Raw genomic sequence first — 288358 nt, forward strand, 5'->3', positions numbered from 1 at the left:
CCAGACATAAAGGAATGAAGGAAAGTTTCGAGTTAGAAGTATGGTGAATATGAACTTTGGGGGCTTTGATCATTCAAAGTTCAAATTTCGGGAGGGGGGGGGGGGGGGATTTAAGATGGCTCCCAGCAGAGTGTGTCTTCAGGAACAGTGTGATTTATTACATTAAATTTAGCAATCAAAATTTGTACGTGTAGATGAATACACCCTGCATCATCTTAACAATCTTAGTAGTTCATCTTTAGTTGAATGTAGTAAATTATTTCACCACAAAAAAAAGGAAATTTGAAAAAATAAAGATTTGCTGACATTTATGTTTTTAATGAATTTTTTTCAGTATCAGAAATGGAAAATCATCTTGAAAATTCCAAAAGAAAATGAATGCTCGGGTCTGAAAGCGGTGAAATAAGGAATTTAATTAGTTCAGAAATGTGGCATTTTAAAGTAAAAATTTCAGTACAAAATACAAACATTTAAATACAATAAACATATACAATATTTTCCAGAAAAAGTCGATTCTTTGTCAGTGTCATTTTTTGAGGATCGAGTGTACGTCGTGACCCATATCTAAATCCCTGTCTGTAAGTGGATTTGCACGACCCATCTCAGAATCCTCCGTGAATCAAGTTTTGGCGTTCTTTCATTGCTCAAGAATCCCTGCCTGCAAGTGGATTTGAACTGCCCATCTCGGAAGCCCCCACGAATCAAATTTGGGTCTTCACTCATAGTTCAAGAATCTCTGCTGTAAGTACTAAGTGTCTGTACATCACTGATTTGGTCATTCAAATACTTGCACATTGTCCAGACCACGCCATTACATGCTTGCACGTTCTTTCTGTCACTGATGCTTGTAAACTCTCGAGGTAACTTTTGATGCTCACTGACCTGATCTTTCTTTGTGTCACTCACATTCGCACGACCCATCTCACAAGCCCCTGTGACCCAAGTTTGGGTGGTGACCCATACGTCAAGAATACCTGTACTAATTCTCTCTTTATTACGAATTTGGAGTAAAAAAGGGGAAGTTGTAATGACTTCCGCCTCTAACCCTTTGCTGTACTTTGGCGCAATAATAAATTTCATTTCATTCCCAGTCCTATTTTGAAAAATTCTGGTGCCGAATGTTGGCGAGATAAAATGCATTACTGCAAGAAAAAAAAGGCTTTCTTTTTTTTTTTAAATAAAACTTAAAAAAAAATGGAGGACTAAAAAACATAAAATATTGAGAATAGAATTTATCTCTTCTTATCGAGTTATAAAGAGCGAATTCTCGAAGGATATCGTCAATTTCATTGGTTCGTGATGCCAGCTGCGTCTTATTCCCTATGCACTTCCATCACTTTAATTTCCACGAAGATGAAAGACTTGTATGTACTAAACCGAATTCCATTGCAATATCTTTTATTTTCAGCATTGGATACTAAATGGATTTTCTATATGTTAGTCATAGATTTTGTATTGATAAACGCTTTCTTTTTTCATGTTGTGGGAAAAGTAGTGACTGATCACTTCTTCACCAAAAAATTGACTACCATCCAAGGGAAAAAAACAGGAATTTGATAAAAGAAAGAACACTGAATAGATAGATGTCTCTTGCAACATCCATGGTTTTTCTAGGTTGAGAGAAATATTCTCGTAATTAATTTCATTTCGATGAAGTTGTGGAAATTTTTTTCGAAAACAAAATTGTTGTGGATTTGTTTTTCAAAAATGTGATTAAGAGAAAAAGCAAAATTGCCAATTATATCGACTTTAGTTTCAATGATGATTATGATGATACCAAATTTGTAATTTAGTTTGTTTGGTAGTAATTTTGACTCATAACTAATTGATTATAACTATAAATTAAGATAGCATTCCGAGAACAAAAAAATAAGGTCCTTCCGGTGAAGCGGGTAGAAGTTTGTATACGCAAGTCAGCTCTGATAAAGATTCGTAGATCCCTAATATGTCTCCCATGTCTGGAGGTCTAACGCAGCGGTTCAGAAATGATTATTGGGGGGGTGGGGGAGGGGATCCGTGGACCCGAAGAAGTTTCGGTGCCTTCCATGGACTCCATTCCTCAGCCAAGCAACATATTTGAATTTTTACTACTGATCAAAAATACATGCGTTTTATACATAGAAATTATACAGGGTCTCCTATAAGTGCTAATGCCACCTTTAACTCATCAACCGTCCGTCGTAGAGGAATGATTCTAATTTAAAAAATGCTCAAAGGCGTTCAAAAAGTAACCTGTTCCAGTTTTGATAGTGAAAATACAGTGTGTCACAAAATTGAAAAACCTACATTTTTATACGGTCTCCCCGTCCTCTAACTGCAAATTAAAAAGTTGTTGGCATGTCTCTCTCCCCTGAGGCCGACAGAAAAAATTCCGTTTCTAAGCGCAATATTAGTTAAGATATTTTCGAATTTAAAAATCAGAGAAAAGTTATGAAAGAACAGCAGAAACTGGCGGACAACGTTCCTTTCCCTCATTGATGATAGTTTTTTTTTCCCCAAATTTTCTCCAATTTTCGAATTCGAATATCTCAGCCAATGTTCGACTCTAAACACTTGGAATTCTTTTGTTTGCATCAGGAGAGAAAGAGTAACAACTTTGTAATTGGAAGTTAGAGAACTGGGAGGGATCGTATAAAAATTTAGATTATTTTTATTTTGCTACGTACACTGAAGTGCCAAAAGTCGTTGAATACGTCTTAACATGCTGCACCTCGCCCATGAGCGGAGATACAAAGGCGTAGGATACCCCCCCCCCCCAGCGCAAAGATGGAGTCGACTGATCTAATGTATATATGTCAATGTAAATTATCGTGCCCCCCCCCCCCAACAATAATGAACGTGCCCCCCCCCAGACTTCCAAGTCTATATCCGCCTGTGACTTCGCCTAATTAGTTTTTCAGTATATCTTCCATTAACATGCAAGTGCATCTTTCTGGAAATATATGAATATATGCTATTAGTTGTATTTTCTTTCCAATCACACTTATTTCATGCACACGAGGACATATTTAGGAATTTAAACAGATTCCAAATATTGTTTAACTTCTGTCTCCTTAAACTGGGATAGAATTTCTGAACTGGAGGTCTATATTCTAACAACTGGGTCTACACGGAAGTGCCAAAAGTCATGGGGGTACCTCTTAATATTGCTGCACTTCGCCTGGTAAAAGGCTGTCCCACACGATATTAAGAGGTATCCCATGACTTCAGTGCTGAAGCGCCAAAAGTCATGGGATACCTCGTAATATCGTGTGAGACCTCCTTTTAACCCGAGCAATGTTAAGAGGTATCCCATTACTTTTGGCACTTCGGTGTATTTTTAAACTCTTAAAACGACGAACGCCTTTTTTTACAATTTTTTAAATTAAAACTACACCTCCACGACTGACGGTTGATGAGATAAGGCCGCATTAGCCCTTGCAGGACACTCTGTATTAAGTTTTACACGTTACTTCTATACTTCTCCTAATTGGAAGTATGCATCTCGGATTAACATTACGCCAGTGAAATGCGGCGAGGCTGGGAACAAGGACGCTTTTCCGCTGTTTGTATCGCTTATTTTCATTACTATTACACCGACACCCGCATAATCGATTATTATTTTTCGGAGCTCAGAAGCCGGCTTAGCCCAAAATATTTTGCCTGTATTTCTATTGAATGCATTAAATTCACTTATGTTGTTACCTGAAGAAAAAAAACTCTACATACTTTTATACCTCATCAATAACTTACACGGACACTTCATGATTAATTTATGAAATCATCACCTTCAAACACCGAGACAACACTCGCGGATGCAGGCATCGAAATAATTCAAAAGAACCTGTATAATAAAATGACTCTCATTTTCAAAAGGGGGGCCTTCACTTCAAATCGAATGAACACGAGTCTATTCATACACATGTTGCGGTTCTATTTTCGGGAAAAATTTCCCGGCCGGGAATAAGGAGACTTTTCTGCAGTTTGTGTCGCTTATTTGGTGCCGGATGGATCTGTGCATTGCTCAACAAAAGACCCAACATGGCTGATTCATTTCCGCGTAGGAAAACTTTCAAGAATGGAAGGAAGCCCGAAAGCAGAAAACCCATCTGCGGCGGAAGCACGGCTCATTATCGTCGAAACACGGCCGGGCCTTATTTCGCATTCATCCAAGTCACCGCAGTTTTCTATTTAACGGTTGTTTTAACCCTCTCTCATTCTATCTCTGTCGCCTTTTCTAGAGAGACGAACTTTCGAATAACCTCTTTACGCTATGAATAAACTTATGTGTGTCTCTGTCTGTCTGTGTGGAAGGATGTGTGATCACTTTTGAAACAACAAGTTGCTTTGCTTGCTTAACGGACGGACAAGCGGATGCGTCCCCATCCAATATAGGAAGAAGTATTCCTTTTATACAGTATGAAATAACCTCTCATTACCAGAAACACTTTTCCGGACTTTTGTATGGGATGAAACTTCTGCTATGCCTGTGGAATTTTTTGTTATGTTTATCAACCAAGAGACGGTTCCGAGATGAATTTGATGGTTATCAGTGCACAATTGTATAAGACCTTATGGCATAGTCTCCCAACCTTTTCGTCCCATCGCTTCCTTCTTCAGAAATGTTTATCTCCCATCGTCCCCCAACGCAATCTAACCCATAGGATCCTATGTTATACCCGTAGCTTCGACTGCCAACCTGTAACTTTCCATCGCCCCCAAGGGGGCATTAACACCAACGTTGGGAATCACTGCCTTATGGTATGAAAGTCGGGAAAAGAGAGAGAGAAAAAGAGAGAAAAAAATATAGCCGTTGATAATGCTTACTATTAATGCTAATTGAAGTTGATTAGATCACATGTACAGGGTGCATAGGTAACAGATAGTACGGCATTTTACTGGTGAACCGTTGGTCCTAGAGGCATACTTCCATTTGGAAAAAGTATACAAATGGCGCGTAGTACTCAGAGATACGTCATTCATGTACTCTCTTTCTTTCTTTCAAACTGAGCACAGCTCTGGTCTATTGCCATGGGCAATTTACTATATAGTGAGTTGTGCCGGAAGCGTAAGTGTGTGTGCAGTTAACAGTCTGAGTGCGTATCTAGTATTCTGTCTGTTTTTTTAGCGCTGCCGTCTATATTTCAGAAGTGAAGCGAGTGAAGTGTATATTGAATATTTGTATCGTTTGTTGGCCTGTTGCTCTGTGGCGAGATTTTTTTAACGGGGATATCGGCTCACATTCGTGCCTCGAAGTTGGGAGCTACAGAAAACCAACTTCACCAGCCACCACTGTGGCGACGGTGGGTCGAAATTCATGTTGCAAGGAGTTGCGTAGTCATTAAAATAACAGAATTGATTTTTATACTGTCCCCGTGTGCCCAAAATCTCAATTAGAAAGTTGCGACTCCTGTCTCTCTTGATGCAAACTAAAAACAATCCACGTTTCCAAGTGCAATATGCACTGAAACATTCTAATTCGAAAGACGAAAAGAAGTTGTGGGGGGCGGGCAGCATTAAATACGGGTAAAACGGTTCTAACAAATTTCTTCCGTTTTTCGAATTCGAATATCTCAATAAATATTGCACTTAGAAACATGCAATTGTTTTTCGTTCTCTTCAGAAGAGGCAGGGCAACAACTTTCTAATAGGGTTTTTGGGCACACGGGAATTCTATAAAAAGTGAATTTTGTTATTTTAATAACTATACAACCCCTTGCAACATGAATTAAATATGCGAGTACTACCAGAAGCTGGTACTATACGTTATTTGGATACTTTTTATAATCGGAAGTATGCCTCTAGAATCAATGGTTCACCAGTAAAATGCCATACGCCCTGCTACCTATGCACCCTGTATATTCAAAAAAATAAACAACAATTGAGCCGTTCCTGATCAACTTTGTTTAAAACTAACTCAAGAGAGGGGAAAACTAACTAATTTGAAACTGACTTAAAATATTATCGTTATACAATTGAACGCACCTTCAAGATAATTGAAAACATCTGCGTTTTTCTAATCGCTTTATGTTACCGTATTTCTTGGCTAGTCTTTGTGATATGTGCCGCAGTCATAAGAGAAAACGTTAAAAACATCAATCTAAAGTGTGCAAATCTGCTTACACTTTGCACATTCTCAATATTTAGCTCCTAGGGTAATTTAATCAGTTGAAGTCAATGAATAGTTCAGTTCCATAAATAATTCAATTCTCAATTTAACCCTATCAGACTATGGTGCCATATATGGTGCCAATATATATATTTATATATTGCCATATATATATTATATATATATATATATATATATTTGGGGGTTTCGTTTTCCCCCCAAGTACTGCAAAGAAAACACATGTAGCAATGTGCACATCGGACGTCCAGCAACTATGCCCAAAGATGAAAATCTGAACAGAAGTATGAAAAAGGTATTGGAAAAACTTGGAGAGAATTTCCCTGATTGAAAAATGAAACAGTATTTCTCTTAATTTTGAAAAAAGCTATCGCGTGCCACTCCTTATACCTTGGTGCGACACTTCTGGCATGCGTACCGGGGATTGGCTACCAACTGATATACTTACAAATAATAATAGTTCCGAATATTTGAACTCGAATAATTTAATACTTTATTTGACAAGCATTGAATCCAAGCGAGAAAATTTTTAAGGAGTATATTTGGGCAAATGAGACACCCCGCGAATACTATTACATGACGGAAAAAAAGTCAATATCTAAAAAATATATGTGGGATGTTGCATTTCAGGACCACGCTGTATTTAAATGGTTTATATAAATTTGAGTAATATAAAAATGACATTTAATGTATCCCGACATACTTTTCTGTCATTTTTGAAGAATGCGCAGCGATATGTCTTCTTCACACTAGCATTTCTCTCCAAAATTCAAGGGTAAAAAATCGTTCTTTCTTGGCTTGTCAAGAAATAGCAGACGTGTACTTTTGAGCCACTGGTAATTTAGAAACCTCATGAATAGCTCACGAGTAAAAATCGAATGTTCAGGAGTTGCTTATAAGCATCAATACCGAAACGAGCTCAAAATATATGCCTTTATTTGAAAAATATAAGAAACTCATGTCTTGCTTTTGAAAGCAACGTTGCCAGATAAAGGATCAAAGAGCCACGAGATGGTGGCCGAATAATAGGTTTTCAACTCCGTCGATTTCTTTGATGTTGTTAGATCATTCCATGAGCCGCAAGCTCTGAGAAAAATCATGTTATCATAAATGACTGGCTGTTAATCCTAAAAAATCATTAAACACACTGAAGCATAATAAATTGCGAATAAAATTTAATACAGAGAGTGCATTGAAATTTAAATAGACATCGAACACATAAATATTTTTCTTTCCGTAACTTTTTTGAAACAATAGCATTCGAATACTTTGAAAATCCTAGTTACTAGAGTCCGACTAAAGTTTCTCACATGTTACGTCTCTTACATAACCATTAAGCATTGAAAAGTCGTCGTCGTCGGTAGATATCATGTGGAAATTTGATTCTGACTTTCGGATACCTTTTACCTACGCTTTATTGTTATGCTATGCAGTGAAAAATAAGCCACTTCAAGAATGGAGCCGAGGCATTTTATAGGTATAAAATATATAAGGAGAGAGAGAGAGAGAGTGTGGGTGTTCCCCGAACTTTCGCGAATATTTCTCACGCGTTTTCTATCCAGCGTAAATTTCTCTTCGGAGTCCGATAAAAATCTGAAATCAATTCTTTTCCCGTCTCCTCGCCCTCGGGGAATCTCTAGGATAGTATCGGGAATGCTCCAGGAAAATAGAAAAAAAAAAATCTATTCGTCGTTGTCGTCGAGCAAGTGGGGGCGATGACGACGATGACACAACCACTGCCATTCCAACGACAATTCGTCGTTTCCACGAGCCTTTGATGCTCAGATTCAAACTCGCAAACACGTTACACACCCTTGGGATAAACCTACAGAAATCCATCTTTTTCCACCTTTTTTCTTCTACCCAGACCGCTACTTATACAGTTTTTGGAGTAATTCGAAATATAAATAATGGTTATAGATACACACGTCGATGGCAGCGATTTGCGTCGACAGCTACACGAAAAACAATTGCTCTAGATTCAACGTGGTTAATACGATATTCAAATAACCCCCCCCCCCCCCGACAAGGAGAAAAGTGATTCATATATTCAAGTTATATGCGAAATATTTACGTGTCTAGCGGTATTTGCCATCGACATGCTCACGAAGAAATCCCCCTTGAGATTATCAATCTTGAACGTTTCCGTATAAATGCATAGGATCGATCTATTTGAACATGCCCATTTAGTGCGTAAAACTATAGATTCATTCTCAGGATGAATATATAATAACGTGTTTGGTGAATGTCAAAAATATTCGATGTGAATTATTACACGGGAGGATAAATGTCATATATATATACCACTCATATTGAGAATATATACTCATGAGCATGATATGAATTTGCATTTTGAAAAGATCGTCTGTGGAGAAAAACAAACCATTTCAGTGTTCGCTTGAAAGATTCAGTTTTAAAGATATTGGTTAAAATATAGGATACGGATATTAAAAGTTAGAGTCTGAGAGAGTTTTCAATATTGAACTGAATATCGAAAACCTGATTGGTGATGAAAAATTTATATAAAGAACGAGTAAAATATGTGTACCGTATTATATATCAAAGAAAGAAACTTTCTGAATATCATTGCTGAGGTGAGCAGCAGGAAAAACAAAGTCCACTAGGAATCGAACGTCAATCCTCTTCCAATCCAGGCAAGTAACCAATACAAATACGAGGCCCCAACTGGCAAAATGCTCAACGAGGTGGCTGAGAAAAATATTTTCATAACAAATATGGATACCATATATTCCTCGAATACAGCAGCCTAATTTTAAAAAAAAGCCGCTGTGGCGAGTGTTCATAGTGACGGACTCGCATCGCGAGGTCCCAGATTCAAACCCTACCGTCGCCACAGTGGTGGTCGGCTGTAGTTGTTTTTCTGAGGTTCCCAAATTCGAAGCGCAAACGAGAGCCCATCTCCCCGTTAAAAAATCTCGCCACGGAGAGCAACGGGCCTGCAAACGGTACAAATATTCAATATAAACTTCACTCGCTTCAATTCTGAAATATAGGTGACCACTTAAAAATCAGGCACAGCACTAGATACGCACTCAGACTGTTAGCTGCACACACACTTACGCTTCCGGCACAACTCACTATGTAGTAAATTGTCCATGGCAATAGACCAGAGCTGTGCTTCGGTTCGAAAGAAAGAGTCCAATTAAGAAAGTGCAACCATAAATGCTAAAACTATATGTACGTGATAAAATATTATACAATGCCAATGGTTCTCCTATTCTGAGTATGGATAGCTTCTCTATTTACCCCAAATGTTTACTGTATTTTTTTTTAACCGTGTGGATTGTGTTAGAATTTACTACCCAAGGGGGGGTAAGCTGTTCCATTTATTAGAGAAAAACCTATTAGAGAAAAACACTTAACAATAGAGTTGTCCCTTGTTAATTGATACTGGTGTCCCCTCGTCAAAGCATTTAATTGACGACGAATTAATTGGCCCATGGGCCATTTTGTGGGCCCCGTTAAAATTTTTACACATTTAAATCAGAACCCCCTACCCCGACATCTGCGCTCTTCCAATGTAAACATTTTCAAAAAACCAAGTCTCTCTTCATAACTAAAGCCCCGGGTGCCAACAAGGACATGCGTATACTATTACACAGACATACGTTTAATTTTTTTATAACAAGCACAGTATAGCTTGCCGTCATCTTTTCCTACCGTCACGTCGTCCTCGAGGACCTTTTCTGGAGTTCAGGGAGGCAGCAGCCACCATTTTGGTGCGTGTTATACAAGAAGAAAAGTCGCGAGTCTGTGGTGTGATCAGTACGGTGGTCGGGAGTGCTAAAGATCACGGGATGACAAGCGAACCTCTCTTTCCTTGTGTTCACCTCACCAGAGTCTCATTTTTTGATATATTGTGGGCTGAAAACAATATCATCTCCCCAAGTACAATGCATTTCGTAGAGGCTGCCCACTTAAGCTTTCAGCCGAAAAATAATTCAAACTTTTTTTCACATTGAACTATACAGGGTGTCCTGTAAGTGCTATCTCAAGTGCTAGTTCGCTAGAGAAATCGCTCGTGGGGAGTGATGTGGATTTTTGGGAGGTCGGTGGCGGCTGTTGTGGGACTTGGCTGAGGATGTTTAGTTGGGGTTGGAGGCGCGAACGTCCTAGTGGTGTGGGGCGGAGATGCTGGGCTATTGTTCGGTTGGGAATGTGAAGGAGGCAGGGTGACGAGAGAGTTGGTGAGAGGCGCCCTGGGGGGTTGGGTTGGCTTCGCTTGGCTGATATACCAGTAGGTTTTCCCAATACGTCCGCGGTCTTATAACCACTGTGCTTAAATTGCAATAGCGATAGAGCCTGGACGTGCTCGGTTCATTCTGTATTCTATCTCATCAACCGTCTGTCGTCGAGGTTTTCAGTTTAAAAATTGCTCAAAAGTCGTTCAAAAATTACCATGTACCAGTTTTGTGAGTAAAAAAAGTACAGTGTGTCACAACATAAAAATCGAATTTTTATACGGTTTTTTTTTTTTTTTTTATAAATAACGTGATCTTCACGTATTCCCAAGGGATCAGCATGATCCGTCCAGGGAAATGGGATCCGTTCCAATTATCCTCTTAATTTCCAATCAGAAAATTGTTGTCCTGTCTCAACCAAAAAAAAATCCACGTTTCTAAGTGTCATATTCACTGAGATATTGTAATTCAAAAATCGGCGGAAAGTTGGAAAATAACAGAAAAACTAACGGACGACGCTCTTTTCGCTCATTTACGCTGCCCTTTCCCAACTTTTCTTTCATTTTTTGAATTCCAATATTTCTGCATATATTGCAGTTTAGCACATGAGATGTTTTTTTTCGTTGGGCTCAGAAGAGACAGGGCAATAATTTTCTAATTGGAAGTTAGAGAACGGGGGGTACTGTTTAAAATTTAATTTTTTTTTAATTTTGTGAAGCACTGTATTTTCACTCTCATAATTGATGCAGAGTAATCATCGATCACATTTTGAGCATTTTTTAAATTGAAACCATAACTCTACGACCAACGGTCGATGACATAAAGGCAACGTTTTCCCTTACAGGACATCCTGTATATTTTTTTTCAAAGTATGCCTCTCTCCCTAAGCATCTATACTGCTATATAAAGAATGCATAGCTAACAGTATGCACCTGAAATTACTGGCGAACCGTTAATCCTAGAGACATACTTCCATATCGAAAAAAGTATCCAAATAACTAGTTGATCTCAGATACACCATTCATGTTTTTACGGGCTGTATAGTCATTAAAATGAAAAATAAAACACCCTTCTATGCATACCTCTGTCTTCAAAAACTCAATTAGAAAGTTATTGTCATGTGTTTTGTGCTGAAATTTGTTACACCTTCGGAATAGATTGCCTTAGGAGTCTTTCACCCGAGGAACTGTGAATGTGGTCCGTTTGAAGCATAGTCTCCCAAACTTTTTGTTCCATCGCCCCCTTCATCAGAAATTTTTTTCTCATCGCTCCCAACTCAAGTAAACCCATAGGATCCTATGTTAAATCAGTAGGTTCTATCACCCTCTTGGACCATTCCCTCGCCCACCGGGGGCGATATTGCCCACTTTGGGAAATACTGGTTAAAAAAGAACTGACCACGAACTGAAGAAACTGTCCTTCACTATAGGGAAGCCATTACTAAAGCTGCGTTATGCGTACATGGATCATAGCGGCTACTAAGGCCCGATTAAGACATTGTGACTTTAGTACGGAAGTTTATGTCATAAAGTGAGCCTTCTCACCTTCTTCATAATCTTGCAGGTTGATGGCTTATAGGGTAGGAATGAGTAGTTCAAATTTAGCTTCAAATATTCAAAAATGGAAAAATAAACTTTCGAAGGAAGAAAATGATAACATTTACCCAAGTCCGGATAACTGTGAACCAATTTTCCCCTAAGTTCTTGGTCCGTTCCGTAAATTTTAAAAGTTATATTTCCCAAATCGTAGAATAATCCGTGATGCTAATAAGCGGCGTCTATTGTAATAATTTTGTTCATTTCGTCACACTTCTCTGATATTATGAACATCAATTTTCAGTTTTTCAAGCCAAACAGACAGATAAGAATATCCATTCAAGCTCCCGTTTGGTTCCGAACCAAATTCAGTTCTGTATATAGGCCTACTCTAATCAGTTAAAGTGATCTTGAATCTTTAGCTTCCGATGTCTCGAGAAACACGTCATTATTGATTAAATACATAAAAAATAAGAAATACACAAATACGCTTTCTAACTTGATCTCTCTCCGTGAAAATTCGAGAGCTATTCCACGTTACCACAAAACACAGGAGCGTGTCATACATGCGATCATATCACGTCCTCATCTATCTTCCCTTCAACCACCCTGCGGCGGTTTCCATAATGTGGACACCATCTGGTCATACTTTATTACGCCAACCCTTTGAATCTATACCTGGTCGACGATTGTTCGAGAGGTGCTCGGCGGAAAGCTCTTCCCTACGACACCGGAGTGTTCCGGTGAGTAATCTAAACACTTCAATCCCGTTTTGAATTTCAATTCGGGTGGGGGGGTCCTAAACGCAAGATTCACGGCATGTAACCAGGTGAGTGAGTCAGGACGAGAGATAGAGAGTGTACATTCATACACAGTAAGATAGACGGTGGTTGCATTCGTTCTCCGCCTCTTATTGGTTTAGAATGCGTAAGTGGATGGTATAGTGAGAGAGAAAAGGGGTTCGAGTCATTCAAAGAGCCTACCTGTTCATATATATAATCCGATGTATCTGTCCTGAAGTTGGGAACGGGACAAGATATGTGAGTGTTGCCACTAGAATAATTATGAGACGGAGAGAGAGAGAGAGAATTCGCGTACGAAATATGAATCATAATTACGCGTATGAATAAATAACACGTGGAAACAGCGAACGACGTTGAAATTGATTTTCGACTGCAGATGAAATTGCAGAGAGAAAAAAAAATTATTATTTATTCAGAATTCCGTTCGAAATTTAAAAATGATAATAATAATTCCGGATTGATTTTAAATTATTCAGTTTCGAAGAAAAACGTCGGATTTTCAATTAATTTTTAAAAACCTTCCTCATCGCTGTGAGTTTGTTTCTTTTTTATCATTGGAAATTGCGATATTCGTTAAAAAAGATCTTCGTTAGATGACTCATTTATTACAAATACAAATTTAGAAACCAGTAAAGGCAATTTGCCCAACAAGGTGACTGGAGGAAAAAAGTAAAAGGCGAAATATAAATAAATAGTTTTAGGGAAAAAGCTCATAAATTTATGGTTGTCGTAACCTAAATACAGCTACCCAAAAATAATAAGTAACCAAACAACTGAAATATCTGCCCATAGAAATATCACTGGCATTCTTTAAACATGGATAGCTTTTTTCGATTACTTCCACCCATATTATCATATTTAATCTTGAAGGTGTCTATCGTGGGGGAATTCACTACCTCAGAAGGTAAGGTATTCCATGCATTGCAAACCGTGTTGGAGGAAAAACTCCATGTGACACAGTGACCTAGAATTAACCCTAACTAATCAAATATCAGGTGCTTCCGAGTCGAAACATTTGAAAGATGGCGTAAGAATATTTCATGATCCATCATACAGGGGTCATTCAAGTATTACGTCAGCATCGAGTGGGGGGGCGGGGGTTGAAGATTGCTTACGTCATCAACCACCCCTTTTGAAGATATGAAACATTCTAAGCTGCTGACGAAATTTTGCTGACAGGGGAGGAGGGGGTCAGTGTTTTGCTGACTTTTGATGACAAGGTGGGAGAGGGTCAAAAATGGCTGAAAATCTGCTCAGGTAATACTTGAATGGTCCCCCTATGAAATATTGTTACGATAATGTTAATATATTGTTAATGTTACGATTGTTAATATCGTTAGATATCCCCCCCTGAAAATCTTAAATACTTCAATCATATCCCCATATTGCCTACGTTATTCCAAAGAAACCATATTCAACGAATCAAGCCTTTCTTCATATTTTAAGCCTTGCATACCCGCCAGTACTCTAATGGTTATTTGCACCCCTTCAACCAAGTCTATATCCTTCGGAAGAGATGGGGTCTCCAAAACCCGACGGCGTACTCTAGGCCAGAACGAAATAAGCCTAGGAAAAAAGCGGAAAGATGACTCTAGGAAAACGCGGAGAGAAGTTTTTAAGAATCAAACCGAGCATTCTATTTGATTTTTTTGACCACCGAGGAAAGAAAATTGTTCAGAAAATTTAAGCGCCGGAGTCAATGAGAATTTCCACATCCTTGAGTCTAGTTGCATCAGGAATAGTTTTCCCATTTATCTCGTAAATGAATCCTTCGATGTTCTAAAACCAAAATGATCGACCATGCACTTGTCAACGCTGAATGTCATGCTCCATTCATTTGTTCATAACTTAATCCTGTGATGAATCAATGAGAGAATTTTATTAAATAGTCAGTTCCCATTTGTTATTAATATGACACACGTGGCATTTCGCTAAAATTGTCCAAAATTAATATAAATTCTATAGTTGATGCTAAAATTAAAGTGATGTAAGAAACCAAAAAAATTAAAAATATATCATAGAAACGTAGTTGTGACTGTAGCACTTTCGTATTATCACCAATAATAATAATGTGTACCATTAAAATTAATTGGGGTAATTAATTATAACTGCATAATAATGATAACTGCATAACTATATACATATAACAGTACACCAATAACAATAATTGAGGAAGCAATTAAAAAAAATTAAATTAAAAAAATCTCCAATTAAAAAATATCAATTAGTAAAATGTTTGTCTTTCTTTATCTTAGGAAATTTATCAATTGAGAATTGCATGCAAGTTTGCAGAATTATTGCTGATGGAAATTCTTGATTTTTTGTGCGTGTTTTAACCATCTTGAACATTTTGACAAGAAGAAAAAATTAAAAAAAGGATTCAATCACCAAAATCTTACCAAATTTTCAAAAAGAAAAACCCCCAAAAGTACTGAGGGTTTTTTTATTGGGCCGTGTGAAAATTGTACTTTTTGTACCTTTTCAATGGCCATTTTGAAGAGGGTGAAACTTGTTCATTTGGGCCAAGTTTCTCGTAATCCATATGATCAAAATTATGATTTCAGGTCATTTTTGTGGACGGTGGTAATTCGGCAATGGCACGCTTGGGAGGGGGGGGGGATGTTTTAGTGTGCAGCAGTGGTTCTCAACCATTTTCCATCAACGGCTTTCTTGACATTGTCATCGTTTACCCACTGCTTCAGAGTATAGTTGTAGAGAAAAATCACACAAACTTCATTGTACTGAACAAGCACACACCAACACACCTGTTCCTCGCGACACACCTAGAAACCTCCTACGCACATTTTGAGGACCACCAGTGTACAGAATGTAAAGCCATATCCTTGTGCGCAGTGTGTGCCGTGACTCCTAGGGGTATCACCACCCTTTGCCAGGGGTATGTGTGTGACTCTTCATGTTTTAAACCGGTTCATTTATGGATGCAAAATGTCTGCTAAATTAATGTGGGGTGCTTTTAGTTTAATAAATATCTATTAAAATAGTCTAGAGAGAGCAGCGGATAAGTAACGAGTAAGGCCAGGGAGCAGCGGGTCACAAAAGTTTCAGAGCCACTGTTATACACCCATCATCTTTTGAACCATTGGTTGGAGGGAGAAACATTTTTTTAATTAGGTAATTAGATAATTTTAGATTTAATTTTAGAAAAAACATCTGAATAACGTCCCAATTTTAGATATTTCGTTCATTTTAATAGGGCCGTATATGTACAAGGATACAGAATTTAATTTTTTTCGACCCCGTCCTCTATAACTTTCAGTTAAAAAGATTAAACCCTGTCTTTTTTGAACAGGAAAAGAAAAATAATCCCCATGTCTCCAAATGCATTATCCACTGAGATGTTGCTGATTCAAAGTAAAGGGGACAGAGCTCACAATGTAGAAAAACTTCAATAAACTACCCCTCTAAAGAATGTTTCATTAAATTCATTTGTTCTCGAGTAGTTTGTGTGCTCAATAAACGCTGTTCTTTTTTAATTGTCAATGGTTTTTGAACTCAAATACCTCGGGTAATATTGCATTTGGAAACATGGGATTATGTTTCATGACATCCGCGTTGGACTCAGAAGAAAAAGAGCAAAAACTTTCTAATCACAAGTTAGAGGAGGGGGGGGGGGGAGGTGGTATCGCATGAAAGTAATTAAATTATGTAGCTCGGTGCCTCCCCTAATAAGAGAAAAGGGCATATCTCAAATATGCATGTCATTTGGACTATTTTTATAATTGAAAGAATGTTTCTATAACCAACGGTTCGATATATAAAGTGCAGTATTATGGCGTAATATGGTGAAAATATGGTGTACAAGGATATGACCTTTACATAAAAAAAAGACCTTTTCATCTTATATATGAGAGTTTCCTATGCAGTCAAGTCCCATTATTGTCAGAAAAACTTTTTAGCAGTTATTACATGAACTGCAGCATACACGATTCCAGATTGGCTTAATAACCTATCGGCATCTTGTCTTGATACGATATCATCTTTCTGTGGCCTGGACTTCATAAAACTGTTTTTTCCCCTTTTTTTCTGGATGTAATGTGGTGGTGACATATCAATGCGACATGACTGTGTATGTAACGAGGGTAGGATAGGATGGGAAATGTAGATAAAAGATCAGGATAGGTCTATATTATATGAAGAGGTATATTGTTAAGATAAATTTAATCCGTTTGATAATCCGTATACAGGGTATCCCAAATCGTTTTCACAGTGGATATCTCTGCAACCGAATTGTTGAATTTACATCCTCTTCGAACCTGAGCCAAAACTTAATATTAAAAAATATATATATTCGATCCATTTGTTAAAAAGAAGATAATTGTTTTTAATAAATTGATTGATTAATTAATTTGTGTGGATATCTATACGGAGACTATTTGAGTGAGTTACACATATGTATACCTCAGATCTTAATTCGAAAAAAAATGGTAATTTAAAACCCATTAAAACAGATAAAAATGATGTGGTACGCATATGTGTACCGTAATCTGAATCCGAAGTTATATATAGAGACACATACATTTTCATTTGCAAAAAGTTTTCAAATGGCTTGCGGTTGCTCAAGCTGTTTTTTTGTTTTCCAGGGGGTCGCACACATAAAAAAACGGAAAAAAATCGACTTATTACGTAGTAGATTCTGTGTACTAATATGAAATGTAAATGTGACATTACAAAAAATTGCATAGAATGTAATATTAATGGAGACATTCGACTTAATAATTTGTTGCCAATGATTGGGGTGTGATTCACAAATTGAGAAACGAAAATCTCATTTAAAGTTGTGAAAATTCTGTAATTACGTAGAACAAACAACTTGTCAAAAAATGTAATTGTTATTTATTGTAAATAAAAAATAAAATTAGTGAGTAATTTTTTTTTCTGTGCAGTTCCTAAAAATGTGATCGTATAAAAAATTCGTGATGAAGTTCCAAAACATATGTGTTTTTATATACACTGCTGGCCACCGTAAGTGCAACATCCTGAAGGAAGCATGCAAATAATATGAAATTTACAACATGCATTAGCGGAGGTGAGATATGCAAATGATTAGAATTTCAGCGCAGACGCACATCACACGCGCCTGTGGCGCCACTTCAAACCGCTATTTAAGGCTTGGAGATTTCGACGATTTGAAGTACGGCAATTGTGTTTTTCTTGTGTTTTTTTCAAAAAAACGATCAATTATGCCTCGTAGAAAACAGCGGTCATCTTTTGATCAAGTATCCGAGTTCGACAGAGGAAGGATAGTGGCCTACCGAGATTGTGGATTATCTTTCAGGGAAATGGGTAGTCGTGATGTGGATATGCAGATATGTGATCGTTGGATGCAGGAGGGTACGACGGACCGACGTGTTCGATCGCATCCACCTCAGTGCACCACTTCACGTGATGACAGGCGTATTGTGCGTATGGCAGTGACGGATCGCTCAGCCACATCACGAACCATAGCACAGCACATTCAGTCTGTACCACATTATCCTGTGTCTGCGCGTACCATTCGACGCCGTTTACAGCAGAGTGGTCTGTCCGCAAGACGTCCATTGCTTCGTCTACCCTTGACGCAGAACCACGGACGTCTCCGCCGCCAATGGTGCGATGAAAGAAGGATGTGGACGGCACAATGGAATGAAATTGTCTTTACTGACGAGTCACGCTTCTGTCTGCAACACCACGATGGTCGGATTCGAGTCTGGAGACACCGTGGAGAGAGGATGCTGAACAGCTGCGTTATGCACCGCCACACTGGTCCTGCACCGGGTATTATGGTATGGGGCGGTATTGGATATCACTCTCGCACTCCTCTAGTACGCATTGCCGGTACTTTAAAAAGCCAGCGCTACATCTCCGAGGTGTTGGAGCCAGTTGTCCTTCCTTACCTTCAGGGCTTGCCCACAGCCATATTTCAACAGGATAATGCGCGACCACACGTGCCACGCATTGTCCAAAGGTTCTTCGTCAATCGCCAGATTGAATTGCTTCCCTGGCCAGCTCGCTCTCCGGATCTTTCGCCGATAGAAAACATGTGGTCCATGGTTGCTCAACGATTGATCCAGATTACATCCCCAGCTGCCACACCAGATCAACTTTGGCAACGCGTGGAAGCTGCTTGGTCTGCTGTACCCCAAGAACACATCCAAAGTCTCTTTGAATCAATGCCGAGGCGTGTGGCAGCGGTGATCTCCAACAATGGCGGCTACTCTGGCTACTGATTTTGGCAGGAACCACACTTCACAGAAGTCTATAAATTTAATCATTTGATGCTTGGTCAACATGTTATCTACAAAATAAATATTGTTGCGATATCTCTTGTCTTTCTTGGTGTTGCAATTTGGGTGGCCAGCAGTGTACTTAAAATGATCTCGATTAATATTGCATTTATAAAAATTAAATGTTTTGCATATATATATATACGACTTTTCTGAGCGGGATCAAAATTTTAATAATTGGTACTTAAATTTTAATTATTGAGACTCTAAAAATGGTGATACTATTTTTATGTGAACGACCACTTTGGAAATTGAAGATGTTGAGAAACCGCACGTAATTGACATTTTTTTTTTTGTAATTGAAAGTATGTTTCCAAAATCAACGATTTCAGAAATATCCGCTGTGCAAACAATTTGGGACGACCTGTGTAGTGGTAGTATCTTTGAGCATGTCAGTAGAACGACTATGAGGCGACGGTGGCGAAATCATTTTCTTACGACTTACGAGTACGATTTCAAATACAGGACGGGCAAAAAGTCCGTAGAAACTTTAAAATTCACAAAAACTGAAAAAAATATAACCGAAATAAAAAACGGTTTGCAGGGTTAGCATTGTTAGGTCACGGGAATGTTTTCGACAGGAAAAAAACTTGCAAAACACTTGATAGGTGGCACTGGTACGAGCTACTTCGATGGAAATATGCAAATGAGACGGTTATAAGAACTTGCGCTCCTAATCGTTATTGCTATCCCCTGAAGTTGTTGTTATCTCCTGCGGTGGTGGTCATATGGGGAGCACATACTGCTGTAATAAACGATTTGCACGCATTCTGTTCGTTATTTGCATATCTTTGACTTGTGTGCGTCAGCGCCACCTATTGGCTGTTTTTGAGTTTTTCCTGTCTTAAAAAAACTTCCCGTGACCTAGCGATGCTAACCCTACAAACCGTTTTTTATTTCGGTTACTTTTCTGATTTTTATGAATTTTTAAAGTATATACGGACTTTTTGCCCACCCTGTACATTGTTAACGGTGATTTACATTATCGACAATAATCAATGAATAAATTAATTCGGAAATTTCGAATCGCTTCCAACAAACCGGAAATCATCGTTCATCTCAGTCAAGATGGAATCCATCAATCATCGCAAATATAAATTCATAACCACGAGGAATTTTCAGACGGGTTTCAAAGCAAACAAACAAAAAGCGCTCTCCTAGAGTTTTAATACAGCAATTAGTCACGGTACGATACTACGCACAAGGCAAGCAAAATCAAGAGTTTATTATAAAACAAAAAATAGTAATGATGGCACACACAGGCGCCGTCGGAAGTGGAATTAATTACAGCTGATTAATCTGCGACATCTCGTCGACCAAAAATAAAAGACGGGGAAGAAAAAAAATCACATATGGCGTATAATATCGAGTTTCGGTTCATATGTATATACAGGAGTTTCATTTTCGTGTGTCTTATCTCGGTTTTTGGTGATTAATTAAACGGAAACCGAGGGAAAATGAACAGGTGCTCGCTTTTCCATTTTCCCAGGCATACAAAAACCTTAAAACAAATATTAGTTTTCTATCCTGTTCATTTTTTTAATCATTGTTTTTAACTCATGTCCACAGAACTAACCGGTGACTAATTCCGAAGTTGACTAATTCGATGATTAAGTACTGCTTTGTTCGAGAGCTTTTCAGAGAAATAACACGTTTGATTTATTCATAAAAGACATGGAATTCGAGTTGAGAATTCGAGTCACGTTTGTTCCCTGGGCCGGCATTAAGCGTTTCACAGCCCTGTATAGTAGCTGTGTGCATGAGATCCGCAAGTGAAAAAGTTTCCAGCCTGAAAAGTGGCGATAGATCTCGTACATATATAGTTTTATTTTAGTTTTATATTTTTATTTTTGCTGTATAAAATTTATTTATTTGGTGTTTATATAAAAGCCTTGCCTTGTCAAAAACACTGAGCTACGGGCCGCCTGAACATGAATGCCAGAATTATGTTATCTGACTTATCCCGTTTCCGAGATCTCTAATAGGCCAACTTCTCAATCAGCAGAATCTGAAACAAAGTGTGTGAACCTAACAGTCAGTGTGCGTATGCAGGGCTGTAACTATGATTTTTGCTGCTCGGGGAAAACATGATTCAGCCGCCAGAGGCAAACATTATCTTGCCGCCCCCCCCCCCACCTTCAAAATTACATTATTTTGTAACGGGGTTATTTGTTCTCAGCTAAAACTGCCGCCCCCTAAACTTGGCTACCCGGGGCAGGTGTCCCTCCTGCCCCCTTCTAGTTACAGCCTCGTGCATATCTACTGTTGTGTCTGATTTTTGAGTGCAGACTGACTGAGGTATATGCATTCTCTATGGGAGTACCGAGTCTATAGGCTCCCATAAGTTTCCCTGTTTTTCCCCTGCGTACGAGCGGGATGAAGAAGATAAGAAATTGCTGTATGTGATAGTTAGGGGTGTGAGTGCAGACAGACACGGAAAAATCCGATCCGAGGTCGACACCTCCTCCGAGCGGCCACGCAACCCGTCACTTCGGTCCGCGTCCGCCCTCGGCGACTCGGCTACCCAAGCCGAGCGCCGCGGGACCAGGAACCCGAGAATCGATCCCGCTGCGAGAGGGGAGCCGTAGGCACTCCTGAGTCCCACACGATTACCGGGGAACTATCCGATCTTTGCCGAACAACGAACCTTCGCACATGTAACCACAGCTATCAGTTCCAATTGATCAGCGCCAACCGTGTCCCCATGGGTGTGAGCGCACGCTTATAAGAACGTGGGCAAAAAAAATATAATAAAATTTACAGCAGGTTGTAAGCGAATGCACCCAAAGAGTCATCATTAAATCAATTAAAATTAGTCACGGAAATGCGCATTGGATAAGTTGTTGCTTACTTATCATAGACATTTGGAAAAGTTGCAGAGCTAAGCTAAGTCCAAAGGAGGTGAAGTATCAAAATTCAAATTTCAAAAGAACGCTGAGTAAACCCACTGAATTTTATCTGCTAGGCCCATTTGAAAAATGTCCTTTTAAAATTCGCGCCACAGAGAGCAACAGGCATTCAATCACTCACTTCACTCACATGTACATAGCAGCACTGTGAATAATCTCAAAGATATTCAGATATTTCAGTGCTGCTATTTGTATGTGAGAGCAGCGAATGATTAAATTTAGTGAATGAAGTAGTTGTGTCTTTTATAATGCCTGTTGCCAGGGCCATCATTCCAACATTTTCCGGGGGGGGGGGGGGGCAAAACACGTGTACTCAATGTATGTTTATATATATTTGTATATATACACCATTTTTAGTGTATTTTCGAAAGCCGGGGGGGGGGGCAACGGCCATCTCCCTGCCCCCCTAAATGACGGGCCTGCCTGTTGCTCTCTGTGGCGAGACTTGTTAAAGGGGATGGGCTCGTATTCCTCGAAGTTGAGAACCACAGACAACCCACTTCAGCCGGTCACCACTGTCGCGTCAGTGGGGATGAGAAACCGTGTCCTCACGAAGCGAGTCCGTCACTATAATCACTCAATCACCACAGCGGCACTCAACGGGGGTGTCTGTAGGTAGCTTGTTTAAATCTGTATTTCGTCAGTATCCTATTTATAGTACATCAGTTTCGAATGATCACGGTGCATTTCGATTAAATATACAGTGAAACCTCGTTAAGTCGTCACTCCGGTTAATTCGTCAATTTTCTTCAGGCCCTTCCAGCTCTCATAGGCCACAATGTTATTAAACCCTCGTTTACTCGTCGCTAATTTCGGTTAAGTCGTCAATATGAAAAAGTTTGAGAAAGAGGAACAGACTATTTTTATGGCTCCCATTAAAAAAAGAGCTTGTTAACAGCATTGCCACACGCTTAAAAGTCACCAAACGGAATAGTTTAAGTAACGAAAGTTATGCTGGAAAAGTTCATTAGCCTCATTTGCCGAATAAAAGGTTTTTGGAACGTTGGGGACCGTTCAAGCTAGATCTCATTTCTGTCTGGGCTCCATTGGAGAAACTGGACAAACCGCGAGACACCCAAGCTTTGTCACAAGAAGCAACGTAAGCACTTCGCCCCCTCCCCCCCGGGGGGGGGGGTTGGGGAGGGCAGGGCATCTCCGACAAAACCAAAATTTATTGATATGTCAAAGATTACATATAGTGCAAGGAAATCAAAATTTATGTATATCGAAGAATCAAATTAATCAAGTTAAAGTGAAAGTGCAACGCGCGGGCACAAATAATAAATAATCATAAAGCATGGGCTCTACTAATTTAAGGCTTGAAATTTAAACAAAATATCTTTGTTGAAAAAAATTTGATATTCTTTCCCAAGTTGAGGTCTTCTGTTTACTTTTTCCTGCCCAGGGTCCCTCCGCCAAGTCAAAAGTGTTCGAGATTACTTTGTAGTTGCATCATGAACTACTGATGAACAATTCAAACACTAAAATTAAATTTGATGTATATGTCAAATTAATGTGCAATAGAGTTCTGTTATGAAGAAAAGCTACCTATTCTAACAGTTGCTCTGTTAGTCTAAATTAAAAATTACTCTTATAAATCAAAGTGTACAGTACATTTTACCACAATAATTTAAGTAATAAGAGATGAAAAAAATAAAAAATTGCTATTATTTTTTTTCGCAATCTGTAAATTTTATTAATATTGTTATTTCGATTCATACTTTAATAAATGTCATATTACTTTAAATGTATACGATTTTCATAACATTGCACTTTAAATCTGACGGAACTCCGCTTGAGCCGTCATCATTTTTCGATAACTTGAGGTGACGACTTATCGAGGTTTTACTGTATATAGACGAACTCGGTAATCACTACACCGAAGTCCCCACGAAATTTTGTCGTTATAACTGAGGTGTCATTTCCAATCGAGGGTTACGTTTTTAAGAACTTTTTTTTTACGAGAAATTTGATGAGAAGGCAATCAAATATTGAATATGGATTTTCTTATTTCCTTATAATTAGAATGGCCATACTTGATCGAGAAAAATACTGGATAGTGGGATGATTAATACGAAGCTTCGTGGATTCCCACCAAAAAATGTTGCTAAATGTCATTGAAATTGCCAAATATTGCTTATAAATAAGCTTAAAATATATAGTGTGATTCAGCAATCCCGCTAAGGTAGGCTAATTCACGTTATCATAAAATTGTCAAATTTGTGGGATGAATATTTACGGTATGGGATGATTTTAAAAGTGGGGATGTGACTTAACAAATTTAAATTAATCAAGTATTCTATAAATGACTAAGAAATGAATTTTTTGGAGAAAACGTAAAAAGTAAAAAGATATCACCAAAATACATACGTATAAAATCAGAAAACGTCTTTCAAATTCAAAGATATATGTAAATTCGATGATAAATTCAAAACTAATTTATCTTAACACGTTTCAAGGCTTGACGTTCACGAAGTTGAACGAGGAAATCGTATCAACCGATATTTGAGTATATCTGATTTTATTGTGAGTCGGCTCACCTTTACTAAATTTCCATTGAAATATTAAATTACAGTAAATAATTAAAAAAAATGACGTGGTTTTCAGAAAAACTATCGTTCGGGCGTACAGAATGAAATCAGTCATAGAAAAATGATCTATAAATCGTCAATAGCTCTAGTGAAACCGAAACTAATTTTGATTGGACAGCGTAAATAACGAAATTGTGACTTGAAACGAACGTTGTTACAGTGATTTTAATGATTGGATTCCACGAGAACAAAAAAGTTGAAATCATTTTAACTGATATTAGACTGTATCAAACATTGCTCGAATATGCATCAATACAGAAATCACTGTTCAAATTAACAACAGATGACGCTAGTAAAAGCTTATTTTTTCTGGCATGGGCGTCAACATATATATTTTTTAATCGTTATTTCAATTTTTCACCAAAATGTTGCATAATTTATTACAAATGATTTCTATAGTGACTCAGATAATATGGGAAATTTCAACCTCCCCTCCCATTATCTACCATGACTGTTGCAGGGACACGTTGAAAATTCAGTCACACATTTTCAGGGCAGTTGACCTCCAGACCAACAGTGACTTCTTTGTTCCCCTAGAGCAGGCATCTCCACACGATGAGCACCATAGCACAACCCTGAAGTACCCAGAATGCTCGATGCTCACGTCCAATTTCGTGCTCACGAGCACTTGATCAACGTCCCAATTAAACACCTTGGAGGAATCGCATTCAAGGTGTGAAATCATCGTCATTTCATGCATTCGAATGTTAAACTTGCCGTAAGGGTGCTCTTGTTTTGATGATGGGTACAGGCAGTGCTCGCGACTGGAAAAAGGTTGAAGACCTCTGCCCTAGAGGATATAAGCTGGTTCGTCTCAAGAGACATGGGCCCAGGGCAATCGACTAAGCTACCCCCCCCCCCACCACCACCACCACCAAAAAAAAAATCCACCACACTATTGTTAATTCAAAAATACATCAGAGCTATGTTCTCGTTCTGATTATGAGCACACGCGGTGCTCGTTAGTCGTAAAGGTCAAAGAACCCCCTTCTTGTCTTAAATCGGGGTGGGGGGGGGGGTCTTCAACCTTCCAAACACGGCATTCTAAATTGAAACTTCCCGTGGACCAGCAACTCATGTAATTTAGTAGCATCTTAATTGAAGGGACAAACGGGACCCCCGAGTTAAACAGGGACAAAAATAATTGAAGACTTTCATTCATTCTGAGATCATTTCTTTTAAAAATGTATCAATTTTGATTAGTTTTGAAATGTTTTTTTTTTCACTAAATCTGAACAAAAGGAGGTCTCGATTGATTACTGATTGGATGAAATAATCCTGAGATTAATTTTGATCTGAAATCACTTTAAATGACTCTTCAATAATTTATCTGTGTAATTCTGAAATCATTCATTTTTCTCCTCAATATATCTTGAAATCATTTAGTTTAATAAACATGCAATTATTTTTTCATTGATTGTGAAATAATTTCTATCAGAAAATACGGAATTATTTACATAATTGATTTATAAGTTGTCGTTGATTTTTTCCACTAATCCTGAAATTATTTGTTGCAAATGATTTCTTATATTATATAATTCCAGAATTAATCATTCTTTAATGCTTTAAACCATTCTGTTAAAATGATCTGCGGACCACGATGAAAAGCTCCGAGGACCAAATAAGGCCACGGGCCATGCGTTGAAGACCTCCGCCTTAGATAACATCTGAAAATGAATATCCATCCGCTACAAACACTCACAGTGCTTGAAACATCAACTGCATTGATTTCATCCATTGATTGCGTACGTAACAAAGTAAAAAGCAATAATCAAATCAACAGAAGTTTGCTTGAATCAAATATGCTCAAAAAGTACAGAGTATAATGTAATACACCGTTCATGAGTGTACACACGAAGTCAGAGTCACAAATTCAGTTATACGCCTAACATACGAAGGGGCATGTCATTCTTCTGTATAAAAAAGCAAATAAGGGCTGACTCATAAGACTCATACTTATTGGAGTCCTTCATTGTTCAGCGTCCGTGATTATCCAGTGAAAGTCCTAGAATAAAAAGGGTACCCTGAAGTTGCTCAAATACAAGAGACAATGACAGGAACGAGCAAATATTATCAAACCAACCCTCCCGACATCTTCATTAGAGAAGGAGAAAGGATTTTAAAAAATCCTAGTAATGAGTGAAAACACCGCGGGGTACATAAAGATTATTTTGGTACGGGGAGTGAACGGTAACTCAAAATCCCGTCGCTCAGCGAGAGCGACGTTTGTGCTTACTTGTATATACATATTGATCCCATAATATTGAAAACGTTCTGATTCTTTTGTATAACCGCAGGCGGCTGATGTCGTTCATACGGGGGTAAGGCCATAATTTTATTAATTGAAACAGATGATGGAGCTGCACGTGCTGCCGCCCTTCCATTCCATTATCGTATACGTGGCCCCCAACAATGATTTTCCCGATTCCTTCCGTTGCGGTGTTTTTCGTACCGTGAAATGTTGCAGAAGCGTCACTCTTGTGTTAATTGAAAATTTTGTCTCCGTATGAGACACATTACGACGCGGTAATTGATTATTTTCGTGGTAACATATGAAATACTACCCCTTTTTGTATTTCTATTTCCAGCAGGAAAATGTTACAGTGAATGTGATGCATACTTACCAAGCATTTTGGTAAGTTTGATAAATTTCCCTTAATTAATTGATCACCTCTATCAGCGATTATGCATAATACTCAAGCGTCGTTGGTGATTTGCTTAAATTTATTACTTTTAGCGGTGATTATGCTAATACCCAAGCGTCGTTGATAAATTGGATGTTTCTCTAAATTTATTATTTTTACCGTTGACTACACTTAGTACCCACGCGTCGTTGGTAAATTTGATATACAGTTGAATCCCGTTTCAACGAATACCGTTATAGCAAAAATCTCGTTTTAACGAACAGTTTTCTAATACACCAGATAAGTTGACACAGGAACCATGGAAAAAACCTGGAATTCCTTTATATCGAAATTTCGTTACAACGAAGTGATTTACCCGGTCTCTTGGAGTTTGTTATAACGGAATTCGACTGTATATCCCTAAATAAATCACTTTTGCCAGTTATTATGCACAATACCCAAGTGTCACGTCGGTGGTAAATATGATAAATAGTATTATTTGATGTGCGGTACATGACAATTCATACATGTATTGTATCATTATCTCGGGGTATGACCGCAAAATTTGTTATCATTATATGGGAGTCCGACTATATTCATCACACATACTAAACTCATTAATTTTTTTTCATATTTACCAAGTTCACCATTGGGTATTATGCATAATATGAGTCGTCGGTGAAAGGGATACATGTATCAACCTTAATAAGACGATTGGCAAGTATGCATACCAATCACCACATATCGCATTTACCGCAACAAATATAACATAAACGAGTGCTACTTTGACCCTGGGATCCTTCTGTGACCCAAAAGAATAAAAAAATAAAACGTACTACAAATACTGTAGAAAAATATTTCCTTAACTAGTTTTAGTAGTTTTTGGTAAGTAGCGGCACTAAGCAAGGCTCCTGAGTACGTCGGGTAGTCACGAATGACCGACTAGGCAGCAATAATGGTGGTTTTGTATGCTGTGATTGCACCGTGGTTTTTCCGTCTCTGAAAAAATTTCAACTGGGAATGGGGGTTATAATCTAGCTTTTAAAGTTAGGTGGGTGCTAAATTAGAAACGAAATAGAAAGATTTTAACTGCAGTGTGATAAAAATTTCGTTTAATCTTTCATTTTTTGCGAAAACATTAATTGAAAATTTAAGCCCTGGTAGAACTTCAAAATTACGCCCTACTTTGGCCTAACATTTCTATGGGTCAAAGTAGGTCGTATTTTTGCAAACCTTGGTAATTTGTTTGCGAGTACACCTGCAAATATAAATATACATTCAATAATTATGTTTATTTTTTAAATGTCTACCCGATTTTTTTTTAAGTTTGGAAACTTCTAAGAAATGTATGTGCTAGCAAAGCACTGTATAGGACCCTATGATAATTTTCCGCTAGGGTCCTTAGGGAATGTGCCAATGAACTGTTGGGACCAGTTGCACAGATTTACAGAAGTAGTGTTGCTGAAGGTATCATCCCAGGGGATTGAAAGCTTGCTAATGTGGTTCCGTTACTTAAAAAAAGGAAGTAGAGAAACCGTGTCTCGAATTATCGTCTAACGAGTTTGACGTGCTCCCTCTCAAAAATTTTGGAAATCATTATCAAAGGGCAATAGGTGAAGTGGATAGACGGGAATAATGTGGTGTCGGGAAACCAGCATGGGTTTTGACTTCCCCACGAATTGTCTCTTTTGCTTCTATGATCACATGGCTAAGGCTTTGGGAGAAGGCAAAAACGTCGACATTGTTTATCTTGATTTTCAGAAGGCATTCGATTGGGTCCACCATGGTGAACTCTTGAAGTGTTTACATGAGATTGGGGACAAGTTGTTGAATTGGATAGAATTGTGGTTGTGAGAAGAGGTCACAGCGGATTATGGTGAACGGGGAATTTTATGATTGGACAGGTATTGAAAGTGGAGTTCCTGAAGGAAGTGTCCTAGGTCCCATTCTGTTATCTTATTTTATCGGTAAGCTTGGTCGGGGTATCAATGGGATTGTTGGTAAATTCACAGGTTACATGAAGCGTGGGAGACAGTCGGGAATCAAAGCAGAAAGGAGGGGCTCCACACGAACTTGAATATGATTACAGCATGGGTAAACGATTGGAGCATAACCTTTAGCGTTGACAAGTACATGGCTGCTTATTTTGGTTCGAACAGCCCACGTTTCACTTATGAGGTGAATGGTGGGTGTCATTTCGTATGCACTAGGCTCACCGATTTGGGAATCCTCATTGACGATCGGCTTAGGTTTCCTGCACATTTCTCAGCGGTGGGTGAAAAAGCTTACAGAATGCTCGGTTTCATTCCCTGAAAGGTCTCTTTGCGTCCTCCCAAAGTGATCTTTTCAATTCTTAGGATTAGCTTAGCACTTTGCTATCAGGGTTTTCAGCTTCGTTCGTCCTGGATTATGGTACAACTGAAAAACTGGCTTTTATTATTGTAATTATAAATGTTTTCTTCAATATGGGAGTGCGATGAAAAGAGATTTATTTTAAGGCATTTAAAATAGTCAATGCCCAGCACTGCACTATTCGTGAAATACACATCAAATATGGTAAAGGCGACGGCAATGAGAAGATGTAAATTTCATTTTTAAAGACATGAACATTTTATTTACACACACACGGACAAGTTATACGCGACATCCATACTCTATGACGAAATACAATCAACTGATTAAAACGTTCGAAAAACTCTCTGGCGATCCGTTGCTAGGTTACCATCCATCGCAAGGCGAAAAACGCTACAACGAGAAAACGTGACATCGTGACGTCACAGAGCATCGTTTATGATCGGTCACTACACACTCCCCCCCTAGTGTCAACGAAATTTGTGGTTGAATATCTGTCGGGGAAGTGGACGTGACGACCGGAGCGAGTCACAGTTGCTGGTACTGCTTGTGCTGGCAACGCTGTATTGGATGGCTGTATGGGCACTTCTGAAGGCACCTTAAAGCTATCTCCAAGGAAAGCTGGAATCAAACGATCAATGGAGATCCTTTTGCTTGCCCCATTGATGCCAATGTCGAAAAATTTTTCTCTGCGATCTTTGACAGGAAACGGGCCTTGATATGTTGGTTGTAAGGCAGGATGTGGTGCGTCGTTGCGTATGAAGACATGCGACGCGGATTGCAGATCACTAGGAATATACGTCGGCGTGTATCCGTGAGTTGTTGTAGGCACCGGCTTCATTGAACTCATTAGCTTTTGGATTTGATGGACGAAATCGGATTGTATAATGTCTGGTGTTTTCGAAAAATACTCGCCGGGCAACTGCAATGGTGTTCCGTACAGGATTTCTGCGGAAGAGCATCCTAGGTCTTTATTTTGCCGTTTGACACATCACACCAAATTTCGGCTGTTGCGTCAGGAAGGCTGAGTTTTTTCAGTTGTAAAGATGATACACTAGAATTTAAGATGGTTTTGAGATCGTTGTCATTCTCTTGGTCAGCTGCGAGTTGCACATAATCTAATGGTGTGGGTACAGAAATGGCCGATATTCTAGAAAGAGTATCAGCTGGAATATTGTCGACACCTTTTATATGGAGAATTTCTGTTGTGAATTGACTGATAAAGTTCAACTGTCGTAGCTGGCGTGGTGAGCACTTTTCTGGTTTCTGCCTGAACGCATACACCAACGGCTTATGGTCACTACAAATACAGAATTGTCTTGCTTCTAGCATATACCTGAAGTGCTTGACAGCAGAATAAGCTGCAAGTAATTCTCTATCGTATGCAGAATAACTGCTTTGTGCGCTTGAAAGCTTCTTCGAGAAGAATGCAAGTGGTTGTAGCTGATTATCGTTAGATACTTGATGCAAGGCGGCACCTATAGCAAAATCACTGGCGTCCACATGTAAAACTAATGGTGATGATGCTGAAGGATGGTGCAAAAGAGTGGCATTAGCGAGCTGCGTTTTGCATTTTTCGAATGCTTGTCTGGTCTCAAGAGTCCAAGGAATTGATGTCTTGTCATTCTTCTTGGAGCTGGACAAGAAGGAATGAAGTGGTGCTTGCACAGCTGCTGTAGATGGTAGAAATCGCCTGTAAAAGTTCAAAGTTCCTAGAAATCTTCGAAGCTGCTTGATGTTTTCTGGAAGAGGAAATTCTTGGATTGCACGAACTCTGTCCGGGAGAGGCTTCGAGCCGTGTTCATTGACCAAATAGCCCAGGAAGGAAATTTCCGGTACATTGAACACGCATTTAGATGTGTTGATTGTCAGTCCGTACTTATCGAGTCTTTCAAACACTTCTCTAAGGTGTTTGTGGTGTTGCTCTGCGTCATGGCTGGCGATGAGCACGTCATCAAGATACGAGAAACAGAAGTCGAGATTGCGTAGCACCTCGTGGATGAAGCGTTGGAACGTTTGTGCAGCGTTTGAGAGTCCGAACGGCATGACTACGAATTCAAACAAACCAAAGGGAGTTATGATTGCTGTCTTGGGAATGTCGTCGGGATTTACAGGAATATGATGAAATGCTTTGACCAGATCTATTTTAGAGAAAACTTTACATCCATGCAGATTCTGCGCAAAGTCCTGTATATGTGGCACTGGGTAGTTATCCGGCACAGTAATTCGATTCAGACTTCGATAATCACCAGTTGGTCTCCACTCATTCGGTCCTTTTGAAACCATGTGCAACGGGGAAGCCCAGTTTGATTTCGATGGACGACATATACCTTGGTCCAACATCATCTGGAATTCGGTCTTGGCAATCTTGAGTTGAGCTGGGTGCAATCTGCGTGGCTTTGCGAAAACAGGAGGACCTTTAGTTTCTATGTAGTGCAAGGTATTATGGGAAGCTTTCCTCGAAAACGGACGAGGTCTCGTTAATTCGGGAAATTCCTTCAAAATTTCAGTTATAGCGCTGTTTCCTGAGATTGTTTTAATCGTTGTCGAAGGTCCATTGTAAGTAAAACCTTTACACGTGAGAGAAGTGAGTGGATCTATAAGTCGCTTGTTTTTGATATCGATGATGAGTCCGTAGTGAGCAAGGAAATCCGATCCGATAATTGGTCTCTCAACGTCAGCGAGGGTGAAATGCCATTTGTAATTCCGCCGTAAGTTCAAGTCCAATTCCAGGAGTTTCAAACCGTAGGTAGATATACGGGAACTATTTGCAGCGAAAAGCTCAAAAGTTGTCGGTTTGCCGTTGCCTTTGTAAGGTAAAATTGATATATCAGCTCCAGAGTCAATTAAAAACTTCATGCCGCTTTTCCTTTCCATAATGAACAAACGGCTATGGTGAAGACTGCTATCGCCGCCACCGCATGCCGTTACTGCGGGGGGCTTGGACCGTTTCCCTGAATATTCTGAGCGTTGTAAGCGCAGGGGGACTTGCATCTGGAAGCTTTATCTCCGAACCTGCTATGATAATAACACACTTTAGAGTTTTCATCGGAGTCTCGATATCGCGAGCGATTCCTAGAACCAGAATAACGTCGGTCTCGACTGGAGTTTCGATAGCGGTTCCGGCTATTCCTCGGATATTTGCCCAACTGCTCAACTCTTTTAGTCAGCTCCGAGATTTGCAGTTTAAGGTCTCTTATTTCCGAGCAAGACGAGGCTTTTGCTACATGACCGTAATTGGGTTCGGTGAGCTCAGCTACTCGATCAGCTAACTCGGCTAGCTTGTCCAATTCTTCACTGCTAACTGCTAACACCGTTTGTACACTCTTTGGTAGCCGTTGAAGCCACAAATTTTTGAGGAAAGTCTCATCGCTAATTCGCCCTGTCGAAAGCTCGCGCATTTTACGTAGCAACGTACTAGGCTTCTGATCACCTAGGGATAGATCTTCTAACAATATCTTGACCTCTTTCGCGGCTGAATGTTTATACACAGCGAGAAGTCTCTCCTTGAGTTTCGAGAACGGATCCGATGCGGGAGGATCGAAAACAATGTCACTTACCGTTGACAAGATCTCCACATCTAGGCAGTTGACTAGGTAGTTATACTTGGTTCCTTCGGCAGTAACATGGTTGATCTTGAAGGCAGTGTCGAGCTGGACGAAAAAAAGTTTGATCCTGTCCTTCGAGAATGTCGGCAGTTTCGCGTGGACAGCTTGAACTCGAAGATCGCTCTCTTGCTGTTCAGCCATGGCGATAAGTTCTTGGCAGGTTCGGGATCACGTCCGGGTCACCAGTAAAGGCGACGGCAATGAGAAGATGTAAATTTCATTTTTAAAGACATGAACATTTTATTTACACACACACGGACAAGTTATACGCGACATCCATACTCTATGACGAAATACAATCAACTGATTAAAACGTTCGAAAAACTCTCTGGCGATCCGTTGCTAGGTTACCATCCATCGCAAAGCGAAAAACGCTACAACGAGAAAACGTGACATCGTGACGTCACAGAGCATCGTTTATGATCGGTCACTACAATGGTTCAAAACAATTTTAAATCTCACACATTAAGAAAAACAAATCTTACGCATTATTTAAGTACTTAATTATCAAATTACGTTGCAAGATATGTATCAAGCGTTTGTTTTCTCTCTTCCATTCTTGGATTGAAAATCGCGAAAATTCCTTTTAAATACTTCCTTAAAAAATTCAACAACGAATAAGAGGATTAAGTTTGTATATTTTTAAGTTTAAGTTTGCATATGAGAGTGCGGCCAAAAGAGATTTATTTTAAGGCATTTGAGAGAGAGAGAGAGATGAGGAATTATATTAAATCTTCATCGGAAATCTATTGTAACCTTTTTTAATATCTTCACAAACAAAGAAGAGGAATCAGGATTGTGTCTTCGAGTCATTTCGATGTTACGTAAATTCAACCTCGAGACATTCAATCCAATTAGATGACATTTGTAAGTTTCACGAAACTGAATTCTTTTGATCTGAAATCATAACGACGGCAGCAGCCGAAAGTATTTTTTCCAGGACATTACGTTTCTGAGAAATTACTCTGCAATCGGAAAAGTGTTTTCCTGCTTTTGTTGGAACTGCTGTTGTCGCCAAGTCTTTAGTGTTTGCCACAATACCACCCGCCAACTACACCACTGATGCTGTTGCTTCTCAGATTATAAGCATTTATGCGAAAACGTTCAGACGGAAACTTTTCGAGGAAATTTTTCGAATGAGGAAACTTCTATTGCAGTACTTCCTATGTACTATGCTATGTCTTCAGACCAAAGCTTGACTCGACTTTCGATGAAAAGATGGTAACAGTTACGTAACTTTCACCTCTTACTAGTCACGTAATTGAGAAAAGTGCTAATTGTACGTACGTTGGCAATTTGTTTCTACTCGAATAATATCTTATTCACGTCATCGATTTTTTCCCAAGAAAATCCTCCTGATTACTATCCAAATGAGAATTCCAGTTGGGAAACATCTCGTCATACTTTTCCCATCTATAGGTTTGTTTCGAGATTCGTATTCTTGAACTAATACATCAAATGATCTTTCTAGCAGAAAACACCCATTCTTATGGCACAAAATTTATGTATAAATTATGATTGTGTTCAGTATTTTCAAACTAATTTAGAATATACGGGGTTGTAAGGAAAGTTGCTAAGCCACATTTTACTGGCGAACCACCGATCCTGGAGGCATAAAATTAGGAAAAGTATCCAAATTTGAATAACTTGTAGACCTTAGATGTACGCCGTTCATGTTTCAAGGGGTTGTATAGTTATTAAAATACAAAAACAAACTATTTTATACGGACACACATTTTTCTCAAAAACTCAATTACAAAATGGTTACTCTGTCTCTTATGAGACCAACAAAAAAAAAGTTCCACATTGTGATTCGCTGAGATATTTGAATTGAAAAAAAAGAGCGAAGCTGATAAAGAACATCAAAAACTGAAGGACAAGGTTTCTTTCCCTCATTTATGTTATTCTTTCCCAATTTTTCTCCAGTTTTTGAATTCAAATATCTCAGTGAATTACGCACGTACAAACGTGCAATTTTATTTTTGTCTCAGACAAAAATAAAAGAGACAAGGCAACAATTTAATAATTGAGTTTTTCAAAACAGGGTGTCTGTATAAAAATTGAGTTTTGTATTCTCTAACAATAGTATGCAACCTCTTCCAGTATGAGTGAAGTATCCAAGGTCTGCACTTCATTTGAATACTTCCTCTTGTTCGAAGTATGCCTCTAGGATCAACGATTCACTAATAAAGTATGGTTCAACGATTTTCCTTACTACCCTGTGCATAGTACAGGATTATTTAGGACCATATCCTAGGTATGTATCATGACCTTGTCTTTAACAAGAAACAAGTCCTTATAAGCTTATTAGCTAATGACGAAAAATAAATTTTGGCATATTTTAGTTTTCTTAAGAACCGGATCGAATTTCAGTCAAAATGATTGCTAAAGAGGATACGGTGGCGTAGGTACTACTACAGTCGAATCCCGTTTCAACGAATACCGTTATAGCGAAAATCTCGTTTTAACTACTTTTCTAATCCACCAAATAAGTTTACATAGGAACAATGCTAGGTAACCTGGAATTCCTTTATAACGAAATTTCGTTTTAACGAAGTGATTCCTGCGATCTCTTGGCGTTCGTCAGGATTCGACTGTACTTACTTTACATGCACCTCTGTAAACATTCCTCTGGAAATTTCGAACGAGTTTCTTACATACCTAGGAGGCTTCGCAAGTGATTGTACTGCACCAAATTTTTTTAATTTATTTTTTTTTTAATTTCCTCGGATAACCAAAACTCCGTTAATTGAAGCTCGATTAAACTAAATCCTACTTTAGCAATATATACAGTGGAACTTCGGTTAACGAGCAATTCGCATAACGAGCAAAATGCGCTTTTTTTATTCATTTTCACGTTATTACAACTAAGCTGATGATTCTTTACTTTCGCCCACACATGTGTAATAAAATTTTTGGTAATATTATCCCCTGCTGCCTCCGGTAAGCGTGCCTCAGTTGGAAAATTAACCCTATCGACGGCTCAGGGTCGAACACAAAACCTCTTCAAAAAAAGCTACTTATTTTCACAAAATCTTTTCAAAATGACCGCAGGGTCACGTGATTCTAGAATGCTTTCCCCCCAGTATGTGACAATGGGTAATTGGCATGTATGATAAGCCGTCGAGAGGGGGCTGAACCGAAGTGACAGGCAGGTAACGCCCGGTGATTGACCCTTTCTTCCCAGAAATGTACTTTTTCCTTTCATTCTCCAAAGTTTTTCTATTTTCCGAACTAAATAAAAAACACATAAAGGCGGGATATACTCAAAATTTTGAACGAAATTATTGTAGCGTATTTATAGATGCTCAGCATTCTATGGTAAATAACTCTATCAATATAGATTAGCTTTAACAGGCAATAAAATTTACTTGCTTTCGCTTGTGAAATATTGATATGATTAACTTAGTAACGAAATGTCACAGCGTACTAAAAATAAATTACTAATCCATCCACTAGGTATTTGAAAATGTCCCAATATTTTCAAGTTGAACACTATAAATATTCTGAATCTCGAGAAGCATTCTATATATATGCCCCTTAATATTTTAATTGTATATTTTAAATTTGCAAGTGTTGAAGTATGTTCTCGCGATTTTGAGGTCACCTAAAATGTGAATTATTTTTGAAAATCGAAAAGCTTTTTCGTAAATAATGTGCGTTGATTAAATCAGTGTTGTTGGAATTACTACTATTCGAGGCAAGGCATTGTAACAACTGATATTTGTCAGTTGATACAAATCTATTCGAGCAAAACTACAGCCACTTCCCAACCTTGGAACATCATTAAATAATTAATTTATCAAAACTTTCGGGTATAAAACTGCTTCTCAATGCTTTACTCACATTCTTTTTGAATATTCATTTCTTTTTTTCCATGATATCTTATGATCGTGGAATTAATTTCAAAAATGAGCGTAGGTTTAGTGAGATTGAATACGCATATTAGATATACAGTCATTTGCATCGGAATATAATAAAAGAATTCTCTCTGAAATATATAAATTTGGTGCATTAAATCATCTTACAAAACAAAAAAATACATGAAAACACACAGTGACATACTGAGAAAAAGTTTAAATACACAAATACTCGAAGTAAATAAAGTCTCTGGAATTCAAAACGTGAAAGAAAGTTGTAACTAGAGCCCGGATTAGACGCTAAAACATGCACTAAAAATAAAGTTGAATCTCCATTTTTAAAAATGTCGAATTATACCATGAAATAAAAATACTTTTTTATTTCATGATATAATTATATATAATCTTTTATATATAATATAATCTATATATATATAATCTTTTTCAAAAAAATTAGAACACCCTAGAAATTTACGAGAGCAGTTCATAAAGAGCTCAAGTTGGAAAGCTCAAATTAAGGGTATGGTTGTAATTTACATTTTCATCTTTCCACCTATGTGACTTGCTGCAGCAATTAAGTAATAGCTTAGAAAGAGTCAAAATCATGATAGAAAATTCAATTTATTTCTCCATACCATACGTCTTCAACTTCTGGAATCAAAAGGTAGAGAGCCTAACGTTCACACCTCCATCCAGAGATGCCTTCTAATCCATTGGCCTCTATATTTTGTTTCCACTGAAGACTTCGTTTGAAGATGAAAAACGCAGATAGTATCAAGAATTCGCCAATGTGTATCAAACCTCATCGATATTTCGATGGTTTCGTGATATCTGATGATTGTACCTGATGCTAGTCTTATCAAGAGATTGCGGACTCGAGCTAAAATAAATAAATTAATAAAAACTGATCAATTGCAAACCACTATCGGAGAGCCGATAGCGAAGATGGGATTTATAGCTGAGGATCGATTCGGGTCTGTGCCGGACACTCATAAATTGAATGTCTTGATGCATAAAATCCATGGCCACACCCCCACACAGTCCTAGCAAATACATTCGTAATTTTCTGCGTTTTTCAGAAATTTCCCGTTTTTCTACCCGTATTGCGAACATTGAATACTTGTAGGTTTGCATACATAACGAGGAAAGACATGAAACACTTATTCGATCAAGTTGATGTAAATTTGCATGAAAAAATTCATGTAATACAGTAATAGGTTTTAAGCCAAATGTTCTAACTTTCTCAAACAGCATTCGGAGTGTTCCAATTTTTTGAAACAAAGAGGAAAAAATAAATTTGGTATTTTACGACGCATTTAATCTACTTTATGAAAACTTTTTGCCACCGATATGCTCAAGATATGAAAGCTCATATGATATGATCATGATAGAAAAGGAAAATGCAAATTACAACTGTACTTGCGCTACAACCTTGAATTGCGCTTTCCAACTTAGATATTTCATGAACTGCTCTCGTAAATTTCTGGGTGTTCTAATTTTTTGGAAAGGATGTATATATGCGAAAAATTGAAACCATCGTCGAATAATCCCGAATTATGGCATCAAAAATTAAAAATGCACGCAAAATTGAAAAGAAAAATTACATATGCATTTGAAAGAGATAAAAAATGAATTGGAATGTTCCAACAAATCAAAAAAAGAAGCAAAAATACTCATATTATAATGCGGAAATATACATAAAATATAAAAATATGTGCCTTAAAAATGCGTTAATATGCCTGCCCTAAAGGTTCAGAATATGTAGAGGGGGGAGAAGTATTGAAAAATATACGTATAATTAAAATATATATATTTATTTATTTATATATGTATTTAAAGTGGGGAAATTTCCCTAAGGAGAAAATACACCCAGGAAAAAAAAAAGAAAAAATCGTCCATTTCGGAATTTAGAAATAAGTCAGAAATGAAAAATATGCTAAAAAAATAAAACTCATTTATAGTGCAAAAATATGCATTTAAAAATTTCCAGAAATATGCCTTAAAATGAACAATAGTCAATGTTGAAATACTTTATTTAAAAAAAAATTGAGTTATCTGATTATATCGAGCGAAAAACTGAATGAGGGGAAGTCATTTTACTCGAGAATCGAGTAATAGTTTGGTATTTTTTATTTTTGTGAAAAATGGCATGGAATCCAAGGAAATGACTGAATTCGAATTCAAAAAATAGCAGATCACATGGGCGGAGATACGGGGAGGTGGCATGGGCTGCACTGCGCCCCCCCCCCCAACGTCAAAGTTTAAGTCGACTAGTCTAATGTATATGTGTATAGATATCATCATCACCTTGCTCCCACAGCAATACTGACCACGCCCCCCAGACTTCCAAGTTTATCTCCGCCTAAGGCAGATAATCTTATCACAAGAGAGATTTCTGCTCATTTTCCAGGAAGTTAACATTCCTCAACTTTTTTTGGGGATCGCGAATCTTTACAAAGAAAACTATTAGTGACATCACAAAGGAGAAAAAACAGGACATTCCATCTCTGCATCAACCATTTTGTCAAAAAAAAAGGGGTTTGCCAACTTGGCTCGGCATTTATTTGATACAATACAAGTTCCTTTTCTGAGAAAAAGCGTTCACTAGTTCTCTCTCTCTCTTTCATTTTGGATTTATTTTTGTTGCACCATGGTCATTTTGTGCACACTTATCTGTTGTACCTAGTGTGGGTACTAGAAGAATAGCCAGTTTTAAGAAGTCCGATAAAACAGCTGTTGTATTGGCACATAATAGACAATTGAAAGTACAACAGAGATGAGATTTTTTTTAAACTCAAGCACCTGTTATTTTGCTGTATTTACAAGTCTGGATTTACTGGTTCGCAAGTAAAATGACATGCACTCTGTATAAGATTATCTTAATACTACGGGGGGGGGGGGGGCTCTGCCCTCCTGCCGCTTTGGCGGCCAATCCCCCCCCTTCCCTTCCCAACATATCTTGTTTATGTCGTCCCACTTCATCAGCGTGCTATGGAAAGGGACACGTGAAAGCATCAGCTTACTGAAGAAGCGAATTTTAAGATAATAAAGCAACAAAAAACAAATGTGATTCATCAAGTAACCCCGAAAAACTTCTCCACGAGGGTCCCCAGACTCCAATTCGCTGAATTTTAGTGAGGGACCCAGACTGGATTCATCTCGGGCTTCCGCTGTTGCAAAATTCTACGGAAAAAAATGATATTAATCCATGGCCCCCAAAATTAATCCTGTCAATTTCCACATGGGGCCCCCAACCTGGAAGCTTGTCGGTCATCCCCCGCTGCGAGTGCTATGAAATATTTTCATTTGTACTCATTTTACCAACGAATAAAACCCATCGCTCCCAACAAAATGCGTTTACAAAATACATTTATCTCAAGCTTCAGCTGTTGCAAGTTCCACAATGTTAAACAAAAGACAACAATGAGATTCATCCAGGGCCCCCAAAATGAAACCTATCAATTTCCACATCGGCCCCGACAGGCTCGTCATTGGGGGGGTTATATATATACATACATTCAGTACATGCCCTTGCCCCCCCCCCCCGGAAAAAGTTGAAATGACGGCCCTGGTCACCGACCTCGAAGCTTTTCCGACGTCCACAGCTGCGAGTGCCACGACAAATTTTCATTTGTATTAATTTGTATTAACACGAATAAAACCCATCGCCCCAAACAAAATACGTCGGACCCAGAAGAGAATAAGATTCATCCTGGGCCCCCAAAATGAAACGGGGTCCCCGACTCGGAAGCTTATCGGGTATACCCCTGTGAGGGCCATGGAAAATATTCATTTGTATTCATTTTACCAACGAATAAAATCCAGCGCCCCACGCAATCACTCCGGACCGAATTCCGGACTGGAAATATCTTCAGCTTCCGCTATCGGAAATTTTTCAGTTTTAAAGCAGCAAGAAAACAATGAGGTCCATCAAGGGCCTCTGGAAATTAAACCTTTTAACTTCCCCATGAAGGTACATGTGCAATGTACCAAGACCCCGTATGTTGGGAGCACCGGTGATTTATGTATATTATACAATGTCGGCATGACCCCCACAAGGGCAGGGCTGACAGGGGCTGGAACGATTCTTATCACTTTTTGATTTTTCACACTATAAATTAACCACAGAGGGGCCCGTGAAAAAGCTGGTTTGGGGCCCGCTATCTCTCCCATCCTAGCGGTCCCTACTGTAGGAAGTGGGAGCCTCTCGGTATATACACATAAATTAGTCCCGATGGGGGGCATGCAAGAGTTGGTCCCGATATGCAAGAGTTAAATGAAAACTTGAACCAAAATTGTAACCGACTTCCGTAACCCAAAAACGTAACAGATTTTCGCTACATAAAATCGTCACTAATTTCTGTTGCTTAGAAACAGGCCCTTTTCGAGTTTGGGATTTTATATTATAGAGTAGATAATAATAATTCAAAGCAAAAAATATCGAAACCCCTTTAGAACGTTGCCCAACGGACGGCTTTTGAAACGACGCAACGTACCAACGAGAACGACGGGGGGCAAAGCATATGCACTCAATGTGTGTGTGTGTGTATATATATATATATATATACCATTTTTAGTGTATTTTCAAAAGTCGGGAGGGGCAACGCCCCCCCCCGACCCCCCCAAATGACGGTCCTGCTCAAGAGGTTAACGAAGCCACGCTGGAGATTTTTTTCCATGAGATGCTTCAATAATTTGGTGACAATTTCAGTAGAACATTAAATTGCCCAAGAATCATAGTACATAAAACAAATGATATATAGAACATTCGTTAAAAAATATACACGAACATACCCTAACCCAGCGGTTCTTAAATTTTTTTTCACTCACGGAGCCCCGTGGGCCTTTCATTTTAATTGATTTATCATATTTTGTTTATTCATTTCATTTTCCTCGACCGGTCGCAGAGCCCTGGAAAATGCATACGGAGCACCAGTTGAGAACCGCTGCCCTAACCAAGCTACTAACGAGTGAATTAGCACAAATATAATTAGTAATAACTGGAGGAAGAACTAATAATTTGTTCTCTTAGCACAAGCTGTAGTTTTCTGCGTGGATGATGAATGAATTATTGGATTCGGAATAAACCTCAGAACAGTGGTTAAATTTCATAGGTTTGAATATATATTCATAAATACGAATAATAAATATTTTTGTCAAATCAATTAACAATCTCTAATTTACTGGTAAAAACTTTCCTTTTCTTTCTTTCTTTTTTTCAACTACAACGTGGGTATTTGTGCCCTTTTCAAACCAAGTAATCCTTCTTTTCTCAATAAGCTATTCTTCTTTTCAAACATTGATGAGTTTGTGGAGGAGAGGACTGTATTGTTGCAGAAAGGGGCAGTTTGACGACACTGTGTACCTGTCACTAACCGTACAATGAGATGGGGGAAGGAACTGGTTCCTGGCGAACGCATTTATGAGTTCGAGCCGAAATGACGGTAGTTGTCTTCGGACTCATATATGAGTTCAGGCCGAAATGACGGTAGTTGTCTTCGAACTCATATATGAGTCTTAACCGTTTAGAAGGTTAACACACGTGCGAGTATCTCCGATACGAAACTAGATGTAACATAGCAGCGATGCGTATGCGCACAGTTTGTTTTTTTTAATTCTGCTTGGAAAACAACTGTGGTCTTATTGCATTATTGAACGTGATTTTGAAGGGGCTAACTCATAAACAAGACTTAGTTAATGAGTTAGTCAAAACTAACCCCATCTCAAAGTCAAACTACTTAAACTACTACTTGTAGAACAGATTTTGTGCTTGGGGAAAACTATGGACTGGAGGTTCATGAGAATGGTATTCAAGAACTTGCGGTGAAAAATATCTAGAAGTTGCCGGTAGATGAATTTATGGATCTTTTTTGCACGCACCAGCAAGAGTTCATGGACGGTATCTCGTCTGAGGAGTAGAGAAGTGAGGATATGTCGCTCACATAAAATGAGATTAGAAAGATGTGTAGAATGTGGGAATCTGTACAAAAAACTCTGTAGTAAAGAACCACCCAAATAACGTAGTATTTTTTTCCAACGTAGAGAACACTGCAATTTAAGATTTCCCAGAAATCCTAAAAAAAAGGCAAAAGCAAGTGTCATTGGATAAGGTTCTTTTTGAAAGAAAAGAAAAAGTTCGCAAACAGCAAGGAGTTTGTAAGTCGTCCTAAACGATAGTCCTCCTCTCTCTCTCTCTCGTCGTTTACAGTAAATAAATTTGTAAACATTATCGTATTGTATGTTTATTTATGGCGTTGTTTATATTATGCATATTTCATTGCATTACGTATAATTATTATTGTATTTAATTATCGATTGAATGCCGTTTTCATTAGTCATTTTTATGTGAATGAATAATTGTGGAACGAACTATGCGAATTTCTATTATTTAGTATGTGGAAGTTTGATTCGAATAACGAGCTATTCGGATAACGAGCACGTTGGCGGAACGAATTAAGCTCGTTAACCGAAGTTCCACTTTGTATATATGTATATTACTCCCATCAAAATTTCCATTTCGGATAAACATCTAATGACTTCATATTTAGTTTCCATTGACGCCGTGTGATAAACCAGTGAAATATAACAAGGGCTGTCTCATGAGACACTGGAGTCGGTATCAGCTGATGTCACGCGTGATGTCTTTTCGCTGGAGAAGCGAGTGAGTCTGCTTTGCTACCGTGTTAATTACAGTAGTACGAACAATCACTGTGCTGTCCATTTCACTGAATTCTTTCCAATATAGTCCCTTAGATTTTCCCATATTTCGCAAATCTCTGGGGCTTTAGTATAAGTATGAAAAGTGACTTGAATCACAATTTTTTTTTGCTCTTGCACGTTGCATTTACACAAGAACTCGTATTTGTTTATCACTGATTTAGACAAGAATCCCAATAAAATATTATAAAAATACCACATGTGCATACCAGTGACATTAAAACAACACCATAAACGAGAGATCATTCAAAACAGTAAAATAATCACTTAAAATGTAAAATAATCTTTTACACTACAGTACGTTTCGTAAGCTGATGTCGTCTGCGGGGAAAAAAAAAGCAAGGTTATGACGTCACTCAACAGCATCGAGACCATCCCACTGAGCCGAGATGGCAAGCGTAACATCAAACGGAAGAAACGGCCCTTACTATATAGCTCTGATGATAACTCTGTCTCTACGGATCCTTAAAAAATTCAACTCAAGTGTAAATATTCTCTTAGCAGAGAACTTTACTTTTAGACGTGTAACACTAACGGTTGCTCTGGTATTTTGTCGGTAATGTCAAGTTACATCACTTATGCGTCACCGGTGAAATATATTTCCACCAATCATTTCAGCGACTTCATTCCAGCTATTTATCAGCCTGTTAAAGTATCGTCCGCTCAAAAACATTCGAAAAAAGGACTAATAGATGCAACTAATTGCAGAAGGAGATGCTCTTCTTCGATTCGTCTTCTTCTTCTTTAATGGACGACAAAATTATTGGCCTTGCTATTGATTTCACGGTACGGAGCGTCACTGATTTTTAGGTAATTACTGGCTAATTGCCCGTGAAACGGAATGGGCCGCCACCGCGTGCACATTAAAAAAGGAACAAGATGTATGCCGTTTTAAACACACGACCCCGATAATTCAGTGCGAGAATACTTATTCGCATCTATATGTATATTAAAGCAAAATGTATGTGTATCTAAGATTGCTTTTGTTTCTTTTTTTATTCTCTTGTCAAACAAGAGAAGTAATTAGAATAGTGAAAATAAATGGCGTTACGTGCAAATATGTTTTCTACGTTCAATGCCGTCGGTTAATTGAAATCACGGTTCTCTTGAGTGAAAAGAGTGATTTCTTTTTCTTATTAAGGATATCGAAATGACTTTTTGTCTCTCTTCGGAATTAATATACATATATTAAGTATTCATCAATACGTGAAATTATTTCAATGGCTGCTATGAACCTATGTAAGTTTTTTTTATGCAAAGGTGGTCATTACTTTTTATCACTAGGTGTATTAGTTAGGATATTTATTCATGAATGATGTCTGGTATTTAATGGAAAATTATCATGTACTGTTTTCTTATTGTGCTTGTATGTCCAATACTTTGCATAAGAAACTTTTTTTTGCAATAATTATGATTGAAGATCAAATATAATAAATTTCTCCTACCTTTTTCAGAATTGAAGTTCTGAAATTAGTTTCCAATTTCAGAATGTAAAACTATTTATTTTAGTTATTTTTATTATGACTTATTTTTTAAGCTATATATTTTTCAAGTTAAAAAATGTAATTTCAATTTACTAAATATTCTAGCAATTTATTATTTGCATTGAAACAAACGTGAGATAGAGAGAGAGAGAGACAGACAGACAGAGACAGAGTGAGAGAGAGAGTTAAATCATTGTTATGCATTTGGTTAATGATTTCAATAAAATTAATTTTAACTTCGCTGTATACTTAATAAATTGATGCGCTGATCTGTTAATGAATAATAGCGTAAGTAATTTGTATTTGTTTATGAATTGCAGGATTAATTGAAATCGACACTTAAATGAAAAGCAATAGTAATTTTTACTGCTGAATGAATTTTAAGATGGCTATTTCTAATAAGAAATTCGTTACAAAACGAAAGTTTGCATGTGATGGAAGAAAGAATATCACAACACATACATAAGAAACAAATTACAATGAAAAAAATTCAGAAAAATACGTACAATAAAGAACAATTCAATAAGCAACAAATTCCTTCTTCATTAATGACTCGCAGGGAGACTACACGCAATCACTTCATAAATTACAGCAAAATAGCATTGAGGAATTCAATCATTTGTTGAATCTGTCACTTTCACCATATCATATTTGCCGTTCGATTGTCACTTGAATGCTACGGTTTGGTTACTTGGTTGAGTATAACTAAACATAAAAAATAATTTCAATTGACAGAACTCGCTTGAGATAGCAGCATATAGAGGTTATTTTCTCCGGATAACTTTCTTTTACAAAAGTATTTTTTTTTAAATTTCTGATCATTTTTCGGGAGGTCGTGTACTCTCTACACACTTGAGTTCGGTGTTCGTCTTTCAGCCCTAGTGCTGCAACTCGGTTATATGTCCCAAAATTTGCCTTCCTTTACGACCCATTCTTGACTGACGTTTTGTTTGCGTAACGCTTTGTTAAAAAAAGTTATTTCCCCACAAACCCTTGTAAGAATTGCTCGTTTTTGGAAATTAAAGGATCCAATGCCGTGTCTAAGTTTTTTTTTTTACAAATATTAATTTAATTTTTATCGGAAATTTCATCCCGATTTTCAATTGGAATATTTGTCGTCGTGACCCCTGACCAAAACACACGATTTCTTCTTAAAAGAATCAATTTTTTTTTTCACAGTAGATCAAATTTCTAGTAATCATAACTACTCATTCATTCAATTTAGGAAGGGTCAATAATTTGCTCTCATGAAAAAATTGATGAAGTGAAAAGTCGCATTACTACTGTAAAGTACTCGAGAACAGCTTTCAAAAAGTTTAATAATTTCACATTAAAAGAAAGAAGAATATTTGAATAAAACTTTGATTAAACATACAAGAGATTTCTATTATTCAAAATTTACGAAGTACATACAGTGTGTCCCATACATCCTTAAATAGCTCTGAAATTCATAAACTAGGAACTAGTATATCACTGAATGCGACTTTTGAAAATATATTCCTACAAAGGGGGATCTTTTTTTTGGCACAGAAAAAATGTAGTTCAAATTTTTGTCGCTAAACGCGTTGCACGAAAGTCAGACAGGAATGATTGTATGTCAGCCTTTCTTTAATCCCTTCTATGTCCGAAACATGCTTAAAGCTTTGGACGACGATTCGTGGATAAGGTAAAGCAACTTCATCAAAAATGCTTTATACACCACTGTCAACATCACAGTGAAAACCTTATGTAAGCACCACAAACAGGAAAATTCAAAAATCAGCTGTCAATCGTAGACTTTGCGTTTTATTGGACACTAATCAGCATATTTTCAGTGATTTGCTTTCGCCCTCTATTGACACCAATTTGAATTATTTTTATCTCTACCAAAAAAAAAAAAATCCCTTCGTGAGAGAATATTTTTTCGCCACCAATATCTTTCAGATTTTATGAATTTTCAAACCATTTACGAATTCATGGGACATCCTGCAAATTTGTCACAATTTCTCGACACGAAGTATTATAAAGCTTCATACGAATTTCCGAGCGAATCTGTAAAGATTCCGACTCTCCAACACGTACGTAATATTCATTAGAAAAATTTTCAAATCACAAATTTTATTCCTAGCACAAACAATTATGAAAAGTTCGATCAAAGTTTTCTCATTAAAAAAATCCCGTACATTCATATCTTCGAAACGATTAGTAACAATGAAAAGTTCCGAAGTTCCAAAGTTCCGAAATTCCAGTGCAATCAGTATCTTAGTTTCTACTCTAAGGGATTCGGAAGATGGATTGAACTCAGGGATCTTTGACATTTTTACGAATGTGCTTTGTTCCCGCAGTGGTTTCTCTGCGTGCTATGTTGTTTCACTATTTGTCACTAGTTAGTGGAATAAATTGCAATTCATTTTATTTTGTTTTTTTTTAGCGTCGTCTTTGCTCAAGGAACAAGAGGGCAGAGTTATTTCACTTCTAAAAGAAATTCCTCTTTCCTCCATTGTAGGATTTTTAAGAGTTTAGCGGCCGTAGTATTAGAGTAAGAGAAATTGATTTGGCGATTTTCTTTTGCGAGACAAGGAAGAGAAAGGAAAAGGGCGTCGTTTTCCATTATGACGTGGGCGTTCCGAACTACTAGCGACAAAAATGCCATTTCTTGTTATCTCGTGATCAATAAAACCGCTTGCGTTTCCTATATATTTCCCTTTTCTTTCCCCCCCCCCCTCTCCTATTCTTTTCTATCTTCTAAAATCAATTGAAGAAAATTTCTTGTTCTTTTCCTGTGAATATGATTTTCTATTATTTTCCCTGTAAAACTTTGAAATCGCATCATTTTGTCCGTGTTTGCCTTGATTTTGGATTTTTTTTTTCCTGTTAAGGCTGATAAATTGAAGGTAATGATTAGTAAATGAGAAAAATACGCATTGTTTTGATACTGTATGAGATTTTTTTTATTAGATATTATATTATATACTTGATCAACAGTGGAACGTCGATAACTCTGCAAACAACGAAAAAAACTGCTGTAAAGAGAGGTTATCGTTATATCGAGAGATATAGGTAATTCCCAACATGTAATTCAGTATAATGACAATAATAAAGAATGTATAACTACATTCTTCACAATGGGTAATTTAATACAGTATACTAAAATCGCAAATACATAAACGAATACAATATGACGTGTCTAGTCCTTATATAAGCTGTTGCATATTCAAAATTCTATCCCTGTAGGTATGCTGGAAGGACTTTTGGGTCCCTTGATGTCGCAAAGTGCATGTTTTTTACGTTTATATGTTTGTATCTATGTATATGTTTGTGTCAGCACGTAGGTTTGTGTTTTGTTATACAGTAAAACCCCTGTTTTGCCAGCGGGACAAAATAATTCGTCCGTAGAAGAGTGGGGTGATCATTAATCAGGAGTTTGAAATGCATATTTTTATTTTACAAGGAGAAATGATCATTTATCCGTAAAACAGGAGTGACCGCATCTGAGAATCGTCCGTTAAAATGGGTTTTAAAAAAACAAGATAACATTATCTATCACCACTGAATTTGCTCTCTTATTAGCATATCTTCTGGATAAGCGTTGCTAATACAGCCATAAATCACACATTTACATATCAGTATTTTATTCGCAACAAAAGCTTATAGATGATTCATTGATCAATAAAATTCAGTTAGTTGTTGCACACTGTAAAGGGTGGTTTATCGCACATACCGTAGTGTACTACACAGAAAGTAGCTTCACAGCAACTTTACAAACACTTTCGAAGGATATATATACATATTTAGTGCAAAATAACAATACTCACACACACACACACACAACAATTAAACTCTCGAAAGAACAAAAACTGTTTAGGAATTTAAAAATATACGGAAAGTTATTTTTAGCAGAATATAAGAAAAAAATATATTGCTGTAGTAGTTTCAAAATCCTCGAAAAATTATCCTCATCCAGGGATTTATCGCAATAAAGGATATCATTGTATCGAGAGGAATTTAACATTAGAGTATAAAGTGAAATCTTTGTAGTGTTAAATGCTGTAAGCAATTCTAAACAAGTTTGAAAAATAAATCCCCTTATAAGTTGTAGAAGTATTTATCGTTATACCCTAGATATTTTTGCGATTTGTCCATCCCTGTCCTTATATACCCTTTATCTTTTGAACGGTTGTTGATATAAACCTAGTTTCAATTAAAAAAATAATATTCAAATATATTGTCTCTTTTGGATATATTCATTTATTTTTTCTAGGGTCCGCATATGTACTGTGTGATACAAAATTAAATCTTTTATACGGTCTCTCGATCCTCTTACTACAGATTAGAATTTTTCTTTTTTGCACCGTCTCTCCTGATCCCAGTAACAAATTGTTGTTTCTAAGTGTAATATTAACTGAGATATTTCAATTCACGATGTCCTTCAATGAGGGAAAGAACAGCACGTATCAAGGGACAAACTCATAAAAATTAGAAAAATTATTTTGTAATTTATTGAAAAAACTCTAAATCCTGAGATATCCTCTTAACTTGAAAGTGAGAGAATAGTTTTCAGGGAGACCGTATAAAAATGTCAAATATGTAAGTATATACATATATATGGCCCCTAGTAAGATGAATGACGTCCTAGCGGCGTGGTGGTAAGATGCTCTTCTACCACCGTGAAGGTTTCTGTCACGGTCCCGGGTTAAAATCCGAGGGAAGTTTATAAATAACATATGAACTTGAGGTGACCACCATTAGACAGCGCTTTCATTCCCAACCCATCTCATTAATGACAGTAAATTGCAATATAGAGATATGGTCAGAGTTGGTGAAGTAGTAGTAAAATGAAATGACAAATCAAAAATGGGCTTCTCATTTGGATATTTTTCTTTGATTGTTTCGCCTTCAAATGGCGTTTTTTTCAAACGCCATTTGAAGGCGTTTCTATCACAAACGGTTCAAAAGATAAAGGATTTATAAGGATATAACTTTACACAATGTATATTTGTTGAAGGAATTTATTCGTCAGATACACATGTTATATCTAATTTCATAATGAAATTCTTCGCATAAAAGTAAAATCAGCTAAACAAATAACAGTCTCTTATATACAAGTTTTCAAATCAATACATATCAAATTATTCTTGAAGAGAAGAAACATTGTGCAAATATTTTACTCTTGTACAAATACCAATCGGTGTAAATCCAATTACTAGATATTTTCTGTTAACTTCAGGTGCATTTTTATTTTTCTAATTCTGAACTATCTCATCATATTTTTCGATATTTAGAATCTCAAGATTTTCTTATCGGAGTTCCTTAGAAATCGACAAAAATATGATCAGAACATTATACCGAATTTTTCTTGAGAACTTAGCCATACGAGTAAGTGTTGAGCGTATCGAATCGTATGAGTCTTGACTTATATTGGCTCTTGGATGATACAGAAAGTATATAGCTTTTTGGATATATTACTAAATATTTTCTAAATTACGCGCTCTTCAAATATATATAAAACTAATATTTCAAAATAATTCAAAAACAAACATTTCATTTTTCCGCAATTTATGGAGGGGTTTATAATGCTCGAAGAGAGCGAATCCCTTTCCAAATTCAATAATATACCTTCAGAATCCACGTACTAGAGATGAGAACACATTTAGTATACTAACGAGCTAGGTCTTAAGAGGATATTTTTCTCAGCTTAATATTACAGCTTATTATAGGTGAAAACATGCACTTTATTTTAAATAATACGTACAAGTAATTCAAATTTTTACATAAGGAGTATTCACATTTTTATGTCAATGGGTTTATCACTGGTTAGTATGTGTTTCTTTATGGGTGGAACTAACGCTGGAATAACAATCCACGACTGTGTATTATCTTGGTATTCATCTGCACCGATTACGGTAGGTAAAAAAAAATGTCTGATATTTTGTTTTACCATTGAATTATTTTTAGAGAGAGGAAAAATACTAGAAAGAAACAATAAATTTTTTTCGTGAGATATGATAAATATAATAATTGCTGAAAATTTGTGCAATATACAGTAAAACCTAAGTTCGACACCTACGATTTAATTAAAAACTGTTCAAATTACAGGTACCCAAGATATAGATGTGCAGCATATAGATATTCTGTGTTATATAAGAGTACTTTCGATTCCATTCTAAACCGTCCAATGTAGGGAGGTGTCCAAACTAACAGGTTTTACTCTAATACAACTATATGAATTTTAAGGTTCTTGAAAATGATAAAAAAAATGTTACAGGTAGGTTGTCCAATCATGCAATACTCAAGCATTTAGAGCTCAATTTTTCCCACCCTTTCGTCTTTTTCCAGAAATTTGATGTGGTTTATATGAATATGAAATTCGTCTCATATAAGACGTAGGGTCATTTCATTAAAATTTGGCCGACTTATTTACAATCGAACATAAATTCTGTCCATTACCATTACGACAATTTATTACAGTTTCAGTTTGTTCAGGAGGAATTGGGTTGAGCCAGAAGTGTGGCTGCATCTAAACATAACTGAACTATCATCAATTTTTTTTATACTTCGAATCTCAAGATATAAAATATATCAAAGATCCTTAGAAATTGACATAGACTTGTCAATCAAAATCTAGAATTTTTCCTCGAAAACTTGTGTTTGGTAATATGAGTACGCATTGCGCAAATCCAATCATAAAGATATTGACGCCTATTGCTTTTTGGATAATTCCAAATCTTTTCTAAATTCCACTATCCAAGTATAGAAACAAATATTTCAAAATAATTCGAAAATAAACATTTTATTTTCTTCAATTTATGGAGGGGTTTATAACTGCTTGAAGAGGATCCCTTTCCCAATTCAATAGAATAATATCCTTAGAATCCACGTACTGGAGATGAGAACACATTTAGTATGCTAATGAGCTAGATCTTAAGAGGATATTCTTCTCAGCTTGATACTATAGCTTATTATAGGGGAAAAAAATGCAAAAAAAGGGTTGTTTTTTTGAATAAAAATACACAAAAAATTCAAACTATGAGAACTTTTTTATGTCAATTAATGGGTTTATCATTACTTAGTATACTTTTTCTGGGGTGGAAATAACGACCGTATAACAATCCCTGACTGTATAATCTTCATATTAATCTGCATACAATGCGAAATAAAAAATAAATACCCCATTTTTTTGTTTTCTACTGTTTTTTTTGTTAAATTGAATTTTTTTTTCTTAGAGAGGAAAGAATGTGAAATAAAGAAAATTCCTTAATGTTTTCTTATTTTTTAACAAAAAAACCCCTTTTTTTTTAAAAAGAAAATTGTATTTTGAAGTTGTCATTGGGTTAAAGCATATCCTTTTGTATGTACATTCGAGACGAACAAAAAAAATTTTTAAAAATATTTGTTTTGGAATTTTTTTTTCCCTTTTCTCTTATTTACTTATTCCACTTTGTTAAAGGATGAGAGGAAAATAAGCAAATTATTCTCTTTTGTGGATTTTTCCTCTTTTTTTTTTTATCAATGTAAACGATGGCATTTTCTATTACCTTCGTTTGAAAAAGTTGTTTTTATTTTTTGTGTGTGTTAATGATTCTATAATTTAAGATATATTTTTCTGATTGTTATTTTTTCCTTTTTATTTAGGTCAGGTCAGTTGAGATTATAGATTTTGATAATACATAGTTTATTGCCTTTTCTAATGGTATATCAGATAAGCGATTAGAATTGAATAAATATTTAGATTTTTAAACAATTTGTTAAATATTTTCGTAGTTATCAATTAACATAGAAAAAATTAACAAATGATGTGAATTGATGAGGAAAATAATTTCGCGTCGAATGCAGCTTAAATTCCTTCGTGTACTGAAATTTGCAATGTACAGGGTGTCCTGTAAGTCCTAATGTAACTTTTATCTCATCTACAGTTTGCCGTAGAGAGGTATGGTTTCAGTAATAAAATTGAAATAATCAATGAAAATAAAAAATCTTATGAATTTTTCAAGAAAAAAACTTGTTTCTTCATTTATTTAAAGATTATTATTTCTTATTATTTCTGAATTCAATAAGTTTTATTCTTAGATATGAAAAACTTGAGTTGAAAATGCCTGTAATGTAATAGAGCTGTATGAGCTTTAAGGTTCTTAAAAATGAACTTACTAGTAGACTGTGTTCAGATAGCCACATACAGTTGTTCGTTCAACATGAATAGTTCAGTTTTGAAATTTTCAGCACTTCAAAGTTTCAGAACTCAATTTTTACGCTCGTACGTATTTTCCCAGGAATTTGATGTGAGTAATGTGAATACCAAATTCCTCTTATAAAACGGTTGTCCATACATTCATCCAAGTTCGGCCGGATTTTTCCTTTGAATCAGAGTCACAAACCTTGCCCGTTGCATTTATAACAATTCACTCCCGTTTTACCTCCTTTAAGGAATAAGTGAGTTGTGCCGGAAATGTGTGGGTGTACCAAAAATACGCGTACGTATCTAGTTTTGCGCGTGAACATAGCGTTACATCGATATTTCAAATTTTGAGTGAAGTTCAATGGTAGAATGAATATTCGTACCGTTGAGGCGGCCATCGATCTTTCCGGCAAGACATTTCAACAGGGAGGTCGACTCGAATTTTCGCATAGAATTTAGAACCACAGTGTATATGTACTTCGTAGAGATTCCTCTGAAGTAACATGTTGTATGTGTGTGCACATATGCGTGACTCTAATGTATTTATGCTGCTAGAGTTATTCTTGTTTCGTGTTACACTGGTGCTGCCCCCTGCCTCAAATAGTTTGAAAAGAAAATGGAAATGACTGAATTTTCATATTACGTAAGTATCGTGTTGGAGATCTGCATGCTCTCAGCGGAGACACTTTTTTGAATTGGGAACATTGATTATTAAAAGACCGGACACATCCCGTTTCATATTTCAAAGAGTTATCAACAAGTTACCGAAGGATCGGTGCATTCGGAAATTTATTTAAATGATAACAAAACAGATAAACAAATACAACTACATACAGTCATTACAGCAGCGCGTCCTCATATAAGTAATCAAATATGGTAATCGTAAATCACAAATCAAAAAATCAAAAGTAAATCGCAAATCATAAGGTCTAGAACAGTATCACTATAAGCGTCCCTATAAACTAACCATTGCTATGGATTTAGCACTGCGTTTTCAGCATCATCAATTGGTATCGTTGATTTCAGGGAAGCATCCTTCGTCAGCTGTCCTCACTGTCTTGCCCGATATCCGGACATCGTCGTTCCTGAACATGGATAGTGCGTGATCAAAATGTATTTGTCTTAATGGGCGCGACACTATATCATGCTACGGCTCATAATCGTGAAATCCTGATCGCAAATGAGAGCAGGGTTACCCGCATGCCTGCAACTTGGAAAACAGCTGTAAACCAACTCGGCCAACCATCACAGTGCAAGTAACGGGGACAACAGAGACTGATTGAGAAGCGATTTCCCAGATTTCAAGCCCGGCTGAACTCTTTATTCTTCTGCTGACCAATGTCTGTACGCCGCTTGAACCGAATGGACTATCGTAAGAATTTTCCTCAACTGGAACTATCCACACAAATCGATATTTAAGTATGTTATTTGATAAATTATACTATATTATTTCCTGATATTTATCACTATTCCTGAATGAATCGCTCGTCTCTTGCTTTCAATGTTTCCACCCTTGGATCTAAAAGGACTTTTTTCATTTTTTTGAAAAATTTTATGGAGGGTGGTGCCTTGAAGTGGCGACGAACTCCGAGGAGTGATACTAGGCATCAAGAGGGACAAAAATTACCATAAAATATGGTGTCGATGAACTGTGCTGCAGAGGCTTTATTGTAATCATGCTGTCAAGTAAATGGTTTTTGTACTTATTATTGGCCTTTTTTTTTGTCCCGCTCGACGTCACACCCTACATAAGTGTTTTTGCAATATTCACCGACTAAACGTGGTTTGCGATATCATGGTCTATGGCAAGTTTTGTTCCTCTTATTAATGTTTTGTTCCTCATGTCACCTCTCTGGCTATGTCGCCACTTCAAGGCAACACCCTGTATATTGATATTGTTTGTCAGTTGTTGTATTGATATTGATATAGTCAGTTATTTAAGTGGATTCATCTTTCATGTACCACATTACAGCATCCGTAATCAACATATCTTTTCCATTCCTTTTTTTTTACGAATATTTTAAAAAAAAGTACATTTTTGTTTTTCTGAAATCTGCAAAAGCATTGATTTACTTAATTTTGTCGAATGAAATTAATTTTTTTTACGTATTCTTTCTTGTTCTAATTCATCTGTTTTTTATTTACTACTGTTCGTAATGCTTTTTTCTTTATTGTATGTATCAATTTATCTGTATTTCATTTTTGTGTATTATTTTTTTGTATGTATTTGTGTGTTTTTGTAACTGGCTATGGCTTATTTAAAGCACAATAATCAAATTTAGTAATTAGTTAATTAATTAATTTTCCGACATGGGATGTAAACATAACCGTTATTCGGTTAAATTGGTTAAATTCGGTTAAGTAATACTTTTAGTTAGTAATATTTTCTAAGGGGCCGTTCGAGTATTACGTCAACAATTTTTAGTGATTTTTGATCCCCCTCTCCCCGTCAGCAAAATTTCGTGATCGGCTCTGTTCCGTGACTCCTAACGCATATTTGTGGGATCAGAGACGTAATCGATCAAAAATTTGTTTTTTAATGCAAAAAATATTTTTTTAATTAAGATTATGGAAGAAAATACCCTTATATGTTATTTTAATCAGTTTCTGTTAATTTCAATGTTATTTGAAAGCTAAGAACTCAAAATTTCTCTTTAAGAAATTTATTGCGACCCACCCTCCAAGTGATACATGGTAAACCCTTGGCCCAAATATGGCCCTGGGGGTTATCTGATGTGGCCTGCCTCCCCCAAACCTAATTTTGTAAAAATTAACTAAGTGGCACATTTACAGATCGCTTAAGTGACCTGTGACACAGTTCCAGAACACTTAAGCGATCCGTGGCACATTTAGAGATCCCTTGAGGGACATGTACACTTTTAGAGCACTTAAGCGGCACCCAGTGCGGTTCTACATCACTCAAGTTACCCACGGTTCATTTCCAGATTACTTAAGTGATCCGCGGCATAATTACGGATTACTTGAGTGATGCGTAGAGTGTTCCAGATCACTTAAGCGGCCCGGACACATTTCCAGATGACTTGGATCCGCGAAACATTTAGAGATCACCAAAGTGGCTCTATAGGAGACTTATCAATAGGGGAAATGTTACTGCAAGTGCCCACAAAGTATCGAAAGTTCAGTTTTTGGCGTACCGAGTGAGATGTCATTAAGAATATTACATATTTTCATAAAAGGTGGTTGATGACGTAATCATCATCCAAACCCCCCCCCCCTGTCATCAAAAGTCAACCAATCGGAAACCCCCCTCCTCTCCCCCATCAATCCTGACGTAATACTTGAATGACCCTTAATTACTTTTCTTCTCCAAAGCACAATTAAAAAATTGATATAAATTTTTTGATTATAGTCTTTCATTTGAAAAGATTTCCAATAATGCGTGACACATGTTTATTGAATGTCTGTCCCGTGATAATCAGATTAGAACCAATAATGTACGTTGAGAATATTTATATAAATATTTATGACCATAATTTCTTATCCACGATTATTTTCAACGTTTTCTGCAGTTGAATTAAGAATTTTTTTTCACTTTTTTGATGGGTTTAAGCTCCGTCATCTTCGGAATCTTCAATTTTTGACAAATGCGTAGAGTCCAACATGTGATTCAGAACATCCTTTGGCCATGTTCTGTCTGTCATGAACACAATCACGAATCAATCAAACACGACAATAAGAGAATGGGGTAAAGATGGTTTTTTTTTTCAATCTTTTATGTCTTTCCCATCAATTTTTTTTATTTTTTCTGGCATCTCCGTGGATTTTTACTTTTCTCATTCCAAGTTCTCATTCGACGACGTCCAAGAAATATGTCGTATTCTTCTCTTTCCCGTGAAATACGACCTTCTTTTGTGGAGTCCTTGCTCTCGGAACATCTTGTCCTCGGTAACCCCTCATCGCATACACCACATTTATATAATATATATACGTCTTGAAGAATCACAGGAAGCCAAGAAAACGAGAACAGAGTTCATTGGAGTAGGACCAGCCATTTGTAATGTGTCAAAAGAGGTCGTTTGGTGCTGGTCTCATTCATCCGATTTTCGCGCGATTTTATTGAATTTATGGCACGCTCAATCCAGTGTGTCACATTTCGTATAACAATAATATATATTTTATAGAAAAACATAATACTCGATACATAAAAATTTCAGTCATTAGTTGATATCAAAAGGGAAAAATTGATAATTTATTGATAAAATACGGGAAACATGAAAATAAGATATTTATTTCAACAGTAGTTATATTTCAAAGAAAAATACTGTATATTATATTCGAGTTATATATATTATATGAGTGTTAAAATTAAATGTACGATTTGTGAATGTGTGTGAATTGATAATTGCCCTTATTTATATTAATTATACCACATTATAATTATTTCAGTGTATATTTAAATTACTTTCTGTTGAATGAAAAGAATTCGCATACACCAACAGAAATTCAATATTATATTCCAATTGTACCTATACACCTAATTCATAACAGTATCTACAGTCGGCAGTGGCAGTTCCGTTACAACTGCTGGTACCTGGTTCGATAAGTCTCAAATATTTTTATATAACGACCATGCGATACGGTTTCCTTTCGATATAACGACCACCAGATATAATGTTCATTTTCGGCAGAACGATGGTGGCAGGGAAACAACATGAGAGTGGAATTTATTTGCATTCTTTACCAATTTTCACTTTAAAATGTAGAAGACAGATGGCATCACCAACAAAAACACAAAACAGGTACAACGCTGACAACATGAATACATTAGGACCACACACACACAATACGATAATACAACTTGTAATCAAAGCCGCCCTGAGTGGGTTGTGTGTGACCGTGTTTTGAGGACGCCCTGCACGTAATGTTATATGTATATAATTCTGGAAATTTACATCTATTCTTGAATTATTTCTTCTATTTATTCTGAATTTTCGTTGGTGCTGAAATTTCTCTGCCAACTAATTTTTTTATTTTCTATTCATCGATTCGGAATTTTCATTAGCGTGGCAACACGGACGTTGATGCAGCCGGTCTCATTTTTTATCTCTCTCGTTCATGTTCTTCGAAATGCAATGATTTTTGTTTCTATCCTTTTTTTTAGAGTTTGCATTCGTTTATGATTGGGTTCCCATTTTTTTATGTATTTTAAGGACGCATTTTAACGTATTCTAACATAGTTTTAATTTTTATTCAAAATTGTGATAGTGTAATTTGGAGCTATCACCAATGATGACTAAGGCGGACAAATCTGTCGAAGATGCGTCAAAACAAGAGCATATTGAGAATCATTTCCACTCAGTAAAATACTTCCGCGAACTCCCCCTTCACAACCAGAAACAAGTGAACGTAAAAAATTTGGATCTTTCCGGATCTTCGAGAGGCACTGGATAAAGCGGGTGAAGATTTCAACATCAAAAATGAATTGAAACGTATTCTTGCTAACACGGACTTGTTGGTGTCGATGAATACGAAAATTTCAGGTCCAGACGCATGCATCTCTCGTGTTACAGAAGAACTGGTTACAGAGAAACGAGCACGTGAAAATTTGAAAGCAGAGAATGAACGTGTATCCATCGAGAGAAATGAATGACTTGAAAAAACGTCTGAATTACGCGGAAGATTATGGTCGAAGAAATAATTTGATATTCTGTAATTTGGATGTATCAAGAAAATCGTCTTCCGAAAAATGCAGTGAGGAGGTAATGAAAACAGAATTCTTGTGAACGAAATTTGTGCATACACAACTCGGAATCCGTAATGATAGATGTGATTCATCCGATCCCAAGGCGTGTGTCGATCTCAGTGAAAATTTTTCGGTTCCTGTAATTGCTAAATTTGTGTGTAGGCGAAATAAAGAAGCTGTGTTTAAGAAATTCAAGGAAGTTCGAAAACACGATCCGGACAATCTCGGCAATGTACGTGTCTCTGAGGACTTTGGACTCAATACCAAGAAGGTAAGATCTTTCCTTTACCCGTTTATGAAGAATCCGGAAAACAAACTAAACTTGGTCGAAATATTTTACACATTGATGAAATTCCTCATGTTTATGATGAAAGTGTGAAAAATGTCGTGAAACAAAATCTCAGACCCGGTAATCATTCGAACTCTATAAACACACTTCAAAACGATCAGGTTTTAATATAGATGGCCGCTGGCTGCCTGAATCAGATGAGAACATTTCATTAAACATTTTAAATACAAATGATCATCATCCTGTTTTTAATCATGATAGCTATAATTATTTGTGTAACATTCTCATTTCCAGTTCCTATAATACCGATTTGAATATCTCTGTTCCCAGTGCTGACCAGATCAATAATATTTTAGAAAATTCGATTTAATTCATTACGTATCCGATTTGTCTATTAAATTTTTGTTTCCCCACTTCCCCAGATTATACAGGCATGTTTCACTCCGCAAAGCCCCACTTTGTTGCAAAATCAACATCGTAGAGTAAAGCTGTATGGACAGTTCTGACTAGCTGTCAAACTTCCTCTTTGAAAGCAGCTATAACACGCTATTTCAATCATTAATAAGTTCAACAGCATTGTATAGTACCGGAATTTGGGCTGTTAAATACCAGAGTGGCATTGATACTTTGTTTAGTTCTTTTGTCCGTAGATTCTTCACTCTCTCAAAACTGATACCACTTTACATGATTCGCGCCGAACTGGGTCAATCGAGCCTGAGTATCATCATCAAAAAGCGTATTTTAAATTTTTGGCTTCGCATTTTGAAAATGAATGAGAAGAGATTCCCAAAGATAAGTTTTCTCAGCCTTTGCGAGAGGGCTAAGCACAACTAAGATTCTAAGTATAATTGGGGTTGCTCTCTCTGGGATATCTTTGATAATGCTGGTTTCTCCTTCCTCAAACTTGAAACTAACTGTCTAATTGCCAAATCCCACCTACCATTTACAATATTAAATCTGAAGGATCAAGATCCTCAACACGTTTCACTCTCTAAAAATCTAAAAACAAATATATCTTTGGAGGAATATTTAAATTTTAACCTTGATCTACTCATAAAAAGAGTTCTTATTCAGTTGAGATTCCAGAGCGATGCACTAATTTTGGAGGGAGTGAGACACCATATTTCACCCGACCGAACTTGCATACATTGCACTTCTGGAGAGTATGAATCCTGGAGATACATCATTATAACCTGCGATAACTATACTGTAATACGAAGTACTGTCTTTAGTGATTCTACTCCTTCGAATCTTGAAAATATTTTGCATTTCAACGACTACACACTACGTGCTTTAATATATACAAATTTATTATATCTGCAATGAAATTTAGAATTTTGTGAACTGCAATTGATTTCTCATGTGTTTTGTTTATATTTTTATCTCCATGTCATGTTTAAACAGTTTTTTTAGTTTTTTTTCCTTTTTTCCCCTTAGATATTTCATTTTGTGTTTCATACATAATTTTGTGTTATGTATAAGTAATATCCTTTTTTTGGCCACCAATTGTTAAAGGGCAGCGGCCAAACAATAAACTTGATTGATTGATTGACAATACGCCAATACATTATGGCATGCACAGATTCGTTGGAAATTCCGCAGAGTAATTTGTACGAGGTGTATGTACGATTTAGTATGGTTACAGTATTTTCACATTCCACTACGCTACGCTCTACCATGAACACTATATTTTACTTATTTCGCGGTCAAAATGTGTTTAAATATCAAACAAACTATTTAACGGCAATATAATTTTAGCGCTCTCACTACCATTGACAAGATATCTCGATTTCTTCTAAAGCCTTTGATTTTAGCAATGAAAGGCTCCTTTGTAAAGTCGATTAAAATTGAACACGTTTCCCTATTTCCCTTACATTGCATCTACTGAAAATCGGAAGAAAGCCAATTAAAAACAAAACACGTATGGGATTTTATACTGAGTTTATATATGTCTGCTATGCCGGGGAAATGTTAAATTTATCATCTCATAGCTGTTTCCTTATAATAGGAATTCTTTCACCGCAATATATGTACTGAAAGGAATGAAAATCATGTATTTTCAGTTTGAATATCTCGGTGCAAATTTCACGGAAAAAACATGGAACTTTTCTATTCCAAGCATTAAATACAGGACTATAAGTTTCTGGATCAAAGTTTAGGGCACGACACGGGTCCTGTTGAAAGTAAACGTAAACTAAATTCATAATCAGTTAGTTGAACAATAAATGACACATCTTCGGATAATACGTTCTCTGAATAATTTTGCACTGAAGTATATCCATTTTATATAATCAGTGGTTTAAAAGTAAAACTGCTAGGGGATTTCACACACTGTATCTCAATGGACACAAATAAAAATACAAAGACCACGACAGGAAAACTGCCCATTTATGTGGCCGAACACATAACCTCAATACTCATAATAATAATGGTCATGCAACAAACTGTATTATGGAAAGTTTAAGCAAAACGTGACAAGTTGTATGAACCATTTATAAGAATCTAGGGGACAATCAACGCTTAGCTATACGTCGCGGTACGACCACGACGAGGCTCCAAGGAGCCAACTCCGGATACGGTCAACAAGTTTCAAGTGATAGTCTGTGTCGGAAATCGCTGGTGATGGCGAAAAAAGACTACCGACATTGTTTTTCTTATTTTTTCTATTTGTATTTGATTAACGAGGGTAATCGGATATGTTCCGAAATTGAGGAGTGGTTAAGGACATCCTAGAGTTACGCCTCGAAAAAAGAAACAGGAAAGGCCTTCTGACTGTGTGCAGACTTCCCATTAGTTTTGAGCACCCTTAACCCTGCCCCCGCCATATTAAGCAAAAATTGTAACGTGATCCTGGAAAACATTTATGTCAAGTGGCCAAATGAGACGTGGATAAAATTACTTTGCTTTATATAAGTTTTTTTTAATCTAAAGACACGTAACATTGTTTGTATCAGCATTGGTCGTCTCGTATTTGGAATATATTTGCTTTAACTCTTTAACTGGCAAGCATTGAAGTATCCAGAGGAGAAAATTTTTGAAAGGTTATATATCAAGGAATTGAGGTGCCCTGAATGCTATTACGTGACAAAAATAATAATTACGTGTCAATATCAAAAAAAAGGGTATGTTGCATTTCAGAGAATACATTGTATTTATATGGAGTTTACACAGATTTGAATAATTTAAAAATGACATTTATTGTTTGCCAACTTACTTTTCTATCATTTTTAAAGAATGCACAGTAGTATGTCTCCAAAATGCAAGGGTCAAAAATTTGCTTGCTTTAAATAGTAACTAGGTAGATGTTTTCCAGATATGGGTTTCCACAATTTTATAGTGTCGATATTTACGAATTCGGAAACTAGATGGCAGCATTCGACAAGCGACACAGCATTCCACAGAAACAAAGTCCACGTTAGGCTAGCCTCGCAGCACATACACGCACTTTCCGACATATAGCCATTCCTAAGTGGTTCCACATATGAACAAGGTTGATATGTGGTATAGTAGTGTCTTTATTTATAAAGACACTACTATACCACATTTAAAAAAAAAGAACTCCAGTCAAAAAACATTTTTGATTGATGATGCAAATGTCATCATGCAGTTTTAAATAATGTACAAATGCAGAACGAACTCTGGTGGTTTTAGCCCTTTATTTTTACAACGTTGCTCTCAAGCACAACGTGAGATATTTTGACCTGAGATTCAAAGATGAATAAAATATTTTTATCTGTCTCAAATTACGATTATTATCAGCCATTTACAAATAATATTGATTGTATAGCTTTCTCGCTGGTTACTAATTAAAATCAATACGATGTAATTAGAGAACAAAATTATCGGTGCTGGGCTGGGGGCAGGGCCGTCTTGAGAGCGTCATGGGCCCCCGAGCCAATAGATTTTTCTGAAACCTTACATGGAAAATTTTCGAAAATTTCAACCAAATCACATTTTTGTGAGACCCCCGGGCCCATGCATTAAGACGGCACTGGCTGGGGGAGATATGTTAAACTGGTGCTTCACACTTAAAATACGGTTACGGTTATTACGGTTATCAACTGAAACAAATCACCTTCCACCACCTAAATATACACATGACAGGACGGAAGAGTTAACGTGACTTTCTCTTCAGAGAAAGATTTTCGATCCAACTCGGCCGGTAGTAAAGCGTAATATGGCAATATGACCAAAGTGAGCGCTGCAAAATAAAAAAAGCCGCAACATACAGTCGGCCCCACTTTATCAGATATCGGATAAATGGATAACCCGCTTAAACGGATGAATTCCTCCGGCACCAAAATTTCTCCCTTAGAGACAATATTAAAGTTCCCCGCTTAATATGTGATAATTTCAATGACTCTCTCTCTCTTCTCTCCGCTTAAACCATAGTTGCCCAACCTTTTTTCCCCATCGCCCCCTTCTACAGAATTTTTCTCCCATCGCCCCAACGCAATCTAACCCATAGGATTCTATGTTATTCCATCGCCCTCCGGGGGCGTTAACGTTTCATGCGCCAACTGCTAATACACATCAATCACTCTATACACATAATATTTTTATTGAATGAAACATTTGATATTAATGGAAAACAGGTTCTTGAGATAAATAAATTTGCAAGTAGGTACTGGCCTCCAGGTATTCAAGTTGTTTTCAATACGCGTTTCAATACGCGCGCTACAATAGAGAGCGCTTACTTTCCTTATGAAAAGTAAAAATCTTGCGTATTGTAATTAAATATAGTTTTCATTCCATTTTTGATGTCTGATTTATTCAAGAAGCTTTATTAATATTGATCTTGCATCAGTTTTCAATATGCAAACTATACTAACGTTGTAAAATGACAATTGAATTGAATTGAATGGAATTCCAATTGAATGGAATACTGTCTGCTGATATCGTTGGTATTCGATTAAGCGGGACCGACTGTATTTACTTCCTGCATAGTCGATACCAAAAAAATATTTTGAGCTCCCCTTTTATCACTTTTTTTAAGTTTCCCAGAAGTTTCCTAAGGACCTGTTTATGCAAATCAATATTATAATACAGCCAAAAGACAGTATAACAATGTATAAGGGTTTTACTGTATTAACTTCTTTGGATACTGTATCCAACAACATAGTTATCACACTGATATTTCCACGTGTCAATATTGAAGAAGATCTGAGTCACTGACACACAATTTGACGCAATACATCATCCTTTTCTCTGCAAATATTATACGACATACCTGGTTATTATTAGATCATGAATTTCTTATTGAATGGTCCGAATGTTGCTAACATAGTTCGTGCATGAATATATGTATATGCTATTCACATGGAGAGGAAACAGAACGGGTCCCCCTCTCCTCGCAGTTATCTACAAGTGTCAGCTGGTCGGAAGGACATTGAATGAGACCCAATGACAGGCTCCTAAAGTGGAGGCAGAAACGTACCGTAACTAGATCAATACAATCCTCGGTCACGTAAGCCTATTTACCGAGACTTATTGTATTCCAGTCTCTTATCCATGACATATGTATACCGCATTATATGCCGTGATTGTATGTCTGTTATGAATGCAGGCATATCAGATATCCGGCCGCATTGTTTCGTATATATATGTACGTACATAGTCGGGGAGGGGGTTTCACATTCTCCCTGAAGATACGCGGACTCTTAACGATACACGGCAGGCTGATCGAAGCGAATATCATCATATCGGAGCTCATTAGCATATTGGGGAATCCTTGGTGGTGTCACTTACCACCTGCATGGGTAATTACAAAACGCCAGAGGTAATTAATCAAATCTAATTCGGCCTGCCGAGCCAATGAGAAACTGAACCGTATTACGCAATACGTAACACACACACAGCTTTTGAATTTAACGTGAAAGACTATGTTACCAGATAAATTGAATCGCGTATTCATAAGTTACAAGCATTCAGAGAAATATCTCATTGGTTTGAAACATTCAAGAACTTTGGTTTCAACGAATATTTATAAATATACAGGGACGACCAAAAGTCCATGACGGACTTGAAAAAAAAAAATATATCGAATCGACTTTTGTCGGTTCTTTTGTCTACCCCTTACGGCATAGAAGTGGTGTTTGGAGTAAAATGTTTGTGATGTTTTGGAGTAAAATGTTAAAATTTTAAATTTTAAAATTCTTTCTTTTTTTTGCAACGAAATATTTCAAAATATCACTAGTAGATGTGATGCTGGGACATAAAACAACTAAACAACAGCAACAACGAAGACTTGACAAAGAAAATTCCGGAGATTAAAGAATTTTTTTCAAACGTATACAAATACCTCAACAGGCAAATTGCCCATCGAGGCGGATGAAGAAAGATCCCCATAAAAATATTGATGCCAAATATACCAAAATACAGCATCCCAATATAAAAACCTATATGACGAAAGAAAAAAAACTAATAATTATAACTAATAATTATCTATATAATACACTGTCCATAAATAAGATTATGGTTTGTCTTATCTAAGAATGAATAGCTTTTCGTTTACCCCATATGTTTATCGTATTTCTTTTTAAACGTGTCTATTGTGTTATAATTCACGACCCCCGAAGGTAAACTCTTCCATTTATTAACAACCATGCTGGAGAAAAACTCACTGCGACACCACAACCTGGAATTGACCCTTACTAAACGATACTGCTGTCCCCTTGTCGAAGCAGTTGATTGACGATGTATTATAACGATTTTATCCTGAAAACTACAAACTCTTTGATCGCATTCCACTGATACCTGCGTTCCGCAAATGTAAAAATATTCAAGAAATCAAGTATTTCTTCATAGATCAAGATTCTGTGCCAACAAGAGCACGCGAAGCTCTTTTCTGCACCCCATCAATCAAGTATATATCCCTTTGTAGGTAGTATTATCTCCGAAACCTTACGGCATACTCCAGTCCAGGACCAACTAAACTTCGGAAAAGCGGAAGAATGACTTTAGAAGAACGAGAAAAGACCTTTTTAAGAATGAAACGAGACATTCTACTTGCTTTTTGACCACCACTGAGCAATGTTCAGAAAATCTAAGCCACTCGTCAAGAATTCCCAAAGCGGTGACGCTAGTTGCATCAGAGGGATAGTAACACCATTCAATTTATCCAACTTATGATTATTTAGCCCAACTTATGAGTGAAACGTGGGTTGTTCGAATCAAAATGAGCGACCGTGTACCCTTCAACGCTAAAGGTCACGTTCCATTCATTAGCCCATGCTGCGATCATATTCAACATTGACTGAAATATCTCTCCCTGTCGCTTGGATTCCGACTACCCCCACGACCGCAGATGACGTGGTCATAGCTCTACGTCATTTACGAAGTTGATGATTTATGTAGCATATTTCAATGTGTATATTTTGAGTTCTCTCCACATATAAGTGGTTTATGATGTCGAATTTCAATTCGAAAATTTTCAACATAGGTGACATGACTTCTCGGATACATAACACAAATTCATCTCACCGTAGACTTTACGTAAGGTGCACAGCATATTGAGTGTGCTTTGGTCTAGTAGTGGTCTACTACTACTAAACTGCACATGAACCTCGAAACATTCATCCGATTCATTTCTCATGAATTGATGCATGCCGGAAAGTATTGTATAGGTGTTGCGTACCTTACGTAAAGGCTACGATTTGAGGGATCCCTATTATGTCTTAGAGAAGTGTTGCTACTTGTTTTCCGAATTCTCTAGAGCTAAAATAAGTGATCTATTTCTTGTATGCATTATGCATGGATTATAAACCCTGCTGATAATTTTGGTACACTGGCCGTTATTTCCAGGTGTTGAATGTAAACTAAATACTAATGGTATGTAGCCCCATCTATGCTGAAAATGTTGGAGAGATCTTTTTGTTTTAATAACATTCTTGATTACGAAAATGCGATTTTTACTCTATACATCAAGCTCTCTCATACTAATAATTAGTTACCCTTGCCTAAATTTTTGAATATGCCATAGAATTTTGGCTAACCGTACATGCATATTGATTAAGCTAGGGATAAACTTGAGTTCAGCCTAGCCCAATGGTCATTCCCCAACATACGCTTCCAATGTTTGCTTTCCCCCTGCTGCAACGAAACTCCAGCAGCAAAGTCTTTCTACACACTATAGCCCACCTCATCCAATATTCACTGGCGAATATATGTTTCCAAAACAATTTAATACGCCAACGCATTTTGTGACTGTTGGCGTTTTCCGACCAATGTGTGGTCAGACTGATTGGAAGATACAGAAAGGAAGGCGGCTCCTTTGACTTAGGTGAGGGCTGGAAGGTGCTGGCCATTCTCTTGGAAGAGCCTTCCTTCCGGCCCCCAACATTTGACGATCATTGTTAATGATGGAACTGTCACTGCACTATTTGCCCTTAACCAACCTTGCAACGTATTGGGCCAATCCAGACAAGTGTATGGCTCTAGTTTCATTCGTAATAAAATAACAAAATCCTATTGAAAATCTACAAACTTCTATTAATGTATAAAAAACCATGGGTAAAAATGTCATAATATTAATTATTTTCTTTTCTTTGAATAATAAAAAAACCACAAATACGTCATACGTTGGAAGTAATCTTTCCAAAATTATAGTAAGTCAAGCAAAATCAAATCAATATACAGCATATCCTGATTTCATGTTTCATAAAATCAAAGAGTAAAATAGAATAACAAGAAATTTGTATAAAATTATATGAATAATAGGAGCTCAATACAAAAAAATGAAAGTTTATATTTGATTTGGTATCGAATTTTATAGAAAATATAAATTGAAGCAATTATTGAAGACACTTCAATAATTGAAATTTTCTTCAGAAAAGAAAAAAAAATTTAAGTGAATAGAATACAAATTAATAGAAAAAAGTTCAATACTCTGAATAATAACTTATTTTTCCTAATAAAATACGTGAAAAGAACTAGAAAAGAGCGACTTTCTAGGTTCTGTGTTTGAAATGATTCTTCAACAGCAGAAATCTCCGAAAATAGGAAAGAAATTTTAAAATTTTCCGAAACGTCTTATTTTTCAGTACCCATATCGTGTTTGAATATTTCTTCTTGTAAATGACGGGAGAGCCCAAATGGGGGTTATAAAAGAAAGCAAATACATTTCCAAACACTCTCTTTGTATGTGTACGAGGGTGTATCTCTTTCAAGTATTCACAAATATTTATTCTGGGATAAATCTTGGATCTCTGGGAAAGTTCGTATAGTTCACGCGAGAGAAATATTTCACTTCTTATATTCTTGGTGCCTTTTAAAAGGCTCATTCGTGGCTTTCTTGAAAGTTTTTTTCTCCTCTCTTACAGATGCAATACTTCAGAAAAGATGTTGGTTTTATGCATAATGTTTTTTGTAATAATTTTATAATATCTTATATTTCGACGAAAGTACATGAAATGATTTCTGTAGATTTTTCTATATATTTCCTTTTCTGAGAAATTCGTCAACAAGAAAATCAATAGTTCCCTTTTTTACATTCAGTCAAGTTCGGTTTATAACGCTTTCGTTTATTACATCAAAAGATAGTGTTTCCGAAAATTTTCTTTGAAATTAATGAGCGTCACCTAAAATGCCAACGAAATGCAGAATTTGAAAAAAAAAAAATTTCAATGCTTTTGTGATGCTTTTGCAAGAAATTCTTAGAATTATAGCTCAACAACGTTGATGAAGTGTTTTTCTACATTTTATATTTATTACAAGGTCTAGGACTTTTCTAACATAAAAACCGACAGTTTATGCTCTATAAAAATGCATTTATGGCTTAAAGACTAAAAATACGTCTTGAAATCCTAAAAATACGCCGTAAAATCCTGAAAATGTGCTTTTATAAAAAAAAGGGAGGCCATATTTCTTCGAGAAAAATACGGGAAATTATAGAATAATCACCAAAAAAATCGTCAATCATTGTTGCTAATAATCCCATTGCTAAATGTTAAATTTGTTTGAATTTCCACGAGCCATGGATTCCTATTGGCATGTGATTTTGTTTTATATAGTATTCATAACAAGCTACAAGTACAACCTGTCCAGACGAATCAGAATCCTTTACTCTGTTTAACGCATTCGTTATTTTAGCTTTTTAAGTTTTGTCTTTTGTTTAAAGATGGACACAAAATTTCATTGATGAGTTTACTTGATTAGTGCGCGATTTTAACATATGGTGAGATTTTCTGCTATTTCGGTGATGCACAGTTTGATCAATTCCTCAAACAATATGGTCTACTGTAGTCACATTCAATAATGCGTTGATTTGAGTTCAAACACATAAGCTAAGATTTGCTCCAATATAAAAGTTATTTTTCCTCTGAAGTGAAACAGTCTCTGATTGTCGAAGAAGGTCAAAGATACCTGCCTTAGACCGATGCTGTGGGCAGATTATACAAAACAACTTGATCACGCAGAAAAACGTAATCAGCGACGTACCAATACGTTGAAAAAGTTCCGGAATATATTTTATCACGGAAGAATGAGTACCGATAGAACCTGTTTATTTGGTGTTTGCTTTAAAGAAACTACATTTTTGTGCAATAATGCATTTTTGTTCATACAAAGATGTAAATGTACATTGCAAGCCTCCTTTCGCCGCATCCTAAAGTGGCTTCGTCGCTGTTCGCTGCACTTCTTTGGAACCTCCTCCTCCTAACCAGATCATGGCCCGCCGCTTTGTCTCAATGAACAGATATAAGCGGCAGGTCGACGAAGACCTGTTCCATACTAGAAAATGTGCGTGAATGGGCTGTGAACCTAACGTGACGTTTGTCTCTGTGTAATGCTTGATCAAGTGCCGTTTTATTCAATTAATTTTTTTCTAACTATGAACGAAATGTGAATATTGAATAATGTATCGTTGTAGGGCTGTTGCTGCTGTGCGCCACACATGAATCTTGCCATTAACGTCATGGCGAAGAAATTCTGAGTCGTCACAACAGACAACCTTCTTCCATTCATTAAGTATCTAAATTTCGCCATTCTCTAACCCCCAAAAGCCGTTTTCTTCGAATTAGCAGCGAAATCAAAGGGACTCTTGTTGGTCGCCGACTATTAAAACCAATTATTTTTAAGATCCGTCTTTTAAAGCGAACGGATATGCTTTGCTGAGTTGTATTTCGTTGGAATTTGTTGCGTTGTAGTTCTGCTGCTGAACACAATGCGTGCCAGTCCCCTGGCACCTTTTTCGTTCACAAGCGACTCTTCCGCTCGAAGTTTTTTGGTTTAACTGCTATTCTTTGAAGACACGAGATGCTGTTGTACGAGAACAGCCAAGAAGTTTAGAGGCTGCGGAGATTCTGGAACAGCCCCTTCTGGCGCCCGCAATCGTACCACATTCACGCAAATCTCTGGTTTTCTTCATGAACAAGCAAACTGTAATGTTAACTGGTGCTTCCAACCAGGAGAAAGCTTTTTATCAGGAAATATGGTTTATTACGTCAACGCATTTGCTGCACGGATGATTGAAGTTTGAGTAAGGGATGTTTCTAATTTTTTGGCCACTGAGTATACTTCTTGAATACCGGAGTACGTTTGCTTGAATATCTTCATGTACATACAAAAACAGGTATGAATATTTCCATGTATAATATTCACCCAAACATTGCGCATGCTATATTCATGCGGAGTCCAATTGAAATGGAACTTAGGCATGGACCTTATTCACTTGGGGTGGCCCGTAATAAGTGGCACAAACAACGCCGCGAAGATAAGGGAAAATGTATATATGGATATTTCTTAAGGGTTTGGTCTCTTCATTTCGAGATAAAATCCATTTATGGATCCATTCCAGCGGAAATTCAATAATCGTCGAGAGTATTTATCGAGAGCGGGGGGGAGGGGGTGTGCGTAGAAAACTTTTGAATATAGATAGCTTTTATGAAACTGCAGATCTTACCTATAAAATAAAAAGCACATCTATGCATTTCGATAAACTCTAACTATTTTCGCGATAAAAAGAAAAATGAATGATAGATAAGTTTTTTGTATTCATCCAACGCATGGCTTTTCAATTCCCTTTATACGCATTATCATTTGAATCTATATTTGAAAAAAAAAAATATCACTTGCCGCATTGGGTTTATTTGGTCAAAGCATAGGAAGAGAAACTCGAATATTTTCATTCTGAATCTATCGTAAGTTATTTTGAATTATTATGCATTTTTTTATTTTTTTCAGTTTCAATCGCCGGTCAATGCAAGTGGGGTCTATAGCATATATGCTCAAGTCATAACTTTGGAGTCACTTAGGATCCGGGGGTGGGCGATGGGGGTGATCACCCCCTCCCAAGAGCACAATAAGTTAGGGAAAAATATTGTCTGTCCCGTACAATACGGAATGATCCCCTGTACCTACACAATCAGTCGTTTCTCCGACAAATCGCTCTGTACCCGCCAGCCACTGCTCCTCCTCCACTGGATCCTCTTTTGTGATAATATTTTTTTTTGGAAAGTTTTACAATAAACATTTATTAAATGCACAAATTGTGATAATATTTGCATTTTATAATCAAGAAATTGACTATGATTTTATTGAAAGCAAGACGTAATTTTTTATGCATTGAGCCTCCACGGCACACTTCAATTGAGATTTAAAAATTACACTTTTAACTATTTAATTATTATTGATGAATTAATTATTGTATCAATCATACAGAAATTAATTGATATTTAAAATAAAAAAATACTCGAAATTCCTTAAACAAAACTTGATTAGATATCTGATCTTAAAAAAATTCTATAATATTTTATTTTTTGGACAAGAGAGAACACTCCCCTCCCCAATCTTTTTCCAAAGATTCTAACTCCGATCAGTTTTTAATACAGTTCATTAAAAAATACTTGTTTCACGCAGATTTGATGTCAAGAACACAAAAACGTGTCAATTTTGTTAGAGTGCATGCCTCTCGGAGGCAAGATATTCCATTCATTAAATCGATATTAGAGGGAAAACTCTTTGCGGCACCACAACCTGGAGTTGTCCCTTATTTAACGATACTGGTGTTCCCTTGTCGAAGCAAACGGTGCATTAATAACTCATTGTCCATTTTATCTATTCCGTTGTAAATTTTAAACATATCGATCACATCACCTCCCCCCGACCTGCGTTCTGACAACGCAAATATATTCAAGTGATAGTCTTTTCTCATAGCTTAAGCCTTGTTCGTCCTGGACTGAAGTATACCGTAAGGTTTCGGAGACCATATCTACAGAGAGACATAAGATACTAGAGACTACATACGCAAGTTGTATAAAATATATAAAATATTCTATACAACTTTCTAATTCCGCTTTTGAGAACAGGGTGTGCGTATAATAAGTAATCTAAATTTAACTATACATCCTCTTGCAACATGAATGGCGTATTAGGATATTTTTTTCTAACTGGAACTACGCCCACGGGATCAACAGTCCGCCAGTAAAAAGCGGCTATGGGTAATTTTAAATAATCACCCTTTGTATAGAAATTCGAAAATCACTTCCGTTAATTGAGGAAATACAAGAAGAATCGTTTCTAAAAAAACAGTACGCACATAATAAGTGTTTTATACCCTGAAAAAATGAAATAAAACCAGAAAATTTTATGTATACGAATGTGACATAAATCTTATATCATAAAAAGATTTCTTTCTCCGTCAAATAATATAACTATTATGATATTTCGTTCGAATAAACAAAAAAAAAAGGGAAATGCATTCCCATGCACACATAGCTCTCCGATTCCGTTGATAATGATAGCGATTTCCACTGATACATGGTAATGCGTGGATTCCGTGCCGCTCTATACTTTTGTGTGTAGAGAAATGTAGATTTCTATCTCTGTGTATGGGAACGATTTTCTCCTGGAATGAATTCTGTATGGGGAAAGCGGGAGAGGGGATATATCTGCTAGAAATATTTATACTCTCGTATCCCTCAGAATAAATTTAAAGCCTCGCTTTACCGAAGGCTAATATTTTTTCACCGATATATATATATATATTTTTTATTTTATGAAGCTGAGAAACTTCACTCCATGATACGAGTATAATACATGAATTATCGCCTAAAAGGGAAGAAATACCCCCCATAAAAATATACTTACGTGCGTGGAGACGAAGATCTTGGCAAGCCTTTTTCTATGTGTTACATCAATGATGTTGCTTTTTGATGACCACTTTTCGCCGCGAAAACGTCGATAATTCTATGGCGCTATATCCTGATCCCGTCATGTGATTATGCAAATTTTTTTATGGCATCGCGTTGCAAATGGGCGAAACGACGGATATCGCATTCGGGCAGAAATGGGACTTGTGTCTTCAACGTAAAAAAAAAATACCATAATAGAAAATTTCTGTAAAAAAAATTTATTTATCATATTTCAAGAAAGCATATTTTCGCGTTATTTTATGGTACTGTATATGGGGTACAGCTCAGGGGATCTTCAACCTTTCAGACAACAAGGGCCAAATTGATAGTTCCCACGGAGCCCGCGGGTCAACAAGGCATACTGTGGTATTTATAATTGTAAGAAGAATCGTGATTTAAAGAACTTCTCATCCATAATAGTTACATCTTAGTATACCGATATCTTACATCATCATGATTACATCTTCATAGCATCTTAAGTCAGCCACCTCGTTGGGCAATTTGCCTGTTGTGGCGTTGTATTTGTATTGTATTGTATTTGTATAAATGAGGCCCAGAGATAAAAAGGGATAGAAATATTTAGACGTCTATTTATTCTAAAATCATTTCTTTCATTAATTATGAATTTTTATTAAAAAATCTTTTTTGTCACCAATTCGGAAAAAAATTTTTTTTTCCATTAACAAAAAAATTTCTGATTGTTTCTTTTAATCTCAAATCACTTTAAATCATTCTGTAATTATTTATTTCGTTAATTCTGAAATTATTCCTTCTCAATATTTTGAATTTATTTTTTCTTTTCAATGTTTTGAAATTATTTCCTTCTCAATATATCGACATTATTTAATACAATAAATTTTGAAACTATTCATTGCGAATTTCAATTTTTGAAACTATTCATTGCGAATTTCAATTTTTGAAACTACCCAAATTTCAATTTTTGAAACTACCCAAATTTCAATTTTTGAAACTACCCAAATTTCAATTTTCGAAACTATTCAAATTTCAATAAATCTTGAAACTATTCATTTGAATGTATGTCCCTGTACGCTTTAATAAATCTTGAAACTATTCATTTGAATGTATGTCCCTGTACGCTTTAATAAATCTTGAAATTATTTACTTCAGTGGTCGACGGGTTCAATCAAATTAGTATTTTTTAATTTGATCGTCTATTAATGCTTTTAGTGATTGTCTAAAAATGGTTAGCGGACCACAATAAAAACCTCCGAGGGCCACATGTGGCCCGTGAACTACGCGTTGAGGACCACTGGTGTAACTAATATTCATATTGATCAATATTGGTAATGAATATGATAATTAGAGAGCATTATCCTGATTGACGTTAACTCATCTCGTTATACAATTGATTCCATATTGTATAACGAGGTGCAGACCTGATAAGCCATTATGCTATCACCTCTACACCTGCGCATTGGTTTACAATCGAATTCTACTAATTGCCATTTTGCGCAATATTAATGGATTCATCGAGCTCAGAGAGAGATGGTTCAAAATTCCGAGCTTGTGCAACGATAAGAGCCCCTCCCCATGACCGAAAATAATAATATAAAAAAAAACAAGTAAGAGAAATACTTTATTTTTTCTATAATTTATTCTGTACGCATACTGTATGTTCCTACAACTCGCAAGGGGAAACGAAAAAACACCGTCTCTCTCCTTATGTTATCAAACTTTGAATGAAAGCTAACTCCGCCCACTGGCAATTGATCGGCCAGGTTAGGGCGGTAGACTGAAAACACGTTTTACGAAGAAGTATTTACAAGGTGCTGTGTATTCTCGGAATTGCTGAAATAAGAGAGCTTTGAGCACACGAGATAACTCGTAATTTCCTAAATAAAGGTCGTCAAGTTAGACGAGATATCTCGTCATTGCTGCTGTAAGCGTTAATAAAACATTTCCTGTTCTTAAAAAGAAAATCTACTCATTTACATACCTCCTAACACTACATATACATGACACGTTTCGTGGCTGTAGCTCAATTTTTTATGGGACTATATACATTTTTTTCTAAAACACACAAATATAAGTACAGTATTTTCAGTTTATATAAGAAGCACTCAGTGAAGATGTGAAGAAAAGAGATATGACACTATTTTATGGCTCATAGAATCAAGTATACTGAGGAAAAAAATGGAGGAAAAGCCGTCTTTTAAAAGAAACTTTCGATGTATAGCCTCTATTGCTCTCAGCGTGATTCTTCGGACAAGATATATCGTTTCGAAGGCTTCAAAGTAAAAATGAAAAAAAAAAAATGTATTTTAAGAAAAAAGAAGCGTGGAGGATATCTCGCGAAGTCTAGAAAATGACTTTCTGTTATGAAATGAATACACACCAATGATAGCGGTAATGGCTTCTGGTGTGGAATCCTTTGGAAAACTTTATATAGTGTGTGAAAAGAAAAGTCAAACAAAAGAAATTACTTTTACGCCCAGGGGCGAACTTTTCGACATTGTGTTGAAAATAGGAGTCTCTCCTTCGTTATTCTGTAGAAAGAAAGAAAAAATTGAAAGATGAAAACAAGGTTCTCTTTCAACTATCGATTTTAAGAAATTTAACATAAACATAATGCAGGGTGTGTTATAAGTATTGAATATTTTCAATGTTGGATTATAATTAATTATAATGAATAAATAAGATACTTGCCTAATATACCGAAGTATGGTTAGAAATGTCGTGAGTTCGATCATGGACGGAGATACGGGAGGGCGTGGAGGCATTGCCCCCCCCCCATCGTCAAAGGTAAGTTGACTGATCTAATGTACATGACATCATCATCGTCGTGCCCTCCCAGAATTAATGACTGCCCCCCCCCCCAGACTTGCAAGTCTATCTCCGCCTATGAGTTCGATACCTGGTTCGTCCTTGTGAGAAAATTTGACATGAACGACGACATGACTTCAGAAAAATACTAATACCTCAGGGATTCTCACACCGAGTATAACAAAAAGGCTGCCCTTCGGAATCGGCAATAAATTGTAGGCCCCGGTCTAATTACTCCTCGTGTGCAGAAAATGACCGTGATGCGACAAAAAATTATCAAATATGTGGGTTTTTCACAGAGAAAAACACATCAGGTTTGTTACCATTTAATACCCGCACAAACATACGAAATACAAAAGGATACATCGGCAGACGTGAGAAAACGTGGCTTAACTTGAAGATTATTATTCAGGGCTGCATATCATGGAGGATTCTTTCCTCCATGGCTTCATATATAGGGAACGCGTGGCTTTTCCCGTCTTCTTCCCGACAACCCGTTGCCATCCTTCCATATCTTAATCCCATTCATTTTCATTCGAGCCGCAACGCCATCTACTGAACAAAAAACAAAGCTATCTCTAAAAATCCCGCAAATATAATAAATAATAGTTTTTAATTCTAATTTATCATTCTTTTGATGATTCTGACTGCACGAAAATGTTTCTATGTGAATAGGAAATATAAATCGGAAATTCACTGCGAATAGATTATAGGAAAATGCATGCCGGAAGACACGAGTTTCCCCCCGGAAATTCGAGAGTCACGGATTCGGAAAATTTCTATAAAATATCTTGATTCCAAAAATCCATTGAATACCTGAATGCATAGGGGGAATCCTTATACTCCGCGGCATGCCGGCTAATGCGTGGGGGAGGGGGGTGGGAATACGGCACATTGGTAGTTAGTTTTTACTTTTCACGCATTTTGCACTTCGTAGGCACAAACTCGAAGACGTATTCAAATGAATAGGATATATTTAGATTTCTCCCTAAGGCCTGTCGTAGATGCCACCGGCTTTTTCCGGCAAAGATACTGTGCTACTACTTTACCAAACACCAGCTCTTGCCATATCGTTATATTGAAATTTACTGTCATTAATCAGATGGGTTGGAAATGAAGGCGATGTTCATCGATGGTCGTCTCCAGTTCGTTAAAGAAAATATCGCACTTATTTCCTCTCTTGGGTTTGAACCTACTACTATTAAACCAGACCATGCACCTCGTCCATATTCCTCTGCGGAACTTCTAACGAACTGATACACGTTGGAATGCATAGTTGTGTATGTATAGTGAACCTTCCGTGAAGTTTGTTTCTGCGTAATGGTTGTTATGTGTAGTGCTGCCATCTGCAATCGATTTTTTAAGACGTGTAATGAATGAATAATTGTGACGTTGTGTAGGCCTTTTGCTCTTTGCTGCGAGACTTTCTAACGGGGAGATCGGCTCGCATTCGCGCTCTGAATTTGGGAACTACAGAAAACCAACTTCAGCCGACCACCACTTTCTCTCCAGAAATTCATATTCGCAACACCAGTTGTTAAAAACCTTTGTATGGATAGCGGAGAGTGAGGCCATCCTTTCATGTACATATATATATATTTGAGAAAAAATGTGATGCTGATCTCCAGGCAACACACTGTATTTATATGATTTACATAGATTTGAATACAATAAAAATGTCATTTATTGTTTTCCAACTTACTTTATTATCATTGTTAAAGAATGCGCAGCAGTATATCTCTCCTCCACACACACGTATTTCCCTCCAAAATGCAAGGGTCAAATAGTGTTCTTGCTTGGCTTGTCAAGAAATAGGAAATATGTGTAGCTTTGAGCCATTCTGCTGATATTAATGGAACAGCTCACAACTAAAACTCGAATGTCTGAGTGTTGCTTAGAAGCATCTATGCCGATTGATTGTGAAAATTCTGTAAAAAAACAAATGTGAATTTTCGTACTCTCACTCATGTATATGTCATTTTCAAAAATGTAGAGAAGACAATTTTTCCGAATAACTACTTTTTACCAATTAACTTTAAAAATACTCATTTCTATTTCAACATCTCAGAAAATGTAATATTGTAAATGCCTGATGCCACTGTCAAGAGTTCAAATGAATATTTGATTCAAAGGGAATCGTTTATTTCACGCACTAAATAGGGTATTTCATCCTGTTCGTCTCAATCGGCAAAACGAAGTCAGCACCTGTATACTATTTTGATCCAGGAGTGTTTAAGTGTGACCTGTTTTCATGATGATGATACAGTAAGACCTTTCATATAAACTTCAAGGCCTGATCAGATAAATGTAAGCAAGGACGACAGAATCATTTCAAACTTGTGGAGATGCTCGTCTTTATTTTTATATAGAAAATTTTGATTTCTGAATAAATTCTAGGGGTGCTCGGACCCCTGCCACGAATTACCGTGAGCGACCAAGCACCCACAGCACACCCGGTTCCCGATGCATTCTATTTTCTGAGGTAAAAGAATTCAAAACTGGAATTTTTTTAGTGACGGTACTACAGCACAGCCTTTAAAGAAGACACACATTTCCAAATGAATTGAATTTGCTTAAAAAATACATACCCAACATGAACCACACATTTTTATTCCAGTATTATAATTCTTGAGTTTTAAGCGTGTGAAATGTGGCCTTTTTCTGTGACGATATGCCTACACTGAGTTGACCTCTGACCTTGACGCGCGAAGGGAGGGTTCATTTTCCAAGGAGGGGAAACGGGGGGGGGGATGGAAATAAAAACTCGCTAAAATAGCGCAAAAGACGCCAACGGAAAATACTAACCTGCTCCTTTCTCCCTACCGAAAGAAGATAAATAGAATCGTGACGTTTCATGACGTAACCAGAGGCCAACTCGGCATGGGTGCACAATACATTACCACCGGTGCTGCACTAAAATTCAATAATGTTTCTAGGTGAATGAGATTTCATTAGTTTTGTATAAACAAGACCTATTCGAAGATACTACGAACGTTTATCTGCATCGTATAGTTTAAGAGATGTTAAACCGTTTCAAGTGTGACCAATTTTTTCATGACGTGACGCTTAATTATTTTTGCAGTTTGCAGTTGGTATATGACTTTCCCAATTTCCAAACTATAAAGACGCACTCACGTCAAAAATAATACAGATGAAAGAGAATATAATGCGTGCATGACTACCTATAATGTTCATGAAAAACCATGTAGTTAAGAAAGAAGATCAAGTTTCCTTTTAAATATTTTGTAAAAAAATAGTCTCGATGAACCCCCACCATCATCGCAAATGTGAGTTTTACGTGCGTGTATCTTAACACTACTACTTTATTCAATGGGTGATATCGATATTTAGTGATGGCGGAATGTGTTTTTCTATCATGTCAGAATATTTTATGATTTTCTTGGGACACGAATCCTCTTTTGGAAAATAAGAGATCATGCGTTTCTTTGCGGCCCTTACTGCGATAACAAAAAAGTAATGTTGAATCTTCGAATGTTCGAGAAAAGTATGGAAACAAACATCTTATTGCTCGCTTCTCACAAACATGTGAAAGTCATCGTTAAACGTAAAACATCCTACCTTATACTATTTCCAGAAGCATAAAGTTATGCATAAATTGGCTTTTTTTAATATAAACTCTTGCGTCCTGAATGTACGTGTTTTCTTTTCTGTTGCACCCTTGGGTCACCTGTAAGACTGACGATATAAACGATATCTGGCAATATCCGCACTTTACGACTAGGTGCTAAAAATGGTTATTGCGAGGCGTAGTATCAAAGGGAAAAATATGTACGGGTGTAGTCGTGATGTGGCTATAAGATATTAAAATAAAAAGCGTATACAAACATTTTTTTCTTGGTAGAGTTCTGAAGTTATAACTTTTTGATTACGATTACAACTGCGGTGCTGCTACCTGACCCGATCATTTCCCCCACGAACTTCATTGCCATTCCATATCATGTCCTATGTTATGGATTCTGGATATATCCACGTAAAGTTGTAAAAAATAGTGTGGTACGTTTACTATGATTTTTGTTAACGATGAAGTACTTATATTTTTTCTGAATACTTCACAGGCATGGACGCCTGACCGCAATCGATTTCATCAGATGCATCGGATCGCAATCGGCAACAACCTTTATACATGTGATACGATATGAATGAATGCTGGAAAAAAATATTGTTCCGGGTAATTTCGACGCAAGTCCTTGAAATTAGTAAAATCACGAAACGGTTCAATTCAGGACATCACTAATTTATTTTCCGAACAGCTATTTACATTGATTTGCAAGCGGCAATTTGAAAATACACTCTAAACAGAGAGCCTCGTGAAAGTGGCTTCTCTAACAAACAAGAGATCTCGTATTCAAAAACTCAGCAAACTGCTTAGCTTATAGTTTCGCTTTGGCGGCACTTTTGTATAGGAGAGAAAAGTCGGGGAGCTTCTAGAAAGATCCTTTGGAGTCGTGACATTGACAAATCATCGGAAATGCCGCTAAATTCGCAAAGTTTAATTTGACAAGATTTAAAGAATATTACGTTAATAACTACTATTTACAGATGAAATATCACATAGTAATGGACAAAGGGCATATCACATAACTATTTACATAATTTTCGTAGCAATTATTTTATGGGCAGTACATTTATACTTTATCATAAGTATTGGTCTTATTGGGTTGCTGTATTTTTTTTTTTTTTTTGATATAGTTTAGACATGTATTCGACATTCATATTCTCTATGGTCATCTTTTTCCAGCCACATCGTTGGGCATTTTGTCTGTTGTGGCTCTTGTATTACATAGTATGAATAACGAACGGTAAACCTGATATGAATTTGAGAAAAATTATTAAAATTACCAATATAGTCTTCGGTTATACATAATAACCAGTTATTATGCATATTAATAAGAGGATTTATCATATTTTCAGAGTAACATTAACACATTGTAATTTGATTTAGTGCATTATTTCAGCAATTTTTTGCAATAATAAGCAAATTTATCGTACATTACAATTTTTTTGGTTAAAATTAGTGATACTCCTTACTGAGGGTTGGAATTTTCTGAGTTTTTTCCCACATGAGATACATTATTTAATCATTACTAAGGCTTGAATTTTAATGTCTCTACATATTTTTATTTATTTTTTTTGCATATTTCATTATTTTTACGAAATAGAGCATATTTTGAAGATTTTAAGGAATATTTTGCGTATTTCATGATTATCGATACAAAATAAAAATTTCCCCCTCGCTATTTCAATCCTGCTTCAGACTGGTTTTTCGGGTTCTCGTCTCTGACGAGAGCTCTTAGGGCTAGGACTTTGTGCACTGAAAATTAAACGTCGTTGCTGAATGGTATAAAATTTTTAAATTGAGGTTTTTCAACCAATCAGCAATGACATTGAATTGTTATAGCATAAACAAACACTATCCCTTCAACAACATAACATAACATAACATAACATAATTTATTTGTCCCCAGTCAATTTCAATAATGCTATACAAATTAGAGTTTACAATTAAATTACATATTTACAATATTTGACAGAAAATGCAAAGAGAAGGAAAAAAATGTTTGAAAGGACACGGTAGAAAATAGTTAATTCATAATATGGTGAAGAAAGCTGGGACAGGGAAGAGAGCAATAGCTGAAAGCTAGTAAAATGCTCTCGACCCTATGACATCTTTGCTCTTGCGATACACGTAAATCTTCTTATTTCTTTTGACCTGAAAGAAAGATAAAAAGAACGAAGTATATCGGACAAATAGGTGCAAATATATTTATTTATTAAATAAAAAATGAATTATGGCAACCCAAAGCTAATATAAGAGAATTTCATTCTACGCTTTTTTTTTTTCACTTTAACTCAATGGCAAATTTTTAATAATACAGAGAAAAAGCTAGACAAAAATAACAATTAAAATAAATAGCATCTACACTTGATGTTAACGATCCATATAACCAAATCGAATTATTGTTTCACTTAAATTTACCTGTCGGAATTATTTATTATTTGATATAGAAAATTTGATATCAGGATAAATTAATTTTTCATTGCGTAATATTTGTTTAAATTTCATTTAATGTCTTCCCAATCATTAATTTGTTAATGTGACATTGCTATTGTGGTACTTTGCTAACCACAGTTAATGAAAAAGAAGGAAAGTAGCTTTCACCAACAAAGGAGTTTATCTCAGTTTCTGTGAAAAGTTCATAATTGTTTGTATAATTAGTTCAGAAGAAGGAGCCAGCAAAAAGAATTAATTTTTTAAGAAAGACCAAGCAAATCACTTTACAAGGGTCGTTGTTAAGGGTGGGGGGATATAAAAAAAGTATAGATAAAGTAGAGGTGCTGATAAGGACACGAATGGGAGACCCCATGCCGATTACAAAATCCGGTAATGTCCCTTCAACAGTTTGGTTATGGAGAACAGGTGTTTGAAAAAAAGAAAGAAAAAAAAACCAGAATGTATAAAGGGAGAAACTTTTACAAAGATTACAAACACATTACAAAGATTGGATTAAAAAAGAAAATAGTTTTTGGCGAGAGGAGAGGGAGGGGTGAAGGAAAAGAAAACCTCTTATCAGTGATAACAAGTGCTTTTGTACATATGTACAGACAAGCACGCGCGAACTGTTCATTCCAAGGGATTTTCATCCAGAAGATGGTTAAATACAGTCATTTTGAACAATGCTAAGGATTTATTTCGAACACTCAATGGCAGAGAATTCCAAATGTGAATACCCCGGAAGAAAACCGTATTTTTCTTGAAATTAGTTCTCGCTGTAGGGGTCGGGATACAGTTTCTAGAGGAGAATCTTGTTGGATATCCGTGTGCAGTGATAGGAAAAGAGGGAATATGTGTTAGTAAATGTAGTGATTCATACATTATTATAGCTAATCGATATTTTACCAAGCTATCTAACGGAAGAATTCGCCATAGTTTAAAAAGAGGAGCCGTGTGCTCATTAAATGAGGCAAAGCTCATTACCCTCAATATTTTCTTTTGAGCAATTATCAGGGGTTGTAGAGATGTTTGAGTGGCAGATGACCATACTTCCAAGCAATAAGTTAATTTAGAGAAAAAAAGTGAAAAATATAACATGCGTATTACATAAAAAGGTACGAAATGCCTTGCTTTCGAAAATATGTATATATAGGAGTTTAATGATTTGCTGACTTCTAGTATATGGTTAGACCATGAAAGATGCTCATCAATTAAAACTCCGAGGTATTTAACCGAATCGACAAACTTTAACTCATCCTGTTTAAATTTTATTGGCAATGGCACAGTATCCAACGGCTTTTGCCAAGGTCTGAAAAGTATGCAAACTGATTTAGAAGTATTGAGTTGTAGTTTATTCACTGATAGCCAGGTGCTTAATATGTTCATATCGTGGTTGATTTCATCTATGATTTGAGGAATTCGATTTCCTGAATGTAAAAGGGCTGTGTCATCTGCATACATAAATACTTTGCAATTTCTGAATATTTTATAGATGTCATTGACATAGATCAGAAATAAAAGTGGTCCGAGGCAAGAACCCTGAGGCACCCCGCAAGTGACGTTATTGACACTAGAGTTGTACACTCCGATATTTACAAATTGTTTCCTGTTTGAGAGGTAACTCTTAAACAACTTTAATGCTACACCACGAATTCCATAGAGAGCGAGTTTTTTTAGTAAAATTTCGTGGTTTACGAAATCAAATGCTTTCTTAAAGTCTAAGAATATTCCGTACGTGAAATTACCATCATCTATAGCGCATCGCACTGTGTCAATGAACCATATAAGTGCAGTTTTAGTTGACATATTTTTGCGAAATCCAAATTGTTTTTCATATATGGAGCAATTGTTTTCTAGAAAATTCGAAATTCTATTGTACATCGCTTTTTCAATGATTTTACTCAATGTTGGCAAAATTGAAATGGGACGATAGTTTAGGGGATCAGTTCGATCACCCTTTTTAAATAATGGAATTACTTTTGCAATTTTTAGCTGATCTGGAAAAATTCCGCTTTCAAAGATCAAATTTATTAGATATAAGAGAAAAATTTTAAAAAATTCTATATTTTCTCTCACAATACGTATACTTATCTTATCGAAACCAACAGAAGATTTAGAGCTAAGTTTTGATATTATTCTGTTTAGTTCATCAGCAGTAACTGGGTTCAGGAACAAAGAATTCGCGACAGATGTTATATTATAATTTACAACAATTTCGTTATTAACAGCAGGTGACATATCAGTGTTATGATTACAGAATGCATGATTCAGTGTTTCTGCAATCTCTAGAGTATTAGTTGATTCTGATACAGACCCTAAAATTTTTAGGCTCGGAATCACAGTAGATTGTTTGGTATTCTTATTTAAAACTTGATTAATTACTTTCCATGTTTCTGAAATATTTCCATTAGATTTTAAAAATTGATCTTCAAAATACTTTCTTTTGGCATTTCGTAAAGTAGATGTCAGTATATTTCTATAGGTTTTATATTTTTCTCTTAATTGAATGTTGAAAGGATTGGATTTTAATCTACTATAAAGCCTGTCTTTGTTTTTAATAGACTTGAGAAGTGAGCTAGAGACCCAGGGATGTTTGGGGATGCTATACTTTTTAATTCTAACTTTTTTTATTTCTGCTTCTTTCAGTATATCCTCAAAATGTTTAGAAAAGATTTGATAAGCAGCGTTAGGATCACTGCATGAAAATATATCGGAGACCCAAGGTGGATCAGATAATAATAAATTTAGTTTGCTATGATCATAACGAGTGTGGATTTCTTTACGGCTATCAATATTATTTTTAAAATTATCAAGATAAATAAAGATCGGATGATGATCTGTTATATCAGAGTTTATAATGCCCACTGTAGATATTTGTTTCTTTGTTCTTATAAAAATATGATCCAAAGCTGATGATTTTCTAGTGGCATTGGCTATAACATGTTCTAGTCCGTAAGACAATAAAATATTGTTGTAATCTGAACAAACTTTGTTATTAGCTAATAAGTTTATGTTGATATCACCACAAACTAATATTTCGGTAGACTTTGTGGACAGCGAGTTTAAGACAGAATCAAGTGACTCTAAAAATCTGTTCACATTAGAGCTAGGAGGTCGATAAATTGATCCAATTATTAAGCTGTCCTTTGAATTATTATAATTTACTTCAATCCATATTGATTCACATTCATCGATAACTATTTCTGATTTGCATTTGTAATTCAACTTATTATGCACGTACATTCCAGAGCCACCGTGTGAGCTATCTTTTCTTGGTGAAATTAATAGTTCAAAATCTTTAATACCCAAGTAATTACATTCTACTTTATTAGTGACCCTGATTTCACTTAACGCGATAATTTTAAAAGGTGTTTTGCAGCACGTCAAAATTTCAGATAATGAGTCGAAGTTCTTTTTAAGGCTTCGTATATTTGCATGAAACAATGATAATTCGCAGCGTTTGTTGTTGTATAATGGATAAATTTCCTCAGTGCTAAAATTTCTACAATTAATTAACCGCGAAGAGTTTGTACTATTCATCTTTTTATTACGTTTTAAATTTAACTAAAAAAAATTCTATGGGATCAGAAAAAATTTGGAATAATACTTATCTTTCAAAAACCTTGTCTTTCGTAGACCTCCTTTATATCGTACTTAGACAATAGCTGGAACACTCTGCTCTCCTCGTCCTTTCGGGTGTAGATAGCTCCATTCTTCGTCCATAGGAAGCGCCAATCGTGAGTCTTCTTTGCTGCCAGGGCCAGGGTGTAGATCTCTTGCATCCTTGGTGTCAGGTGTTCACCGAAATATAGCCTTGTTGCTTCTCCTGGAAATCCAAGATCCTTTGTTGTAGACTGCCTCTTTTTCGCCTTGGTTAGTATCTGCTCCTTGTGCCGACGGTTGACAAAACGGACTATAATTGGTCGACTTTTGCCTTTGTCTTTTCTGCTTCCGAGACGGTGACTTGCTTCGATGTTGCTTTTGTCTACTGTCACTTCCATCTTCTCCGCAAGTTTTAACACAATCTCGTCCGTATCCTCTCCCTTTCCTTCAGGAACATTTCGGATGACGAGGTTGTTTCTTCGTGCATAGGCATCCATGTGTTCAAGCTTATCTTCCAACATTTGGTTTTGGCGCCAAATCATTTCGTTCTCCTCCCATAGTTTCCTATTCTCGTCTTGTAATTTGCTGATGGTTAGTTTCAGCTCCTCAAATTTCTCGCTCATGAATTTGACACTTTCCGATAGATCACTCAGTGAATTCAAGCATTCTAGTTTTCCACTGATGGTATCCAACGCAGTCAGCTTAGCCTCAATTCGGTCGACGGCAGACAGCTTATTCTCCATAGCGGAAATCCGCTTATCAAGTTCGGCGCAGGAGGGTGCCATTTCTTCGATCGGTGCAAAAGAATGGAGAAGAAAAACGTGCGTCTTATCTCAACGAAGTCTCAGTGGAAACTGGTGTGTGGCTGTAAATGGATTAATAATCTGAACCGGTGATGGTAACTCGTGGGAAAAATTAGCTGAAACTGGTAAGGGGTGGGGGGGATTTTTTAGCGTTTCTGGGAAATTTGGAGAAATTTTTTAAATTTGTCCTTTTCCAAATCTAAATACAGTACATGGCTAGGTATTTTTACTTATAGATGACAGCACATTAATTTTGAATTTGTAAGAAAAAACTTGCTCAAAAAGGAAATTTTTGAGGGAAATTTTGGCTTGATGAGGAATTTGGCTTGAAGAATTTTTGTTTAAACAATAAGTAATGCTTCAAAATAGTTTAGACAACATTATTATTTGACATATTATCTTGTTAAAACTAATGTTTGAGATAAGATATTAAAAAAAAAAAAATTAGAATATATTTTTCGTTTTATAGGGCATATTTAGTTTTTTGAGGGCATTTTTTAGAAGTTTTTACAGCACGAAAATCACGAAAATACTTGCTCTAATCATTATCTTCATTCATAGTTAGAAAAACTAATTGCAGAGGGCAGCACTACACATAACAAGCGTTACACAGAAACAAACTCCACATCAGGTACACTACACATACACGCACATTCCAATATGTACCAATTCGTTAGAAGTTCCGCCGAGGAATATGAACGCGGCGAGAGGAATTTGCCGCTGTGGTGGTCGAGTGGTTATAGTGACGGACTCGCGATGCGAGGATCCGGGTTCGAACCCCACAGTGGTGGTCGGCTGAAGTTGGTTTTCTGTGGTTCCCAACTTCAAGGCGCAAATGCGAGCCGATCTCCCCGTTAAAAAGTCTCGCCACAGAGAGCAACAGTCCTACAACGAAAAATCATTCAATCATAACACTTCACTCATAGTTAGAAAAACTGGCGGCAGATGGCAGCACTACACATAACAAGCATTACAGAGAAACAAAAAACTTCACATCAGGTTTCACTACACGTACACGCACATTCCCGCATGTACCGATTCGTTGGGGGTTCCGCGGGGGGGGTGTGGGCGGGGTGCATGCGTGGTGTAGCAGTAGTAGGTAGGGCCTCCAAAAAATGGCTCGGGGATCCATGATGTTCTTAAGTCAGCCACCTCGTTGGGCAATTTGCCTGTTGTGGCGTTGTATTTGTATTTGTTGTTGTATGTGTAGTTTCGTAGTAGTTGGTGACATCAAGTATGGAGCTGTAATTTTAATTTGAACCCATAAGGATATTACTTCTATCAATTGGTATTTGGAAGTAAATTATTAAGTCTGCCTGCGGTCCACCCTCGTCATAATCGAGAACAACCCTTTATCCACGGACCATAGGTTGAGAAACGCTGGTTTAGAATATATAGAAATTCGGGGCAGTCCGTGCATCACTTCACGCACAAAGTAGAGGAAAACTTTTTTTTCCCTCATTCGAATGATATGTGATGCGAAATAAACCAAACAATCAAATGTATCACCGTAATTTGTAAATGGCGGTGGTCGAAGTTTAAAGCTCGTCAGCTGGGCGAGAGATTCCGAAAGTCGTATGTAAATCAGACGATTCACTGGAACTCGGGCCGCGTTCGATGTTTTGAAGAGAGAGAGGAGAGACGTTTTATTTCCAAAACTCTCTAAACAAACTTCTCGGAACTAAACGATACCATGCTAGCTGCTAACATGGTGAAAAGCCATTCTGAAAACGGCAATTTTCCCAAAATAGGAGTTCGGTCAAAGGGTGAGGTATTTATCGGGGTTAGATAACTTGTCTGTTGTATGGATATTGTGTTCTTCCCATTTCTCTCTTTTCCCTCTATCTCTCTCGCTCTCTTTCACCTCTATTTTCCAGCCCGTGGAAATCGAATGCAATCCCGAGGCGAAAATTTGCTTGCAAATGAGTTTTCCGAGCAATTTTCTCCGTAAATTACCGAAAATTCTCGGGTCAGCCGCAATTCCAACAGGAAGAAACGCATCGGAATCTTTTTCCCTGCCGTTGGAACTGATGATGGAGAAGATTTCTATGTTGGCCCCGCAAACCCCTCACATCCGAAATATTTTTGCACAAATGCATTTGTATGGCTAATATATTCACGTGGTGGCGGGAGAAAAGACACGCGTTATCATTTCGTGCAATAAGTTTATAAAAATTGTTGCGATATTTTTCTTTCTCATTGCAGAATATTGATCATTTCTTTATCCAATGGTTCAGAGAAAATATTGTATGGCTTTTTCCTCTATCTCCAAGTGGGAAAGAAACACATACATTAACCGTTAACAATGATTTGTTGATAACGATAAATCATTATTAGCCTTCATCGTGTTTCATCATCCCGAGATGATCTAGATTTCGTTTTTTTGAACATGAAGTTCTAAAAATTACGTATTGGGCGTGATAGCATATATACATGTATATTCTAGAGTTTTTATCATTTCTCTTTTTTCAACGTATTCGCTTGTACTATATAGCGTAGATGCACATTGTTGAGTAGTGGTGGAACGCCTGCCTGCCACCAAACACCGTTTTGTCGGTGATTGTAGGTTCGAACCCAGATTCCCTGTTTCTTTGTTCGTATCACATTGTTTTTTTCGGTTGTACTATATAGTGGAACCTGTATGAAACGGAACGTCAAGAGACAACTAAACAACGCAATGCAACTCGTCCATATTTTTCCGCGGAACTTCTAACATATGTTCTCTTTCGCTCTTGCATGTATTTTCTTCAAATACAAATACAACGCCACAACAGGCAAATTGCCCAACGAGGTGGCTGCATCATGGATCCCCGAGCCCCTACCTACTACTGCTACACCACACCCCCCCCCGCGGAACCCCCCAACGAATCGTTACATGCGGGAATGTGCGTGTACGTGTAGTGCAACCTGACGTAAAGTTGTGTTTTCTGTGTAATGCTCGTTATGTGTAGTGCTGTCATCTGCCCCCAGTTTTACTAACTATGAGTGAAGTGTTATGGTTGAATGATTTACCGTTGTAGGACTGTTGCTCTCTGTGGCGAGACTTTTTAACGGGGAGACCGGCTCGCATTTGCGCCTTGAAGTTGGGAACCACAGAAAACCAACTTCAGCCGACCACCACTGTGGGGTTCGAACCCGGATCCTCGCATCACGAGTCCGGCACTATAACCATTCGACCACCACAGCGGATATTTGTATATGTTGGAATGTGCATGTTGTGTTGTGAACCTAACTTAAAATTTGTTTCCGCGTAATGCTTGCTATGTGTAGTGCTGCCATCTGCCATAAATTTTTCTAACTATCAGTGAAGAATCGAAGAATAGTTTACCGTTGTAGGACTGTTGCGCTTTGTGGCGAGACGTTTTAATAGAAAGATCGGCTCGCTTTCACCTTCCGAAGTTTGGGAACCACATCAAGAGACTGGAATAAAATTCTATTTCAGACAGGTTTTACATTTTATTGAAACACTAATCAATGAAGGGACTATTCCATGAAATCGTTTATTTGTCGGCAGGTTTCACTGCATTTGTTGTATTCCGTATTTCTGCAATGTATGAGCTTGATCGCCATGTATCTTAAGGCCTGGATTACACTACAAAAGTTTCGTAGAATTTCATTTATAAAACTTGGAAAATGTAACTAATAAAGTTACCGGTTTCATTCGAGCAAATGCAACCAATGCTCTTATTGGTTGCATTTTTCAAGTTTTATAAATGAAATTTTAAGAAACTTTTATATTGTAATCCCGGCCTAACAAAGATCAACTGGAAAAAAAAAAATTTACGCAGTTGTTTCGAAAGCATCTTTTTTTCGGACTATTCCCGCAGTTTGAGGGTTAATGTGTAAAAAATTATTAATTAATGACTAACTGTGAAAAAATTGCTAATTAATATAAATCAATCAATATTAATTGTTTGTTACAATATATATACTGTTTGCAATTGCATTTTTAATGGGGTTGCTGTATTTTTGAAATATATGACATCCATATTACATCAGCCACCTCGTTGGGCATTTTGCCTGTTGTGGCGTTGTTTTTGTATTTGTATTTGAATTATTAATTAATAAAATATCTATAAAAATGTTAATTCTTTAGTCATTTGATTTGAAACTAAATAAAGCTTAGTATATAAAATAAAATTCTCTTTAAATTGAATGCAGGCCATTTTATAATCCACATAAAATCTATACCGAACATTAGGCTGTACTGAGATTAGGCTTATATCAAAGTGAGTGAAAGGGAAAAATATTACAAGTTTTTTCCCCTTGCATAATAATAGCTTTAGTGAGAAGAAAAATATATTTATTTCTCCCTTCCGAAATCACCTGTGACAGGAAAGAAAAAAAAATTTCCTCTTTCGCACCGTACGGAGTTTCCTTGTGACACTTCACGATGCGAGCAACCTTGCCATATTTTACCTCATTGAAATGAGGTAATGCATGCATCCCTGGAATAAGCTGGTTTTGACTGGATTCCATCGCAAAATTTGTCTAGAACTCTAAAAGTACATCTCTCATCTCAGCAATAGAGCTCTAGGACAACTCGTATATCAACCGTTTTCTTACCTTCCGATACTGCGGTCCCCTTCCTTCCTTTCTCCTAGCTACATACTTGGCATCGAGATCCTCTTAGGACAAGAAAGTGCATTTTTTCCTTATCGAATCATATCAAATCCCTATGCCAAAATAAGATGTTGCAAATAAAAGACCCAACTGGAAAAACACCGGACCATAAGCTTCATTAACGATATTAATGACTTTGCTCTCGCTGTATGGGTTTGCTTCGGAGAGCGTGCATTTGCATACCACACAGGTGTTTTTAATGATCCGCCTCGTCGATTTTAATAATACACCCACAAAAATCGTATATCAAACAAATATATTAGCTTATATCCTGTCTTCATTCCCTATACTCAGATATCTATTCAGCGATACCTCGGCTAATAAAAATAATTCGTTCCGGAATCACATTCGTTAGCTGAAATACGATTTTCCGCAGGCTTCTATGCAAAATAATTCATCATCAGTTCCAGATACTGCGAAAAATGTAAAGATGAGTTTCATAAAACACCAAGAAACACTGTAAAAAATGCAAATACTGACCGAAGGCCGAGGTAAACAACTTCACAATTGGAAGAAAGAATTTAAAGGATAGGATTGACTTTAGGATAAATTTATAGAAATTTAGAGGATGAAGAGAATTTAACATATACCTTTTATTTTACACTGTGTACGCTACGCAGTTGGGTTCATGAGCTATAGTATGAAAAAAACAGTGTGCGAGGTGGTGTGCTGCTGATAAAGTTAGCCCATATTTCTCTTTCACACACATGCAGATATAAAAGATAAGTTCCTAGATTATCCTGACTATTCAGTTTAGTATTATGTTACTGTATCCACTGAAATCATTCAAGTCTGAGGCTGCAAAGAAAATTAATGTATTTTCTCTTATCTTAATCGGACATTTTTCATGAAGTAACTCAAAATCGTTCTGTTAGAAAAATAGAAGTGTATCTGGAAAGCGATTCTGAGTTTGAAATAAATTTATCCGGCTCATATAACAGTTCCCTGTTGCACTGATTTTGATTTTAACGAAAATTCGGCTCACGACGTGGCTGTTTGTGTTGGCGCATGCATCCCTACCAACTGGAAATGTTCGTTATCCGAATCGGGATTTGTCAGCCGAGGCAGTAAAACGTCGAAAACAAGTGCAATATTCGCTAAGGTATTCGGATTCGAAAAACGGAGGAAATTTGGGAAAGAGCCGTGTTAAAATGCGGGTAAAACAGTTTTTCCGCATATAAGGCTGTTCTTTCCCAAATTTCCCCCAGTTTTCGAATTCCATCTCTGTTCCATCTCCACTTAGAGAGAGAAACATGAATTTATTTATTTTTTTGTTGGCATCAGAAGAGGTAGCGAGGGCAATCACTTTCTAATGAAGGAATCAAAAATTTAGTCTTCATTTTGTGACACACTGTAACTTCACTCTCAAAACTGATAACGAGTAATTTTTGAACGCCTGTTGAGGATTTTTTAAAGTGGAATCATACCTCTAAGATGGACGGTTGATAAAGGCAGTACTAGCACTTACAGGACACCCTGTATATTATTATATTATGAAAATTGCAAAAAAAAAAAAAAAAATTGAATAGTCTGTTCTGGAAAGGATAAAGATAGAGAGAGAAGAGAGACAGAAACTACACATACATATACTTCCTACCATAAGATATCGGTGGAGGTTAAAACCCTAATCCGATTCCCTGACATATTCTATATTATAGCCGCCGAAAACCCATTCCTCGTATAGAAGAGAATCAATAAACAGAAAGGCGGTAGTGAATAAAACTTCTGGAACAAAGCCTTTGCAGTATTTGGCCTGTACCTAGTGATCTTTCTCTCTAGCATAATTCTTTTCTTCTCTCTTCCATCCGCATTACTCTCCTTATAAGGAATGAGACAAGAGTTTTATTCCAAGTTCGTGGAAGTCAGAACATTATCCAACAAATAGGACAGAGAGGGAGGAAAAAAAGGGAGACTTAATAACTTTGCTAAGCAACCATAATCTCCAGAAGGGTTTTCCTAGTCACCCTCCTACAGACATCATATACCTCGTGGCAAGGGGAAAAAAAAAAACTAAGAAACTTGTATTTCTTTCGACTCCATTTTTTTTTTCATAATGACCTCTTCTTACGAGGTTATATAAGGATAAAAAAAAAACGCTGTAGTTATCCGGTGATCCAGAAGGAATCGCTTTACCAAAATTCTGGATATTTTATTTTTTCCCCTTTTTTTCCCCCTTTCAAATTCCTCCGACTTAGGAAAGAATTAGAAAGAGATTAGAAAAGAAACAGCCAATCAGAGAAGTAGGAAATTCTAAATTTTTAAAGTAATATAGAAAGTTGTTTTTCCTTGGAAAATATCAAGAATGATGTTTTTGTTTTTTTTATTTGTTTCAATTTAGCTGAAGATTTAAGAAACTACGAGAAAATCCATCAAATATTTTTGATCATCTTTAAAATTATATATATAAACAGATATAGAGATATTGGAAGCTTCCTTATTCGATTGAATTTCCAAATTCCATAAAATTGGGGAATTTTCATCCCTGTAATCATAAGTTTAAAGGAAAATCTCTAGGATTTTATGTTATTTTTTTCTAAATTAGTTAACTATTCTTCAAATTTTAAATTATGTAAAAGTCTACCTATATACAGGGTGTCCTGTAAGTGCTAACTCATTTATCTGATCAACCGACCGTCGTAGAGGTATGATTCTTATTTAAAAAGATATTCAAAAGGCTTTCAAAAACTACCATATCCAGTTTTCAGATTGAGAACTCGGTGCTTCGCAAAATAAAAAAATTAAATTTTTATACGGTTCACTTGACCTATAATTTCAATTGGAAGAAGTTGTTGCTCTGTATCTCCTGAGGCCAACAGAGAAAAGTGCACGTTTCCAAGTGCAATATTTGCAAAGAGATTTGAATTCAAAAATCAGAAAAGTTACGAAAGAACAGCAAAAACTGACGGGCAACGCGCCCTTTCCTTATTTATGCTGTTCTTTCCCAACGTTTTTTCCGATGTCTGAATTCAAACATCTCAGCGAACATTGCACTTAGAACTTAGAATTTTCTTTGTTGGCCCTCAGGAAAGACAGGGTAACAGCTTTCTAATTGGGTTATAGGACAAGGGGACAGAGTACGAAAAAATTTGGATATTTTATTTCGTGACACACACTGTATTTTCACTCTCAAACTGGTGTGTGTGTTCGAGATAAAATGTTAGCTAAATCTTTCTCTTGCACAAAAGAAAAATAAATAAATAAAATAAAAGAGTAACTTTCTCGCAAAGCGCATTGAAATATACTAATTCCATTAATTTTTTAACTATTTATGGGGCACCCTGTGTATTTGAGCATGTCCATCCGAGAAATTACAGTGTAATGCTTATTATGTGTAGTGCTGCCATCAAATTTTTTTAACTGAAGCGGAATGAGTGAATTATTGTACCGTTACAGGCCTGATGTTCTCAGCGGCGAGAGTTTTTATAGGGGAGATCAGTTCGCATTCGCGTTTCAAAGTTGGGAACCACAGAAAAGCAACTTCAGATGACCACCACCGTGGTGACGGTGGGATATGAATCCGGTCCTCGCGATGAGAGTCCGTCACTATGACCACTCAACCACCATAGCGGCAGTATAGCTACTGCTACTGTTGTGCCCGAGTGGCATGGTGGTAAGATGCTCGTCTACCATCGTGAAGGTGGTTGTCAGGGTCCCGGGTTCGAACCCAAGGGAGGGTATAGATAAGATATTTTCCCAAACGAACTCGAGGCGACCACCGATAGACAGCACCTTCACTTCCAACCCATCTCACTAATGGCAGTAAATTGGAATATAGAGATATGGCCAGAGTTGGTTTTTGGTCAAGTAGTAGTATAGCTACTGCTTCTGATCACGTACAAACGACCTGACTACATAGGTGTAGATGCCATCTTCTTCTGTCTGGGGCCGGCCGTGTGCCCTGGAACCCACCTGGGTTTGGTGTGTTTTAAGGCCGTCTTCGGATTAGAGACATCATGCACTCCAACCTGTTCTTGTTAGATGGGCCCATACCTCCTTTCTGACGGGGAGTGTACACTTTTTGACAGGTGGGGCTCTTGACCTACTTTGTGATGGTTGGGTCTTTGATCTCTTTTATTCATACACACCAGGAGCTCCGTGAGCCCAGGCGAGATTGAGTACCGACGCTAGAATATATATATTACATGGCTGGCAGTGACTGGAGACGTACAGCATATACTCAACTACGCCGGGCCTGGTCACGACCTCGTGGCCCGGTAGTGACCCAGCAAATGTGAAGTCCCACATTTTCTTGAGTGGGTCACGTACGCAGTAACAGCAGTTAAGATGCAGACAAAGTTAAAATACATTCTAGAGAAGGCCGTTATAAAACAAATTTAGGTATCCTGTTTTTGGACATAGTCCTCATATAATTACGTAAATGAGATTTCATGATGCTGTATTGGCTTTCGAAAGCGGTACAGATTGGTTCCTAAACGCATTTTGAGTATTTTTTTTTTAAATTAGAACTAAACCTCTGCATCGAACGGTTGATGAGATAAATGCCAAAAATCAGGACTTGCAGATACTTAGCACTTGCTCCCACCCTGTAGATATGAAAAATCTCCATAAAAGAGCGAGTGAAAATCCAAGCAAAACTAATTTTAGAAGAATATGGCGGGAGTTACGTAACGTTAATTAATCGTTTTGTTCAAAGTCGCTGAAAATAATCGAAGCCAATGTATGCGTGAACACGAAGCAGATTAATTTCGACTGACAATGCGTGACTGCGAATTTAGGTAAACACGATGATGATTACTATCATGTTGATGATGTTGCCACCAAAAATCCAAAAACCTTCCACCTCTCCCTTCTCTAGGTTCTGTTTAATTTACAGTAATTAGAAAATTATCGCCAGGCTATTATTAATACCATGTACGTTGTTCGCTTGGAATGAGCAGCGTTTACTCTTTCGACCGACGCCATTAGTCATCGAGGGCTGGTGGAAATTTCAGCCCTGAATTCTGGAAAATTTACTGAGTTCATTATACACGCTAGGTGCATAGCAAACAGGGGGGTATGGCATTTTACTGGCAAACCGTTCATCCTAGAGGTATACTTAGATAAAGTTTCCAAATAAGGTTAGTACTCAGATATTATGTGATTCATGTGTCAAAGGGTTTTACGGTTATTTAATTTTAAAAAAAAAATTATACAGTCCCCGTGTGCCACAAAATCTAATTAGAAAGTTTTTTCCCAGTCTCTCCTGGTGCCAACCAAAAAAATAGAAAAGTGCATGTTTCCAAGTGCAATAGTGTCCCTGAGATATTTGAATCCTAAAAGAGGAGGAAAGTTAGGAAAAAACAGCGTTAAATGCGAGTTAAACGGGTTTTCCGCATTTAGAGCTAGTTTTTCCATGATTCCTCAGTTTTTCGAACTCGAACATCTCAGTGAATACTTTACTTGCAAACGTGCAATTTATTTTCCTGGCGTAAGGAAAGACAAGGCAACAACTTTATAAAATTTTGTTTTGGGGCACACGGGGACTGTATAATTTTTTTATTATTTTGATAACCGTACAACCTCTAAAGACGTGTATGACATATCTGAGTACTACACATAATTTGAAAACGTTTTCTAATCGGATCAACGGCTCGCCAGTAAAATGCAATAGCCCCTGTTTGTTATGCACCCTTTGCTAACTCGGCTTTTATCTCATAAACCGTTCACCGTAGAGGTATGATTCCAATTTCAAAAACTGCTAAAATGATGTTCAAAAATTACCCTGTACCAGTTTTGAGTGAAAATAGAGTGCGTAACAAAATAGAAAACCTAAATTTTTATACGCCCCCCCCCAGTGCTCTAACTTACATTACAGTTAGAAAAGTGTTGCCCTGTCTGTCCTTATGTCAATACAAAAAAAATTCCAAGTATCTAAGTGAAATATTCACTAAGATATTCGGATTCGATAAACGGAGGAAAGTTGTTTCAAGGGCAGTGTTAAAATGCGGTTAAAACGGTATTTCCGTACATAACGCTGTTCTTTCCTAAATTTTTTCCGTTTTCAAATTCTAATCTAAGCCGAAATTGAATTTTGAATTTTATTTTTTACTAACATCGAAAGAGACAGGGCAACAAATTTCTAACTGGAAGTTAGAGCACTGGGGACCAATTAGAAATTTAGATTTTTTTATTTTGTTACACACTGTATTTTCACTCTCAAAACTGGCACAGGGCGATTTTTGACCGCCAGTTGAGAGCATTTTTTAAATTGGATTTATACCTCTATGACGGACGGTTGATGAGATAGAGGCTGTGCTAGACTGACACAACTACAGACTACTTACAGGACTACACTTACAGGACACCCCGTATAATAAATATAACCTATATAAAATCGAAAAGATTGGATAGGCATGTGATTGTGAATATTTTTTGAGTGTTCCAGATCAGTGTTCTTCAACCGCTAAAGTGATTTGATGCCGGTCCGCGAAACATTTTTTCCTCAATTTGTGTTAAATTCGCTAATAATTTTATATTTAATTAGATATAATATCGTCTTTATATTGATTTTTATTTTTATCTTAGCCGACAGCTTGTCCGTGAGTTATTTTTCCCCTATTCATTCATTTTTTGCCGGTCCGCAAATTGTTTCTCCACTTTATTCATTACCTCTCTTCGTTATAATATTTATCTTTTGCCCATTAGCATATCATTTCATGAAATTTTTTTCATGAATTTCATGAATTTTTTTTTGTAGTCCTCAAATATTTTCATCTATTTATATATTTTTTGGTGGTCTGCAAATTATTTCCTGCAGTATTTAGTTTTTTTCCCAATCCTCAAGTCATTTTTTTCAATTCACATATTTGTTGCTGGTCTGCAGATTTTTTACTCCTATTTATTCATTTTTTTCTAGTCATTAAATTATTGATTCCGTTTCTATATTTTTGGCCGGTCCGCAAATTATTTTACCGATTTATTTTTTTTGTTTCCAGTCCACGAATTTAATAATTATTATTAATCTTATTTTATTTAAGAATTGTTTCTTTTCTATATTTTTCTTTTTGTCAGTCCTTAAATTATTTTTTTCATTGATAAATAATTTTCAGGCTGGAAAAATATATATATTCTTTTCATTATTTTTTGTCGCTGGGAAAATTGTTTCTCCCATTTATTTATTTTTTACGATCTTTAAATTATTTTTAAATTTATACATTTTTGCCGATCTGTGAAATCGTTCACCTTCCACTCGTCCACAGTTGCAAAAAGTTTCAGCAACACTGTTGTACATAGCTAATATAAATGATTATGAATTTTTAATTTAAGCATTTCATCTTGAAAATTCCTGTTGTCGAACATTATCTGCTTTCATTTACTATTGCTAAAGATATTCAAATGACATTCAAGCATAAATATCATTACATGACATTTCATGTATGGATGGGAGTTATGAATGGAAATTCCGAAAATTGTTTTGCTTCAAAGATCATGACGCAGCATATGATGATGGATGTGATAACTCCTCCCATTTTCGCATTCCCCTGATTATGAATAACGAACTACTTCATAGAAATGAATGACTAAAATCAGCGAAAATTACCCTTGAATCCCTACCCCCCCTTTCCCCCCAGAGCCTTCATTTAGATATATGGCACGATGAAAGGCTATGATTAACCATCTATTACCATGATATGTATTTATTGCAGCACGTCTGTGGACGATGAGGAAAATGTTATATCGGTGTTTATACTAGCTTGGGATTCTGATTCGGCTCTTCTCTGAGCAAATTATCATTATCCACGTTGTGCTTAAGTGGTATTTAAGTAACAATATCTAGTTCAAAACTATTTACAAAATAACCTATCAAGCTTTACGTGTATGTGATATATTATACTTGCGTGTTGTTTTATGAAACGCTTAGATGGGTACCTTGTGGTAATTTTATCGGGATGATGAATGTACTGTACTCGTTCTGGTATCATCATTTTCACGATAGGAAATGGATTATGTATAGTCGAATTATTTTAGATTTCGACGTGGTAGATTTTTCTCGAAAGTTTCATAATTTCCTGATATGCTTTAGACAGCTTAGAACAGTGGTTCTCAACTTTTGGGAGTCCGCGGCTCGGTTGATTTCTTTTTTGTGAGTGGAAGTCCCGATCATACCCACGACTAATGTGAAATATATTGGTAAAAATGAAACTGTGGACGTTTCTCGGCCAGATTTGACTGATGTCAAGGCCCGCCACGGCCCGATGGTTGAGAAATACTGGCTTGGAACATGCCAACGTCAATTATAGGTACTTTATATACAGGGTGCCCGGGTTAGAGGTATCCAAAAGATTGCACGATATTTGCATTGAGTTGTACTGATTTAACCACACGCGTGCTTCGTCATGAAAGTGCTGCGCGATAGTGGATTGTTCCAAGTTTTCTCTCAAGATCACTGTTGACAGCTGCATTGAGACGCTTTCGCAATTGTTGCGCTGACTGCCAGAATGGGGACCCCCATTATCGGCTTGAGTTGGTTTTCCACTATCCAAGTGAAAATGTCACCGGATCTGTTATTAGGTGCAAAGTATCTCCACAGAGAGAGCTGACATACAACATTCAAAACTCGCACATGGTATAGGCAAATTAAACAGCCGAGCTGTTTGCTTCCGAATTTCAAAGACGGACCACAGAGACATGCCATGACTTCATTGAAACACTTGACATAGTATCTACGAGGAAAGCAAATATCGGGAGTAAATGGTTGAGCGGTGTTTAAAATTTTCAACAAGAGATGGATAAGATGGACCACATGAGTAATTTGTACACCGTCAATCGAATGCGGAAAACTGTTTTACCTGGATTTAATGCTGATTTTTTTCCCAATGTCAGTGAATATCTAACTTAGAAACCTCAAACTATTTTTTTTTGGCATCGAGAGAGACAGGGCAATAACTTTGTAATTGGGTTCTTAAACACAGGGTGTCCCTATTAAAAGTTATGATTTTATTTTAATGACTATACAACCCCTTGAAATATTGAATGACATAACTGAGTACTACACGTTATTTGGAAACTTTTTACGCCTCTAAGATCAACGGTTTGCTAGTAAAATACCATACGCTTTGTTGCTTATGAGCCCTGTATATGAGTTCCATTACTAAATATACAATTATTACAATTGTCTTCAGGAAACCTTCTTACGGTTGCTGACGGATGCGAAAACCTTCTTGTGATGGTTGGCGATGGGAGAGACGCCCGGTATTTTTTTTATCGAGTCATTTAAGACATCGATTCATTCGTATTTGCGACTTTTGATGAAATCTGATTACACAAAACACTGAACTTTTAATAATTTTTCTCAACTTTTAAGCAAACCATCACAACCTGCTAAGAGTGAAACGTACTCTGATTATGTCTTGATTTGAACTTACAATATCACTGGCAAGGTGTAATGAAAAATTTGTGTGTGTGTATTTTATAATGAAAAATTTTACATTATCCCTATTTCTTACATACATCCATACAAAGTATACATATTTTATGAGAATATTAATCAGCTACACGAATTTTAATTAAATTTTCCTCAGTATATACGTGCTGTGTTTCAAAATACTCCCGAAATCGATCCCATGCTTGATTGAAACCGGTTAAAAAAACGTTTTTTCAATCAGAGATCTCAACGCATATCCTTTCGCACAGAGATTTTAATGTTTTTTCTCTGTGTATCTAAGTGAAAAAAAATTAGAATTTATTTTCAATTAAATTTTTTTTTTGTTTTTGATTAACCTCCTGCGACAAATTTTTAAGCACTTACTGTTGTCATTATTATCATTTTGGTAGATTGTTGTTTGCTTTTCATCAGCCGTGGTTTCCTTAATTTCAAAGAATAACACCTGGAAATTTTCTCGGAGAGGCTTAATCTTAATCTCAAATGAACGTATTGATTTTGATATTTGGAGCTCGTAATCTAATCTGCATCTCATTAAAAGACTTACGGACGGGAAAAAGAGAGCATAATAATTACATATAGCATGAATTTTTGCAGCAAAAAAAATGAATTCATCACATAAACGTATGTCTTTCACACTATACAAACGAAAAATTTATTTTTATTCTTTAATGCTTTTTAATAAGCTAAATTTTGTGCGTATATTTAGCAGCTTAGAAATCACTTTGTTGTCGTATCAAATAATTCACTTTGACTTATCGCACCGGTTTCCTGAAATTTAATTATCTTATAAGGGAAATATATAAATTTGAAAAAAATTGACGGTGCTTATCAGATCGTCTCCTAAGATCTGTGCGTTTTGGGTTCTAGCAATATACTGCTGCGTCTTATGATTATATAAATTTATTATGTCTTATACATGATCATTTATCAGGCATTAAGAGAGTCTACTTAGACGTCCAGTCAAACTTGTATTGTAATTTGTACATTTTCGTAATTCCCAACGTTCTTATGGATGATCAAAACTCGCATTTAATGCGTTTAACGTTTCACCTATTGACGGTATTCCCAAGTACCGGGTTAGATAATTTGTTATGTACTAACTCATTACTTGATAATATTTTTATTTATTTGTCCTTAATTAGAGCAAAAATAATTTACCGAAAAATTTAAGTGATCATTATTTATTATTATCATATTTTGATTATATTAATATCTAGCCCAGTGTTTTCCATAGTAACAGATCATAATAGGTGAATTCAAAATGGGATCGTGTGGAATGTTGATAAGGAATTTCTATTCTGAGAAAAATTGTGAAGTTGTGATGAGTGTTTTAAACTATGAGGATCGGAATGAACTTCCAGTTGAAGTGGGTGACGATGTCATGAAGGCCATAGTCAAACCAAACCCAAATTAGCTACTCAAAACTTGAGAGATATTCTAAATGTTCTTGGAAGTATATAAAAATACGAAACATCGTGAAACTTGTCTGAAAAAAAACTGCATGGATCGAAATGTTTCTGAAACAAGGAAATAAACTAATTTTAGTTATCCAAAATATGAATTGCAATCAAATGATATGTAGGATTAATTTTTCAGATTCACCAACAATGGCCAGACATAATTTTCCGCTTCCTTCGAACGTCTTTTTGCAGACAATAATCCGCTTATGTAGAAATGCCGCTTACAAGGGTGACCCTTGGGGCGGGCTACGGAGAGGGTTGTTACAATGGAGGGGGGGGGGGGCGAATCGGGTGAGTAAAACAAACTAATCGCAGAAAAATTTGGGGAAAGTATTTTCTGCTCAAAATTCAGACCATGAAATGCATTGGATAAATTTTCAGAGAAAACTAATTTTTTACGCATACGTATTGCGTATGCAGATTTGCGAGTTTTTTGTTTATTCTAATGGTACGACGTATACGCTAAAGGGGCACCGGCAAGAGGTTTCGGAATGGTAAAAACTTTTCTTGACCACATAATGGTCATTTTTGCAAGAATAGGATTTCAAAAGCTTTGAAAAAAACGTAACTGTATAAGAAAAAAAATCACTCTTTATATCTGGTATTATGAGAAGTAGAATAAAAAGTAAATTGTAATAAATATTAAAATGAGAGTATAAATGTAACGATAATAATAAATAGTTATCATGTAAATTATTTGGTAGGTCATTTTAGTTCTAATTAAAGACGAAAAATGTTTTTGAAACAATTAATTAGTTAAAAACAAATTATCTAACCTGATAATTTAATATTACCGTACCGATTTTTTAATTGACCAATAGCAAGTACTTAAGAAAAGATTCAGAAAATTATAGAAAATAATCAGATAATTTTATTAACACATATCAAATAAACTCTTTTGCGAAATTTCAGAATTTTTGGTGTTTAGTTTCTTTTTGTTTTTTAACCTTACGGATGAGCTCAAAATCTGAGAAAATCGCGTCCGAGGTAGTGTTTTTTCCCGTTGTATGCATTTTTTACACTATAAATTATTACTTTTATTTCAAAAGAACAAGCAAACCGATTGACACGATTTTTTTTCTTTGCATTTGATTTGCAATTTGATGAAAAATTTTTGTCATTTTTGAAAAATCGAGTTCAGGGGGTCGTGACACCCACCTTACGGTTTTTTCGTATATCCTCAAAATTAAGAAAGAAAACGAGTTCGGTTGCATTTTTATAGACGAAATGAAATATGTAACGCCTTAATTTTTCTTCAATGCAATTTTACGCGGGTGAACGTATTAGTACTCAATGTACTTAAATCCTTCAAATTCACCATATAAGCAAGCAGGAACACTCAATATTTTACTATTTTTACAGAAAAATGTATCGTTGAAGAGACATAATAAACGTTTCAAAAATAAAATATTCCTGTATTTCAAGAGAAAGCGCACGTAATATTTGTCGCTCGTGATAGTAAATTCCTCTTAACGCGACAGTCATTTTTTCCCCATCCCGACAACATTTTAATGCCTGTCGTTAAATTAATATTATATATACGACATTATTTTTTTTCCTTTTCTGTTTTTTTAGAGTTACGCAACTGTTTTTGACATGTTTTGTGTTTCCAGGTTTTCCAAGCTGTCGTATATCATTTCTAGCGTTTCTATATATTCGAGGATAGATATTTTGACAGTAAACTCACACCTTCCTTTATGGTGTTTTGTTTTCTTTTCTTTACGGAAGGTGTTTATTTATTTATTTTTTTAACAAACGAATATCGATTGAAAAGAAATGTGAGATTTCTCGGTTTGTTGTGTTGTTGGATTTTTCCGTATTATCCGCGATGAATGGCGAATATTCGAAACATGACAAGGGATTTATCCATCTCAAAGAGATAATATTTCTATCTCCCTTTGTATTCATAATTATTCGTGTGTGTAATCTTTTTAATCAGCTTTAGCTTATCAATCTTCTGTTCAACAGATTGAAGTTCAAATTGCAGCTGGTCATACCCTCCCTTCCGTCCAACAGGCTGTGATATACAATAACAGTAAGGAAAATTCAAAATAACTTGATAGAGAATATGAGTCCAAAAAGTTCTTTGAAGTTTTCTAAATTTTGTTGAGTGAATACAATTGTTTATGTGAACGTTGATGAGTATTGCATCGTTTGCATTGTTGTTCACCATTACTTGAGAAACTCATTGGTGCTTATTATTACTTGAAAACATTGTTTTTTACTATTACTTGAGAACACACTGCTGTTTAATTGTGAAGCTGGGCGAGTTTTTAAGACTGAGGATCGGAATGGACTACCAGGTGAATAGGATGACGATGTCATAAAGGTCGAAGGGAATGGAAACCAAAATTTACTCGAAACTTGAAAAAGATTACCGTTACTTGAGAACACATTATTTTTTAACATCAGGTGTGAGAGAGAGAAAGAACACGTTGTTGTTCTCAAAAACTACTTATCCGAATACAGCCAAATTTTTAGGATATCTTAATGAGACCATGGGAGAGAAATTTGTGCAATTATTTGAAAAATAGTTCAGTTTTCGACCACCAGGTGAAAAAGTGGCACTTTTTATTGCATTTCACATTTTTGCATGGTCCATATAGCGCATATACCAAGTTTCAATTGAATACATTCTCCTGAACGGGCGCTACATTGGTTGGACCTATGTAGCGCCCGTTCTTGTAGATGTATTGCATTGAAACTTGGTTTATGCGCTATTATATGGACCATTGAAAATGTAAAATGCAACAAAAAGCACTACTTTTTCACCCGTAGGTCGAAAATTGAAATATTTTTTTTTTCATAAATCTCTCTCTCTCTCATGATCTCATTAACATATCCTAAAACTTTGGCTGTATCCGGATCACCAGTTTCTGAGAAGAATACTCAGAGTACTGGAACTTTAATTACAATCACCTTATACTATAATTATGTATTAACTATATATCTAACTATAAATAATATGCATTCGGATATGCCAGTTTCTGAGAACAACTACCCTTACTTTCACTCAGAGTAGAGGAAACTGTAATTATAATCACCCTGTATATAAATGGGTGAAAGGTTTCTAAGTAAAATCTGAACTTCAAATAACGACCATTGATTCAATGAGTTTAGTAGTAATTGTTATTTTTTAAACGTCAAGGGAATCAATGATGCCACAATATTGAATATATATCAAAGCATCCAGTGACCATATAACAATGACACTGTTCATTCCCATAGAAATCATCATGGGATTTTACACACACACACACAGAATCCTTCAAATAAATAAACTTCTCTTTATTTAAAATCGTTTTCACTTTGCATATTGAACGATTTTTCCCATCAATCTCGATCAATCACTAAGTCACAAGTGTTTCGACTCGAAATAATCTAGTCTCGAGGCGTCTCGGATATGCAAATCAATCGCGTTATCTGACGTCACTCACGGGCGGCAAATAATACTGAAAAAAAAAAATGATTCGGGGGGGGGGGGGGTCGGTATCAATAATTTCCACAAGTGTATTTCTTTATCACATCATTTCGCATTCATGACGCGTGCGGATCATGTTTCGCGTTCGAGGCATGATTGTTGATAGAACACGTACGAGAAATGACAAAGCCATAGTCCCAAAAAAAAAAAAAAGTTAGTTTTTCCATCACGTAATAACGAAAGTGTCACACGTTCGTGTACGTTCATGTATATATATTTTTTATTCGGTATATTGAAGGTGTACATATTTTTCTTTTACCATCTTATCACGTCTTTTAGTGGCACCTTTGGAAAAAAAGCTCTTATCTCAACCGCACACCAGGGGTTTGCATCTTCTCCTTCGACTAGAAAATGACTACCCGGCGCTACTTCTCATTTATAAAGAAGTATTATTCCGTGCCACAAAATTTGACACTTTCCAAAACCAAGTTTTCAGAATTCTTCATGTTACGTAAGGATATAATATTTTTACATTACTGCTAAATCCATGAAATACTATTTACGTAACCTCTGACGTATGGAAATTGAATATTGTTGTGTCACTTCTTCAGCTGTTATAATATAACGGTTTTCTCTGAAATGTCATAACATCGGGTTAAAAATTATGAAGAAAATCTGATTTTTGTTTTTGGATGATAGTTCTTATTTATTCTGGTTTACTGGTTTGAATCAGCACTTTCTAGAGAGAGAAGACCTCTGCACGCTGCTTGTGACGTCAGTAACTAGTCCATTTTCCCTCTGAATATTCAGGGGAAAAAAATTCCCTGTGCTCGTGCCAGTATCATCGTTATGCGGAAAAGAGATGATCACGCTCAGAATTGACGATTTTTATGTCCCACATACAATCACTAGCGATATTTGTGAGCCAATAAGGAAGATTCTACGCCAAAATAAGAAGAAACGAAATAGAATGATGTGTTTCAAAAAATGTGGGACACTTTCTAAGTAGTCTGAATGACGTTTATGACAACACGTGCGGAGGCTTTCTATCTATAGGAGGTGCTGTTTGAATACGTCTTCAGATTTTGGTACGAGATTGGCGGTACTGCATAGTGACCTCTGTAGATCTTACATTATACAGTGTCTTGTAAGTCCTACTCCGGTCTTTGCCTCAGTAGAGAAAAGTATGGTAATAATTTAAAAAACAAAATGCTCAAAATGAGTTCAAAAATCATACTGTACATGTTTCGGGGGTGAAAATAAGGCGTGTCATAAAATCACTTGCGTGATCGGTCCACATTTGCACTTACCAATTCCTAGGTGCAAATGTGGGCCGATCTCCCAGTTAAAAAGTCTCGCCGCAGAGAGCAACAGGCCTACAACGATACAAATATTCAATTATTACAACTCACTCATAGTTGCAACAGATGGCGGCACTGCACAGAACAAACTTCTCTTCAGGTTCACTACACGTACACGCGCATTCCGGCTTTTACCGATTAGTTAGAAGTCCCGTATACTGACGAGATGGATGTGTAATTCAGTAGTAGTAGTGTGTCATAAAAGGAAAAAAAATCTAAATTTGTATACGGTCCCCCATGATCTACAACTGTTTTGTCGCCCTGTCTCTCCTAACTCCAAAAAAATCCACGTTTCCAAGTGCAATATTCGCTGAGATATTTGAATTCAAAAAGAAGAGACACGTTGTTAAAAAACTGCATAAACTAACGGACTCTGCTTTTTTCCCTAATTTATGTCTTATTTTCCTTTTCTCCGATTTTTGGATTCAAATATCCCAGCGAGTATTGTACTTAGAAACATGGAATATTTTTTTGTGGGCCTCAGGAGAGACGGTTGGAAGTTAGAAAACGGGGGGCGGGGAATCGTGTAAAAATTCAAATTCTTTATTTCACTCTCAAAACTGGTAGTGATTCTTGAACACATTTTGAACATATTTTTTTAAAATTATAACGATACCTCTACGACGAATGGTTGATGAAATAAAGGCCGCATTACGACTTACAGGACACCCTGTATATGAGGAAGTAGATAGAATTAAATTTTAAAAACGGGTAGATTTTGTTGATACAAATTTCACAAAAACTCGTAGAAATTCAGGTGATTAAATTGAGTTAGATTTCAGGTAACTGATCCAGGAAAATTTAGGTTATTCACAATCATTAGATTAACTGACGATTACTAGATTCTTTATGAGAATTATATCGTATTAAGCCATCATCGTATAATCTTGTTTATGATTTTGATTGCCTATCGGCGTTTGTTGTTTCGATTTTAATTATGTTATATGATCTCAGATTGACGATCGTTTTTATATATATTTCATTTTTGTTGTCATTGACCGGGTGACAATGTTTTATGTTTATAATAAAACTTTCCGGGTACACCCGTCCTTCGGGAACGCTTCGATATATCTCTGAGATGGGAAGCGGGGTGTGTCCTGTCTTCAAGGGTCAAAGGTAAATTTAGGTATTTAAATATTCATTTCTGGTAACGAGACCAACCAGGTCGCAACTGCGAACTGCAGTAACCGTTGATACTAGTATTTTCATTAGAAACTTAATCCCCCTCCCCAAAACCTGTGAATATTTTTACACAAATTGACAAAAAAAATCAGAAATATATTGTGGGATTTTTTTCAGGTATTAACTTGAACATGCTTTGTCACCAAAATTCTCCAATATCTAATGTCATAAAAATTATTTGAAGTGATTTAAAAAAGTCCTCTCCTTCGATTAGGGGGTTCTTAACCCCTGACACACACTTTGGTCCCCGGGAATTCAGCGATCGGTCGTTCAAATCTACTAAAAGTCGGTGATTCTTGAGGTACAGGACACGACGCAAACTTGATTCGCAGGGGCTTCAGAGATGTGTCGTTCAAATCCAGTAACAGTGATAGATTCTTGAGCTATGGTCACGACCGAAACTTGATTCGGAGGGACATACAAGACAGTACGGACCAATCCAGTTGCAGATAGGGATTCTATTCCTGAGCTGCGAATTGCATGGAGGGGAATTTTCCCAGCGGTGAGTTGCATGGCGGTGAATTTTCCGGACACGAATTGCATTGGCTACCGACATGGGTGGCAGAAATCTACTTACAGCCAGAGATATTTAGCTATGGGCCGTCACCCAAACTTGATACGCAGCGGCTTCCTAAATAAGTCATACAAAATCCATTTTTATGAACGCATTTATTGCGTTACTGGTTTCATTATAAAAACCCGTGAGTCGCGAAGATGATCTTGCTGTTGGTTTTCAGTCGCGGCTGAAAAAGCTTAAGAACCCTGCCTCGTGTATCACCACAGCGTCGAGAAGCAAGAAAAGTTTTGAAGCATTTGTACAAGAAATATTCGAACAATATGATGATTATCTAACATAAAACATAATTAGAAATATCTGAAATTCAGAAGTTATTTACTTCTCAGTATATCTTAAAATGATTTCTTTCAATTATTACCCAATTACCATTTAATTAATTGTGAAATAATTTCTATCACAAATTGCGAAATTTTTTCTCTCATTAATCTGTAATTTAATTTTTACTCTACTTTTGAAATCATTTCTCTCAAAAATTCAGAATCTCGATCAGTTCTATAATTAAATTTCCATTAATTTTAGAATTATTCCTTTCATTAATTTTAAGATTAATCGAACTTTCAATATTTTTAACAATTTACTGAAGCTGATCGGCGTTCCACTCCACTACAAAAACCTCTGAAGGCCAAAACTGGCCCGCTGGCCACGCGTTCAAGGACCCTACCGTACTTATTTAAGTTCAAATTTGCGCAGTGTAGATGGCGCAGCTTCCAACAATTTTTTTCATTTAAAAAAAAGAAAAGCACGTCATTTGCAATCGCTGAACCTTCCTCAACACAACAAAAAAAGTAAAAATCTCAAGTTCTTTGAGTGTCCATCAACCCCGGGAAACAAGAGTTCGTATTAAGTCTATCAAGACATCACAGTCAATTCGCGATAAGTTGAAATCCGATAACTCGAATATTTGTTTAAGTCAAAGTTTTCACTTAGTTCCAGATATCTTTACCGTATCTTCAGTGTTAAAATTTCTCCTTAACTCGAAGTTTTTGTAAATGCGAATTTTTTTTAAAAAATAGCATTTATATAGAAATGACCTCTCCCCACTTGTAAATGCAAGATTCATCGAAAGACTGATTATCTGTGGAGATGATGATTATCAAGGAAGAAAATTCATCTAATCATTGGTCCGCAAAACAAGAGACCGGGATTCGAGTCCCCGTGGGGGGCAGAGATGAATTTTTTTCCTTTCAGATAATCATCATATCCACAAATAGCCAGTCTTTCGATTAATCTTCTATTTAAAAGCCTTTAGCCGTACAAATTAGCATTTAGCAATACAATTTAGTATTTATCAATAGAATTTATCATTTAACAATATTATTCAGCAGATTAATTTGTCAGCTTGCGAGAAGTGAATGACATTCTCACGAAGAAAGGACAGAAAATAGTCAAAAATCATTTTTTGATAATCTTTATTTATACTTCTTTCATTAATTCTGAAATTACTTCTTTCATTAATTCTGAAATTACTTCTTTCATTAATTCTGAAATTACTTCTTTCATTAATTCTGAAATTACTTCTTTCATTAATTCTGAAATTACTTCTTTCATTAATTCTGAAATTACTTCTTTCATTAATTTTAGAATTAATCGCCTTTCGTTTTCTAAAACTCATCGTCGGACCATGACAAAAACCTTCGATTGCCTTTATAATCCGTCCTCTGAGGGCCATGCAATTGAAGACCTTCGCCATTATTTATATACGTTCGAACTTGCTCAGCGTTTTTCAACTACCGGGCCGTGAATGTTTAACCATTTCATTTCTCCCATTAGTCGTGTGCACGACTGGGCCTTCCACTCACAAAAAGAAATTAGCACGTCCTCGGGCTTCTCCGGAAGTTGAGAACAACAAATTTCACAGCTTCCCACATTTTATTTTTTTCGAACTAAATAAAATTTCAATTTTTAATTTATAAAAAATAAATCACCTCATTTGCATACACCGAAACTTTCTCAATACAAACGACAAAAGTAAAAAAAAAAGGAGTTCTTTGAGTGTCCATCAACCCCACGAAGAGAAGAAGCTCGTATTACGTCTGCCAAGAAACTATTTCTCCATGTTTTTGCATCACAAAAGATTCCAGCTGTTCCTATTACTATTCCTTTTTTTTTTTGCTCCTGGGCCCCCCCCCCCATACATTATTTCTCTATACGCATTCTTGTTTCCTTTTTCTGGTATTCTTCGAGAATCAGCGGGAGAATTCATTACGTCGTATCTCCTCCTGTATATGTATAAAAAGAACGCAGAAATAGGAATAATGAAGAACAAAGCGAAAAAATAAAGTAATAATGTATATATATATATATAAAAAAAGAGCACAATCTGTGTAGTGCAATCTGGAGTGGCGTCTAGTTCGAGCCTCTCCTCTACAAGGTGTAATAAAGGCAGTTTTTTTTTTCTTATCTATCCCGCTTATTGTGTCACCTTTTTATACGTACGTATATCTCTCGCTTTTTTGTGTGTGTGTGTGTTTTTCATTTTCTTTGTCCTCGTTTTGGCATTCGGTGCTCTCATGCGCTAATGATTTAATCTTGGTAGCCCCCTTGCACTGATTTTCCTCTCGCGGCGAAAAAAACTGCGATTCCGTGTGAATGAAACTCCTTCCCTCCACGCTATTGCTGTTCCATGAAGCTTGTGGTACCAAAGAAAATGGTAATAACTTTTTTTTTCTCTCTCTCTCTGGTTCCCATCAATATCAATGGAAGATGAACTCCTTTTTTTTATTGCCTTTTTTGTGTGTGTGGATATGGTCGGTACATTGCGATTTCCTAAAGGTTCGGTTATCTTGTGTGGGATTCGGGAATGGTAATTGTTCGGTTCATGATAACATTGAATCTTATTTTATCTTAATAAAAATGATTTTTTTTTTTTCAGTAGGATGCCATTAAATTGAAGTTGGATTGAGGATCGGTCTAATCTGGTTGTCATGGTCCCCTGATTTTTTTATTTAAGTCTCTATTTTTAGTGAATTATTTTAAAAATTTAACTTTAAATAAAACAAAATTTATCGCTTTAAAGTGTTTAAAAAGCGTTCGGTTCATTTGAACCCAGATGTGAACGCAGGGCGATGCTCGGGACTCCCGTGCCCTTCCCACAAGCCAACAAAAAAAATAGAAGAAAACGTAATATTCCGGTTACACAATTTAAATATCGAAAGAAAATATCCTGTTATATACCGTGTTAACCCATTTGCTTTTAGTTTAAATGCTTTTTAAAGGGTGGCAACTAAAAATTTCTCGGGGGAAAAAAATTGTTGTGCCAAAGGTTGATCCTATGTACGCCCCTGTTTTAATCCTTGAATAGAGTGGTTATCGTAATTAAAAATTATATTAAATGATCATAATTAAAATTCTCGTGTACTCTGAGTAGTTTTTCCAAAAAAAAAAAAACTGCTCGTTCGAATACAGCCATATTTTTAGGATATCTTAATGGGATCATGGGAGAGAGAGATTAGTGAAATAAAAAAAATAGTCCAAGATAACTATAAAATAGTTACCTATCTAGCTCGGATAGTTTAGGTTGAATATTGAACCATTTTTTAATTTCAAGAATTTCTCTCCCTGGTCTCAAGACATGCTAAAAGTATGGCTGTGTTATCCGCTATATGTGGAAATGCAGTTTTTTGAAAAAACTACTCGGAACACGGGAATTTTAATCATAATCACCCTGTATAATTTGTGGAGATAAAAATGATTTTGATACAGAGCTCTATTTAAATGGAACATTGCATGTAATATTTTGTTTAGACGGATATCAATCGGATTTAAGCCTCATTCGTAGCCCCTGCCCCCGCCGGATACACAGATAGCGTACTGAATAAGGGAAATCCCCCCAGGCATAATAAATAAGATTACATTTCAGTGAATTTTCTATAGAAAATTGGAAAAAACCTTATAATTGATGTTTCTATCTAAACGGTCGTTGTTACATGCACGTAAAACTGTCTTACGCATACTCTGCCACACCATCAGGCAACCTAATTACATTAACGTCTATAAACAATATCATGCTAATAGATTCATGATATGAAGATAATGAAGAAATTTTCAAAAAATAATTAAATATCAACGTGAAGTTCTCGAACTAAATAATTTAAACTTTCTTGTATCCAACAATTTTTCATATTTTTGATTACAATTATGTGTTTTTTCGCATTGATTTTCAGTTTAAAGAATTTGCAATTTTGTAAAAGTTACTTTCTTAGTTATTTATAAAAAATAATTTTCTTTTTGTATATTTCAGATACGAAAGGATCCGCAAGTGTAACATTTTCAATATGTTTTTCTATCCTTATTTCTTTAATCATATTCATATCGAAATTCCCTCGAAAAAATTTTTACTATTTCCAAATATTCAAATTATGTTTTTGTAGTACCTCTTATAAATTCTTTTCCGCATTAGAAGTAACGGACCTGTATATATAATGTGCATAGAAAAAAATTATTACATTTAAAATTCATTTAATATGTTTAATTCGTATTCCGCTTTGGGCTGATATTCAGATTCGTATCAATACTTTGAATGCAGAATCTTACCCACGTGTATTTTACGTAAAATTAAAATATGGAGAGGCTCAGAAGCCAATCTGTGAAAGTCAATTTCCTCAAAATGACTTTCATATTGCAGAAGTGCCTCTTCATTGTTAATACTTTGAGTTGCCAAAGCATTCCAGTCACTATCTTTATATTGAAACAGCAGATAGCGCCACTCATACTGACTACGGAATAAAATGATCCTTTCATTTAATTCTTAATGTTTATTAACTCATTAGCTTCTGAGCCTTATATATGTAATTGTCCAAGTAGAAGTCCTTTCTGCTTCTTCTATTCAATGGACCTTTCATACACAATAAATTGCATACAATGTTAATTCACGGCTTCACGAGACATCACCAGGGATTGCGCGAGAAATAATAATGAATAGCAGTCCAAATACTGTAGTTATGGTAACTTGCTGACTACCTGGATTTTATTTCCTAGATTTCCCTAAAACATGCATATTATTTCATAAGTTCCCGGGATACTATTTCAATTGCTCCCCATGCCACACGAATATCATTTCGAAATTTATCTAGACCAGTGGATTTCAAATGGTGGTTCTCTTGAGGCTACGAAGATGTTCTTCGCATACATGATTAATACCTAGCAGATCACTAATTCATTTTCACACTAATCTCTGATAGAGTACAGATCAGTTGGGCATTGACTGCTACGGGCAAGGTCATGAGTTCTACGAGTAAATGCCGCAGGAAACCACTACTTTCGGCCATCCTTGTTCTACTTTCCAGGTGATTCTAAGACTACAGATATTTACTTTCTAGGTGCAGGGAAACCTCTCGGTAACGGACACCACGGGACAAAGATTTAATCCCCCTTGGCCGCAAATAAGTGTTGAACAGTTGATTTTAGGGACATGCTTCTGTGCCCTCTATATGTGAATTCTCGAAGAAATAGTCCTTTCTATTCCTTCTATTCAATGGACTTTTATGCGCAATAAATTCCATACAATGTCATTGCGCGGATCTTTAGGGCTTCCTAAGGCATCACCAAGGATTTCGTAAACAGAGTAAGTAATAGAAATAATTATGGAAATAACAGTGTAATGAGCTTTTTCGTTCATTTATGCGTTTCTTTCCCTCGTTTTTAGTATTTTTGAATTCAAATATCTTTGCGAATATTGCATTTTGAAACGTGGAACGTTTTTTTTGGCTCAGAAGAGACAATATAACAACTTTCTATAATGAATGGGCTTTTTTATTGGACAGGGTGATCAAATCAAAAGTTTGAAGAAGTATGTCTCTAGAATCAATGGTTCGCCTATAGTTTCTGGCCAAGGAATTTTAGTGTACCTGATAATGCCCGGGGCCGGAACTAGAGAAGGCAACTGCCCTGGTCGGCAAGATTTAGGGGCGGCAGTTTTAGGTGGGAACAAAGAGCACCATATTATAAAATTATCGAATTTTGAAGTTGTGGGGGCAAGATCATATTTGACCCGGGTGGAAAAAAACCCAGTTACGGCCCTGCTTTGTCGTAGGCTTTCATGTACCTGTCAAATTTGATAAATCCTTGAAATTTATCGCTTTTATAGCATAATACCCTAGTATAATCAGTGAATTTGATAAATATGAAAAAAATAATCCTAAATTGGTCTAGCCTCTAGCATGTTTGATAAATATACCTCCAGTATAACGAAATAACATTTTAAGAATTTCATGATTAAAAATCTCAGGGTACGGTAATAACATTTGCTAATTAGAACTTTGTTACATCAAGTTCCAAAAAAGTTCTTTAAAGAAATGACAATTATGCATAATAACAGTAAAATTGATGAATTTAGTATATTTTATAATGTTTACCAACGGAACTTGGGTATTATGCATAATTGCCTATAAAAGTTAGGGAAATTTATTTAGGGAAATTTTAAAACTAAAATGATCAGTGATTACGCATAATAACCGGTCTCAGCGTATTTACCATAACATATATAACGAGTGTGTCCCATGCTAATAGCAAGTGCTCCAGAGTCTAAACTGGATAAGTTCAGCCTCTGGCTCACAAGTATAGTCACCGAAATACTAAATCTTATCACAGCACCGGAACCGATTTATCAAATCAACAATACGAAATGGTGATTGTTCGTAATAACCGGCATGTGTGATGAATTTGGTACAAAATTTATCATGTTTACCAATAACGTTTGGGTAGTATGGAACATGACGACATTTGGAGCCTTTAGCGTTGGCGAGTGCATGGTCACCTATTTTGGTTGGAACAACCGATGTTTCACTTACGAGTTGAATAGTAGCACCATCCCTGATGCAGCTAGGGTCCCCGATTTGGGAATTCTCATTGACGAGCGGCTTAGGCTTTCTGAACATTGTTCAGCAGTGATTAAGACAGCGTACAGAACGCTCGGTTTCATTCGTATAAAAAAGTTTCTTCTCATTCTCCTAAGTGATTCTTCAACTTTTCCGGGCCTTAATTCATCCTGTATCGGAGTATATATCGTTAGGTTTTGAAGACCATACTCACAGAGAGACATTGACTTGGTCGAAGAGCAACGCGTGAAGAGAGAGATTTCATTTTTTTGAAAATGTTTACATTGGAAAAGCGCGGATGTCCAGGGGATATGATCGAAGCATTCAAAACTTTCAACGGGATGGATAAAATGGAACTTGAGTTATTAATACACAGTCAATCAACTGCTTCGACAAGGGGACAACAGCATAGATTGATAAAGGACAATTCTAGGTTGTGGTGCCGCAAGAAGTTGTTCTCTAATAGGGTATAGCTTATCTCCGGCAGTCGTGAGCACGTTTAAAAAGAAGTACGATATACATATTGAGATAAATCGAGAAGATACCCATACTTAGGTGAGACAACCATAATTTTTTATGGGCAGTATATTCATACTTTATCATAATTATTAATTTTTTATTGATCTTATTGGGTACCTGTATTTATGATATAGTTCAGATATTTATTCGACAACCATAGTTTTATGGGCATCTTTCTATCATTTTGTCTGTTGTGGCCTTTGTATTTGTTTTAGTAGTATGCATAACGACCGGTAAAAAGGTAGTTTGAGGAAAACTATCGAAATTACCAAAATTGTCGTCGGTTATGCATATTAACCGGTTATTATGCATAATAATAACAGGATTTATCACATTTACAGTAACATCAACACACTGCTCACCGGTTTAGAAATTTCTGTAGAATTCCCAGGCTTATCGAGAGGAAATATTACAGCGCATTTACCGTAGCGCATCCAAACCCCAGAAGCGAATACTAGTGATATTCTTCATCTGCCTAAAACGTATCTGTAGGAATGTCGAAACGCTTTCCAGGGATATTATCATCGGTGCATATTCCTGATACATCACGCAACAGATCGAATGAGATTATCATGCTCAACCCTCTGTGTATGTATATATATATATATCATCACGCATTCATCTCCTTTTCTAAACGTGGGATCTTTCGAACACGAGGAGAAAAAAAAAACTAACTAAAACCGCTCTTAGCTGTTGACGTGAGTTTTCTGAGTGGCTTTCACTTCTCGTTTCCGCTAAGTTTTGTACTGGAAGTACTAGTAGTAGTCGTCGTCGTATAGGTACTGAAGCGTCATTCCTAAGACCTTGGTTGGATATAAAAAAAAATAAAATAAAATAAGAGAGGAATGAAATAGCTTTGGAGAAGAGCCGTAACATGCATTATTCACGACATCTAAGAGCCAGATGAAAAGGGAAAAGACCTTATTCAAATAGTCTACAGAGACCGCCACATTCTATTTTTATTTTCTATGAATCTCCAATCCGACTGGAAGGAAAGGTAAATAAGAAAATAAAGTATATAATTTATTTTTTCTCCCCTCAAATTTTACTATTCCGTAAGAGAGGGAAAAAAAATGTCGTTTTTGCATTATTTATATTGTTTACTGTGATTGTATTTGCGACGGAGAATTCATTAAATTACTCTCAACAGTAGTCTTCATTCTGTATTTTCTCATGTTTTAAATACATTAAAAACCAATTTATACATTAGATATTGCATTACATTACAGTATAATTTAAAAAAGAAGTATTAAATTACATCTTTTTTTAGCGTTATATTCTTAATTGCATATTCTTCGCACTTTAAATACATTTGAAAACGTGATTGTGCATTTCTTTGGCTTAATTTTCAAAATATGGCTATTTAATATTTTGAATATTTATAAAATCCCTTGATTATAAAATGAGCTTAATTTTGAAGTCCTTCATCTAAAATATATTGAAATTGTGAAAAAAGTTTGTTTTTTCACTCTAGTGTAGACAAATTACACCGGACAACATTCATTCATTCTGCCGCTGTGGTGGTCGAGTCGTCATAGTGACGGAATCTCATTGCGAGGACCCGGGTTCGAACTTCACCGCAACCACAGTGGTCGTCGGGTGAAGTTGGTTTTCTGTGGTTCCCAACTTCAAGGGTGAGAATGCGAGGCGATTTCCCCGTTAAAAAAGTCTCGCCGCAGAGAGCAACAGGCCTACAATGGCAGAGATATACAATCAGTCACTTCGCTTCCGAAACATAGGTAGCAGCACTGAAAAATCAGACACAACATTATATACGCACTCAGACTGTTAGGTATACTCCACTTCCGGCACACAACTCACTCGGTAGTAAATTACCCATGGCGATAGACCGGACTTTTTCTCGGTTTGAATAACACTGGACGAAAACAATGGAATTGCGTCCGTCATGAAAATATACAATTTCGAATGGGTTTTGTGCGCTGTACACGAATATCTCCATAGAAAAGTTTTATTTACCCTGGTTTTAGTGATATTACCCTATTAACAGTTGAAAAAGTTATATGAACGTTATTGCATAGTAAAAAAAAAAAAGGACCAAAGAATTGTCACAACTTAAAATGGTGAGCCTCGATGCTCGCTGACTATTGTTGGACAATTAATTGTAAGAGATGTTTGCACCTTACGTCCAGTACAAGCGAAACCCAAAACGAAGGGCGTGTCGGACGCCGATAAATGAACTAATTGTGTTGAAATACATATTTGTGTTGTTTCTATGTATTTTCGTTGTGCCTTATTTATATAAATGTTGTGTCTCTATTTTCTGGTGATGTTTCTATACATTTATGTGTTTTTATGCGTGGATTGTTTTTATGTTGTGTTTTAATTTATTGCAGGCCCGTTACTAGTCTGGGGCAACCTGGGGCTTCGAGTTGAATCGGGCACCAGAAAAAAATGTGCACTCATTTTGAATAATAACTCGTTTAAGAAGGTGCACTATGAAAAATTCTGCCCTGAAATTTGGGCATTGATAAGCCGATTCATGATGTGGCCGGTGATCCCTGGCCAATGTTCGATAACAAAAAGACATGATTCGGGATCATTTTTTGTGATGTTTATGTCCATATAAGTTATGGCAACCCATCAAACCGCAGTCAGTCACGATGCGGTAATCATTTTGTTCTTCAAAATTTGGCAGAAAAAACTATGCTTATGCAATTAGTTTTTCTCTAAAATTTCACTTTTCCCTTTTCTCTCGTCGCGTGAAGCTAATTCAATACAGCTGCTTTATAGTTTATATAGACACTTTATCAACACACTTGGCGATTTACAAAAAATCGATTTAGCGTCTTACGTCGTTCATTCATTCAAACCGAGCACAACTCCGGTCTATCGTTCTAGGCAGTTTACTACCGATTCAGTTATGCCGGAAATACCGTCTTACATGATCACTTTGGTCGGGGATCTCCGGCCACTTTTTTTTCCTATTTATTAATTATTTTCAATTTTTCTGTTCATTCATTTTTTATTGTATATTTTTTTCTTTTTTTCTCGTATAACAAAAATATTAATAATGGAATATAAAATTTTCTTTTTCGGATAGGATTAGACAGAGTCTACATCGAGGGTAATACAGTGACTATTTTTCCATCAATGCCGTGTAAATTTTGTAATTTTTTTCAATTTCAATTAACTTTTTCAACTTCGATTAATTTCTTTCGGTGTCTCAAGACACTTAAATATTTGCCAAAAGTCAATTTTTATGCAAATTTTGAATAAAAAAATGAGTTAAATAATCGATTTCACAGGGAAAATATTATAGGCAAAGAATGAAAAAAGTATTTATTGTTTATTATTAAATTTATAAAATTATTTAGTATAGTAAAAGTTGGAAGAAATGGTGAAAATATATTCATGCCATATCCAAGCGGTTGAAAGATGCATTCGCCTAGTGTCGGAAAGTGTGAGTGGAGAAGAGGCGCGACTTCATATTAAATAGGATAAAATCAAGAAGCCTTATCCAACATTTTAATACCAAAAAGCATTACAACATTTAAAAATTTGTAGATCTTTAAATTACTTAATTAATCTTACAATTAAAAAGCCATTATATAAGTTCAACTTGTTAAGTTCATTCTTGATACAGAGGATTTTATAATTATTAAAATACAAAAAATTAAATTTTCATATGTACCCGAAAACCCAATTGAAAAGTTGTTGCCGTGTGTCTGTCCTGAGACCAACAAAATCATTTCCACGTTTCTAAGTGCAATATTCACTGAGATATTCGAAAACGGAGGAAAATTTGGAAAAAAAATTGCGTTGAAAATATGGGTGAACCCTTTTTTTTGTTATGCTGAGATTGTAGCTTTTGCATGTTGCAAAATACCATGCAGCCTGCATATGCCATGATTGTTGAAAATATAGATTTAAAAATAAAAAGTATATTATATATATATGACTATTATTTAGGAGAGGTGAACTTGATTAAATATCATTTCATAGACCAACTATTACTATACATAGCACGCCAAAGGAATGCCGAGTGTTTTTAGAAATCCAGATTAAGTCATAATATAATATCGAGTACTAATAATATATTTTAATTTATCGTAATACTTTAACAATTATTGTACTCTAACATTGCTCTAATTCTACGTATTTTTGTTTAATAACTATTTATATACCGCTCTATACGAACTAAATTCTCAATTTTTTCAGAATTTGGGACTTTATAAAAAGTTTTAAATTTCTCACCAGGTGGCGCCCCAACTATTCCGATCATATAACTCGTACCATGTTATTGTAACGCTATAGTACTTCCATGACTTATTTCAAGATTTTTTCAATTTTATGTGAGGAGAAATCTCCGATTTTCTTTATTTCGCTTACGTATTTATCATTTTTTGCTCCCGGGCATCCCAAAATGATTCCAAGGGGAAAAATGATCATAAAAGAAGTGCATTCCATATCATATCGAAATATGTCAAAATGCTCACAAGTTTTGAAGCAGTAGAGATCGAAAGCCGTAAAAAAAGCCTCCGTGTAATAAATTGGTCATGGTTAGGATCCTAGCGATAAGAACATTCCCTGGAAGAAATTCATGAACATTTTAATGTTTTCTCGACACCTAAGTGAGCCATGAATAAAATTTAAACATGAAAGTACGTGACTGATTAATCGGTGTGAATAATAATTTCCTTATTTTGTCATCCGTTTTTCGACCTGGAACCTCTGATGGACCGCGTTTGTGAGCGAAATTGAGTTTATTTTTAGTAAATCATGATAATCAATTTTTGCAATTCTTCGTACAGAAACATATTTTATAAAATCTCAAATATTCTTTTGCAATTTTCATAATTTTAATTTTAAAAAATGCATTACGAGTAATTGATAAGACTTTTTATTGAATTTAAATAAAAGAAATATATCAAATTTTGAATAATTACACTAAAACAATACACATACTCTCAATGAATCTTTCTTTTCTATATTCCAAACTATGCTATAAGCAATTTATTTCGATATACAGCACAGAGTAGGCGAAAAGTGCAAGACACGTTTTGAAAATTAATAAAAGTCAACCATTTGCATAACAAAATGTGGTTTGCACAGGGCATTTTTTTCCTGATATATAATAAAAGAAGTTAGAGACTTCACTCGCAGATGGCGCTGTATCACGAGAAACTCGTTTCCGTTGGTAGTTGCTGCGAAGTACCAAGAACTGAGCTCTCGTCCTCTTCGTCTTGGTCTCTACTTATGTAGAGATATTGATCCGCGTCAATGGCAAATGGTTGCTTGAAAAACAGCCATCCGTGATTTTTTTTTTTGATATTATACAGAGTATCCTGCGCTAATGCGGCCTAATTCTGTGCTTCAACCGTCCGTCGTACAGGTATACTTTCAATCTAAAAAATGCTCAAAAAGCGTTCACAAATTACCCTGTACCAGTTTTGAGAGTCAAAATACAGTAAGTGACAATAAAAAAAATCTAGATTTTTATACGGTCCCCCCATGCTGTAACGTCCAGTTAAAGGTTGTTACCCTGCCTCCTGTGAGGCCAACAAAAAAAAAAAAACTTCAAGTTTCTCAGTGCAATATTCCCTGAAATAATCGAATTCAAAAATCAGAGAAAAGGACAGCACAAATGAGAGAAAAGAACGTTATCCGTTAGTTTTTGCTGCTTTTCCATAACGTTTCTCCCATTTTTGAATGTAAATACCTCAGCGAATATCGCACTTGGTAACTTGGGATTTTTTAAGTTGGTCTCAAGGGAGACAAAAAAAAACAACTAATTGGAAGGTAGGGAACAGGGCACCGTATGGGAGATTGAGACCTTCTATTTTGTTATACACTATTTTCACTCTCTCAATTTATTCACTCTCTCAATATTTTCACTCTCAAAACTAGTATAATTTTTGAACGCTTTTGAGCATTTTTTGGTAGATTTAAATCAAAGACGTAGCGGGGGAGGGAAGTGGGGGTCTGGTACCCCCGAAATGTGAGGAAAATCATCGAAAAAAGGGGAAAAAGATGGTCAAATCTATTGTTCTATCACTTTGGTCTCCCCCCCCCCGCGAACGAAATTTCTGGCTACGCCCCTGATTTGAATCATACTTCTACAACGGACGGGTGATCAGATCAGTAAAGGCCGCATTAGCACTCATGGGACACCCTGTATAAAAACCCTCTTCAGGTATGAATAATGCCGAACATTTGATAATTATATTACACAAAAAAAAACTCTTGAGGAAGGTTACGAAAAGAATTTTCAGAACATTTATGTTGTATTATAAGTGGGCCTTTCAATACTTTATAACAATCAATTGAGTGAATAAATGTACTTACATAAAATATTCTCACTACTACAAGATAATATCAGTATAGTAATTTATATTGTGAAAATTTACAGAAGTTATGACATCTTGTACCACATCAGATTACATATATGTTCGAATAATAGATCTCGAAGATTACAAATATTCTCATTATCTTCATATTAAATAATCCAATTTTACTAAAATGATTTACTTTGCCACAATTTGTAAAAATTACCAATCTTTTACAACATGAGTCCACACCATCTTTTACAGTATGAATTACAGGTGGACGAGAAGTCTCTGACACATTAAAAAAAAATGAATAAAAAATATAATCAATAGACGTAAAAAAAAAGTTCGATTGGCACTAAAGTACTTATCATGGCGTAGAAATTCCTTTTTCGGTGAATACATACAACAAAGTTCAGAACTTCACTCAAAGATGGTGTGGTATGACGAAAAAAAAGTGCATAACACATAAAATGTAACCACAAACAGTGCGTAATTAATGTTTATTACAATTTCGGTACACAAAACTACCACATTTAAATTGTTTAAATGTGGTCCCAAGTCGAAAGTGTGCTCTTATTGAAATGTGGTTGTTTGTAACGCAGATCGCAATTAAAATGAATTATGCACTGCTTGTGTCGCATTTTGTGTGTTAAACCGAGTTTTTCTTGATACAGTTCCACCTGTGAATGGAAAATTTTGAACTATTTACTTTTTTCTTTAGAAGAAACTCAACGCCATAAGTATTTTGAGGGCGAACCACATTTTTATATCAATCGGTTAAGTTTTTATGAATTTTTAAAATGTGGCGTGTGTAAACTGTTCACGCACCCTGTGTTTCTCAATATATTTTTATTTTCCATTGCAACGATTTATACCAAATCCATCGCTTTTTCACGTTACTTCGAGTTCTATAATAACTAGTTATATACAAAGTCTTTCGCAACATCAAGGGCAGGAAATTTGAATATACTAATAAATAATTCTCAAGTTTTACGTCGCAAACAAGTCTCTAAGATAAGCTTGTTGAAATTCGAACTGAAATTCTCCAAAGAGAAGGTAAAGACAGCTATTCTGAATCGTATATAACGACATCCGAATGATGGCTTTCGAGGCCTCGAGTGAACCATTAACTCAAATAATTCAACTGAAAAGTCGCTTAAACATCGGTATTTCGGAATGGTCTCTCTCTATAATATAGTCCTGTAAACGCACACACGTTCTCTCCAAGACGAGATTAATGGATATTTCATGTCGTTTACTCAAGACAAAAAAAAATGTCTCGTAAGTGAAATATGTATGAAGATAGATGGTATATACTCAATGAAGATGTGAAGTAAAATTTCCAATGACTCAAAACCTTGATTCAATCTTAGAACGCTTGATCGATATCTAAGCGCGCGTGGAGAATCCCCATATAATCTCGTTAAGGACAACTGACAGGTTTAGAAACCACCTGAGACTGACTTGGATAAGCAAACAGTTTTATAAATACGAATCCATGCCAATAAAGCACGTTAGTAGCGCTTTCCTTCCGGGTATTCTATAACACCAGGTTTAGAGATTTTAGATCAACAAGTCAATATAAGCAAGTGGAGTTATTGAGATTTCTTGTTAGGGTTAGCCACATGCAGCCCTTGTGTACACACGGACTTATAGACTGTAAGTATTGTATAATATGCAATTATTTATGTTAGGAAATGCTGGAAGATTCTCCTAATTTGGATTACGTAGCTCAATGATGGCACGTTTCAACTTTTTATACGAATGTAGTTTTTGCATGAATTAAAGAAAATCGATTAATTTTTTTTGATGGTTTCTCGAAGATTAAATCATGAACTAGATCTGTCTTATTTAATAATTCCACGATTCTTGATACTAAAAGTACTGGGATAGATCTTTTGTGTCAACACGAAAGATTTTTTTTTTCGAGCGTTGCCAATTTGCTTCCACAAAATACGAACAAATATTAGCGTCCTCCTATGATGCATTGAAAATATAATACAATTGCAGTTATATACCTAAGTTGAACTTTCTATATTTTTTCCACACGAGAAAATCTAGAAATTTAACGGCAAACTTTCTCTGCTGCAAATAAAATTTCCGGAAGCACCACTCCTTCGGGACTCCTGCGATATCTATTTGAGATGTGAAGCGTGGTGCGCGCATCGGCAAGTTGGCGTATTTTTTCGTGATAATTATGTCCACGTCAGTTATGGCAATCCTTCAAACCGCAATCACGATGCCGTAATCATTTTTTTCTTTCGAAAACTTGGCAGAAAAAACTATTATATGTTTATACAATTATTTTTATAGTTTTTCTCTCAAATTTCATTCCTCAAATTTTTTCCTCTCGTCGCATGAAGCTAATCCAATGCAGCTACATATAGACATGTGTATCACACGCTGACGGTTAAAAAAATTAATTTCGCTCCTACCGAGCCGTCTCACATCTGCAAATCGAGCTCTGGCCAGGAATCTCCGACGTTTTTCGTGAAATGGCCGGCTAAAGTCCGAATCATTGCAACAATTTGGACTTTGCCAAAAACTCTTGGTCAGTTCGCGAAGCGGCCTCACTTTTTTCTTTTCCAGTAACATATACACAGACTTATAGACTGTAAGTATTGTAGCATAACCGCTGTAATTACTGATGTTTGGAAGTGCTGAAAGATTCTCCCAATTTGCATTACAAATAGCTCGATGACAACAGGATTCAACTATTTACGAATCGGGTTTTTTTGCCTGAATTAAAGAAAATCGATAGATTTATTTCGTTACCTTTTTTTCAGATAAAAGGCGTGTGAGGTTTTTTTGGAATCGATCTTATCGGTAAAAGACTTTGTATTCGTCACACAAGAAAGCTCGAGAAAGAAAAAGCGTTAGACGATCGCGAAAGCTTCAAATTATCGAATTAAGACTTGTTTTCCCCTCGGACGTTTTTGGATTCGCGAACTAAGATGAGTTCCTGTAAAGATGAAATTTTACGGGAAGCTTGTGTCAGAACGAAAATGGAATGGTTGAAAGAAAATGATTCAACATTAATCCATTGGAATTTATGAGATAAACTCGAAGGAAAAGTACAGACCTCGGTAGGAATAGACAAATCTGTCCAAACATTCCCAATCTTAATATACATAATACTTCTTTTTGAAGCCGAGCACAACTCAGGTCTATCGCCATGGGCAATTTACTACCTAGTGAGTTGTGCCGGAAGTGTAAGTATGTGTACCTAACAGTCTGAGTGCGTATCTAATGTGTTGTTTATGATTTTTTAGTGCTGCCATCTATATCTCAGAAGTGAAGTGAGTGAAGTGTAATGACTGAATATTTGTACTGTTTGTAGGACTGTTGCTCTCTGTTGCGAGACTTTCTAACGGGGAGATCGGCTCGCATTTGTGCCTTGAAGTTGGGAACCACCGAAAACCAACTTCAGCCGACCACCACTGTGGTGACGGTGGGGCTCGAACCCGGGTCCCCGCGATGCGAGTCCGTCATTATGACCACTCGACCACCACAGCGGCAATATACATAATACTTCTTTTTTTTTTTTTACCGAGCACAACTCAGGTCTATCGCCATAGGCAATTTACTACCTAGTGAGAAAAAACTCATCTCTGCCTCTACCGGGAGTCGAACCCGGGTCCCTCGAATGCCGGATGAGTGCTCTGACCACTAAGCTACAGAGGAGATTATACATAATACTGCAAGCCTATACACAAAGACTTTTTCTCCGTATCGTGTCAATAGCAGGTTGTGGTAGCATATTTTTGCTTAGCTTCCTTATGTTGGCCTGAATCTGAAGAATCAGATGCACTGAGGTTCTCATTGCTCTTGTGCGGTTTTGAACTTTCCCGAAAGGTGGATGCATCGAAAATTCACACACAGTCACAGAATTCTACGTAAGAAAAAAGTTCCTCAGCCATCCCCAGCTTAAGAGAGATAGTCATGATAATAAACAAATATTAGTATGGCTCGAAAAGTCGCAGTCCGTTGTTCGTAATTATGTGTAGGTCCTTCTTACATTTACTTGTGTATATTGCATATTTACGTGTGTATATTGCATATTTACGTGTGTATATTGCATATTCTGTAAAAGAAAAAGGGAAGCAGGACTGCCCGGCGCTGTGGACGGAGGCTTTGTTTCTTCGTTTCCCGTCACAGTCTAGGCACTGTATACAGGGTGGTAACTATCGACCACCCAATAATTACATAATTACACACGCGATTCCTTGTGAAAAACTGATGTCGAAAAGTGTTTTCCGTTTTTCGATCGAACGAATATTAAGTGAGTTATAAGCTTTTAAAATTTTGTGACGTGTCATTTTTCTAACGGTCAGTTATATGCCAAACACCGAACCAAAGTGCATTTCTCATCCAGCAGCGGGTTGTCACTTCTTAAATGAACTAAAATATTCAATCCCATTATAGAAGCCAAGTTCGGCCTTCTTCCTTCATGACTGACACTTTTTTTCTCTATGTAGTGTGATACTATAACCTTGCTGTTACGTATCATTTACGTGTTAGCTTCATCTTCTATGTTGGCAAATTTATCGCAAGATTTGTACCCATGTTATCCAAATGAGATCTGTTTGAAAATTTTTTTAACTAAATCAACACTTTTTTGCAAAATGTGCAATTTTTTTGCCTTCATTATTAAGTCTAATTTTCTGAGGGAAGGTGCATACAGTGCGTTGTGTTTACTACGCGATCCTTTTTATATGCTGTCGTTTTAATCAGATTACAGGTTGATCAATGAAAAACGGCAATATTTTTGAGTTATTTTAAAACTTCATCGAAACAGTCACGTGTAAAAAACTTGCAAAAATGGTAGCTTGACGAAGGTGACTTCTAAAAACAGTGAAATAATGACATTTAAGGCATTTTATGAATTGACATATTCAAAATAATTAGTAGTTTCGAATATTTTCTATCGTTTATTTATTGAGTCACATTTTCATACCGATTTCTGCATGTGCAATGAAGATTTTTCATTTCCTTTTTGACTGCAATTCATTTTTGTCGCGCTGAAATAGTAATACATTTTTACTTCACCTTTTTTCACAAAGATTTGGACTACTTTGAAATTTTTTCCAGCTTGCATGATTCGCGCAGAACTTGGTCATATGAAGGTTTATTCTGGGGCGTATTTATTGAATTGGATTATTATGTATTTTGTTGCGTAAGGACCAATTAGGTCAAACTGCGCCAAAACAAATGACCAATTAAAAATAACTACGCCTGTTATGTCAGGAAAGGAGGCGTGTGTTTATAAGGGGGCAGTTGTGTGCTCCCGGGCCCCCCTCTTCACACAGACGGACTTCAGAATGTCACCGCCCTATGCGCTACTAATTTTGCCGTCCCTTTGCTCTTATTTGTATGTGTATTTTGTTTCTTAATTTTTTTCAAAAAATCATGCTTACACCTCCCTTCCCCATACACACATTTCATACACACATTCATAACATTAATGAGATGCCGTAAAAATTGTTAGACGTCATCGTGACAACTGTAACTGATCGATTTCATTCATTATGCTTGTTGTGTTACTCAAGTTAATTGTGTTGCAAAATTACAATCGGAAGCTGTGATGCAACATGTAAATCTTCCAAAACTTCTGAATCGGAACTGGAAACAAAAATCTCATGTTAAAATTGTTGGAGTTACTTTATTTTTTCAAGGGTTTCATGGCCCCTGAAGTCGATTTTCAAACATGACTTTAAAATATATTTCATTCAATTGTGAAAATCGAATGCCAAAAACTTCGTGTGAATCGAGTTAATTTGTTTTTTCTTTCAAAATAAAATTAAAAATTAATGAATTACAGTTTAAACGTAAACAAGAGAAAACACTTTGAACGCGATTTTCACAAATTGTAGTTTTTGAGCTCGTCCGTTTAAGATACGAAAAAAACCTACTACACCAAAAATATTCTGAAATTTTGTAAAAATATTTATACGGCATGATGATGATGAACCTCGAACTTCGATGTCTGATCATCCGGTTAGAATTTTATAAAGTATGAAAAACTGTATAAATTGCAAAAATCTGAGAATTCAATATTTGTTTTAAAAAATGCTTGGGTAAATTTCTAAAGCTGAGGTTCATTTTACTAACACGTGGCGAGTAACATATTTTAGCAAAATTTCAGAATTTTTAGGGCGGCAGTATTTTTTTCTTAATCTTACGGATGAATTCAAAAACTCTGCAATCTTGGAAAATCGTAAAAATTAACAACCGCGTAAAAATTTTGAAAGTGCGCAAACACATACAACAAAAAACTGGTTTACTTTTTCGATTTCTTAGGGTTGTATCATTGTTCAGTTTTAAAATACGCCCAGTTAAACGTTTGGTGTTCGTTCGGTGAATTTGGCAGGATTTTGAAGTGACGTCATACATTTTTAAAGCGTTATAACTCATTAATTATTGGTCAGATCAAAAAACGGAAAACACTTTTTCGTATTAGTTTTTCAAAAGGAATCACGTGTGTAATTATTGGGCGGTGGATAGTTACCACCCTGTATATATATTTTTTGTGTACACATTGTGTATTTAGACCATTCTCAAATCTGTCCCACTTCAACATGCCAGCTTCTTCTTTCTTGCCCACAAGTCTTTTCCACACTTCTTTCGAAATCCCAGGCTGCGGTCTCCGGCCCTTATGCGTCACTCGACGCACGTGAAATTTTTCTCCCTAGACATTGGATTCAGTCACTTTTTTTTTGTCAAATGGCTTGTACATTGCATCAAGTTGATGGCTGTCTTCATGGGGAGAACGACGCGAGTGATTAATGACGCGAAATAATTATGTTTTTCCATTAACCACAATTTCGTCAATCGAAATTATTATAAAAAATACAGTAGTTTTTTTCCCCCATTTTGTCGCGGCCACACAAAATCACCTCGCTGGCAGCATGTGGCCCGCGGGCCCGTTGTTCGCCACCCCTGGACTAAATGATGTCTAGTTGTCATCTGGTTCTTCAGGGTCAGGTTAAGTGGAGAACCTCTGTACATCACTGTCCTCTCGCACATCACCATCCACATCGTTTAGCCGAGTTTTAATATGTAGTGCTGATTATACCCTATGTTGACTGTGAAGTTAAATAGCCATTAAAAAAAGCAGGTTAATTAACATTATTTATTCGCTATTAAAAACGGTAAGAATTTTATTTCGTCGTTATTATCTCTCTCTCCACCTCATAAACTTAGTACTGAATATGTTAACATCGAAATAACTGTGCGAAAAATAATTCTAATGTAACAGACCTGCGCAATTTTATTGCCCGACATAGACAGGGCATGTAAATAATTTTATAGGCATATATGTTGTTCAACCCATGTCCGACACTAGTATATATAATATGGATTTGGGCATGTGTTATATTCAAATACAAATACAACGCCACAACAGGCAAAATGCCCAACGAGGTGGCTGAGAAAAAGATGCCCATAAAAATATATTCACCCGGCGCATGCAATTTTTTAGCGATTTATACAGCCCTGCAATCTCATTAACCCCTTCGGATCAGAAAAGAAATATCTCTGCCCAACATAAATAGAATAAATTTGTACCAGCTCTATATCGCTCTCTCTTTTTTATCACGAAGCTTCATTGTATCCACATATAGACAGTAGTTTTCCCCCTCCCTGTTCATCTAAGCATCCCCCCTTTATCGTCTTTCTTTGTGAATCTGTGCGAATATTCATTTTTCTTTCGTGATAGATTTATTTTCTCTCTGAAAAGCTACAAAAGAGAAATCTACCGCGCCTTTTCTTCCTTTCTATTTCTCACACGCGAACAAGAAAACCAGTTTTTTTTAGATTTATCACCGATACTTACAATGCAGATCATCCAAATTTGTTACCAAAAGCCTGTACGTGAAGGAGTTTCTCTAAATTGAAGAATGCCAAAGATACGCTTGTTGACCATTTTTGGCTTAGTTGGCAGTTTTTACCCACACCTTGGGTAATAGAAAAGATTAAATTGCTCTCGGCAACGTAGCTCTTCATAATGGACGGTTCGTGATTCTGACCCTTGGTCGATATTTCCCCATCATGTCGAAAAGATATGCGAAGTATCGTAACAGCCGAGTTCATTATAAATAAATTCGGCTATACTTATAATATATACTTGGTAATTCTCGATAAGTTTTCCAAAAATATAGTTTTCCAAATCATGGTGTATATCTGATGAAATTATGAGAAAACACATTATTTTCGATAGGTGAAAGTAGGAATTTGCTATTCAGAAATTTAGTACTTCTACACGAACACTCATACTTATGTTCAGCTGCACTTAATTGTAACTTTCTGTGCTAAGAAAACAATGGAAATGTCAAGGGACTTAATCCAGGTGTTCCAGGGTTCGAAACTAATGGACCGAACTAAGTAAAGGTTTTCCCTCTCCTTTTTTTCCGGTAGCTTATCGCCATTTTCGACCGTATCCAATTGTTTCGCTCCCTCTCGCACACAGCCACACGGTCTTTTCCCCATTTCCTACACATTCTCCTGACAGTTGCTACAGTCTCTCTATTGTGACGCGTTTGCCCCATCTCTCTCAAGCCTCAGATGTCATTATCGAACCGCGGCTGCACACACATTCCGGAAAGATAAGGACGCACATTCCTCCGTTATATTTCCTTCCTCTATCTGCCATGTTTATATATTGTTTTTTCAATGTCATTTGGCCAATGTTCATTCATTTTCGGTGATTCCCTTCCCCCCTGAAAACTGGGAATTGAACTGTAACGGGTAAACACAGGTACGTTGCACGCTGAACCTTGCCCTTCGTAACAAAGTTAGAGGACAGAAGTTGAAAGTCAAACTATCCTACGAAAAATCTGATAGCACTGAACAACAAATTTTGACAAAGTTTCTGCGTCAGAAACAAAAATAATCATTTCTTATGTAACCTCGTGTGCTAAACAGGAAAAAACTGGATGGGCTACGGTTTGCTCTGAACTCGCGAGTTCAATACACATATGATAATATAATACGATACATCGAAAGACAACATAATGCATATAGGAAAACAAAATAAATATGAGTAAAAAATAAAACACATGTATAAAGGCTTCACGTCCTGATCACTTCGTCGTATATTATATTCATAGTTCCAATTATTATACGTGTATTAAAAAAGTTCGTATATAAAAAACGGCTCAAAATGTTCAGCGCTAGTGTTGAGAGTGAAAATACAGTGTGTCTAAAATAACAAAATCTACATCCCCGCCCCCTCTAATTTTCAATGAAAAAGGTGTCCTGTCCTTGTTGAGGTAAAAAAAAACCATGCTTCTAAATCCAATGTTTGTTGATATTACATTCGAATTCAAAAATTGGTGAGAAGGGGGGGGGGTAGCAGAAACTAACGGACAATGCTTCTTTCCCTCATTTGTGTCATTTGTGCTGATCTTTCGTAGGGAGACAGGGAAATAACTTTTCAATTATGTCATGGGACACTATATTTTCGCTCTCGAAACTGGGATATTCTTCTCCCTCAGGGCCGTCATTTCAACTTTTTCCACGGGGGGGGGGGGGGGGGGGGGGCAAATCACATGTACTCAATGTATGTATGTATATATATATATATTTGTATGTATGTGTATATATATATATTTGTATGTATGTATATATATATATTTGTATGTATGTATATATATATATTTGTATGTATGTATATATATATTTGTATGTATGTATATATATATATTTGTATGTATGTATATATATATATTTGTATGTATGTATATATATATATTTGTATGTATGTATATATATATATACCATTTTTAGTGTATTTTAAAAAGCCGGGGGGGAGGGAAAGCCCCCCCCCTGCCTCCCCCCCCCAAATGACGGGCCTGGTATTTTGGAACGCATTTTGAGCGTCTCTAAGCGTTTTTTAAATTACATACATGCATACTTCTACGATGAACGATTGAACTTACGAATTGGAACTTGCAGGACAGTCTGTACAGAGGCACAACATTAATATACATAGAAACACACGGCACCAATACATCGAAACAACACAAATACTGTACATCAAAACTCAAATGTATTTCAACACAATGGTTCATTTACCGGTGTCTGACACGTTACTTTATTTGGCATTACACTTGTACTAGACATAAGGAGCATCTCTCGCGATTGCCCAACACTATAGTCACCCATCATCAAGATTGGCAATTTCCCCTGGAACGTTGTTCTAAGATCCTAACCACTTTTCCATCATACAGAACAATAACATTCATAAAGCACTTCTCAACTGTCAATAGCGTAATATCTCAAAAACAACAGCCAAATAAACGTTTCTTTATGGTTATATTCGTGTCCAAGTGGCTCAAAAATATTCGGAACCGTGTATTTTCATGTCGGACACAATCCCATTGTTGTCCAGAGTAAATGACAGAAACCTTGGCATATTTTTGTGAGGTCTCATTAGGGTATTTCAAGACGATATTTTGAACACAACAATATGACATTCTAGACTATGGTTCACCACAGTACATATTTTATTCCACACAAGGAAAATTTCTACCGACCGACCAAGCTGAAATAACGACCGAGATATCGATTTGATATTTCGTATTCCCGAAACGAATCCAGAATACACGCCATTCCGGAGTAGTTCTATTCAAACATTCCTGAAAGAAAAATTTTTGAATATTTCTACTTTTTTTTTTTCAAACGAAAATGTAGTATTTCTTTTGAAATTCGTGACAACTTCCCGTTGCCATTTTATTATTTTCCTTTCTTTTAGTTGAGAACAATTTCAATTTTTATCAGTTTGAATAGATTTTTTTTTTAGCTCACACATTTTTTTCACTCGTTTAGATACATTTACAAAAAAAAAAAAAACTATTTTAATTGGGAAATTCCAGAAGCATCATCAAATACCAATTAATGGCTACTTGATGAAATCACTTTTTTTTTCTCTTCAAGCCATTAGTTGTTGAATCAGCACTCTTGTGAGAATGAGTTTGTTCGACTGTTTAATGGCATTGTTGAAAGCGTGAAACAGAAACGCTTAAGAGAGTGAGTTTTGTTGTTTCGAGTGCCTACACATTCTTCACGGGAGTTTCTCGCTGAGTTTGACGTCTTCGAGAAGTTTGTCCGACAGTGAAAGCATTTTAGTCGATTTGTCTTGGATGTTTTCTTCTATCTTCGTCTTGAGAAAGAGTATCATCAATCAGTTCATTTCTATCTTCAATATCTTCTTTTTTCAAAGCTCAAAGATCAAGATCGATGGCCATAGAAAGTGCTTTGAAAAGTCAAGTATTCAGCATCATCGAGAGGTAATTAGGTCTCTTAGTAGTCTGGTGAACTCCACTTAACTTTTTTTTTTTAATTTTGACAATATTACATAAATAATAATAATACTGTTTAATAGCAATGCTATACTAGTACTTTAAAGACATACAGGGTGTCCCGTTAAGACCGCCCAAACTCTGAACAGCCAGATTCCTCGCTTGGAATACATAAAATATGCCCAAAGAACTGTAATTGTACGGCCCATGGTTTTCAAGAAAAATGTGAAAGAAAAGTATGACGGCATATCTGGTATAACGTCATTTTGCCTTGCACCGGATATGAAGTCATACTTTCCTTTCGCACTTTTCTCGAAAACTATAGGTCGTACACGTACAGTTCCTTGGGCGTTTTTTATGTATTCCAAGCGGGGAATCTGGCTTTGCAGAGTTTGGGTGGTTTTGATGGGGCACCCTGCATACTATTTAAATCATTGTTCGCAATCAGTTGATCAGTTTTATACATAGCATTGTTCAAAATAATTTTTACACGGAGTATTGCGATTTGATCATTTGTTTACTATTTATTTGATTAATTAATTAAAAATAAATTTAGTTACTTACTCATTCATTTTTAGATGTAAAATGTTAGAAAACGATACAATACATTGTTCGAAATTCACATAATGCATTATGCAGAACAATATGGCATATTTAAATATATACCAGTTCTCAAAATTTACACTCCACATTATTCAAAATATATCCGACATATTGTTCAAAATTCATTCGGCATATTAAGGGGTCTCACTACTCTTTGAGGCTTAAAAAAATCGATTTTTCAAAAACAATTTTAAAAAATTCTTCATTTCATCAGGAATCGAATGCAAAAAACCGCTTGTCGATCGGCCATTTCTTTCTTCTGCTATTTAAGAAAAAATAATTGTAAACAAAGAAATTTAAAGGTCCTTTTAAATGGCCCTTTAAACGCCCATCTTTTGAATATAGATATTTCTCTGTTTTCCGTGACTTCTTTCAGAGCAAGCGGAGATTTTTTTTCAAGAAAAGGAAGATATTGAATCTATATATCTTACAGACTACTTTAAAGAAGAAAAAAAGAAGAGAAGCACTTTATACCACTCCAGAACATCGTTTGTTTACATTCGTATGAAACCACGCTATTTCCACATCTCGTTTTTATTTTTGATCTTGCTTTTTTTAATATTGAGTTTTTGAAATATACTTTTTATTAATTAGTTTTATCTTTATTCGTGGATAATGAATTCAAAGTACTAGAAACCAGCATACTCCCAAGAGGGAAAGGATGGACGACACAGCATCCACAAGTGCATCTGCATTGAAACTGAACTTGAGTGTTCCTAGCTTCAAGACTCCACAAAGCCCTGCAACGTCTTCGATTGAAGGATATAGACTTATTGAGATATCACTATTTATTTCAAATTTAAAGAGTTTGTTGTGCTGCAAAACTTGTCATGGTGAAATTGATGTAACAGAGGGTCAAATCAGAGGCTTAGCATCAAATTTCATCATAAACTGTAGTAAGTGTAAATATTTGAAGCCGATACGGTCTTCTCGAATGATTGGGAAGAACTATCATATTGCTGAGATAAACAGAAGAGCCATATATGCTATGCGCTGTTTGGGAAAAGGACTGGCGAGTCTAAAAACATTCTGTGCGACAATGAATCTTCCTTCACCTGTCACACAAAATGCGTATGATAAAATTACAAATAAGATTAGAGACGCTTCTACAAATGTGGCAATAATTTCTATGAAAGAAGCTGCTGAGAATGAAATTTCTCTCACTGGATCCACAGAGATTTGTGTAAGTGGAGACGGTACCTGGAAAACTAGGGGCCACACTTCTCGGATTGGTGTGTGCACTGTGGTTGGCGCACAAAGTGGTAAAGCCATAGACACCGAAGTAATGTCAAGTTACTGTAAAAAATGTGAATTTTCTGCTTCAACTTCCCATGAATGTATTCAGAATCATGTGGGATCAGCAGGGAAGATGGAAGTTGACGGTATGAGGCGAATTTTCGAACGATCCATTGAGAGACGGGGTGTGAAATATGTGCAATACATTGGTGATGGTGATGCAAAGACATTTCTGGAAGTGAGTCGATGTAACCCCTATGGAAAAGATGTGCCAATCGCCAAAATAGAATGTGTGGGACATGTTCAAAAGCGCATGGGGACTAGACTTCGCAAATTAAAAACCGAAATGAAAGGAGTGAAACTTGAAGATGGGAAACCGCTCAGTGGAAAAGGACGTCTAACTGACAAACTTATCGATAAGTTATCATGTTATTATGGAAATGCAATAAGAAATAACAGTGGCTCGTTAGAAGATATGCGGAAAGCTGTCTGGGCAATTTACTGCCATACTTGTTCAACTGATGCTGAACCGATGCACTTCTTTTGTCCTCAAGGTTCAGACTCCTGGTGTAAGTACCAAAAATATAAACAGTCACCCAAAGGTCAAGTACATCAGTATCATCATAGGAACCCTATTCCTCCAGCAATTGCAAAACACATCAAAAAGGTTTTTATACATTTATCAGAACCTGAGCTTCTAAAGAGATGTTTAGGAGCTAAAACGCAAAACAACAATGAGTCGCTAAACAACTTAATTTGGAAATTTTGCCCTAAAGTGTCAGGATGTGGGCGAAAAATAGCAGAAATTGCAGTCAATGAAGCTGTAATAAGTTTTAATGAGGGAGCAACTGCTAGGGCAAAGGTTCTGAGTGCACTAGGAATGGAGCCTGGTTGTTTTTTTCATATAGCAGCTACGAAAGCAGATCAGCAGGGTGTGCGAGTTGCTGAAAGACGTGCTGACTTGACCACATTAGAGGCCAGGAGAGCAAGACGAATGCATGAAAGTGAAGCAAATAAACATATCCTTGATCAAGAAGGTCTGGTATATCAAAAGGGGCACTTTTGATTGAGTGAAAACAAAAAGTATGCAAATTACACTTTAAAAAAACTTTAAACGCGATTTACTCAGAATGTAGTTTTTGGAGTTTATCCGTAAGATAAAAGAAAAACTATTGGACTAAATTTGCTGAAATTTTGCAAGAATGTTTATATAACATATACTAGTAGAATAGACCTCAGTTGTAGATATCCGACAATTTTTTGAATTTTTATAAATTTGTACATTTTCAAAAAAATAGTAAATTTTGAAAATTTGTGTTTAACATTTTTTTTTAAATAGTTCCTTTTTGTCAATTGCCACAATAGAGGTCTATTCGATTTGGGCATTCACCTAGTTTAATTTCGTGCCACAAAATTTAATTTATCTGATTTTTTTCATTGACAATCTTACGGATGGTGCGATACTGCGGTTTAAAAAATCTGGAATATTTGTTTAAATTAAATTTTTTTTTTTAAAAAGTATACAAACTAGAGTGACAAATAAAAAATGTTTATGAATATATGAAATGTTCTTAAGAACATATAAAGTTTTTGAATTGATTGAGTGATATTTACTATTTAAGAAAACCACTCAAAGTAAGGGAACATTTTTCTCCTTTTTTCATACTGAAAGAGTCGTGAGACCCCTTAATCAAAACTTACAGGGCTCAGTGATCAAAACAAAATGTTACTTTGAACGATGTTCATAACTCATATTACACATTGTTTTAAAGTCATGTGGCGCATGCTTCAAAATGCAAATGACACATACTTCAAAGCTTACATGCCTCATTGTCCTAAATTTACACGACAGATCCAAATCCAAAACACATTGTAACAAATTGCATTGTTTATAATTCATTGTAACAAAGTGCATTGTTTATAATTCTTTGTAACAAAGTGCATTGTTTATAATTCATTGTAACAAAGTGCATTGTTTATAATTCATTGTAACAAAGTGCATTTTTTATAATTCATTGTAACAAAGTGCATTGTTTATAATTCATTGTAACAAAGTGCATTGTTTAAAATTCATTATTGCAAATATCATCGTTTAAAATATATTATCGCAAATAGCCATGTTTAGAATCCATTGTTACAAATTGCCATAGAAATGGATTACCTTTTGGGTTTGATAATACGATTAAATAATTGACGTTTGGGTGTACCCAAAATTCCAAAACGAACACGGATATACGCGTTTCGGAACTATATGAAGTTGAAGTTCCTTCATCGGTAGCAGAAACAAAGAAGAAAGAAAATATTGAAAAACTCCTTAAAGTGGGAATTACTCGCTGTTGTAGACAAGGGTCAAATTCAAAATGAACCGGCAACAAAAGAATAGAGCAAGAGGACGGAAAAAAGAAGAAAAATGGCGGAGCCAATCACAACCGAGAACGTGATAATGATGCTGGTGGAGAAGAATAATTATTGTAGAAACTGTTGCCAGATTTTTGAGAAAGGTGGTGTGCCAGATAGATCGTTGACCAACTGGCTTGTGTTTTTGTTTATGTGGAATGATTCGAAGAAATCCAAGTCAGACGGTGAGGGACATTTTTGGATGATTTTGGCAGAAGAGAAGTCAAATTTATGGTCAAAGGACCAGCAGTGTTGGGCTATGGATGAGCGGTTAAAGTCTTGGTTGCTTACGTATCTTCTATGCTCATTTAAACGGTATTTTAGGGCACGTTTAATTTGGCCTATAGGCCTTGCCATGGGAAACCCTCTCAGTCCTGTACTTAGTGACATCTACATGCACTACTTTGAAACAAAACTCTTCCGTGAAATTCGTTTTCCTTTTTATGTCAGATATGTTGATGATTGCTTGGTTCTTCTTGACCGTAGCGCTAACATTGACCATATTCTAAATACTCTCAATTCCACTGACCTTTGTATTCAATTCACTATAGAGAAAGAAAACAATAACCAAATTGCATTCCTGGACGTATTGGTCACTTGCCATGAACAAACTTTCTCTACCACTATATTTCGCAAATCGTTTGCTGTTTCTCTACCCCCTCACAACCTCTCTGCGCATCCTCCATCACAAAAGTATGCCTCGTTCTACACATACGTGAAGCGAGCCATTAATATCTGCTCTTCGCCGACGTTACTCGATGCTGAACTGAATATCCTTAGAGCAATAGCAGTCGATCGTGGCTACCGTAGCTCTCTCATTGATAAATCTACACAGCAAACTGATTAAAAAAAACACTTCCAAAAGCAAACCTAAATCTGAACACAAAAACTTGATCATTTTGCCTTGCTTCACAAAAATGCGGATTATCATATATAGGCCAAACTAAACGTGCCCTAAAATACCGTTTAAATGAGCATAGAAGATACGTAAGCAACCAAGACTTTAACCGCTCATCCATAGCCCGACACTGCTGGTCCTTTGACCATAAATTTGACTTCTCTTCTGCCAAAAATGTCCCTCACCGTCTGACTTGGATTTCTTCGAATCATTCCACATCAACAAAAACACAAACCAGTTGGTCAACGACCTATCTAGCACACCACCATTCTCAAAAATCTGGCAATAGTTTCTACAATAATTGTTCTTCTCCATCAGCATCACTATCACGTTCTCGGTTGTGATTGGTTCCGCCATTTTCTTCTTTTTTCCGTCCTCTTGCTCTACTCTTTTGTTGCCGGTTCATTTTGAATTTGACACTTGTCTACAACAGCGAGTAACTCCCACTATAAGGAGTTTCTCAATATTTTCTTTCTTCTTTGTTTCTGCTACTGATGAAGAAACTTCATATAGTTCCGAAACGCGTATAGCCGTGTTCGTTTTGGAATTTTGGGTACACCCAAACGTCGATTATTTAATCGTACAAATTGCCATGTTTAAAATTCATTTTTACAAATTGCCATGCTTAAAATTCATTGTTACAAATTGCCATGCTTAAAATTCATTGTTACAAAATGCCATGCTTAAAATTCATTGTTACAAATTGCCATGCTTAAAATTCATTGTTACAAATTGCATTGTTACACATTGCATTATTTAAAATAAATGCGTTAAGTCCCTACGAGCTGTATACAAAGTTTGTTTCATTTCTTCGTTGTATTGTCTTTCTTTTATTTCTTGTACTGTATGCGATTGTGTTTGTGTGTTGTTCTTGCAATAATAATTAAATAATGATAATACATCATTTGAAAAATACTTATTTTTTTATCGATTTGATTTGTATTTCATCTCTACATCTTGAGAAAGTATCACCAGTCAGTTCATTTCCATCTTCAATATCTTGTTCTTCTTAAAGCTCAAAGATCAAGATCGATGACCATAGAAAGTGCTTTGAAATGTCAAGGATTACGCGACATCGATAAGTAGAAAACCTCTCTTAGTAGTCTTAAACTAGACCTTGTTTTTCCATTTTGGCAACATTAATAAATAATGACGATTCTTTCGCAGTACTGGAAGTTACTTATTTTGTAGTTGATTATAAATGACATATTCGAGTTCATTTTTCCGCGCATAATATTATAAACTAAATCTACAATTACAATTCATCTGTTTACAGTTATTAATGAACTGACTACTAAGTTATTTGAAAATTATATGCAATAATTATTCTCTCTGAGCGGTAACGATGAGTAATCTACGATGGAATAACTTATAATAGCTTCATTTCATTCTAATGACTTATGATTCGCTCATTAATGTAACTTTTGATTCTTTATTACAAGGGTATTTGAACAAAAAATGATTTCATATACGTTTTGAGCATTGCACTATGCTACAATAGATTCAAAACAATGCTATATATTTAACAATTCATTTTAAACAGTGTATTACGTATGTAAGAATTCAGTTATTTTGAATAATGTAATATTAAACAATGCTATTTGTATAATTGCATTTCAAACAATGAAATTTGACACAATGCATTTTCAAACAATGAGTTTTAAACAATGCAATTTGTGACAATGTATTTGTAAAAATGAAATTTAAATTTTGCGTCGTGTAAGTTATTTTTTGTAGTGACCCATGCATTTTAAGCATTTCTCTGCATAAAAATGGGTTTGTTTTTATAGTATGTCGTGTAAGTTTTAACCATTTTTCTGTATAAAAGTGGGATTTAAACAATGGTTCATGTAAAATTGAGTTTTGTGCAATGCCTTTCTGCGACAACGTGTGGATTATCTGTGATGTAAATATGGGCAACAATGTTTTGCTTATTTTATTATTCATCTGCGAGTATATTTTAAACAATGCGCCGCATTTACTTAAGAACAATATCTGAGTTGTTGACATCGCTTAATGTAAGATACTTGGTGTACATCAGATGTCAAAATCGGTATTGAACATCGTTTAATGAAACCAGTGGTTATGAACAATGTGCCCCGTAAGTTTTTATTAATACGCCGTCAATATTTTAAACTATGTGACCCAGGGTATGGAAAAGTCATGACTTTTTAAATTAAAAAAAAAATCTTATTTTTTTATTTAAATCGGTTGTTTTTTTAATTTTAGTATTATTTTAATATAATAATTATATAAATTTCACGAAAAAGTTTGTTTTTGTGAACTTCATCATCATCATTTTTGAAACCGTTTCCCAATAATTAAATACAATAAGAGAATCGTTTTATACAGATTTTTATGTACCACAAAATCCACTGCTTAATTTCTCAATTAATAGTTTACATTGTGAAGCTTGTCTATTTACATCTTTTTTCAAATATTTATTTCTTTAATTTTTCAAGACAAATAAGCTATTCCGACTCGTGCAGGAAAAAGTACGTGATGAATGGAATGCGAACAAACAATGCGTGTGTTTGTCAACATTGCGCTTTTATAATAAATGTAGCATGCAATTTGTTAAATGCCAGGGAATGGTTAATTATACTCTATAACGTTTGATTCAGAATGGAATGGAAATTAATGATTCTATAGAAAGAAATACTTTTTCACTTAAAAGTTTTTGACATGTGAGTACAGGGAAAACAATTTATAAATTTCATATCACTTGAATGATAGTGAACACTGAAATCTAAACATAAAGATAAGGGGAAATTAATGAGTCCCGAGGGTCAAGGTCTTGAAGAATGGTACCGCCCACAATACTGACAACATTAATGCTTTCGAAATGTAGGCAAAAGTATTCATACAAAGTAATTTATCACTGAAGTCCAGGAACCATTGTTGTAATATACGTTTTTTTTAGTTTTTTTTTTTGACAATTTTGACACTTGTCGAGCATCGTTAGTCGTAATCGTTATCATTCAAGTCGGATCCTTTTTGTTAAATATAAACATTACTAACATATACCTACTTTTAAGGATAAAAGATTGCACATATGGATATATGTGTCCAGAAATGTATAAAATTGTACGCGTATGAGTTGAATAATTTTCTATGAGAGACATGGAATTTACTTCATAGATGTTACTTAATGTACAAAAAACTTGACTTTTCTAAGCAAAAAGTTTGAATACATGAATGAAAATATATCTTTAATTTCAGTCTGAAAAACCAAATTCAATCATCGAAATGAAAAATTTTAAAAACATTTATTTGCCATTTTATAATTTTCAAAAAAATGGTATGATATTGACAACATTTCCATGAGTCCCTAATTCAAAAGTAAAATTTCCACTCATCTAAAAACTCAACCATTTACCATGTTTACTTCAAAATATCGGAGACAGATGACAGCACCAGACGAACACGAAACAAGCAAAATTCTGACAACATAAATACATTGGGATCACACATACACTAAGAATACACACTCCACCATGTGTCAATTCATTATTTATTTCTTTACGTAAGTTGACGGAAAAGTACATAATTTGTTAATTCAATGCAAGTAAGCAGTAGTTCAATTAAATCATATTAAAAAAATGTACAAAACAATGTTTTAAAGAAAGAAAACCCTATACTATCTGCAATATACACATACGCTATGTTAGCCATGATATAAAATGTCTCTCTTTCTGTATTGTAAATTGACGATATAGTCATTGACTTCCTGGAAATTTTTACTCAATTTACCAACGTATTTATACGTTATCTTTTATATTTTTACGTTAACTTTTCACACCGATTTTACATTTTTTTTCTTTTCATTCAATTTCTTTTCCTTGAAATGCTCCCGAAGTCAATAGCTTTTGATCAATTTTACATTTTTATCGGTATCTAAAAACAGTTTTCTATAATAAAATACGCGAGTTTACAACCAACAAATTATTTGTTGCGGTAAATGTGATAAATCTGGTGATTACGCATAATCTCCAGTTATTACGCATAATTGATTTTAGTAAATATTTTGGTAAAATAGATGAATTTTACGAATTTATCACATTTACCGTTGATTATGTATGACACCCAGATCGTCCACGAATTGCCATATTTTCCTCTGTATAATCGATCGGTTATCTGTTAAAAAAAGCCGTTAAACATTGAAAAAATACGGATTATCTACCGCTGCGGACAATCTGCAGAAAATAATGGTATCAGCCCGATTGTGTATTCTGGTGAATCTGAATGTGAAGGTTTGTGATTGAACTGTAAATAAATGTTATTGTTTCAAAAATAAATGTCAATAATTAGCGTGCCAATGGATTGATTATTGAAACACAAGGTAAGATTTTTTAATTATTTTTTTTTAAATCCTGTGGGTAATAGGCCACCGCGGGTTATGCGCAGGAAAACATTCGCGGTACTTAATTTTACCGGACATTTTGCTCAAACTTCAGGCTTAGCATGATGGATTCGATCGATTTTGTTTAAAAATGTCGATGAATGTGAAGAAAGCTAACATTACAAGACTGATTACACTACGTTTATTATTATTATTATTATCTTTGACATTTATTTTCATCTAATTTCATTTCTATGGCAAAATGTGTGTGTAGTGCAACCATCACGTGCGGGAGATACTTACAAGTGTTGAATTTCCAAATGATTTCTCTTTCTCATTCATCTTATCGCCTTCGTTTGGACATCATGCATAATCATCGGTAAAAGTAGGAAAAAGTAAAAAAAATTATCAAACAAATATCGAGACGATTGGCGATATACATAATAACCGTGGATTATGGGTAATCACCGGTTTTACACATTTATCTTCACATATTGTTATACAATATATATAGAGGATGATTACTTAGTTCCCCTTTCGCCGAATTTTGCTGACGAACCTAGAGGCATACTTCCAAACTTCCGATTAGAAAAAGTATCCAAATAACGTGTAGACTTAAATCAATTGATCATTTTGTCTCACCACGGTCATTTTCTGCACAGGAGAGTTAATTAGACCCCGGGACCTACAATTTATTGCCGATTCCGAACGGCAGGCTTGTTTTTTTTATACTAATCGAGAGGTTGGTGCGCTAACCCCTGGATGTGGGACTCCCTGTGGTAAGGATCTCTTCCTGTGTTTCTGTTGTACCCCTGTGTAAGGAAAGTTTTCTGACGAGGACGAACCGGGGGGTATCTGTAGACTTCAAATACGTCATGCATGTTACAAAGGGTTGTATAATTGTTAAAAGAAATACATTTCCCAATGAAAACCCCCAATGAGAAAGTCATTGCCCCGTCTCTCCTGGTGCCAACCATAACATTTGCATGTATCTAAGTGCAATATTCACGGAGATATATCGATTCAAAAAGTCGTTGAAAAGGTGGGATAAACGTCGTTAAAAACGAGGGAAAGAAACATTGTCCGTTAGTATATACAGTCGCGTACACTTACAACATGCACCAGGGATTCGTAATCCCCGATTTTTCGCGCATTCACTTCCATATATTGTTGCATCCATTATTACATACTGCGCCAAAACACACACTGTTGATATAACATACCTAAAACAATTTCCTAACGTAGAAAATAATTCGGGTATAACATACTGCAAACAAAAACACCCATGTATATTCTACATATTTTATATAAATTCAAATAAAATAATATATATATATTTTTTTTTAAGATTGGTTTCTTTCATTTGTGCAATATCATTAAAATTACATATAAGTTTGCTTGCAGTGAATTTATTAATTATGTACTTTGGCGTCGTCTTGCATGAAGAAATAATGAATTAAAAACATTAATTTCATTTAAAAGGAAACTCATACATAATAATAAATAAATGCATAAATAGAAAGTAATAAATTCTTATGTGATGCATTATTATTTCAATAAGGATCATGATACTGACTTGAAATTAGGCAATGTTTTTTTTCCTAGTAATTTTTATTCAGAGATGATGATTCTTAATACAAAAAATGCATTTTTATATTCGAAATTTATGTAAATGTTGTCAATATAACAAGAGAATTTTCTTGAAATAGTTCAAAATGATAAATAAGTGTATTTTTCTTTAAATTTTTTCATTTTATTGAATGAATTTTGTTTGAAATCAAAGTAAAAGATGCCTTTTCAGTAGTTACATGAAGGTTCTTTGAGTAGAAATGTCAAATTTTCCGCATTTATAACATGAATGAAACAGTTTTCTGTCTGTGTATTGTGGATTAAAATATCTATATTTTAAGAGAATAATATTCATACAGGGCGTCCCATATATTTGTAAATACTTTAAAAATTCAGAAAAATTGACTAACTTGGACTAAAACCTCTAAAACTTGGGAGGAAGCCAACAGGGATGAAAGTTGTAAATAAACTATCCGAAAATAATGGATTTGAGGCTCTACGATGAATTCTGAAATATACAGGATGATTCAGAAAAAAACGTCGCCGAACTGAAATTCAGGAATACGATAACAATACACAATCATATAGGAACATAAGTGCGGCAACGCTATTCGGAGCAGCTACAGGGAGTTGTTGTGTCACACACTTTTAAATCAATTCCGAATTCAGCAAGCATCGAATTGCAATTCAGACTACGTTTTGTAGTTATGCTTGTTCAAGTATATGCTTGTTTAATGATTGTTTTGCATTTATATTGTTTGTCCAGCGCGTCCCCTATCCGTTAGAAGTTCCTCAGGAATATTAACGTGGGGGCGCGTTTGGTTTAATATAGCATAAATACATTAGGGGCCACACATACACTATGATATACATTCCGGCATGTACCGACTCGTTAGAAATTCCGCATGGATCGCATGCTTGCTACTACTACTTGAGCGTACATGCACCTCGTACGCATTCCTCTGGAATTTCTAACCAATCGGTACATGCTGGAATGTGTGTTCTGAGTATAAGTGACGCCCCCAAACGTATTTATGTTGTCAGAATTCATGCTTGTTGAATTCGGAATTCTTTAAAAGTGTGTGACACAACAACTCTCTGTAGCTCCGGATGGCGTTTGCGCAACTACGTTCCTATGTGATTTTGTATTGCTATCGTATTCCTGAATTTGTCCTTTTAGTTTGGCAAAGTTTTTCTAAATCACCCTGTATATTTTTATATATTCCTGTTTCTCTTTTAACATTTTTCCCCAAGCAGTGTAGAGATACGTATATCATCCATTTAAAACTGTTAGCGATTGCATGAATGTATCTTAATTCTCCAAGTAATGGTTAAACTCAGTGAAACCAGTAAATTCTGATAGTTATTTATGATTGGTAATATAATCAAATATAATTAATTTGTTCATAATCTGGCACAACAGCCATGTTCTCAATTACAGTAGAGGGAAAAAGTAGAACACAAACAGCACGATGTGATACAGGAAAACAAGTTTAATACAAGGCATCCCATAAATTCGTAAATAGTTTAAAAACGCATAAAGAATTTAAAGAATTGGTAAATTTGAATGAGATTTGAGTAAAAGTTACCCTCACGAAAGTGAATGTTTTTAGTACAGGAAAGAAAATTTGTTCAATTTTTTTGTTTGTTCATAAAGGACGCTGCACGAGGGCAAATTACTGGAAATATGCAAATCAGTATCCTATAGAATGAATGTATGATATCCGATTCTTTTAGCTCATTTTTTTCTTAATTTTCCTGTTACTGGTACTTATATACTGGTGGTAGATAAAACACTATTGCTGAAGTTATTTTACCTCATCCATGAACCACCAGCTGAAGCTTTACGAATGTTTCGGTCACAGAAGAGTTTGAAGAAAGTTTCTCAGATTCAATCGCTCCTGCAGGGTGTGTACACAATTAACACCTCTCTATCTATATAAGAATTTGGACTATTTTTTCAGGACCAAAGAAAAATCTCCCTTCGTGAGAGTAACTTCTTTGCAAACCGCATTCAAATACAGTCAACCGTCGTTTTACGAACTCAATTAGTTCCCGACGTCCGTTCATAGACCGTATTTCTCGCAAACCGAAATAAGTTTTCTCATAAGAATCAATTTAAAAGGAATTAATTAATCCTTTCCTGGGGCTCGGAAGATATCTAGTGTGAACTTTTGACACCTGCTCTAGTGTATAACCAATGGTAACCATTAAACCACCACTGAAATGTTACCATAATTCGAAAGAAATTAAATGCAAACTGAATGAGTATCGGAGTATATCATCGTGCTATTCATCATAGTGGATATATCATTTCGTTATACCATCTATAATTCCCCCAGTGTCAAAGCCCTCAAAATCTCCGTTCGCAACACTAACTGAACACAATATCCTTCGATCCAAATCGATGGTTCTGTAAAGTACTTGCTGCCAAGCTTTTTAATGAGGAACTATACAATGTAGGACGATAAAATATAATGTTTCCAGGCTGTTGGTTCTGCGTCAGGTATTATTGCAAAACATCTTTGAAAAAGTTCTTTTACAGAGCTTCGTAAAGTTTGAAAAGCTTATCCATTGGTTGTGAATAAGAGGAGCTGTATTTGGTTGGTGGAACTTTAATCTGATGCAATATTAGTTATTCGTAAACAAAATTCTGTCGAAAGAAAAAATCCCCAACTTCTGAAATACGTTGGAGAAATAAACCGCTTTGCGTGTTCGCATAAGCTATGATTTGTTTATATATCGAATCATTTTTTTCGTAAAGCCCGTTGTTCGTAAACCGAATTGTTCACAAATGGAGACGTTCGTAAACCGAATTGTTCACAAATTGAGACGTTCGTAAACCGAATTGTTCAGAAATTGAGACGTTCGTAAACCGAGAGTTGTTTGTGTACCAATTGCTTCAATTTTTTAATGAAGTTTAAAATCATTTACGAATTTTTGGGACACCCTTTGGACAAATAGTTATTGAAAAAAATTGGGACTTCCAAAAATATATAGGTATTGAAAAAATGCCCAATGCACATAAAAACATACAACAAATAATTCAAATAAACGCATATTAAATGCCTATAAACGCATATTAAATATTTAAACACGCTTCTTCAAGCTTCATCAGTGTTCCTCAATTACTGACAGATATCTGACTTCAAAATTTGAGGAAACAATGGACTTATTTGAAAGTCATTCGACATAAAGTATTGCCTTTTTCGAAATTTTGAAGGGAATTATGAAAAGATTTGTCAGAATCAAGAATATTTTTACTCGTATAATTATATCTTGCAGGCTCTAAGGACAAAACGGAAAACAATGAAAACGACACTCATCTTTTTTTTTCCTTTCAAAAAAAGTGTAGAATAATATTTCAATGATGTCAAGAGCATACACGCACTAAACAAACACAAAACGGAAATTGAATTAAGTTGAAAAATCCTAGCATAGCCTCAAGACATTGGATAATACACAAAACGCCTTATCTGTTATGCAATAATTCAGATTCTTTTTCATATTCAGATTCCTTTTAGAATCTCTCTCTCTCTCTCTCTCTCTCTCTTTTCCCTTTATTTCATATTTAATCATCTTAAGCACACTCTCGGATTTTCCCGGATACCCTTTTCAATTCATAATGTTTCAATCAATTCGAATACATTATAAATATTAAGAGAGAACTTTCTCCTCTCATTTTTTTTTCTAGAAAAGAAGCTTTAATTTATACAAATATGCTCGCAGATGGATTAATCCGAAGAGGTCACCAGCTGATTAAACATTAATTTCAAATCTGTTGAAATGAATTTTTCTGTATGTAATCGTGGAATTTGTGTGATAATGGTATTAGGTATGTGATTAGGAATTCAAATGAAATTATAATCCGAGTTATTTATATTTTTTTTTCAATAGGTTTATTGACCTTCGTAATTTCTGAAAATAATGCTACGGCTTATATATTTATCTTTGAAAACATAAATCTTAGTTCTCACAACTAAATCTACAAGCAGCGGCCTGTATTCAATAATAATTTATTTGTGTTTTTTACTGATGATCTCCATTGGGAATCGCTACAGATATATATAATCTCATTAAAAACCTTCTACAGTCGAATCCCGTTATAAAGAACTCAAGAGACGAGAGAAATTACTTCGTTACAACGAAATTTCGTTGTGAAGGATTTCCAGATTTTCACATTGTTCCTATGTAAACGTATCTGGGTGTATTAGAAAAACTTTTTTTTTAATATTTTTTAGAAAAGCTTCCTTTTTCGCTATGACGGCATTCGTTAAAACGGGATTCGACTGTACTTGCAGGTCCTTAATCCAACTTAATATTAAATATATGAAGTACGTAGAGAATGCCACATAAATTCTTAAAAAGTTTAAGAATTCATAAGAATTGAGGGAATCCATAGTTTATATTTGAATGCGAATTGTAAAAAAAAGTTATTCTAACGAACGGGAGATGTTTCTGGTAAAGAAAAAATTGTCTAAATGTTTACCGATAGAAGGCACTGCATGAAAGTTTGGCAACTGTGATTGAATCTGAACCTTTCTCCAATCTGTTCTGCGTTCGAAGAGGGTTTTCACTACTACTACTAAACCACACATGCACCTCATCCATATTCCTCTGCGGAAGTTCTAACGAATTGGTACATGCGGGAATGTGCGTGTGCGTATAGTGAAATCCGATATGAAGTTTGTTACTGTGTAATACTTGTTATGTGTAGTGCTGCCATCTGTTTTTCTAACTATGAGTGAAGTGTAATGATTGAATAATTTACCATAGTAGACATGTTCCTCTCTGTGGCGAGACTTTTTAATGGGGAGATCGGCTCGCATTTGCGCCTCAAAGTTGGGAACCACAGGAAACCAACTCCAGCCGACCACCACTGCGGCCACGGTGGGGTTCGAACCCGGATCCTCACGATGCGAGTCCGTCGCCATGATAACTCCACCACCACAGCGGCAGAGGGGTTTCACTGCATTTAATGAGAAGCAGTCTCTATATAAATTCTTCCATGTGAATACGACTGTTCTGGAATTCTCATCTCTACATCACGATGATATTTATTCCTATATTCACGCTTTTAAATGTTTTGTACTAAATGATATTTTCTCAAAACTTCGAAAAGAAGTGAATATCTATGAAATGTCTTATATGAAAGGAAAAATACCTGTACGAGAAGCTCTTATGTGTGAATAGCATGATTTCAATTGAAAACAGCAACACATTCATTTTTACTGAAGTATAAACAATCAAGTATGCTTACACTATTTATGGGATTAAGAAAGCGTGGGCTTAACTAGAGCTGTTTTTCAGATTCAACATAAAAACACTCGTAAACTTAATTATACGTTTATTCGAAGGTACATTATTAAATTCCAATGCATTTGTGTGAATGTTATAGCCACAAATGGAATAGAAACGCTAGTAATCCATTTTTTAATAAATGTTTTCAATCCAAACTAATAAATCAAAACTAATAAAAATATCCGTTTTTTTTAATTATTAACAAATGCCATCCAATAAACAACAATATTGATAAATGCGTCAAATCTAAGAGAAACTATGTATTTTTATTATTATTTTCAATATTAAAGCATGCAACTGCGTTTAAAATCTTACTTAAGGAAGGAAATATTGATTTTTTTTTTCATTTTTTTATGATATCCTCATTTTTTGTGATTTTAGTATATATGACCAAGGTTAAGATAAGAAATCTATCTATAAAATCTAATCTGTCACATGAATTTGTCTATATACAGTGTTTCATACACGATATGTTAAACAAAATTTCAAAAAATTCACGTAAATCAACAGATTTGGGTGTAACTTATGAATATATCAAACAATCCTTTTTAAATTTTGGTCCATACATAGCCTGCATCATCATCATTAGTTAAATATACTGTTAAAATAACAAAACATTTTACCAATTGAATTGTTTGCAATCGTGTTTCGAACTTTACATGAATTTTGTTTAAAATTTGACAAAAAAAAAAACAAAAACGTTTTCTTTGAAACTGACATAAGTAGTCCAAGAATAATTTTTGTCTTCACCATTTTGAGAATAAAGATTCATGTGGAGATAGTTCATGCCAATTATCACCGAAATTTGTGAAGTAAGTAAATTTGCCAATCATAGCACAAAAAAAATTTTCAAAGTTGTGTGAAGTTGAAAATTATAGCCATGAGGAAATTACAGCTTCGAAGCCTAGAAATACCAGCGGCCTAATCACTAAAAGTGGCAACCATTGTGTGAGCGATAATGGTCACCAATGCCTCGAAAATCGTAAAAAAAAAAGTAAAAATTTCATTTCCCTAACAGAAGAATATCTAGGTAATCTAGAACATCTAAATAGGGCGCGGTAGCCCGGTCGATAAGATGCTCGCCTAAAGTACCAAAGGATGTTTAGAGGTGTCGCGAGTTCGATACCCAGTTCGTCCTTGTCAGAAAACTTTCCTGACACGGGGTACAACAAAAAAAAACGGCGACTTGACCGCAGCAAAAATTGCTACCGCAGGGAGTCCCCCATCGAGGGGTTAGCGCATCAACCTCTCGATGAGTATAAAAAACAAGCCTGCCGTTCGGAATCGGCAATAAATTGTAGGTCATATTCCCTACTAAAGGCTGGATTTTCCTTGCCAGTCACTTGTCGCATGGACGTGTTGGTCTTCTGTCCAGTTGTGCTCGAAGCGAATTTTTTCAATAAAGTTCTTTTTTATTCTTTGGATTTTTGTTTACTTTTCCCATGTTCTTACGTTTTGGGGAGCTAATGGTATTATTTGTGTCGATTTGGAATACTTTTGCATGATGTTATATCAGAAGACCGTCTCATCCTTAATTTTTGCACACCAGGGTATGAAGTGGGCCCCCCCCCCCCACTCTCCGAAAGGTTGAGCACCCTTGATCTGAGATCAGCACGCTATTTAAATACTTTCATATTTCAAAGTGTGTTCCTATAGCCGATGGTTTAAGAGTTATTTTTGGTGAAACGGATTTTTTAATTTTTCACACCGTGTATATATATATACAAACATATAAGCACTATTCTAAGAATGTTACTCTTATTTCTGGAAACGTGGAGAAACCTCACATCATGTAGTTTTTCCTTTTAAACTAAATTGGCGAAAATAGAGTTAAGGGGGAAGAAAAGAAAATAGTTTTAGGCGTAGGCGTAAAATTTTTTTTTTTTTTTTCACCAAACAACGATCCAGTAGCGTAAACAGCAGCGGCAACAACAACTGTTTTATTACTCTAAGCACGCTTTTACTAAAAATTCGGGACATTTTTTTACCCTTTCCCTCCCACCATCAACCCAAATTTATTTTCTTGTTTAGAAGTTTCTGAAGCAATAAAAATTAATAATAAATCTCTCTCTTTAATCTTTTTTTTTCTATTTAATTCAAAAAATGAAGTGAGAGGGGGTTTCTTTTAAAAAATTTGAATTTTTCCAGGAATTCAGAGTAAAAAAAAATTTAAAACACAATGAATTTCTTTTATTTTTCTTTGGAGTTTCAAATTCGAACGAAGATTTTCTTTCTTTTAAAATAAATATCATTAATAAACTTGTTCATTGATCCGATGCATTGAAATAAATGTATTGTACGATTAGTTTTAATATTTATATCTTACAGGTTGCTTTAACGGTGGGTGGTGGGAAATATAACATTCCTAATGGACATGTGTTAATTATTTACGCTAATCTGAAAGAAATGCTCGAATTTGTTTAGAATGACTAATTGCATCCTTTTTAATAAAGTGAAATGTTGGCTATTTACACAGAAAAACACTTTCATAAGCATTTTTTTTTTTAATATTAACACAGAAAAATAGTTTTATAAACATTTCGGTTCCGTCGAAAATATGCTGTATTTTAAATTGAGGATGAATGGAAAAACCATTGTTATTTGATAGAAGTATAAAAAACTTGTATTTTTGGAAAGAGTGTCAAAAATACTATTTCTTCATACGTGAAATATTTTTGTGTGTGTGTGTGTTTGAAAGAATGGTTGATTGCAGCTCACGTCTGTGGAGAATTTCCTGTAAAAACACACAGGAATAAAACGGGAATCCTCAGTTTGTTTTTGAACTGTCTTTTTTTGGGTATTTTAATTGGCTGCGCAAGTTTAAGTTCTGGACGTAAAACGAAATAAATTTCTTTAAGCTAATACAATTATTTTGAATGAAATAAACTGTATTGAATTTCCAAACACAAAAAAAATGTAATATGCAAAAACGTGAAACCCGATAAAACTGACTAAGATAATGAATTGCTATCATAAAAGACTTTATTATCTTTATTATGAAGCTTAACAACAGAAATAATTCAGTAGTATTAGTATAGAACCGAGCACGCCCAGGCTCTGTCGCTTTTGCGATATAAGCGCATTGATCGTGAGATCGTGGGCGTGCCGGAAGAAAAACTCAAGCCGGCCGGGACGAACATCCCGCCAACCAAGCAGCACAACCACACCCAAACCCCCAATCCCAGGGCACATCACCGCTCGACAAGCCAGGACAGCACCGCGGGCGCAATCCCCCCTCAGCCCCGCCGACGCGGCCCACAACGCCCCAACACGCCCCGCGAAGGGAGACTCCCGACCATCCCCACGAACCTCCACCGCGGACACGAGAGAGAACCCTCCACAGGACGGGGACACCACCCCCCCCCCCCACCAAAAAAAACCACGGACGCCTCGCAACAAGGGCCCCAACCGATGCGCCACTCCCGACCACGCACGAAGCCACCCGACCGCCGACACCCATTCCAGCCCTCAATGCAACCCCCCGTACCCCCGAACGGTCCGCCCCCCCCCCCCCCCCCCCCGAGGAGCCACATGCGGGCGCAACAGTCAAAGCCGCAGTTTGCCAAAAGACATGTGCCACATCATCAAAAAAAAAAAATACTACAGATATATTAAATTGGTCCTCTGCAGCCATTGCCGAGAGAGGTATTCCGTGAAAAGTGCGTACTTGACAGAAAAATTCTCAGTCAAGGACGCACCAGGTATCGAACTTGCGACACCACTAAACATCCTTTGGTATCTTATCTACCTGGGCTACCACGCCCGATTTAAGAATCACTGAAATAAATAATTTCTGAATTAGTGACAGGAATAATTTCAAAATAATTGAAAAAGATAATTTCAAAATTTCTGAATGAAGTAATTTCAGAATCCGTACCGGAAATAATTTCAGAATCAGTGGCTGGAATAATGTCACAATAAGTGACAGAAATTAATAAATTAGTAAAAATAATTTTAAACAAAAATTAGTCTCAAGAATAACTTTAGAATGATTGAAAAAAATTATCTCAAGAAAAATTGAAACAAATAAATAATCGCCAAATATTCTCAGAATTCGTGAAGAAATGAACAGAAATTTCCCATTATTTGGGACCGCCCTGTATTTACTTAGACGATGCTGTTTGACCGCACTGTTAATGCATCACAGGACATTACATCAAATCCTTGTGAAACTGCGGATTCAATCTTGCGGAATAAATACCGAAGTATGACTTGATATAGTGGCCCACGGGTTTCATTTGAAGGTTTAGTTTTGCCGCAATTTTGTCTGAAAGGTTGAACATCCCCCCCCCCCGTTTTACATGAATGCATCACCATGCATCATCAAAAAATAATGAACATTTCATCCAACGCTTGAAGTAATGTCATTCCTATGGAGTTTCCACTTGTTTGCAAAAGTCTCTGGAAGTCCATAACTACGATATTAAAAGGTAATATTTCCCCCTTACATCTACCAGCAACGAAACTCAATTACCCTTATAGCCCCTCTCCACCTTAAAATGCAATCCAGAAATCACAGCACGTTCCGAAAATACGAGAGAGAGAGCTTTCTAAGCATTTACACGGCTCTCCATTCGCGATATTAGAATCTCTAATTTTGAAATTAATGGAATCCTCATCGCCAAACATCGCCTTCTAAAGATTCCTAATCCGGTTTTATCGAATCAGCAGGTACGAAATGCGAATCACATTCGACTGGCGTTATTCATGGGAACTCCCCTCCCCCCCACAACACACACACACATACGTTAAAACTTATCATAAATTTGATTAGATATTTTAGCCCGTGATATAGACAGTAGACAACAAAGAGGAGGGTATTTCTACCGCAAAGCACAAGCCATATGGCGAACGCAATTTCCGAATTGGATTCCTGTGTTGTGTATTTCCAAGATTAATACGATAACCTCGTTTGTATATGTTGATTGTTATATTACATGGACACAATAATTAGATTATGCGAGGCTTGATACGTACGGTTCGAAACTTTTATTACATTGAATATTTACGTAAGAAATAGGCTATTGTGTTAGAGCAAATTAAATGCTTTTCGCTTTTCAGTCCGTTGCAGATGATATTTATTATTGTTGATCATAAGCCGGTATTTATTTAACTATCGAATGATCAAACAATGATTTATTTTTTCTCGAAGACAGTAAATTGCATGATGGGAAAAAATGATGTAGCATTGTTGGGCATGGTCTTGTTGGGCAACTCTTTGGACAATGGTCTTTGAAAAACAATTCTCTTATAGCTAAAAATCTTTTTTAATAATTGTTTTTGATTAAATACAAAGTCATTAAATATATAACTGCTCACCTCAGCATAATATCCGGATAATATGTTTCCTTGATATATTGGGCTGAGGAAAAATCCATTTACCTTTCTATAATCTAATCTCTCTGTGTGTTAATTCTTTAAGATTTTCTACCAATTTCAATAACAATTTCCGGTTCAAACCCAACCGTCGCCGCAGTGATGGTCGGCTGAATTTGGTTTTCTGCGGTTCCCAACTTCGAGGCGCGAATGTGAGCCGATCTACCTGTTAAAAAGTCTCGCCGCAGTAGGTCCACGACGGTACAATTATTCATTCATTACACTTCACTCACTATGAGTTGAGAAAAAACTCATAGTTCAAAAATTTGAATGCGGATGGCACTGCTACACATAACAAACATTATACAGAAACAAACTTCAAGGAAGGTTCACAATACATACACAAATATTTCAACATGTACCAATTCGTTAGGAGTTCCGCAGATTAATATGGAAGAGGTTCATGTCTAGTTTAGTAATAGTAACTGATCCCAACGGATATACCTTTTAATATTTTAACAATAGTTTCTAAAAGTTATGTATATGTTGCGGTAAATGTAATAAATTGGTTATTATGCATACTTACTAATCGTCTTAGTAAGTTTGACAAATTTATCACTTTTACCGGCAAAAATGCACAATACCCAACCGTCGTTGGTAAATTTAACGAATACTGAAATATTATCACTTTTACCGGCAATTATGCATAATAATCCAAGTGTCGTTGGAAAATTTGACTAATAATTCCATTCAAATTAATCGTCTTTTTTCTGTGATTATGTACTATGCCCTATTATAGTGAATTTGATAAATATACGAAAAAATTCAAAATGAGCCTAGTTTGTGTGATGAATATAGATACCACGACGTAATAACAAATTTTACAATCGTACCCACATATAATGATACAATACATGTGTGAATTATCATATAAGTACTGTTTATATCATGTTTACCAATGACGAGACGCTTCATGAACAATCACCGGTAAAAGTGATAAATTTAAGAAAATTTATCAAACTTAAGATGCTCGTCGGTTATGCATGATTGTGTATAATAACCAGATTTATCACATTTACCGTAACATATGCACGATTTTTGAATTGTACGATTTATTGTGTATGCTGATCGCTATATTATACAGGGTGATTCAAACAGTTTGTCTGCGGGACTAACTCTTTAACCGCTGATTTTGAAAGTGTAGTTCCAGTTACAAAAACTTTCCAAATGACAGTTTCTTTGAAGACGTAATTTTTTTGAGACATCGCACACACAGGAAAATAAAAAGATAACATTTTTATACGTCCCCCTCCCCCTTATCCTCTTATTTCTAATTAGAAAGTTGTTTCTCTCTATCTCCTGAGACCCAAAAAGAAATTCACGTTTTTAAGTGCAATATTCGCTGAGATATTGGAATGTGCAAAATGAAGAAAAGTTGGAAAATAACAGCATAAAATAACGGAAAGCGTTCTTTTCTGTTATTTATGCTGTTTTTTTCCTTGGTGAAAGAATAGAAAAAGGGACTCTATACCTCCTTTAAGGGTTTCCAATTTTCCTCATTTTTTTTTTATAATTCAAATATCTCAGAGAATATTGCGATTAGAAACGTGGATTTTTTTATTTTGGTGGCCCCAGCAGAGACAGGACAACAACTTTCTATTTTTGTGTTTTATGTCACGGGGACTGTATAAAACGTGGCTGCTTTTATGTGTACGATTCTCTCAAAGAATTACTCCATTTAAAGAAACCTCTTCGTCCTCCTCACCGGATCATGGCCCACCGCTCTGCCTGAATGAAGAGATTTTAGGAAGTCATCGCAGAAGACCTGAGCGATGCTGTAAGCTGTGTCTGTAGATGTTGTGAACCTAACGTGAAGCCTGTTTCACTATAATGCTTGATAGATGTAATGCTGACATCTGCCGCAATTTTTTCTAATCATGACTGAGGTGCAATGATTGAATAATTATGTGCTCAGATGGCAAAAGAATGCTGTAAGTCACTTTTTCAAAATTTCACGATGGCAAATTTGCAAATAATACTTAGCCAAAATGTGATACTGTGGCTTTTAGACTTATTGCAATTTGCCTCAGTTGGTTCCTCATAAACTGGAAGCGAAAGGCGAAATTTCAAACCTTCCAAAATTTTGGCGAACGAGACTCCAGAATGCGAAGAACTCAGTTTTCTGGAAAAAGTGACTTTTTGTGATATTTTGCCATCTGACCACAGAATTGATTTAGAAGAAATCGCGAGTCATTCGAAAACTATCTGTAGTTAGAGCTGTGCTTCTAAAATATCCATAGTTGCAGAGTAAGTCCTACGGACAAACATTTTCAATCGCCCTGTATAGACATCCTATTACGTTATGCTAGACTGAATACATTTGTTTTTTTTTTTCGGAACTTATATCATGAGCATATAATTTATTATAACATATTTTATTGTAACTTATTGTACGAGATGCGCTCAAAAAGTTCTTTGAATGGTCTCGGAAAATAAAGGAAACAGAAGATACAAACAAAATATCTTTATTGGCCTTCAAAGTAATCGTTATTGGCTACTAAACCACACATGCACCTCGTCCACATTACTCTGCGGAACTTCTAACGAATTAGTACATATTGGAATGAGCGTGTACGTGTTGTGAGCCTGACGTGCAATTTGTCCCTGGGTAACACTTGTTATGTGTGGTGCCGTCATTCGCCATCAGTTTTTTTAACTGTGAATGAAGCGTAATAATTGAATAATTGTATCGTTGTAGGACTTTTAATTCATTTGAGCCTCGAAGTTGAGAACCACAGAAAACCAACTTCAGCCGACCAACATTCTGGCGACGGTGAAGTTCGAAAATCTCCATTAGCTACAATACACTTTTTAGAATGTTTGTGAAACTGCTGGAAACATTCGGCAAAAGCTTTCTTTGGTATCGCCCGAAATAACGATGTCACCTTTGGTTGGATGACCATTACGTCTACAAATTGTAGGCCTTTCATGGCTCCCTCAAGCGCCGGAGAAACAAAAAAGAAGCCTGCAGGTGTCTTGCTAATCCACAATTCATCCGCTATCACTATTAAAGTCAGCCGCCGGTCATCCGTAAGCATTTGTCGCACTCTTTCGATGATGTCTGGTGTTCTACTTGTTAATGATCGATAGGAACGTAGCTGATCATCAAGAGTTTGATTTCCGACGCGGACCAGCCGTAAACACATTTTTCACTCACTGCTACTGTTCCGTACACTTTCATCAGCATTTCATGGGTCGCCATCGTAGCCCATTTTAAAGCAAAGCTTCATGTTTGCGCGTTATTCCATTGTCACATAAATTTTCACACTCAATGCGTTCTATCGGTTTTGTCGCGAAACCGCTTCAGCTCAGTGTTTTCAACACCAGGGAGCGAGCGATTCTTTGCATGTCTCTCTAAGAGGCCATGCGTGAGAGCACGTTTGTAACCGCGGTGTTCTTTAAATATTGAAAAATTTACTGAACTTTTTTGACGTACCTTCTATGTACATATTTTTCTATTGAATATGTGTCTATCCAAGAGCAGTTCTATTGCATAAGAAAATTTAATAGTATAAGCATTCACAGTAGATTAAAGTTTGTATTTATTGTTCTTCATAATATTTTTTCACATATGATAAAATATTGTTTTTTCGAATATTCCTTTTGGCAGTAATGATGCACCATCATCATAAAAGAAAACACATGGCACATTGTTTTCTCTTTCAACAATGGTCTTTTAACAGCGCTTCTCTCATCAACGTCCAAGCACATTTTTGTAATACTAATTGTTTTTCCTTATATACTCATGCATCAAAACATAACTGTTAACCCTTGAATGAGTGGCTTTGAATATAATGCAAAGGGTACTTTAGACGTTCATTCATTACTGCAGCCAGTAGAGAATATAAAAATTCAGAATGCCTTTGCGCATGTCTAATTTGACTATATTACAATGGTTCCCAACTTCATGCTGTGATATATCGGTAGTAGTATTATAGATTGTATGACATCCACGTGACAACAATACTATTCCGTGGTACTGCAAAATTGGTTTGAACTGATCTGGAATTCTTGAAACCAATGACAATGCTGGCACGCGTTAATTACGTGATAAAATCTATTGTATATCGCACACACACATGCTAAGTTGTTTCAATACAAGTTCTAATAGAGAGACGAAACTACCGAATTATGTTAAATTTTTATTTCTCTGACCAAAACATCGTGCTTCTCTATGTATTTATCAAACAAAAATTGCGAGCGAAAATTTTGTTAATCCTCTGGACTTACCAGCTGTTATTCTTTTTGATTAGTGATTTCAAAATGTTCAAAACACGAAATTTTTGGTGATGTTCCGTAACTTTTGAATTATTTCGTGAATGAATATCGATGGAAACAGAAGAAATGACGAGAAAAACTGATTTAGGAACTTCAAAAGAATTAAAACATTTTTGTTTTATACTTATTTTTAACACATACAAGAATAGAAAAATATATTCAAAGCATTCATCGAGCATCATTCGGTGTGTGTGCGTGTTCTCGCAACCATGATATTATTCATCTAAATTTAGCTGATCTATCCTGTTTCAGAAATAATGAACTTTAGTATTCTGTAGGAAGTACTCCGTACGTATTTGAAATTCCAATTAGCGGATAGCCCAATCACGGAACTGAAATGTCGTAATGGAATATGAGCTTTATTTTTATGTCAACCAACTTCCGAACAGATTAGAATTCGATACGACGCATTACAATGTAATTATGGGAGATTCAGAATTTGGCTGTCTTTTCTCCCGTTTTTAATTGCAACATCATTTGACATTTTTAAGATCAGGTTTCATGACATTGTAGGAATATGAAATTATTCTAGTTCAACCAAATATCATATTGAGGACCCCGATGGTAAACTCTTGACGCATTTACATGAAATCGGGATAGTCGATGGGGGGGGGAGGTTGTTAGATGACGTGAAATTATTGACTAAAGCTGGGAACTCTAGCTGCAGGCCAACATGAGTTCAACAGAACCTTTTTCAGCAGATAGATAGAATATGACTTTTAGCTCTGAAAAGTGCGCGGTCGCTCACATTGGTTCTATCAATCCCAATTTTCAAGGATGTGTGTGTGTGATGACCGCTATACATTCAAAGGTTTCAAAAGCCGGCTGTGATGCGGAGATGAATTCAGGAAAGAAAGTTCGAATGTCGCTGTGAGAAATTGAACCCACGTCCACTCTCATGTCGGGTGAGGCACTAGCCCACTTTCCTCTCTTTACTTAAAGCCAGTGGGCGTGAGCTTAAGCCTGACACTCCTTTCACACGCTGCGGATTCCTCCACGGAGATAAGTGCTTTCTGCTTTATTACAGAGTAGCTCAGTAAGACTGAATGTCCGTAGCGTGTGAGAGCATGCATTTAGTCACGTAAGCTACTGTGTTCTTGTAAACGGTACTGCAGTCGTGTTGTGGTCGGCAGCACGACGGCAACTTCTCCGTACGGCGACCCGTCCGTATCATGTGAAAGCTGCAATCGAATTGCTCACGCTACTAATGGAATGTCCCCGTACTTTCGATCCTCCGTACGGACGAATCCGCAGCGTGAAAGGAGCGTTAGGTCTGACATGAAAAACCCTGACACGAGACACACAGACTCTGTCGCAAGAAATAATGTAAGTAGTATCCAGTCTAAGCACTTCGGCCCCCAACTGGTGACCCGACATCTCGGGCCAAACCAGAACTTGTTGATATGTCAAAGATTGCATATAGTGCGTCTTAGATCGATCTCCTTAACGGGGGCGCTGGGACCAGAGTTACAGTAGCTGGAGGAGTAGATAGATAGATAGAACCGCTCACAACCCCGGACTGGTGCAAAGTACCTTACATCCGTTCCCTCAAAAGAGGCAGAGTTGTGTCAGAAAAGTTAGCAAAGATTTATAGTGGTGACTCCCCTTGCCCCGTGCCCGCAAGTTTCGGATTACTCGCGTCGTTCTCCCCATGAAGACAGCCATCAACCAATGCAACATACAAGCTATTTGACAAAAATGAGTGACTGAATCCAATGATTAGGGAGAAAAATTGCACGTGCGCCCAGTGGCACATAAGGGCCGGAGACCGCAGCCTGGGATTCCGAAAGAAATGTGGAAAAGACTTGTGGGCAAGAAAGAAGAGGAAGAAGCTGGCAAGTTGAAGTGGGAGAGCTTTGAGAATTATGAAAATACACAATACACAATGTATACAAATTACATATATACAGCGCCTCGACTGTGACGGGAAACGAAGAAACAAAGCCTCCGTCCACAGTGCTGAGCAGTTTTGCCTGTCCTATTGCAGAATATGCAATATACATACACACACAGAATTCACACAGAGCCTGCACTGCAACGGGAATAATCAAACAGAGCCTCCGTTGACAGTGCTGGGCATTCACATTTGCATTACATGCATATATTATTTACTTTACAAAAATTTCCCTTTTTTATACTATTGGGAATGCACAAAAACATTACTCTATGAAGGTAGTATTGGGCACAAATATCACCATGAGCTCATACAAATATATATTCAAGGTTACAAACTACTATCATACTATAAAAGTGCGGCGGGAACAATCAAACACAGCCCCCGTTCACAGTGCTGGGTGGCAGCGATCACATTTGAATTACCCACACATATTTACATAATATATTTAAATAATATACGCTAATTAAACATAAATTTCCCTTTTTATAATAATTGTTGATACACATATTCACAACAAATGCCATAATGAGCTCATACAAATATTCAAGGTTACTGAACCACCATCATACTATGAAATTGTATATACAAAAACATTCATAAATTATACAGGGTGTATTACTCAAATGTTATGGTTTAGGAGCCTAAGTGCGCCCCTCAATATGGAACCCGCATCCGTTTCAGATTCCACTTCCGAATCACTAGTGGATTGTTCACTACTTCCAGTTCTTATCAAAATAGTTTCTTTATTATTTATCAGATAGCCCAAGACTTGTTGTAGTTTCCTCGTTGCAGATCTTTGTAAAATAATTTTCCGTTTCCACAAAATCTCTCGTCCGTTCGGTGGCACCTGTAAATGGTATCCCTTTGTGTACTCACACTGCGTCACATAGTGTATCACGCTTCCCGGATGGCCGCATCTACACGTGCTGGTCTGGCTGATTTTGAACCTTTGCATGTATTCACCGAATGGACCGTATTCTGTGAGGAACATCACTATTTCTCTCGGCATGACTTCTTTCATTTTACCCACTTTTGGTATTACGTCGAAGACTTTTCTTCCAGTTGGGCATATTTGCCAATGGTGTTGCCATTTCTCTGACGCTTCTTGCGAGAGCAGATTTTTAATGTAGGATGCCGGTAATTTCATTAGGTGGTTTTCATGTTAATGTTTTGTAGCATCTTTTGCGAATTTATCCGCCATTTCATTCCCCTCAATGCCTACGTGAGCTTTCACCCATCGTATTGTAATCTTCCTGTTTTCTATTAGTGTTTTTCTAATGTCATGCACTAGGCTATAAGGGGATTCTACGTCTCGTATTGCCTGTATACATGACATGCTGTCTGTCTTTATAGTTGATTTTTCTGCACAATTTTTGCATACTTAACCGCCATCCAGATTGCGTATAACTCTGCTTGAAATACAGTGTTGTTATTTAGCAAACGGCAGTTCCATTTGTCTGTTACTTCACCCATGTATATACTGACGTAGGCGGCCCCTACGCCATCCACGGTCTTTGAACCGTCTGTGAAAATAATTCGATTCGTTGATTCTTCTACATCTGTGGTCAACACCTGTGTTGGCAAAATATCTTTCACCGGGTGATACGTCCATGGTGGATGTTTATGCTCTACATCTGTAGGAAGATATGTTACATTGTTTATATTAATCTCGCGCTTTAGCCTTAAATTTGCCTTCTGTACTTCGTTTTCCAAAAGTATATGTAGAGGAGGATTGTTAGTTAATACTTTTAACGCACTGTTTGGTGTTGTGGAATAGGCTCCAGTGATGAATAGCAGGAATTTTCTTTGAAGAGAGTCTACTTTTGTTCTTAGTTGTTGTTTGGGATCACCGAGCCATGCGATAACACCATATGCTATAATGCGGATGGCGACAACTTTATAAAGCGTATTAATGTCCCATGCAGGACCAGCCATTCTTTTAAAATTTTGTAAACATTTCTGTGTTTTCGTGATCAGATAATTCACATGTTTGAACCATGTCAGGTTTCTATCAAACATTATTCCTAAATATCTGATGTTCATATTGTGTCTTATTGGATTGTTTCGCAGCCTAATGGTTGGTCTTCCCTTTTTGTGAGAAATCCATAAGTAATTGGATTTGGAGAATTCGATTTCTAATTTATTTTTTGTGAGCCATGTACCTAATAATACCATTGCTGCTTTTGCGTGCTCAGTGACCTTGCGGATTGTTGAATCACCAATTACCATAGCAATATCATCCGCATACACTTGAATCTTTATATTTTCTGGCCAGTTTTTCGTAAGTAAATAATTTATGACAAGGTTCCACAGCATAGGCCCACTACAGGAACCTTGAGGGCACCCTTTTGTTTGAATTATAGTGGCCTCACCTTCATCCGTAAAAAGGGATATCTGTCTTTCAGCTGGAGGAGTAGGATCTCTTTCCTTTTCTGGTTGTTGCACAAGGCACTTGATAAATTCTTTTGTCTTTTCTTTCGATTCTTCTCGACGTAGTCAAGCATCCATGGTGTGTGTTGATAGGGGCAGCCGACGAACGTAAGCAGAAGGACGTCATTTTCGGAATAGTATGTGGCGTAGTGTAGGGGCGTGCCAGTTTCAAGACAAGACCATTTATCGCTGGAAATCACATTAAAGTGGTGTAAGGTTGCTAATAATACTAAGGCTGCTATATTTACAAATCAGATGAGCCCTCTCGACCAGTCGCTGCACCAAGTATCTACCTTCTTTATAACTTCATGATTTGATATAAAGAGTTAGGTCGGGCTGTTCATGTACGATCCCGTTCAGCGCACACGATCTCTATAAGGAAAGAGGTTCGTTGCCTTTGTAACATACTAGTCTAGCTCGTGCACCCGGCAAGTGAGAGGATGTTAGTTCGATTCCCCGCAGAGGCAATTGAATTTTCTTACTGAATTCATCTGTCCTTCAGTCGACTTTTGCAATACGTTTCACTTATGAATTGCAGTTTAAAATCACCCCTGGGGTCAGATTTATGTGAGTGTTTTCATCGATGAGCGGCTGAAATATTTTGGTGGTGATAAAAAAAAGCAAATGTGTCCCAGGTTTAATTCTCAAAAAAACTTACTTCATGTTCTTCTAAGATGTGTAGTTCGGTTTTGGTAGCCATATTTGCCCTCGCACCCCCTTTGCGAATTTCACGTCGAGAATTCGTATCAAAATCTTACATGGAATATTTTCAGCTCACAACCCAAGATTGTTTTCTCGCACCGACATTAGTGCTTGCTTTTCTACTTAAGAACCAATGGTCCAGAGCAGTGTTTCTCAACGTTTTTCAGCCCCCTTCGGACCATACTTCCTTCTCGGGGGGGGGGGGGGGGCGGCTCATATTTGCCATTATTTTCAAATGGTTTATCCGATAAAATATGATACACGTTGCGGTTGGTGTATATTAACAGTTGTGTGAATCTCGAAATATTAGATTAAGCGGAGCAATTGTCTCTATTTAAGAAATTTCATTTCCCAGCAGTGTTATCAGAAAGTATTATTTCGAAGAGTAATTTCACTCCTCTCTAAAACTTAACTTTAAGGAGCATTTTCGTAAAAAAGAGGACATTTTTTTCTTTTATCAGTGAGAAATAACTATTTTAAGAAGCATTGTAACTCCTGAGTGAAATTTGGAGTGACGTTGAATTTTTTTATGCATGAATCACGTATCTAGACGTGTATTGGCAAACACTGGTTCCGAGGGATTTTATTCGAATAAGTGGATTTATCCGTTTATCCATTACCCGATAAAGCGGGACTGACTATATGTTCGTGTAATTCACTGTAAATTCAAAATATCCGTAGTTTTCGGTTAGAAACATTTTTGTTCCCCAGATTTCGACACTAACGAAATTCCATATACGTCCATGCAGCTATATTCAATTTTGTTGTTTCTATAGGATCTTGAATCCACTATTCATAGAATACGGGAAACACAGGTTGTAAATTTCCAACTGAAAGTGCCGTATTCCCAACGGGTAGAGGTTTTCATCGCTAGATTTACCAGCCGCGACCGTCTTCAAACGGCCATCAGTCTCGTCGCGAACTTCTGTCGTACAGGAGAACTCAAGGGTCTCATTTCTCGCTTCCCAGACACTGTTTGTCTTATCTCACGAGGGAAGTTAATTTGCAACAAGAGACCTATCCCGGTCATCTTTATGAGCGAGGGACAAATTATTCTCTTCCCCTGCCATCGCATTAGGAGCTGCAGCGCAATATACGAGGTCGTATCAAGGTCCATGAGCACGTGCCAGAGGAAATGTTTCTTAATCAACTTCTGAGGAGAAGACTTGCTAAGTAAACGGATATTTCTCATAGGGTGGTATAAATTTGTCTTTTCCCAGGTGGGAACAAGGGGTCTTCAACTTCCTTGCGTGTCACTCCTATCTATCATTCATTTGATGTCCACATTGTCCAGTTTGATTTCTGAAATTTTGTAGCCTTTCATGGAATATTCAAAAACATTTATTGCCTGTGTATTGGCTAGACAGCACTCTCATTAAAATTGGATCTCGGAAGTTCGTGTCGCTACTGTCAGACCTCAATGTTCTTTCCTTAGTGAAATTAACTAAGTACACGGTAAAATGAATATTTTTTAATATTCACAAAGCACCTACCTATCCAGAGTTTCTTTCGTTCAAATTGCATTTCCCGCTTTTCTCATTTGCTCTGCCACACTGAGAACTGCTACGGAATGTCATGGCCGGGGAGGAATACCTCATCAGTTAATTTGCCGTTGCCTTCAAGAACTTATTCGTCTCTGCACCATTTTTAGCAGCAAAAATGCCCTTTCACATCCGCATTTCATCTTCGTAGGAAACAGCAGTAACTAATTCCCAGCCTTTATTAAAAACACGAATTACACGAATTAATTACCAAAACGGCATGTGTTCTGTATGTTTATGATTTTCCATAGGGATGAGTTTGACAACAAGACTACTGTTAATACACATCAACCACTATTCATGTAATATATTTCTTGAATGAAATGGTTAAAATTAATAACAAAGATGTTGTTAACTTAAAAAAAACTCAGATTTGAGAGAGGTTAATAGGCTGGAAGTATTTAAGTCGTCTTAAGTGCGTGCATTTAAATATTTTACTTTTGGTTTTTTTTCTTTGCCCATAGACAGTGCTAAATTTCTCAATGAAAAGTAAAAATCTCAAATATATTTTGAGATCGTTGTAATTAAATACAATTTTCATTTCATTTTGATGTCTGATTTAGCCTAGCACAGAAGCTTTATTGATATTGATTCTCTCATCAGTTTTCAATATGCAAACTTTACTAAAGGTATTTAACAACAATTTAATTGTTCTTCTATAATCGGATATTATTCGCTGGAACCGTTGATATCTTTCTCCGTTTAAGCGGGGCCTCTTCAATGAAAAACCAAAAAAAAGTATTATTGCCATGGGCAGGAAAGTGGAGGTGGACAATAGGCCCCTCCCTTTGTTAACTGTACACACTCGGTGATCACACCTCCCCCCACACCCCTCCAAATCTCGTCCAAAGAGACTGTACCAGCTCATGATGCAGCAACGATATAGTTCGATATTTCAGTGTTTTTCATGTCTTCTACATGCAATGACTGTAATTTGGGATTCTGAATATGCTGGAGGGAAAAAAAACCGAAATTGTTATCCACTGTTTCGTGAAGTAATAGCAATGCCTTTAATATCGTGCTTAATGTTTCGCTATTCACGGCGACGTGTTTAACGGCAGCTTGAATTTATTGCTCGCAGTCGGAGTTATTTTGAAAATTTAGCGTCGCACAGCGGCTCTGAATTATACAAAGGAAATTAATTGCTGGTGCTTAAACGTTTTGGTTGTTAACTTTACAATCGATATTGTTTACTTGACGCTCTTTCTCTGAGCATAAAACGCTTATAACGCGTACGAGATATTTCCAGAGTTGAAAGAATTTTCCTTCTAGAGAGTGATGGGATAAACGGTTTTTGATTCATTTTGTTCGGAAAGAAAAATTTGATCGCATTTGTTAAATATTTAACGGCGCTGTATCGTCATGCTGTTATCACACACAATCGACTTTGGAAATAAAGTTCGCAGTGTTCAAAAGTCTTGAAATTTAAGCTCATTCGATTTTGTTTTTGTTCATGTCAACAACAGTTCGTGATATTTTTGAATTATGTTGAGTACTTTCAAGTAAAACAACGCTGAATTTGAATGCTCAACGGCATCATTTCAACGGATATTGATCAGGGTCTGTGAAATGAAACTTAAACAATAGTTACAAGGATCATTATCACTCCTTAAATCATGTCATATGGATCAGGATCAATATCCTTTGATGAATGAAACTTGAACAGTGTATTTCATCACAGTATCATTTAATGAAACTTGAACAGTGTCAATTAGTTAATCTTGAAATTTTTTATTCAACGAATGCTAAGTACAAGTTATATATTCGACGGAATAAAAAAAATGTCTTTTAAATTACTCTGAATAGTGTCGTGCAAGAACGAATCGTGAAAAGTGACACTCAATGAACTGCGAACAGATCCATTCACACACACAGGCAAAATAAATCTTGAAAAGTAGCATTGAATAAATCTTGAACAGTTCCATTCAAGGAATCTCGAAAAGTTGCATTGAATCAATGTCCAAGAATATGATTCAATGAATCCTGAAGTGTCATTTAACGAGACTTGATCATTGTCAATTTGTAAATATGGCAAATATCATTTGATGAATCTTGAAAGTGCTATTGCTGAATACTTTAAATCGGATGGAATAAAAAAGTGATATTCAATAGATCCTGAACAGCGTCATTCAAAAACGAATCATGAAAAATCCATTGGTATCTTGAGCAATTCCATTTAATATTAATCTCGAAAAGTTCCATTCAATGGATCTTGAATTCAATGAATCCCGAACAGAGTCATTAAATGTGTGTGTGTGTGAATCTTGAAAGTTCCGTTCGATTGATCTCGAAAAGTCTCATTCAACAAACGCCGAACAGTGCCATTTAATAATCGCTGAATAGTGTCATTTTATGAATCTTGAAAGAGTCATTCAATGAATGCTTGGCATCAGAAGGAATAAAAAAATTTTATTTTATGGATGGTGAACGGTGACATTTCAACGATTAAGGGAAAGAAAAATAATATGGACACATGTGTGAAGGATGTTCTGCAATGAATAAAGATCAGGGCCTTTTCTCGTTAGCTCAGGTCTTGGGTAAACATGAATTTTTGTCCCCCATTATATATAGTGCTCTTTGAGGCAGAGACATGTGGAGGGGAGTCCGTAGCTTTAAACAGGACCCCGATTTCGGGGTCCTGGGCACGTGCCCCGCTTGCCCATGCCAGAAACAGGCCTTGACTGTGATTAGTTAAGGTGTTATTTACCGCCTCTTGAACAGTGTTCGTTTTTCACAAAGAATACGTGCAGTCTCACTTTTTAATAGTTTGATCTAAATAGATGCAGATAATTTTCGTTGAAAAATTATTTCCCAATAATGAATGCTTGTAGTTCGTCTATCATTTTTACTCCAGCAATGCTTTCTTTTGAATACCGACTATTAATTTCCACAAATGAAACCATTGTCATTTTAATGGTGTTTTTCTATGATTACGATCATTATTACTCTTTCAACGGTGCCATTTCAATGAACATGGATCAGTATCATCCGAGTGGATACATACAAAGAATCTGGAGGTTTCATTTCTACAGGAAAGAGGGCCAATGTTGATCAATGAATCTTGAATGATGCTTTTTTTTAAACAGTTAGGATAAGTATAGTGGGGCCACGGAATGATGGCCTCTGACCTTGTATGGTTCCTTGATGAAGAGAGAGGGTTCATTCTTCAGTAGAGAGAAATAGGGATAAAAAAATAAAATAAATGGATGCCGCTGGAGTTCTTTTCTCCAACTCTCTTTGTTGAAGAATGACCCCTCCCCTCTTTTTGTGATGAAAGTCACACAAGGTCAGAGGTCATTTTCCAGTGTGGTCAGTCACACTATATCACAGTTACAACGTAACATCTTTCAATTAATGAAAATCATCGTTTTCCTAAGAATAGTTTAGATAGAACATAGTCACTACAGCATTTTTTCCCAAATGAATGAATGAATATGTTTCATAACAAATTCAACAAATGAATAATATATATCCTAACAGTGTGTTTTTCAACATTACGACCAAAGAAATTATTGTTTCTTTGATAATGTATCCCAAAGATTTTGGAAAATTTATATTCTAACTGGTGTTTTCAATAGATACTGACAGTGTCATTATTTAATGAAAATTTAACAGTGCCCTTTTTATGACATGGATCAGTGAAATTTCAACACAAGTTTAACAAAAATGCTATTTCTGTTCTTACGTGTGCGAAAATGCGTTTGAAAATAATGACTTAATATACGAAGTTCATGGCTATATTCTACATTAGATAAGCGAAGAAGAAATAATTGAAATAACTAAATAAAGCAATACTTACGCAATTATTTATAATTTACAAAGTTTCTTAATTAATTAGAAACCGCAGCAACTCAGATGAGGTAAACTAATGCATCAACAGTCATGAGGAGGCAAATACGGTATCTGCTACTTCACTACTTCAGTTTCACCGAGGATACTAATTAATCTTGTGGGATTCAAGTATCATTACTCTAATAGGAGAAGAGAAAATTTTAATGTGCGGAATATATAGATGGTAAAATAATCTAAGGAACAAACATAATTACCTTGATTCCCTTATAAAATACGTGGTTCCACAAGAATTTGTTGGTGTTAGAATTTCATTGTTTTACTAATTAATGAAATTTTGAATAAAATTAATTAAAAAATTTATCATAATAATGAAGCAGATTTCCTTCTAACAAAAAATCACAAACTGTGTGCATTAAGATAATAAATTCATTTACCAAAGTACAAACCTGTTAGCTGTATGCTTTCGATTCCAGATGAGTATACATAGGTTCACAAATATGATAAATTGAAAGCATTTTTAAAATTCAAAAGTTCCTAGATAATGATTTTATATAAAATTTCAGTTTCACAGGAATGATTGAAATGAAGCGTTGGGCTATTGAGTGAATAAAATTGTATTTCACTATTCGGGATAGCTAAATTTCCAAACACCAGGGAAAACAAGATTAAACAATTTTTAGCAGGTGTGAACTGTCCCGTAGACGCAACGAGACTTTGCGTTATCTGGTGGTCTGAAACGACACTAGTCCTCCTTCAACAAGATTTCATTTTATAGGCATATAAAATCCAGTTTATTCAAATAATTTCAATGGAAACCATATCTAGTATATGAAACCGGCATTTAATGAATTCTGAAATTTTTCAGAATTTTATTTATTTCTTAACCACCCTATATAGCAATTCTGTGGACAGGGAAAGGGTTTAATTCACATTTTGAAGCAACTATGAAGCATCCGTAGTAATCAGAACATTGAAATCGATTTCACTCCCCCATAATCGAATTAATGATGTATTGTTGTACTATTGTGTATAGTGATGTTCTTCAATCCTTTTTTCAGCTTGCTGACCAGCGAAAGTAGTTTAACAACTTCACGGGCCGACAGAAATGTGTAATATAATTTGCGAACTGAGGCAAGAAAAACTGAAAAAATAGAAGAAATAAATTTGCGGACCGCAAAGAAACAAATAAATATGAGGAGTGATTTGAGAATCAGAAGAAACTAAATTTATAGGAGAAATAACTTGGTAACGACAAAAACAAAATAAATTAAAGAAATGATTTGCGGACCGATAAAGATAAATAAAGGGAGAAATATATGATTTGCGGACCTTCGAAGAAACAAATTAATTAAAGAAATAATTTTCGGACCGACAGAAATTACAGAAATCAGAAATAGTTTGAATACCGAAAAACTAAATAAGTAGGACAAATATTTTGCGGGCCAGCAAAAAATAATCAAATTGTGGAGAAAACTTTTGGACGGACAGGACAAAAAATAAATAAATAGGGGATATAATTTTCGGACAGGCAAAAGAAGTAATAAATGGGAAACAATAATTTGCGGACCGACAGAAATTAAGGCAAGGCACATATACTGGGACGAAGAGGTACGCGATACAGGTTTTGTGACTAGGAAGAAAAAATCGTATTGAGGTGGAGGAAAAGACGCCTCACACCTAGTAAAGGAGGAAGAGGAAGATGGACAAAATGACCGGAGGAATTCTGAAATGTAAGGGCTCGATCATGGTGATCCCACAGCAGAAGTTATTTTTTTAAAGAGGGAAAGAGAGAAAAAAAGTGAGAAACGGACTAATATATCAGCAGAGATAGTGAAAATCAGTAGCTCGAGTTGAAAACAAACAAGTTTGTTCAAATCACGCACCTCGTCGACTGGCCTCTTTCTCTGTTTTGTCTTGCTTCTCGAGTACGTGCAATGTAGAACAAAACAAAGTCTCTATTATACACTCTCGCATACCTCTTCATGTACACCCCACAATGTGCGCGTGCTAAGTTACATAAATGGGAGAAATAGTTTGAGGACCGAGAAATAAATAAATAAGATTAGTATATTGTGGACCAGCAGAAATTTCAGGAAATAATTTTCGTAGGCACAAAAAGCTAATATAAATAGGAGAAATGACTTTCTGACAGGAAAAATAGTAATAAATTTAAAAAATAATTTGCGGACCGACAAAAGATATTTCAATGGGGGGGGGGGGGAACAAGAAATAATTTGCGGACTATCAAAATAAACGATAGTAATAACTTGAAGGCGAAAAAATAATTGAGCAAAAAATGAATAAATATAATTCCCAAACCAGGAGACGGCTAAGAAAGAATTAAAAACTAATATAGCGAGTGGCATAGAGTATCTAATTAATACAAAGTCATGTTAATTGGTTAATTGGAAATGTTTCGTGTATCAGTGGTTGAAGAACACCGGAAAAAAAAAACTGATTGAAATTTCAGGTAATAGTCGCTTGAGACAAAAGACAAGACAGTGATACATTTCGAAAGAAACACGACTGAAAACAACAAAAAGTACATTTAATTTAGATTGCATTCAATGCAATTAAATGCAGTTGTGGAAATAAATTTATTCTGAGCAATACTTATTTCCCATACCAGATGTTTTCTCTTGAGAAAAACTGAATATATTTCATTCTTAAACTTTTTTGACTTCTCGAATATTTTACGATTCTACTGTTTTCTCCCCAAGGAGTCTCCAAGCTGTCTTCGAACCACTGGGCCACCGTACGGTAAAAAAAAAAAAAGAAGGAACAAAACACTACTATGAAACAGAATACTGCATTTTTCATCGGAACTGTAGGTAGATATATAAAATCCTATAAATACCGAAAAAAAGTCCGTTTTTCAGGGAATATGAACAGTCTATATTGTATTTCATTCTCTTTTCCAGGTAGATTCCTTGAACAGAATCCTATTAAATACACCGAACTGCATTTCTCAGAGGTCTTGAAACGATTTTATGATTGTTTTTTAAGGATTTTTTTCCACAGGATTAAATTTTTAGCATTCTGCTATATAGAGTTAGTTGTATGTTTCTTCCTTTAATTTCTTATATACTTAATTTTGTAGGCGTATGAAAAATAATATATTTTTATTAATGGCAAGATGGAAATTGGCGATTTCATCGCTATTATAATGGTGATAATTTTTAACGATTCCACAATATTTTCTAATAGCGCACGCTGTCTAAATATCGGAAGATGGTCAACCTCAGACATGTTGCTCTAAGATATTCAATTATTCTAAAAGTCCTGATATATTTGGCGTGTAGTTTTATTTATAAGCCGCATGTTATTTTGAATTTGTGTTGTATCATGTTTATGCATGTTTTGGATAATAACGCATCTGTAATATTTATGTCTTATGTGATATTCGTTATGTGAAGTTTGATTATATATTGGGAAAATAGCATGGTATATATGTTGTACATGTTATTACAGATGTGATCTGGATGGTATTGCAATTGTATTATATGTATGTCTCATGTTATGTACAATGCATATGTTTTGCAATGTATTAACAAGCCCTTTGAAATCTGAGCTGTATCACGTATTCGTAAGTTTCGAAAAATACGCATGTGTGGCATTTATATTTTGTAATATCCATGACATGATGTCTGCTTATATAGTTACAACTGTATATGGTATATAAGCTTTTCACTTCACTACGGATGTGCTCTGGACGGAACTGTATTCGTATTTTATGTATGTACATTATTATCCAACTTGGACATTGATGTTCCCAGATTTTCTCTCACACACTGTCTATGTGCTCATATTATTGTATATATTTAATAACTTGTATAACTAGTTTTTCGTGTGCTCCATTCGTGGTCTGCGCATTTGCCCATGTTCCCTCATGTACAGGATGATTATAAAAAAACTATCCCGACATATGGGCCCCTAACTATCATACCATTCACAGAAACTGAATGAAATTTTGGCATGAGGTATTTTGAGGTATGCGCTCAAGAATGATATGGAAAACAACAGTGTCACTCTAACAGTTATGGTTACAGTGAGAAAATTTCGAAAATATCAAATGGCAACACCAAGTTTTTTGTATTGGAATGCGATCTCCATACTGAAAAACACTAAATAGCGTTGGAATGGCACCTGTAGCACGAAAATCCCCGGAGCTAGACAAGGAAAAAGTAAAAAGGACTTTGCCGTGCACCAGAGCATTAATGTTCGTTTCATTCGTCATACCGAGATCCCAGCCTGATTAGTCTTCCACAAGGTCATGTGGAAAATTTGTGAAACACAATAAAATGCTTTATTTTATGCTGCTTCTCTGTCCTTATTGGTTGTCCTCACTTTTAGCCTATCTACCGCCGGTGATTTTCATGCTACAGTTGCCGTTCGAACGCTATTTAGGGTTTTTCACAATGGAGATCACATTCCAATACAAAAAACTTGGTGTTGCCATTTGATATTTTCGAAATTTTCTCACTGTAACCGTAACTGTTAGAGTGACACTGTTGTTTTCCATATCATTCTTGAGCGCATACCTCAAAATACCTCATGCCAAAATTTCAATCAGTTTCTGTGAATGGTATGATAGTTAGGGGCCCATATGTCGGGATAGTTTTTTTATAATCACCTCGTATTTAATATGTCATTTCCTGTCCAGTAAACGGGAGGGGGTGTATGGGCGAGGTGGGAATTGTGGGAGGAGTCCTGCTGCTGGTTGGGTTATGTCTGTCTGGTCTGGTGCGGGTGGTTTGGCGGTCATGTATGTCGTTGGATTTTCACCATGGCCCACGTCTCCTGAGACGAACCAGCTTATATCCCTTACGGGGGCCAGAGCGGGAACCACGGTTAGGTTGGAGGCACGTGTCTCTACAGGGCTATATAGCGAGGGCTGCTTCATAACTTTGATGTTGCGCTTTCAGCCTTAGTTCAGTGGTCGTGGTCTCGGAGCTGCCGTGTGTGACATCACGGCCCTACTACTTTTTTCTCGCAGATGACATCCCCCAGTTTACAAAACGAGGCGTATTCCGTTTCCATAAGTCCTACTTAGTCGAACGGGACATATGGTGATCGCACTCACAACCGTGACCTTTTTTTGGATATAAAAATAAATCGGTTATCAGAAATCCCGATTCCCGATGAGATCACATTGAGCAGCGTGCATCGAAATCACTTCATGCATTGCTTGGAAAATAGATGGCTTCACTAAATGTGACGCACGGCACTAGATACCAGAGCTATATAGCAAGGCTGTCTCATCCCTTTGAAGTTTCTCTTACTGTCTTGGATCAGTGGACGTGTTCTCGGATTAGGTGCATGACGTCACTGCTCTACACTGTTAAATGAAACGCAATCTTGAAATATCAGAGTAGCCAATGACAATTACCGGTTCAGTCAGGGCGATGATGTCAGCTGGTACCGAATCCAGCGCATCATGAGACAGCCCTCATTAGATGGAGCTGCTAAATACGCACTAAGACTGTTTGGTGATGCATTCATAGTTCCAGAACAACTCACTTGGTAGAAAATTAAGAATGCCCTAATGTCATGCGTTGGCATTAGGGTGGAACCTTGTCAGCTAATAGAAAGGTATATTGACGAATCAAGAGCTTTGATTATAACCAACACTAGAAGAAAAGCTCCCGTACAAGGTTTCTGACATATTCTTCAATTGAAATAATCATAATGCTAATCATTGAATCACGTGATGTTGATCCAAGTGTTCGATGGATGTCTTCTGAGTGCGAAATCAAGCATACAACCTCAATTGTTTGAATTTTACAGGTTTTATAGGTTCCCGGGAGTAATACATATATGTGTATTTTTTATACTGTAAATTCATTATAGAGGCGGCCTGTGAAATATTTCAGTACAGGAAACCTGGTTCAAGATTGAGGGGGCAGGTGCTCACTCTTGAAGAAAATCAGGGAAAAGAAAAATTGTATTCCTGAATAAAATGTGTTCTAACTTTTTTTTCAGATCATGGGTGCATTCTCTTCTATTTCACCTGCAAAAACCTGGGGTTTTTTTTGCGCATTTTGATATCTGCACGGTATGAAAGAACAAAATGATACCTTAAAAATATATGAAATTTTTCCGTGCTCAGCAAAAAACTGTATAGAAGGAAGGAGCATCCTCAGTTAATCTCAGACTCTAAACGTCCATACGTTGCAAACCTATTCACTACTCACCACTTATTCAAAAGGTGTCTTTGTTAATTTTGTCCACATGACCAATAAACGGGTAAAAATAATAAGTTATCGGTAAAAATGTACTATCTATAAAATATTGAAAATAAGTGTACATCATGTTGACTGACAATCATGTTCAGTGTATATAATGAAACATAATATATGTAAGGAACATCATTGAACGGGAGCCACTAATGCCCCCTATAAAATGAAAAATACAACTGTTGTGAATCTTAGATTGATATTCATGACTGGTTTCTGATTAATGTGTCGCACAGGAAAAGTCAACGAAGATGTTGAGAAATATTTTTTCACTAATATGTATATATAATGTCAGTTGAATTGTGAAATTGGTCTCAAAATTTTAACAGTTGTTGTTAGTTAAATTATATTACTACAAATTATATTACACAGTTTAAAATTTCATTTCATTAAGCAGAAATTTCATTTGATTCACTTGGCATATGCATGGTTCATGCATGGCTACTTTTTCAGTATTGTTAAACTGCACCTTTATACCGTACGTTAGAACGTGCGCGCTGGAGTAACTTCACAGGGCTAACGTCTGCGCCTTCTATTCACTGCGACGTAGATTCGCATGCGGTTTCTTGTTCCCCAGGTTACATTTGCATGCATGATGTTCTTTTTCTCCCGAAAAATTTCAACAGGAATGCCGTTTTAACGTTTGCGGAGCGGCCGTTTCGAAACGCGTTTGCGCTTCATGTTAGGCCATGCATTCTTTGATGACAATTGTTTGTATTGGTGTGTACCATCACCTCTTAAAAGTTTTTCCCATCTTCTCTGAATCACCCTGCATTTGTAAATATTCAAATATTCAATAGTTAATCTTTCAAGTCAGTATTTAAGATAGTCTCACGAACGAAGGCATCGGATGTGTGACAAACTGGTGGATAAGACAATTTTTCGCTGCTAATGTTATTAGATTACGCTTCGATATCTCCTTGAGATGGAAAGCGGGGTGTGTCCGGTCCTTCAATGCTAATGTTATTTTATTTTCTCTCCTTCCCCCCCCCCTTTCAAATATTATAATTTTATGCCATATTTCATACCAATGTAATGTTGAGTTACTTCAACATGAAGGAGAAGAGGGCTCCTTTGATCTTGGTGCTCTGTATAACGTTCAATGGTGGTCCCTCATTTATAAAAATCGCATTAGAAAAACAACTACGAAACAGATTTTAATGCGGTTTGTTCAAAATATTTTACGCAAATTTCGCTATTTATTGTGTAATAAAAAGAATTTCGTCATTTCCGGGATTCGAAGGTCCCGTATCCTCTTAATACAAGGAATGCAACTCAAAAAATTGCAAGTGCTAATGAAACTGATAGTTAATCACATAGCTTAAAGTGTTTTTAATGGCGATTACATTGACATTTTTATCTATTATTAAATAAAAGAGTCATCTGATGTTTAGCCAACGCAGATAATTTCCGAAAAGATAATAAAAATGTTTTTTTTCCCACCTAAATAAATAAAATTCAGACTTTAAACTATTTATTGTCACGAACATTCTCAATGGATTTGACACATTTTTCAAAACACATATTCATTTCCATTATATTCCCTGTTAATAGCATACCATGCTTTCGTAATTTTATATTAACAAACTCTAAAACTAAAAATTTAAAAGAAAATAATATAAATGTATAAGAAAAAAAAACTATATGTATTAAAATACATAAGATAATCAGTGTTAAAGAAATTCGAGGAAAATATTTATATCTTCCTTATTTAGGTTATATGTTTCTGTTTATAGCTGAATGCGCTGCCTACTTTGATAGCTACATCAGTGTTGGGAAAATATTTGATTTATATTATTGACATGCAACGCATCTCATAATTCAGTCAAAAATCCAGCAGTCGTGAAGCCTCTTGCGCTTCACCTGATTTTCCGAAAACCTTGCTTTTTTTTCGAAACCCGATCTCGATATTCTCCTGAAACTTAGTCGAATCAGATTAAGCTGGAAATAGGAATAAAAAAAAAAATCGGAAAAAAAAATAGATAATAATCTAAGGAAACAGCCTTCGATCTTGCGCTTATCGATTCACGCAGAAACGATTTCCGTTCGCTGGGTTTTCTTCCTGTGACGTTCGTAAAAACGGGCAATAATTTTGAAATAAAGAAAATTGTTTTATTATATATTCGTTTCAGAGAATCGAATATATTTTTCGCTGATTTGTATTGATTCTATGCATAGAAGAAAAAAAAACAACGATTAAAAAAATGAATGAGAGATGTATATCTTGGATTGAATAAGAAATACGGGGGGGGGGGGCTGGCGAGAAATAAATTTCCCATCTTTACAGAACTCTCGAGTGCGTTCCGCTGCACCAAATGCGACAAAATTTTAAATGTAGACAGGTCATTCGTGGGATGAAGAAAATCGTACAAAAATCCGTCTACAGATGGCACTGCGTAATATAATATGATAATTGCCGCTGTGGTGGTCGAGTGGTTAAGGTGACGGACTCGCGATGCGAGGATCCGCGTTCAAACCCCACAGTGGTGGTCGGCTGAAGTTGGTTTTCTGTGGTTCCCAACTTCAAGGTGCAAATGCGAGCCGATCTCCCCATTAAAAAGTCTCGCCACAGAGAGCAACAGTCCTACAACGATAAATCATTCAATCATAACACTTCTATCATAGTTAGAAAAACTGGTGGCAGATGGCAGCACTACACATAACAAGCATTGCAGAGAAACAAAAAACTTCACGTCAGGTTTCACTACACGCACACGCCCGCATGTACGATTCGTTGGGGGTTCCGCGGGGGGTGTGGTGTAGCAGTAGTAGGTAGGGCCTCCAAAAAATGGCTCGGGGATCCATGATGTTCTTAAGTCAGCCACCTCGTTGGGCAATTTGCCTGTTGTGGCGTGGTATTTGTATTTGTAATAGTATGAATAACTATAAATATTGAATATGCATGCATATACAGGGTGTATATCTTGGATTACACCTTGTATATGCCTTGACTTGAAGAGGTGGCAGACTTGGAGGACACGCGATAGCCCAGGTCGATAAGATACTCGCCTAAAGTACCCAAGGATGTTTAGAGGTGTTGCGAGTTCGATACCCGGTTCGTCCTTGTCATAGAAAACTTCCCTGACCCAGGGGTACAACAGAAACGGCAATTTGACCACAGAAAAAAGATTGCTACCGCAGGGAGTTCCCAATCAAGGGATTATCGCAATAACCTCTAGACGAGTATAAAAAAAATCAAGGCTACCGTTCGGATTCGGCAATAAATTCTAGGTCCCGTTCTAATTAGCCCTCGTGTGCAGAAAATGATAAAATCACAAACTCCGAGAGGTATATATATTGTCTGTAATTGTGTGTATTTTTAATTGAGTTGCTGTATTTTTGAAATATAATGACATCCATATATGTTATGGGCATCTTTTTTTATCAGCCACCTCGTTAGGCATTCTGCCTGTTTTAGCGTTGTATTTGTATTAGGCATCAATAGGAACCAAAAATTGCCATAGGACATGGTACCGCAAACCACGTTTAGTCGATGAAAATCGCAAAAATACTTCTGAAGAGCGTGACTCCGAATGGGACAAAAAGGCCAATAATATGTAGAAAAAAACATTTATTTAACGGCGTTGATTACCACACAGGCTGTGGTGTACAATAATAAGTGCAAAAAAAGTAAAATAAATAGGTACAAAACTATTTACTGGACATCGTGATTACAACACAGATTAGACTCGGCGTTTATTTTTGCGATTTTCACTGGCTAAATGTGGTTTGCCATACCATGTTCGATGACAATTTTTTGTTCCTCTTGATGACTAATATCCCCCCCTCTGTGTTTGTTGCCACTTCAACACCCTGTATAAATGTTTAATATGCAGCACCAAATCTGCTCAATATGTTCCCATTCATTTTGAACAATATGCTCTAATCGCAAAACCATATTTTCCGCAGCTGAAAGTATTGAACCTGCCGAATTATCCAGAACATGGCGCTGAACGCTGTCATGTGTGATTAGGGCACGTTGTTCAAAATAAAAAGGGATATTGAGCAGTCTTAGCTACATTATTAAACATTTATACCTGCAATCGTTTGATGAATGACAACCGCGCATCATTTGAACCGTCTGTAGTTCGAATTTCGTCTTATTTGGAGCAGAATAATTCGGTCCAGAATTCTCTAAAGTGGGAAACTTATTTCTCTAACTAACCTTGTATGTACAACTTTTAATTTTCTTAATTGGTATATTTACTTAATTGCAATTGACTTACACTTCTGCAATGCACAGTATTTGAAATATTCCCATTTTCGACTTTTTCATCCGATATATTTTAATTAAAAAACACAAGAACCACGTTGCAATCGGGTGTTTATTCGGTTTATTTGGAATAATTGATAATTATACTGGCCTTCTATTGCCCCGTGTACATGTGAATCTTCGGTACAACGTTATTCTACGGACGAAGAAAAAATATCGTTGTAGAGGGATTATCGTTATAGTGAGGGGCAACATTATCATCACGTACCATGAAATTTATGCTGCTGTTGGCATTCATTTTTTCCTCCATCGGCGTTGTTTGTAAATCAAAAACATGCACTTTGAGTATTTATTCGCCACAAACAAATTTCAATTCATTAGTTGGTAAACATAATTCAGTGGCATGCATTGCCCCTATGAAGAGGTTTACCGCAATATACTTCTGTGTATAACACAAAAAGTAGCGACACCGAAAACTTCATCAACAATTTCAATGACCAGGTGGTACAAATTCTGATATTACTTTAGACTTCCTTGGGAGACCTAAAATATGTGACGAGTTAAAAAAATATATTGGGATATTCCGGAGCAAAATAAAAAAAAAATATATCGTTTTGTAACGGTTTCTGTATCTCCTCAAAAAATATCGTTATAAAGCGGGGTTTATCGCGGTAAAGGATATCGTTGCATCGAGAGGAGTTTAACATTAGATTATAGGCGATTTCAAACAAAATTAAAAAAAACGTCGTTGTAGAGGGATTTATCGGTATATTCAATGTCGTTGTAGTGAGGTTTCACTGTACGTGGAAAATACTTTTTCAAAAACTCATTATAACAATTTATTTTCTCAATTTTTTTGGTAGTTTATAAAGTCATTTTTCTAGTGTAATTTCAGTGTGAGAATACGGCGATATAAATGCAATACTTTCCTATCTAGATAGAGTTAGTTGATTGCCATTTTTTGAGAACTGCTGAAATATTTTACGTATTCAGAGATTTATAAAATTGTACTAAATTGAAGGGATTGAAAAATAAAATTCACGGGTAAATCTATTCAACTTTGTCAAGCAAAGTTTTTTATTTGTTAATAGATAACATAAAAATTAAAACAAACTGTATATTTTACCCTTAATTAACGAATTTAGGTAATTAAAAATCTACTCCAAGGAATTATTTTGTTGCGTCAATGTAATGTTTTAATTAAAAATTATGCTAGCAGTACCAATTTACACAACTTTTAACTACGTTTTTATAAGGGTTAACCATGGAGGGCTGAGCTAGATTTGAATTATTATCTAAAGTTTCGGATCGCCATAAGCTAAAGTAGTTTCCCAAACTTTTTGTTACATCTCCCCATTTTTTCAGAAAGTTTTCCTTTCATCATCCCCCCTAACTCAATAGAACCCATAGGATGCTGTAGCTTCTATCGCTCCCACTGGACCATTGTATCGTCCACCAGGGGGCGATATTGCTCACTCTGTGAAACGCTACGCTAAAGACATCAATCACACCAGCGATTTTCAACCGCTGGTACTTTACGTGGGTACTTTACAAGGGATCTGCGAGATTATTTTCTTTCATAACCATTGCGTGAATGACACATTTAGTGCGAATCTGAAAAATTCTTAAATAGCTTTATTCTAAAAAAATCCATTGAATAGGAATGAATGTGATTTTTATAGAACAACGCTTTCTCTCCGCGAAATGCCGGGAACGGACCAGACACCCAACAGTCAGAAAGCTGGTGTTCCTCGAGTTTTACGGCATGTCGGCAAATGTAAGGAATATGGTACATGAAATGGTCATAGAGAATAAAATGAGCTGATTGATGTTTGAAATAGCAATAATTTCTCGCAATATTCATCGACGATGGATCCTAACGTTTTTGATCATTTTTGAAATAACATTTCACACGATTCTCTTTGCGAATCTTTCAATTTTGATTTTTTGGTTGTCAACCAATTTATCATTAAGTTACAAGAGATTTGCAGAAAAAAAAAATATTTTTTTTAAATTAGTACATCTAGATCATTCTGATTTTTTTCGACGACTTGAAATTATCTTTTTGTGGAAAGTCATCATAACACACCAAAGGCGGACCGGGATCTGTGTGAACCCCATTGCTTTTTCCGGCAGTTTTTCACATTTTAGAGCATGGTATAATATGTTTACGACATAATAGAGAGAATTAGTGGGTGAAACCATTGTTCTATTCATATATTTTTATTATTATTTTGTTCTTAATGTGTTCTGTGCAAATAGCCTATCTCTATGTACGTCAGTGTTGGGGAAACTCAAGAGACTAGGGGATTTGTATTTTCTATATTCCCGATAGAATTTCCGTGTTTCATCGCTTTTAGATTCTGAATGGGATCAAAGAGCGTGGTCTTGCTTTATTGCTATTGTTTGTGATTGGAAGCACTTGATGATGTCCTTTCCGAAGGATTTCAACCAAGCTTTTGTCGATTTAGATTTGGAAAAATTAACATAATTCTAGATTAACATTAACATAGATTCCATTGCATGTAGCAGCATTACTTCACAATGGTAGGTTTTTCCTGGGTTAGTTTCCATTCTCCCCGGAATTCTCATCATAACCAAAACTGTTTCTGGGTTTTAGAAACTTGCCAACTTCTGAAAAATTATCCCATCGGTGGATCTGCGCCTTTTTGCCGTTTTTACACAGCAATCACATGCACGCAGATATTTTTAGTTTGCAGAGCAAACAATTTATCGGAGAAAAATGACAAAAATATTAGAAAACAAAAGCTGAGACTCCTACTGGCCGACATCTGCAGATAAGAATGAAGGTAAAAACAGAAGTCTCACGAACGGGGAATTACACCATATTAGACGCACATAAAGACGATCAGAGGAATTTTGAACATCTAAAATTCAATTGTGACAATGTTGGAAGCATTACACGGCGAATGCATTCTAAAATATATCGGAAAGTCAGAGTGGCCCCTTCCGTCTTTCTGGGCATTTCCGTTCTTATCTCCGTTGCTGGGAAAGAAAATGACAAAAAGCTTTGGTGTACAATAAGAACATGATAACTCAGGAAAAGTCGAGAAATTTATAACCTCTTGGTTTATTCTTACTTGAAATATGGGAGTAGAAAGAGCGCGCAGGGTCACACAGACCCTATCCGTCTTTCTAGTTCTAAAGAGAAGAAACAATTTTTTCCAATCTTCACAAACAGCCGAAAATTCACTTCAAACCGTATTCAATTCAATTCATCTTTCTCTCTCTCTCTCTCTCTGTTGTGAGATATTGACACGGATCGATCGAGAGAATCCAGTACTGAATTCATAAGTCCCGATTAAAAATGAATGTCAACATATACAAGAGGGGGGAGGGGGGTACACAATATCATTCCATCTCGTAAAAAACATGGCACAGTTCACAAAACTTTCTTCAAAGGATGATACCGAAAATCTTTTCGTGAGAAAACAAGATTGAATTTTCTTTCCTTTTTTTTTATTATTCTGTCTGCATATACGTATAAATAAAATATATATATATTAGATCCTCCTTTTTCTCTTCTCCTGGCTTCCCGAAAAATGCAATATCACGAGTTTTTGCCGCTCCACTTATGGAACGATGCTGATACTACCACGACTAGTGCTGTACAATCTTAGGATCGATACGTGGAAATAAAAAAAGTATAAAGGAGGATCGTACTTCTTTGATATTGAGCTGCGAAGAGATGGAGGAAAAAAGACGCTGTTTGCTTTCGTTTTGTGTGTGTGGATGTCCATCCACAGATTTATCCGATTCTTCTACTATATTCAAATAACCAGAAATGAAAAAGAACATACAAAAAAAAAATTCCCGATTCAAAATGAAATAATCCGATTCCCTTTGACTTCCTTTTTACTTGAATAAGAAAATATAAAAATGTATTTCGAGAAATGGCTTTTCCATGAAATACCAAATTATTTTTTCTTATATAAAAATTCTCGATCATAAGTTATATTAATAAATTTTTCAAAAAAGCTGTCATATATATAAATGTGAACGTATGTGTATGTATGTTCTTCAGACAAATCTATAATTTTAGACCGATCGTCGCCACGTTTTGCATATATATACGCCAAACAGGACCGGGATTCAACTGTAGGCTACTTTAAAAGTTTATCAGAACGAGGCAAATACCCGAAATGGGCGAAAAAACCGTCGGGCAACAATGGTTCCTGGGCCTCAACAATCACTTTCGGAATGTTTGCTTACGTTGCCGTGGTTCTCAAACGATGCGTTACAGATATGTGTATTCCTTCACATTGGTTTGTCACTTCTTTTTGATGCTGCCAGTATTATAGTTTATTCCTTTATAATGGTTTGTCACTTTTTTCAATCCCCCAGTAATTGAAAGAAACCCAGGCATCGCGCCAGGTATTTTTGCTAGTTAGGTTATATGGCTGGAAAATTTCCCGAAAATGTGATATTACAATAGGCATCAATTTAGCATATATTGTGGAAAATTCAGTTTCGGAATTTTCATATTAATAAATTCTGTGCGTATCACGTCTTTCGCATGACAAAGTAGATATGAAATTCCTATAGCAAGATAATTTTAAGACCGGGGTAAGACATGGGTTCTCAAACTGTTTCGAGTCGCTAACACTGCCTGTACTCATCAACAAAGTAAGAACACTCCTTACGGCAACTTTGACATACGTATGCCTTAAAGCTGCATTTTTAACTGCAATCCTTGAATGCAATTTATACAGGGTGTTCAATCAAAACACTGATCAACCGCTCGCTAGAACGAAATCAGGCACAAGCATTGAGCATTCTTGTTGCATCGGGGATCAACACGGTGCTCCCGAGCATCAGGTTGAAAATTCCTGGTGTAAGAAACGTTAATTCCCGACATAAATATCAGTAACACCCTTAAGCTCACTTACCATTGTCGATGAGAGTTGTCGAAAACGAGAATTAAAAGTAAATATGCACTCATTCCTAAATTTAATGTGCAAAATATATTTGCTTCATTAAAATACAGTGAGTTCGCACAATCGTGTAAAATCTTCAGGAAAATGTGGCTGTTGGCGGTACAGTGTTCAGGGGAATCCGAAGTTGCGTAAAGAACTCTCATTTAGGAATGATATTCCTTCCGTGAAGCAATTCCGTTTTAACAGCTGGCTGATGCCATCTGGTGGCAGTGTCAGCAATGTGTTCTTTGGCGTGAGTTAGGTTCGACCGTCCATGTATTCTCCCGTTCAGCGCACACGAGCTCTAAGAAGAAAGTTTCTTTGCCTTTGCAGCCTAGTGATCTAGCGCGGTCACACCAGACAATTTTCTATCCTAAATTCATCTTGTCATCATCCATCAGTTGAAACCATCGAGCTTATATTACTGGAGGGCGGCATCCAGCCACCGCGACGGCAGCGACATCAAATGCATGTAAATCACGTGACTCGGTGAAAATAAAGTTCGTGCCTGGCAATTTGCCCATAGAAATGTACAGGTCGGTCTCTAAATATTGAGTTTTAAAGATTAAATAAAAGGATAGAGAACTCATCTCTCTAAAGATGGAAAAGATTGAATTATTTATTTTTCATTAACACCGGAATCATTTCTTTCATCAATTCTGGAATTTTCCTTCATTAAAAAATTCTGGAATTATTTTCTTCCGTCTTATGTATGCTTCTGGAATAATTTCTTCCATCAATTCTGGATTTGTTTCTTTCATTAATGCTGAAATTATTTCTTTCATTGATTCTGAGATTATGTCACTCCTGCATCGTATGCTTTCTCATACTACTTGAAGATTGCATTCCAACACAAAAACAAAAGAAGACCGTTATACAGAGTGATTAGTTAATTCCCCTTGTCGCATTTTACTGGCGAATTGTTGATCCCGGAGGAATACTTCTAATTAGAAAAAGTATCGAAATAACGAGGTAGAACTCAGGTACGTCATTCATGTTGCAAAGGGTTGTACAATTATTGAAATAAAAATGTTAATTTTTTATACGAACACCCTGTTCTTGAAAACCCAATTACAAATTTGTTTCCCTGTCTCTCCTGAAGCCGACAAAGAAAATTCCGCGTTTCTGAGTGCAGCATTCGCTGAGATATTTGAATTGAAAATTGTAGAAAAATTTGGAAAAGAACAGCAAAAACTAACGGACAACGCTTTTCCTTATAATACTGTTGTTTCCTTTTTTTTTTTAGTTTTTTTCCCTTTCATACTTGTATGTTCTCTGTGTGTGTGTGTGTGTGTTTGCATGTTTTTTTCTTTTTTTTTAAATATCTGTTCCCTTGTGCAATACACTTGATTTTGTTCATCACTGTAATTGGGGCGGTGCCTGTTGGGAGTGAGTAAATGAATGAATAAATAAATAAATATAATGTATGTTGTAAGACTTTACATGTGAAACTGAATAACATGAAACAGAAAAATTAAATTCATGTGATTCATTGCGTGAAATTGAATTTCCAAAATTAGATTAACTTTTCACCAAAAAAGGTAATTTTTCACGATGTAATTAATACCCAGAGAATTGGATTCCTAGAACACGGAAGCAAATTAAATAAACTCTCTAATTAGTAATATAATAATAATGCACTAGAATTTTCAATCATTCTTGCTCACAACAACAAGCAACAAGAAGAAAAAAAGCATACTTTTCCGAGAAATTTCGCAAGAATTTCTCAGTGCAAAAATTAGCATGTAAGGTTGGAACCTAATGAAAGGCGAAGAAGTTGATTAAAGATTTTCGAATTCTAACCTCCTTTAACAAATCCTTAATTTTATGCAAATTTCGAAGAGCTTTTGATTCGCAAATCTATTCAGGCTTAGGATCGAAGACAACATTCATTAAGATAAAGAGGTCACGAAGCACAAATTACTAGTGACTGGAGAATTTAGAGTTTTCAATGTACCTTTTCCTACTCCCCCCCGACACTCGTCCAGAAACATTCGGAAGCCACACTCTTCTCCAGGAATATTTAAACGGTAAATGATCTTTTCCAAGAAATTCCCAGACGTATTGTTAGTCAAAATCCTGGCGCTTTTTATCTGGTCGCTTCCATTTAAGCGTGTATTTATTGCCTGAAAAGGATTTCTATCGCTCATTACTGGCTCATTATTCTTCATTTGTCTCCCGAAAAGTTGTTCGTTTCAGGTTGGCATTCATATTCGGTGGTTCTTTAATTTGCTTATAATCGTAATAATAGCGTCGGAATAATAAGGAAATTTCACAATTATCATATAACTCACATTTGTCTTTTCATCGCTATATGTATTTTAGTTTGTAGTATACGTGGGCGAAACCGCGCGCGCGCACTGTACCTCGGACAGAATTTACATTTTAATTTTCTCAGCCACTGGGAAACATATTTTCACCTAGTAAAACGCCCAGGTTATGCTTTTTACCATTGTGAATAAGATCATATTTTCTTAAATCTAAAATTTTGAGTATTTAGTTTTTTAAAATTGGAAAATTTCGGGAAGAAATTTTCATCCTTAGCTGCAACAACCTGATGAGCCAATGAACACATCTAGACTTACCCGCTGACGTAATATAAAAAGTGCAGAGTTTCTTAGTGTACTATATGAGGATTGTGATGCGTCATCCCGCTATTTATACGATAATGGATTTTGACGGCTGGCGGAGATATATTTAGGAAAAGAAAGGAAATTTAACTGCCCTTGCGGTGGATCAAACCATCAAACCCACACATTCTCATATGCTGGGTGATCGCACTAGACTGCAAAGCCAACGAATATCGCAATCTTTCCTTGGAGCTGATAATCACTGAACGGGACCGCATATGGACGGCCGGACCTAATTCAGACCAAAGCTCACAATTGCTGCCACTGCCACCAGATGGCGACTTATTCGAGGATGACGTCACTCTCCGCTAACGAAGGTTAACAGCTAGCTGATGCGAAGATATATACACTTGCCGCTGTGGTGGTCGAGTGGTTATAGTGCCGGACTCGTGATGCGAGGATCCGGGTTCGAACCCTACAGTGGTGGTCGGCTGAAGTTGGTTTTCTGTGGTTCCCAACTTCAAGGCGCAAATGCTAGCCGATCTCCCCGTTAAAAAGTCTCGCCACAGAGAGCAACAGTCCTACAACGGTAAAATCATTCAACCATAACACTTCACTCATAGTTAGAAAAACTGGGGGCAGATGGTAGCACTACACATAACAAGCATTACACAGAAACAAAACTTTACGTCAGGTTGGACTACACGTACACGCACATTCCCGCATGTACCGATTCGTTAGGGGTTCGTTGGGGGGGGGGGGGGTTCCATGTGTGGTGTAGCAGTAGTAGGTAGGGCCTCCAAAAAATGGCTCCGGGATCCATGATGTTCTTAAGTCAGCCACCTCGTTGGGCAATTTGCCTGTTGCGGCGTTGTATTTGTATAAGAGCCAAAAAACTGGTACACCTGCCTAATATCGTGTAGGGCCCCCGCGAGACCGCAGAAGTGCCGCAACACGACGTGGCATGGACTCGACTAATGTCTGAAGTAGTGCTGGAGGTAATTGACATCCTGCAGGGCTGTCCATAAATCCGTAGGAGTAAGAGGGGGTGGAGATCTCTTCTGAACAGCACGTTGCAAGGCATCCCAGATATGTTCAATAATGTTCACGTCTGGGAATTTTGGTGGCCAGCGGAAGTGTCTAAAGTCAGAAGAATGTTGAAGCCACTTTGTAGCAATTCTGGACGTGTGGGGTGTCGCATTGTCCTGCTGAAATTGTCCAAGTCCGTCGGAATGCACAACGGACATGAATGGGTGCAGGTGATCAGACAGGATGCTTACGTACCTGTCACCTGTCAGAGTCGTATCTAGACGTATCAGGGGTCCCATATCACGGCAACTGCACACGCCCCATACCATCACAGAGCCTCCACCAGCTTGAACAGTCCCCTGTTGACATGTAGGTTCCATGGATTCATGAGGTTGTCTCCATACCCGTACACGTCCATCAGCTCGAAGCAATTGGAACCGAGACTCGTCAGACCAGGCAACGTGTTTCCAGTCCTCAACAGTCCAATGTCGGTGTTGTCGGGCCCAGGCGAGGCGTAAAGCTTTGTGCAGTCATCAAGGGTACACGAGTGGGCCTTCGGCTCCGAAAGCCCATTTCGATGATGTTTCGTTGAATGGTTCGCACGCTGACACTTGTTGATGTCCCAGCATTGAAATCTGCAGCAATTTGCGGAAGGGTTGCACGTCAGTCCCGTTCTTGCATGATCTTTTTCCGGCCGCAGCGATGTCGTAGATTTAATTTTTTACCGGATTCCCGATATTCACGGTACACTCGTGAAATGGTCGTACGTAAAAATCCAAATTTCATCGCTACTTCGGAGATTCTATGTCCCATCTCTCGTGCGCCGACTATAACACCACGTTCAAACTCACTTAAATCTCGATAACCTGTCATTGTAGCAGCAGTAACCGATCTAACAACTATGCCAGACACTTGTTGTGTTATATAGGCGTTGCCGACCGCAGCGCCGTACTCTGATTGGTTCCATATCTCTTTATTTGCATACGCATGCCTGTACCAGTTTTTTTTGGCTCTTCAGTTTATATTGGAAAGAGAGAAATTTCAACATGTCAACTGCCCAAGGGCAGTTGAGTTGACATGATCCCTGTGTCATCATAAACATAAATCCTGTGCATCTCTTTTAATTAAAAAAAAAAAAAACTGAGGACCCGGTGTTGCAGTTAGAGGTAAAATCAGTGTTGCCATTCCTCAAGTTCTAGATGGGAAAAAAATATAAATATGATTTCTCTAGTATCATTTCACACGTGTGGTCTAAACATGTAAATTTTTAAAGACATTCAAAATTAATTACCATATAACAAAAAAATTAGATATGATGGACATTTTCTAACGTCAGATCTGGAATCAGCACCCAAAAATTAATTAAGAACAGCTAAATTTCTTTCATGTTAGGAATACCTTGTAGAATAGTGTAATCACGAAAAATTTGTAAGAGAGAGAAAATAATAAGATGCATATCTTATATAATATAAAATCACAAACAAACTCGAAAAGGGCCTGTTGCTAAGCAACCGAGTGACGGAAGTGGGTGAAATTTTTGAGTAACGGAAATCTGTTACGGAAGTGGGTTCGATTCATATATCGATATTCACATTCATATATCGTACATTCATATTCATATATTCATATATCGATATGATATCATATATCATATATCGATATTGGGTCGATTTTCACATATCGGGACCCATTTGACCCATCGAGACCATGTTATGTGCGTGTACCAAGAGGCTCCTACATCCTACAGCAGAGCCCTTAGGCTGGAATTTAGATTTCGAGCCCCCAAACCAGCTTTTCAGGGGCCCCTCTGTGATTAATTTATAGTGTGAAAAATCAAAAAGTGATAAGAATCGTTGTGGCCCCTGTCAGCCCTTCCTTTGTGGGGGGGGGGGAGGTCCATGCCGAGAGGTATATATATGTATAATATACTCACACAACAGCAGTGCTCCCAACACAGGGTCGGGGTACCCGGGGAAGATTTCACGTATAAGTAAAAAGTTTTCATTTCCAGGGGCCCTTGATGGATCTCATTGTTTTCTTGCTGCTTTAACGTTGAAAAATTTCGATAGCGGAAGCAAAAGATATATCCAGTCTGGGGCCCCACCAAAAGTATGCAAATTGGTGTCCCGGGTAATTGGTTGGGGGGTCCTGGATTTTATTCGTTGGTAAAACGAATACAAATGAAAATTTTTCATGGTACTCGCTCCGTGGGATGGCCGACAAGCTTCCAAGTCGGGGCCCATGTTTACAGGTTTCATTTTGGGTGCCCTGGATTTTATTTGTTGGTAAAACGATTACAAATGAAAATTTTTCATAGCACTCGCACCGGGGGATGACCGACAAGCTTCCAAGTCGGGGGCCCCATGTTTACGGGTTTCATTTTGGGGCCCTGGACGAATCTCATTCTTTTCTGTTGTAGAATTCGCAACAGCGGAAGCCCGAGATAAAGCCAGTCTGGGGCCCCACCAAAAGTATGCGAATTGGTGTCCCGGGTAATTGGTTGGGGGCCCTGGATTTTATTCGTTGGTAAAACGAATACAAATGGAAATTTTTCATGGCACTCGCTCCGGGGGATGACCGACAAGCTTCCAAGTCGGGGGCCCATGTTTACAGGTTTCATTTTGGGGGCCCTGGATTTTATTCGTTGGTAAAACGAATACAAATGAAAATTTTTCATGGCACTCGCTCCGGGGAATGACCGACAAGCTTCCAAGTCGGGTGCCCTATGTTTACAGGTTTCATTTTGGGGGCCCTGGATGAATCTCATTCTTTTCTGTTGTAGAATTTGCAACAGCCGAAGCCCGAGATAAAGCCAGTCTGGGGCCCCACCAAAAGTATGCGAATTGGTGTCCCGGGTAATTGGTTGGGGGCCCTGGATTTTATTCGTTGGTAAAACGAATACAAATGGAAATTTTTCATGGCACTCGCTCCGGGGGATGACCGACAAGCTTCCAAGTCGGGGGCCCCATGTTTACAGGTTTCATTTTGGGGCCCTGGACGAATCTCATTCTTTTCTGTTGTAGAATTCGCAACAGCGGAAGCCCGAGATAAAGCCAGTCTGGGGCCCCACCAAAAGTATGCGAATTGGTGTCCCGGGTAATTGTTTGGGGGCCCTGGATTTTATTCGTTCGTAGAAGGAATACAAATGAAAAATTTTCATGGCATTCGCACCGGGGGATGACCGACAAGCTTCCAAGTCGGGGGCCCCATGTTTACAGGTTTCATTTTGGGGCCCTGGATTTTATTCTTTGGTAAAACGAATACAAATGAAAATTTTTCATGGCACTGGCACCGGGGGATGACCACCAAGCTTCCAAGTCGGGGGGGCCCCATGTTTACAGGTTTGATTTTGGGGGCCCTGGATGAATCTCATTCTTTTCTGTTGTAGAATTTGCCACAGCCGAAACCCGAGATATAGCCAGTCTGGGGCCCCGTTAAAAATCTGCGTATTGTGTCCCCGCTACTGGATGTGGGGCCCTGGATTTTATTCGTTGTAAAATTGATAAAAATGAAAAATTCTCACAGGGGGGTGTCCGACAAGCTTGCAGGTCAGGGCTTCATGGAAATGTTGGCAGGTTGTAATTCGGTGCCCCTGGATGTATCTCATTGATTTTTGTGGTTTAACATTGCAAAATTTGCAACAAATCGGTAGCCCAAGATATATCCAGTGTGGGGCCCCACTGAAATTCAGCGAATTGAATCTGGGGACCCCCATGGGGAAGTTTTCTGGGGATACTTGATGAATCTCATTTGTTTTTTGTTGCTTTATTATTATTTTCATTAAAATTCGCTTCTTCAGTAGGCTGGTGCTTTCACACGTCCCTTTCCCCTTTTCCATAGCACGCTGATGAAGTGGGACGAAATAAACAAGATATGCCCGGGAGAGAAGTGGGGGGGGGGGGTTGGCCGCCAAAGGCGGCAGGGGGGCAGAGCCCCCCTAGTATATATATACACACACACACACACATATATACACTTTGACTTCCAAAAAAAAGTAAAAATTTCATATTTGCTTATTTTGAGTTTTCCACGAGCGCTTTTCGTCAAAAACTACCCTCACTAGATCACTAGTTTAAATCAGCTAGGAACACCACGGCTCTATATTCCCATCTGTTTTCGAATTTCGGAATTAAATGTCTGTTGTGTGGGGGTACAACTGTCCCCTAAATGGTAAAGCAGTTTCTCCTACGACAGAAGGATGCTTTAGCTATCAAATAATGAAATCCGTTCTATAGGATGCTCAATATTTACGCGGATGAATGGAAAATATTTGATTTGAGAAATACGTAAGTGGGTGAAGCTATTTTTTCGATTTGAAAAATATGTTTGCGGATATGAATGCAAACTTTTTTCATACGGAAATGATTTTTTTATTTGCAAAATTTGTGATTTCAGAGTAATATTTTGCATTTGAATGAATGTTTCGACGATATTCATGGTTTCTTACTGCACTGCGTAAAAGTGAATGTCGCTATTTGAATTCAAAGAAATTTTGCCACTGTAACCGTAACCGCTACAGACAGTGTTTTTGTTTCTCATACCATTCTCGAGCACATACTCTGAAACACCTTTATCTCGAATTTCATTCGCGTTAGTTGATTTTTGCGGCCGCTAAGGGCAACGTTATGACCACCCTTTATGTTCGATTAAAGCTTTTTCGTGGCTTGTTTTGGCCAACCAGAGTAGGAAACGTATATTCATCAATGATGTACACGGACTGCAAGTAGAATTTTCATAAGGCATACATTTTTTCATAAAATAATTATTGTATACAGATCGCGTTACATTCCTTCAATGCAATTGCCAGCCATATTTACGACCCATTGCGGGGGCTTGGGGAATATGTACTTTCAGCTGCAGCGCTATGAGAATGGATGTTATGAAAGGGAATTCTTACGAGTGCAGTGATACCTCAGCTGACGAACGACTCGGTTTACGAATTTCTCGTGATTTTGCTGCATCGGCTAATGAAGATTTTCGTTGATATTTTAAGCTAATGCAGCCACGTTGAGAGCTGAACTTTCGTGTCAATAATCATCAGAATTACTGTTTCTCGAGCTTTATTAACTCATACCCACTTCGAAATATATTTTTCCAGATGCACCTCCCCACTTCTCTTTCTAAAATTGTTTGATTCATTTCATGTAAAACGGAAGATTTGGCTGATAGAAAACGCATTGAAGAAAAAAAAAAGAGCCCGTGTGTTCAGAACACGCGTTCTTTCAGTGCAAGAGTCTTCGCATCGAACTGGGGAACTAGAGAAACCGCAAGGCACACAGGCTCTGTCCCAAGGAGCAACGTAAACACTTCGCCCCCCCCCCGGGGGGAGGAGACCAGGCCATCTCCGGCAAAACCAAAATTTAGTCGAAGATCACATATAGTGTATAGATCGCATAATACATCAAAGATCTCATATAGTGCAAGGTAATTAAAGTGCAACTGGCACCGACAATAAACAATCTTAGAAAGTTGTATAAAATCATATCGCAAAAAGCGCAATCAGAAGTTTGATTGATCAGGGATTGTATGTTCGCATCAAACTGAAAAATTTGGCCAATTTAGAAGCTTTTCTACCTACATGTATCAGAAATAAACTGATCGAATCACAAATGAATGAGGACACGTACGAACTCTGCTGGTTTTTGTTTGACAACATCAGCTTCAGCAGAATAATGTTGTTTTTGGTTGACCCATAATGTGAAATAAAAAAAGTCTTCAGTACCTCATCTTCCTATAAGTTCTCGTTTTTTTAATTTTGCAGCTGTTCATTTTAGCCTCCGATCAGTTTGTCTTTTTTGGTATTTGAAAAAAACTTATCTTAAAATTTTTGGCAGTTTACCTGGTACGATTAAAACAATTCTCCATTGAAACCTATGGGAAATAACATTTCGGCTGATGGACGTGATTCTGGGACGAATCATATTCGTTAGTCGAGGCATAGATTGTATAGGATGTTTACTGAACTCCTAAAACAAATTTTATGAAGCACAATACGGATGATGTGCGAGTACCCCTTTAACTTCAGTGAAATTAGTCACGCCCCAGATAGTTTAATTTTTTTTTTTAAATCTGTCTTTCTGTGAAGGTCTTTAATACAAAAACTTAATACCCGGTTCGTCCTTGTCAGAAAACTTTCCTGACACAGGGGTACAACAAAAAACGGCGACTTGACCGCAGCAAAAAATTGTTACCGCAGGGAGTCCCTCATCGAGTGATTAGCGCACCAACCTCTCGACGAGTATAAAAAACAAGCCTGCCGTTCGGAATCGGCAATAAATTGTAGGTCCCGGTCTAATTAGCCCTCGTGTGCAAAAAATGATCGTGGTGCGACAAAAATGATCAATGAACAAAAATTTGCGTACATGCATAAATTGTTCCAGTGAAAACAATTAATTTTCAAACTACATATATATATATTTTTTCCCCCTTGGTACCAGATAGGCAGAAAATTATCAATAGGTAGTTTCCAAACTTGCGAAAATGCCAAAAGTATTTCTTCCCGCCAACTCTATTGCAGCATCCTGACAAATGCAACGAAATTTTCGAGTTGTAAGTCCCACGGGCGGACTACATTACTGAAGACGGCGAGAAAATCGTATCACAAGTGAAGAAACTAAAGACAGAAATGTCTTTACCTTTTTTTTGTTCCTTCCTCTCATGACGCGATTAACTGCTTGTTCCACTAATGGGAGTTTCTCTCGTGGGACGCTTTGTCGTTCCTCCTGGCAATTTGCACCTCGGTCACTCAAACGAAAAAAAAATCAAGAAAACGACCTCTACGTCGTGCATTGAAGGTTATCAGTTCACTGATATAGACCTTCACTCCTAATTCACTAATGATGTTTTTTTTTTTGTTTTACCAGATCCGAGAATCCGAACATCCAGAGCAGACCAATTGCCCGCGGACCGAATGTGGCCCTCTGAGCTTTTTGCTATGACCCGATGACTATTTTTAGAAAATAGCTTCTTTACATAGAAAAATGGTTAAATTCTAAAAAAAAAATCTTTAAAATTGACCAGACCTCTGGTTACTGAAGTCGGTGTTGCTGTATTTAGAACTGCGCATCTGACCATTAAAAGTGTTTTTAACAGTTTTATCTTTCAGATTTTCCCGCTTAATATAGTTCCATGAGCCATGCTGTAGTTCAAGTATGATGATGTGACTCTCAGCTATCCGTACGAAAGTCATGTGAAAGAACTGAAACATTCATACTTTGGTACTGTTGCGCAAGTGCGCACCGATCTCCCCCGTTGAAAAGTCTCGCCACAGAGAGCAACGGGACTGGTAAACATGATGAATCATACAAAATTTATTATATTTGTGCGGTTATTCTGAATAATCGCCATTTCGCGTTGGTATTTTGTTTTCAATCAATCACCACAGAGAACAACTGGCCTGCAGCGATGCAATTATCCAATCATTACACTTCACTCGTAGTTAGAAAAACTGACGGCAGATTACAGCACTACGCATAACAAAGACTACACATGATCTTTCTTTCGAGACAGAGCGGCTGGGCATGATCTGGTTAGAAGAAGGATATTATGCTTGATCACCAAATGATACAATGATAGATTTCATATAAATATCGAAGAAATAATCACTCTTCTCTCCTCTTTTATCTTGTTTTTAGGATTTGATCTACGTGATACGTACTTTACATATATTTTTCTATAAAAATTATCAGATGAAAATAAGTGTGAAAAAGATAAAAACATGGAAAATATCATCAGTCTCGTAATTTTGTCCTTGTTCGCGTTTATCAACATGTGCAAACAAAACCCATATTAGCGATCAAATTCACAATTCTAGATTAAAGTTTATGCATAATGTCTGGTAAATTTGAGAAAATAATTGCTGATGTACCATATTTACCAATATGAGTAATCGATTATTCAGTATCATGTGTGAGTATTAGAAATTCTTAGTAAATGAACGCAATTTATCAAGGTTACGAAAACGCCCAATGAGTATGATTACCAGATTCATCACATTTACCAGCAGCACATCCATACAATATACGCATATACGTGATACACGTTGAATGTGATAAATCTGGTGATTATGAAAAATAACCTTTTAATTATGCATAGTTGCCGACCATTTTGGTAAGTTTGTTATATTTCCCTTAAAGTTATCACTTGTGCTGTTGCTTGTGTCCATAATACTCAAGTGTCGTTGGTAAACATCATTGATCGCACTAAATTTATGCCATTTGCAGGTTATTATGCATAATCACTATTCTGTATTGGTAAATATGATAAATCGTAGTCCCATTGCAGTGGCAATATTTATTATATAGATTATCTTCTGAACCAGATAAATATTATAACGAATTTTTTACCAACCTACCCGAAATAATTAATATTTGACGAATTCTGAGAGCCTACCTCGATATTGCGAACTCCTATTTAACAAATTTTGTGATCATTCCCCCCCCCCTGAAATAACAAGCTTTCGTTCAACAAATTTCACGGTCACACACCGACATAACGAACATTCATTCAACAAATTCTTTTATTTAACGAGTTTTTACAAGTTTTTGTGCATATACAATGAGAACCAAACATAATAAACTCTTATTTAACAAATTCTACAATCCGACCCCGATATATTTAAACCCTATTTGACGAATCCTAAAAATTTGCCTTTATATAACGAACTCATGTTTAACAAATTTTATGATTGTACCCCGATAAAATGAACTCAATTCATACAATTTCACAATCGTACCGCGATAGTACGTATTATTTATCATTATTTATGATTTGTTTAGTAGTTATCAATTTCACCAACGACGCTTGGGCATTATGCATGACCAAGGGGGAAAAGTGATAAATTAATCAAGCTTACCTATTTGGGATTATACATAAATACCAATTATTATGCATAGTAGTAAGTGGCGATTTTTCTGTAGTATACATACCGTGCGAGTAACTCAGAGATTCGAATGTTTTTGTTCGCAACGGTACTGTTGATGGTTACGTAATTACGTAACTATTCCAAAAACCTGTGAATATCCCTACATCGTACACAGTGCTGTCTTAACGCATGGGGCCCGCCCGAGGGCCATAAGAGAGGGGGCCTCCCAATAATAAGAATTATTTGGAATTTTTGAGAATTTGTTAGGTGGGGCCTCAGAAAAATCTCTTGACCCGGGTGCCCGGCCCCCCTTAAGATGGCCCTGATCGTCCATATATTTTATATTTCACCACTAATGAAAAAAATTACAACTTTCACTTAAGCAACCCCCCTTCATAAATATTCCTGCATAATATGGACTGCTATGGATTAACCATATCCCATAATACTTGCCGGCATTTCATTAAAAAATTCCCCTTATATTTCAGCCGCATCGAAATCTGTAGATTCATATAAATTGCGAAAATATACAAACTTTCATTTCAGTTTTACGCTGATAACTTCATAACATATCTGGTCAATAGTCAGCCGATATTGCCATATGGCCTGGGTATCTTTTGGTAAATAATTAATTATAATCCAGTACGTTAAAAACTCTGATAGTATTTGTTTTTTCGATTATTGTCGGCGAAATCCAAATAGAATGACAATTAAAAGAATAGGGAATCTACAATTCCATCCTCTTAACCTTTTTATTTATTCATATTGCTCAAAGAAGAAATGAATTATGCATATTAATCAGCTGCACTTCTTTTCAGGAAATTTCCCCATTCATATTAAGTTGACATTTTTTCCCCCCTTTAATTTCCTATTTGAATATTTATTCATGATCTCGTTCCGTGGGAATAATTTCACCGCGTGAGTTTAGAAAAATTAATAAAAAAAAATTATATTAACTTCTGTTTACCTTTTAATGATTTATTAACAAGGAAAATTTACTATTTTTTTTTCCCTTTAAATTTCCGAACGTGTTTTAACATTTACGAAAATAAGAAAAGTGGGGGAAAAAACACTTTGGAGAGCAATTTAAGAAAACGAAAGTTTCAGCGCAAAAAATCTTTTGTTTAATTTGGAAGGAAAACGAATTCTTTTCTACGTTAAATCTGGAGATTTCATGGGAGATTTCCCTGGAACTATGCGAATACGGTACTTGAATAAAAATTGCCGCTTTATGTTATGACTATTATTAACATGTGTATTATATATATATATATATATATGACTGTGCAAATTTTTTTGACTATGATCATTAATTTCATTGACTGGTTGTCAGTACGGGTATAATTACCCCTTGACAACTCATATAATATCGATACACTTGCATATGTTGAGATATATCGCATCGCATTATATTGTATTATGTTGTTGTTTTTTTCGAGTTTGAATGTGAATTTGAAGGAATTTGATTGAATAAGGGTAATTAATTTAGAAAAAGAGCTTACACCATGACTAGGGATGCGTAAATTTCGTATTTACGAAATAACCGCGATAGATGCGAAATTTACGGAGAAAATGCGATAAATGAGAAATTTGCTCATTTTGACGAATAAATGCTGAAATTTGCCAATTTTGACGCATAAATGCTGAAATTTGCCAATTTTGACGAATAAATGCTGAAATTTGATTTTTTTACTATTTTTCGGGAAATCTATGTAATTTACACTTTTTGAAGTGGAAAAGTCATAATTTTACTCAGTACTTTGTGTAAGCGTGCTTGAAAGGGGAATACAAGCATCACCTCTTTCCCCTCTGATATTGTGTTAGATGCAAATACAGTCGAGTTCGGTTATAACATACCCCCCCAGGTGATTGAGCTGTATGTAATAACCGACGTGTATGTTATAAGGGAGGTGTTGCAATTAGATTATGTAGCAATGACATATATGCATTATTGAGATTGTCGTGGACGAAATAACCTTATGCAGCATATAATTGAAATATAATATAGTATTAATAAAGTTTTTAAATGATATCTGAAATGTTTTGGACGTTTATTAGAAAACGCAAGATATATACAACAGATATTTTTGGAAATGTTAATGATTTTTTTTGAGATTTTATGCCAACGGTTTTTCCCTTTGAAGTGGACAGCAGTATACAATTTAAAAATTCAGAAAAAATAACCTCACTGATTGTTTAACAATTATTAAATACACGTCAACAATCAATAATACACTTGAATTAGCATAAGTAACAGTGACTGAATTGATTTGCAACAAATGTTCTTTCATCACAGCCACCAATAAAGACATCACAGAGTAATAAAAACATCACAGAGTAATAAAAACACGTAAAAATTCAATAATTCGAAAAGCATAAACGATACAGTTCTGCACAGAAAGACAGGATTTTGTTGTCAAAACAGTTACATCTATCACAGACAGGTGACGCTGAAAGTTTATTAATTCTAATATTTGGAATTTATTATCTGTTGATGAGAAATGTAACTATTGCACCCACGTAATTTCTCGTTTATTGAAGAAAAACTAAGGTATTTTTTGTAAGAAAGCGTCAAGATATTACCGTGAACAATAAATGTTATACAAAAAGGCTGTTTTTGACTATATTTTTTAGGGTTTTTATTTTTTTTCAGTATGTTATATCAGGATTATTTTCTTGGTTAAGGTCATTATTTTCTCTAGTTTGTTATATCCGCAATGTATGTTTCAAGCAGGATATGTTATAACAGAAATAATAGGATTAAATTAGGACAAAGTAGAGATTACAACAATGTTAGCTTTGAACTAAGTACTTTAACACGTCCAGTAATACGGCCGGTTTTATTTATGAGAAATTTTTGATTTGAAATGTTTTATTTATTCTAGTTTTTTTTCTGAACGAATGTGAAGTTTTTTTATTTGGAATTCGGTAACGTGAATGAATGCCAAATTTCTAGTTTGAAAAAAAATTCGAAATTTCGTTGTTGTTTTTTTGCCAATTTTACGTATTTTTAACCATGGATTAATTTTCTTCTGTTTCTGTCGAAAAATTATCATTATTTCACGTTTCTTCTTGCAGACCGGTTAGATGAAATGAATAATTTCGTGGACCTTCTTAAATGGGAGAAATAATTTGCGAAAAAAAAATAAAAGGAGGAGAATTTCCTATGAACCTCTGACTTATTCTAGTATATCATATTTAAGTTCATATATTATACATGCGAGAAATATCTTTGAGCTAGGGCCCTCTGCTGCCACCTATCGAATAAAAACGAAACTATCTTTTACAATTTTTTAAATGGAATTGGTTGTTCGATTTAAATCGGTTTGCGCCATGACAAACAAAGACAATGTGGTATAATACTATTTATTGTTCACCTTCATGCAGCATATGGGTGTAAATTTTTCAATAGTTCAATGAACATAGTAACTGAAGGTCAAACGATACCTGCTAATCTTGCTTTACAGCCGAATTTCGAGCCAAGCTCACCCCTCTCCAATTCCTTTTTTTGATTGTAATAAAAACACACTTGAACTACATACCGAAAACCGCAGCATAAACGGTGGTAAATTATTATTATTTTAAATAGTAATCATTTTGTTTGCTAGTTATTTTTGTTTGGTTATATTCCTATGGTCTAGGTCTCCCAAACTTTTTGTTCCATCGCCCCCTTCATCAGAAATATTACCCCCCCCCCCCCAACTCAAGTAAACCCATAAGATCCTATGTTAAATCAGTAGGTTCTATCGCCCCCTTGGACCATTCCATCACCCACCAGGGGGCGATATTGCCCACTTTGGGGAACACTGGTCTAGATTACACATTCGTGGGTTATAAAGAGGACACTATTTTCTCTGTTTCCACTGCTATTTTCCGACGTACAATGCGTTAATATTCCGGAGTATCTGCCCCAACCCTTGCCAAGAGACCATTGTTGCTGTAGCAATTGCCGTGATCGTGGTCCAAACTCAGACTCCAGGACACACAAGTACTCAAGCACTTAAGTTAATATGATCTTAGTGAAATCCTGTTGAATCATTTATGATCTACACAGCGATAATGAGTTTAGATGAACATTTCGAGAAGCTATGTGAGAGCCATCGAACAATCCACAATGCCCATTACATACATTATTTGTTCAATTAATGATGTGTATAATATTCGAAATCAATGTTTATAATTATCGTAGATATAGCCAAGATTTTGATCGCCAACACTTTCGAATTAATTAACTATAAAATGGATTTCCCCGCGACGTTGATCAGGGTTCGAACTAATGCGAGCATTACCCGGATGTGTTGACACTGTGAATAGACTAATTAGCATAAATATCTGCAAAGTTTGTTTGGATGATTTGATAAGTGAGCTGACACTTCTAATTAATGAGTCCCGTGATGGAGAGATGACAGTTATCCGATGTTATATTAACTCCTTTAACGTGAATTTACGACAAGTTATTTCTCCCGGAGACGTTTGATGTCGTGTAAATCGGGTGGAAAACTTTGGTGGATATTAAGCTGACAGCTCTCTCTGAAAATTTTGTCGTTTTGTAGATGAAAATTTTACTAGAGCATGCAGTACTATAGTATATACACACACACACGCACAAATCAAGTATCTAAAATTACTACATATGATATACGGGGTGAAAGCTTGCGTCCGTTGCACTTAAAATGACTCGTTAACCGTTGGATTTTAAAAACATACTTTTAATGGACCAAAGTTTGTGAATAAGGTATTCATCTTACATACGTTAGTTACTAAGGGCCTAATATGTACCACGGCACAAAATAATTTTTATACACCCCCCCCTTTTTGTTCTCTAAATTCAAATTTTTAATTTGTTTCCCCCCCCCCGTCTCTTCTAAGACCCACAAATTATATTTTGATGTTTCTAAGTACAATATTTGCGGATATATTTGAATTTAAAAATTGCTAACAATGAATCAAAGAACAGCATATATGCGTAGAATGAGCTTGTCTGAGTTTAAGCGGTTCTTTCATTTTCAACGATTGTTGAATTCAAATACGTCACTTAGAAAAACATGAAGGTTTTTCTTCTTTTCTTTTTAGGAGGAGGGTGTCAAGAGAGACAGGGCAACAATTTTGTATTTCTGTATTCATACAGAATTAAGTTTTCACCCTGTACATATATATGTTACGGTAAAAGCCCGATGACTGGTAAAAACCCAGGTTTTACTGGTAAGACCTAAGTGTTACCAAGGCGAGTTGGTAAAAGCCCGAAATACGCTTGTAAACATTCTCATTTCGAACTTTCACAAAGTCAAAGTACGTTTTAATGCATAAATTAACCATTAAATGAAATTTTTAATTCCTGATTCTTATTAATTAATTTATAATTAAATTAATTCAATAATTATAATAACTTAATTACTAACTATCGAATGAATCAACCTCTTAGAACTCAATACTCCCTGACGATAATGAAATAATGGCCAATAATCATTAATTGATTAATTTAAATTTTTATACTGTTCGGAGAAAATTAGTTAATTTGAACAGTTAAAACCCGTTTCCAATGAACCAATTGGCCATTGATGATGATTATTAATGGTCGGAATAGGTTAATTAGGTAATTAATAATAATTAATAATTGCTTAATCAGCGTAAGGAGTAAATAATTTTAACAATTGTTTAATAAGTGTCAGAAACGAATAAGTTAATTTCAGTTAATTAACTTATTTGCTTATTAATAATTAGTTACAATTATTGAATAATTATATAATTATTAATTAATAAGGAATTAATAAGTTGAGGAACTAATGGGTTCATGATAATTGATTTATTCATTAAAAACAAATACAAAAACAACGCCACAACAGGCAAAATGCCCAACGAGGTGGCTGAGAAAAAGATGCCCATAAAAATATGGATGTCATATATTTCAAAAATATAGCAACCCAATTAAAAATGCAATTAACACAAATTATAAACAATATATACACATGATAAAATATTATAGAATGCACATAAAGAATAGTTATCGCTGTCTTATTCTAAGAATGGATAGCTTCTCGATTTACCCCAATATTAGTACGACCCAACGTAGTACAAACCAACGTACTTTGACTCGGTAAAATACCGAAATGAAAACGTTTACAAGCGTATTTCGGGTTTTTATTAACTCGCTTTGGTAAAACCTAGGTCTTACCAGTTTTCGAGCTTTCACTGTATATAACATATATATATATATATATATATATATATATATATATATATATATATATATATATATATATATATATATATATTATATAGTATAACTACATGAAACATCAACGAAACTGATTTTTAATCGATTTAATTCTTTTGGTTCAAGTAACTGACTTTCCGGAATGTGTTATTTTTATTTGGTTTATCTTGGTTATTATAATAATTATTTTCTGTGAGAATTTAATAACGTATTCCAACAATTCTTTTCTCAATATTAAATTTGTAATTGTTGTTTTTCTTCTTGCACGAAATATAAAACAAAAACAAAAAAATTACTCAAAAATTACTTACCATGTTCTCGCTCTGTTATTAACGAACGATCCATCGTTAATGATGGAAGAAACACACCACCTATTTCGTCAGCTTGGACAGGCTTTATTAACCTCAGTCGTGAAAAAACTTTCAACACTTTACAACAGATGGCTCCCCAATTCGCATCCAAAGACCACTCGGACGCAGCAAATACAAAGGCGAACTCTTCGGACGACCAGACGTAAACATCACTCTTCATTCGTGTGAGTTCTGACCACGAGGTCCTGATGACGGCTCTCCATTGAAGAGCCGAAACGCGTCGACCATTCGACCAATTGAATTTATTTGTCTTAAAAACGTGGCAATTTTTGTATAAATAAAGTGTATTGTTCGTGCAAACCATAAAATTCATTGCTGAAGCAGAGGAAGCCTTTGTTTTTCCGGACAGTTTCCGAATATTTTCGACGCAAAGTTTCAAAGAAGTGCATCGTTGAATTTGGTCGAGTTTGATACCAATCTGTCAAAGGCTGTCTATTTCTATTAAGAACTCACACAAAAGAAAATAAATTAAATTTAAGCCTACTATACTGACAGAAACGCTTGGTGCTGTCCACCAAGCATTGAAGGAAAGAAAAACCAAACCATTTTATAAATAGCTGAATATGATTTCACTGTAGAAATATGACTTTTTGGGAAGAACCATGGTAAATACAGTAAATAGATGCATTGAAATATACCATCAAACCCAGAAATAATTCTTTTTGGGCATACTTTTCCTTGATTTTCGACATTCAAAAGCTTTTCAAAATTTGGTAGTCTATCATTCTTATTGCACGAGCAGTGTGGTGTTGCACATAGTACAACATATGTAAAATTTTATGAAGATTGGTTGAAGACTGTAGATTTCAGGGCTGGACAGGCTAATCCCCATTTACATGCCCGATTGGGCATTGAGCGATCCATGCAATTAAGTTGAAAAGCACAACACGGTATTCAGTAATACAGTCGAATCCCATTATAACGAACATTAAGAGACCGGAGAAATCACTTCATTATAATGAAATTTTGCTATAAAGGAATTTCGTTGTTCTTATGCAAAATTATCTGGGGTTTAGAAAAGTGTTCATTACAACGGAATTTTCGCTTTAATCGTATTCGTTAAAACGGGATTCGACTGTATTCTTCGGTAAAGTTTTCAGTGCTTTGTTAGAAATGACATCACGTCCGGGAGTATTGAGGCGTTTAATAATATACTTTTCACCTCATCAGCGTTATTGTGATATAAAGATGATTGCATTTCAGTAAGAGGATGCGAGAAATAGTGATGTGATCGATAGTGTGCCGAGTAATTCTCTATATTTCTTCATTAGAAATATTATTACTGGGAGAAAATTGAAATTTAAGTGAATCAGCGAACATTTCTACTTTCTCTGGATCTGTATATCCAGAGAAAGGACTGTGTTCCCATTAGGACTGTGTATTGAGGGCATTGGCTTGCCTTTAGGTTTGCACATTTTATAAACTTTATTAAAAGAGCCTGTGCAGTGTGCATGAGAAATGAAACTCATGCATCTTGTGTTCAAGAATTCTTTGATTTCTTATTTGGTGTTTTTTTGGGGGGGGGGTTTTTTTAGATTTTTGTAAAGTAGGTTCCAAATTTTTTGCCAATTTACGCCTAGCTCCATTTTTTCGTCTTATGGGATCGCTCAAATAAATTGAAAGAGGATTGATGTTACGAGAAGAGTTGGATATTGCACTTTGCAATGAAATTTTCAATCGTGAAATTTCATTTTCGAATCGGGCACAACTTGAAGTGTTATTGTCATCAGGAATCAATTCAGAAAGTCTTTATGTGAAAAGTGGCCAATTGGTGACTTTTGGTTTTATTGTGAAAAGGAATTTGAAATCAATATCAATCATGACAGGTTTATGATCAGATCATAAAAATCGGGAATACCTCAAATGATATTGGAAAGTTAAAATTTTTGTCAGTGCAATGTCAATTGCGTCAGGAAGATACTTTGGGTTCTCAGGATAGTATGTGGGAATCTGAGCCCCGTATGGAGTGATATATTTAGCATCACAAAATAATTTTCTAAGATTCTTCCCATATAGGGAGGGGATTTCTTCTTCTGCTAAACCAAACGAGAATTTTGGAGTTCAGATCTCCCGATAGAATTGCAGGATTATCCTTACAATCGAATAATGTATCGAGAAATGATGTGTCAGGACTATTATTCGGTGGTTTACAGCGAACGCCGGTTCTATTTTTTCTACTTGGTGAAGTGTCAAGCCAATAGAGAGTGCCTCAACTTGAGTAGATGTAGTTTAAATATGCAGTGTGTTGCATTAATACCAGACCAGACTTGAACGTTTTCGTCGGTTCCTAGCTTTTGCAGGTTGTCTTCCGACCTACAAATTGCCTGGGATTGGCATATGAAGGAAAAGGCAAGTTTGTGCTTGCGTTAGACAATTTATATTGTATGACAATTTATATTGAAAAAGTCCTGAAACTTTTTGAAATCATTTCATAGTTTATGAACACAATCTATACCATCAAGATTACCAAAGGATATCATACTGTTACGATCTCTAGGCGATAGAGGGCGCGATTTGTTCGATGGCTTTCAGAACTATTCAAATCGGTTGATGCCGGTTTCGGTCCATCGGAGGAAGATGCTATTGCTGAGAACATTCCAGAAAGTCCCGCCCCTCCAGACATTGGTTCAACCCCTCCGCACGGTGACTCCGCCGACTAGGAAACTGTAAAATAGAAATTTGTGGAATGCTCTATTTCTCGAAGTTTCTATCCGGGTTATGAATATCGTGGCGCTCACAAGATGGCAGGCTCAAGGAAGCTCGAATAGAGACAGATTCGATGAAAAGTCAGTCACGATTTAACTTTGTGAGAAAGTTGTTAGCTCTCTGATTAGCTTGTAAATACGTGTAAATTGCTGTTCTGTAAATAAATCTGTGTATGTCCGTCGAACCGCTTCCTGTTTTGCAATCTCGAAGTCTTGTGGAAAATTATCCGGAACAATACTATTACCAATAAGGTTTTTAAGAACCGACTCATCATTCGGAGACACTTTATGCTCAGCAAAATATGTCAATAGTGACTCTATCTCGTTTACAACTGAATGTACATCCTGTAAGACATCATTACTTTGATCATAAATTTAATAATTAATGACAGAAATTTCTCCATTAGCATCTCAAAATTAGAACATTCGCCATTTACAAAGGATTCAGCCATGGTCACCCGATCCGGACAATGTAGGGGCATTTTTACGAGCGCTCTGAAACAAATACTTACCCCTGGAGCTGAACGCCTACGGTCTGGCCCGGTCTTGAGATTCCGCCGAAGATCTAAATTCCAGCACAAGACCGGAAACGCCACTGAAGACTCATTTGCACAGTTCAACAGATTTACCGCGTAGCATCATACAGGGACGGCGAGAAAATAAGCCAGTTCAGCTGTAAAGCACCCGTTTGAGATCGGTGATTGAACCACAGAGCTGCTGTCTCGAAAAGTATCCAACAGTTTTCACACGGAGTATTTCAAATCAAACGTAACACTGGAACATCTTGGGTCGAATCGTTGAAATACACAGAAGAGAACAAGGCGACGCTTTCTCAAGTTCCTCTGTCGCAGCAGAGGTTACTAAAGAGGTAAAATCAACCGATATGTTCTTTCAATATTTCAATTTTTTATCGGAATATAAATTTTTCCCTTTTAGTTTTTGGTTGTCTCGGGGGCAACCCCCCCCCCCCCTTACGTCTATATATCCCGATTGACGTGCCGGTGAACACTACGAAACTATCCTTCCGCGATGTAGACAAAACCCCAAGTCCATGTAATTGTTTGTAATTTTAAGACTTATAGCTTCGATACGTTTACAGACAGAATTTAATTTTTCTCGTCGCTACCCAGTCCAGAGGGGCTGCATGGCGATTTACGTGTTTGTGTAGATGTGAAGTGCTTGTAAGTTAAGTATTATAATGGACACAAAAATGAAATCACTCATGTACAATTCACCAAAATGCTACATAATGCATTAATGAGAAAAAAATAATAAAAAATAAATCTAACATACAAAAGAAGTCATAGAAAAACAAGTGTGTTAGCCGAAATTATACAAATTGGTGCAGTGCAAGATCAGTCATGTACATTTAACCACAATGCCACTCTATGCAATAGAGTTGATCGATAATTTCGATACCAAGATAAAAGTACAAAACTATTATGATAGACAAAGATTATACAGCTCAGTAGTTCAGACCCTAACGCACCGACCATGGCACGTGCAGCACGTTTTGCGGCCTAAGAAATTTTAGTCTTTCACGTGGGTTGTAATCGACCAGCTCTCTCAGATGCTCGTATTCTGAGTTCCTCATCCTTCCAAAGTGATCCTCTGAGATTTGTTGGATGTAGCTGAGGATGGTTGGAATCTTCAGGTCTTTTCTAATGTCAGCTCCTCTGATGTACTTTGGTGCACGCACAAGAGTTCTCAGTATTTTATTCTGTTGACTTTGCAGACACTGCATTTTGGTTTTTGAAACATGAGCCCATATTGGGGCGGCGTAGGTCATGATAGGTCTAATGATTGATTTGGACAATATGACTTTGTTTTTAAGAGTTAGTCTTGCACTTGGAAATGTAATGCATGAAATGTAAAGCGTAACCTTCCCCCCCCCCCCCAATATTTGCTACCATATTTATTGTATTTCATAAAAGTAATTTGATTTTATTGGATCTTCAATTAGCGGAGAAAAAACCGAGACAAAAACAACTGTTCGGGACAGTGCATTTACTGGTCAAAACTGGGACTTCTGACCATCCTAGCCTAGGGTGAATCCCATTATTGTTTTTACCGAAAGAATTAAATTTACTAAAGAGGTAAAATCAACCGATATTTAAATTTTTTACCGAAATATTTCCCTTTTAATTTTTTGTTGTCTTGGGTCCTTCCCGTCTCTGTGGGGACCTGCCAAAGATTCCAACCTATGAACCCAGTTGCATTATATGAGGGCACATGACCACACCTGGCAGCTATATATTAGGACCGTTAAAATCGATCAAATACGATGACCAAATATTTGCATCATGGCTGCCAAAGGAAGCATTACTGTAAAATTGCAAGCGTGTGTAGGTACACTTGCATCATCGTCGATGAAAAAATTAATAAATAAACTAAAATATTTAAATTTTTTAAATTATTTTTTATATGTCCGCATCGGTCATTTGGTCGGAAAAAATACATGCTCGGACAAAATTTCAACATTTCCTGGCCATGTCGAGCAATTGCTTTGTCCAGCCCTGCTAGATTTGTGTTGAGAGCTGATCGAAATTCGATTCTATGTGCAAAATATATAGATATATGGCATGGATCGAATTCATGATACCGTCAATGGTTATAGTTTTGGTGAACTACTGAGATTAACAATGAATACAATAGTTCAAGTTTCAGTTCATATTTCTCTAATAATATGTATCATTATTTAAATGACAACTGTAATTATGTTTCCGGTAACAAATCGTTTAGGGGGTGCGAGTGGCACAGTGGCAGGATCCTCGTCTACCATTAGTTCCGTGGATCGATCCCCGGGATATAGTAACTCATAGGACCTCAGGAGACCATCGACATAGATGATGTCTTCTCGGTATGCACAAAGTATGCCCTGGCAAAACCCTTCCATGCTAAAGACGAGTGCAGAAGTATATCATGATTTTCTTCAGTCGGCGTTCGTTTTTACGAACCCATACGGACTTGATAATTAGTTCGTAAAATCAAAAGTTCACAAATTGGAGAGACGATGAAAGAAATGCGGGGAAAAAAAATAAGTTAGTCACTCACAAAATTATTTGGCGATTTCTAAAGAAATCACTTACTTTTGTTTGTTTCATTGTGATATTTGGAGGTGGTTTCAGAGAAGTTAATGATTTTATCTTCCCTTCTTTCTATTCACTGGTGACAGTTGTACACAAAAAAAGCTGCAATTTCTCCGCATAGTATCCGAAAACTCAGGATGCGTCTTTTCTTGAATTTCTGCAGCCATTCATTCATCTGATCTTTTGGAATCCAACAAGTTTAACTTTGATGCAAATAATTTTGCTTGTTGTTTCAAAACGTTTCCATCGATTGGAAAATGTTTATCTTTCATTTTCCTCAGTCAAGCAACAAGTGCCTTTTCGAGATCCGGAAATTCCGACATTCTGGAATATTTTCGGGATAGTGGAACGTCGCTGGATCCACTCTTTCCGCAGGAACGAACTTTTTCTGATCAATGCACTTTTTTGGAATCCCGTACGTTTTGACATTTCTGTCTTAGTAAGAGTTCAACACATTAATTTCTTTTAAAATCCTTTTCTTTCATCTACTCTCAAGCACAAATTTTTCCGTTGCGTTGAAATTACGAAGAGGAAAGTAGAGTTCAATCATTTTCTGACTCAGAAATTGCCTTATCCATAAGCGAAAATGTATCATATATACCATTTTTCAAACCACCAGAGTCACGCCAATCGTTCCAGTAATGCACAAAGGGTGCATTATTGGAACGATTGGCATAATTGGACAACCATGATATGATGACGCATGATTATGATAACGCATCTTCACTTCTTGGTCAACTCTGGCAATAATCGAATGAGGATTTTCATGTCGGTGATGATAAATTGGTGAACGCTTTTTCTTACCTCCCCAATCCTTCTCCGTATTCTTTTGAAAAACGTAGAACGTCCTAATTGAAGTTTAATTTTTGTTACAAAGAACTCAGAAGCAGCTGGAAGAATAAAATAACAGGAAGAAGAAAAAATAGAGGAAGAAAAACGAGTTCGTGAATATATAGAAATGAGAGTTCGTAAAATCGAGCAGATTTCAACGTTAGCATGCTGTTCTCGATAGAGGACCAGTTCGTAAAATGAGCGTGTTCGTAAATTGAAGGTTCGTAAAATCGTGACGCCTTCTCAATATGCGCAAAGTATGCAATTGCACGTCCCCTCAATGTTCAAGACGAGTGCAAAAGTATATCATGACTCACTCCAGACAGAAAGATTTCCGTCCCAACTCGATCGGTAGTAAATTCATGTATGGCGATATGACCGGAGTAAGTAGGCGGTAATCACGCATGTTTCTCCAGAATCACGTTATTTAGAACAATGAATAAATTGCCTCGAAGAAAGATAGTCGGCTTTAATGAAAATTCTTCAATAACTCGATGTGGTTATAATATATACGCAATGGTTAGAACAGGCATATTCAACCCGTTGCTCGCGAGCTCCGCGGTGCTCCCTGTAGCGCCCAGAGTGCTCGCTGCGATTTCGTACTCCCGAGCACTTGATCAACTTTATAATTAAACACCTTGTACAAATTGCATTCAAGGACTGAAATCACCCTGGTTTCATGCATTCGTATGACAAACTTGCCCTCGGGATGCTCTTCTTTTTATGATAGTTACAAACAGTTCTCGTGAGAAGAGAAAGGTTGGAGATCTCTGGGTTAGAATATAGACCTCTCCAGTTCAGAATTTTTATTCCCGTATTTTTATTCAGACAGAAGTTGAGCAATATTTTGAATCTTTGTTTAAATTTCAAAATATGTCCTTGTGTGCATGAAATAAGTGTGATTGGAAAAAAAAGACAACTAATAGCATATATTTCGAGAAAGATGTACTCTCCACATGTTAATGCAAGATGTACTGAAAAACTGGTGAAGTATGTACAGATAATGATTTTTTTTTTCCAAAAATCAGTATCTCTACATAATTAGCCAGTTTATCAGTAGTATATCTTGAACTAATAGCATGCTAAAAAAAACATTTTGGCTAAACCAACCCCCCCCCCCCCCGCCGCTCAGCATTAGGTACAGGTAAAAAATAGTGATAGTATCAACTCTATAGTATATTTAGAAAAAGTTTGTTTTAAAAAACTCTCAGCAATTTCCATAACCGAATTCTTTTCTAATATAATGAGATTAAAACTTTCGTTTAAAAACTCGTTAAATATTTTCTATACACTCCATTATTCTTATTTCCTAGATAAAGCAAATTTTCTTTCTTTCGATTATAAGAGGAAGCATCTTGATCCAACAATCATTTTCGTTTTGCAAATTCCGAGGAAATTAACATATTTTATAAGTGCTACCAAGGGAAGCATATTAACTCGATATTCTCTCGCAATATTTTTAGATTATTACTAGGATTAGGGGAAGAAAAAAGAATAATTCGAGGAGATTTATATTCAAAAGCCAAATTGACAATTTACAAGAGTAGAAAAACGGAAACAATAGATCGAAAATAACAGGTTTGCGTTCATATTTCATTAAAAGTAATCGTTTTGAATGCAATAAAAATTATAAAGAAATCAAAGCACATCATTAAGATAAGGATTTTGCATTTATTTAAAAATTTTTCCTCTTATAAAACTAACAGCAATATTTCAAAATAATCTTCATAGTTTTGTTTTGGCACGAAATAATTAGCTTATTGTAACATTTTCAGAAGATTACTTAGCAACTTGACGATTTCTTTCATTCCACTTCTACCATTGTAATTTCTGTAACATTAGAATTCAATGTATAATTTTTATTTATAATGAGGAGGAAAATACCATAATGTTGTACTTCTTTCCAATGAGTTTCTTTCAAGTTTCGACAAATTAAAAAGTTTTCTACGAAGTACTTCAACATCAGGAAGAGAGATATAATTAAACGGAATTATTCTTTTTCTTGAATGTCCGAATATAATAGCAGTGATAATGTTGTAATTCTATTGTCTTATGATATTTGAATAGAAAATGTTGAAAAATATGAATATATTTTAGAGAAATTTCGAAAAATGAAATAATATTGCATTATCAAGCATTCTAATGTAGTGGTTGTTTCGATAACTTTGGCTAATGGATCATCATTGGGCAATCGATTAAAGTTGTTCATTATTTTTAAAATGTGAATCTTGACCATTCATTGGTTTACAGACAGAATTTAATTTATCTCGTCGCTGCCCATCCCGAGGGGACTGCCTGGTGACTTAAAGACTGCCCTTGCTGGCTATGAAGGGGATTATAGACAACTTTGTACGTGTTTGTGTAGGTGTGAAGTGCTTGTAAGTTAATGAAGGGGGGAAAAAAAACAGACACAAACATACGGTCTGATAAATGCTACCCACAAAGATCAGCCATGTATATTTCAACTACAGTTGCGTACTCTATGCAAAAGAGTTGATCAGTAATAGTAATAAAAGAAATATTATGCGATAAATGCGAATATTATAATGGATACAAAATGAAATCACTTATGTGCAATTCACCAAAACGTTAATGCATTAATAATCTATTATGCAAAAGAAGTAATAGAAAAACAAGTGTGTTAGCCGAGATTATAGTAATTGGTGCAATGCAAGATCGGCCTGAGAAATTTTAGTCTTTGGCGGGTGTTATAGTCGACCAGCTCTCTGAGATGCTCGTGCGTTCATTGGAGTGCCACATATGATGCGAAAAATATATTTTAAACATCGGATAACAATTCAGTTTTTAAAGACACACAAGAACATCTCCAGCTTCTCAAGTTTTATTTGTTTATCTGTAAATGTTTGAGATATTTGTTTTCGAACAGATTCACGTACCGTTGCAGATTTCATTTGTGATTACAGATAATCACATAACCACAAGTTGACACCAAGGACAACTCTTATAGTATGACATCTAATATTGCATCTTCTTAAACTCAAGATCGGTTACTTTGAAAAGATGAAAGTCGTTTCGTAATTCTTAGGAATGAAAAATAAATAATGCAATAGGCATATGTTTTGATTGATAGGGGCAGAAAAATAACTGTTATGATTTGGTTGGGGTAACTATTGTTGCTCTTTATTAGTACCGTGGCACCATCTTTTGTAAACAAATAGAAGTCGCACTGCCGGACACTACGAGGCGAGGCATAAGTATATATCCACATTCCGGAGTTTTGGTATCTGGCAAGAGTACCTTACGCGCTAAGCAGATTTTCTGTGATTGGAGGTGGTCTTGGTTGAATTGTTATACATTTGCATCTCAAAATTGGGAGGACCGCAGTCTTCCATTTACTGATGAAAATAGTTAATACTCCAGATACAGAAAGCTTCTGTTATATTCGTTCCTGTCCTTAACCGAATCAAGCCTTTTAGTTTCAAACTCGGTAACTAATTCTCTTCATTTTAGTAGAACTTAATTGCGCTCACACGTATTGTTCCCTATGCAACATACTGCGAGCTGGAATGGGTTTAACAAGGTTTTAAAAAACGTAAGAATGAAGTTTTAAGAAGGAAACAACTTTCTCGCAAAAGTTTCCAAAAAGGTATAAAGTGAAAACTACTGCACACACACACACGGGAAAACGTTTCGTTCGCCTCTTTCTCCTAATCTGGAGCATACAAACTGCAGAGTTATTCATTAAGAAAGTTCACTTCGCTGTTGAAAAATGAATGGGATGTGCGCATTTTCTCTTTGAGGTCATAAGTTTGTGACCCTCAAGAGAATGAACATCTGCGTCAAAGCACGAGATTTGCTCGTTCTTTTGTCGTGGACTTGGTATGCAAAAATGCATTATAAATAACTACTTATTTAAAACGCTATCTATACAGAATTTAGTGTATATTATCAGTTATATATATATATATTATTTCAGATTTACCAAACACACAAACAGCTGAAATTCGAATTTAACGTTTCTGGAACAACTGATATGAACACGAAACTGGCCTTCAAATTTCTCAAAATTTACTTGAGCTCCGTTTTTAGGAAGACCGATTGCCTATGATAGGTTTTCTAGTTTAAAAAATATACATGCATGATACGGACGGGAAATCTGTATAAGACGAACAACCTGATTGACGATGGAAACGGAACTCGCATTAAATAAATATCATACATTATCTCTAATAAACGCAGAAATAAGACGCACAGATATTATAAGAATAGTGTAAGTTTCATAGCAATCCTTTACTAAACATATTATTGTTTTGTTTATTTGGTTATATTACACATGAGTTTTACAATTATTTCTTAAACCATTACCATTTTCAAATCCTATTATATAATTTTTCTGTTAGGAAAGTGTGAACTCAAAATCATCACACCTTTCCGAAATCCATAAATATTTGCAAACTAGCATTCAGGTATTCAGTTTGTACTAAATACGTTCGTGTCATTGGTTTGGACTTTATTCATTAGAAAAATAAAAAAAAAACATAGTTTGCAATTTCAACAGACAGGTATCACATTCTCTGCATGGTATCATTGTATGGTATGTCATCCCATTCTCTGCATGGTATCATCGTATGGTATGTCATCCCATTCTCTGCATGGTATCATCGTATGGTATGTCATCCCATTCTCTGCATGGTATCATCGTATGGTATGTCATCCCATTCTCTGCATGGTATCATCGTATGGTATGTCATCCCATTCTCTGCATGGTATCATCGTATGGTATGTCATACCATTCTCTGCATGGTATCATCGTATGGTATGTCATACCATTCTTTGTATGACATTAATGGCAGAAGACTTGCTTGAATTGCGTACAGTTAATTTAACAGTGTTTCACAATATTGAATTCGTTACAACTGTTATTAAAAGTTATTGTTACAACTGATTGTATTGATAATAAATGTTTAATGTTTGCTGATGATGCAAACAGTTTTAATGTTATTAATAATGCTGATGACGCTGCTAAATTACAAGAATCTATTAACAAACTGAATTTATGGTGTGTAAATAATAAGTTGTATTTAAACATTGATAAGTGTAAATTTATTACTAAAATTGAAGGAATCGTTATACAACGAAACCTTGATATAACGATATTCTACGGACCATTAAAAAATATCGTTGTAGAGGGATTATAAGTATAATGAGAAGCAACATTGTCGTCACAAGCCAAAAAATTTATGCTGTTGTTGGCATCTTTTCCGAATCTGCTTTGTTAGTACCATCAGAAAATGCCCCTTAAAGTATTTATTCGTCTTGAAAAGCTGTAATGAATTAATGCAATTCATTCAGATGCGTAGAACCCTATATAGAATATTACAGTATTACACATCTGTGTCTCGCAGAGGAAAGTGGTAATACCAACAGTTTTAGCAATATTATTTTCGGTGATCATGAGCTACAAAACACCGATGTTATTAGACGCTCTTAACAGAATGAAAACAAGTTAAGAGAGAAATTGAAATCAAATTCAAGACGATTTTGAACGAAACAAAAAAAATACCGTAATAGCTGTATAAAAATATCTTTAAAAATATCGTTATGGAGTGTTTTATCGTAGTAAAGGATATCATCGTATCGAGAGGGGTTTAACATTATTCTATAGGCAATTACAAACAAGACTAGAAAAAAAATATCGTTGAGGAGGGATTTATATCGTTATATCGAGTATCGTTGTAGATTTGATCATATATTTAGTCACACCACGGTCATTTCCTGCACACGAGGACTAATTAGACCTACAATTTATTGCTGATTCCGAACGGCAGTCTTCTTTTATACTCACCGAGAGGTTGGTGCGCTAAATCCTCGATGTGGGACTCCCTCCGACACCTCTTTTCGTACTCTAGGCGAGTATCTTATATCGAATTGGGCTGCCGCACCCTATGGTTTTAGTGTTATTTTTTTCACTGTATTTGAATGCGGTTTGCGAAAGAAGAAATATTCTCACGAAAGGGGATTTCTTTTCGCGCAGAAAAAAAATTATTCAAAGTTTTTGTTGCCTGAGGGTACTGTACTAGATCGAATCTCAGAATTCTGGATCTGACACTTTCTTCAAACTCTTCTGTGTCCGAAATAATCGCACAAATGTAGCCACAGATTCGTGGCTGAGATATAACAGATGCAAAAATAGTGCTTTATCTACCAATGTCAACATCATAATGAAAAAAACTCACGTAAGCGCCAGTAAGAGTAAAATTCAGAAATGAGCTTTTAATTGTTACCCTGCATTTTATAGGACTCTGATTTGCATATTTCTAATGACTTGCTTTCGTGCAGCGTTCTCTAAGAGCGATATTTACTGAGATATTCAAATTCGAGAAATGGGGGAAAGTTCGGGAAAAACAGCATTAGAAGCAGGTAAAACGGTTTTCCCCGCATTTAATGCTTTTTTTCCCCCATCTTCCCCTTGTTTTTCGAATTCGAATATCTCAGTGAATATCGCACCTAGGAATGAGGAATTTCTTTAGTTGGTCAGAGGAGATACAATGCAACAACTTTGTAACTGGGTTTTTGGGCACACGGGGATGGTGACAAAAATGGTATATTTTCATATTTTGATGACTATACAACCCTTGCAACATGGATGGCATATCTAAGTACTGCATGTTATTTAGATATATAATTGGAAGTATGCGTCTATATAGGACCAATGGTTCACCAATGAAATGTCATACGCCCTGCTATCTATACACCCTGTATATAAAATAACATGTCCTACCTAACTGATTCATCATCACCGGGCCAAAACCGCTGAAACTATAAATATGAAATTCATTCAGTATTGTATTTTATAATATAGATACTCACTAAAACGGGATTTCGGGAATTACAACCCCCAAGGGGGTCAGGAAGGGTTCAAATGTTATATGTGGGAAGGGAAATTATCGCCGAGCAATTTCCAGATTACTAAATCAAAGCGAGCGATGGCACGGATAACCGCCAGCCAAATACATTTTAAAAAATAAGCATTTTCCAATACCTTAAAATAGCATGAAGTATAAAATAAGTGTGTGTGTTTTTCTTTCACTGAATATGGCTGTTGAACAAACATTATTCAGAAATAATGCTCAGTGGATTTCCAGAGATTTTTCAATTTCTGGAAACATCGCGACCCAGATAACATGATGTAGTTGTATATTATCATCATAAAATCGCCTATTCAACAAATAGCGTCCTATTTTAAATAGTTTTGATGATTTTATGTTTACGATCATATACCCCATGGGAATTTTTCTCCTCAGTACTTTTCCATTTCTCTATCCCAACACGTCATTTTTTTTCATCATGGAATTCCGGATCCTTGTTTCGTACTGGCAAAATGTTTTCCCTCGTGAGAGGAAACATTCTTTTTCGCGTATGGTCTATTTGAATAAGATTTGAATATGTTTGCAAAGTACTATCGTTCCGTTTGCTGAGGCGGAGCATTCCGAGATTTGTTTCTGAGGAAATATTCAGGAATGTGGGCATCGGAATTCCGATCCATTTGCGATTTTTTGAATCACACCTTCCTAAAGACGTAGCACGTGTAATCCATGTTCGACAGCTCTCTCATGCTTTTCTTTTATATGTAAGGCCTATACGATATACTCGATGCTTGAAGAGATCCAGATGGAGTATAAAATGCGTTTCATATAAATAAGTACTTGTGTATTGCATTTATATATGCATTTACTAGTGTTCAATGTATTCACAATGGACACAAAAGATGCCATGATATGCAGGGTGTTCCATGAGTTCTCAAATAGTTTTAAAATTCATAAAAACTGATGAAATTAGTCACTTTGAATGCAGTTTAAGTAAAAATTATTTTCTCGATAGAGGAATGTTTTTATAGTACAGAAAAAGTTTTGTTCAAATTTTTGTCAATGGATGACGCTGGACGAAAACAAATCACTAAAAATATGCAAATCAGAGTCCTTTAAAATACAATATGTATGATTAACAGCTCATTTCTGAATTTTCCTGATCCTGGGGTTCACATAATGTTTTCACTGTGATGTAGACATTGGTGCGTAAAGCACTAATGGTGAAGTTGTTTTATCTCAGTCACGAAATCACCAGCTAAAGCTTTACGGACGCTTCGGACACACAGGGGATTGGAGAAATGTTCATTTCGAATCACTTTTGTCTGACTGGTGCCCCTGGCTCCATCATTGATGAAAAATTTGCAATTCTGTTCCCCTGTTACAAAGAAAATCACACCTCTTGAGAATAAAATTTTCGCAAACCGCATCCAAATATACCGTTTCCTTTGATTTTTTTACGAACATTCAAATCATTGACAAATTTATGGCACACTCTGCATGATCATGCCAAATAGGGCATGTGGATTTTCGGAGATTCGTCCAGAAATTATGTAAAACCAACGATAGCATTTTGAACGACACCATGGAATAACCATTGGATCATCACCTAAATAGGTTTTCTAAAAACCATGCAATTTCCTCATACCTCGCACTTTTACTTTTCTGTTGGAAATAACGAAATACAAAATGTAATACCTTAGGAAGAAAAAATTCTGCTTGAAAGTGAACAGTTCATCTGTGACATTAGCAACTGGAATTTAATTGGATCTTTGGTTTGGTCAAATAAAAAAATTAAAATGTCAGATTGTAGAGTTTTCACTTTTATCCATAACGGGATATATGAGAAAACAACGTTTGACCCATGAAGATTGAACTCGAATTCGCTGAAATATAGAAGATCAAAATTATTTTTGCACTTTTTAGCATACTAAAAATATTTGTTTCAAAAAGTTTGAATTCAGAATATTTCAAGCTAAAATTAAGTAAATTTTTTTTAATGTTATATCCAACGTAAAATTACTCTTACAATTCGCCAATTATTACGCTATTCTTGGAACCCACCTACAAGAAAGAAAAAATTCCACCTCTCTCTCAACGTAAATTATTATGTAACGTGTGTTTGTTCAGAACTCAGAATTCAATTTTAAAGACTAATGGGAAAACTTAATTACGTATTCAAGTTATAGACACTCCAAAAACATCCCCTCATTATAAAATATGTTTGTTTTTTTTATCATCTTCTAAAAACGAATACTTACACAATGGAAAATATCTCCATCACAGCTTGGCAAATTTACATACTCCCATAGCATGGAAATACAAATAAAAGCGCATTCTAATCACAATTTATTACGGATGATCATTATAATTAATAATCGAGGTAAAATTCCAAAGAGAGGGGGAAAAAACTGGGATGACGGTGTATATTTTGCCGGGTATATATATGCAAATATTTTTTTTTCTCTTCTCCAGGGAGAGGTGATTATATTGTTAATGAGGTGGAATCATCTCCGAGAATATATGCTTTGTGTGTCACTAGTAAAACTAAAGCTCTAAATAATTAAGGGTGTACTTGACAAAGAAAAATTGCGGAAACATACACACACATGGGAAGTTAATAAGTTGGGGCAGTAAACACGTGAGCATTTACTCAAAGAACACGGTACACACACAAAAAAACAAGTGTACCTTGAACGTTAATTACACTCCGTAAAAATGCGAAATTGCTATAGATACACTGTATAAATAATACCTTGAATGAAAAATTAGTCGGCGTATTCTAGAAGAATTTCCGTTTTGGTAAACGCTTTGATTAACTATTTTCCCTCCACTTTCACCCTACGGAGAGGACGTAAATTTAATCAAATGTCATTCGGAAATTAATTAATTGAAAATATAAAAAAAAAATTTATGGAGTTTTTTTGCTGTTGTACAACGAAATTTTTCTATATTGATGCAATTATTTTTTGTTCTTCATTATAAATACGGGCTATTCCATATACGTAAATTGATTGCACACACACACAGCGGATATCTCTATACCGTTGACTTCAGAAACATACTTTCAATTACGAAAAGTTTTCAAATGATGTGCAGTTACTGAAAATGAAGAAGCAAACTTTTTATATAATCTCCGTGTGCTCAAAAATCCAAATGAAACATTGGTGCTCTGTCTCTTCTGAGGCTAATTAAAGAAATTCTAAGTTTCTAAGTGCAATATTTGCTGAAATATTTGAGTTACAAAATTCGGAGAAAGATGTTAAAGAACGGCATGAGGAGAGGGAACTAATAGAAAACGCTTCTTTCCCTCATTTTGGGTCATATGGTCACCCTATATATATAAGTTACTACTTCACCAAACACCAACTCTGACCATATCGCTATATTGCAATTTACTGCCATTAGTGAGATGGGTTATAAGTGAAGGCGCCGTCTATCGGTGGTCGCCTCGAGTTCGTTTCTTAGGGAAAATATATTACCCCATATCTGGTTCGCGGACTAAAAAGGTTGTGCATCCCTGCGTTATATACGGTGATGTAACGTCGCCTATCAGCGTAAAGTCAGTCATTAGCATCTGGACCCTTAGGTACTCAATGTTTTCTATAGCTGATAATTTATTTCATAATTAATCGCACGTATATATAGAGCGTCGTATAAATAATTGAAAAAATATATTTATTTTTTGATTGTATTGCTTACACAGAACTTCAAAAATCGCATATAAAATGAATGTATTGAAATTATATTACTTTCAAGTGTAGAATTATTTTCTTTGCGATCCAAACTATAGTAGGAAAAAATTCGGTAGTTGCAAACTTTTTCAAGGTAAAAAAAAGAAATGCTAGAAAAATATTTCAACAACTTAGCGTACATAGCGAAAAATATTTCACAACAGCCACACGTACTCTACAACAAAAAAAGGAGTTGTCATTATTCCGGACATCTACCAGCAAATTCAAAGTACAAAATGACAAGAATATAAGTTTTTCCTTCTAGTTGCAAATGTTTGATGTGATTTCGTTATTCGAAAAACTTCGAATCTACAAGTTCCTTTCGAACATTCTGCAGTTTCACTTTGTTAATGGTCTCTAATTTTGCACTGATGCGTTCTTCAAGTTTATTGTTTGTAAAGCGCCATTGGTGAAAAAATACTCAATGAACCTAAAAAAACTCATCAGAGTCATTAACAGTAACAGCCATTAACAAACTTCACTGAAGGTTCACTATACGTACACACACATTCCAAGATATACCAATTCGTTAGAAGTTCCGCAGAGGAATGTGAACCAGGTGCATGTCTGGTTTAATAATAGTGTGAAACTGCAGAGTGTAGGTGTAATAAACTCGATTACAGGTAACATGTTCGTCGTGTTATGACGTGTCTCATCCGTATGATTATAAATTTCAAAAACATTTCTAAATCGAAATATATTTGATCAGAAAGAGCAAATTAAATACTTTTCTTATTATTATTAGCAAATATCAACAATTTCTGGTTTTTCGTAAAACATAAATTTTGATCCAATTTTTCGACATTCCAAGATCAAAATAAGTAATTTTATCTTTATATATCCTATGCTTTGAAAATATTAAAAAAAAATAAAGTAATGGAAAATTGTTCTTTCGTTTTTTATTTATTTTGATTCTTTCAATTACGATCATGGTTTCCCCAAAATAGTGTATTTTCTCCTAAAGATGCTTTTCCTGGAAATAAGTAGAATTCTTTGATTTTATATAAAAAGAGTTCGAATCATGTGTAGAGATGGGGAAAAGGGGGTTGGGGTTTATATATAAATAAACTAAATCCGAACGTAACTCTAGAAAAATCACTAATCCATCGAAATAGTTCTTTAAAACTATTTCTCTCTCGAATCCGGACCAGTAATCTAAAGTTTCACTCAATTTCTGTTAGAGAAAAACTACTTGTTTCAGTTCTAGTGGAAAAGGAAAAATACTCTTTCTGTGCTACCAAAGCTTTAAATTCGATAAAGTACTATTTAAGATGATGCAAGTTTCAAAAATTTTTTTTTTAAATCTTTTCTCTGTTTTATCTTTATTAAAAGCTTACCAGCGAGTAAGTAGTGTTCGTATAGCCTCTCGAGATGGCCACCGGTCTGATACTAATAATGGCCACTGGTCCCTAATCCAGTCGTTGCCAACACGTTTCCCGCCATACCCCCATCCCCCGAGCATCTTGTAAAATCCTGATGCTCCACCTCCCTTAAGAGACACACGTAAGGGAGGCGAGGGTATGTTGCCCATGCCTACCTCCCCTTCATCCCAGATGATCCAAAATTGAGAAGAAAAAGTAAAAACTTTGGAATATATTTAAAAAAAAAATGAGCGTGAGAATCTCGCGCGACAGAAGTGAAACTTGCATATGAAATTTGCAACTCACATTTTATTTTGCTCACCTCGGGATTTTTATGTTGCGAAATGAAGTCAAAATATGATTTTGGCGTCACCGATCAGATCAAATCAATTTGTGGGGGAGGCCTCCGTGTCAAATATAGGGTCAATTGAAAATTTCCGCTGTTTCTGAAATTATGTTTTGCATAAGTCACCCATTTTCATCAATCCTAAAGCTACTTCTTTCATTGATCTTTCATTAATTTATAAATTACATAAATAAATATAATAAATATCATCATAGTTAAATAAATAAATAAATAAATATATATATATATATATGTATACACACACACTCATGTCCATAAATTAAGGATAATGCCAGCTCCGGCGAATAAAGGTTCAGAAACAAAACGAACGTTACTTATTCATAAAGCCCATTTATTAAACAAAAGATAAAGAACAAAAACGATGGTGTATGTATGATACCATTCATAAAAACTACGATTTTTGCTCCCTGGAGCAATTGTAAAAAATATCACCTTTACAAAAACTTGCTATTACATGGATGGTTAATACATTGTATGTCTCCCATGCGATGAAATACAGTCCGTACAATGCCTAGGCAAATTATCGATCTGATCTTGGCGAAGATCACTCCACTCAGCAAGCGATGCTCTCCGGTACACATGTAGGAGGTGGTTGACGGGCTGCAACTCGTCGGCCAAGCATGCCCCACACATGCTCTATCGGATTCAAGTCAGGTGAGAATGCTGGCCATTCCATACGGGTTAAATCCTCATATTCAAGGCATTCGTTTAAGATGTTTACTCGGTGAGGACGGGCGTTGTCATCCATAAACACAAATTCTGAGCCCATGGCACCCCTAAACAAACGTACATGTTGTTCCAGAATGATGTCCTGATAAATTTGGGCTTTCATGATTCCGGTTTGAACATGCAGATCTGTTCTCGAACCCAGTATAATTCTACCCCAAACGAGAAATGCTGCACCACCGTAACGGTGTCGTTCAGTGATGTTGTCTTGGTGGTAACGGGTACCTGGCGTTCTCCATATGAAAGTCCGACGTGAATCATACTGCAAGCTAAACCTGGACTCGTCGGAAAACATCACACAAGCCCACTGTGACGATGTCCACATTGCATGTTCTCTACTCCAGGCTAATCGCTGCCGACAGTGAGTTGCCGTGAGCGGAACACATCTGACAGGCCTGCGAGCATATAGACCAATATCTCCCAAACGTCTGTACACGGTTTGCCTTGAAACTGTGGTACCCGTGGCTGCAGATAGCTGACGAGACAGGTCGGATGCTGTGCTCCGTCTGCTTCTTTTGGCAGTTACTGCCAAATACCGGTCTTCATTCGGCGTTGTAACTCAGGGGCAACCTGTACTGTAACGTCTACTGACATTTCCGTTATCTTGGAGTCGTTGCTAAAGCCTAGAGATGACACTTTGGGCAATTCCAAGTTCCTCGGATACTTCCATCTGAGTACACCCACATTCCAGGCGGCCGATAATTCTACCACGTAAAAAATCATCCACATGCGTCCTCTGTGTCATAACTACTCATTTATGGCACTGAGCGCCTTACAGAACTCTTGTGAACAATTTCACTTCTTTGCCACCATTCCTTATATACACCCCCCCCCCCCATACACTCTCGTCATTGTGACGTACTATCGGCATCATCTGGTGACTTCCTGAAATTTGCATATCATTCTTGCAGATGTGTGTGATAATTCTACAGGTGAAATTTTTACTTTAGATTTCGATTTCCGTGTGATTCTGAATTATCCTTAATTTATGGACATGAGTGTGTGTGTGTATATATATATATATTGGTCCTTAAGTTAATTTCAAATTTTCATTAATTTTTGCTTTGTCTTTTCATACTTTGTGTGGCCCCAGTGTTTTGCCAATTGTGTTCGCGACGATCGATAGAACCTTCACAAAAACCAAACTTTCTTTCTCTTCAAACTGGAGTTTCATAAACATCACCTTCACCCACCCCACCAAAAACCCAATGTAATTACGGAACCGGTTTTTGAGGAAAAAGAAATGTTACGTCATTTCCGTTTCACTTTGGCATGAATTTGAAAATTCGCACCTTACTTGAAGAAGTTTCGCTTCAAAACATTATTTAAATTACCGTTTCAATCAGTTTCTGTGCATTGGAAACGGTTTTTGAAGGTAAAAAAATTTAGAATTTCCTTGAAGAGGTTCTTTGGAATTCTTTTGTGATAGAACCCCCCCCCCTCCAAAATCTCAAATTAGCCTGCAAACTTTCTCAATAGTAGGTCCCGCTTAGACTCCGTCCCCTTTCCATGACATATGTCTTATTATTCGAAAAGGAAACTCCTATACATGTGAAGGACATGTGTGGACTATGCCATTACGGCAGCAAGTTGTTTTGTTTTGAAAATCACCATTTTTATGGATCACTGAATGGAATAATCTAAACTATTGTTTATTTTGTTGTGTACATTAAAAAATGGTTGTTTTTGCATTTTTGTTAATTCTTTCTAAGTTTTAGTAACTCTTTCATTGGATACATCAAAATACACTATACAGCCATGACCCATGACCCTGTGTGCTGTGTCCAATTTGGAGTTTAGAGCTTCTGAATAATTTTATTTTCAACCAGTAACACATAAATACAGTTCAAAGCCATGGCACAAAAGCAACACGGCACATAAACTACACACAACTGAATACAAGGGCGTGATCTCATAAGGGACTCATAAAAGCCCATGGTCGTGTAGACATGTTTCCAAGGGGCCCAGTTTAAACACATTTCCTGAAATTTATAGAAAAATACTACATTGATCGTTATAAAAAAAATTCGGCTCCATAAGAAATTCATTTATGCCCCAAGATAACTAAAAATTTGGCGCAAAAATCTAAAAATATGCTTTTAGAAATGGGCTGGTATATTTATTGGGCTGACCATCTTTATTTTTTTGAGAAAAAAATACGGAAATTGCAGAAAAAATCACCAATCGTTGTCAAAAATGATGCCAAATGTAAGTTAAATTGACAATTACTTCTAGAATCGCCCATTATGGTAAACGAAGCTAGGGATGTAACAGTTTTGGGGGGGGGGGGGAATCCCCTCTTTTCATTTTACAAATAAAATTTCCAATAGTTGCTAATGTCGTCGAAAAATCGTCAATCATACCCAAAAAAAACAAAAATATGTCAACGGTAAGTTGAATTGCCATTTATTTCTAGAATTTTTAGTTGCGGGAAATTAAGAGAGAGAGAGAGAGCTCTTTGGGGGCCAAAATCCTTCTTGATTGTTATGCTGAAATATGCAAAATAACGCTCTAAAATATGAAAATATGCCTCAGATTCTGATCATGAGAAATGCTCTAAAATTACTAAAAATCATGAAAACAATTTCTTATTCCAAGTTATTGAAAAAAAGAAATTGAGTATTTTGAAAATATGAAAAATGCTATATCGCATAAAAATGAAATATGCAAAATGCATAAAGATATACAAAAGTCGGGATTACACTATAAAAGGTTTCTATATAAATTCTTTCATAACGCTTGAAAATCCAACCAATAGTCAGTCGCATTGGTTATACTCGAGCGAATGTAATCAATAGGCTTATTGGTTGTTTTTTTTAAGTTTTTAAATGATCTTTTATCAAACTTTTATAGTGTAATCCCGGCCAAAGCGTCATGGCAATCCTAGCCTTTGTAATAACAATAAAACTTGAAACATTGCATTGTTTCTGTATGTGTATTTTTTTAAATAATCTATTTTTGAAATAATGATAGCTCCGAAGATGAATAAATTTTAAATACTTCTAGTCATGATCTCACATTGGAGATTTTCCGTTTGCGTTTTTGTGTTAATTAAACCTGTCTAGGAAACCAATTAGGCACTCAGACAGGATTTCGTCAAATATAAGAACATCGCGGTCGTGATTTAATTATATTCTCTATTTAACGTTAAGCTCAAGACAGAATAATAACAATGAAGTTCGAAAATTATTCTGGAAAGTTCTCTTGGAAGTTCCCATGCTCCCATCAGTCTTTACCGTATGCAGGCACGTGGCACCCGGAGAAACGGAAATCGATACGAATCCTGCAAAAGGATAGGTTCCTAGGTACTCCTCACACTCTCGAACGAACTTTCCCTTAACACATTCCCGAGAATCAAAAACCCCAATAAAATCCCACCGCAAACTTGGGGTTAAACCTTCTCCGCCAGCTGCGACACCGAAATTCTAATCGTACGCTTCCGATTCGTTGCTGATTCTGGTGGTTTCCTGAGCATGATTGTACGTATGGATATACCTACTACTCCTTCTTCTTGCTTTCCGGGATATGCTCGAGAGATGTAATAAATTATTTATAGGAAATCCTCGAGTTTTCGTTCTTGTAAATCCTACTTTCTCAATCAGAGCTTGTCTAGAGGTTTATTTGCCTCGTGTAAATAAAGTTAACGAATGCAAATCCTTCGGGTACTTTGAGACAGTTCGGCTGCATTCATTGAAAACGTGTCTGACGTTCTTAATGCATTCCGATTCGAGGCTGGGGGAGATAATGTGTATAAAATATTTCTGCAGTCTTTCTGACGTATGTTCGACGTGTGTAATCAGGAGCCCATCATTTCATGCAATGTTCTTTGGACGATTGAGTCATCGTTGAGTCGTGTTGTGTTAATCCCTCGGACTAAAAGCTTCTTTCATTAGGAAAAAAATTTAGGAAGTGGAATTAATTCTGTTTTCTCGGAGGCAATTAGTTTTTATTCCGGGTAGATATGTGGTACCTGCAGATGTGGAAGAACACTACATACGGACCACACTAGGAAGAAAATTATTTCTGAAACAATTCATACCCATTTCATGGTTGGAACGGTAATTGATTATCATCACTACTTCAAACTACTTAACTACGCATACACGTTCCTCTGCGGTTGCGGTTCTCAACTTTTTTTGACTTGTGGAACCCTTTCTGGTACATAATGTTTATGGTGGAGCCAAATAGGCCTATTATTATTCATTCGTCAAACTTACTGATTTATATTTTATGATTTAAAAATATTTATAATTTTTTTTTCGAATGTGCTGGGTTTTTATTCCATTTTTTTCTCGAGCGCTGTGGAGTGCACACGGAGTCCCAAGGGATCCGCGGATCACCGGTTGGGGGCACAGGAATCGCTGCCCTACGTGATTGGATTGGATTTTTTTTAGTCGCAAGATCCAATTATGTGTCAAACTACGCCAAAACAAATTACAAATGAGATAAGATTTGTTCTTGTCATGTTAAGAAAGTAAAAGTGCGTATGATTAAAAAAAACAATGAAGCAGATTCAAAGCAACTATAAGTTGTCGTGGAAACCGATCGCTTTGATGAATTTAAAAATGCGAGATGCATCTCTCAGTGGTCATCTAAAATGTCACGAAGGGAAAGGTGACTATGACCATAAGTGGTCGTGAAGTGATGGCGATAATGTGTAGAACTAAAAACATGAACAATGGTCTAAACTTTGGCAATGTGGGCACTATGGTTGCCTCTGTCGTAATAAAAGACATAATTCTGTGAGGCGATAGTGTCGCATGTGAAACCGTGGCACCTCTAGAGAATTTCTAACCAATTGGTGCATGGCGGAATGTGTGTTCTGAGTGTATGCAGGGCTCTAACGTTGCTGTCGGAGTCGTGCTTGCTTCGTGCCCTCGCTGGTGCTGTCATCTGCTTTCCATATTTTGAATTAAAGATGGTAATTTCGTGTTGTGTCAGAGTCATGTTTTTGGTCTGCTTGCTCTATACGGAGAGAATTTTTTTAAATGGGAGACGGGCTTACATTTACGCCTCGAATTGGAATGCAGAAAACCAACTTCGGCCGATTACACTGCCTGGGACTATTACTCTATGGCAATCCCCAGCAGAGGCATATGCAGGGGAAAGAAAGGCATAGGGCTAGTGCCGCAAGACCATCAAAAATTGAAAATATTTTTAAAATTTTTTTTGTCCATTTTGAAAGGGCTAATGAGCGAAATTTCACTTTTTTTAATTTGTTTTTTAAAAAAAAATTCATTTTTTATGACTTTCCAAAAATGAAATTGTTGTAAATTTTACCCTGATTTTTCCATGACTATAACTATGACTATGAACAGAAATAATTTTTTTTTAAATCATAAAAAATCATTTTTTCTTAATCTTTTTTGTCACATGGTACATGGTTTCTAAACATCATAATTACTAATTACTTTAAATTAATTAACTTATGTAAGTTATACTAATTAAAATTAATTAATTGGGAATTTACGTGAATTACGAAGAAACAAATGATATCCAATTTTCTGAAACTTTTCAAATAAGTTATTTTTTAAATATTCATTTATCATACATAAAAAAAATTGTGTAATTTGGTCATGAATTGAAGGAGCTTTTTTTACCCATCAAAAATAGGTAAAAAAGTATTTTTCAAGAGAAATTACTGCAGTATCGAGCGCCATTCTAGCGAGGTTTTACGGTATTCATTTCACGTATTTGTTATCATTCGTTTCATTTCCGTGAAATACATTTTGAATTCGTTGATATTTACAGAAGTCCCCAATTTCCAATTCAATTTTTTCTTCAAGTACAGCCACGATTGTTTATCTTTTTCCCCGCTAGCAACTTTTTTGATTATTTTGCGGGCGGTGTGCGGGGTTTTTTTTCTGTGCCAAAAATGTCTTCATTTCGTGTATTATCGCTCACGATATACAGGGTGATTCTAAATTCATGGGATATACTTTCAGAAGTGATGTAAGACTCCTATATAAGCATTGTTGGTATAGCATGTGCTGCCGAGTCACAATAGCAAACGTGGTAGAGGGTGGTTTTAGAGAATGCGCAACATCACTTGATCAGAAGCAAATATATTTGCTGACGGATTTGCTGCGATATACGCTATAAACCAGTTGAGGGTGCAGGGCATTGTAATGTGGCAGGCCTTCTCATGGTGCTACATGAGTAACGCAAATTCTATTACCGCTTGATCACTGTTTGGCCCTGTATAACCTTGATGGTCCTTGCCCTAATAAAAAAACAAACTCCGATCCAATCCGAAGATGCAAATGCACTCTTCAATGTGTAATCCCACATATAGCAGCGAAACCGTCAGAAAAATATGTTTGATTTTTGTGATGTGCTGCTGTGTAGTGTCCTAAAACACCCTCTACCACCTTTGCTATTGCGATTCGTCAACACATTCTATAAGCAAAAATGCTTGTTTAGGCGTCTTAAAGTTTGCCCCACAATCTTAGAATTAACCTGTATGTTCAGCCTGCACATGCAAGAAGAGAAAGATTAGCTCCTATGTTGAAGTGGCTGTCAAAAAATGCAATTGGCGTATGGCACACTCCTGAAATTACATGCTGAATTATACGGGAGCCTGAGATAACAAACGTAATTTGAAATTTAAGTCGAAATTTAAAATCCAGAACACGTTTTCAACTAAAGCATTTCATCCCCCCCCCCCACCGAAAAACATCATTACGAACATTTTCATCCCTTTGTGAATTGAAAATATGATTTTCACATACGTATATCTAAAAACACAATGCAACGCACATACCAGGAATCACATCTCATCCACCAAAAAATTATCCCACAAATTCCTTTCTTTCAGGAATATTCCCCGGAGAGAATCATCCATCCTCATAATATGTACTATATTAAGAATAGTTCTCTTGGTCTTCTTCACTGAATGAAGCGGTGAGAAAGATTCTTGAGGGATTTCTAGGCGAGATTAAGGGAGATTTCTTCGAGGAAATCCGATAGTTTTTCCGCCGAAAGAATATTTTCATTGTATTTTCTCAGTTATGCAGAGAAAACTGAGGATGGATATTCTTAGGGGTAATCCTAGTTGTTTATCGCAATATACAGTGGCAGAACCAACTGGATCGGTGACTTCCAACGTGAAGTCAAATTAATTGAAAACGCAATGACAGCAGTTTCGTGGCCGATTGTAGCCACTTTCTTTAACGCAGGATTAAACTATAAAAAATTGATAATATATATTTTACAAAACCTGAAAAAAATAAGCCACTAATAAATAAGCAAAAATAAATAACCAATATGCCTGTTGGTTACATTCGAGCGAATGTAACCGATGCGCTTATTGGTTGCATTTTTTAAATTTAAATTTTCTTCCCCCTCCCCTTTCAACAAAGCTAAGTTGAATTTTCGAAATTAATAATTAACATTATTTTCATGACTTATAAATAATTTTTAAGTCATAATTATCAGAATAAATTAAAGTCGAATGAATGAATTCATTTTGGTATATTTTTCAAACATGCACTTTTTTCCGGTCAATAACATTTTGACTTGTAGTACTCATCATTTTCGGCGATTGTCAAAATCTCTGTTATTTCAGCAATAGTTGGCTAATTTTTTTTTGGACCTTTTTTTTGGCTATAACTTACAACTTTACATTCCTTGGCAACTTTTTTGGCGATATCCCGTATTTTTATGCAACATACATAGTCAGAATATGTATTCATCGTGCTGTTTGCATTGATACTTTTGCCGGCCGAATGGAACCCCTTGGCGGCCGCATTTGGCTCACGGGATGGAGGTTGTGCCTGGCATAAACCCTATACCCCGTTCTCTGCTTACTAAACCCAGTCTACTATAAATAAAGGGCTACCTGAATTTTATTCTCTTGTTTTTCCACTAATTCGGAGTCATTAACGTCGGAAGTTATTCATTCCTGATTCTTTCGAAAGATAATGTAGAAAAAGAATGTTTTATGAAAATAATTTACTCTGTCCGAAGCGTTTTCCTTAGAAATCTAAACTTCTAGAACAGAATTTAGTCATTAATGAGATCATAACGATTCACGTCATTCGTGCATCTCTTCGAAGATATACGTATAATAAACAACTCATTAAGGCTAAGCATGATATATTTATTATCAATAACGATTTTAGTTTTCACAATATTAATGCAGAGCCGCAGAGAAAAAAGAATAATCTGTAGAATAAGCCGAGATATACTTAACGTAATCCTAGCGACACACACGTATGAGATTATCCTCAACTAAATTCCCGCACAAATAATGGATGATGTATCATTGGCATACATGGATTTTGTTCTTTGTTGGTAAACACGGGGATGATGAATGAACACCGTCGTCGTCGTTATATTGTGTTACGTTCAATTTTTCAGGTGACCAGCTTCCTGATGCATTTTTACGAAGGATAGACAGAGAGAGAAGAAGCAAATTTCGCGTCTCAGCTGCTTTATTCAGAGTCAAAAAAGGGATCACACGGCAATGAATCTTCCTTAGAGGAATTTTGAAAAGACAATAATCTCTTTGGGAGAACCTCGAGAACATTTATTGCACAATCACTTAACCTCGTTGCACCGGCGCTCCTGCAGGCAAAAGTCGAGAACATACATCGCCTGCTGCATTTTCTGAGACGTCGGATAAGCGGCGTTCAACAAGGAGGGGGTGACATTATGTGTTTTATATTCTTCTCTGATGACTTTTAAGTAGTTTTGTTTGCCGTTGCCGAAGTCGATATTCGCAGAAGGATGTTCAAGAAGATAGGTTAAGTCTGTTGACTACGAGTTTCAAAATTTCGAGGACTCGTCCCTTGACAATAAAGAACTACTTTGAAATGATCTAGATGAGGAATTTATTGTTTGTGGTGCATTTTTATTGCAAAGCGCAGTAAGAAAGATCGAAATCCCATTTTTCCCCGGTGCATTTCCAAATTCTGCGATTTTAAATGGCACACCTATCATCTGCAATCTACGTTAGCTATGAAAACGCAATATAAAAATTAACAAGAAAAATTGAAATAGAAAATTGAGAACAAAAAAATAAAAGATGACAAATTAAAAATACGATATGTAAAATTAAGAGCACTGATATAGAATAGAAATTAAGAGCACTGATATAGAATATAAATTAAGAGCACTGATATAGAATAGAAATTAAGAGCACTAATATAGAATAGAAATTAAGAGCAAAACATTTAAATATAAATTAAGAGCAAAACATTTAAATATAAATTAAGAGCAAAACATTTAAATATAAATTAAGAGCAAAACATTTAAATAGAAATTAAGAGCAAAACATTTAAATAGAAATTAAGAGCAAAATATTTAGATAGAAATTAAGAGCAAAACATTTAAATAGAAATTAAGAGCAAAACATTTAAATAGAAAATTAAGAGCAAAACATTTAAATAGAAATTAAGAGCAAAACTTTTAAATAGAAAATTAAGAGCAAAACATTTAAATAGAAAATTAAGAGCAAACCATTTAAATAGAAATTAAGAGCAAAACATTTAAATAGAAATTAAGAGCAAACCGTTTAAATGGAAAATTAAGAGCAAAACGTTCAAATGGAAAATTAAAAGCAAAACATAACAGAAAATCAAGAAGAAAATCAAATCAAATTAAAAATAAAGATCGAAAATTTCAATGTGAAACTAAGAGAAATATTTTTTTGGATATGAAATAAAACGCAAAAAAAATGTAATCCAAAATTATTAAAACAAAAGATTGAAATGGAAGAATACACGAGCGAAAAAAATCAAGAAAGAAAATCAAAAGCAAATATAAAATACAAAATTCAGAGCAAAAAAGTATATTTAAAATTGAAAACTAATAGAAAAAAAAATGGAAATCAAAAATTAAGAACAACAACAATAAATGGAAAGAAAGAAAGAATGGAATGTGAAATGAAAAATTAAGAAAAAACAATTTAAATTGAAAACTGAGAGTAAAAAATTAATATTGAAAATTAGAACAAGAAATTGAAACAAAAATTTATCTGCGATAATTGAAATTGAAAAGTGAGTGTAAATAACATAAAAAATGGGATTTTTTTTCAAAATTAAGAGCAAACAATTGCAAAATGAAAGTAAGAGCAAAAGATTGAAAATTAAAATTGAGAGCGAAAAATTTTAATGGAAAATCAAGAAGAAAAAAAATTAAACTCGAAAATTGAGAGGAAAAAATTGAAATGTGTTAAATTAAAAAAAAAATTGAATCGGAAGGCGCGGATGTATCGAAATAAACAGAGTAATGATAGCAAGCTTGGGGTTTCAAGCTTTCTAAACCCATGATTCAGTGAAACCTAAGGCCATTCTCCTATATATGGGGTTAATTATTTTTTTTTCAATCACACACACACACATTGAAATATTCTCACTAGAGCCATACTCCGTTATTCAAAATATTGGCCCTTTAAAAAAAGTCGCGTCCGAGATGACAAACTCTGCATGCGGAAAATCCCGTATCAGAAAAAATTTAGCCATATTGGGAAGTGGCTCTTTTACAGAGGTCGTCCTTCAGGTTACATCTCCGTATATAATGATCTCTATCAATGAATAGTCTTTCTTTTAATGGAGAATGGGGAGTGGGGTTTTACTATAATATCACTAACATTACAATTTTATATCTTCTGATTTTAAAAAGAAATCGTAGGTTTCTAAAAAGCAAACTCAAATATTTTCATGTTTATAAATTTATGGTTATCATAATTAAAGTTCCCGTAAGCTGAGTAGTTTTCCTCAAAAGCTGCTATTCCGAATACAGCCAAAGTTTTAGGATGCCTTAATGAGACCATGAGAGAGATTTATGCAATAAAAAAAACGTTGTATTATCGACCAACAAGGAGAAAAAGCAGAGCTTTTCATATCAAATCTTCTTTTCCCTTGGACCATTTACGTAGCGGAAATACCAAGTTTCAATGGAATACGGCCTCCAGAACAGGCGCTGTATAGATCTGAGTAGTTTCAGTATACTGACGCTGCTCAAAGATCACTGTAGCACCCGTCAGTATGCTCACACTAATCTGATCTATGTAGCACCCGTTCTGGAGAGCGTTTTCCATTCAAACTTGGTTCAAACACTACATGGGATAAGGGCAAAAAGGAAAAATTTATTTAAAAAAAGCGCCATTTTTCCACTTTGTGATCGAAAATTGAAATTTTTTTTAATATTTCTCTTACTATATGTAAGGCATTATATCTTATATTATTTCTTATATACCATTATAATTCCTTTTACAGTTATACATTTCTCTGCCATGGTCTCATTAAGATATCCAAAAAAATTGGCTGTATTCGGAAGTATTTGGATAAAAACTAGTCAAGGGAATACGGGAATTTTAATTATAATCACCCTGTATATATATATATATATATATATATATCCATTTCTTCACATTCACTTAGTACGCTTATATAAATGCATAAACTGATATTAAATGCAATTGAATTATTTTACTATGAATTCGAAATTTCGTTTCGAGTCGTTTTGAAACGTAAAAACATCAGTACATGAAAATGTGTGTATTATTTTTTATTGAATATATTTTAAATATTATTTTCCTCATGACGAAATTTCATCAAAAAGCAAATGGTTTTCATACGCTTTATCAAATTAGTCTAAATATTTATATACAGATAAATACGTAACTATTTTTTTGCTTTCTTGACATAATTTCTACGGAGAATAATTTACATTACGACACACATGGGTATTTCAATACGTAATTTCAAACTTAAACAGTCGTTGTCATTTTGCGTTTTCGCTTCTGTACAGGCATTTGCTATATTTAAGATAAAAATGATACTTTCTTGATTTTTTTCGCATGTATACAAACATATCTCTTTCGAAATATAGAATCGTACACATTTGTAGTTTTTTTAATCATCTCAATTATTTTATGCAATTAAAGCATCTCATGCATACATAAACAGCATTCAACATACTATATCTTATTACGGAATAAACTAATAATTTTCGATATAATCTATAACACACATAATATGATTTTTAACATGTATGACATTCATATTTTTATTTTAAAATATATCAAAGTAATACTCTGAGAATAAATCATCTATGATTAAAAAAGAAAAGATCGTTCCGAAGCCCACGCGCCGTACTACTTCTCTTTTCATGCTTATATCTACACATTTATATTCGGGTAGTTCTTAAGCCCATGTTTGTTATGTGCATATGTAATGAAGCAGTGACATGCAATAGATTAGTTTCCATCAAAGTTTTCCGTGTTGTTTCCCCCCCCCCTCCCTTTTTTTTTTATCGATTTCGGTGAGGGGAGGAAAAAAACAAAATTAGAAATTTTCTCCGCGATTCATTTGAATATCATCGTCATTTCGTTCACACGGATGTAATACTTACTTCACTTCCCATTAATTCCCGTAATTACTTAAGGGTGATTATTCTCTCATGTATAGATATTTCTTGGGGGGAGGGGGGGATGACATGAATAGAGCTGTTTATTCCTGAAGAAATAATTCACAGGACATTTTTATTCTTTCCATGTTAATTTCATTGGAATCGGGTTACAGCACATTGGATGTTTATTATTTGAAATTTTAATGATTGAAATAAAAATTAATACACAGTCGATGCTCGTTATAACGACCCGCCGTCGTTCTGCGAAAAAAGGCGTTGCATTGGGAGGTCGTTATATCGAATTTTTTTAAAAATCAAAGTTTATAGCTTCTCCGGAATATTGTATATTATATTGACGGAACAAAGATATCATTTGACCATTGATCATTTCACCAAAGATAATTTTTTTCATTTTGCCATGTTTTCAAGGAAAATGTGTGAATTATCTGTAACTGGTCATAGGTCACTTGAGTGACCTGAAAATGTTCCGCGGTTCACTTGAGATCCATAAATGTGCCATGGGCTGCTTGAGTGATCTGTGAATTTGTCGTCGGACGTTTACGTAATCTGGAAATGTGCCGCAGTCAGTTTAGTGATCTGTAGATGGGTCACTTGAGAGATCCATAAATGTGTTTCACCCATCTATGTTTCATACCCTTTATTCTGGGGGCATCAAAGGCCAAGATAAAACACACCCGATGAACGATTTAGTGCATTTCTTTGCTAAAAAATCGGGGGCGGTCGAGTTGAATTTGGTCGTTGTAATGGACATAGAATAATGCCACAATTTTTGGTAAAATTCACAAAACATTTCGTTAACAAAAGTTTTTGCAATCGTGTTTCGAATATTATGTGAATTTTACTTAAAATTTGACTTTTTCATAGAAAATGGCATAGGTAGACCAAAATTTGTTACTGTCGTACCATTTCGAAACACTTTCTATCACAAAAAATGTTATTACAGTCTCCAGTTCCATTTCATAGAATAGTGCTCTCAAACGTAGTCGGATAACTTAAAACAACTTCAACTGCAACAACTGTAATGGTGCTTTATCTACCAATTCCAACATCACAATGACAACCTTATGTAAATAAAGTAACGTACCAGTAACAAGAATATTCGGAAATGATGTGTTATAATAGATCGTACAACCTGCATTTTACGACTCTGATTTTTCATATTTCCAGTGATTTGCTTCCGTGCAGCGCTCTCTCTATCGACAGAAATTTGAAGTATTAAGAAACCACACACATACACCACCATATTCTTCGTGAGAATAACTTTTCCTTGAAGGCATTCTAAAACAATTTTTTTTTGTTATTTTAATGAATAAATTATAAATTACTAGTATTTACAAAATCATGCGTCACCCTGTATATTAGAGAAAATGACATCACGAAAAGTTTTTTTTCAATGAAATAATTTACAGGTATTTTTAATCCGTCCCCCCCCGTTAAATTATATTACAGCTCATTCGAAGTTAAATATTCAAAATTTTGCATTTTTTTGCAATTAATCAAGAGATAAGTGATGTGTGTGTTCATTAAATCGCCTTCATGCATGACCTGTCAGATTTGAGTGATTCAAATACGACCATGACGTACCGTACACAAGAGATACTTGGATATTCAACGGCCAAATACTACTGCATTATGTACTCAGGGAGGGCCACAGAAATTTCAATAATCTCAAACCCGGTTAGTTTAACCACCGGGCTCGGAGCAATTTCTGCCTCATTTCCATTGATAATGTTAAGCAGCTTCATCCCTATTTAATCTCGTTGGTAAACGCATTTCACGCTGAGACTGTTCACAAGCTTCCACCTCAACGATAAGGCCCGTCTGAATCTCGTGACCTCTGTGAGTCGTAATTGCCACACGGAGAGTCGTAATATGTTATGTCCTACGTGTATTGTATGTTTTATATACATGGTCAGGGGGAGCACAGAATTACGAAGTCTCCAGCTTTAGAATAATGAAATCACTTAACATCAATTTCGGTCGGGATTCCTAAATATGTTTCCAATCGCGAAATATCTCCGAGGATTTAAGGTTCATTGAGTATGGATTCCGTTCAATCATGCCTCACTTGTGTCTCAGAAATTACATGTATTATCATGCTGAAAGAGGAAGTGGGGGGGGGGGGAATTCAATGATTTTTGGATACAGAAAATTTTTTCTCAGAAAAAAATGTAAAATTATTTCTCGTGAGACATTTCCTTAGAGGCAATGGTACCTACGGAAACCACGAATTTCACCAAAGGGAGATGAAAAATTTCCTTCAGATACAGTCATGCTCATTAATACTAGTACTTAACCGTGCATGCAACTCGTATACATCCCTCATTTGATCATTTTTATCGCACCACGGTCATTTTCTGCACACGAGGGTTAATTAGACCGGGATCTACAATTTGTTGCCGATTCCGAACGGCAAGCTTGTTTTTTATACTCATCAAGAGGTTGGTGCGCTAACCCCTCGATGGGGGACTCCCTGCGTTAGCAATTTTTTCTGCGGTCATGTCGCCGTTTCTGTTGTACCCCCTGTGTCAGGAAAGTTTTCTGACAAGGATGGACCGGGTATCAAACTCGCGACAACTTTAAACAACCTTTGGAACTTTAGGCGAGTATCTTATCGACCTGGGCTACTACATCCGTATACATCTCTCAGCAGAATTTCTAACGAATGTGTACATGCCGAAACGTGTTGTGTGACAGAATTTATACAGGGTAGTGAGGAAAGTCGCTCCAAGCCACATTTCACTGGTGAACCATTTATCCTAGAGGCATACTTCTAATTACAAAAATTATTCAAATAACGTGTAGACCTCAGGTACATCATTCATATTTAAAGGGGTTGTATAGTCATAGGAATAAAAATGTTAACTTTTATATGGACACCCTGTCCTCAGAATCCCAACTACGAAGCTGTTGCTATGTTTTCTGAGGAAATCAAAAAAAAAAAAATTCATGTTTGTGAATGCCATATTCACTGAGATATTTGAATTCAAACAACACGGTAAGAAGCTGCGATAATAACAGTTTAAATGAGGGCAAAAAGCGGTTTCTCTATAGTTTCTCTGCTGTTTCTTTTCTTAAGCTTTTGACCATTTTTCATTAGTATGAAGATGATACATCGATATCAAAAGATTGATACATTTGTTTGCATTAGTTTCCATGTATTTCTCACTCGGTATTTTACTACAATATAAAGTCGAGTCTCTAGAAAACGGAAAAAATTGAAAAAATTGCTGTATGGAAATTTAAAAACAAAAATGCTTTAGAATTTTTTTTTGTTTTCAAAATATTCAGAAAATTTTTCAGTTTTCGTTAGTAGTAACGCATGAAATTGTGAATGCTATGGTAAAAAACCCATTTAAGTAGAAACATGTTCGTGCAGATAAGTTCATTATACTGTGCAAAGTGTCCACTCCTATTGATTCTATTTGTCTTTGAAGTTACTTGCCATAATTCACGTAATTGTGAAAGCCGTTCAAGTTGATGTATAAATCGTACGCTTCGTAACGTGTAGAGATTTTTACTAAATTCTTCCATCAGGTCCAGATGAGATGTTAATATTTGAAATTTTTTCAATGCAACAGCGCGTTGGTTAGGATATTTTTGCTAGTTATTAAAATATTATACCATTGTTTTCGTCAAACATATATCTGAGAAATATTGAGCCGGAATAGTGAGAGATCAAAATATAAATTTCGGTTTTACGACATCAATTCAGAATAATTTTTTTAAATACTAATATAATCTCATTTTTTTATAGTTTTATAATTTAAATCTTTTATAATAATTGAGAGAATGACTTTTGTGTGTAATTTGTTGCATTGTATTAATAACGTTATATTGATAGTTCCATATTTTGGGGGCTGTACACTATACGAGTTTGCTTTTTTAAGATTGAAGTAGTTTATTAGTTTTAGGGACATGATATATTTTGATATGTCTAGATGAATTTCCATTTTATTTTTTATAGGAACCAATTAATATTTAAAATACTGTGAATTTTACAATCCTGTACATACAACGTATAATTTTGTCTAAATTTTGATGGTTTCCGCAGTTTTCCTGCTTCGAGGCGAATTGCACCAGTAAGAATGTGAAACAAGCACACTCCTCTGGCAACATAAATACTTTATGGTTACGCATACAGGGTAGTAAAAAAAGTCGCTAAGCCACACACATTTTACTGGCAAACCGTAGATACTAGAGGCATATGCTTCCAATTAGAAAAGATATCAAAACAACGTGTCAAACTCGGATACATTATTCATGTTGCAAGTGGTTCTATAGTCATTAAAATTCAAAAACTAATTTTTTTATCAAATCTGATGATTGTAATGTGAGTCCATTATATTATAATTTTCATTTTCAATTCCTTTGAACAGTGTGTGTGTGTGTGTGTGTGTGTGTGTGTGTGCGCGCGCGCGCACTTTCTTCCTTTTATTTCAATTCAATTCTATGCTGATGATTGTCCACGAAAATAAATAATATATATATTTATTTATTTATCTATTTATTTTATTAACGTCAAATCAAAGCGAATCCTACATTTATCGAATTCTTAACTCCTACACGATTCGTCCTTGTGTCAACAAGTTCCTGCCCACTCATTTCCGAATATTTTCACCATGTATCTTTTTTTAACTTCTATTTCTGTTTATTGACAATAATGCTAATTGATGTTGATTCACCTAATGAACCGTCGAGTAAAATGCGAATTATAAAACACATATCACTATTCTATGAAGTTAATTTCATTACCTAGAACAGAGAGGCGGACAACCTTCTTTCAAGCTATGCACTGTTCAAAATTTAATATGAAGACCACACAACTTTCGTCCTGTTTTAAGCAGGGTTGTCAAATTTACTCCCCGGGTAGATACCGATTCCCCCCCCCCCCGAGCTGGGGTTTTTAGTCTAAAAACCCCGAGTTTTTTTGTGGAAAATGGTTTTTTGTGGGGGTGGGGGAATTGTTTGTTTTCGAAGAAAATGTGTTGCTTACAGGTTAAAATTTTATTTTAAGGTTAGTTTTTTTATGTAATCCAAAAACTGCTGCATACTGGAGTGATTAAAATATATATATATTTAAAAGTATTTTTAAAAGATATTTTTGGGAGTAAAAATGTGATAATTTCTTGGAATCACAAATACACTTTTTTATATAATATATATGTATATATAATTCTTCTGTGACTACCTTTTTTTATGTAAGCATTTAGGTACGAGATTCACATATTAAAATGTTACAAGAAACTTCAAACAGAAAATATAACCATGAACTTAGATATGTAATAAATGCATTATACCTGATATGTAATATGTGATAAACATATCCAAAGTAATTATTGCTTATTTATAATACACAATAATTTTTCACACGCACACACAAATCCTTGTATAAATAAATTGAAGCCTCTGTGAAGAATTAAACAAATGTACTACATGCAAACTGAATTTTTTCATTCATGAAATATTTACATGTTTGCATTACATTTTTTTAACTTGTATTTACTTTATATCTTTATAAGTTTTATACAGGTACGTCAGACGTTCATAACTGAAATATCAAGAGACAAAAATAACATTAGCTCATAACGAAAAGAAAATAACTTTGTGGGATTCTTGAATTGAACATTGGTAACAAACACCTTCAAATGAAACAAAAAGTTCAGTTTCTCTGAGAAAATAAGACCTAACCAGAAAATAAGCCTTAGCTTGATTTTTCTCAAGATGCTCATAATATAAGCCCAACCCCGAAAATTGGCCTGTTAAAATCGTCAACCAGATGAAGGCATTCTGCAGATTCGTTCCTATACATCACAGGTTATCTTGCATGAAGTGATATTAATATACAATAATGTTATTGGTTTTTGTATTTAATGATAATTCAAGTTATTCTGTAGTTTTAAGTTCCCAAAAATGACTAATTTGGACAAGTGGAAAACACCTCCGGAGAAATGAATCCTCAGAATGACTGCTATCTCCTCCTTTCAACCAGATCGTTTTTTAATTATTACTTGTTTTAAAAATATTTTAGAATTGAATTTAATGAAGCAGGGATATTCTTCAACAGTGAGGAATTCAAGAACAAGAGAAGCATGTGACTTATGCTCCTGAAAGTTTGGGTTCGATTTAAGAAAAACATTATATGGTTCTGGTTACATAGATAAAGGTTTTATTTTTGACGTATCAGGACACTTTTCAATACATTTTCTGCGGGGTTTGAAAAATTTCGAGAGAAAAAAATTCAGGCACCATCCATTCATTTATTTTACTTACAAACAATTTTCTTGCTGCAGTTCTGCATACAACTCAAGGTTCAGATACAATTACGCAGAAGTGCGTGTGTGTTTGTGTGTGAACAATTATTCCCTTGTTGTATGGTCAATTTTATTAATCAAATACGTAGTTTTACGTGCACCAAAAATGTATATTTAGATATAATGCAAGATGTACACTAAAAGATGTACATACATGTTTAAATTAGATAATTTGAGGTTGTGAAAGGAGATAAAAAAATCAATTTTCCCGATTCCCAAACAAACCCGGGTTTTTTTTTTCCAAAAACACGGCTTTTTTAGAAACACCCGCCCGGGCTGGGTTTTTATTAAAAAACGGGTTCTTTTACATAACCCTGGTTTTAACGGAATAGATTTATTTTTGAAACTATATTCTCAGACATTTCATAAAAATTGCTCATTTTCCCACTTTTTCAGGAATAAAATTTTAGTTAGCATTTTTGAATCTTGAATTCGGTGTATCGGGAAGCAAAACTCTCGTGTACGTGTACCGGTGAAAATTCATCTAATTTACACTACATGATTGACATAGGTTAGTTTAATACCTAAGGTTACTTATGTCCCAATAAAAATATTCCTTATTAAAAAACTGACACTCAGACTGCAACGATATCTGTTCCCTTGACTGAATTTATTATCCAGTAGTAATTGATTATTCGGTAATTTCTAGCCTAGACGACGGTGGACCTATAACTACTGAAGGCCGATACCAGCAATCGAACTGATGTGGAAGCTGGACATTGTAAAAAACATGGATGACTGTGGTTAGCTAATTCACTGCTATTCGAAATTTCATACTCATTATTGACGATCATTCGATGAACTGACGATTGCTAGATTATTTATGGGATATTATGGGATGATTATTGATGGGATGTTATGGGATGATTATTTATGGGATAATATGGGATGACTATTTATGGGATATTATGGGGTGATTATTAATGGGATATTATGGGATGATTATTTATGGGATATATGCCATTATCGCATTGTTTATAATTTTTATTGCCTATTGCCGTTTGTTGTTTCGGTTTTAGTTATCTGTTATATGATTTCAGATTGACGATCGTTTTATATATATATATATTATATTTTTTGTTGCCTTCGTCTGTGTGTGAGGCAACAAAGTTTTGTTGTGTTTAATAACATTTTCCGGATGCACCCATTCTTCGGGAACGCTTCGTTATCTTTCTGAGATGGGAACTGATCTTCAAAGATCAAAGTAGATAATTGAAATACGCCAAGAATACATAAATTGTGATTTTTTTATTCCGTATTTGTTTTAAATGGGGAATACGAACATCTTGTATGTAAATGGAATATTTGTACCGCTATACCATTTTGTATAACGATACAAATACTCTTTGAAGGCCTGTTGCTCCCTTTGGCGAGACTTTTTGGCAGGGAGGTCGCCTCTCTCGCATTCGAGTCTCGAAATCAAGAACTTGGTTCACCTACAGTCCACCGCTCTTCCAACTGGCATTTTGAGATATCTAGGATACCGCGGTGCACTTTCAGACAACCTGAGTGACTCGTGGCACATTTCCAGATATCTCAAGCTTCCCGCGACACGTTTCCTAACCACTGAAGTGGCCCGCACTCCACGAAAGGTTGAGCGACCTTAACTCAATCCGATTAGTGAAGAACTACTGAATTCATCAGTGAAATAACAACTCATACCAGAAACGATTACCGTTATATTGAACTAGCTATAATACCCGGCGGTGCCCGGGCTTTCTTCAGTGAGGCTTTTTTGGATCACGTGATATCTCGCTCTTTCTTTGAGGGACATGCAAACCGTGTCTAAGTTCACCAATATAGCGACTCATGAAGGAAACAAATCTAGATTTAAAGAAACGTAAAAATAAATGTATATTTTTTCTTTTTTTAAAGGGTTTTAAAGGGCATTTCGATCCGCCCCCCTCCCCTTGAACTTCTGCTGCAAAAATGCTTAATTAAAGTTGTGGAATTTTTTCGATGTCCTTTTTACGGGCCCATGATTAATTTTAAAACATCCTAAACTATATGAATTTATGTAGTTCAATATTATAAGACAATACGGAGACATTCATTTTTCATGCTTGAGAAGATATAAATAAAAAAGTTGAAATCAATGTTATTGCATGAATATCCAACTCGAAAATAAGTCCGGCTAATTTCTTCATATTTAATCTCCTGGGCTTCGTAAATCTCTCAAAGCGAACTTAATATTTCAAAAATCGAGTATTTAATACAATTATTGATGTGTGTCAAAAAACCCCACCAAATTTCCGCATTTCTACATTAAAATCGGCAATTTTAACACTGATTTCTATGAGGATCACCCTTTTCCTGGCCCTCAAAGCGATGCTGATGATGATTATTACGTTATTCTAAAAATTTCATTACTGGGAGTATTGAAAATGTGGCAAACCATTATAAAAAGGCATAAATATTATGCATATACTGACAGCCTTGAAGAAATGACAAACCATTGTAAAGGCATATACACGTCTTAAACGCATTGCTAGGGAACCACGGCAACCAAAGTAAACGTTCGGAAAGTGATTGTTGAGGCCCAAAAACCATTGTTGCCCGATAGTTTTTTGCCAATTTGGGGCATTTGCCCTGGTCTGACGAAATTTTAAAGTAAACTATCGTTCAAGTCGGGTCCCATTTGGTATATATGCAAAATTTGGCGACGATCGATCTAAAATTGTAGATTTGTATAGAGAACATACACACACACACACACACACACAGACAGACAGAAAATCAATTTTACATATACAGATAGATTCAGTTCGACTACTCTCGTAGTTATGGATTTTATTGAATTTTGTTCTAAAGCTACAATATTTAAGGGATCTCGTACCTTTTAAGACGGAGAGATACTATGTTCTAGTAGAAATATAATTAAAAAAATACGATTTGTATATATATATATTTAAATACTCAGCCGTATTTATAAAATCAAATGTCAAAATTCTGTTTTTTTATAATTTAATTCAAAATTTCAATTTGAAATATGATTCTGTCAATGAAATAACAATATCTTGCTTCACATTTCATTGAACTGTACAGTTTCATTTATTTTGAACTCATTTTTGTTCAATAACATTGTTGTCATGCTATTTTCCGATGATCGCAATCCGTTTTTCATGTTGTTCTTTCATGTGCAAAATAATAAGTAATAAAGGCATGTAAACTTTTATACTGACGTAGGGGGATGGCATATACAACCAAAAATATGAGTAAGGCCGAGACTACACTAAAAAACTTTGATCAAAATGTACAAACTTAATAAACCTATTGGTTATATTCGCTCAAATGTAACTGATATGCTTATCGATTGAAATCTTCAAGTTCTATAACAGAAATTTTCCAAAACTTTTATAGTAAAATCCCGGTACATGGTACTTCTTCCTGAACACCCTAATTCTCATAAACAGATGTGAAAAGAGAGGGAGTGAACTGCTATTTCTCACATACTTCTAACAGCCATGATATTACAGTATCGACCGTGAAATGAAAAAGTGACTAAAGTAAGAAAGTTTAAAGTAGGAACATTCTTCAGACATGCACCCCCGAAACGATCATATTTCGTATCTACGTACATGTTTCATATAACAATCACCAATAAGCGAGAAAAACGGGTATTTTTACTCATTTCTTCAAGGAAAAAAGATCAAAAACGTGGAACTTTAGCAGTTCATAAACTGGATTTATGATCTTATTTTTTCCGCGTGAACAAAGATTTAAACATGCATGAGATATTTGATTTGTTTTCTCTCAGGCGTGTTACATATAAAATTTATCTATATGAAGACAGACTTTATATGCAATAGTACCATATCACATCCATGTACGAGAGACTATGCGTAGGTCATAAACATCTAAATGCAGAAAATTTTAAAGGAGAAACATCCTTCAAAAAAAGGTGCGAATTCTTAAGATTCTTTGAGTTATATTTCACGCTATGCTACTCACTCGAGAGGAAAAAAATGCAGTTTTATGCATAAAGTAAAGCACTGTTTTGATGGAAAATTTCCAGCGAAAATAAAGAATTTGTCGCATGCAATAGCGGCAAAAATAACAGCTGGGTTACGTGACGTCATTTTGACGTAACTAACTTGAATAAATTTACCTTTAAATTATAAAAGGCCGGCATTACATTATAAAAGGTTTAGAAAAGTTATTTTATAAAACTCGAAAAATGCAGCCAATAAGCGCATCGGATACATTGGAGCGAATGTAACCGATACTCGTATTGGTTGTTTTTTTCCACGTTTTGTAAGAGGTATTTTATCAAACTTTTATAGTATAATCCCGACCTAAGTCCTGTTAATTTCAATTTATGGAGCGTTGTTTAAAATAGACATTTTGTTAGGTTTTCTTCTGATCTTTTTAATTTCTATCTACATTATTCAAATATAGTGTGTAAAGCGAGACGCGCTTCTTATGTACTTTAAAAGACCTATGAAAAATTTGATACTACTACATTCATGGACACATTTACCGTTTTTATACGTCCAATCCTGGAATATTGTTCGCAGATATGGTGTCCTTACAAAGCGAAATATATAAAATTCATCGAGAATGTCCAGAAGTCATTTACCAAGTAGCTCTGTGGTCTTCGTCACCGCCCATACAAGGAAAGGCTGCGAAGTCTGGGGTCCACTTGTTAGAATGGCGTTGCCTTGAAGCCGACTTAAATCTGTGCTTCAAACTTGCACACAACCTAGTCTATACGCGTCAGTCAACTCCATTTTTTGAAATCATTGCCAGACTATCACCGAGAAGACATCCATTGCGGACCTGCATCAGACCGGGAAGCAAAGAAAGGAACCCGCACAGCTGCCGATGCAAGCACGCAGATGTTTTCGGATTGGGCATCCACCTGTGGGGGAAAAACGATCACCGTATATTCGTGCTGCTTCTGTGGTACGTCCGTTTGCAGCTCCGTAAATGAAATGCATATCTGCTTTTTCCAGTATTACTAAAGTGCGCCATTATCCCGTACGTTACAACTGTTAGAGCGGTTGCACGATGGAATAGCTTAACAGGACTGGCGTCCATTCCTTTTATTCACTGTGACGCAGACTTGCATACGGTTTTTTCTTCTTCTTCCCTAGGTTAGAATTGCATGCAGGTATGCATGCAAATGTAATTTCCTCCCGATAAATGTAAACAGGAATTCCGTTTTAACGTTCGCGGAGCGGCCGTTTCGAAACGCGTTGGCGCGTTTGCGTTTCATGTTAGACCATGCATTTATTGATAACAATTGTTTGGTTGTTTACTATCACCTCTTAAAATTTTTCCCCACCTTTTCTGAATCACACTGTATATAATATCAACTCCCTAAAAGAGACCCATTCAAAGCTCAAAGAAAGGGATGAATTTGTCTTGTTTTCGAAATATAAGACTTGTTTTCGTATAAGGCAAATTTCTCTGAAAACAAAAGATCAAATCGTGAAACCGATCCAAGATGGACGAATCTACAATATCTATTTCTAATCTTCTAAGTGTTCTAAAGTCGACAACATGTGATGCTTGGAAGTGGTTTGAAGCAGTGCCGCAAGTAGGGGAGGAGCAGGCAGGTCTGGAGCCGCGGGCGCTGACTAGAAGGGGAGCCAACATCATCCTTTAACTGCTTCTTATACTTGCAAGGGATGCCAAAATTCCTGTTCGCCCCGGGTGACAAAGTATGTAGTTACGGTCCTGTTTTGAAGTGCGTGGTGAGAGGACAGAAAGTCTAGTTATGACGGACCAAGAAAAGAATGTTCCAGAACAGATCACTTGATAAAACAACATTCAGAATAGAATCCGAGGAAGAGTGCAGTGGAGGTAAACCTTCACGTTAGGTTCACGACACGGACACGCACATTCCAACATGTACCAATTCATTGGAAGTTCCGCCGAGGAATATGGACGACGTGCATGTGTGGTTTAATAGCACAATAGTGGAGGTAAACCAAGAATTCCAATCCAGTTATGGCGTTTCCGTCGGTGTCTGTACAATCAAGTCACGTCTTTATGAAGCTCGTCTTTTTGGTCTAAGGACCACGAAGAAGAATTGATTTCCGTTAAGAATAGAAAGGCGTGACTTTATTCCACTCGTGCGAAACCCAAGATGCGTTCAAAAATTACCCTGTACCATTCATGAGGATGAAAATACAGTTAAAAACAAAATTAAAAAAATCTAAATTTTTAGACGGTCCCCTTGTCTTCAATATTAGAAAGTTGCTATCCCTGTCTCTCCTGAGGCCAACAAAAAAAAAAAAACATCCCAAGTTTCTTTATGCAATGTTCGCTCTAAGATATTAGAATTCAAAAATCTTAGTAGAGTTGGGAAAGTACAGCATGAATAAGGGAGTAAGATGAAGGAATGTTGTCCGTTAGTTTTTCGCTTTTCTTTCATAACTTTTCTCCGAATTTCGAATTCAAATATCTTAGCGAATATTGCATTTAGAAACATGGAATTTTTTTCCGTTGGCCTGAGAAGATACAGGGTAACAACTTTCTTATTGGAAGTTAGAGGACAAAGTGCGTGACACACTGTAATTTCACTCTCAAAATTAGTGCAGGATAAATTTTCAACGCTTTTTTAGCATTTTTTAAACTGTAACCACACGTCTGCGACGGACGGTTGATGAGATGAAGGCTGCATTACTACTTACAGGACACCCTGTATACCGATTTAACCCATGCGTTCAAATATTTGAACAAAAATAAAGTTGTCCGACTATTTTTGAATGCAAATGCAAATTAATTTTTGGTTACCGTAAAAAAATACGTACCTTATCAAAAACGCGTGTCACAAATGCATTTCATTGGTGAAACGGCCGCGTTTTCAGTAACCAGAGTTTGAAATCTTCAGAAGCTCAATTAGTGAGTAAATAAAATATTTTGTTATCATGGAAGGGAATTTTTGTTTACTACCTGGCATTAAAAAAAGGAACAGAACCAGAAAATGATAAGCCCAAGAAATATTACTTCGCCGCTTAATATCATCAGTGAATATTTCTCCAGACGTATCCAAACAAATTCCGTAAGAAATTAATACCCAGTTTTTTTTAATATTCCAAGAGAAATATCGATTGGATTTCTATTAAAATAATCTGGAATTTATTCCTTTGATATCACAGAATCCTGACTCCCAATTTCCGCTCAGATTAAGTATATCCTTTATTCTTCATTTGAATTAATTCATTGGGTTTTTTACCCCCATCTATTTTAAGAAATAAATTATTAAACTCAATTAACCTCTTTGTAAGGATATTTGATTTATTGATGTTACCGAGATTCCAATTAACTTATTTTTGGAAGAATTGTGAATTAAAAAAAATTATATTAGTAATACAAAGAGCGGAATTTATTGAATTAATAAAAGGTTGAAAATAAAATAAATTTGATACAAAACACACACGATATTCTGATCAATCTGTCACGTGATTTATAAAGAAGGACGAGGAATCAAGAATTAATTATTCATATCGTATTCCTTCCGAGCAGGAATGTAATGTATTTTTATTTTCCAATTTGTCCTCGCGTATAATTTTATTTTTAAATTATGTGATTTGATCAGAATTAAACCCGTTTTTATCCCCTCGGAGTACATTACGAATTTAGTGATTTATAATTATTCAGCGATTTTATTTACTAAATGAAATTGTATGTTCCAACTTCTCTTATGAATACAAAGTAGTTGGGTGCGAAATCTTAATTTTAAATTGGTACCTTGGAACTTACGAGGACTGAGGGTTATTTGATTTCGAGTTTGGAAGTATTCAAAATGAATTGATGGCTAGTTCGATTGATGTTTGAATTAATAACGTTACAATTAGAAAAATTTTGCGAGTGCTCGAACGGTGAAGTGCTTTGTATTGGTGTGTACTATCACCTCTTTTCTGGGGTTTTCTCCCATCTTTTCTGAATCACCTTGTATATAATATCTGCTCCCCAAAAGAAATCCATTCAAAGCTCAAAGAAAGTTGGACAGGACGAATTTTTCTTGTTTTCGAAATCGTTTTTTTAAATTTATTTTAACTCAAAATGATTTCCCTCGCAACTTTAAAAGTGAAGAAAATGCCTCGTATAGGACAAATGTCTCTGGAAACAAAAGATCAAATCGTATCAAAACCGATCTAAGATGGACGAAGCTACAATACCCATTTCTAACCTTCTAAGTGTTCCAAAGTCGACGATATGTGATGCTTGGAAGTGGTTTGAAGCAGGTCCGCAACTAGGGTGGGGGGGGGGGGGAGCGGGAGGGTCTGGTGCTGCTGGTGCTGAACCAGAAGGGGCGCCGAATTCACCCCTTTAACTGCTTCTTCTACTTGCAAGGGGTGCCAAAATTCCGGTTTGCCCCGGGTGGCAAAGTATGTAGTTACGGTCCTGTTTTGAAGTGCGTGGTGAGAGGACCAGAAAGTCTGGTTCTGGCGGACCAAGAAAAGCATGTTCCGGAATAGATCGCTTGATAAAACAACATTCAGTATAGAATCCCAGGAAGAGTGCAGTGAGGGTAAACCTTCACGTTAGGTTCACGACACGGGCACGCGCATTCCAAAATGTACCAATTCGTTGGAAGTTCCGCAGAGGAATATGGACGAGGTGCATGTGTGGTTTAATAGTAGTTAATAATTTGTTTTTTTACCGTGACGATATATGTCCTAGAACTTTTCTGCCAAAATAATAGGTGTAATAGTACGCGTCAAGACGAAAAATTCTTTGGATGGAAGCCAGCGTCACAACCCACTTATGGGAGGAGATACGTGTATTTCTCCCCACTTCAAAAGTCACCAAAATATGACAATCTTGCTCATATCATGAACAGTGACAGGGAAAATTTATACACGGTGTGTTAGAGGCAATTTTTTTTCCTTCCAGTCACAGGCAATTACAGAGGGGAAAAATATTGTACCTTTTTTCTCTAAAGTTATGTCTGTATGAATGTATTTTTCCCCTTTCCTAATGTAGAGACAGTGTTTCTCAACGTTTCTGAACCCAAGGCCCAGTGAAATGTCTGAAGCAATTCGACGGACAACTTTTGTTTCGTATTATGGGACATTTCTGTACTTTTTAGTGGTTTTGAATTTCTTTTTCTGCATTTTTTTTTCAATGTTTATTTGAATTTATAATGTCAATTACATTTGTCAATAAACAATGTTTTTATAACTTATGATAATTTCGGGTATAAATACAATATTCATCTCGCATTGTCAAGTTAAACTGGTTTTCCTCAATTTTTAAGCAATTTCGACTACAACTGGGGATTTTGCTGACTTATGGTAACGTTTTCAAAGGCAATTGGCGACGTCCCGTATTTTACAGTAATCGAGTCATTTAAACGTTTTTTTTTCTCCCTGGAAATTTTTTTTTACTGCGATTTGTATCAAACTTTTATTTCTCCAACCTTCATTCCTTTTTGCAGTAATTAGCAAATTTGTCGTAAATTGAATTTTTTCAATCAGTGATATCACGTATTTAGGATCTCAATTTCCCGCATTTTCCTTAATGAGTTATAATGAAACTAAATATGAAGGTACAGAGTTTTTAGTTGAAAATCCATGTGGATATTACTATAATATCAATTGCACACACACAACAATTGAATAATTTTCCATCTAGTTAAAATTGAATTATGAAGTCTGCCTGCGGGCCACCTACGCATAGGTTGGGAAACGCTGGTTTAAGATTTGCAAAAAAGAAACAGAACCACACACGCAAAAAGTAAAATCATTTGCGACCTTAAAAGTATCAGTTTTCTTATCAAATATTCATTAACGATGTTGCAAAACATTTCGATAATCGTTATACGTTGTGAAAATACTTACGATTACTTGCCTCAATTCATCTGTAAATCAATTCATTATATTATATGCACGTTTTTTTCTTAACTGCGTAGCTGGCTGTACTTACGAGCTTTAAGTCATTGAGAATATTAATGTATGGTTCGAATGCAAACTACGATGTAGTGACCGGTAAATGTAAATTAATCGCCGATTATGACCGAAGTTAGTTTCTCGCCCTCTTCGGATGGTCACGAAAAGGTTTTTACTGGTCACACCAGAGCAAAATGCGTAAGGATCACTGGAACTCAAGGAGACAGATATCTTCTAAATGAAAATTAAATCTCAAAGGAAAGTCATCTGATCTCCGCCGTGTCTCGAACCGAGACGCTCTTGCAAACCGGTCAACCATGCTACCACATCACTGGAGACACGACTCTGCCTTCCTCATTCCGCGCATCATGGCGTGAGGCGCTGAAATAGAGGCATTAGTAGCCTCTCTTAACTTTACTTTCCGAGTTTACCTCGGCATAATATCCAGAAAATACCTGTTTCCTTGGTATCTTATGCTGAGAAAAAAGGAAATTTTGAAACAAAGTTGCAAATTTAACTAATGTTATTGTTTAAAATATATATATTAGTGTCGCCATTTCATGTTGCTTTTTCACGCGCATAATATTTTTCATCAATTCCATTTTGAAGAATCATTTACAGTTGTGTTTTTTATTTGATAGGTGGCACAGAGAGAGAGAGAGAGAAGTAGTTCCAGTTTAATGATCTTTATTAATATAATACATTCTGTGAAGCATAGTTATCTAAACTATAACTGATAAAATTCTAGTTTTACCCGTTTATTGGTTACGGATAAAGGTAATTAAGAATGACAAAATTTTTCATGGTCAATAAGTTTACTAAATATGAACGTTTAAAGTCTGGGAATGACTATAAATAAAAATGCTCCCGTGTACATATACGTAGAGATGTTTTGCTATCAGAAAGAAATTTCTCCATATTATATAAGGTAACATGTTATTTTCAGAAATTCTGCACATATATTGAAATTCTTTGCGTACATAAGCAGGTCAGTGCAGGCTATCACTGGAACTATCTTGGCGTTGAAAATAATTCTTTTCCCCTCGGGTGAGCTATATTTTGCATTTCAAATGAATATATTGGTTTATACGCTTGACAATCCCTTTCAAACTTTTGAATCCGGTCGAATCAACACATTGATAACATTCAGAGAGACAAAGCATACTTTGAAAACGATATGCTTGAGAATCCAGCACAATGAAATGAAATACCATCGGGAAATAGTGGAAGCCCAAGGTAAAAAGATTAAAACTCTGAAACTTTTTTGTAAAACAACACATGAAACTTTTTTATAATACTTACCGCTTTGTTTTCATTGATATACGGAGGCGGATATAAAAATATCGGTTAGAACAGGTTTAACTGTGAATCGGTTATAGAACCCATAGCTCGCGAGCCACATTTGGCCCTCGGGGCTATTTGTCGTGGCCCCACCGATCATTGAGAACTTTGGAAAACGATTAATGAAAGAAATAATTTCATTAATACTAGAATAATTTAATTAATAATAAAATAAAATAAATAATTCTAAAATAAATGAAATAAATAATTCTAAAGTAAATGAAATAAATAATTCTAATGTAAATTAAATAAATAATTCTAAAGTAAATGAAATAAATAATTCTAATGTAAATTAAATAAATAATTCTAAAGTAAATGAAATAAATAATTTCGGAATGAATGAAATAAATAATTTCGGAATGAATGAAATAAATAATTTCGGAATGAATGAAATAAATAGATCTAAAATGAATGAAATCATTCCAAAACAAATTGATGAAAACTAAGAATTAATGAAAAAGCAATAATTCCAGAATTTATGCAGAAATAATTCGAGAAATTATGGAAGAAATGATTCCAAACTGATGAAAGAAATAATTCCAGAATTGATGAAAGAAATAATTCCAGAATTGATGAAAATTATGTGCCAAAATCCAAAATGAATAAATTTTAGAATTAGTGTAAAAAAATAACATCAATCAAATGAGAGAAATAAATACTTTTTTGCTGATAGAAATTATTTCACAACCAATACAAGAATATCTGCATAATTATTGAAGGAAATAATTTCAAGTTTTATTGAGAAGGAAAACAAATTCAAAATAATCGAGACAATATCTTCAGAATTACCGAAATAAAATTTATTTCCGAATCATTCAAAGTGATTCAGATTTTAAAAAAAATTGTGATTGAAAGTGATTTTTCAGATTAAACTCGGGGCCCAATTAGCCTCTTCCATTAAGATGTAATTGAATTTAAAAAGAGTTAGTGGCCCGCGGGCTTCGTGGGGAACTCCAATTTGACCGTCCGTGTATGAAAGGTTGAAAACTCGCAAAGTTAGAATGAAGCTTCCGTAACCAAAAAGCACATTTCACCTAAAACTGTATAACATTCGTAACAAATCGTAAGAAATAAACTCACGTCATCCAGTATTGAATATGACATCCATCCTAAAACATTTCCGAAGTAACGAAACCCGAGCGAACGTCAGCGCGAATGCTCTATTACATGAATATACATTTTACGAATCCACAGAGCATTAAGTATCACGCCCTACCTGATAAATGTCTTCTTACCTCCCTAAAAGAAAATTTTTTTTACCTCTCTTTTCTGTATCAGCTACCAATTTGCCGTGAGTTTAAAATTACGTTTCGCAGAATGAAACTTTTGACGGGATATATTTTATGGACTTCGTTTCGGGAAATGTGATAGGAATTCAGAATTCTTCTTTTTCTTCAAGAAATAAATCTTGGAATGGTAACTAGTGTTTCTGACATATATATTTTATAATATTTTGATCGGTTTCTCTCTTTTTTTTCCAAATTTCGGGGGGTTGAAATTTCTCAAGTCTAGAAAAATCAAGACAGTTTAATGTTGGAAATAATTCTTCTCTAAAGAAGAACCAGTTATAACTACAGTACACGGCAATGACGGTGCCTTGTTGAAATTTATGAACAGGAAAAAGTGTAAACGGAAAAACGGAAATAAAATGATTATCGCAAAACTAGACCAATTTTTTGTTGTGAGAAATGTATTTCCGAAACATACTTTAAGTTGAAGTTTTGATTCAGGTAAATAGTGAAAAAACAGTCTATAAAATACATTTAAAAATACTTGAAACAATTTATTTTTTGAAAGAATTACTACTGTTTTAAAACTTCTGTTCCAAGGTAAAAATAAGGTTGCAATCCAAATAAATTGACCCATTAATTATTGCAATTATCCCATTAATTATTGCATCGGTTGCTATTATTGGTTTGGTTGCAATAATTAATGGGTAGAAGTTTTGGAGAGGCTCAAAAACATTGCACAGTTTACTGTACTCAGTGTTCGTCAATACGCATATATAGATGCGGGATTCGACCATCGAAATTCAATTTTACTACTCCAAATTTCATTGAGGAGTGAAAATACTCCTTCAAATTTTAGGTAATTTTTTAATAGAGTTATTTTTTGCTGATAAAAATATACCGCTTAAAATTTTGCAGAAAAATGAAATTGTTCTTTAAAATTATATTTCCGGATAACACTTAACAAGTAATTATTATTTTTTTCGAATTTCAAATAGTTTATTATTTTGTGAATAAATGGAATAGTTTACCTCCGGGGGTCGGGAATTCTAACACAATTGACACGTTCAAAAAGAAATACGATAAACATACTGAGATGAATTTGGAAGCTACCCATACTTAGATGAGGCAATCATAAGTTTTTATGAGTGATATATTTATATTTTATCATAGTTATTGGTTTTTTATTGCTCTTATTGGTTTGCTCTATTTCTGATATAGTTTAGATACATATTTGATATTCATATTGTTATGGGCATCTTTTTACCGCCACATCGACGAACATTTTCACTGTTTTTATACAAATATAACACTAATATAAGAAAAGATGGAGACAAAATTACCAAGGGCTCGAGAAAGATGACCCATTCTGATAAATGCTAATTAGATTAATATGGACAAAAAATAATGAACAGAAAAATAGAATCAAATTATATTAGCAAAAAAGAAAACAACAAGATGCAGAACGTAAATAAATTCAAGTATTACGTCATAAAAGATATAAAAAATACATGAAACAAAAAGAGGAACATTAAAAGGAATTTTCTATACCATCAGGTGAGAATAAGTATTGTTTGATACGTTTCTTAAAGGATGATTATTTAGTATTGTGAGTGATTTCTGGTAATAATGTATTGTGGAATGTTCGGATGAGATATATAAAGTGTTTTATCAAAAGTGGTTTATGAACTAATGGTAGTGAATACAAATTCTACTTGATGATCGTGACGTATTTAAAGGTAATCAAACTTGACTTTTGAATAGGAAGAGTATAGATTTAAAAAAATAGATCTAAAGTTTTGCAAAGTAAGTATTACAAGACGTTGAAGAAGTTGTATTGATGGTGGTGTGAAATCATTTGTGATGATTCTAATTATTCTTTTGCGAAGGCTAATTATAAAGGAAAGGTTTGAACATGAACTTTTTCCTCAGTCAGATTATCTTCAAACTACATCTGTACGTAAAGAAAAAAAAAAATATATATATATATATTCTATAACATAAAATCACAAACAAACTCGAAAAGGGCCTGTTGCTAAGCAACCGAGTGACGGAAGTGGGTGAAATTTTTGAGTGACGGAAATCTGTTACGGAAGTGGGTTCGATTCATATATCGATATTCACATTCATATATCGTACATTCATATTCATATATTCATACAAATACAATACAAATACAAATACAACGCCACAACAGGCAAATTGCCCAACGAGATGGCTGACCCAAGAACATCATGAATCCCCGAGTCCCTCCCTACCTACTACTGCTACACCACACATGCACCCCCCCCCCCCGCGGAACCCCCCAACGAATCGGTACATGCGGGAATGTGCGTGTACGTGTAGTGCAACCTGACGTAAAGTTTGTTTCTGTGTAATGCTTGTTATGTGTAGTGCTGTCATCTGCCCCCAGTTTTACTAACTATGAGTGAAGTGTTATGATTGAATGATTTACCGTTGTAGGACTGTTGCTCTCTGTGGCGAGACTTTTTAACGGGGAGATCGGCTCGCATTTGCGCCTTGAAGTTGGGAACCACAGAAAACCAACTTCAGCCGACCACCACTGTGGGGTTCGAACCCGGATCCTCGCATCGCGAGTCCGGCACTATAACCACTCGACCACCACAGCGGCCAGTCATATATATCGATATGATATCATATATCGATATTGGGTACCGATATTCACATATCGGGATTTTAGATTTCGAGCCCCCAAACCAGCTTTTCAGGGGCCCCTCTGTGATTAATTTATAGCGTGAAAAATCAAAAAGTGATAAGAATCGTTGTGGCCTCTGTCAGCCCTTCCTTTGTGGGGGGGGGGGGAGGTCCATGCCGAGAGGTATATATATATATGTATGATATACACACACAACAGCAGTGCTCCCAACACAGGGTCGGGGTACCCGGGGAAGATTTCACGTATAAGTAAAAAGTTTTCATTTCCAGGGGCCCTTGAGGGATCTCATTGTTTTCTTGCTGCTTTAACGTTGAAAAATTTCGATAGCGGAAGCCCGAGATAAAGCCAGTCTGGGGCCCCACCAAAAGTATGCGAATTGGTGTCCCGGGTAATTGGTTGGGGGGGTCCTGGAATTTATTCGTTGGTAAAACGAATACAAATGAAAATTTTTCATGGTACTCGCTCCGTGGGATGGCCGACAAGCTTCCAAGTCGGGTCCCATGTTTACAGGTTTCATTTTGGGTGCCCTGGATTTTATTTGTTGGTAAAACGAATACAAATGAAAATTTTTCATAGCACTCGCGCCGGGGGATGACCGACAAGCTTCCAAGTCGGGGGCCCCATATTTACAGGTTTCATTTTGGGGGCCCTGGACGAATCTCACTCTTTTCTGTTGTAGAATTTGCAACAGCCGAAGCCCGAGATAAAGCCAGTCTGGGGCCCCACCAAAAGTATGCGAATTGGTGTCCCGGGTAATTGGTTGGGGGGGTCCTGGATTTTATTCGTTGGTAAAACGAATACAAATGAAAATTTTTCATGGTACTCGCTCCGTGGGATATCCGACAAGCTTCCAAGTCGGGTCCCATGTTTACAGGTTTCATTTTGGGTGCCCTGGATTTTATTTGTTGGTAAAACGAATACAAATGAAAATTTTTCATAGCACTCGCGCCGGGGGATGACCGACAAGCTTCCAAGTCGGGGGCCCCATGTTTACAGGTTTCATTTTGGGGGCCCTGGACGAATCTCATTCTTTCCTGTTGTAGAATTTGCAACAGCCTAAGCCCGAGATAAAGCCCGTCTGGGGCCCCACCAAAAGTATGCGAATTGGTGTCCCGGGTAATTGGTTGGGGGCCCTGGATTTTATTCGTTGGTAAAACGAATACAAATGGAAATTTTTCATGGCACTCGCTCTGGGGGATGACCGACAAGCTTCCAAGTCGGGGGCCCCATGTTTACAGGTTTCATTTTGGGGGCCCTGGATTTTATTCGTTGGTAAAACGAATACAAATGAAAATTTTTCATGGCACTGGCTCCGGGGGATGACCGAAAAGCTTCCAAGTCGGGGGCCCTATGTTTACAGGTTTGATTTTGGGGGCCCTGGATGAATCTCATTCTTTTCTGTTGTAGAATTTGCCACAGCCGAAACCCGAGATATAGCCAGTCTGGGGCCCCACTAAAAATCTGCGTATTGTGTCCCCGCTACTGGATGTGGGGCCCTGGATTTTATTCGTTGTAAAATTGATAAAAATGAAAAATTCTCACAGGGGGGTGTCCGACAAGCTTGCAGGTCAGGGCTTCATGGAAATTTTGGCAGGTTGTAATTCGGTGCCCCTGAATGTATCTCATTGATTTTTGTGGTTTAACATTGTAAAATTTGCAACACATCGGTAGCCCAAGATATATCCAGTGTGGGGCCCCACTGAAATTCAGCGAATTGAATCTGGGGACCCCCATGGGGAAGTTTTCTGGGGATACTTGATGAATCTAATTTGTTTTTTGTTGCTTTATTATTATTTTCATTAAAATTCGCTTCTTCAGTAGGCTGGTGCTTTCACACGTCCCTTTCCCCTTTTCCATAGCACGCTGATGAAGTGGGACGAAATAAACAAGATATGTCCGGGAGAGAAGTGGGGGGGGGGGGGGTTGGCCGCCAAAGGTGGCAGGGGGGCAGAGCCCCCCTAGTATATATATATATGCTTAACGTAAAAAACAAAGTACAATACTGTCATATGTTTTTTTAATACATTGATTTAGAGCTGGGGTTCCCAAATACTTTCAGTCGTGTACTTTGGTGATTGATATGCATTCCCATTTATAACAGCAGAATCTAACAGCGAGAATATTCTCGAACAATGGAGGAACAAAAGAGTCTATCCAGTACTGATAAATGTGATGAGATAACAACATCATCTACTGAAAACAGCAAAATAACTAAAACAACGTTTCATACTCCTATCGAGAAATGTCATCACAAGTTAAATTTTTGTCAAATACCATAACAATATTACTGCTGCAGTCTACCAACGTTGCAGCTGTGCTTTCGCGTAAAATTTAATTCAACTTTTCGGTGCAAGTAATTTATTTATATCATTTTTTTCACACATTAGCACTATCTTTTTTCATAATCCTGTAACTGGGCCGTCGAACTCTGGGATTCGAAGCACCCGCCAATTGCTATCCACTGATTTAGAGGAAGAGCAGTGATAACAAGGAAAATGACAAACAATAGAAGAATAAAAAAAGGAACAAAAGAAAGGGTAATAAGAATGAATATGAGAAGCAAAAAATGGAATAAAAGACAAATAAGAAACAGTAGCATAAATATAAAAATATAGACATAAGAAACAGTAGCATAAGAATAAGGAGAAAAGACAAAGAAGAAACAAATAGGTAGCATAAGAATAAGATGGAAAAAAGCAATAAGATAATTACACTAGGAAGGAATATGGAATAGAGAGAATAAGAAGGAAAATGAAAACTAGAAATATTAAAGAAAAAGAAGGAAAATTAATAATAAGGACGAGTAAGAAAAGAAGATAAGGAAGTAAATTAGAGAAGAAAGAAGAAAATGGTAAGAGTAGTAGTTGATAAGGTAGAAAGAATAGTAGAATGATAAGAGTCGAAACAAGAAAAATTTCTCTCTTCTCTAAAATCATAGAGAACAGGGAAAAAATTAAATTTTGAATTTCAAATTTCGTGCAAAAAATAAAGCGAAAGGGGGAAAATTAGAAGAAAAGAGGGAAATAAAAGAAAAAATAAGTAAGCCTACATACGAATAATAAATGAAAGAGGAAGAATAAAAAGAATAAGTGTGGATTTTAGTGGCAATGAAACTGTAAAATCATTTGATTCCGAAATATAATAATTCAATTTATTACTTCGAGTAGAGATTCGAAAAACACGTAATTATGTACGAAATTCTAAAGAAAACTAATTTAATAATTAGTGTCTATGTTAAACCTATTGCAGAGGAAAATCCGATAAGTCAAAATCTTTTGGTTCTTCAATATAAGTAGAAATAAATATCCGAGAATATCTATCAGAGTGAGAAAAAATTATAAAACTAATGAGATTTACGATTCATTTTCAACAACGGGAAAAATGTCCATTCCTTCAATGCTACAAAACAGTAAGAATTTTCCGACTTGCATATTTTATAAGTAATAATCAAGGATATTTCATTAAAAACACATTCCTTTATAGAAAGCTTTACAGTACGACACATAAACTAGAGTCTAATACGGATTTTCTATCACCACAAACAGAAATCTTATGAGTTATTGGATTTTTAATAACTAAAATTAGCATAATCTTCATTTTGGAATCTTGAATTCAATTTCATTCGGTAATTTATCAAATAAATCACTTTTATCACGATATAGAAATTGTAAATTCGATTTTCAAGACATTTTTGAAATATGTATGCATCTTGGAAGTATTCTAAATAAATGAATGAATAGATAAAATAAAACACCTTCGTAAAATAATTCTCAAATTTATTCATATTTTTTAAGCAAAAAAAGAAAATCAAACTTAAATTTTACATTATACAGTCGACACGCGTTATATCGACCGTGCGTTGTTGCGACCGTCCGATTATAACATCTGGCACAATCAGTCATAATTTTTTTTCATATTCAACCTCGCCCCCCCCCCCCCCCATGTTATCCAATATAACGACACAAAAAAGACCACTCATTCCAATATAACTTCCGAACTCCGCATTGTCGCACCCTTTTTTTTTGCAAAGAAATGTTAGTGCTTTTCGTTTTCCAAAATTTTGTTTGACCTCGGTCCTTTGATATTGGAGACTTCGGTACCTATTTGCGCATGTGCAATTAAGTAATAAAATTTCATTAGTATTTTCTACCTTAATGCATTTTTATATCATAACAAGATGAATGATGTATAGGCCTATATATATATATACTTTATATTATTTTGTCCAACTATCGATTTTCTTATGAAGTGTTTTTTTTCTCTCAAACGTTCGATATAATTGCCATCTATCGTTTTCCTTCGAACGCGGAAGGACTTCATTATACTGAGTTAGACCGTACATCATTTTCTCTCTTAGTCAAATGACGGGTAGTCCGGGACTCGCATCGTGAGGACCTGGATTCAAACCCCACTGTCGCCACAGTGGTGGTCGGCTGATGTTGGTTTTCTGTGGTTTCCCACTTCGAGGTGAAAATGGTAGCCAATATCCCCTTTAAAAAGTCTCTCCCCAGAGAGCAGCAAGCCTACAACGGTACAATTATTCAATCATTACGCTTTAGTCATAGTAAGAAAAATGTATGGCAGATGACAGTCTCTTTCTGTAACAAGCGTTACACAAAAACGAACTTAAAGTCAGATTCACCACACGTACATGCACATTCCAACATGCACCAATTCGTTAGAAGTTCCGCAGACTAAAAAATAAAACCTCAGTAGTTTCATTTACCACAGACGCCATCTATTTTCCTCTGAATGAGGTGCATGTAGTGTTCAGTACTGTTTCGCATAGTGGGCATTGCGGCTCCTATGGACATCGCCAGTTTTTGTGTAAGGCGTGGGGATGAGCTGTAGATATTGATTTGCATGTCAGTTTATGCTTTGAAGTGGTTTTTTTATATAGGGAAACATCTACAAAACTAATCTTGGGGAGCCGCAGATTTTTCATTAACAGGGCAAAGAAGCCGCGGGTGACGAAAGTTTAAGAAACATTGACATACACCCTATTGCATTTTGCTGAATCATCTTCAGGTATTGACTGTAATTTACCGAATCAATCACATTTAACAAGACATAGAAAAGGCACATACATGGTAATATTTAAGGAATTTGGGAACTAAAATTTTGGAGAATGACTACATTTTCTTCAAAATTCACAGGGTGTAAGAAAACAATTGCTCCATCTACCAACAGCTCTATGAATTGATAAATTTATTCCCATTTTACAAGAAAACAAACACAGAGTTTATATAAAACAAGCAAATAAAATTCCCATCTTGAAATTCCCCAGAATATTTTTTTTTCCTGGGAAGTTTGATTCAATTGCAAAAATAAATTATTGCACGAATCAATGACATTTTCTTGCTGTCGGAAAATTTCTCGACAAAAAATGGGACGGGAAAAATGAAAAGCCATATATCTCCGGGACTGCACCAAACAGGAAAAGGGCAAATAAAACATATCGGATTTTTTTCTATCTATCTATATATATATATATACATTTATTTTTTGGGGCTTAATGCTTCTAATTCTTTAATGGAAGTTGTCCCGAGATCATTGGAGTCAGCAAAATATGTTTCACCAATTTTCTTCTTTTTTTTTTCTTTCCTATCCTTCTCCATTGATGATTTCTTCCAATATACTATTTATCATCGTTCTGACTTTTCCTTCTTCTTCGAACACGTTAGTAATTGCTAAATTTGGCGCTTACTTAAGGGAAATTTCTCCGGCTTTGATGTCGACACTTTCGTCTTTGGCTGCGATTAACTCAATTCTTTCTGGTTGGAATGGTGCTAATTCCCGGAATCGAGTTAGCCCTTTTTGTTGTTCCTTTTCAACCCCCCTTCCCTCCCTCTTCGGACTCGCCTGTAGTTTACTCGTTGAAGGTTAGCGAATAGCTGCGCGACGATTTTCTTCTTGTTACATAGTTCTTGGATTCGGTCACTAGCCGCCAAAGGAATCAGGTGAAATAGGGCAGATATAGTTAGTTCATTACTTTATTTTTTACCCTCTTCCCTGGAAAATAGTTAAAATGAATAGCTATGTGCTGCCTTAATCTTGTTATGGATTTCCGAACGATGAGATCTGTAATTCAAGGCTTTCTGGAGTCGATTTGATTTATGGATCGGATATCATCGGAATGGGACACTTGATTGGATTATACTGCGATAAATTGTTCGCTGTATTCATTACACCCACGCTCAATAACTCTTCACGCCTAATAGGCCCCTCTAAAAGTCATGATGATACTAAATTGCCACCAGGTGAACGACCAAGGCTGAATTAAATTCCCTAACTTGTATACTTAACATTAGGGACCGCTAATGATGCCATAGTAGTTATTGGAAACCACTCAAGACATAATGTTCACATTTCCATGACTTATGTCCTAAATACTAAAGGAATAATATCGCTCCACAATTACTAAGATACATTTTTCTTCAATCATGTCTGGTTCATCTTCTGCACGTAAGACGTGAAAACAATTTCGACAGATTAATGCATAAAGGATACTCTTTTTTACGAACTTGGATAATGTAGTTTTGCCAGTTTCCGATCACAAAGCCAGTTTGAGTTTGCTCAAGAATATATCCAAAGAGAAGAGCAAATTATATATGTGTGCGTGTGAATTCTGATCTACATTTTGGCATACAAAGGGTACAGTTTTCGTGAATTCATCTACTCTCTTCACTAGTAATTATATTAGCATGATGGTGATGTGGAAAAGCTGATCATCCGGGATAATTTGTGATCATGGACGATGATCATGGCGAGATGAATCCACCCAGCGTGAGTGGCTCAGTGAGCCGCTACTCTCGATCGATTCAAGTCAAAAGAAAGAAGGGGTCAAATGTTGAGAATTCTCGGGCGTGACTAGCTTGCCCCTAATGGGAAATCTCCGAGAACCAAATGGAGTGGTCATGGGTGCAGTTTGCTCTCAAAAAACCCTCCGCAATCCCAAATTGGCAGCGCGAGCTGAAATGGTCAGCAGACACTTCACGAGTCAGTGAGCTGAATTTCAGCTAAACAAACTTCTCGACTGTAGGCTGACAATTCAATCAAGTCCCCTCAACAGGAATAAAGAGAAGTGTTGTACTGAGAAATCAGGTTTATAAAATAACTGGACTTTAAGGAGGGACTAGGAGGTGAGATATCTCGCCAATGGTGCTTGAAGGTTAAAATCATTGTTATCAGGTTTTGGATGTATATAACCCTGAAAGTGATCAAATCACACTCAGATGATGAACGTAACTTGCTGGTCAATCACCTATTGGCATTTGTAATTTAATGATAAAACTCCTGATTGAGTACAATTTTTTTCTCTAATACAGTACTTTGGGTAATTTGAAGTTGGGGGAAGAAAAAAAATCATAGTCTTTTTAAGTATAAGCAAATGTAGACAGGAAAAATCCACTAGCAGTCAGAAGTCGCTTCTCTGGACCAATTTTTTGTCTTCTATAATATCTAAGCTGCTTACTAAAATGACCGTAGTGTGACAAAAATGATCAATGATCAATTTAGCTGCTTACTTACTCACTTACTGAACACAGCCAAGCTCTGTCGCTTGCGTAATTTAAGTACATTGCCCCGAAGGGCGTGTCCCGTAAAAATCGGAAAAAATGGTATTCATTCCCTCAATTTACAAATATCATAAATATACACAGTTAAGATACACAAAATTAAGAATATTTGCAAAATGATATGAATCATCGTGAGATGTGCAGACGAATCGGATAATACAAAAATTGAGACAGTGACAAAATATGAGAGGGAGGGGTTACTATAAAGGGAACCTTTGACCGTAATCAATGTGTGATTCTGCAGAACTTGTGCTAGTCAGAGTCCTCAGCCTGAAGGAGTTGTCGTTTTTCCCCCCAGTCTGGCCCATCGTCTAGGCTTTATTGGAATGGTGCTGCAGTCCCCTCCTTGCTTAGATGCGGCCTGATCCTTATTAGCTGCTGACAAATTTGCAGTAAATCACTAAAAATTAAAATCAAACGATTCTAGCGTTTCTGAATTTGGACGCACTATGTGTGCTGACTTTTCCGACCTTGGCCTCTGTGCTCGAACAGCCCTGCTGTCCAATGAACAATGTGCAAAGAATTGTCGGCCCAGACCAAAAGAAAACTCTCAGTTTTATGACAACTTGTAAAAAAAAAAAGTGCACTTCTTCCTTTGAAAACTGTACCCTTTGTATGTCAAAATGTAGATCAGAATTCACACTCCCACATACATAATTTGTTCTTCTCTTTGGATTTATTCTTAAGCAAACTCAAACTGTTTTTGTGTCATCGGAAACTGGCAAAACTGCGTTATCTAAATTCGTAAAAAAGATTATCCTTTATGCATTAATCTGCCAAAATTGTTTTAATGTCCAGCGAGGAATTTCAGAAACGACTGTATAGAAAGAATTCAAAATACTGATTTGTAAATTTTTAGTTGGGTTTTTTTTCTTTTTTTTGATGTTTTAATGCCTATTATTTTTAAGACATTTTTCAGTCATAATGCCTCAAAATTGTACACCATTTGATATGCATTGTGTTGTTCGACCCTCTGGATACATATTTCTTCAGAACAGTTTCTTCTAAAAAATTACAATGGAAATAGATTTCTCTAATCCCATACAAATGAATAACAAACTGTGGGAAACACTTCATAACTGATGAGCAGTAGCTGTTTCTGTAAATCAGGCTTTGAGTATTGCCAAGAAATTTGACGGTGATGCCGATTTCAGGACGGTGCAATAGTGTAGGTGGCTAAGGTGAATAATTATTCCTGTGTTATTATTGATCATTAAGTTGCACTTTGTAGTCATTTTACGGATCCAGTATAGATTAATCGGATAATTCGTATTTTTTTATAGAAATTCTAACTTTCTTGCCTTTAGTTTCGAATTAACGAAGTTCGACTGTATTATAAAATGTTGATCATTTATGATAAAATCCCATTCGTTTCCAGTTATCAAGGCTGTGACACAAACGAATTGTTCAAGAACGTGATATTTTATACCTTTAAGAAAAACATAAAAACAACTTCACTCTTGTTAAATGAGATTGAAACTCGTTTTACTATGACAAGTACCAAAATGAAAATCGATGCTGGAAGGGGAAGAGGAAGCAATTCTTTTTCCCCCTCACTCCCAACTACGCGCGATTCTCTTATCAAAGTCAATATCTTCTACTACTTCTTTCTGTCAGTTTAGCCTCCAAATGAGTACGTCAGGGGTATTGTACCCTAGTGCCGAGAAGAACACATCTCTCACCCATTCCTCAACCTAACATCATCATCGTGCCTCATTAAAGATCGCGATTCCATCAGTTAACCGTGGAATCCTCTCTCTCTCTCTCCCCTTTTCTACCGGAATCACCTGCAGTTACTACGTACGGTTTTAGTTTCGAACTCGTTTTACTGAGAAAAACGAGCGTGTATATATCTGTATGTGCGTGTGTATGTGTAACGTATTGAATCGGAAATTATCTGTTCCTATAATGGGCTTTGCATTCTGATAAGGGTGCTTATTCGATCGATCTCTGAATGATCAATTGTTTTCGGGGGGATCGTTATTTAACAATTTAGCTTCACTCAACTGCCCTTTATCGGTTTAAGCAAATGCACTTTCATTTTCTCGAGCTCCGTCGGTGAAGTAGAGTTCGTTGAAACTCAGATATATTATTTTATTAAAAATGATTTTGTTTAATTTCAAAAACTTTTCTGTTTTCCCTGAGTATTATTACATTGCAAATGCGATGATAACTCGGTAAACGAAGACATTTAGTTCCGGAATCGCATTCGTTAGCCAAAACTCGAACTGCCCAAAATTTCAAACAGCTTTTCACGAAACATCAAGAAGTTCTATAATAAAATATGAACTGACCGTAGGCCGAGAGTAATAACTTCCCAATAGGATGAAGGGGAATTTGAAGGATAACTTTTTATTTTTCACTTTATACTAAGCCATGCAGATGAACCATAACGAAAACACAAAGTGTAGGAAGTGGTGTGCTATGTGATATAAAACCCTTCCAGACCCTGGTGCCGCAAATGCATTGGGTTTCTTTTCTCAATGTAGAGTTAATTATTTTGACCTCAGGGTCATTGTGTGAGATTTGAGTTGGAAATATAGTGATTGCGTACTTTGGGAGGCTTTCATCAGAAAGTTGCACTCAAATTTGAACTCTTGGAGGTTTTTTAAAGACGACTTCCAGGAGAAAGTTCCTCTGGGGAAAGTGTGATTTATTGCATAAAATTTAGCATATTTTGTGAAGATGGATATACCCTCCATCATCATGGCTAAAAAGTTTAAATGAAGTGAATTATTTCTTTACGTAAAAAAATTGAAAAGAAATGAAGATTTGGTGACATTTATATTTTAATGCATTTTTAGATTATAATAAATGCAAAACAATTTTGAAAATTCCAAAAAAAAACAAAAAAAATGCTCAAGTTCGAAAGAGATACACGGTTCATTTTCCTCTCTCAAACACATGTAGAAGGAAAAGGTAAGTTCCTAGAATGTATTACCGTATACGTACCTCCTCCTTCTCCTAACCAGACCCTGGCCCACCGCTCTGTCTAAATGGAGATTTTAGTACATGGTCGAAAAGCACTGGGCCATGTTGGAAGCTGTGAGTGTATGTGTTGTGGACCTAACGTGGTCTGCTTCTGTGTGATATTTGTTATAGTGCTGCAAACTGCCGCTATTTTTCAAACTATGAGTGAAGTTTAATGATTGAATAATTGTATCATTTTGATCATTTTGTGCACACGAGGGCGCACGAATGGCAGGATTTTTTTTTATACTCATCGAGAGGTTGGTGCGCTAACCCCTTGATGTCGGAATCCCTGCGATAGCATTATTTTTCTGTAGTCATTCGATTGTTTCTTCTGTTTTTTCTCTCTTTTTTGACACAAAATAAACTGTTCTAGACTCGGTCACGAAGCTGGGCTGAGATAGATCTCGGCAATGGTATAAATCCAGTGACAAAATTCTGGCAAAGTTCATTTCAGTGGCAAAGTTCATTCATTCATTGTGGTCATTGCAAACGATACAATTATCATTTTAGGCCTGTTGCTCTCTGTGGCGAGACTTTTTGACGGCTCGCATTTGCGACTCGAAGTTGGAAGTCACAGAAAACCAACGTCAGTATGTACGCCGAAATCATTCAAGTCTAATGCTCCCCCCCCCCCCCCATTTTTTCTTAAATAACTCATTTTCTCTTAGCTTAAACATTTCATTTCAATAGAAATGGCTCAAAATCTTTCTGAAAGAAAGATCGCTATATCTACATAGCGATTCTTTGGGAGGAAACACATTATTATGGCTGAAGCGAAGGTTACTCATTGGATTCATTTTGATATTGACACGAAAATTTAGCTCACGACTATTTGCAGTGCACCACAATAAGCAATGCAGCACAAAGCGCAATGAAAAGCAGGAAAACAATGAGATTCATCGACTCGAAGTGAAACCTGTGAATTCCCCCATGACGGTATTCTGTCCAATGCCCCGTCCTGGGTACCCGGACCCTGTGTGTTAGGAGAACTATGGTGATGTATACATACCACTGGGTTCATACGCAAAACTTGGTGCCTTCAGGTCAAGCAGTTCCCGATGTGTTCAGGAGTTAAATGAAATCTTGACCGAAAACCGTAGCCGACTTCCGTAACACAAAAAACGTAACAGATTTTCGTAACACAAAAAACGTAACAGATTTTCGTAACACAAAAAACGTAACAGATTTTCGTAACACAAAAAACGTAACAGATTTTCGTAACACAAAAAACGTCACCGACTACCGTTACATAAAATCGTCACAAATTTCGGTTGCTTAGAAACAGACCCTTTTCGAGTTTGTGATATTATATTATAGAGTATATTTGGGCAATTTGTATTTATTTCTTGGAGATTTATCTAATTCCCCCGTAATCTCATGATGATAATAGCAATTGAAAATACGTCAATTAGTACGAGAATTATAGAGCATTCTGCACTCAAGGGAGAAAATTTAAAGCTCGAAAATGATAAAATCACAGTATTTTTCGCCGAATCACGAGACAGTCGAGAATCTCCCACGCGCACAACACAGATCCGCACAGAAAATGAATCAACGTTGTCAGCTGCTCTGGTTAATCTTTCCCAAAAGCATTCTAATAGAGATCCGAGTTAGTATCTAATTAGAGAGGAGAGGGGTCTCTCTCTTCTCCTCCCCCGTCTATACTTTCGAACGAAATCAGCTAATACTCGAGCATTAATTGCTGAGATAGAGGGCTTTCTCGTTCATGGTGCGTGTATAAATATCTGTACAGTATATACAGACTCTCCCGAGAGACTGATAATTTGTCGTTCGTGTCCCTCGCGGATAAAAGAGCGCAGCGCTCTTCGTCGTCTTTTCGATTTCGGGAAACGGTCAATTTAAATTGCTTGTATAGTCGGCGGCAGTCCCTTCCCACGGAGACGGAGCTTTTCGAGGGAGGAAAAGACGCCGTTAAAGTTCTCCAATGATTCGAGGAACAGTTTAACGCTATAAACAATGAACTCATTACGTATCTCAAATGACAGACTAGTCGGGAAAAGATTTCCATTTCTTCTCAGAAAGTGAAAATTCTTCCCCCATGATTTGATATGTTTTTGCTTCCCAAAAGCTAATTGATTTGCAATGCTCAGTGAGCACAATTTCCAAAGCAGATTCGAGTAATAATCGATCACAACATGTATTTGTCCGAGTGTTTCTAATACTCACTTGAATGAATGTCAATTCAGTTTTTGTGTCGATAATATATAGTTGGGTTCGTTTAGTTGCTGTTGAAATTGTCAATACGTTCTTCTAATGTTTGGAATATAGTGTCGTACGTAATGCGTGGCGTCGAGTGAAAATCGAATTCCAATGTTATTTATGTTTTGCGATAAAAGTTGTATCGAATACAATACTTGACCGTATTCCCGTTCCTTTGGGGGAATTCGTAAAGAATTGGTTACTACTATATGCATGAACGTTTTGTGCGTGCGTGATGGAAGTCCTAATTCGGCCATTTTCTGATCAACCGTTCGTCGTAGAGGTATGGTTCTAATTTGAAAAATGATCAAAATGTGTTCAGAAAATACAGTGTCACAAAATATAAAAAATATATATATGAATTGTTTACACGGTCCCCGTCCTCTAACTTCCATTTAGAAAATTGTTTCCTCATCTCTCCTGATGGCCAATCCCCTTTCATGTTGCGTTTGTGCTGCCACCTGTCTTCCATGTTTTAAAGTGGAAATATTTGACTTCTAGTGTTCACACAGTGGTGTGAACGTCGTATTGGGCGTCTGCCTCTTTATGCGGATAGACTTTCTCAGATGGGAGACTGGCTTGTATTTACACGTCGAAGTTTGAAATCTGCATACGTCAAATGCACTGTCCAATCAAAAGAAAAAGTCGCACGCTCTAAAACTTTGAGAACAACATAACGTGCCTGTCCATCAGTTTATGCCGTTCCTTCCCACCTATTCTCTGTTTCTGAGCTCAAATATCTCAATGAATTTTGAAATTAAAAACGTGGAATTGTTTCCGTTTAGCTTTAAAGAGACAGTGCAACAACATTATGATTGGAAGTTAGCAGACAGAGGGGACCGTATATAAATTTAGACTTCTTTTTTGTTGCGACGCAACGCATTTTCACTCACAAAACTGGCACAGGGTAATTTCTGAACACATTTTGAGCGCATTTTCTTTTACATTGGAACCATACCTCTACGACGAACGGTTGATGTCATAACCATAAGGGCCAAGTTAGGACTTACAGGTCACCCTAGCGCTATTATAGAGGGAGTTTTGTAAGCTAATACGGCCTTTATCTTCGTCCTAGAGGCATGGTTTCAATTTAAAAGAAGCTCTCAAAAGGCGCTCAAAAATTACCCTAGTACTAGTTCTGAGAATGAAAATGCAGTGTAAAAAAATTTAAAAAAAAAATCTAAATTTTTAAATGGTTTCCTGTCCTATAACGTCCAATCAGAAAGTTGTCGCCCTGTATCTTTCGAGGTCAATAGAAAAAATTCATGTTTCTAAGTGCAATATCCACGGAGATATTCGAATTCAAAAATCGTAGAAAAGTCGCGAAAGGACAGCATAAATGAGGGAAAAGAAACGTTGTTCATTAGTGATTTTGTTGTTCTTTCATAGCTTTTCGCAAATTTTTGAATTCAAATATCTTAATGAATATTGCACTTGGAAACATTGATTTTTTTTTTCTGTTGAACTCGGAGAGAGACAGGGCAACAACTTTCTGATTGGAAGTTAGAGGGCATAGATACCGTACAAAAATTTAGATTTTTTTTATTTTGTAACACTGTATTTTCACTTTCAAAGCTGGTACAGGGTAATTTTTGAGCATTTTCTAAATTGAAATCATACCTCTACGACAGACGATTGATGAGATAAAGGGCACTTAAACACTTACGGGACACCCTGTAATACAAGACCGTAACTGGGTCCCGGGCGGAAAAATTTAGGGTGGCAATTTCAGGTGGAAACAAAGAACATCGTTATAAAATTATAGAATTTTAACGTTGTGGGGAAGGCAAAATATTGTTTGCACCGGGCGGCAAAAATCCCAGTTACGGCCTTGCCCTGCATACCGCATTTCCCAATGCTCTCCTTATACATATGCTGCTTTTACGAACCTTTATATGCGAACCGAGCAATGAAAAGCATTCTTTTGGCTCGACGAATTCTTAGATGGACTAGTGATGAGCCTCGGAGAGATTGTTCATCTCTTATATTTAGTGACATATATATATTCCACTATAGAGTGTTTGCCGTAAGTCCCATTCCTCTCTTTTTCTCTCTCTCTCTCTTCTCCCGGCACCATCAGACAAAGCAATTCTTCAATGCATAGGATGTGTTTTATATTTTTGTACATTTTTTTTTTTTCCTATGCTATACTCTCTTTCGGAAGAGAATCTCGTGTCTGTTGAGAAGAGAGTAGATGAATTCACGAATGAATTCACCGCTGCTCAAACAACCATTGGCTCATCATATTTGTTGTCGTTGAGACAGAAACTTTAGAGGACAACTTATTCAGCTACTTTTTTGTTCCTTTCCTCCTGTTTGCCAGTATATATATATATACTTTTGTACGGTATAAGGATCGCTTTTCCAGAATATTTTTTCCGGAAAGAAAAGAAATTTCCTGTGTTTGAGATTAAATAATAGCATGTCTTAGAAAAGTAGGAACTTTTATTTGAATTTGGGAACATTCTGAACATACCTATGTCAAGAATTCTTTCTACTACTAAGATCGGATATATTTTTAAGTAACTATATACGTGGGTCGCGGTCGATAAGATACTCGCTTAAAGTACCGAAGGATAGTTATAGGTGTCGTGAGTTCGATACCCGTTTCGTCCTTGTCAGAAAAATTTGCTTACTCAGGGGTGCGGCGATATGACCGCAGAAACAAATTGCTACCGCAGGGAGTGCCCCACCGAGGTGTTAGTGCACCAACCTCTCGATGAGTATAAAAAACAAGCCTGCCATTCGAAATCGGGAATAAATTGTAGGTCCCGGTCAAGTTAGCCCTCGTGTGCAGAAAGTGACCGTGGTACGATAAAAATGATCAAATTAACTATAGGAGAAACACTCGTTTTTCGGAAGAAATGTATAAACCCTTATCTTATGCTCGTTTCAGTTATGAAATTGTGGCCCATTCTTTTGGAACGTTCAGACAATATTTCCTATGAAATCAATAGGCTCTTTGGATACTATGACGAGTTGAACTTCAGAGAAAGAAAAAGATTGTCGTGTCGTTCTCTCCACCGTGAATCGGACCCATCACCTCATACATATTGGCTAAGCGCACCGACCTCCTCCTCCCAACCAGATCTTGGCCCGCCGCTCTTTCTCAAACAAGAGATTTCAGCAGGTGCTGGAGGAAGACCTGATCCATGCTCGAAACTGTAAATGTGTGTTGTGTGAAACTTGTTGTGTGTAGTGCTGCCATCTGCCGTCAATTTTTCTAACTATGAGTGAAATTGTAATGATAGAATGATGGTATAGTTGTTGGCTTGTTGCTCTCCCTGTGGTGAGAGAGATATTGATCTGTATTAAATTCTGAATAAGAGTGCGCGAATCGAAATTAAAAAAAAAAACTCACTTCAGCGAACAAGTTTTGTCTGACATTCGATAACAATAAAGAAAATTAGGCATTTAATTATACCCAGCATAATACGAAACGCAGCTGCTGTGTTTTGGTCATTTTTTACATGTAAGATTGAAGAAATATGCTGTCGATTTTGCATTGCAACAAACCTGGAATTCTTTTATAACGAAATTGGAGTTCGTTACAACGGAATTCGACTGTAATACAAATATGTATTTCTAACTAATATACGACAAAATTATCGGTATTTTTTTTAACTGTTATATGTGTGATGGGGCGGGGGGGGGGGGGTTAAAATGCTCGAAATCGTGGAAATTTGTCCAACTGTGCGGAAGCTTTTCTTGCACGAATAACTCATCTGACTACTGAAGGCATTATAATGTGAAGATAAAATAAGGGATGGACTAATTCTCTTTTGAAGAAGAAGAAGCCCTCGAGTATAAGATACAATAAACAGCGTGTCCAGGAAAAAGATTATCCTTGAAAAGAAGTTGGTTCATTGAAGTTGAAGTGGCTCCAACACTTGTTACTCCATCCAAGGGAGATAAAAGAAGAAAAAAAAGATCAGCGGGAGAGTTTTAATCTTGAAGTATTCAGCATCAGCAGCGACACCACGATTCGGTGTTATTTAGTGAGTTGTCAGTGTTTTCACACTCGAGTCTATTGTCACCGTGTTGTTGTTCGCCACTCCTTTTCTTGGTGAAACGTCTTTGGAGTGTCGTTCAGTATAAATGGTCACAGCCGCCTTTGATGGGACACAATGCATCACTTTCTCCCCTTCCCCCCCCACCCCCTTTTTTTTTTTCCTTTGCTACTTTCTCCAAGTTTTCCCGGAGTTTCGCGCAGTTTTTTTTTTGTTTTTTTTGAACCCTTTTCCTGAGGAATTTTCCGCTGGAACAACAATAAAAACCTAACACCAAATAAACTATGTAATGGATGTCCCTTTCATAACTGATTGCTTTACAATCGATGTCATTCAATTTTACAAATCGAAACAATTGCTATTGGGTGGGATACGAGTATGCGATTCGTTTCCTTCCGTACATCGCTTTGTTTCAAAACAAAAAAATGGTACAGTCGACGCTCTTTGTAACGACTCTCATAGTTGCACGGGAAATGATCATTTGATCCTTTTTGCCGCACCATGGTCATTTTCTGCACACGAGGGCTAATTAGACCGGGACCTACAATTTATTGCCGATTCCGAACGGCAGGTTTGTTTTTTATACTCGTCGAGAGGTTGGTGCGCTAACTCCTCGATGGGGACTCCTTGCGGTAGCAATTTTTTCCTGCGGTCTTGTCACCGTTTTTTTGTTGCACCGCTGCGTCAGGAAAGTTTTCTGACAAGGATGAATCCCCCGGGTATCGAACTCGCGACACCTGTAAACATCCTTTGGTTCTTTAGGGGAGTATCTTACCGACCGGGCTACCGCGCCCCTCGGGAAATGAACGTTACATTGGATGATGGTCGCTGTGCGGTCGTGTGGGCATTGTGCACTCTCATCGTGAGCATCCGGGTTCGAACCCCGTTGATGCAAACCCTGGTGGTCGACTGAATTTGTTTTATCGCGGTTTTCCGCGGTGGCAATATTTTCTGCCTGAAAAGTCTCTTCACAAAGAGCAGGCAGACCTTCAACATGTGTGTGATACACATATAACACCAAAATTCATTTACCATCTTCACTTCAAAATATGGAAGACAGACGCCAGCAAAAACAAGAAACAAACACAACTCCGACAGCATAAATACATTAGAGCCGCGCATATACACTCACACACACACATACGCTCCTACATGTACCGATTCGTTAGAAATTCGTCAGAGGAATGTGTACGAGCTGCACCAGCTAAAAAAAAAATTGCCCGCAATCTGAGGAGGTTAACCGTTAAGAGGGTGGTTTACTGTATACAGTCGAATCCTGTTTTAACGAACGAATACCGTTATAGAATTGTTGAAAAAATTGTAAAACTATTAATTCTCTAGAATTAATGAAAGAAATAATTTCGGAATTGATGAAAGAAATTGTTTGAAAATTGATCAAAGCAATTATTTCAAAATTGATGAAAAAAAATTGTAGAATTCTGGAATAAATGAAAGAAATAATTCCAGGATTGATGGAAATTCAGAATTACCTAAAAAAATAAATATAGAACTTGTGAAAAAACCAATTTTAAAATTCGTGATAAGACTCCACGTTTCTGAGTGCAAGAATCTCCTAGAATATTGTCAGAGAAAATTTGGGAAAAACGGCATAAAAACAAAGGAAAAAAACGTTATCCATTAGTTTATGTTGTTCTACCCCCATCTCTTTTGCAGCTTTTGAATACAAAAATATCGCAATGAATATTACACTTAGAAACGTGGGATGTTTTCTGTGGGCATCAGAAGAGACGAAATCAAATTTCTAATCGGGTGTTTGAGAACGAGGCGTCCGCATGAAAAGCTAATTTTTATATTCCAATAGCTCTCTACAACCCCTTGAAACATGAATGACGTATATGCGGTCTACACGTTATTTGGATAATTTTTCTAACTGGAAGAATGCCTCTAGGATCAATGATTCGCCACTAAAATGTCACAAGAGGAATCATGGAATCACCCTGTATACGAGTTTCCCCTCATTTAAACAAATTCCATAATTGTGTATATTCTTATTTCATAAAAAAAGAAGTAATTTTATAAACGGCCAAATTCTCAAAGTTCAACTCGCAATTATTCTTCGTTTGTCGTTGAAACAATTCCTAAACAATTTTTTGATATTTAGAAAACCTAAAGATGAAAATCCTTTTTTTTTTTTAAGAATCTCTCATATCAGAGGAAAAAGGAAAATCCCGTATCAAACAGGTAATATTCTGCAAACCACAGCAAAACAGAGATGTATTTTTATCCCATGACTCGTAGAAATTGCATGAAAATGCCGCTAAATTATTCACGAAAGAAAAGAAATTTTTCTTTTTCTGTCTTTCAACCCTCACATAAATATTCCTAATTCTTTTTATTATTTATGCTATTATTTTTCCTCTTTTCTGGCAACGGAGTGTCGATATCTCGAAACATTAACGATAACTTAGCCCAGACTTAGATGCATAACAAATACTTCCCATCGACGACAACAGCAAGAAAAACGAGTTCCAAGGAAACTGAAATTATCATGCTCCGAATTCTTATCATTATGCGGGAAAAATACCTTATTTCCATAAAAGACAAAAATAAAAATGCATTTTCCTGATATCAGAGGAAATATGAGGATCTTAAAGTCTCAAAAACTTATTTCGGGAATCAAAAGTCCTTAAAATTTGTTTCTAGTTAATATTTTTTCATATTCAGTTTTAGTCATTATAATATATGCACCTTGTAATATAATTCCAATACTTTCTAAGAAAACCAGTTTCAAAGAAGGTTGTTATTTCTTAAAGAAATATATTTGTTTTGTTTTGACTCTTGTGTTTTAGTTTTGAGACCTTTGAAAAATTGAAGAATTTTCGATAAAAATAATTTTCCAAGTAATTATTGATTCATAGCAACACCGCGTGTATATTTTCGAAATGTTCTTGTAAGAATTAGTATTAACTAACAAGAATTATAATTAAACATTTAAGAAATATTACTTACCAAAGTGAATTACATAATTAGGAATATTTTACAATTATATTAAGCATTTAAGAATTGATACTAAGCAATTAGGAATTGATACTAAGCAATTAGGAATTGATACTAAGCAATTAGGAATTGATACTAAGCAATTAAGAATTGATATTAAGCAATTAGGAATTTATACTAAGCAATTAGGAATTGATACTAAGCAATTAAGAATTTATACTAAGCAATTAAGAATTGATATTAAGCAATTAAGAATTGATATTAAGCAATTAAGAATTATTATTAACTGAAAAGAATTATCTCATCATTAGATAAAACATCATTAATAAACATCATTAGTTCCTAAGCAATTAGGAATTGATACTAAGCAATTAAGAATTTATACTAAGCAATTAAGAATTGATATTAAGCAATTAAGAATTGATATTAAGCAATTAAGAATTATTATTAACTGAAAAGAATTATCTCATCATTAGATATTCAAGAATTAATATTAACCGAAAAGAATTATCATTAGGTATTCAAGAATTATTATTAACCGAAAAGAATTATCATTAGGTATTCAAGAATTATTATTAACCGAAAAGAATTATCATTAGGCATTCAAGAATTATTATTAACTGAAAAGAATTATCATTAGGTATTCAAGAATTATTATTAACCAACAAAACTTTAATTAAACATTTGAGATTTGATATTAATCAACAATGATTTTATTTACGGTAATACTCCCTCTTAACGTACACCCCTATCATATGGGGTCATGAGGTCACCCCTCATTCATGGCCAAATAATAATTTCTCCCGTGTATAATAAAAGTGTGCACTTCAAACCCCTCATTTAACGGTAACCCCCCCCCCCTTTACGTACGAATTTTTTTGTCCCGCCAATGTCTGCAAAAGTGAGGTTTTACTATATTATTAAGCATTTAATTTTTTATATCTTGACGGTACTTTAAAATACCAGGTTAGATAATTTGCTTTGAACCCATGAATTGTTTCAAAAGAATTTTTTTGTCTTTAATTAGAACTCTCTCTCTAAAATGACCTATCAAATAATTTACATGATAATTATTTATTATTATCACACATCTCATTTATACTTTCATTTTAATTTGTTATAATTTTCTTCTTACTCTACTTTTCACAATGTCGGGTGGAAAGGGTTAAGAATTATTATTAAACATTTAAAAGTTAATAAGATAATAATTAAGAGTAATATTAAACACTTATTGACAAGATCCTTTCTCCAATAGTTTACACATTTTCTTTGTCAAATTTAATAGGTTTGGTAAAAAAACAAGCAAAACTCAAAATTTTAATACGAAAAGTAAAGTCGAAAGCCCAATGATATTTATGTTGGTACAATATCTATTTTTATTTTGAATCAGCAATTTAGGGCATAGAATTCAAGACTTTATATAAAAAATAATTCATCTGTTGTTTAATTAGGGGAACCCTTGTAATGCATTGAAAATACTTTGTGCAGTTTAGCTAATTGCTAAATTCGACTCAGCGATTTTTTCGATGCACAAAAAATCTAGAAATAGGGCAGCTTTCTTTCTGCACCGCATCTGCACTGTTCAAGTCTATATTTGGGCCAAAGATCTTCTATACAGTAGAACCTCGTTTATCCGAACATCAATTTTCCGAACAACTCGGTCAACTGAACACCTTTTCAACCTGACTCATTTTCAGTTTTCTATAGTCAATGATGCTCAACGGTTCGTATTTTCTTGGAACTTGAATCCAGTGCCGTTTCAACAGCATAATGGGCCTCCGGGCCAAGTTATTTTTTTGAGGCCCTACCTGGCCAATTCTCAGAAATTTTTACCTTTTTCTCGTTTTTGTTAGGCCCCTCTTCTCTTGAGACCACCGGGCCGTGCCCGGGTGGGCCCGTGCGTTAAGACGGCACTGCTTGAATCCTCTTTTCTCCCAACTCGATAGCTTCGCTCTATTGTACAATAATTCACTCCCAAACAATTGTACGTACCATACCTGTGAGCTATAGATATGCAAGGGAACAGATCCGGATACAGTGTATGTAGTTATAAACGATTGACAAGCAAACAAACGTGTGAATGGGAGTAGATTTAGCTGTCTTTTTTTTTTCCATCTGACGAATTCATCTTACATTCAATTTATTCCTTTACGTCATCAAATTATTTTCAAAATCGATTTTCCGAACACCTTTTTGTCCCGATGTGTTCGGATAATTGAGGTTCTACTGTAGTTCTTTTGATAACGGACTTTACCACATATCATTTACATGTCTACTATACCAGATTACTTTTACTTCAATATCATTGAAGTTATGTGAAGAAAAATCAAAATTTAAAGTTTGTGATTTAAGTCAATGATTAAAAAAAAAACAAGTGATTTTTTTAAGTCGTGATTCTAATCACGAAAAAATATTTTGAATTGTGAAAAAGTAGTTATTTAACCCTTTGACGAATATGAAATGAAAAAGAAAAAAATAACTATATAACTAAAAATAACTGTAATGTATAAAATGTCTCTTCAGAAGATGTAGGAAACGATGGAGGTTCCGATTTCGAACCATTCATTGCAACAGAAATGCAAATGAAAACATGATTCCGTTGTGAAATACCTCAACTTGGAAGGCTTAAATTTATCGAAGAGTGTGTGGAACTATTTCTTTTTTTTTTCAGTCACATTGCTTACAAACATATTTTAAAGAAACTGTGTTTTTACACTTTATGAATTCAATTTAGGTTTTGCGCAATTTGTGAGTTACACTTTCAGTCATAGATGGTAAATGTTTACTTACTTACCGAACACGGCCAGGCTCTGTCGCTTGCGTAATTTAAGCACTTTGCTCCGGAGGGCGTAACCCGTGTCGGAAAAATTTTATTCGTTCTCTCAATTTACAAATAGCGTAAATATACACAGATAACATACATAAAATCAAGAATATTTGCAAACTCTGATGGTAAATGCTGATAACTTCGAATAGAAGTCAAGAATGTCAATTAATAATACATTTAAAAATTAATTCTTTACTAAAAAATTTTCGAAGTTTCACATCTCGCTAATTGCTTTTTACTCGTGGGAGTTTATGAAAAGTTGTTATTTTTATATTTTCTCACGTATATGACTTCTTAACACTAGAACGACGTAAGTAGTCATTGTGACGGCAATGCTGCTTTGGCGATGCTGCTTTGTTATCTACATCCATATAATTTAGAAGTTTGAAATTCATGGCTTTTCTCATCTTAAGGCTCTTAAGTACCTAAAATGAAAATGTTCTAGGTTTCTTTAGTAGTAAAATGGAGTTCTACCTAGAACGACGGTAGCACAGGCATTTTGACCGCTATAGATGTTTATCTAAAATGATTGCAAAAAATTCTTAAACGCAGCCTTCTTACGTAAACATTAATACTGAGAGAACAGAGATGTTCTATCGTGGTGTATGTGTGTGCCTCTCTCCATTGTCCATTTTGTATCATTCAAAGGTACACTTTAGAAGAAGCTCTTCGTCGTACATTATCTCTCTCACTCTCTCTCTCTCACTCTCTCTCTCTCTCTCTCTCTCTCTCTCTGTCTCTCTCTCTCTCTCTCTCACTCACGTCGTACTGCATTACATTCTATGGTACAATGTCGCACGGCGAAAAAAATCTTCATTTCTCACGATTTTACCAATGGGCACTGCTCCAGCCCGGTACCATGCACACACAAAATTGAAATTGCGGGCAAAGGAAATTTCTACGACACAAATTATGAAATTTTGTTGCTCTACTAATGAAAGTCGTTGATGTTTTCGACAAGAATAATTCCTTCAATATACAATGTGATCGGCATCGAAAAGTCGCCTTAAGTATGTATTTTACATTGCTTAAGATTTGACGACTATTCACGGTTTTCTCATTCATACAAGCATTCCCTTCGCTATCTCAAGCGTATTATGATCTAAACCTCGTCAGGGGACCACCAAGTGTAAATGAAGCCAGGAACCAAAACGGCTCAAAAACATCACATAGTCAAGCCTCTTTTTAAAGTAACACAGGATTGAATGTCTCTGTCATAACAAAAAGTACACGAACAAGGGTTTATTGCAAAAATAAGTCAAACAGACTGAATAGATATTGTTTTAAGAAGTTCCGGTAAAGAAAAATAATTTGTATGACTTTTTGTTTCTATTGGTGCAGTCAAAATGACCGCTATCTGTCGTTCTAAGTCTCGTGTGGCCAACCTCTTTCCAAGCCATGCCACAATCATTTTCGATGCACGTGCCACTCTATAAGAATTTTAACAGACTAATCATACATCCCGTGGTACGGGACACGAACGTTCCTGCAAAATATTGTTTGCCTGTCCTCTTAATTTCGTAAAAATGTCCAGATTGTCACTCTTTTGACTTGTAAATTGTGTTTATTACTGCAATGCCGATTATGAACGTACATCAGTAGGAGTTCACCTTACTTACAATATGTTGATGATAGACACTGGAACCTGAGGACTCGGAGGTGCTTGACTCCCCCACTAATACACTTTGTAAGACGCCTTTAGCCCCACTCCCAAGAATCCATGGATATACAATGAAATTGTATAGGGGCCTAGTACAGGACTATAGCTCAGGGCGACAAATTATAAAAAAAAAATTGAGGAAAGAGTGGTTAAAAAAATTAATAGAATGAAGAACGGTGGCAAAATTTGTATAGCCCACAGGTGGCGTAAATCCGCCTTGAGTGAGGGACTACGTCAGTGAGTCGCCAAACGAGACTCCTAGTGTTTGCACGTACATGAGTGACCTAGAGAGGCAAGAACCAGGTCTGTGAGTGATTAAAAGAATAACGTGGAGAGTTTACAAGAATGTGAGTGACCTCTAGCGCATGTCACTCATGCGGACGATCCTGAATCTCGCATATATGAGACGTCCAGCAACTATGCCCAAAGCTGAAAAATGAACAGAAACGTATTCAATTGAAAGCTATTACATAGTTATTATTTTAAGGGTGCTTACCATACTAAAATATTTTGCAGCCATCATTCATAATAACAGGATTGTTTAAAAAAATTGAGATAATTTATTTTGTTGTGTGAAAAATGGAATAAGATTTATTTTAATTTTTGAAAAGCGTTCGCGTGCCACTATTGATACCATGGTTTGTCACTCGTGGCACGCGTACCGCGGGTAGGCAACCCGTGTTTTAGGTAATTCGAAATTCCCGTCTTTCTAGTGTTAAACAAGATATGTCATTTCAAGCAACATAATATCATTTAATAACTTTTTATAATTCAATGTTTACTTCTAAAATTCGTTGGTTTTAGAAGTATTCACTAATCAAACAATTTGGAACAGCCGGTTTACGGTTTCACACCCCAGTGTAGTCAAATATTTCATAAACCAACACCCAACCTAATGTTAAGAAAGTTTTATTCATGAATCACATTTTAATACAAATACAAGGCCACAACAGGCAAAATGCCCAACTAGGTAGCTGAGGAAAAAGATGCCTATAACAAATATGGATGTCATATATTTCAAAAATACATACAGCAACCCAATTAAAAATGCAATTACAAACAATATATGTACATAATGAAATATTATACAATGCCCATAAGGAATATTTATGTCTGTCTTATTATAAGTGTGGGTAGGTTCTTGATTTACCCCAACATGCGTATTTGTTTTTAAACGTGCCAATTGTGTTAGAATTTACTACCTCCGGGAGTAAGCTATTCCATTTATTAACAATCCTAAGAACCAAAATAAACATGATCCTCATCAACTATTGATTATTTTCTATTTCCATTGATGTTCACCCTTGAAGAGAATGTGGAGTCATATTTCCGAATCCATTCGGGCTTTCTTCACAGAAATTGTTTCTTACATTTGCAATTGGCTATACTAGAGGTATATGTATGATAAAACGCAGTAGCCAAACATCAAGATGAATGCAGTGTACGTCAATAATAGAGATGTCCCAAAATATTTCCCATCCATCGCTGAGGAAATCCCACTCCCCGAAAACGTGAACACGTGAAGAGAATCGCGTGTCCTCTCACACACTACCTACCTCTTCTACGAGACGCCGATCAACAATAACGATGTTTGACAGAGGAATAGAAAACGTGAACGACATTGTGTTCCAGTGATGGAGGAAGAGAGGGATTTCGTCCCGCATTTCAGTTCTCCGACAAAATAAGAATACATACTCACGCACGTATATAAAGAGTAATGTCAACGTCTCTGAAAGATACAGAATAGGTACATCGCAGTTTGTTGACAGATTTGATCTTTTGATATTGAAATTTTCGGATCACGGAATGTTTGGATTATGTGAAAATGCTCCGTCAGCAAATTCTCCCAAACTCGCAGAACACATGATATTACACGTCTTGAAGTGTATATAGAGTGGCATAAGAACTCTCTCTGGCATTCGTAATGACTGGAAAACCTTTCCTTTCTTAAGCCCTGACTCGTAACATTGTGTACAAAAGTTTGTTTGGAAAAAGAGCTGGAAAAAAGAATTATGTTGAACTATGAAAACATTGGAGTTTTCTATGCATACAGGGTGATTCCGCCGAGGTTTACCCAGTCGCAGTCTGACCACTGACACGTTGTTGCTTTCCGTTGGCTACCTACAGTTTAGAGCCGATTCTGAACGGCTGGGATAAAGTATCATGTCCAAGCTAGGATTCCAAGCTTCGCTTGACGATTGTCGAATGCACTCGGTCGCCAAGAGACGTATTATACAGGACGTAAATATACAGGATTAATCCATAATTTCCCCTTCCTCATTTTACTGGCGAAACGTTGATCCTAGAAGCAGACTTCTAATTAGGAAAAGTATCCAAATATCGTGAATAACTCAGATTCGTTTTCCAGAGATTATACAGTTATTAAAATATAGAAATAAACTTTTTATACGGACACCGTGTCCTCAAAAACCCAGTTAAAATGACGTTCCCTGGTGGTCCCGAGGCCAGCAACGTGTCAAAGTGCAATATTCAATGAGATACTTGAATTAAATAAATCGAAGAAAAGTTTGGAAAGAGCGGCACGAGCGAGGGAAAAACATTTTCCATGACTTTATGCCTTTCTTTTCCCAATTTTTGTCTATTGGAAATTGGATTGAATGAACTTTGCAAGTCTTTTGATCTTTGTACTCCGATACGAAGTAACGTGAATTGGCCGGAAAAAATATCTACGACTTATCTTACCGGTAATTATAACGTAAATGTCGAAATAACACACATAACGAGCGTCGACTCTCTAGATATCCTTATAACAATTTGTAAAAGAGAAATAAACATTTCGCTTTAATCCCATTGAGTTCCAAACCCCCACGAGTTTCAACTTCAAATAACTACGTTTCCATGAGGTAAACTTTTATGCATTTCCCATGAACGTTCTCCACCACAAAGACGCACAAAATGGATATGAACTGATAGAAATTATAAAATTCTATCTCTGTCTTTCCGATTGGAATCAAATGCAGTGCGCGTGGGCGTCAGAGAGTAGCGTAAACAAGAACTTCTGCAGACACAACCACGATCGATAAAGAAAATGAGTAGCGATGATCGTAAGGGAATACCGTAATGAATAAATAAAACGTTCCGAAAATATCTCGTACTATATTTCTCTATAAAAAAGAAACACAAACTTTGTTTTCTCCTAAAGTGATACATAAAAAGCATTTGGAGGAAATAGGAAAAACACTATACGACTACGAAATCCACTTGAATAGCAAATACTTGGGTTATCTACTGAAACCTTCCATGAATCAAACTGAAACTAGAAAAATGTTTCAATTTTCTATTCTATTTTGTTATCTCTTCTTCAATTTCCGAACGAACGCCTTCGACTGTTTCTTCTGAGATTTCCTTGAGAATCCCCCGCAACGCCATTCAATACATACATAGTAAAATTCTCAATGGTTCACCTGGGTGCTTTGACTTCCATGTTGAATCTAAGGCTCATTCAAACTATCGTAAACCACTCATCGTGAAATACTGATTTATACATGTTTGTATTTTACTATTGAAATTTTTCAATTTTTCTTACAAATCCTAGAACTCTGTACGACAAGTAAATGATGTATTATCAATCAATCCTTAAAAAAAATTCATCTCCTCGCTCTTACTATATCTTTTATTTAAGAAACAAATAAGAAGAGAATTATTTTATCGTATTTAAATCTCTTAAGAACTTTGAGTCACTGATTCTACTTCTATTTTGCTGCTGATCTGCCACATTTACACACACAAAGGCCACAAAAGGCAAATTGCCCAATGAGGTGGCTCAAAAAAGATGACCATAAAAAATATTGTAGGTCGAATATAACTAAATACAACAATCCAATATAAAAGCGTATATCTCGAAAATAATTAATAATGAACAGTGGAACCTCCCATAACGGACACTTTTCTGCTTCCTGGTCCCGTGGAATAGGGCTTCAATGTATTTCACTAATCGGTAGCGGACAGTAAAATCAGGAAAACTCAATTTTTTTTTTTAACTTTCTAATTTGTCAATATTTGGTCATAAACCGAGAATTTACCATACTCAACTACGATTATGTTTAATCCCAAGCTAGTATTTGTTAATATGATGATCCGTCAATTAATTACTAATTAACTGAACATAACAGTGGTCAAGCACAATGAATTTTCGAATGGTAATGTTCGTTTTGTTGGTTTATAACGTGTGAAGAAAGTCAACATAACAAGACTAATAATCTTGTTATGGATGCTTTCATTTTCTTCACCCTTATTTTAATTTAATTTTTATTGCAAGATACACGTGTAGTGCTAGAAAATAATTAATTGATTGAATGAAAGGAAGATAAATTAAAAATGTTTCCAAATTTATCAGGCTTTCTAACTTTATTTGGAAAATTATACATAATCACCGTTAAAAATGATAAATGTAGTGACATTTAATCTAACATTATTTATTGAGACGATTTGTGATTATGCATAACCATTGGCGTATCATCACTTTTGTAGTAACATATACATACATCTTTATTTCAAAATACTGTATATTGGAAGCAATTGCACCCGAAGCCGAACGTCGGATACATGTGGAAGCTGTATAAACGAGATTTCACTGTATATCGTACCTCTCCATTAGCGGACACTCCCTACTAGCGGAAAAATATTTGGTCCCATGGGTTTCAGTTTATGAGAGGTTCTACTGTATAATACGCCCATAAAATATATTATGGTTGTCTTATATCTAAGTATGGGTAGCTTCTTGAATTTTTCCACTGTGTCTATCGTAAACGTATTAATTGTGTTAGAATTCATGACCCCCGGAGGTAAGGTATTCCATTTATTCAAAACCCTATTAGAGGAAAAACCCTCTACGATACTACAACCTGGAATTGTCCCTTACTAAACGATACTGATGCTCTCTTGTCAAAGTAGTTTGACAAACCAGGGGTTTGTACATAGTGTGAATACTGCCATATTTGAAATGTAATCAAGACTCTTAAAGTCATAATTAACATGTTGAATTGCCGGGTGTTCCTGATACACCCGGTAATCATATTAACAAATGTGTCTTTTAAGCGAGACGATGAGTCTCAGAGGAGGGAATTTGTTTTAGACCCAAGGAAGGGTCTTAGATCCTCCGGACGTGATCGGTTGGTCAACAGGGCCTCTGACCCATATCCATTTGAGAAAGACCGAAAACCTGGATGAAATGCCAAAGGCTCTAGTAGGCACCACCGTTACGTATGGCCGCGACAGGCCCGTAGCCAGAAATTTCGTTCGGAGACACTTTCATTTCAGGAGGGGGGGGACCTCCCGAGGAGAATAATAGATTTAGCTATCTTTTTAGTATTTTCCGGACATTTTCTCACATTTCGGGGGGGGGGGGGGAGGACCAGACCCCCAAGTCCTCCCCTTCGCTAGGGCCTTGGACCGAGCCGTCATTTGCCGTCGTAGCTAGATGACTGGTTATTAATAAATCATGCTCCATCCAATCCATCCCGTGGAAAATTTTAAATGCTTCGATCATGTTCCCGGACACCTGCGTTTTTCCAATGTCAGAAATCAAGCCTCAAGCTTTGTGTACTACCAAGACTACGCGTAGCTCTTCTTTGCACACCCTAGACCAAGTCTATGTTCCTCTGTAGGTATGGTCTCCAAAACTTTGCGGCATACTCCAGTCCAGGACAAACTATGCCTCAGAAAAACGGAAGAATGACTTTATGAGGAGACCTTCCTAAGAATGAAATCGATCATTCTATTCAATTTTTTGATTACCGCTGAACAATGTTCAGAAAACCTATTGGAATTGATGAGAGGAGAGCGCCAAGGAAAAAATGTATTAGTTTTCAACGCAAGGTGGAATTATAAATAGAAATACAGAAAAGACCAAGAAAAATGACATGAATGCATTATAGAAAATAGTTATTCATCTATATTTTGGAATTTACTTTTGCCATTAAGCTATTTCCCAAGAGAGCTACGAAATCTTAAAATTTCATGGATGAATATTCATAGCGTTTTACAATTAATTTTTCTTCTATATTCAATTTTGTTTTCTCCCTTTTTCAATTTCCGAATGCCTTCTACTGTTTCTTCTGATATTTTCCAGAGAGTTTTTCCATTCAATACGTACATAGTAAAATTCTTAATGATTCACCTGGGTGCCACGACATCCATGTTACATCTCAGACCCATTCAACTATCGTAAACCACTTACCACGTAACTTGATAATGATTTATAGTACACATATTTGTATTTTAACACGAAATGTATCTTTAAATATGTTTTTTATGCAGAGATTCTAGAATTCTGTATACGAAAAGTAAATAATGTATGAACATTATCACTGAATCTTTAAAAAAGTTCGTCTCCTCGCTTTCCATGCCTTTTACTTAATTAAGAAAGAAATACGCCGAGAGAGTTCGTTTTTAAATCATATTTAAACC

At 36.0% G+C, this 288358-nt stretch overlaps 2 protein-coding genes across 2 annotated transcripts; one reads left to right on the forward strand and one right to left on the reverse strand.

Annotated features, from left to right (window-relative positions):
* Nucleotides 1-32333: 32333 nt before the first annotated feature.
* LOC149077041 (uncharacterized) lies at nucleotides 32334-33155 on the reverse strand. The gene has a single exon (XM_089242324.1). It carries the CDS (start codon nucleotides 33153-33155, stop codon nucleotides 32334-32336), a length of 822 nt encoding a protein of 273 aa, XP_089098450.1.
* A 102200-nt stretch (nucleotides 33156-135355) lies between these two features.
* Nucleotides 135356-136883, forward strand: LOC149077042 (uncharacterized). The gene has a single exon (XM_089244781.1). The coding sequence runs from the start codon at nucleotides 135374-135376 to the stop codon at nucleotides 136388-136390; it is 1017 nt and encodes a 338-aa protein (XP_089100907.1). The 5' UTR covers nucleotides 135356-135373; the 3' UTR covers nucleotides 136391-136883.
* The last annotated feature ends 151475 nt before the right edge of the window (nucleotides 136884-288358 follow it).

The sequence above is a fragment of the Pholcus phalangioides genome, unplaced genomic scaffold (assembly GCF_987345545.1).
Source record: "Pholcus phalangioides strain wild (caught in Gottingen) unplaced genomic scaffold, Ppha-v1.0 ptg000015l_1, whole genome shotgun sequence".
Classification (NCBI taxonomy): Eukaryota; Metazoa; Arthropoda; class Arachnida; order Araneae; family Pholcidae; genus Pholcus; species Pholcus phalangioides.

Coding starts and splice junctions, on each gene's coding strand:
- LOC149077041 (XM_089242324.1), bottom strand. CDS start 33,155: ATGGCTGAACAGCAAGAGAGCGATCTTCGAGTTCAAGCTGTCCACGCG.
- LOC149077042 (XM_089244781.1), top strand. CDS start 135,374: ATGTCAAGTTACTGTAAAAAATGTGAATTTTCTGCTTCAACTTCCCAT.